This window comes from Xiphophorus maculatus, chromosome 2 (assembly GCF_002775205.1).
Source record: "Xiphophorus maculatus strain JP 163 A chromosome 2, X_maculatus-5.0-male, whole genome shotgun sequence".
Classification (NCBI taxonomy): domain Eukaryota; kingdom Metazoa; phylum Chordata; class Actinopteri; order Cyprinodontiformes; family Poeciliidae; genus Xiphophorus; species Xiphophorus maculatus.
In genome coordinates this window covers 22,733,254-23,021,611 of record NC_036444.1, presented here as the reverse complement: position 1 = coordinate 23,021,611, position 288,358 = coordinate 22,733,254, and the positions used below count along the sequence as shown (strand labels likewise).

At 40.5% G+C, this 288,358-nt stretch overlaps 10 protein-coding genes across 17 annotated transcripts in view; 6 read left to right on the top strand and 4 right to left on the bottom strand.

Annotated features, from left to right (window-relative positions):
• The window catches only part of cspg4 (chondroitin sulfate proteoglycan 4), a 93,538-nt gene extending 4,803 nt beyond the window's left edge, over window positions 1–88,735 (top strand). Inside the window, exons 2-11 of the mRNA XM_023350891.1 lie at window positions 55,456–55,619; window positions 57,625–61,164; window positions 63,608–63,796; window positions 63,907–64,182; window positions 69,016–69,192; window positions 79,053–79,251; window positions 79,561–79,692; window positions 81,018–81,178; window positions 83,299–83,482; window positions 84,140–88,735. Coding sequence (XP_023206659.1) covers window positions 55,456–55,619; window positions 57,625–61,164; window positions 63,608–63,796; window positions 63,907–64,182; window positions 69,016–69,192; window positions 79,053–79,251; window positions 79,561–79,692; window positions 81,018–81,178; window positions 83,299–83,482; window positions 84,140–85,926 — 6,809 coding nt within the window. The 3' untranslated portion in view covers window positions 85,927–88,735. The remainder of the gene's footprint in view (window positions 1–55,455; window positions 55,620–57,624; window positions 61,165–63,607; window positions 63,797–63,906; window positions 64,183–69,015; window positions 69,193–79,052; window positions 79,252–79,560; window positions 79,693–81,017; window positions 81,179–83,298; window positions 83,483–84,139) is intronic.
• A 29,633-nt stretch (window positions 88,736–118,368) lies between these two features.
• Window positions 118,369–141,784, bottom strand: snx33 (sorting nexin 33). Its single transcript, XM_005813798.2, has 2 exons — window positions 139,718–141,784; window positions 118,369–120,182 (listed from the first exon to the last, which is right to left on the bottom strand). Exons 1-2 carry the CDS (start codon window positions 141,150–141,152, stop codon window positions 119,929–119,931), a joined length of 1,689 nt encoding a protein of 562 aa, XP_005813855.1. The 5' UTR covers window positions 141,153–141,784; the 3' UTR covers window positions 118,369–119,928.
• Window positions 141,785–143,546: 1,762 nt separating this feature from the next.
• snupn (snurportin 1) lies at window positions 143,547–153,576 on the top strand. 2 transcript variants are annotated; one of them, XM_005816466.2, is made up of 9 exons: window positions 143,547–143,635; window positions 144,560–144,724; window positions 145,074–145,251; window positions 145,427–145,531; window positions 148,896–148,992; window positions 150,129–150,226; window positions 150,346–150,423; window positions 151,632–151,712; window positions 151,802–153,576. In XM_005816466.2, the coding sequence occupies exons 2-9, from the start codon at window positions 144,567–144,569 to the stop codon at window positions 152,120–152,122; spliced, it is 1,116 nt and encodes a 371-aa protein (XP_005816523.1). In that variant the 5' UTR covers window positions 143,547–143,635; window positions 144,560–144,566; the 3' UTR covers window positions 152,123–153,576. The 2 variants fall into 2 exon arrangements, with proteins under 2 accessions (XP_005816523.1, XP_023181600.1); XM_023325832.1 differs by lacking the exon at window positions 143,547–143,635 and adding an exon at window positions 144,335–144,435.
• A 6,433-nt stretch (window positions 153,577–160,009) lies between these two features.
• On the top strand, window positions 160,010–189,135 carry ptpn9 (protein tyrosine phosphatase, non-receptor type 9). 3 transcript variants are annotated; one of them, XM_023349504.1, is made up of 14 exons: window positions 160,010–160,150; window positions 160,351–160,612; window positions 170,953–171,096; window positions 177,322–177,411; window positions 180,607–180,731; window positions 180,968–181,073; window positions 182,088–182,198; window positions 182,295–182,611; window positions 184,328–184,415; window positions 185,108–185,177; window positions 185,288–185,366; window positions 185,450–185,600; window positions 186,793–187,000; window positions 188,096–189,135. In XM_023349504.1, exons 2-14 carry the CDS (start codon window positions 160,580–160,582, stop codon window positions 188,284–188,286), a joined length of 1,713 nt encoding a protein of 570 aa, XP_023205272.1. In that variant the 5' UTR covers window positions 160,010–160,150; window positions 160,351–160,579; the 3' UTR covers window positions 188,287–189,135. The 3 variants fall into 3 exon arrangements, with proteins under 3 accessions (XP_023205272.1, XP_023205266.1, XP_023205261.1); XM_023349498.1 differs by having other exon boundaries at window positions 160,321–160,612; XM_023349493.1 differs by having other exon boundaries at window positions 160,010–160,612.
• Window positions 189,136–192,695: 3,560 nt separating this feature from the next.
• On the top strand, window positions 192,696–212,487 carry sin3a (SIN3 transcription regulator family member A). 3 transcript variants are annotated; one of them, XM_023350230.1, is made up of 21 exons: window positions 192,696–192,765; window positions 198,027–198,252; window positions 199,061–199,243; window positions 199,353–199,459; window positions 199,557–199,863; window positions 199,938–200,180; window positions 200,274–200,426; window positions 202,181–202,336; window positions 202,455–202,544; window positions 202,993–203,111; window positions 203,213–203,423; window positions 204,384–204,500; window positions 204,627–204,865; window positions 205,021–205,204; window positions 206,753–207,341; window positions 208,700–208,869; window positions 208,970–209,143; window positions 209,974–210,066; window positions 210,955–211,049; window positions 211,925–212,117; window positions 212,248–212,487. In XM_023350230.1, the coding sequence occupies exons 2-21, from the start codon at window positions 198,058–198,060 to the stop codon at window positions 212,476–212,478; spliced, it is 3,849 nt and encodes a 1,282-aa protein (XP_023205998.1). In that variant the 5' UTR covers window positions 192,696–192,765; window positions 198,027–198,057; the 3' UTR covers window positions 212,479–212,487. The 3 variants fall into 3 exon arrangements, with proteins under 3 accessions (XP_023205998.1, XP_023205993.1, XP_023206005.1); XM_023350225.1 differs by lacking the exon at window positions 192,696–192,765 and adding an exon at window positions 193,141–195,744; XM_023350237.1 differs by lacking the exon at window positions 192,696–192,765 and adding an exon at window positions 197,835–197,938.
• An 11,983-nt stretch (window positions 212,488–224,470) lies between these two features.
• On the bottom strand, window positions 224,471–242,605 carry crabp1 (cellular retinoic acid binding protein 1). Its single transcript, XM_005814425.2, has 4 exons — window positions 242,276–242,605; window positions 237,278–237,456; window positions 230,686–230,799; window positions 224,471–224,820 (listed from the first exon to the last, which is right to left on the bottom strand). Exons 1-4 carry the CDS (start codon window positions 242,343–242,345, stop codon window positions 224,770–224,772), a joined length of 414 nt encoding a protein of 137 aa, XP_005814482.1. The 5' UTR covers window positions 242,346–242,605; the 3' UTR covers window positions 224,471–224,769.
• A 4,530-nt stretch (window positions 242,606–247,135) lies between these two features.
• On the top strand, window positions 247,136–252,014 carry wdr61 (WD repeat domain 61). The gene is made up of 11 exons (XM_005814424.3): window positions 247,136–247,245; window positions 247,572–247,610; window positions 247,694–247,721; window positions 247,984–248,089; window positions 248,559–248,731; window positions 248,903–249,051; window positions 249,860–249,953; window positions 250,900–250,993; window positions 251,104–251,196; window positions 251,347–251,425; window positions 251,796–252,014. The coding sequence occupies exons 2-11, from the start codon at window positions 247,599–247,601 to the stop codon at window positions 251,883–251,885; spliced, it is 918 nt and encodes a 305-aa protein (XP_005814481.1). The 5' UTR covers window positions 247,136–247,245; window positions 247,572–247,598; the 3' UTR covers window positions 251,886–252,014.
• Window positions 252,015–252,706: 692 nt separating this feature from the next.
• On the bottom strand, window positions 252,707–258,214 carry LOC102220304 (solute carrier family 25 member 44-like). 3 transcript variants are annotated; one of them, XM_023351314.1, is made up of 5 exons: window positions 258,178–258,214; window positions 257,910–258,035; window positions 256,505–257,200; window positions 256,288–256,415; window positions 252,707–254,874 (listed from the first exon to the last, which is right to left on the bottom strand). In XM_023351314.1, the coding sequence occupies exons 3-5, from the start codon at window positions 257,136–257,138 to the stop codon at window positions 254,683–254,685; spliced, it is 954 nt and encodes a 317-aa protein (XP_023207082.1). In that variant the 5' UTR covers window positions 257,139–257,200; window positions 257,910–258,035; window positions 258,178–258,214; the 3' UTR covers window positions 252,707–254,682. The 3 variants fall into 3 exon arrangements, with proteins under 3 accessions (XP_023207082.1, XP_023207092.1, XP_005814480.1); XM_023351324.1 differs by having other exon boundaries at window positions 257,931–258,035; XM_005814423.2 differs by lacking the exon at window positions 258,178–258,214 and having other exon boundaries at window positions 257,910–258,171.
• Window positions 258,215–259,109: 895 nt separating this feature from the next.
• ireb2 (iron responsive element binding protein 2) lies at window positions 259,110–278,216 on the top strand. The gene is made up of 22 exons (XM_005814422.2): window positions 259,110–259,191; window positions 264,509–264,592; window positions 264,673–264,838; window positions 264,933–265,070; window positions 265,159–265,398; window positions 265,957–266,026; window positions 266,129–266,312; window positions 266,393–266,532; window positions 266,631–266,802; window positions 267,897–267,997; window positions 268,945–269,061; window positions 269,142–269,301; window positions 269,464–269,599; window positions 270,074–270,158; window positions 270,238–270,394; window positions 272,797–272,921; window positions 272,997–273,101; window positions 273,195–273,337; window positions 273,973–274,120; window positions 274,304–274,426; window positions 275,548–275,733; window positions 275,812–278,216. Exons 1-22 carry the CDS (start codon window positions 259,167–259,169, stop codon window positions 275,968–275,970), a joined length of 2,964 nt encoding a protein of 987 aa, XP_005814479.1. The 5' UTR covers window positions 259,110–259,166; the 3' UTR covers window positions 275,971–278,216.
• Window positions 278,217–279,900: 1,684 nt separating this feature from the next.
• Window positions 279,901–288,358, bottom strand: part of LOC102238355 (sorting nexin-1-like) — a 13,024-nt gene continuing 4,566 nt past the window's right edge. Inside the window, exons 2-15 of the mRNA XM_005814164.3 lie at window positions 287,092–287,878; window positions 286,854–286,987; window positions 286,627–286,702; window positions 286,497–286,540; window positions 285,503–285,644; window positions 285,101–285,179; window positions 284,923–284,998; window positions 284,640–284,753; window positions 283,609–283,702; window positions 283,322–283,527; window positions 283,100–283,243; window positions 282,786–282,866; window positions 282,641–282,712; window positions 279,901–281,640 (exon numbers count right to left, since the gene is read on the bottom strand). Coding sequence (XP_005814221.1) covers window positions 281,590–281,640; window positions 282,641–282,712; window positions 282,786–282,866; window positions 283,100–283,243; window positions 283,322–283,527; window positions 283,609–283,702; window positions 284,640–284,753; window positions 284,923–284,998; window positions 285,101–285,179; window positions 285,503–285,644; window positions 286,497–286,540; window positions 286,627–286,702; window positions 286,854–286,987; window positions 287,092–287,878 — 2,100 coding nt within the window. The 3' untranslated portion in view covers window positions 279,901–281,589. The remainder of the gene's footprint in view (window positions 281,641–282,640; window positions 282,713–282,785; window positions 282,867–283,099; window positions 283,244–283,321; window positions 283,528–283,608; window positions 283,703–284,639; window positions 284,754–284,922; window positions 284,999–285,100; window positions 285,180–285,502; window positions 285,645–286,496; window positions 286,541–286,626; window positions 286,703–286,853; window positions 286,988–287,091; window positions 287,879–288,358) is intronic.

Below are 288,358 nucleotides of genomic sequence, written 5' to 3'. Positions count from 1 at the left end.
AATCGACTAATGATCACATCTGCAAACAGAAATGCTCGATGGAAATGGATATAATTTAAACGACCCAAAATGACTTTTTACAATGCAGTCTCACTGAGAAGCGCCTGGCTGATTCCACTATTATACCTACAAGAAATGACATTGCTGCTTTAATGGACACCAACTATCCTGCAAACTTTTGAGATGCTGATATGACTCTGCTGTGAAATGTAAAAGTGACATTTTTATTGCTCAGAAGGAGACAGGCTGTGCCGCGTTGCATTGAGCAGCCATGTGAGAGCACTTTTCCACATCAGGGGATGCTCACTTTATCATAGCCCAATCTAAAATTGGACATGACATGTTCCTGTTTCAACTTTTTCCTTCAAAACATCTCAACAGCCTCTCCGTCTCCTCGGCAACCATTTAGGTTCGTCCTTTCGGCGGAGAAATGGAGAGAGAGAGAGAGAGAGAGAGAAAAAAAAAAGTACTAATAATTGGCCGGCCAGATATTTCCGATCCAAACACGCCTGTTTGGTTGGTATGGTGACAGTTTCTCTTTTTGTCGCTGCGTTGGTAAAAACAGGAAGTCTGATGGTGTTAGAGGGACATTTTGGAGCTGGATTCCTTGCTGCTGCTCTTTTCTTCACACAGTGAACACATCTTGACTTTTCTCTCGCCCCATTAACAAACCCTCCATTGCGTCTTAAATTTGCTTTATGGAAATCCACTTCGTGCGTTTGGGTTTCTCTTCAGAAACAAACAAACAGATGAACAAAACATGAGTATGAGTGAACCCGAATGGGTGTGAAGATTTTATGTAATCAATGTGTATGGCATGAAAGACAGAGCCTATTGGTCTGCTTTTTCACAAATAAATTTTAATAAGTTTCAATAAGTTTTAAAAAGTGAGTTTTACTACTGGGTGCCTTTGTTCGTTCTGAGTTGGAAAGCTTAAAGAAGACATTTACATTGCATATGATTTCCCCTGGGTACTGAAGTTAGCCTTTGCTTTGTGAGACATAAATACTGGGTAAATGGGGGACATAGAAGATCAATGTTTTGCATCGTTTTTGTTTTTTCCAATTGAAACAAACATATTTCCTGAACCGTCACCCTCGTTTATCGTGACACAATCTGATGTCCACAGAGAAAACGCAGAGTGAACGTTTCCCGAAGAGCATTTTTAGCTCCGAGCGGAGACGGATTGCACGGGAACACAAAAATGCAACCCTTTTCCTGTTAGCACCCGAGAGCTAACAGGTGAAGCTAACAACACCCCTGATTGGTGAAGATGTTATTTCAGAAGAGTTGAAGTTAGTTTTGCTGTCAATCTCCATGTTTCCATCCAACTGTGATTTTGAGCGAATTTATAAAATACAGCAATAAATGAAATGAATCAATCAGATGTTGACGTTACGCATGGCTGTAAAAAGAACAAGATGTAGTGAAAGGCGGATTTTTTTCTGTTTGGTGCCTCTACTAAGGCACAAAAGCACCAGTAGATGAGAGCGTCCCATCGCGTTTTCCCTGTCTGCCATTTTGAAAAAGTTGCCGTGATCCATTTTTACCCGTCATTATAAAATGAAAATAATTCAGTTCAACTGCAATTTCATTTTCATTTGGTTTAATTAACATTCAACAGGTGCAACAAAGAATCCATATGGTGCATTCACGTACGAAGCGTGTACATGTACCTCGCACTAAAATTATAAACACGAACATGAATTACCCATTTGTAATATCAATCAAACATCTCAATGTTTTGGTATTGACCTGAAAACACTCTGCAGCCGCACTGGAGATCAGAATTACAAGCGACAGCTGAAGTTTTGAAATCAGGGAACAGCTCTCATATTCAGAGAATCCGGCATCCGAAGCCTCCATTCAGTTTATAGAAGATGCTGGGATTTAAAAAATATATATTATTGGAAAGTTTGCTGCATCAGAACTTATTTGGAAAACGTGTTTCCTTCTCCCTTTTTGCACATTCTCTCTTTTTCGCAAAATCCAAAAACCACCTCCGGAGAGAATGTGTGAAATTTAGGACAATTTTTCTGAATTTTGCTGTTTTATCAACTTTTTTTTTTAATGTGATATGTCAAAAAGCATTTTAAAAATAGCTAGAGTATTTATGAACAAAGTTTGAAGGAGGTCAGGGCGCTACAACAGAGAGCCAGACTGGAAGGTGTGCTGGTCATTTTGCCCTTTGCTGTCTCGCCAACTTTTGATCCAAAGTAATGGACAAAGCTGACCAAATTATGACATGCGGCAGCTTAAGAGGGGAGAAGTTGTGCATGTGTATTTATAGTCGATGTGAGGACGTTTCAGAGGGAATATATTTTATTCTTTCCTAAAAATCTTTGCGTAAAGGTGAAGGTCTGCTTTCTCCGTTACATACACCTGGACATCGATGGGAATTTTAACAGTACTTTGCCAAAAGCAACTTAAAATCTCCAAACCAAGTCCAAGAAAAATTTATTTGTTTATGTGAAAGGTCTCTAACAGGTTTAGCTAAGACAGGTGTAGCTCCAGAGGTCAGCACTGAAAAGGTTTGGGACTATCGTAATGAATCCAAAGAGAGGAGCTGGACTTTTTCTTTTTCTTTCTACGCAGCATCTGTTCATGAGTGAACGAAGGACATGTTCCCTCTTCAGCTCTGTAAGACTTATAGGAAAGAATGCATCAAACATGAACAAGCGATGATTCAAACTGAGCCAGGTTTTTCTTTTCAAAACGTTTGGTTTCTATATGAACTCCGGAGGTTCCTGTGCTTTAGCGTTTCCTTAAAGCGCGAGTCATTTTGTCCCGAAGACATGCTGTTCGCTGACAAGCTTGTCCTTTCGGCTTCATGAAAGGCAAGACCCCCAACTAACATCGCTCAAGCGATCAATATTGATATTATTTCTTGGAATGCAACTTCCTCACTGCTAGCCTGACATTTCTGGCTGCCACTTTCAGACACAAAGTTTCAGGGAGTCATGGTTTATTAAATATTTTTGGGCATTCTGGCCCAAGGCAAACATCCTTGAAGCTGTGAAGCTAACGTTGTTTGTGTGAGCAGCCAGCCTCACTCTGCTCTTTCCTTCTTTCTAACTTCATCTCTTCCCTACAGGATGATTTCCCTCCCCAACCCCCCCAGCCTGCAGCCACAGAGTAAGCAGCCCTGTAATTGCAATGCCGGGCCCAGAGTAGATTTACTAAAAAGGCTCGATTCCTGTAGCGGCAACGCTCTCGCTTCTGTGAAGGTGTCCCTGACATGCAACACATGCTAACTCCGCCGGTCATCCAAGTGTGCTGCTTCGGTCAGATATCCGTTTTGGGAAATGCGAAAGAGTGCTTGAACGAGAGGGCACATCATGTATTCTATCTTTCATTTCTTTTAATTACAACCACAGCTGCTCCATCCCGTTATATTTGTGAAAACCGAGCTAACCTTGAAACAATTAAACACAAGCCGATACGTTTAGGCAGCTTGTTTAAGCATCTCATTAATAGAAGTTGGACCGAACATAACAAATAAAACGCGAGTGTACCACGTGTGGCTGGTTAGAATCTGTAAATTGAGTTCTGGGTCATTTGGAAAAACTTTTTCAGTTTATCCTCCCTGAGTAAATTTGGCTAGCCTTCTAGCGAGGCCAGATTAGTGAATGAGCAGCTGCCGCAGGCAGAACACTCACAAATCCCCCAGAAAAAAAAAAGCAAAACTCAAGGCCACAGGTCATTTGGGAATGCAAATGATTCTAAACCTTGAACATTTCTGTTTATACTGGCCGTGTTAAGATTTTGTTTACTGTCTTGCATGTACTTCGATCTTTAAGTAGAACAATTAAGGGTGCGTTCACACCAGACCTGCTTAGTCCGCTTTAATTTGGCTCTCGTTAGTTTGTCCGGAGAGTCTGGTTTGTTTGGGGACGTATGAACGCTCAATTGGACTCTGATGTGGATCAAAAAAGCAAATTCTGGTCTGCCAACAAATCGAACCACAGTTCAACCGATTTCTCTGGAGGTCACTTCAACCAGAGTTTCAGTTGAAGTGACCTTTAAGGTTTGACCTTTCAGATTTTCTGAATGTCCAACTCTCAGAAAAGCATTAAAAGTGCTTTATGTCAACGCTGTTAAAGGCAGAATTTTACAGTTCCCAAACTGTGTTCCAAGGAATCTCTGATCATTGTAGAATAATTGACTCCAAATTTGATAACTAAGTATTATAGATTTTAAATTAGACAGTCATCCAGCCTCATTAAGAAACTGTAAAATAGCCCAGACGTCAACTTTAGCATTGTTAGCAGCTAACGGGCAGCTAGCAGTAGCACTCACTGTGCTTTGATATTATTTATATTTTCAGTTTTTGATTTTTTTTTCTAATTACTCAAAATGGCTGCTGCACAATTTCAACATCGTTCAGCCTGACAACAAGTCTTCATTATCCCACTTTGACAACATGAAAGGGAAACTCGAGGCCTATTTCTCTTCCTTATGCCAGTAAATGAAATGTTCAGAGAAGAAGCAGAGCTGTTTCTGTGTACCATGCAGTGCATAATTTTAGTTCCAAACCAAGCATTTGCCAGGCATTTGGCTTGTGAACGTTCGTTTCATTGCGACTGTTTAGTGGGATGACCGCGACCGTCTCTGTCCCTGCCGCTCCGATGTCTTCTGCAGTATTTCGTGTTTCATCAGTCACATGGGAAGAGCCTGAGCGATAATATCTGCGGCGAAAGACGGCCACATCTGCAAACATGAAGTGTGACTCGTGTAGCGCTGGACAGAATCACTCTTTGGTGTCAGAGGGGGGGAACAGAAGCTGAAGCCATCTGGTCGTCCTTCACAGATGTGCCAGATGATCCCTCCTTCCAAACAAAGAGATACATTCTGCTTTCCTATTCCCGCTAAAAGTTCTCGCAGAGTTGAAAAATCGGAAGAGCTCGACTGATTCTCATTGTGATTCAGCAGCCTTAATAAAAAAAAAAGAAGAAAGAAAAGACACATCCTTTGCCTTGAGGACTCGTTTTCCCTTGGCAGATGATCTTTCCCCGCGCTGCTCCCTTTGAGGTGGCTGGCTGTCAAAGGCAAGCTGCTAGGATTATATTTTGGGGCTCTGATCTGCTGAGAACGCAGCCCACACACAGACCTCATTTAGCCCGCTCGTGTACACAAAAGATTCTCTTACATAAACACGGGCCCGGATTCTGATGCTAGGTGGAAGGTCAAAGGGCATCTCGCGGCGGCGCTCCTTCGTTGTTGGAACCTCTTTTATGTCGACAGCAAAACAAGTGCTTGAGCAGCAGTTCGGTGACAGATGGGCTACACCCAGATTCAAGGTCCATAAGTGGCAATTTGGGATTTCAGATTGTTGTGATTACCTTGTAGCGTGTTATTTTATGCATTCTAGGGGCACGGTGTTACCTACAGCAGCAGCAACAGGAGGTCCAAACCGCACGGAGAAGAAAATACTCAAGTTTTCTCGAGAAGAAGGAAATCAACAGGGCGGGAGAAAGACAGTAGCTGTGTTTCCGTTACGAATGAGCGCAGGTCTGCGTCAATATTCTGCTAATGTGAAAACGGAAAACACAATTTTGCAATTGCGGTGTTTTTGTTGAATCAGAAATGAAATTAAAATCAAATGTGAATAAGTTTGTTCACATTTGTTACATCTGTTAAAAATCAGATGTAAACAATTACATGAGAATTATTCATATTGCAGCCCTGGAGCTAGAACTCATCGCTATCATCCATCAGAGGAGACGTCGGCGCCGTTTTTAGGCGTTGGAGTAACAAGTCCCACTTACATATGCGGCGTTTTGGCGATTTTACAGAAGAGCTGTGGATTAGATGCGTTCGAATAATACAAAACTTTTTATGAAGTTAATTTTAATGTCAGAAAAAAACCCCAAAACAAACCATCCTTCTACCACTACATTTCAATCTGGAGAGACTCAGACGGAGATAAGAAGACAATTAGAAGAGTTTATTGACAAACAGGATTTAAAGTCTTTGGCGCTCGGGCCCCGGCTGGGGATAACGGTTATTGCAGCGTTAGCGATAGGCTTCAGATGAGCATCCCCGATGCTGTTAGGAACGTCATCCCCCAGGGCCCGGCACTGGTGGTGGAGGTTGAAGAAGGGTGCGGGCCTCAGGACCGGGCGAATGGAGGAGAAGGGGTGGTGGTGGGTTGAGCTCGGCTGGAGAGCGAAGGACGCCATGAATGAAGGTCCTTATCAGCTGGGACTTGGTCGATGATTGGACGTGACGTGGCTTAGTCCAGCGTTGATAGGTCGACGATTGTGGGCAGGTCGCTTCAATTAACGGGTCCCGGTGGGGATAAAAGAGTCTTCCAGTTTGAATTTGCGCCTAGGCTTCATGTCATCTTCTTTGTCGTTTCTGCCAGTGGTAACATTTGGCTGTTGATCATATGACTAGCGTGATGCGAAAAAAACGTTTCTACTACAGTTTTGTGAAATTTATCTATTTCGATACGGCCAAAAAAAACATCTAACTGGACACAAAAGCTTTCTGGTTTTTTCAAAATTACCGTGTTTCCATTAAGCAAATTAATTTTCGTCATTTCCATTTGCTCAATTATATGGCCGATGGAAACACAGGTATCTGTGAATTTGATGAGAAAAAATTAATTGATGTACCAATTTGCCAAATAATACATATGTTACAAGAAAAGGTCTTGAAAATGAAACCATAGCATTGGTGATTATAGTTTATGGGTTTATAACTGATTTTCTATTAAACCTGTTGACTGGATCCATATTTAAGTCATTTTAATTGGCAGATTACCAGAGTTCACGCAGGAAAGTAAACACTGGTGACACTAAAGGTGAGTTTTTGGAAGATAATTTGTAAAAAAAAAAAAAAAGAAGAAGGAAGGAAGGAAGGAAGGAAGGAAGGAAGGAAGGAAGGAAGGAAGGAAGGAAGGAAGGAAGGAAGGAAGGAAGGAAGGAAGGAAGGAAGGAAGGAAGGAAGGAAATTGTAAAAACATGAATGTGTCCAACTAGTTTTGCTCAATACTTCCAGTCTAAATAAGTAGATCCCAACATTTGCTCCAAGGCCCTTGGGACTCCACTCTTCAAAGTAAGCAAAAATAATGAAAACAAAAACAGTGAAGCAAATTAAACCTGCCTTTCTCATACAAATGCACAACAAGTCTATTCATCTGGCGCATGCAGTGAAAAGGAAACAGGATTTATTTTCCACCTCTACGTGTTTCTGTCACTTCAGTGGTGAACTTAAACCTTCAAACCCGAGCCACACCGGCCCCACCGCCGCATCTGGCCGCCACAGTCCGGTTTGGACTCTCTGCACCTCTGAACGCGGTCCAGAGCTTTGTGACCGCACAGTCACAACAGATCGACAGCGACGATAAAACTTCTAATCAAGGGATGACGCTAAACACAGAGCAGAGCCTGGAAAACACACGGTACGATTATGAGCAGAAGAAAAACAACAGCCGTCGCTTCTCCCAAGAAATATGGCGTCTGTGGAGTTTCTGTCAAATTAGAGCAAACCCAGAGGCTCCGGTGCGTTAAATGTCTGGAAGAGTGTGGAATTGGATTTTCTTATTATTTTTCAAGTGGGGGAACAAATAAGAAAACTGGGTATAGATAAAGTTTCACTTTGTGTATGTTTCTTTTATATTACACTCCATTAAGTTTCTGAAAAAATAAAGATCAATTCAAAGTTAGATGAATTGATCCAATTCATCTAACTTTAAGTTTTTGTTTACTCTCTGATTCATTATCTTTCACTTAGTTTTGTCCTGACATTATTTTACTTTTGAAATTTGAAACGGACCCGATTGGGGTTTTAGTTGCCAAAACAAGCATTGAAATTCCTCCTGTTTTATGTTATTTTTTTTATATCTTGGGTTCGGTTGAGCTCTGTGCTTTAGCATTTGTGAAAACCTATTAAAACCCAACAGTTATCTACTCAAATGTCTATAAATTTATCGAAAAATTTATCATAAAATGAATTCTGGAAGAGTACTGAATGTTAAATTGGAAACTTTGTTGAAAGCCTGTAGAAACGCACAATTTAGATCATTTTAACTGGCCGACATAAAGTTATATGTTCTGTTTTCAAAGTAGTGCCAAAGATAGCTAATGTGGCTTTACAGCTGGCTTAAATTTGCCTTTAACCGAATATTAGCTCTTGCTATAAGCTAATATTCAAGATCTACAGCCTCAAAGTAGAAATTTCATGGGACTTATTTGAGTCAGAGTTTGACTTGTCCATCCAGTTAATCTTGCAGTTATTTAGATATTTCTTTTGCAAAATAAGCACGCGCAGCAACACACAGGGCGGATTAAACCAACACTGCTGTTCTTAGACTTTATGAATTATATTTTAAGCTACAGGTAGAGGATCAGGCAGCGTACCTGCTGTGCTGAGGCGCCCTGACCAAGGGCAGAACTTTTTTTTTTTAATCCAACTGTGCTGTGACCCCGAGCAAACAACAAAAAAGAGAAAACATTCGCCCCTGTTTTCACTGCAGCAGCAGCAGCAGCAGCAGAATTGCATATTTATTCTTGATAAGAGCTTTTGGGGAGTTTAGTGCCCAAAATGAAAACTCCAGAGAAAATTCTCATCATCGCAGGACTGCCAAGCTTTCAATAAGCAGGAATTATGCATGACCAGATGCCTCGATACGAGCGGCCTCCACGGGCTTTTCTTTTCACATTTTCTCTCTTCCCTTTCAGAGAGGACTGTCTGTTTTTATCGTTTTCACTGAAGATGAATGCGTTCTTTTTTTTTTTTTGTGCCTGGCATTGTGTCTTTTTATTCGCTGGATAAAAAGAAAAAAGAAAAAGAAGAACAGAAGAGCTTTTGTGAAATTAATCATTCGGTTTTTCCCAGAGGGATTAACCATTAGGATCTTTCCTACTTGTTTACCGTGAGTGTCATCATTTCAAAGGAGCCATTATTGTTATGGGGCCTTAACCACTTTAATGTGTTACATATCATCGTCATGTTTGATTCATTAGCAGCGCTTGGCCTCCTCAGCTTACAGTGCAACGCAGTGATTTACTTATTTTATTATTTTTTGTCAAATTTTACAAGCACTAGATGTGTACAAAATATCGATATCAAGCAGGTATTGGATCGATATTAATGGGGTAAAATCTACACTTTTTCAAATTCGTCCTTGAAATTTTGGTTTGTTTTGATATTTTACTTCTCAATTTCAAAAATAATTTTCTTTTGGTTTGTTCTCAATTTATGTTTTTTCCTTTGAACAAAATCATGTCAGTATGCTAATACATAGTTTTGTGGACAACTTTAAACTTTGTTAAAATTGTGTCCTAGGTCAGAATAAGAATTCAAAGGAAAAAACAAAAAAACAAAAAGAAAAACACATAGAGGTCAGAAGTTTTATATCTCAAGCGTGAATAAAAATGATCGGTATCAGTATCGGCGACACTGGGCCTGTATTTACATGGTATTGGAACAATATCAAAAATATTCAGTATCGCACACATTTAACAAGAACAAGCATCTTGTATTTTACTGGGATTTTAAGTGACAGGACAACAATAAGTGTTGCATAATTGTGAAGCAGGGGAGCTCAGACATTCACCGTTATTTTTTAAAAAAAGGTGTTACTATAAAAACAAGCATAAAAATTCCCCTTTTTATGGTTCTGAAGGTTTTTTTCTAAAACAGGTTGTTTCTAAAAAAAAAAAAACGGAATCGTTTTCAGAAATGTTTTCATTCACACGGAAAACGATGTTTCCACTCCTCCAGACCTGTGAGTGGCGCTACACAAGTAGCATGCGCGTAAAGTCTCCACACGAGGCTAGCAGGAAACACGACAAGAAAACAAGAATGACGAAAAACAAAGTGCGAATGGAGTCTTTTCTAGAACGTTATGTAGCAACTGAAGCAACACATGTAACATGTAAGACGCCATTGTTGTTGTTATGCATGACGCATTTGGGGTTATAGGTCAGAATTAAAACATTTTTCCCCAAAGAAGGTGATTTTACCGTCCTTAACATTACGCGGGGGCAAAATTTTCACTCCAGAACAAGCATTACGTAAAAATAAAATAACTTTTGGGTCCCCTAAAAGTGCCGCTTCCATGTGGGCGCATGGAAAAAAGGGCTAAAAACGTTCCTATTTCTGAAATAGGTGTTCCTGTGTGAACGTTTTCCACAAGCCGTTTGGATGTCACAGTGAAAGAAACTAAAAATGAAAGGCTTGGCCTCCACTATGTGAGCTATAAAAAATAAAAAATAAAAGACCATACCAAGTTGGCTTAGTTGGTAATTGCTTAGCGCTGTTGATAGTTATTGGGAAGATTTAAGGAGCTTAAATACAATGGCTACAAAAGCAAGACAGCACTAAATATACAGAATGAATGGGGTGGTTTAAATCAAACAGGTTTGTTTGTGTAAGATTGGGAAAGACTTTTCTTACTGAAAATGTTTGACTAATCCAGATCTTCAAAAAGAAGAATAGCAAAACATTCAGTCTCTATATCTGAAACTCAAAGCCGTTACCCAGAACAGCTTGCAGCTGCTTTGCTGATCATCCATCTTCTTCACCAGAGTTTGAAAACCAAGAGACAGTTTCCTTTTTTAATGTTGGTCTATCACGTAAAATCCCAGAAAAACACGTCAGTTTGACTCTGTAATGTAAAAAAAAATGTGAAAAAGTTGAGAGGGCATTGTGTCTGAAAAGCTTTACAAGGCACTGTATATGTCCTAATTAGTCATCTTACATTAGTTTTGGTGTGGAAAAGGCATGTGGAGCCTCTGGAAAAGCAGCATGAATTATATCATGGGAACTGCTTCCTGATTGGTCAAAGCGGTGTTGGGAACAGCTTGAGGTTTCCCCGTCCAACATCTGGAGCTGGCGTGGTCAGCTTGGAGCCAGCCAAATTTAAAAAGGGCTTTAATCACATGGTCTCCCCCCATCCTGCTCTTTCTTCCCTAATATAGACGTAAAATAAAATTTAAAAAAGGTGTCGAAAGGACATCAATGTGCTGCAGTCAGCAAAGTTTAAAGAAACCCAGAGAGTTGTTGGAAACGGACTGGGCGGCTATCAGACCTGATTATGTTCTGTCAGCAAATTTCCAGCCTCTGGGTAGGTGGCTCTGTCAGATAAATCAAATTCAACAGGGCAAAGCTGGATGTGTGTGCACATATATATGTGTGTGTGTGTATCCAGAGAGAGCCATGTGTTGGATTTCATTTGGGGCGAGGCTAGATTCTGTTTCAGGTCCGTCTGGTTCACACTGGCCCTTGGAGACTTGAGTCTGCTATTTTTACAGCGGTGGTAGCTGCACATGACTCATTATTTTAAATAAAGAGAACTCCGTTGTCAGTCCGGGGAGTCCCACCACCCCCTCCGCCCGCCACCACCCCCGAGCTCCAAGGGGAGATGACTCATGAGCACAAGGCCACAGAGGCTAATCATGAGATATCGCACTCAGGACTAATTGTTTGTTTTTCTTGTGATTACACTTCGACTCTGTGATACTGTTTGGTTTTGCCTTCGAGATTAAAATACTTGAGCTTCAGCCCAAAGGTAATATGTGTCTATGTTTAGTCTGCTGCAAAGGTATGCAAAATTTCTTCAAATTTTGTCACGTTAACTACATACATTTATATTCATTCCTCATTACTTGGGTATGCCTCTACCACCTTAAAAATAAAAATTAAAAAAAACACAGGGACTGAAATGTTTGCGCTTCAATTTTTATGTTTTGACACCATTTTTCAAATGGATTCGGGTCTGAATTTTAACTGCGGTGGACTAATACAGAAATATTTTGGTGTAAACTCTTTCATCACAGCTCTGCGTCTCTGTTTAGGGCCATTGTTCTGCTGGAATGACAAAATCTTCCCCCTTTCTAAAGGCTTTTGAGACCTAAAGATTTTATTTCATAACTGCCCCATGGACTAAGTATGGGGACTGTATGTAGCTCCATAGACTTCTACCACAGCTAGCATACAGGATAAAACATCCAATGTTGGTCTAATCTTACTAAAACAGTGGTGGACACACGTCTGCTAATGCGCTAACAGCAGAGCTAATTTTTTTGTTTAGCTCTTTAGCACTTTAGCTAACTTTAAAGAGATTTAGCACACTTAGCTTTAGCATCCGCAGAGCTTATGTTTATGATTAGTGCTTTAGCATAACTGAATTTTTAGCAAGCAGTCCTCACCACTAGTCAACAGGCAGCTTCTTTCATGTTTGCTCTGTTTCCTACATGACTTGTCACAAAGTTTAAGCTAGGTCGCAAAAAGGAATGGGCAAAATGTTCAGTCACTTGTTGTACAAAGGTGGTCGATGCAGAAAATTGAAACAAAAAGTATTGGAGTTTTGTTTAGGAGCATATGATTATATGGAACTTAATACAGAAATGTGCCACATTTTTCACATTAGTATTTGAAAAAAACAAAAAATAACATTGCTGGCTTGTCACCATAGACAGAGTTACAAGGTTATGAGTCCCTGGGCTCAGTCAATTTTGGTGCCCCATTCACTAAAGAAAATGTGTTTTTCTAATTCAAAATTAAATTCATTAATAGGTAGTCCTATTCATCAGTGAGCTTAAACTGATGTATTGTAGGTTTAATACGGCCAATAGTTCAGAAGAAACGTACTGCAACTTAAACATTTTTAAATACTTGGGTATTGTAAATAGTTATAAAAATTCCAAAATACTAATGCAACTCGGATATGGGCATTTAAGTCTCACATGAAGTACAATGTTTGCAAAATATACATTGATTAAAATGAAAAAGTCTTTGGGGCTTCCCAAAAAACCATGGGCCCTGGGCTACTGCCTTACTCACAAAATCGCAATAAAAATCTTTGAAGTTTGTGTTTGCAATGAGACAAAATGTGTAAGGTATTCCACACCTGTATGCTTCATGAAAGATTTTCATCTAAAGTGGTCAGAGTTCATTCTGACACAGTGTTCAGTTTCCCTGCTAGCACTTGATGGATTTCTGCAAAGGAAGTGCCTAATTTGTTTTTTCCACATGTACAATTTTCGGTGATGTAAATAACTATGATGTGCCCCTTTCACGGCAGCAGCGGCCAGTCTCCTGCTCTGTAATTCCCAAAGTGTGGCGGTGGGAGACGGCGCTCAGGAGGGCCGCTCGCTTTGTGCAGCATGGCGACGTAGAGGCAGATCAGTGCCAGCTCCTGTCTTGAAGATCTTCATCATCAGTGCTGCTATGGGATGAAGAAACGCTCCGAATAATTTGAGGCCAGACGGCATCATTACGCAGTAACTTCAGACAAAATCAACAATGCAATGGGGTTGAGGGGAGAGGTGGGAGGCGGAGGGTGGCACCAGACCCAGCATCTGGCAGATGACAGACTGAAGTAGCATGCGGATGATAAATATAGCTGTAGCACCAACAAAAGATCATGTTGGCTTCACATGAGGCTGACAAAAAAAGGGAAAGGAGGGAAGGCGATCCAGGGAGGGTGCAGTGTGTGTGTGTGTGTGTGTGTGTGTGTGTGTGTGTGTGTGTGTGTGTGTGTGTGTGTGTGTGTGTGTGTGTGTGTGTGAACTCATGGTTATGTTTACTGTAGGCTCGCGTGTGAGGGCGTGTATTCTTTATGCTCTGTGGTTCACACAGAATCCAGTGTTCGGCAGCCGGAGCGAATGTCGTCATCCGGCTCGCTGAGAAGGCTTAAAATAACCAGAGGAAATAATGCGTCCTATGAAGTTTGGATTGACTCACGGTTCGGCCGTCTACAGTGGCATAAAGCGCTGCGCAGCAGGCCTTAAACACACAGCTCCGGTCCGCTGAGTCCCACAGCCAAGCTCCTTGTGGAGCAGGGAGGGGGGAAGGGATTCTTGCACATCACATGCTGAAACAGTCAACGTTTTAGTGAAGAAAGCAAAGAATCAACAGTAAATATCTTCACGTTGAAATCGCAAAATCAGTTTTTGACAAAAATGGCACTGAATCATGATACTGGGGATACAGCGGACCTCTGGTTTTTGCAAGACTACAACAATTGGCTAAGAGCTAAAATCTGTAAATACTGTAAATACAAACTCGTTGCAACGTGATGTGATGCGTGCAAGACTTTCTGAAAGTTGGTCGACAACAATGACTGCCGTTGGTTTTAGCTCTCAAGTTGTCAACATAACGTACTAAATCTTAAAGGTACGCCTGATGTATAAATGAAAAAGTGCTTTCATCAACACCAGGACAACAAGATAAGGTCCAAGGGTATTACTTTTCACTGATCAGAAAAAAAGTATTAATTGAAAAAATAGCAAGGAAGAAGGAAGTATGTCAATCATGCTGGCTTGACTTTGACAACCTTAACATGTAGATGTGCTACAGAATTCGTTTATTTTCAGAAGAAACAGAAGTGGCTTTGAGTTGCTCTTTTTTCTATTGCCGTGATGCACTACACTAAATTAATAATACCTATACCTCCAAATATCATTTTGTTAACAGAATTGTTTTACTGTGGCAGCGTGGCTATGGTTGACGTGTAAAAGAATCGTCTTTTTGCCCTCCAGGGTTGTGTGCATATGTACAAAATTTCACTAAATTTTGAAATGCGTCTATAACCGTTTGTTTCAATGGTTCAAACACCAAATATTCCTTAACATATAACTTATAACATATTTCTACTGCCTACGTTAATCCAGACAGTAGAAATCATCTTAGCGTTAAGAAGCTACTGTATGTTTGCAGTCTTTCTTATTGCCTCTCTTGGGGAAGATGCCAATCAACGCTAACAAAAATAATTGCGTCTCCAGGACTGATTAGGTGACGTAGTTGCAAAGAGTCAACAGGCTACTGTACATTTGAATCACTTTGGAAAGAATTGGGTGTCTGCTTGGTTGACATGTACATTTTTATATAGTTCCTCAATAGCAGATCAAGTAGCATTGAGTCTAGGTAGTTTAGCTTCCCAAGCTGATTTTTCTTTCAGATATGTTATAAACTCTAAACATGAACAATTTTGAGTCAAAGTCCACAGAAAAATATGCAAATAGGTGAATCTGCTATTACTGAACCAGGAATTGACACTTCTTGTGTGACATCACACTCTTCAGAAAGCACCGCACCCCTCCATAATGGATGTCAAAACAACCTGTGAGTGTACGTAAGATGAGTAAGACAATCAAATATTGTATTGTTAAGAAGGCACGTATAATCATGAGAAACTATGGAGAAATTGCCCCACCATCATGTAGCCTAGTACGAAAAAAAAAAAACCTGGTTGGTGTCTAGACTTCTTTATACGCTTTGAATCTTTGTCAATGTAAGGGGACATGACCTCTTATGACACATAAATAATGTGGTGAATGCAGGTGAATTCTACAATTTGATCAAGTCAACAAACAGGACGAAGGAGGTATGGGTCAGTTTGTAAGCCAGCTATTTCCAACTTTTTAAACCCCACTATGAGCGCCACCGAGGTTTGTTTCTTCCACAGACAAATCATCTTGACTTCAGCAAGTAGAAGCCATGGACATATTGGCAAAAACAACCAGGGAAAACAATTGCAGTCGCTCCGTCCAATACACCAGGAGTCACTTCTGAAGTCCATCATGGTGCCTCAACGTGATTAGGTGACATAGTTGCAAAGCGTCAACAGGCCACTGTGCATTTGAATCACTTTGGAAATAATTGGGTGTCTGCTTGGTTGACATATCCAGTATATTTTTATATAGTTCCTCAATAACATGAAACAAAGATGATGTAAGAGTAGAGAGCGTTATTTAAGGAACCGAAAAATGTGAAATGATCTTGCTGTTGTAGTTACACAATAGTAAAAAATAAAAATGTTGTTGCTATAAGACAGAGGTAGGGAGAAACTGTTAAAAAGGGATTTCAGAAAGAGAGTTAGTCTAAATACATGTTAACAGTATAAATGACCCGTCAGCTTGATTTTTTTAAATCCCTACAGCCATTCAGACATCCTGAAAGGAAAATGTAAGGTTTCCCCAGAGTTTTCTGGTGCAGTGGCCCAACACCTGTCCAATAGCTGGGAGGCTCTCAGTCTTCAGAGAATTATCGCAACATAAAATTCCTAAGGGAGATTAAAAAGGTCTGCAAAGTACACCTAAAGAAAGTCTGCAAGGTATTTTTGATCCATAGAGAAAGGAAGGGCACCATTTTTTGCTCTGCAGACACAAATGATCAATTATGTTGCTGTGATTTTTAAAATGAACAAGCACAATATTAATGATATAAACAGTCAAATAAAACTGTGCAAGAGCAACTATTTGCATGTGTAATGCTTTTAGCTCATCACTTCCAACTTCAGCATTTTTTGATGGTTTTGAACAGAAATATTTTTTGGGTGCAAGACAATGGGAGTTGTTTGACACCTTGACAGACATTTTAAACCTACTTTGACAATAAATATTGCTACAGATAGACTGCTGTAAGGAAATTGAATTTGTACAATCTCATCGGAATATTGTGCACTTATTTTCGGTTTGATGTCTGCCCAAATTTCTCTCGCATTTCATGAAAGCGTTGGCTCCTGACAGAGTCAAGATAACAAAAAGTTTTTTTGTTCTTTTTTTAAGCTGAAACATCCCTGGAGCTTGCCACATACTATCCCCCTCGTCATACATCCCAATTATTGAATCTACTCAAAGGTTAAGGAAAACCAGTAGGCTACATTAAAAATCCAGGATAATACCTAATAAATGTCTGGAACGTCTCAGAGGAAAGAAACTGGCGAGTTTCTGTATGTCCATCGTAACCTCCTGAGAAAAACAAGTCGGCGAGCTATGGAAATCTGACGGAAGGTTCCAACACATTTTTGGAAAATAACTTTTAAATTTGTTACCTCCACTGTTACATAAAAATACTACCTAATAAACTGACGTGCAACGTTAAAGAACATGGGTACCAGCTGGTTAACTTAAGGGTGTTAAAATGAAGAAGGTAAACATGGCATTACAGGAATGCTGATGACGTAACATTTTTTAATATGAATTTTATTCACCATTTCAGCAGCTGAAACTTCTTCATGATGTATCTAGCCAGTTATGTTACACCATAACAGCCTTTTCTGTCCACGTTCAGTCGTCAGATCTCATTTTTCTTTGCCAATAAAAGGCAAATCATGGTTTGCCACCAAGCACATGTTTGCAGCTCCAGACATTCTCCACATTTCAGAAGAAATTCAGAAGAGCGAGCTCGAAAACAATTATATGCTTGATTTCTCTGCTTTGAAGCAAAGAAATAAAGTAAATAGCAAAATCCTTTGCCCCCCCCCCACTTGTGGATGGAAAGAATGAGAGTTGAGAGAGAAGAATGTGAGTCTTTCAGCCGCTGAGCCCTTATGAAATCAACAAGTGATCAGCCAAAACCGACAAAACAAATAAAAAATGTGCTAGATGATAGGAGGGATCGCTCTGAACAACCTGTGTTCTGCAGCCAACTATGCAACCTGATGCACCACATTGTCAGTCGGGGCCTCTGAGGGAATTGCGATGAGCCAGAGATGGTTAAGCTGACCACGTGTGACCCCGGAGCGTCCCGTCGCTTTACGGCCAAAAACGCATTCCCGAGGTTCTCCTCAGGATCACTTCCCATTGTCCCGAGCAACCGCAGGAGGATGTTTCAAACTTTGTTTGCTCCCGTTCGGATTTGGTGAAACGTAATTGTCACTCTCTCCATCCTTTCTGTGAGGTGGAAGTGTTACTCCGTCCCGAGAAGAAATTCAGACTTTTCTTGACAAATATTGACACACGTAATCTGCAAAAAAAAGTCTCTGAAGGCTATGAAATCGCAATTTGCTCCACATGAATGTGCCAACAACGACTGGACGGCAGTTTCCTTCAGGAAAATCTGAGATAGAAAACTGCTCTTATCCGGGTCCATTTATGAGGTTAATGATGGTCTGCGGGTGTTTGTTTACCTTTCTTAGAAAACCACTGAGCGCTAGCTTAAAAAATGGAAACGTAGAAAAAGTTTCTAGGGTGTAGCCAGATGCACATTTCTAAAGCAGAGTGGGAAAGAGAGCCGGCATCAAGCTTTTAAAACCAGATCAAGTCCCTGAAGCTCTGAACTTAAAGACCGGAGGCCATTCTGGGTGGCCATTTATTCCTAACATGATGACCAGCTGCTCTGCCCTCATCAGTAGGTGGAAGCTATCATTAGCCAGGCTGACTTATTAGCTCCAAGTCAGTCTCAAATGGGAGCCGCAGGTGAAGAAAGAAAAGACACTTTTAATCAGGTTTAAGCTACAGCAGCAGTCGACTCACACACCACAGTTGGAGATCTGAGGCTGTGCAGTGACGATTAGGGACGCACTCATTCACTTCTTTCACCTTGTGATACTGATGTCGATACAGATATGAGGTTTCTGATACAGAAAAACAATGGTGAGTTGATGTAAATGTTTATTTTTTAAAACTCAGGCAAGTTTATTTGATAGCTCTGCACCAGTACAGCACAATTAAATACACCAGCAGCGTCAGAAGCTTGGCCAGACATGTGAAAAAAACTTTCATTTGTTCAGTCAGCGCAATTAGGAGTAGAACAGCCAATGCAAAATAAATAATAAAGGAAACGAATTGACAAAAACAATAGGTGGACTACCTTGGTAAAATATAAAAAATAAACTGCAACAAGCCTTCCTTCAAATGGTTCAGAAAATGCAATTAGTAATTCTAAATGTAATGTAAAATAAACACAAAAGAATGACGTCACTCATAATACAAAGCATAGACTTAGTGACACAATTTGGATTTTTTTAACGTAAAGCGACCTGTATCTGATCTTTTCATGACAGTCTGAACAGAACAGGTCGGATTCTTCTAGAATGCGACCCAGGCCACTTGGGTATCCGACACGTATTCGATTCAGTGCGACCTAAAGTCGAGGTCGCATTCATCCAACCTGAACGTCACTGACACCCGACAAATTCTATTCTGCGCCCTGATACAAGCAAGCGGGAAGAAAAACCACAACCATGGCTAAGCTGAGGATTAAGTTGTTAATATGCTGCTCCGGTCAAACAACAACTTCAAATGTGTAAGCTATGCTCCAACGTTAGTGTCAGGTTTGACACCTATTAAAGACAAGTTGAACAAACACAGAAAAGACAAGAGAGTTAGATTCTTTTGATCTCGCGAGGAGAACGGACAGAGATGTGTTTACAGTTACAAATCTCCAACCGCTCTGAAACACATTTGTCCGCTCCTCTCTTTTTATTACTTTCAGAGTCCCTATCACAGAGAGCACTGCAACTCTAAAGGGGTGGGGACAGAACATTTAGTTGCAGTGCTAATGACAATCACTAACTAAACACATGTTATCTTGCATTAAAACACAGAGTAAAAAGAACAGGTCGTATATCTTCAAGGCGACGATTCTTCAGCTATCTTAACAGTTCAAAGGAAGAAGAAGTCCTGCTGAGCAATGAACCCCGTGAGCACGGTTATCACTCTTCTCTTCAGGGAGGCCCTCTTGTGAAGACGGAGATAAAGTAGATCAAAAACATACAGAAACAGTCTTTATGTTGAAGGAAAAGAAGACAATCAAGGAACATCATATAAGTAACACTATTGTTATAAAGGAAACAACAAATATATGATAATATACATATTTCACCTAACAGTTAGCGTCCATGTTTACTTCCGCAAACACCGAGCACTACTTCTTCTTTTTATGGCGATTGGCAGAACACCGAGAACGATGACGCTATTGCACCCTCTACTGCTCATGCGGGAGACTTTCAGGTCGTTTGCCCGTTCACACTGCAGCTACAGGTCGCATATATTTGGAAGAGTGAACGGCCACGGCAAAAAAAATACGATTTGACCCAAAAAAAATAAAAATAAAAATTGTGTCACTTCGGGCTGCAGTGTGAACGCAGCCTTAGACTGAATAGATCTGCCCTTATGGATCAGTCACAGTGTCACCAATACCCGATCTAGAATTTTTTTCAGTATCGTGACCAATACAGATATTAATATCGACTTGGTGCATTTCTAGTAAGAATAATATACCACTAATACTAATAATAGTTTTATTTAGGATGCACTTTACATGCAAGCCTCAAAGTGCTATCAGATGATAAGTAAAAACAGGAACTGCATGGCTTATCTCTCCACGAGACGTCTGTTTCAGAGCTGGTTGCTAGGTTTTCAATGTTGACGATGCATATTCCCTTCTCGCTGAACCTGACAGCGCATCAATTTGTCAGGAGCTGATGAGTGCCTGGTGGCAACGGAACAGAAAGGGGGTTCACCGTGACGGGTGTCACTACAAAAAATCTCCAACAGCACAACAACATTGCCCTGTCACTGCCTTCTGTAGTGGGAAGCATTCACCCTAAGTAGCTCTGCAGCTGTTGCTTCTGTATGGCGTGATCTAACATGAAGCTACATATTTTGAGAAATATTTTCCTGGCAAACTGTTGATGGAGGGTTTTAGGCTAAAGGCTTTGCCAAAAAAATCTTGAGAAATTTGATAATCCTGTTAAAAGTCTGCCAGTTTCTCTACATAGTGTTTTTGTTTCCCATCTGCATTTAGGTGGCAACAAGCCCAGACTTTGCTGTAACTGATATGACACTTGGACGTGGAACTACTTGATAAGCTTTAGTTGAGCTCAGCCAAATAACTGCCGGGAACATCCCTTATAAGAGGCCGCAGGCTGAAACCCATTCTTATTAGAATTCCACAACCAAAACTAGCCAAGAGCTAGCTATGCTGCTACAATCCTGTCCTTTCCAGGTTTCTGAGAGATGAAAGTTTAAGATTAAAGCAGGTAACTGTCTCAGTGTTTTATTGGGAACTACTTGCCTTAATATACAGTGCCTGGGAAAAAAAAAAAAGATCCATAACCCTCTGACCTTTCAGCATTTTGTCCCATGCAACCACAAACTTTGATGTATTTGATAGCTTTGTAGTGATAGACAAACACAAAGTACTGGATAATTGTACACTGTATGAACAGTTTGTATGCAAGTGTGGCATGCATTTGTACTCATCTCCATCCCCCCCTTAACGCATAAATTGAGTACACCCTGTTCAGAATTCATTTTATTTCTGAATAGAGTTCATCTGAGTGTTACTTCATCTCAGTATCAATCCATATGTTCTGTGAAGACCTAAAAGGTTCATTAGGGTGTTTTCACACCTGATAGTCCGGTAGACTCCCTTAGATTGGGGAACAAAGTTGCAACATTTGTTACATTTTCAGCTGGCAAGGTTCACTTTCACACTGCACTGAGTCAAATGATCCAATGCAATTGAAAACCTGTTCCACCCCCCACCTGTGATGTCACTGCACCAATAACCACTGAAGGAAATGACACGAAAACTTGTGGAGATAATTTCCTTCTTAATAAAATGTATGCAAAAATGGATTTTAGCAGTTCTAGGATGTCTCTTTTGTTGTCGGCAAAAGACTAAGAGCCATTTCTACTACTAGCGCTAGACTCACACATTTGTTTTGGTTGTGTTTACCCAGAGTGCCCTGCGCAATAGTCCACTTCCTGCTTTCCCCAATCAAACCGGACATTCTAGACAAATGAACTAGAGTTCGATTAAACACACATTTAGAGAACATTAATGGAGAAAACAGCACCACGAAGACCGAGGAACACTCCAGACTACTTCATGGATAAAGTTATGGAGAGGTTTCAAGCAAGGAACACAACAACCAAAGATGTGAAGATGTTATAGAGCACAATTCACTCCATCATCCCAAAATGAGAAAACTATGGCACAAGTACAAACCCATCAAGATGTGGCTGTTTGTGTAAACTGACAGTGCTAAAGGAAGTCCTCTTTATACAGGAGAAAAACTTTGTTGGGATGAAAGCCATAAAAAGTCATGTTTGCTGTTAACCAAAAGTCATAAAGCAAACAGATTTATTTTCCTACATAAAACATTTTCATTTTATTGATATCCTACTAAATAAAAGTCCAAACACATACTTCACTTTCAAGTAAAAGCATAGTGCTCTTCTGGCGTCTTCAAAGGACATGAGACTTAGAAGATTACCTTTCAGGAGGGCAGCATCCTTAAACATGCCATCATATTGGTAGAGTTTAGATCAAACCAATTGATGTGTTAGCATGGTCTAGTTAGAGTTCTCATCTAAATCCAGTTGAGATTCTCTGTCTGAAGAGAAGACAAACAAGATAAAGACTGTTGAGTTTTTTTTGAGGTTGAGATGCGACAAAATGCATAAAGGTTTAAGACGCATGCATATTTTTGCACCGTTCTGGAAATCTGCAATTCCAATTTGTTGCCAGGGAATGCTCAGCTATTACCTGACATCTGCCTCTCTGCGTTCAGGTCAGCATTCCTGAGCCTCTCAGTGAGGGTGGAGACAGCTTAGACATTTACGCAGAGAACCAGGTTGGAGAAATGCAGAACAGCTGCACTGTTTTCATCCATCAGACTTTATTGCCTTTAATCCGCGTCCGTCAGAAAGACTTACAAAACACAGAAATGCTTAGTGCTTGTTAGTTTCTTTGCCTTTATTTTATGCTTCCTAACTGAAATAAACCACCAGCTAAGATAAACATCAACTTTAAGAGTTCAGTCAATAAGATACATTGAAAACAAGGAAAGTCAAAGTTCATGCACCATAACCCAGTGACGTTCCTAGGTTAAGGGTTAGGTTTGGGTTAGAGCTATGACACCCTTGTTTTAGAAATATCACATGCGACTGCGTATGGATTTAGTAAAAGATTTGCTCAACAAAATATGAAAACCCTGACTTAGGCATCCCAGGCTGTTGTAAATTGATAAAAAACCTTGGCTGGAGTCTTGGTTAAAAGCTGTGTTTCCATTACAAATATGCACAAAACTCTGTGAATAATTCTGCTAAAGTTGGAAAAACACAGCTTGCAATTGCATTGTTTCCTTTAAATAAATACAATTGAAATCGAGTGTGACTAAGTTTTTTGTGACTGACTTTATTCTCATAATACAACACATTTATTTCTTGTATTATTTTGGCTTTGTTCTCATATGGCTATATTCTGATAATACTATGACCCTATTCTCATAACTACATTTTTTGTTTTTATTTTCTTATTGTGGCCCTAATACTCCTTCATAATATAAAAACTGGCATGGTGCTTGTGATGCAAAAAAGTGCTACCATTGCAGTTTTCTGAAGCACACAAATTTCCAAAATGAAAAACACATCTCATACTTCCAAAATTAGCAATTTTCCATTAAGGGAATTTCATTTTTGTAATTCCAATCACGTGGTCAATGGAAATCTAGCTATAGTTTAGGACTGCTTGAACATATTTACTAGTAGCAATTGAAGTGTTGGTTCTTCTTTTTGTTATGGTTATTGCAAAGTCAATTTGAAGTTATAAATTCCTTCATAAATTCATATTTAGCTTTAGTTCAAATTTTACCGATGGTGGGATGTTTTTTAATGACCTTCCTCTTAAGTGTTTGGACTTTGTATTGATCTTGTACACTACGGATCCCTCATTATCTGTTGGGTTTCGTTCCAAATGTGATTTTCTTGATGTCTGCAGCACCATGTTTAGTGCTACTGTCAAAACATCTTGCTAATTCACAGACGAAATGGTTTTACCTTGACCTGAGCAGACCTCTTTTTTGCCATTTGCCTCTGTCTAATTCATTCATAAACCATTGATGGTGGTCTACATCTGAACTCGCTGCCGGCTGCTGAATCGCATCACTCCAAAGTGAGGTCACTTGGAAACAATCTAAGCGGGCCTGAAACGGTCCGTCTGTGCAGAGAAAGAGTGTGTGGGCGTTAGCGTGTGTGTGTGTGTGATGGGTAATATGAACTCCAACAAGCTGTAGTTCTGGATTTATGAATAAGGCTTGAGCAGGTGTCATGTATTACAGGACAAGACATACTCCCCTTCTGTGACTTCTTCTGGCCAACACAAAAAAAATATTGCTTAGAAAGAGAAGAGCTGCTGTGCATTGTTGAGTGAAATGCAGTAAAAATGATAGTCTACCACTAAAACCGTCACGAGATCCTGAGTCATAAGGGCACATGGAACCATTCTGGTGTTTAGCTGTGAAAGACTCGTTGTATGATGTGGAAACTTAGTCAAACATATTCCTTCTCTGTGGGATTTTTCCATCTCACCCCTTTAAAGATGGAGACAGAATGCATACATACAGAGCGGGGGGGGGACAACTGGCACTTCCTTTGAGATGAGCCGGGAGAAGGCAGACTCTGCTTCACTCCGGTCCATCTCACTTCAGTTTGTGGTTTGCGACCTCATTTACTTACATTGTGCTCAAGTCAGGTTTTTCTAGACGTGTGCAGAACTTCAGTAGCAGCTGAAACGTCTGTCAACACTGGAGTCAACTCAGCTGAACATCACTACATTTTCTGTGATTACTGCATGTTTCCCATAAGCAGCCCTATAGTGGGTTTAAAATCTCACACACAAAATGTCCAATGTTAGAAGTGAACCTAATCTAACATCTGAGTAGGTTACTCAGACCCACTTCATGCGTCGGATTTTGCTCATTTATGAGTAAAGTCATAAATGAGTCTAATATAGAATCTAGCTAGATATACAGATACATAGGTATTTAGCTAGGTGTTTACCTAGACAGCTAGTTAGCTGATATTTAGCTAGCTAGATGCTTACTGGATCGATACAAAGCTATCTAGTTAGGTATCAAGCTACCTAGCTTGTTAGAGAGGTCCTAGCTAGGCATCTTTATACCTAGTTATGTACACAGGTAGATAGCTAGCTAGCTGCTATTTAGCTAGCTTACTAGATAGCTATGTGTCTAGTTACCTAGTTAAATATATAGCTAGATAGAAAGTAAGCACAGTTACTGACAAACGGTGTGTTTGTCAGTAACTGTGTGTTACTGACAAAAACATTATTTATCCAGATTGTACGACACATTTAAATGTATTCTCTTCCCATTGAACATCTGTAGAACACCTGAATGCCAACTGGATTACTTTGGCAAGATAACCAAGAATCGTTGCCATTCTTTAGCAGTGAGGAAGATATAAAGCATCCAATTGGTCCGAGGAATTGATTCCTGACCCTCTTTAAAATTCTAATAAACAAGTGTGAATACATTCATAAAGCCAGACACGTCATTGATGTCAATTTCTTCAACTTCTGCATCATATACCAGTTTTTAATGGTATTAAAAATATTAATTGTCAGTTCAAGCAGTGAGGTTCTGTGAAAAGGCAGGTGACTTTGTTGACTTCGTCTTTGAGTGCAAGTCCACGATAATCAGTGCCACTGTGTGAAATTGACATGTTAAAATAACTTCTAGCTAATATGGATTCAATTTTCGTTTGAAGTAGGAGTTGGGAATAATGTTCTTCAGATTGAATGCAACCTTGTTGCAGAACAAGACGATAGCTACCTATACATTCATCTATCTACCCGTTCATATCCACTTGTCTTTGCAAGGTAGTGAGGCCAGGCAAGACAGAGACACAAAGGACAACAACAGAAACACACATTCACTTCCCAAAGGACAAATTAGAAAGAGCAATTAGCCAACAGCCATGTCTTTGAACTAAGGTGTCATCCTACTCCTACAAGGAAACTGGAGTATCTGGAGATAACCGACGCATGAACTCAGAAAACATCCAAACCGCATCCAGGAGGACCCCAGGCTAGGATTTATACCATAACCCTCTGGTTTCAAGACCACAATGCTAAGACCAGGACCACCAAGCAGTCTGAGAATTTATTTTTTTCCCTTTTAAGCAGTCAATTTCACAGCAACACGTGTACAACCGAAGTTGTACACTACTTTGTATGATAGAAATTGTCACAAGAGTAATTGAACACGTACAACTCTTTGGAGATTTCATAATTTCTGGTTGGAATACCAACTACAGGAAGTGCATTTGTTGTATTTCTAACTAGAAATTTCTAAAATCCAACCACACCGTTATCTACTCCAGGTAGGATATTATCCTTGCAACTTTTAAATAGTACCTCACTTTCAAAATCCCAAGCTACCATTTAATGATGCCAATAGTCGTGGTGCGTAGAAGTCATGACGCCCAACAGCTTCAATTTTTGGTTTGATTTCTCAGAAACGTAAAGAAAGATTTTCAGACCTCAGGGTGAACTCTCTTTGAAAATAACGCATGATGCAATGAGCCAACGTCTGTTCAGCACAGTCAGTACCAGCAGCAATCCTTTACTCTTCATTTCCAGCAGAAAAAAGATTCTTTATTGCACGTTCCTGACAGCCTTGAATCTATGGAGTGCTGCTAAGTGCTCAGCACACCAACAGCTGGAGGCTGCACATATGTAATTTTGTCATAAACGGCTAGAAAGACTGAAATGGGTTTTCTTTCACGATGCTGCAGCCACAGGCCCGAGTGCCGACGATTGGAGGTTGCTAGACTCGGCACTAGAAGGCAAGCTCTAGTGCCGTTGGGTTTCTTCCTCTTGAACAAACACTTCAGCCAATGTACCCACAAAGCTGATTGTCAATAAAAAGAAAAAGAGAAACAATTTGTATGCAGCATCTCTGCACAAAATAACTGATATAGCTGTTGAGGTCTTCTGAATCTTCCTTCATGCAAAGAGAGATTCTGTTGAAAGACGTCTTTGACGATACGCCAAGGCCTTCTGGTGAAACCGCGTATCAGAAGCTTCCAGAAGGAGATCTCTGCCTTAAAATACATATTTTGCCGTTAGAAAATCCCCTCCTCCCACCAAGTACACTTCGTACTCCCTCTCTTTTGACTATTTCTTTCCACTTGCCCTTTCCTTTGCTGCGATTAGTTGGTTGGAGCAGATTTTTGAGGGTACAAAGGCCCCTTTTACAGATGCCATCTGAAAAATACGTTTCTGTGCCATCTATTTGGTTTGCTTTTTTTGGTGGGGGAAGCAGTTTCCTGGATTTTGGACCGCCTCTCCCTCTTTGGTACAGAGTCACCCTGCAGCTTATAAATGTTTCAAAATAAAAAAAAAAACAAAAGAGAGAGAGAGAGAGACCTCTTTTTGCTCATTCCCAAAACCACGTCAAAGCCTGGCAGAGTTAAAGACCGAATGCAGTAAAATACATTCCATGTCATCAAGAACGCTAAACAGTTTCAGTTGTGTTACTCAGTTTAAGAAAAAAAAAACCTACATCTGTCTTTGTGTATGTTCAGTTTAGTTTCAGCAGTGGGTTTTTTTTGAAGTTAGTGTTTACTCACCGTGGCCTGAATGAAGCTGTGCAGATGCTTTCAGCTCTTGTTGAGAACGGTGAAAACCTGTGTGAACGCGAGGTCTCCGTGTCCGTAGCCAACAGTGAATGTTAGAATATTCTCCGCACAGCTGGTGTGTGGAGGGGAAATCACTGCAAAGAGAAGACATCTTTCAACACTCAGCCTCAGATTCACGCCAATACATCCATGTCTTGCTAAAACGGATTTCACTAAACCCTTACTAAGACGAAGAAATGTCGGTAGACAACCATAAAGCTCAGACAAGGGTTCAAATTTGCATCCTGGAAGGCTAAAAAGACGACATCATCAAACTTCAGGTCACCACTTGATTTGGTGTTTGATCTGGCCAGAAGGGTTTGGGTTTGTGTCATTTTTGAATTGGGGTTTTCTTACCATCAGTGATTGTGTTCCACATGAGAAACTTTAATACATAGCCAGTAGCAACTAATTTATTGTCAGTTCAGACACATCAAAAATGTAACATTAAAAGAAATAGAATTTTTTAGAAGATATTGATTAAGTAGTATCTTTCTTCAGATGTAGATCAAGCAGAACAGGTTGGGTGAGGGGGGTCCGAGCTCTGGCGGATGGGTGGAAACAAGTCTTCACTACTTTCGCTACTGGTGTGGATATTAAAACACACCAGTAGCTCCACTGGTATCAGAATGACAATTTTTCAGCAGATCCACCTCTTTCAGAGACAATCCTACTTAAATGGTAACAAACAAACACACAGAAGTCTCTTACTTTCAGACATACATTCGTAAATCAACGATGCAAATGAAAGTCTATAAGGAGTTGAACTAAGCCAAGTTAAACTGGAACTAAATATCAGTAAATATATGGTATAAGTGCCTTGTGGTTATATTTTAGTCTCAGTTTTATTTGCTGTTGATTTTGTGTGAATGTCCGTGATCACGATATCACGAAAAACGGGAGGTACTACAAAGTCATCCGCGTCTTTGTCGCCACATGTTTGGGTTAGTTCATGTGTTGGTTTGTCATCTACAGGTTTTCCAAAATCCTGTTTGTCTTCTTTCCAGAGCTAAATGAAATCACCATGTTTCCCTTGTTTTGGCATCCAGTCTACTTCAGAATGCGTTGTTGGTGTTTGTAAGAGTCTTTATAGGCTGGAAACACAGAATCATACTAGCCTTTTAATCGCACAAACACACCTACCAGAGCTTTGAGATCATCAAACCACTTACTTTAACAAGCTTCCTGATCCAGGCTAAAAATAAAAACAAGCTGATCTTCCCAGGACTATGAACAATTCAATACACCTCTCAAAACAAACAAGTTAGGTAAGTTTTTTTTTTGTTGCAGTGGTAGACTTTCAGGCTACTACTTAAATTAAAGTAATAGGCTTTACTTATTTATTGGATTTTTTTTTGTTTGTTTTAAATTAATAAATTGAAGAAAACATGACAAACGAGTTACTCTCTGTCCATACTGAACAAAGGCGATTCAAAAACAGAATATACATTTAGAAAAATATGATCAGTAGACAAAAAAACGTTCTAAAAAGAAAAAAAAAGTTGTTAACTTCAAGTTGCTATGCTAAATATGGACTCTATGGATGTGTCTATGAAAAAAAAAATGACCACACCCTTTAACTGACTTGATGAGAGGAAACAAAATGTCATGTTGCTTTTACAAAAACTGTATTTAACATATCCAAAGAGCAGAGTCACATTGTCTGAGACCGCTGCATGCATTGCCAACTGTGTGAATCAATGCCTTGTTAGCCATTAATTAGGCTGCCATTGCAAAGTACTTGCACATTATTCAATTAACTCAATTGTAAAGGACCTCTGCAGGTGGGCTGCCAAACATTTATAGGCATCTGGCTCTTGATTTCAACTGTTTCAGTTGAAAGAGAAGCACAAAGCTTCAGTGTATGTCCTGCAGCAGCCTCACTGAAATGGAGGGGCTGCGTCGTCGTTATCAGTGTTGCTGTCACCATTATTGTAATCTCTCGGTGGAGCGTATTTTTGAAGTGTCAGGGTTGTGAGCTAGCGTAGTGAATAAGCTGCTGTCACACCGTCATGCCAGCATATAAAAAAATATAAAAAAATAAAAAAGGAAAAACAGGAGAGAAAAAAACCTGCATGTGACTTTCTGCTTCACTATCTCTGCCATCTTCTGCTCTGGGCCACACTAACTTCAAAGACAAAAAACTTATTTTAAAATTAAAAGGATATCGGAGAAATAATCCTGGTGGTGCAACAAAAACAAATAATTATTGTCATCTTACAATCCGTCTCTTGAACTGCCAAAATACAAACTATTTAAATTCAAAATTTAACCACTAAAGTCAACATACAATTGGATTTTTAAACTATATTCTTTCCAAACACTTTCCAAACACTCCAAGCAAGTCCAAAGAATAGTCCTCTTCCTACCTCGTCTCTTTACCCATTTCCTGGGCGCTGCAAATAAAGACAAATAATAAATAAATAAAACTTTAAAAATACCTCCTCGGGAAGGGAACTGGATATTGTTTGTCCTAATGTTTTTGCAAAAAATAAATAGTGGAAAAATACTATCGGAGCAACTTGTTTTTTTTAACTCTTATTTTTAAGAGTAAAAAATTGGTTATCAGAATTGGTTATGTTACTATTCTATGAATTCTATGAAATCTTTGTCTATTGTTTAGTTTTTTTTCTGTATTTAAGAATAAACAGTACTAACATTGAGTAAAATTCCAATACTCTAAGAGTCTACCGTAAGTGCACACAAGTGGTAAATTTATATGTATGTAAATTAATCAGAAAGTAGGTTATGTCTTCTCTTCCAACTGATCGTTTACCATCCTGTTTCTATATTGTTTCTTATGACATTGACGATTCACTGCTGTTTAAAGAGGCACCATCATGCATTTTCCACACATTAAATTAATTTTATAGTACAACTAAGTAATTATGTCACCTTCAGTTATAAAAATCCTGCATGTATCAAGTATGACTTCAAAGAAATTTCACTTTGCAATTTAACGGCATAAAATTGGGCCTCTGTCTCTTTAAGAAGTTCCTGCTCTTTCCGAAACTCCGCCTACAATAAAACATCAACATTCATCTATCGGGTGTTTACAAACTTCTGTCAGAGCACTGGATGAAGAAGTAGCTCATGTAATGAGCTCAGCAGATGCCCGGTTCCACCAGATGTTTGCTAATTGATGCTGCTAGTCTGAAGGAGCTGAGTGGGGGAGTGGCCGGGGAGGGCTGCTCTGTAACATGGAAGCTCGACTTGGAAACTGCAGCTCCGAGGAGGATCTATGTCGTCGAAGGCGACGCTAGGCCAACCCAGGCGTTTTGAACAGCTGAATGGTTGCCATGGGAGATTAAAGGATTTCTCCAAAATGCATGAAAGAATCAAAGCAACAATCCAGGGAAGGTTTTGTTGAGAGAATAAGATTCTAATATGATGTAAAGCTCAAAAAGCAACAACATTACCCCTTTAAATGCTGTGGCAGTTAGATGAGTTAAATATATTTGTGACCTGAAGCAGCAGCTCTCCCTGCACCTTCCAAACACAAGTACATAATACTGTGAAAGAAGGATTTCGGATAGTTTTTGCTATTCGTCCAAAACTGTTGCCTTTGGATGCATCGCATAAACCAAACACGATCTCCTTCTGCCTCAAAGTCACTTGAAACTTCACTGAAAACATGCAACATCAAACCCGCCAAGCCTTTTCCTCTTGAGCCTGAGTTGAGATTGGGTGTAAACACTCGGCGGCTTACAAATGAGTTCAAAGGGAGGACCCGGTCCCCGAAATCTAAGCAGAGCGCGCTGCGAACAACAGATGAGATGAAAATGATATCACCCACACGCATGATTGGGGGGGAAAGTGCTAATGAGTCTTTATGAATGTCTGACCCTAATAAGAGCATAATCGCATTGGGAGCTGTGAAATTATGTGTACTCCCATTAGCGGCGCAAAAACTCACTTCTACAGTCGCCCAGATTAGTCCAAGAAGCTCCCAAAAGGACGGTTTGCACGCACGCCTGCCGTATTTAAATCCTGAAGAATTTTAATTACTCTCAGAGAGCTTTTAACCGGGCTGACTCGTGAGGCTTCAATGGTAAATTACAGTTTTGTAGGAGCTGCGCTCCTTTAATCTGCAAAACTCAAACACGGGGAAGAGCGAGAAGACAACAACATCACAGGCGTTGAGAGCGAACTAAGCACTGTAATCCTGCCTCCAATACACAAGGACAGACGAGGGGGCTGCTTTTTCAAAGAATTTTGTTTCGCCTCAGACCTCGGCTTCAAGTCAACGGAAGGTCTTTCACCGTTAGTCTGTTTCAAACCGTTTCTTACGGTTGTTTACTCTGTTCTGTGTTAAAAAAAGAGAGAGCGAGTTCTTGGAAATAACAGGGGAAACATTAGTTTGTGAGACGTTTCAAACAGAACTCGGAGAGCTGTGACATGAAGCGACGCCGCCAGCTTGACGGCTCATCCAGATCCGCGGCAAACTCCAAACGGTAATCCTCGGATTTCGATCAGATCTGCTGGCAGGGAGTTTTGAATTACCCGGCGAGATGCAACATGCGTGTTCTGACCACGTCCCACGCGGCCTTTCAGACGTACCTGATCATTCGAGATTTTGCTCCGTCAGCAAAGCGAGGCGCAGAAACAACATCTGCAGACGGTTTGGAAGAAGAGTCGGAGGCCTCCCGTCTTCCCCTGTCCATGGTTCAGAGGGTTAAACTGTCATGTTTTTATTGCGTTCAGATTCGAGACGGAAAGGTTTGCATTCTCCCAGAAGTACGACATAAATAAGGAGGCCCGTGATTTTGTCTTTCCGTAAAAGTTGAGATGTTTTTCCAATAACAAGCACCGTGAACATCTCAAACACAGGTGAGCAGCAGGACAAGCGAGGAAGAACAAGGTTAAGCCTGAAAGCCGCTATAAGCTCAAAGAAGTCTGGCCTTATAAAAGACGGGCTGACATTTCAGCCACACCAAAGTTTGGCTCCATGATTCGCTTTCAGATTTGGATCTTTTATTTTGCACCTGGAAATTAAATCCAACCCTAGTGATTGAAAAAAGACCCAAGAAAGTTCTGGGGGATGGTTTGACTTCCAAGTTTCTGCCTCACAGAGCAGCCCTCCTCCACAAACTCCTTCAGACTAGCCAGCAGCAATCAGCAAACACCTGGTGAAACTGCGCGTCTTCTGAGCTCATTATAGGAGCTACTTCTCAGTGCAACATTGGTAAAAACTTTTAAGGGTTAATGGGGGAGACGTGTTGTGATTTTAAAGAGATAGTGGCCCAATTTCAAGACATTACATTTCTTAAATGATATGTGGCAATTTTACTTTTAAGAACAGACGGCAACATAGTTGCTAAATTGTGCTATGAAATGGTACTCTGACTGGAAATCACATAATGGTGCCCCTCTAAACTTGGTTATGATTGAAAGTTGGTTGGATGTTTTTCAGTCTAAATTTGCACCCGATAAAGAATCTGTTGAGGTAGTCAATGATTAGGGTGATGGCAAAGTGGCCTTTCAACCTCGAAGACCTTATAAGCTTATCAGAGTCCTTAAGAGATGAGGGACACAACAAGCTTTTTACTCTGTGTGAAGTACGGCGAGGTAGCAACGACCCCGCGTGCGCTTTCACAAGGATTTTTTTTGTGTGTGGGGTTTGGGAACTGATGGTCTGACGGGACACAAGTCAGTAACTGACAGTTATAACGATAAATCAAAATTCTCATGATAGGAATTTTTGCGATAAATGATCCACCCCTACTGTAAAGTCAGCCATATTTTTAGGAAAGAGAAGGTCTTTTCTTCAGGACTAAACATGAAGTATGCAGGCATGCTGTACAAGAATGATGTGCTGGAACATGTAAGACCACATATCTGCAGGTTGTCAGCATGCGCCTTACAAACAATCAGAGAGCATTAGATTAGAGACAGAGGAAGGAGAATGACTGAGAATAAAGCCAACGATATGCCGTCATCTGCAGCAGCACCATCAAATCAAAAGTGCCTCATCTACGTTGCCATGCGTTTCATTTTTTAAATACACATCCACACAACAATTAAAAATTCATTCAGCTGCCCAAAACCGTGTTTTTCCTTTTGATACATCTCAACCTGTAATTAAAACTGAATAATAGATGTGTACAAATGTATGAAATTTGGCTGCAGAACAAGCAGAGAAAGCATTAATAACTGTCTCAGGAGCAACATTGGATAGACTGGAATTACAGAGTCAAGATAAACAAGATAAACCTTTCATCCAATCAATATTTAGAATCCCCAGCTCTCTGGATAGATTTTTAAAGCCCCTGGGGGTTTCTGTTTATTTATCTCTTCACAGCATCAAAGTTTACAATGGGAATGTAGCCACGATCCAGTTCTATTCTGTTCCCAGAAACAGGGTTTTATGAAGTTGAGTATTGATTTTAGTTATAGGCTTTGTTTGAGTCTTCAGTCAAAACAGTAAGCGTCTCGACGGACTGTCTTTTGCCTCAAGCAGAGAATTTTTAAAAAACCACATTGCTTGCTTTTTTCCTTCTGCCTCTGTTGGTGCTCACAAGGTCCTGTTGATGATCTCTCTTGCTCTCAGCGACTCTCCGTCTCAAACACTCAGACTCGGGTTTTCTTCCGGGCCCCTTTGGATTTATAAAAGTCTTACAGCTGTGTCGATATCCACCACCCAAACAGCAAAAAGCAAATCCTCGGGATGAGGTGAACAAATGTCTCTATGAATCCAAATACAGCCAGAGAGTTGACAGCTTTGTTTGTAAAACTTTGTGTCGACTATGGACAAAATCTGTTCAAGCCATCTGTGCTTATGTCCTGTACCATGGAATTACCCAGCGGAGAGTGGCACTGTACTCAGCCTCTGATTTAGCTCTGGCATAACCAACATCGTTTGCATTTTTATTGAAGGAAGAAACACTACAAAGGCATTTGTGTAAATAGGGAGAATCAGATAGAGCCATGCTTTCAGCTCAATAGATTGAGGCAAAACAATATAATAAATTTTGTTCAGGAGAAGATTGATCTCAGCAATAGTTTCATTTGTAAAAGTTTCACAAATTACAAGATGTACTTTAAAGGGGCAGTATTATCCATTTACCAGGCACATAGTGCCATTTTATAATTGCAATTATGTTACTACGTCACCTTCAGTTGTTATAAAAATTCTGTATGTATCAAATATGACTTAAAAAGAAATTTCACACCGTAATTTAACGTCTTGAAATTGGGCCTTTGTCTCTTTAGAAACTCCTGCTCTTTCTGAAACTCCGCCTTCAGGATGTCACCACAACATCACTCCTCTGTTGACCCTTTAATTATTTTACCGGTGTTTCACTGAAATGTAGCTCAGTAGTGTTTGTCTATTGCTGCTGGCTAGTCTGAAGGAACTGAGAGGAGTCTTAGAAACTTGGAAAGTGCAGCTCAGAGGAGGAGCTGCAGCTTGAAGGCGGGGCTAGGTCCATCTAGGCATTTTGCAATGCTGAGTGGTCGCCATGGAGATTAAAAGATTCCTCAAACATACATGAAAGAGTCAAGGCAATACTCCTTGATACTTACCATATTAAGTCCAGGTATGTTTTGGCTGAAGGAAGTCGATTTTACATAATACTGCTCCTTTAAAGAATCTCTACAGGGCACATAGTAATAAGTTTATGTTTACAACACCAAAGTTGCACTCTGAGAGCAATAGTGATGTTTGAGACTACACTTTGATAAGAAATGCCAAGGCCAGGACGCAGAGCGCAAAGAGAGAAAGTAATTTCATATTTTCAACCAGCAGTCAGAAACTTCTTGGCTTTTCAACCTCCACCAGAGGTTGCTTTAGTTTGATTCAGCAAAATACTGGAAAAAGAAATTTTGGCCATTTTCTTAAATTGCAGTACATGGACGTTCACTGCCATTTGGGAGGGAGTTGGGGGAAATATCAGTACTATAACGGCCGGTTGACTTGTAATGTCTTTACATTTTCCTTAAAATATCCAATCATATTCACACTCAAAAATGTATGACTTCACTGAGTCTACGGTTTCATTTCCCTCTTCCCAGTAACATCAAGTCTCTTTTACTGCCTCTTGTTACTAAGACTTAGGAGTAAATAGTTATTTGTGGTTTCTATTCTAGGCAGTTGCATTACGTTTTGGTTGGAACATGGACTTTTTCTCTTTTTCTTATGACTTTGATTCACACCACAAGTATTTTACGGGCTGAGCTGTACCACATTTACATAGCTTTATTAAAAATGACTTTGTATGCATTTCTTAAGAATGTAAAATCTTGGTTTTAATCTCAAAATTCCTGCCCGTTTCCACAGTCACCTGGATAAAGGTCAAATTAGAATACAATGAAATCTTTGACAGTGCTTTTCTTTATTTAAAAATCCATGAGACTAGTCTGCTCTATGTACATAGCTAAAGTAGTCTGTCTACCACGTTGCCATTGATATTACAGTGATACACGTACACTTAAGAGTCTACCCTAGACCTGATGACCGACTTCCTCTATTATTATGATGAAATGATAATAATAACCTATTTTAAAGTCATAATTTTGAGAGATACTGTAACATGGTCAAAGGGTCTCAGTAGGTTGCAAGTAACCAAGAAGGAATACAGTTTTAAAAAAGGCTTTTGTTGATCCTTCTACAAAAGTCCTTATTTTACAAGAAATTTGAGCTGAGCATCAAAGTATTGCAAGGACAACTTCACTGCCTTGTCCTAAGACATGGTAAAGAAACACCAGAGGTATTAGATTTGTTTTCATCTTATTGACAACTGCGCAATGACTTGCCAGCAAGTCTTGACATTTCACTAAAAGATCGGGAGTTCCTTCAATCTTTGAAGATATTTTGATAGTTCAGAGGGGACATAAAGAGAGAAAGTCATTGTTTGAAGTTCAAAACTTCACATTGAGAGACATACCACACAACATCTCTTTAGGAAAACTGCTGAAAAATGTAGTCTATCAACCACACCTGTACCGAGACGCAGGGAGACAATTGGTAGTGTTTATATTGTATTCAGATGAGAGTAGAAGAAACTTTCCAACACCTGTAGACAGAGCACAGTCACAGCAATACGGCAATGCTTCTCAGTTCACCTGATTTGAATAAACGGGTGATTAACAGGCTTGTGCAGCACTTGATGGCATGCAGAGGAGGTCATGCAATCATTTGAATCAGGTGTTCTAGAACAGAGACATGTTTAAAAGGTTCCTGGGGACTGGAATTGAGAAACACTGCCCTACACCAACTTAAAGACATTTACAGCTGGTACTAACATCTGCTGTACACTGGCATAAATGGAGTCATTATAGATCGGGGACACTCTACAGAGACCACCTCCAGAGGGGGTCCAGTATGCTTTCATCTTCATTACTTAACGATTCTGGATATCATGGGCGACCTGCTGTGACCCTCTAGCCTCTAGAACTTGTAAGCATGGAGTCTTTCTTTGGACGTTTTCCAGGCAACCCCCTCCCACCGGGCGGAGGCCCCGGGGACAGAGGCAGAACATGCTGAAGGGACCGCATTTCCCTTCTGGCTTGGCAACACCTTGGGATCACCCAGAATAATCCAGTGAATGTTGCTAGGGGAGAGAGAGAGGTGGCCGGGTTTCCCACCTGGATCTGTTACCCAGTTGTTTTTCTCCTGGAGCCTAATTTTACATATTGAGACGTCCGTGCCTGAGTGACTGGATAGTGTGAATGTGTTCTGCTTGATTGATCACAACTTCAAAATATCTTTTAGAATTTGACACCATTTGGCTGAGTCACTTCATATAGGACAATAATCCCAAGATGTTTGCCCTACTTCTCGTAACCATCTCTTTGGGTCTTTCTTCTCTCTTTAAAAGTAACATCAGGTTGTGGTTTCATGATTTATCAAAGCACTATGTATTGTTGTAAGCATAATCTATTTATGTCTACCGTAAAAATCTTTGCTCTCTCTCTTAAAGAGGCAGTATCATGTAAAATCTACTTCTTTGAGCTGTACATCATGTTGTAATGTTATTCCCTCAGCAAAAACATAGCTGGAGTTTTACCTTGATTCGTTCATGCAAGTTTGAGAAATTCATGTTGGGATGACTTCCTGAAGGCGGAGTTTCAGAAAGAAAGGGAGTTTTTAAAGAAACAGAGGCTCAATTTCAAACTGTTAAACTGCAACATTGTGGATTCTATGTTGCATTGTGTTTCTGTGTTTGATATGATGTAAAGCACTTTGAAATGCCTTGCTGTCAAAATGTGCTATACAAATAAAATTTGATTTGATTTGAAAGACAAATTCCTTTTAAGCCATATTTGATGCATATGTAGCATTTTTAGAACAACTGAAGGTAACAGAAACTTAATTCTGCTATAAAATGGCACCGCATCCCTTGAAAATACACAATTCCGCCCCTTTAAGTTTTACCTTTTTTGATTTTAATATCTTATTGGTTGACATTTTCAAGAACTGCTGAGAAACAAAAAGATGAAACATTTTCACAACTTCCCTTTGAAGATGTGAACGTGTTTCTTCCTCGCAACGTTATGAATGAATGCCTCATAGCTTCTGAACCTACTGCGGTCTTCATTCAGGTGTTTAAGACTAAGTCTTTGTTTGTCAACCCAAACAATTTCTCCCCTAGAAATGTTGCCATACTTGGCCGGCATAAAGGGGACGGCATAAAGACTGCAGTACATGAGACCGTTTCGAACAAACTGACAAGCATTTAGCTCATTCATCCATGCCCTTCGGGGATAACAGAAAGCGAGATTACGAGCTGCTTCTCTCGAATTAAATGAAGAAATAACAACGTGATCAATCAGAGGCAATGAGGTGCATTACTCGTAATAGCATTTGTCGGATCCACAGAGAAGTTGTTGGAACATCGGCCCTTTCAAACTCCCCGCTGGTCTTATCGTCTAAATGCAAATTGCAAGAAGTTGGAACCTCCGTCGATCAGCTGAAGTTTCCTGCAAACTTGCAAAATGACACGCAGAAGGGAGCAGGCTCTCTGACGTACAGCTGTAAATGTTTCACAACTAGTTTTGTGTTTTGTTGTCTGTGTTTCTATCTAAACCATTTACTCATCAAATGATTCTAAACTTCTTTGTCTTTTCTGTCTTTAAGGCATCTCTGAGGCTTAACGTGCTCGTGGTACCGCGCATCAGTTCTGACTCATCTTTGTCACAAGCTGGGACTTTCACACAGTAAACCATGCCTTACAAGCAAAAACACAGAACTGCTTGTTGTTTTTCCAGTTGCTGGGAATAACATGTGATATTACTTTTGCCCACAGCAACACATCTTACAGCTTTGAAAGAATGTCCCTTCGTAGATAAGCAGTGCTTTGCAGAAGCAGTAATTATTTCTGAACCACATCACATTTGTACAAGCAAAAATGTTTATGTATTTTTTTGATTTGGTGTGCACATTAGGAAGAGAGAAGTATTTTACTAATAAAAAGGGTGTTGTGTATTTGTTTTCAGACCTGCGTTTCCCGCAATGGAAGCTGCAAGTCTTCTGGGATATGTCTCTACTGAATTTACTAATCTAAAAATAAAAAAAATACAATCATCTTTCAGAAATAGCTCAAACCCATTCAGACTGAATGGACCATTAAGTCTGGACTTTAACTGGGCATTTTCAAAGCGCTGCACCGACAATGGGTGATCGGCTGATACTTACATGTGAAGCGGATCTTATCTACCTCAGCAAAGGTCTAAAAATCACCCACTGTTCTCTATTTCTTCTCTGTTAGAAAGGTTTGCCTGACGGACCCACCCACTAGGTCATGTCTGCACATTTGGAGTTAGCAATAGCCACCCCACTTTGGCAAACTCAGTGACTTTCCTGCTATATTTAGCGACATTTCAGACAAAAAAAATAAATAAATCAGTGTCGGCCAAAATTGGAATTGGCAGGTCTGGCTTTTTAAAGGGGCAGTATTATGTGTTTTCTAGCCACATAGCGCCACTTTATAGCATAACCAAGTAAGTATGTTACCTTCAGTTATGGAAATACTGTATATAAAGAATATGACTTAAAAGAAATTTTACATGTTTTAAAACCTGGAAATTGGGCCTCTATGTCGTTAAAAAGCTCTGTTTCTGAGAGTCCTCCTTCAGAAAGTCAAACATCGCTCCTCTGTTAAGAGTAGTAGCTTGCATAATGAGTTCAGTGGGAGAGTCTCTGAGGAGGAGCTTAGCTCTCGAAGGTGGTGCTGGGTCCACCCAGGCGTTTTGCACAGCTTAACAGCTACTATGGAGATTAAAGGATTTCTCAAATATGCATGAAAGAACAAAGGCAACACTACAGGTCTGTTTTTGATGAGGGAATAACATCATAACATGACGTAAATCTTAAAAAAGTTGATTTTACATAATACTGTCACATTAAGGATCGGTAATCAGTGATTGGCCCGAAAACTGCAATCGGTGCATCCCTACATTACACTGTAGCTCCAGGCTGTAGGGCTATTGTCCAATGGGACAACAACAGAAAGACAATGGTCTTTCACCTTGGATTGGGCGTGTTTTCCCTGTGAATACTCTCAAGTGTTTTTCTGCATGTTGGGGCTTCCTGTGATCAATTGGCACCCCAGCTAGGGTAAGCCCCACCTCACGCCTCATGAGTGTTGAAGACAGGCACTGGGCTTCCCATCACACAATTAGGATAAGCAGGTGTAAGCAACTGATGGATTTTATTTGGTGGTCTCAGAGTAAATGATTTATTTGAAACAGACTTGAGGCTATATTTGCTTTTCCTTTCAGTCAGGCCCTACCTTTTATTGGGCTTTCACATGAAAGCCCAATAAACTACAAGTCTGTGGTCTCCTCCCCCAACCCTTTCCCACCACCACCAACCTCCCATATAATAATACCAAAACCTTGACTGTAGTTCCTTGTGCACACAACAAAGCTGCCACAGGGCATAAGTTACGTCCAATAAACAGCGTCCAGTGTTAGAAGTCGCATGTTGCCACAACGGGACCACTGCTGTGTGAAGAGCGTTTGCCTTCACTGAACGATTCGGCCCCACTGACGCTCATTATGCCCACCACATGTTTAGACCGTTACCACAGATGCGGTCTCCGTGTTTAAACCCGACCAAATCAACGTCTATCTTTGATATGTGTTCATTGTGTCATTGTGGAAGCATTGCGTAGGAAGGCTGGCATTGAGTGCACAGATGCTACAGATCATGTCTGAGCTGACAAAAGTTTGTAGATTGATCTGCAACACAGGCTGACAAAAATCAGGAGGGAAAAGTTTGTTTTGTTTGCTTGCAAAAGAAGCCCCCAACTTCCAGAGTCCGGAGCAATCTTCCATGCCAACTTTGAAAGGTTTCTGCTATCCATTGTGACATTCAGTGACATTTAACTAGCCAGTATTGTGGAAAAGCAATATAAAATTTGGCGCATTAACACTGGAGTCCTGTTCGTCATGTTACTTAGTGTTCCCGGGCTTTTCTTGGTACGCGTTGTTTATTTTGGGGGGCAAAAGTGACATTGAGGGATGGGAGAAAGGAAAGGGCGAGGGAAGAGAGGGATGGCTAACTTTTCCAAACGAATGCTAAATGTGCTGGGTGGAGCAGGGCGCGCCTCCTCAACAGTAGTCTGGTGGAAAACCTTCGGATTGGCGGGAAGACGGTGGGCTGAGTCAGCCACTGGGCACACAACGGCTGATTGAGAGACGGTTAAGTCATGGCAGTGTTGAGGGGAGAGAAAATGTGTGCGCGTGTGTGTGGGCGTGCTTGTGCAGGGGTGTGCAGGCGTGTGTGTGGGGGGGGGGGGGGGGAGGAGGGGGGCATACCGTCACTAATAGGGGCACAGTTGGGCGTGGGTGTCTCTTTTTGCACCCGGTGCTTCTGTATTTGGGGCATGGAATGTTTAGATTAAAGCTGGATGATGGAAGACGTTGGGAGAAAGCATCTGGGGAAAGCATTTACCTGATGAGAGGTGGTGAAGTGGTGGAGTTGATGGGGTTGTTTTTTGAGGAAGGGTGGAGGGGGGGTTCAGTCTGAGCAGGAAAAAGGTCAGTCTGACTGTGCGTGCCCACAGCTGGTTCTCATTATGGAGGCTAATGTGAGGCTCTGATCTCAAACACACACTGACTTTGCAGACCCTAGTTTGAAGCCGGATATGGGTTTTAAGAGGCCCCTTTGCTGCTGCTTCTGTGTCATGGTTTCCCTCCTCAGAGCCCCGCGAGACCGAGCGCCTTGTTTTATGGAAAGCCCTCGCTATCTGACTTGGTCATGGAAGAGTGTGCAGCTATGAAAGGAGAAGTTTGCTACTGATGTTCTATCTGGATGAAGAGAAAAAAAAAAAGAAAGTCATGTAGCTTGAGAGACATGATGATATATTAACATCTCCTTAAAGAAGTTGTTTTATCTCTTGGAACCCTATGCAACAGACCAACCCAACAGAAGGTTGATACATAAAGTGGAAGCAAATGAGCACTAGACGTTTCAAAGACAAAAAGTGTGGCGTGTCGTAAAAGTGTGGTGTAATTTAATAACACAAATACAGTTCTTCTGGAAAGGCCTCAAATGTTTGTTCGAGAACCTTGGTGAACAAACCAAGTTCAAACCAAGGAACACCACAGAAAGGCCTGGGAGAACATTGGGAAAAGGAAAGTTAGAGTCTGTAAAACGATATCAAGCTTTGAACAAACGGAAAAAGTAACACAGCTGCAAAACTACAGACATGGCAAGGAAGAGAATCAGAGAAGAAAGCTATAGTCTCTGGAGAAACTTCAGAAATCCACAACTCAAGTGGGAGAATCTATCATTGGGACAACTGTTACCTATACACTCCACAAATCTAGGGTTTGTGGGGTGTGGTGTCTGATAGCACAGAGGCCTCTGGTTGAACTTGGAGCATATGTGTAAGACCAAGTCCTACACTGGGACTGATCAAATAAGAAAAGGCATGGATTCCAGAACCCTTCAGAGAAGGGTGAGCCCATAAGCTAAGGAAGACCATGTATGAAATTGTTGTGGACAAAAAAGATCTACAGCAGATGCTGTTATAGATCTGCTGATCTTTAAGATCAACTTCTGGAGTTCTTCCCTGATTCGACCAAGATTCCTCGTGATTCCTTAGCTGTGATACTGGCTGCGGTTTGAAATAAAGTCTTTTGCAGTTTTAAGGCATAATGCATATCAATGGAATGAGGAAAGCTGTTTCTGATAGAAAGCCATTAGCCATTTGTCACAAGCCATGTAGGGGACACAAAAGAAAGATACAGGAAGGCGATCTTGTTCAATGAGACCAAAATTAGCCTCTTTGGCTACCTGCTGTGTGTAATGAAAAACCAACCTCTAACTACCCTTATCATATTATCTCCCTCTGTGAAAAATGGTGGCCACCGCCTCATGATGTGTTGCTGTTTTTCTACTGCAGGCACCGGGCAGCTTCCAGCTGTTAAAGGCTCTTCTACTATAAAAAAAATTAAAACTGTATAATTTCTTCCATCTCATCTTATTGGGTCCATTCATCAGAAAATTCCAGTAAAGTGGAATGAGACTAAATTAAATTAAGTTTGATTCAAAATAAAAGTACTTTATTTATCCCAAAAGGAAACTAAATTTATGGGGCTACAGATGGAAAGTGTTTACAACAATATTGCATGTTCATACACTGTCCCATTTAAATAAAATCAATTCAATTCAAATGTCACCAACTCATCCATCATGAAAATCCCTCCTGACTGAAGTCTGGTGCTGGATGACAGTGTCATGGCTTGTTAAAAGCTCAATTTTCAGGCAACAGAGAAGATATTCCTCAATAACATATCCTGGACGACGCCATAAATTTTGTCAAAGCATTTTGCCATTTCTGGAGTGAATGGAGACAAAGTCCCTTAATCAACATCTGTATAAAAAAACATAAGCTTATATCTCAAATGTATCAGTGATATAAAAGACCTAAATGATAGAAAAAGACAAATGGGGGGGGGAAGGTTAGAAGTTAATTTCAGCGATCTGGTAACTATTTGGAAGCCTTACAGCAGCCAAACTAAACCGTAGCTCCGTCTTTAAATCTTGTTCTCTGTTGCAGACATTTAAGTGGCTCAATTTATGACAGTGAATCGCTGCTCAGCAGAGAGTGTTCCCAGCCCGCTAAAAAGCCCAGTGTCATGCTGAAAATTAGCAGCGAAGTGACTAATGCACAAGCTTACTGCGGTCACAAGGGCACTTTTAATGAAGTATGAATGGAGCTATTGATATCATGTCAGAAATGACTGTTAATGACGAATGAGGCAGACAGAATCAGTATGGGCGCAAACATGCTGACATGCAATTTCACTTAGCATAAAAGCCGGGCCCCGTGAAAACTATGAGGCCGAACAATGGTGCTGTCGAGTCTCTTGCTCGTTCAGAGTTTAATTAGCACGGCTCCAGTAGTTTCTCAGATGCTCTACCCAAAGTGCCTTCAAACACTTTCTTTTTTTGTCAAAGTGTGAAGCCATCGCGATTGTGCAACACAACAAAACAGACGGGTCATGTAACAGGACGCCCTGGGACTTTCTAAGAGTCTAGATGCATTGGAAATAATTACGGCCATCAATGCTATTACACTTAAGGCAGGAAGAGTCAAGAAGCAATCTATAAAGCATTAAGTTTCCTGAGTGCTCGAGTAGAAAATCTCTCACTGAGATGATAAAGCTCATGTGTTTGCCGGGGTGTTAAAGTCTTAACTTGTTGCATATGATTGTAGAACATATTCATTTGAATGCAGCTTATGTTTTATGTGATCACTGTCTTTTCTTCTCTAACATATTAGCATTTTCGGAGGCATTTCAAACCTAAGTTGCTTTAACACTCCAGCAACTTACACATTAAAACAGGGGTCTCAAACTCCAGTCCTCGAGGGCCGCAGTCCTGCAACTTTTAGATGTGCCTCTGCTGCACCACCTGAATAGAATAATTAGGTCATTAGCAAGGCTGGGAGAACTGATCTACACAAGGAGGAGGTATTTAAGCCATTTCATTCCAGTGTTTTGTACCTGTGGCACATCTAAAAACTGTAGGTGTGCAGCCCTCGAGGACTGGAGTTTGAGACCCCTGCATTAAAAGGTCTGCATTGCAAGATGCTATAGTAAAAGACTTACTTCTATTACTCAGAATAATAAACGCAATGTTTTTCTTCATCTGGATGCACTGTTGCCATCGTTTCCCTCTTTTCTGCATAATATAGAAATAATATATGTGTGTTGATTTAAAACAAATGATATTAATGCTTTAGTCTGTGTTGTTAAAGATTACCTAAACATCAGGGCTAGTTCAGAGTTCAGTTCTTCCAAATGTGAATATTCTCAGTTTATTTCACACTCGACAGTTTCTCAATTTGTAAGTTTTTATGGTACAAGGGCATCAAAAGGACATTCTAAAATTCATCCTTAGGACTCTTCTCTTTAAGATCTGACATTTTTAAATAATTGAAGCACGATACGCTAGCTATCTGACTAGCTACCGCACCATGCTTCAATTTTTAATACATCTAGAAAGGCTGATATCACATCATAATTCAATTATTAGAAGTTCAAGTTAGCAACAAAAACTAATAATTGAAGCATAATGGGATAGCTAGCTGGATAGCTAAAGACGTATTAGATTTATTAGCAAATCTAATAATTGAAGCATGATGCAACCGCTATCCAACTAGCCAGCGCATCATGCTTCAATTATTTTTTTATATATCTAGCTAGGCAGATATCACATCATGATTCGATTATTAAATTTTCTAGAGAGACTGATATGGTAATGGAATCACTTATTCACTATCTAGTGAGAGCAGACAAAATGTGATGCAGATACTAATATCAAGCTTTTCAAACTTGTCGGAGTTTGAAAAGCCTGAGGATCACAACATAAACTCAGCCCCGACATAAACACATGGCTCAGTTGACTGCTTCCAGAGGAAAACCCAAACCCTTTGGGTTCCACAGTCACACAACGTGCCGTGTTGGCAAACAGGACCGTCGTCCGACAGATTGACTTGTGTGATGTGAAACGACAAAGCGACCTGTGATGCGGTGGGTTCTTGCTTGCGTGTTTATTGTGATCTGAACTGTGACCTGAAAGGGGCTTGTGAAGCAGGTGTTTCCATGGTGATGTGCCATCAGTTTTAGTCTCGCCCGACCAGAGTGTCATCTTCCAGATGGTTGCTACATCCCCTGTGTGACCTGTGCGGTGGCAAACGAGTTTAGGTAGTTAGCCATCTCTCGGCAGGTTCGCAAATTAGTCATGCTCTTAATTTTTGGATAAAGAATTAAACATCCCTCTGTGAGATGTTTCAGGGATTTCGGAATATGAAATTACACCTTAACTTCACGTATGCTTACTCTTAGGTGGACTACTTCAAAGACAAGCAGTTGCATTTTATTCAGGGACATAAGAGTAAATGGGGATAAATGAAAGTGCATGGTACATTTTTTTTATATTTGCATTTGATAAAAAAAAAAGAAGAATGTCGTACAACATCTCCAGAACCGGATGCAGTCAGTTCAAGTTCCTCAGCTACACAAACACTTCATTAAGTTCAAAGGTTGCAGAAAATAGTATCATCACATGATGTTCTAAAATAAATACATCAGAGCACAACACTGTTTGTGAGACTTTAAATCTAATCCTGAAGCAGTCCACATTAAAGAGGTGGTCGTGGTTGAGCGTGGTGTCAAGTTCATTTATCTGCAATTTAACACAGGTATGATGATGAGCCCTAAAATAACCAGCATTACGCCAAATTAGTTTAATTATCCATTCTAAACTGGATGCAGCAGCAGAACAAAGAACCGTTCTGAACTCTCGTTTGTGTTGACATTGTAAATGTAACAAGCCTAAGTGGCTGTAGTTAACTGCGGGCTAATTTCCTGCTGCTGTTGCTCTCTGGGTCATTAATGCCGCACAGCACCGCCGAAGCCGACTGAGCCTTTCACGCTGTGCTATCCAAGTTCACTGTGAGCCTTAAAGCTTTCTGTTTTTCCTCCCTTCCTTCTCCCCCACATCATTGTTTCTCGTAGTTTCACTTTGAAAGGACAATTCAGGTGTGAAGACAAGTAAACTTTAAATTTATCGGACTAAGAAGCACGATGCAGAGGTTGAAAAAGATTTCTCTGTTGCTTTTTGGATAATTTTTTTTCTCCTCCTTTCCTGTCTGCTCCCTTGACACCGTATCCCATCCCCAGTTCACCGGGAGATTTTAAGCAGAAATTCATTACGAGTGTGTTAAAAAGGCTTTACACCTCAAGTCCATGAGCAGCCTTGCTCAGGTTGCGTGAAAGCAGAAAAAGTCACAGCTCCAGGTACCGACGATCGCTTCTCTGAAAACCAAGATTTTTTAGTGTGGACGGGTGTAGAAAAAGGTCGTTCGGTGCGAGGAAGAGTACGGGTTGGAACAATATCGCGGGGGTGTTGACTCCTCTGATGTCACGGGAAGATTATGTTAACAGGCCCAACCATCTGGGACCTTGGCGGTTTGACGGCTTCCGTAGCTTGGCTGGGCTGACACAGACATGCTTTGTATTAGTCAGTCGTAAACCGCAGCAGAGCCCTGAGTGGCTACAGTACTTCTGTTCACGACTATGTTTGGGTTGCAGTGTTCCAGTGAGATCACGACTCCAAACTGGTCATTAGCAACAGGAGAGTTTGATGAGCCTCCACACAATGACACCATTAAATTCTTTATTTAGAATGGATAAATATATTGTTCTGTGCAAGAGTATTCCCTTTTTTTCTCTAGCAAGCTTTATGTTGCTTGTAGGTTATTGGGGTTTCAGCACAACGGAGTGCATAATTGTGACATAAAGGGAAAAGAAGGCGTGGTTTTGATTTTTCTTGCGACAAAAACATCCGAAGAAGACATAAACTTAGCTTCTTCCTTCACGAAATGTAAACAATAATGGAGTGGCATCCGATTTTACTGGTTTTAGGATTTCTGTTTTTTGTCTTTGGTGAAAGACAACGAGCCATTTCTTCCACTAGTGCTAGACTTGCACGTTTGTCTTGGTAGTATTTACCCTGAGTGCCCTGCGCTCAGTCCGGTTCCTGCTTTTGGAGCGGTCTCCGGTCCGCTTGACATCCATACATCCATTCATTCACCTCCACCAAACTGAGAGGTAGGTTTGAAGGCGGACCAGAGACTTTTCTTGTTCCATGTTCACACCTCCCCAAACGAACCGGGATTTCTAGCCAAACGAACTGGAGTTTGTTTGAAACTGACTAATGAACGCATTAAAGGTTTTAGTAATCAACATCCTGAAGTTCATAGAAGACAACAGAAAGTCAATTACTAATCATGCAACTAACAAATCTGGTGGAATAGCAAGAAGAAAGTTGTACCTGAAAGAGAGTCATAACCATTTGTAGTTTGTTAGAAGCCATAAAGGGCCTTGGAAAACATGCTGATGAAGGCACTCTGGTCAGATGAGACCAAAATTACAGTTTCTAACCAACATGAAAAGCTCTATGTGTGGCAGAAACCTAGCACAGCGGCAGCAGCATCAAAGTGCAGTTGCCTTTTTTGAGAAGGGACATGGAAGCTGGTCAGAGTTGATTAGTAGATAGATGGTTGAACGCAGCCCTGAGAAAAGCCTCAGAGGCTGTAAAATGTTTGAAAATGTGGCTCATATGTCAGCAAAACACTCAACCAGAGACACAACTGAAGAGTCAGAATGGCCCATTTAAAGTCTAGACATAAATTCAATTGAAACTGAACGCATACTCCAAAACACTTGCAGCTGTAATTGCACCTATTGGTGCTTTTGTAAAGTAGTGAATAAAGGAGAGTAGAATTTAGATTCACACTGTTCAGATTAATATTTATAAACAAACATGTATTGATCTGTCAGGTTACACCCCCAATAAAATACCTCAAACTTTGTTGCTGTAAACGCCGGAAGAGATATGAATATCTTTCACAAGGTACAAAACCAAAGATGTTTTATTCACGACCAGTTCCTGGTGGTGAATCTGATCATGTTCTATTACAAAAGCTCGTTGTGAGCTTTCAAACTCGCACTGTTCCTTTGTTCGCTCTTCCCTCAAACTTGAGGCATCGCAAACAAGCGTGAAACTGAAAGGAAATCCGACGTTTGACAGTAATTTCTTCGCCGGCTGCTGTTCCAGGCAACGTGGGACGGTTCGAAACCAGTTCCTAGATGTTAGGCGAGACGATTTTGTCCGATTTCCTTCCTTGATTGGGAGTTAAGCTTCACCTTCTAACCTCTGATCCCTACGGATTTCCTCTTCTCGATGCAGTCGCAGCCAGGTGACGAACGAAGGAGGGAAACGGCTTCAGATACAAAGATCCAAACATCTCTCCTGTTGTTTGTGTGGCCTCAACACAGTAAGATTCTTACAGCCAAAGATAGATTTTTTTTTTTTTATGTCCATTTAGTTGTCAAGAAGCCAAGCCTTTCTGACGCCACTCTTGCAAAAAACGGCACCGAACTCAAACAACAGTGAGTCTTTTAGATCCTATTTCCACGCTTTTTTCCCCCGTTTTTTTTTCTCCCCCTACTGGTCTATTTTCCGGAGGTAAAAATTACACTCCATTCCATTGCCGTTCTCCTTTTCAAAGAGAAAGGTCATATTTTTTCTTTTCTGTACCCCTCCCTTTATGTGTTGTGTAAATGTGAGTTTCACAGAGAGAGCTTGAAAAGTTATTGGAGGAAACCTCCCGCTGTGGCTCCATAAGCCTTTTTTTTGTACCTCTTCTTTCTGGCTTGCAACTGGAGTGTTTTTAAAGAGATGCAGAAGCAGATGGGGACTTAAAAAAGGGGGGGGGGCTAAAAATAAAAAATGTGCAGCTTGCTTTCACGCTGAGATATGCAAGTCTGAGAAACGGCTCCATAAAGCCCGTAAAAAGTGCGTCCCCTGTGACTTCTGAAAGGTCTGTGGGGGGCAGAGGGGGACTGTAAGGGGAGGCCCCTCATAAAGCAGCACTACTGTCAAGGTATGTAGAGTTGTGCTCCAGCCCTCTGCTGTTTAACAGCGCTGGAGCTGGCCGCATATTCTTTTACAGACCGGCTGCTGTGCTCAGAGTCAGGCATGTAAACATGTTGCCTACATGATTAAAAGCAGCTCGGAGGCTGTGGTTTGTAGAAAAGCTGTGTTTATGGTTGTTATATTGTCATAGCACAGCAAAAAAAAAAAAAACAGAAAAAAAACTTTGGTAGTCAGTAATTATTATGAGTTTATAGAGTCTTTCCTGAATGTTTTACAGTGTGTTGTTTCAACCTCATCAAAACCTCAATGGCGTGCCAAATTTTGATTTCGACACGAAAGTTTCGATATATGAGAACCGAAGGAAAAGGAGAGTGAAACAAAAGATTCATTCATTCAGTTGTTGTGAAAAAGGGGGAAAGACTCAGTTTCTGTTGCAAATTATAACAGAAGTTATTTTCCACCCAAGTCTCAACTGCTTGTCGAGCTTTTATATTATTTGATTCCACCTGTAGTGTTCAAACAAAGGGGGCTGTCAAACTCATTCTGGGCCACATCAAGATCATGAATTTCCTTAAAGTTGCAGTATGTAACTTTTAATAAGTATCTAAAAAGACATTTTTTGTAAAACTGTCACCATGTTGTTACAGTATAATATGAGAAAGAAAAGCCCCCAAAAAAAAAAGATCAACCTCCGTCCCGAGCTACTATTTCTGCCTGAAGAAATTCAACACGCCCAATCAAAAGATTAAGATCGTAGCGCTGTCAATCATGCAGTGTAAATGCTGCTAAATGTGCAAATGACAACCAGTCAACTCATGGTTCCAGGAAAACGGTTTATCTGCCGTCAACGGGGGCTAAGCTAACTAGCCTGAGAATCATTGGCAGGCTAGCTGTAGCGTAGCAAACAGCAAAGGGAAGGACGGTGGCGGCAGGATGATTGACAGCGCTTGGACCCTCCTCCTGGCTCTGATTGGTCGATTCTAACAGAGCTGTGTATTTGTTCACAGCAGGACCAAAGAAAGAAAACAGAGGAGTTCAAATGTTTTTCAGAGATTATCTGTCACAATATAATACTTTTAACAAATATGTAAAAAATATTTTTTTAACAAAAGTCATACTGCAGCTTTAGAGGGTCTGTTGTGCAAGAATGTCTGGGTAAAACCCATTAAATTGTTAAAATATTAATAAATAGCTGTCTCTATAGTACTTCTTGAATTAAACAATATTAAACATCATTTGATATTGATCTAATTCTGCTTTGATTTCATTGATAAAATATTTAAGCACACAGCTGTTTCTTAAGGTTATTTTTATAACTTTAAATTCTACAATTTAAAGGGTCACATAAGAAAAGCTATGGCGGGCCAGATTTGGCCCCCGGGCCTCGAGTTTAACACATGGAGGCTAAAGCATTACAGAACCTCACATTTACAAAGCCTTGCAAAAGTACTTACTGATGTTTTCCACAAACCAACTAATGGCCACAAAATTAAACATTTTAGCCTGCACACGAAGTGTTGCATATGAAAAAGCAGCACTTTTCTTCTCCCATAGCCTTATTGTAAAATATAGTAGTGGCAGCATTATGCTGTGGTGGACAAGGGATTTAGAGTAGAGTGGAGATTCACCTTCAATTAAGGCTGCAGTACAAAATTTACAGTCAAAGCTACAATGCAGTGGTTTTTGTCAAAGCGTATAAGAATGGCCTAGTCAAAGTCCAGGCCTAAATTCCTGTGTCAGGACCTAAAGATTGCTTTTCACCAACATTCTCCCACCACGCTCAGAGTTTAAGCTGTTTCCAAACTAGAATGGGAAACAATTTCAGTTTTTAGATGTACGAAGCTTGAAGAGACACATTTCAATAAGCATGTTGCTAAAATTCCAGTGAAATATTGATCAACTAAATATTGATTTAGAAGGTTGAATAGAGATGAACTGAATGTGAAATGGATTCGTTTAGAGGTTTGCAAAAGTTCCACTGAGAGTGAAAACGTCCACATTGCCCTGTAAGAAACGGAACTCCACAGGAACAAAGTTGAGGTGATCGGTGCTTCTCCAGTCGCCATCGTTCCATTTCTTCATCTTCAGTCGACTGATTACCTGGGAGGCCTGTAATGTTCAGGTATTCCATCCTTTTACGGCCTGCATTCACCGTTTCCAGAGCCAACGGGAAATCTGATGTTCTTTACCGGCACAAGTGCTGCTGACCCCCGGCAAGAGACGTAATTGCTCAACGCGTTAATCACCACGTTGCCTTACGGTTAATGCCGTAACAACGCGAGCTGCTCTCCAATTCAATCCGTGGCTAACAACACCCTGTCGTTAAATAATTACATGCTCAGCGTTTTGTACCAGGCTGAAGTAGGCACAGCCCAGAGAAAAGGAAAGAAATCCACCAAACGACCTCTATTTATAGTGACGTTAGCGGCAGTTTAACTGAGCTAGACAAGGAGATGTATGGAGGGGAAAAAAAACATCCAAGAATCCATCTTTTTCTGCAAAATAGTCTTGAGTTAGAAAATATATGTATAAAAACACTTAAATCTACATATGGTTGTAATATCTATGACTTGACTAACATGTTCATTGTTTACCTAAAATAGTAGCCATCAGCAAAACAAATTACCCAAGAAATCTAGTTCATGTTTCAAATCAGAAAGTAAGTCAGTCTCCTCTGTACTAAACTTCTCTGTACTTCTCTGTTATATGAAAACAGAATGAAAAGGAGAATGAAACAACAGATTCATTCATTCAGTTGTGCTAAAAAGGGGGGAAGACGCAAATTTCCGTTACAAATTATAGCAGAAGTTAGTAATGAAATACTAGCCGTCTGCATTGGCCGAAAAACAAGACTCTGCTGTGCAAACAATAAAGGATTGTGAATCAATAAGTTGAACAACTTCTTCAGGGACTTCTCTTTATGGTGGGTAAAAGTCAACACGCACAATCTCTGGCCATGGCGTGTAAAGTTTTCCGCTCCTTAAGACTCAGGGTGTTCATTTTCTGATAATGGAGCACTGTCCAAAAACATCCAAACATCGTCTCCTACTTTTAAAGGATGGAAAATGTGGCTTTGTGTTTTCCTGCAAAAAAAAAAATCATACCAGGCGGGTTTCCGACGCAAACTTAAGTCTCCTCATAGGAATGCAAAAGATGAAGAGACAGCGAGAGGCAAGCAAAGGTGTACGCTTATGTTACACCAATCCCTATTGTCTTGTTACAATATACAGATTCTCCGTTTATGCTAATTAAAATTTCCTCGCATTCATTTTCTGATTCATTCAACTGATGATTACTTAACTACATGAATAAAGGTTTGGGCTTCCAGTCCAAGATGGTTAGTTTGTCTACAAGTATGGAAAACAAAAGGTGAGACATAAATGCCAAAGTGACTTAAGTTCTCCTGGCACACTCTTCTTCCCAATAGCATGAACTATTCAAAACACTTAAAAGACGTTTTCACAAAATGTGCTACATTTGTTAATGTTTATGCCAACTTAAGACCCATTTTTCGATGTGGCAGAAGGTAACAGAAACAATGCAACACCATTTCAACCTTCAACAGATGAACAAGGAGGATGTTTAAAAGGAAGATACAGAAACTGAAAATAATTTGATCCAAGCGGTTGTCATGCAGGTAATGCATCACAAATTAGTGACAGATTTTCAAACACTTGGAGAAAGTTATCCATTTTCCCCCGAAGGCAAGAGAAACAAAACGAGCCAGGAAAGAAAAATGCCTGAGATCACGCTTGCTCCTTTATTTCCAAATCTTGGGGTACGATCCAACCAAAGCTCGGCTGGGCTTTTGAAAATTGTGAATTTATTTGTTAATGCACTTGCATATAAAAGAACTCCGCTCCCTCATTTTCCAGTTTCAGCCTGCAGGCTATTGTGTAATTAGCGCTCGGCTTTCATTTCGAATAGCTTTGCCTAAGTAGCAACCCTCTGACCTGTTCAAAACACAGCCCACGGCACAGCCAGTACCAGCTAACGAGACGACAGCCACCCAGATTTGACATTTTGAAAATGAACGATGCGGAACTGGGGTAATTTGTCGAGGATGTAAAGTGGGATGTGTTGAATTTTCAGTTCGACCGGATGTAGCGGAGCTTCTCTAAAGAGTAACATCGCTGAATGTGAGGCGGATGCTCCGTTGGTGTGCTTCTTTGCCGACTTTGTTGATGACAGAGAGGCTTTGGAATGCAAATGCCTCTTAGTGAAATAAAGGAATGTGCAGGATGATAGCAGCGTGGCTTTCCTTGTTACAGACATCAAAAGGCTTTTCTTTGCTTATATTTAAGGACCGGGAGTTTTATTTAAAGAGTGAGAAACAAAGGACAAACTTCCCCTTAATAGTGCAGTAGATAATTGAAAATGTCATTAAAATCTTTCACACAAGAAAAAAAAATCCTAACTTGGCACAGATGTTCCCAAGGGCTTACTAGTTTTAGAATAAAACAAAAGTTAGCCACTGAAAAAGACAAGATGGCCGCCACGGTCTTCAAGGATAATTCAGTTTTGTTCTATATTTGCCAATATTTATCACAGATGAATGCTTTGGTTTCAGATCATACACAATGCAGCCCACAGAAATCATATTTACTTTTAACTTTTTAATTTTTTTTTTTAGATGGCCACTGGGGTTGTCATGTAAAATACATTGTTGCCCTAAACGTTCCAATTAGATGGAGTCTGGTGTGAAATCATAACCTATGAGTTTTGAGCCATATAAATCATATATAATATCTTTATTTTGTGCTTTCCTTTAATGGTTGACATTTTTCAAATGGCCGCTATGGTTCTGAGGAAGAATGGATGTTTACACTAAAATTGGCAGTCGTTATTGCTAGGGCGAAGAAAACAAAAAGTTAGGTTCACTAAACACTAATGTGCTAAAGAATCTAGGCTCTGCTATCGCTAAACAGCTAAAGACATTGAAAATTAGCAAACGCTAATGCTAATCTCCTTCCCGTTAACGGCTGGTTTGAGACTAAGAGCAAAGTCCTCAGTTTCTGATTTTGATACATATTAAAATTGGAGTTGCATAAATAAGATGACCAAAGTCAATGATGTGACATAAGGTTCATCCAAGTAATAAAAATGACTTTTTAGGCAATAGAAAGGCTCAAAAGTGCCAGCCATCTTTAATAATGGTCAATCATACTGAATTTGAAGTAAATAATGAGAAATGCGAAAGGAATACAACCTGAGGGATGAGAATAGATGTTTGTATGCAGATTTGAAAGATTTTTACAGAAATATGCAGCACTATTAAATGGCAGAAGGTAAAAATGGCAGAACGGCACTAATGTACAGCACAGACAGAAACACTTTGGCTTGAGTCTTGGGAAAATGTCATTTTTCCATGAATTGATATGAATGTGGAAGTTATATGATCTTATGTCATCCTGTGATGGATGTTTTTCCAGAGATGGTTGGGTCGGAGGGGCTTCTGTTTTATGGCGTCGAGCCCAGACTTTTGCCAGGCTTATGGATGCATCTGTTGAGTCTGAGGGAACATTTTGACCCTCAGTATCTCACAGGAATGTTCTAACTTTCATAAATCACTGTCTTGATCTGCTTCACTGTTCCAAAATATTCTAAAGCGCTGGAGTTAAGGATTCAGAAAAGTGTTTCTTATGCATCACAGTGACTTTCTGTGTCTTGAGCCATCACCTTTGTGAGGGCAAAGCAGGTGGCTCATTTAAAGCCTCCCTTTTACATCTCCTGCTAAGAGAGTGGAAAGTCTTAGCTGAGGAAACTGGGTCTTGGAAGCTGTCCATTTTCATTTTCAGAGCATGTGCGCTGGTAATTAATTGACTTCCTCCCCGGTTTACATTTTGTCAAGTGCTCCAAAGAGCAGAAACCGAGGCAGGTGGCTGAATTAGCATATCCCTTGAAAATGAGGCAAGTCAAGGCTGGGAAATCCTGCGTCACAGCATTCTATATCCCCGGAAAACCTCCACAGGCGTAAAGACTGATGTCTCAGTCAGAGAATGCCTTTGAGGCCAGGGTCGCTCCTGTTCAGCCGCGAGTTGCTGGAGGCTGTGTGATTAAATAGAAATCAGGTCGTGTCAAATGTGAGATCCCCAAAAATGTTGGTCTAATTGCTTTCTCTAATTTTCTGATTTTGTTTTATAGTCAGAGAGCTGCCAGTCAGCAGTTGTCAGGTGACTTCATACAGCATCATATGCAGGGGTCCTTTTCTTTTATGCAGCTGTAGCATGCACCTGAATTTGCCAACAACAAAGCAACTGGTAGTCTTAAGCTGAGTAGTCCGTTCAACTTCAGCGAACGAAACATTAAAAAAGTGGTTCAAAGAAAATCAACTGTTGTTGAATACTTGGTTAAAGTACTGTTTTTTCTTTTCCTGTTTTACAGAATCCTACTTTGGGGATAGCCACTGTAGCATAGTAGCCGTCCAAGATGTCTCAACCTTCCAGCTGTCTCTGAAGTTCAAAACGAGTCGCCGAAGTGGTCTTCTGCTTCTGGCTGCTGGAATGGAGGACTACCTGATCCTGGAGTTGCTAAATGGGAAACTACAGGTGAGGTTCAACTGAAGCAGAAGGAATATATGTTTTTGGGAAGGGTGTCATGTGGAAAAATAGCACAACCGATTAAAAATGGAGTTTTTTCAAAAGGTTAACAGAATATCTACTGTTTCATCTGCCATGCTATACTGACACATAGGACAAATGATACATCCACATACTTGTGGGAAACGGGTTGGCGTTTTCTAAAAACACTTGTCCGCACAGAAACATTTCCAAAAATGATTTTTATCAGCACAGAAATGCAGAGAACGGCCCAAAATGCAGTTTTTTTCTCACCCGGACCTGTAGGCGGAAGTATGGGACAAGGCCTCTGCATAAGGTGGCATAAGGTGACCAATAAGGTCAAAAAACAAAAATGGTGGGCGTGCCGTGGTGGCGGAGGGGTTAGCGCGACCCACATTCAGAGGCAACGTAGCCTCGACGCGGCTGTCGCGGGTTGGACTCCCGGACCCGACGACGTTTACCGCATGTCTTCCCCCCTCCATTTCCCCCTTTCCTGTCAGCCTACTTTGAAAAAGGGACACTAGAGCCCACAACAAGACCCCTTGTGGGGCGATACAAAAAAATAAATAAATAAAAAAAAAATGGTGAGCACCAAGCCGCAAGTGAAATCTTTTGTGTGGAGTGATAAAGTCAAGTTTCTTCTTGTGTAACATTGGTTTATGAAACTAGTAAACTGCAAGAAGACCATATAATCTGCTATTTTTATTGTTGAGTATGATGTGTTTGGGATTATAGGGTTATAGGTAAGGTGATAGGTTGGGCCTATATGTCCATGCTTTCTTTTTTTCAGTCCACATAAAGACACAAATGAGGGATTTTCACTTTGACATCTGTTTTTAAGAAAAAAAAACTTTTAGGGTACTCCTACTCTGTTTTATTGTGGATGTGGGGCAAAAACAGTTAAAAATTGCCCCATTTTCAAAAGACAAGTTCCCATGTGGAGGACCCGGATTCTGACCCAGGAAGTCCTATTTATTTATCTCATTCCCCAATCAAATTTCAGTATTTTTTTTAGATAGGACAGTGACAAAAGCTTTTAGGTTACATGTCGTTTTGCTGGAGAATGAGAAATAATTTCAGAACTTACCCACTTTAAATGTCATGCTTAGCCTATTTAAATTCATTGTAAAACAAAAATAAGCATGAAATTAAAGTAATGTGGAGGCATTAAGGTGCACAGTTTCTTATAACTGTGGCTGGAAATTAACATTCAAGCTCATCGTATAAAGGACTTTGTGCCTCTTTCCATCATTTAAATTGCCTGTGATTGAGCCTAAATAAAGTCCAGCTGTCCTTGTGAGCTATTTCCTCATGCAGAGACCTTCCACAGCACTAGTGGGATCTCGCTGTCAAAAGTGATCAGTCAGGAAAAGGTTGCAAAAAAACCCCAATTCAACGGCATTAGGTACATGGAACACAGGGAAGACAGAAATAATAAAGTGGAGAAAATATTTCATGAGCGTGACATTATCAAGACTTATACGTCGGTCTGGAAGTGATTAAAAATCAGGGGGATGAAGAGGACATGTCAGAGAGGATGCCAAGAGGTTCACAGAGCAACACTGAAGGAGCATCAGGAATTTATGAGCTGTAATATAGTTAACTATCACCCATATTCTTTATATGTGTGGACTGTGAAGAAGGTTGACAAGACGGAAATCTTTTCTTAAGAATAAAAACCATCTAATTTCAGCTAAGTATTGCAAATGGATATCTGAAGTCACATGAGGAGGTTTGATGAAAACAAAGTTGAACTTTTTAACCTAAAGATGTGTAAATTCAACACTACACATCACAAAAAAAGAAAAGTGCCAAGTATTTTACACAAAGTCCATATACTTTTTATGCATACTGCACATGCAGACCTCAATTTATGAATTAATAGTTTTTATATTGCAGTTTTATATAACTACTGTAACTACTGTAGTTTGTTATTCAGAAAAAATATAGATCTGAAGTTACGTAGTGACCTTCTTTTGTCCTCTTCCCATAGGCACGAATGAAAGTGGGAGCTGGAGAAGTCATGCTGTCCTCTTCTCAAGACGTGCCGTTGAACAACCTGAGGGACCACCAGGTGTTTCTGACATTGCAAGATGGCAAGCTCACCATGATGATAGTTCATCTGTTTTCAACATACGTCCCTGTGGATCTTGGTGGGGAAAGGCTAAATATCGACCGTGGCATTTGGCTTGGAGGAACCGGTGACCTGGACACTCCCTATCTCAGGAACGCCATCCCACCTTTCCGTGGCTGCATTACCGACGTTAAATTTGAATCCCATCAGTTTAACATTCTCAACTCGGCATTTAAGCAGTGCCAAGACACCAAGCAATCTTGCAGCAGTGAGTTTGAGCATAGAGACGGGGAGACAATCAGTTTCAGCACTCCAGATTCCTTTGTGTCCTTCTCTACATGGAGTGAATCTGCTAATGCTCCAATGTCACTGGAGTTTCTAATGAAAACCACCATAGAGGATGCTTTACTTGTCTTCCACCATGGCCAAAAGTCAGACTTTATTGCTATCGGTGTTGTAAAAGGCTATCTCAACGGGGTTTTGGATCTAGGAGACGGTTTAAAGTCACTTGAAAATACACAGGTGCAGCTGGATGATGACCAGTGGCACAGGGTCCAGATTCAGGTTAGCCTGGATTCTTTTGTTCTTAAAGTAGACAGCCAATCATCCTCCATTCCTCTCGACTCATCACAAAAACTGGATTTGGTAGGAAACCTGTACTTTGGAGGCATCCAGAAGAAGATGAAGGAAGTATTTAGTGAAAGTGGGTCCTTGAATCGTTTTGAGGAATACATCACATCTGAGTCTTTCATTGGATGCTTTGGGGAAATTAAAGTAAATCAACGGGACAAAGGTCTGCAGGATGCTTTGGTGACCAAAGATGTCCATATAAAATGTGAAGGAGATGACTATGACTACTCAACTTATGAAGAATTTGATGGACCCACCACTTCCTCACCCATTGTTGATTTCGTAACTCAATTTGCTGAACCTCAATTAAACGAGCAAGAATGTTATCCAAACAATTTTGAACCTGAGGTGTTCAGAAATGTAACAAAACTTCTCAACATCACCACTTTGCGAGTACCTGATGGTGAAGAAGCCTATCTTGATATCAACAATCTGAGACCAACATTTGACCTCAGCGCTGCTGGGTTGAGCCAATCGCAAATTATCTTTACACTCACCAGTGATCCCTGGTATGGCCTGGTTGACGTTAATGTCAATAGAAACACTGAAAAATTCTCTCTGCTTGATGTGGTCGACAAGAAAATCAAGTATATGCATGATGGAAATGGAGGAACCAGTGATAAGATCTCCTTATATGTACGTGTTCTAAGTAACAGCTACCTTCCAGGGTGCCTAAAAGGTACCCACAGTTATTCGATTCCGGTGGAAATTATTCCAGGCAGGGCCTCACCAGGATCCACTGTAGAACTTCCTATCACAGAAAAGGGAAGATCTCATTTGAGCCCCAACCTTCTTAAAATAAGTCAATCCGCCTCCAATTGTGACCAGTTAGTAATAACTGTGACCTCGGCTCCCTCTTTTGATTTTGGTTACCTGGTAAATAGTCAGCAACCAGGAAGAAAAATCTCAGAGTTTACATGCAGAGACCTGAAAGATGGAAATATCTATTTTGTACACAACGCAGGCAGTACCAGTGAAATGACCTTGAAAATGTCGGAGGGTGGGTCAGTAACTCAGTCAAGCACTTTTATGTTGTTGGCGATACAACCAAATGCAGTCATTGTCGGCACCACTGGCCTTAGCGTAGTCCAAGGGAGCAATGCGTCAATAGGGATTCAGAATCTGGCTGTCAGCCATCATCCTCGTAATGGGGATATTTTATATAACGTCACACAACCTCCTGTGTTAGGAGAATTAAGAGTTAGAGGAAGAGATGGCATGTACACGCAAGTTACAAGTTTTCATCAGTTTCATCTGGATCGAGAGCTAATTAGGTATTTTAGCACAGATACAGATAGCCATGAAGACATTGCAGTGGATAACATTCTGTTTGACATCCATTTGGGAGAGTTTGTTCTCACAAACAACCTCTTCCGAGTTGAGATCCAACCTCCCAAAGTAAAAGTTTCATATCTGGAACCTCTGGAAGCCAAACCTGGAGAGAAGCAGATAATCACAAAGCTTCGGGCTGAAGTGCAAGGCAAAACCCCAAATCCGCAAACAATTAAATACATTCTTGTGAAGTCTCCTGCACATGGTAGTCTCCAGATATCAGACAAAGAGTTGAACGAGGGTGACATGTTCACACAGAAGGACATTTTGGACAATGCTTTGAGTTACATAGTGCGGATGCAAGGCTTTGTGGATACTAATGACCAGTTTCAGTTTAGAGTCTCTGTTGAGGACCAGTACTCTCCATTATACAGCTTCCCAATAAGCATACTTGCTGGAACGGATGACTATGTTTTGACAAATAAGCATCTTGTTGTTTTACAAGGAGGTGAGCTAGCTTTGAACAAAAACCATCTCTGGCTGCAGTTTTCAGTTTCTCAGGACATTTTGTATAGAGTCACACAAGAACCAAAGCATGGACGCCTTATAAGGGATACCCCAGGACTGCCTAGATTTGATGGGGCAGTTAAATATTTTAGTAATGAAGATCTTGTACATGGTCAGCTGATTTACAAGCATGATGGCTCCAGGACTACAAGCGACGAGTTCCACTTCTCAGCCACTCAGCAAGATACAGACAGTCCAAAAGTGGTGACGGGTATCTTCAAAATACAGATTCAATTCAAGAATGAGCACGTCCCAGTGAGGATAGTGGATAAAGTCTTCAACGTAGTCCGCCGGGGTCAGCGCTTGCTCACAACCAACGTCATTCAGTTTAAAGACGACGACTCAAATTTCAATGACACTCAAATTGTTTATGCCAGAGAAGGAATTCTTTCGGGCAATATCATGTCAGCGTCCAATCCGTCGCAGCCAGTTTTCCGTTTTACACAAGCTGACCTGAGGGACAAGAACATCTTATTCGTTCATCATGGAGCAGATCAAGAACGGTTTCCTCTGCAGGTTTCAGACGGCTTTCATAAAACCACCGCGATGCTTCAGATCCAAGCTGGTGAGCCCTACCTTCAATTGGTGAACAACACAATGATCGTCATTGACCATGGAAGTACCAAGACCCTAAATACCAGTCTATTGAGCGCAGACTCCAACATGGACATCAGAGATGAAAGCGAGATTAAGTTCGAGGTTACTTCCCCACCCAGCGATGGCAGGATTATCGTGAGTGGGATTGAGGCTTCACAATTCACCCAGGAGGACTTGAAAAAGGGAGTCGTCTCATATGAGCACAATTATGAAAGCCTCAAGGCCAAGGATTCCTTTGGTTTCACAGTGCGAGCAAAGGAACTTTCTGAAAAAGGCATATTTAAGATAAAGATTTTTAAACAAGGTTACCTTTCAGAGCCAGAGGTGATAACCAATGAGGTCATCATTTCATATGAGGGGGAGCACACCATAATCAGCCAGGATCATCTCAAGGTAATCTTTACAAACTGGAGAATTACAATTCGTTGAAAAAATACCAACCTTTTACTAATAGTTCTAATATCTAGAACTTTTACTGTACTAGATATTAGAACTGAAGTTTTAGTTTTATTTGCAAAAATCATGTTTTTCAATAAATTTTAAATTTTAATTAGGGCTGTCAACATTAACGTGTTAATCTAAAACGTTTAACATGTTAACATTGCATAATGCAAATTAATCACATTACCTATTTTGACCTAAAAGCTCCTCTCCTGTTGACGTTTACCTAGTTCAGAGTAGCGCATTACTTGGCGTTGTACTGTGTTAAATAATGCAGAGTCACAATTGCGAGCGAAAAGATGAGCAAGGAGAAAAATTCACTTTAAAATATTGTGATTAGTGGGCGTGCCACATAGAGAGGCTATAGACCTTGACACGGTTCTCCTAAGTTAGACTCCCAACCTTGGTTCGTTTGCTGCATGTCTCTCCCCTGTCCTCTCTGCCTCCTTCCTATCAGATTACTATAAAACTAAAGGCCATTAGTACCAAAAATTATTTTTAAAAACTCATGGACATTTGGATCAAACCAAGGAAGTATGTAGCCTACGTACTGCAGTAATGAATTGTCCTTCTACTGAAGCACTAACAGGTTATAGTTAACATTTCTAAATTAGATTAGAAACAAAATTATTTCTTTTAAACCTCTCTGAATATGAAAACCTGGAAGACTGATGTTTGGTTTGATGCAATAAAACTCAAACATATTTTGAAAACAGGGTGTGATCAATCTGAATTTTTTTTTTATTGATTGACAGCACTAATTTTAATACAATGTAGCAACAATTACAAGAGACATGTAACTTTCCTTTGGTTTGTTGAAGCTTTCTTGAACGTTGAATGTGTCAGAGTTCGCGAGACTCCTGAAGAAAACTTTACCATTTCGTAACCCTGCTTCTAATCTACCACATGAAAGCTAGGGCTGATGTGACTGTACCGCTGCTGCTTTTAATTTGGTGTATGCACTAAATTGCAGTCTATTACGTGTGGAAAACAGAGCACTGAGTATCCCCACAGGAGCTTTCTGAAGCTTGGTGTTATTTCTAAGATGAGCCTGCATGCACTTCATCCTAAAAGCAATTAATGAAGTTTAAATTGCTGGTCCAGTCATAACACACTCTGAGTGCATCTTTGTATGTTTTGACTTTCGAAATAATGAGAAACCTTTTTCTGAAAGTAAAAACGTGAATTTCCACAACTGTGTTCTCAATTTAGTTCTGCAATATCGACCTGTGGATCCCCAAACCACTGAACAATTCATAGAGGAAAGCCTTGACAGATTGGCCCCGTCCAAGATCTGGGATGTGAATTTGACCTGTGGGAGCTTTCGCGTCCTTACTATGACATGAATAGTAGCCTCATCTTCTGGAATAAAAAAATAAAAATAAAGCATTAGCATGCCTGCTAGACAGGCCAAGGCCTCAGACTCCAGAGAACAGATTAAAATATTTCAGAGAGGGATGGGCTTTAAATCTGCATGTGTAGAAAAACAGCAGCTTAATTGTTTCCAAATGACACAAAAATATTTTTAGGAGTTGCTATCAAATTTGTGTCAAAGCATGTTTCAGCTCCTTAATGTACAATATGCCACAGTCATTAAGTGCAAATGAAAACCTGAACTCGACATTGCATGATTAGAATGAACAAGCGCTTGTTCAAAGGAGAAATAGCAGCAATGTGAAGATGTCCCCACAAATTCTGCAACAACAGTTTGAAATTAAACCGGTTTCACTTGTTTTCCAAACTGGTTGAGACGATTTTACAGTTTACAGCCTCCTCTCCAAGATATAATGTAGCTTTGCATTATTAATAAGATACTGAATTCTAAATCACATGTGGAAAGCTCACTGGTGTTTCATGCTTGAGGAAGTATTTCACCTGTGTATACTGAGATAAAACATATAATGATGGGTTTTGTATGAGTATATCAAAATGTCAGCCTTACACAAAGCGTGGTCTTTGGATTTAGAAAGCAGCCATTTTTTAAAGGGGCGGTATTATGTAAAATGTTTTTTTTTTTTAGCTTTACGTCATGTTATAATGTTAATCCCTCATCAAAAACATACCTAAAGTTTTGCTTTGATTCTTTTATGTACATTTGAGAAATCCTATAATCTCCCGTGGCAACCAGTCAGCTGTCAGTTTCTTAAAGCGACAGAGGCCCAAATTTAATTCCTTCTATTACAAAGTCAAATTTCACTTAAGTTATATTAGATAAATACAGCATTTTTATAACTGGACGTAACAGTTACTTGGATGTGCTGTAAAACTATTCTATGTGGCTGGAAAACACATAATCCTAACCCTTTAAGCTTTTATTACAGGTTTTATTGACATTTTATGCACTTGGTTTTCTCTAATATAAAAAATACTGATAATGTCAACCTTTGCCTTTCAGGTGGAGCAGACCGATATCCTTCCTACAGACATGATTTTCACACTGAAAAAATTACCTAATCTGGGTCATGTGGTCATGCTGAAAAACAGTTCAGAGGTCGCAGGCTCCCCGATCCTCGACTACATCCACTCTTTCTCTCAGGAAGACATCAATCTGAGCCGCGTCTTCTACGTGTCTGCATCTTTGCAGGTTAGTGGGTACTTCCTTTCATTCTGAACAGAAATAAATCTGAACAAACCCCGTCTCCGATGGCCCGTCGCCGATTATCGGAAAATCGTGTCAATGTCTGTCTCTTTCAGGGAAGCGACAGTTTCACGTTGGATGTGAGCAATGGTTTCAGCACGGTGGAGGACCTGACCGTCAAGGTGGACATCATGCCCCGATTTATACCCATTCAGGCGTCCAACTTCTCCATCAAGGAAGGCCTCAGTCGAGTGATTAACGAGGAGATTCTGAACATCTCGAATCATTTCTACAGCTTAGTAAACATCGACTTTTCTGTGGAGGAGCTTCCGCAGCATGGTGAAATCCGCAACCTGGAAGGAGACGAGCTCTCTTACTTTACATGGGATGATGTAAGCATACCTACATATCTGTTTTATGCACTCCTATTGGAAATAATACAAACTGAAACAGCAAGATTTGTCTACTGAAATATATTCTTAATGGGACATGAAATCCACACCAATTGTTACCAGCGTTTAGTGTGAATTTCAAGTTAACAGTCTGATTAGAAATATGCTGACTTAGAAAAAAATTGAAGGTGTTCAATACTTATTTTCCTCTTCTTATGCCTGCCATAAATAATGCACGGTCACAAAAACGTGACAAGCTGAAACATGTCTTTGCCAATTATTTTCTCTCACTTTCCCTTTGACATTACCTTATAACATAAGTATTGGAAAACAACAAGATACAAGTACCCAGTGTACCACACATGTAAATTCATGCATTTTACAATTCCGTGCTTATAAAAGATGTCTTTCCATTAAATTTGCAACAACACAGATGAACTTAAATAAAAAGAAATGCACATAATGTTCGCATTTCAGGGCCGAAAACATCCCACGGTTGTCTCGTTTTGAAAAGCAGAAGAATGAATCTTTTTATCCGATCCTAGTGACTCTGGGGAGCACAACGTCTTACTCCCAAAAACTGCATCGCGGTTGCTACGCCACACCAAGGCATCACAGTGAAGTTTTCCCTAGCTATTAGCAGTTAGCTCTGCTTTGAGGTTTGTTGTGCTGTAGCAGGCGGAGAAGTGGGGGGAAGAATGCCAGAGCCGCTGCAGCGCATCTATCTGGTCTCCCTCCGTGCGGTTGAGCCGCCCCGGCTTCGGGATACCATGAAAAATGGATGAGTTCTTTCGAGTGGAAAACATCATGCATTGTGAATGGAGAACATAGTTTAGCGGAGGTAGTCAGTCACAAATCTGAACGTTCCTGCAGCTAGCCTTGGTTCTCTCCCCCTCTCTCTCCTTTTCCTTCACTGAGCCACGGTGGAAAAACTGACGGTGCCTTCGGACCGCTCGGAGCCAAAATAAACCAGCCTGGTGTATTCCTATAATAATGAGTAGGTGCATCCAAACGTTCTCCCATTTGCTCCTGCCAGACTCACTCATATTTTTCCCCAAAGATTCGAACTTGAAAATGAATTCATCTGGTGAATAGTGGGAATTATCCTGTTAGAGACAAAAACGAGGGTAAAAGAAAAAAAGTTAAATTATAGTGGGAAAATGTATTTATCTTCCTCTGTGGTAGCAAACCCAACAGAAAAACTGCAGTACATGCATTTTCAAATCAGTATGAAATACCTCTCCTCTGGCAGGGAAGAAGGTTTTGATATGACAAAGTCATAAATCAGGACGTCCTGCTGAAGTTATTACAGCTTACAGTAACATAAGTACCAGATGGAAACATGCAGGGAGAGTTACTCAAATAGGTCTTCATGAACTTCAGCCAGAAGAATGTCAAGACACATCTGGGTTAAATGTGTCATCTTAGACCAAATGTGTCATACATCAGTAGATTCAACGTCAAGCAGTAAAGTCATTCACATGTGCAGAGACATACAACTTATTTTGTCAAACCAATACAAGCTCTCTATTGGGTCTTCTAGGTGTTTAAGGGAATTGTTGGGGTTTTTTATTGTAGTGTGGATCTGTCAACGCGATAAAAACATATGATAGCATAAATTCAGGAGATGACCTATGACGCAACCTTGTAAAATCAATTTTAAAACAATTTTAAAGTTTTCTGGCTAAAAGTTGCTGTGGAGAAATTAAGACCAAAGTGGACTGTAGTGTCAAAACAATACCAATTTCAAAAATGTCAGTGGTTTATAGGAATCCTGTTTTATGAGCGTTATGTTTCCATTGGGATGTTGTTACCACATAGGCTAACTATTATTTACGTTATAAATGTAGCTGGAAGGCAGTGTGCCACCAAATTATCATCCTGGGAGAAACATACCTGTAAACCTCTTCCAACAGGCGTAACTGCCTGATAATAAAATGGTGTAAATGACAAAAATAATTCAGCAGTTTATGTAAAAGCTATGTAACTGACATTTGCATCACCCAGTGACCCTGACCAAAAATGAGATTTGTTCGAGCGTTTCACACAGGAGGAATATTAAAGTATCGCACTATTTCCAATCTCAATTTCCTGTGTGGATGGTCACTGGCTTCTGTCTAAATAACCAAGCAATGTAAATGTTAACAATGGTTTAGAGATGAAAAAACCCACATTCTGGGATGCTTGGTATGCAATATAAAAAACAGAAACTTTTCAGTGTTTGCTGAAGAACATATGCTGTGTTAAATCCAAATCTTAAGATTCTTGAGGGCAAGTCTTGTTGAAAAGCTTTTAATGGTTAGCACTTGATCTACAAAGTCTTTTTGCATTGTGGTTTAGTAGAAATTAGAGCTAAACGATATGGTTGAAAAACGTATCACGATATAAAAGTCTGATATCGGTCGATAAGTAATTATCAATTCATCTCTTGCTTTAAACATCTAGAGCGCTACCAAACTAGTGGCGTGTTCTTTCCCGTTTTATCTAGTTTTCACTCAGCAGTTCTGCGCAAGTTAGTCAACAGGTTGTTGCTAGGTAACCAAAGAGCGAGTGACTTAGCTGATGCTACCAACCTTGCTTAGCTAGCCGTGAGAGGTTGAGCGGCTAATTTCAGAAAAAGCAGTGTGGTTCTGCATTGGAGTTCTGTTCAATTATTTAACATTCTATCGGACATATTATCTATTGATATTGATCACGTGTATGGACCTTGTTAACCGTTATTAATTTATTAAACAGCCTTAGTAGAAATCTAGACCAGTGTTTCCCAACCCTGGTCCTCAAGGTACACTGTCTTACATGTTTTAGAGGTTTCCCTGCTTTAATGTGCCTGATTCAACTGATTGCAGTTCAACAAACGTCTGTTAATCAGTCATCAATTGAAATCAGCTGGACTGAAGCAAGGAAATACCTAAAACATGCAGGGCAGTGAGCCTGGAGGACCAGGGTTGGGAAACACTGATCTAGATTACAACTGACCCACACTAATATGCAGTTCAGTATTTACAAGTTACCTCTTCTCAGATCTTTTTGTGGAACAGAGGAGCAAATTAATCATGAAAAATTTGCCTGTTTGTGGCTCTAAAATATTCAGAAAAACAATTTAGCTTAAAGAGCTAAAGTTAAATATCTAAATCTGGCAGGTGTTTAACATCCCCCAAGGTATTTATTTTCCCTGCAAACAGACTCATTGTTCAACTGATTTTTTTTTTCCACAGTCAGAAATAGCGGTGGAGGTTGTTAGTCCAGATTCCAGTCATATGGGATCCATTTGGCACTTCCTGCCCTGTAAGGATGCAGCCCATTGGTACTTGTTCACACAAAGTCCCAACTGTTCCCAGAGCTATCAGGAAAAAAAAATTTTTTAAATCACCAGAGGATACTGATATGCACGCAGTAATTTGATGCAGACCAGACTGTAAAAAAAAAAGACTAAAATAGCAGAATTGTGTGAAGAGTCACCAGAGTTTGCCTGTTTTCCATATAGGTACAGTTTGACAAAACATAAGCTATAACTTTGTGAGTCTGCTTTTCTTTTACCCCACTAAAACAAATTAATCTCATGTTGAAACTGTTTTAGAAACTGGTGAGAATAAATAATTCTGTTTTCCTCTATCTCTTTTAGCTATTTGCATGATCGTATATACATACACGCACACACATAACCTTAGCTTTGCGCGCGTGTAAACTAAAGGAAATGATACACTAAGGAACGCCCTCTTTAGGGCGTAACTTAGATAGAGGCCAACAAAGAGAACTACAAACTGTTGTTAGATGCCATTTTGCTCCGTTAGCCCTTAAGAATAGCATGAACAAATGGACCAGCGTTGTATTTTAGTCTTAAAAAATGGAAGTCATGAATTCAACTCACTTTTCTTCAACCTCATACATCAAGAACCTAAATGGAGAAAGGATAATTTTCCACAGAATCCGTTGTTTAACTGCGACTGAAACTGTATTTATACTTGAACTCTACCTGTGCGCTTTGGTCAAATTAGATTAATTTTTACAATAACAAACACTCCAGCCGGGTTTGAAATAAAGAATGAACATATTGAAGGGACCTCAAGCTCACTGTTAAGCATAGTAGAGGATGTGTGATGCTGTGTGCGTTTATCTTTCAGAGTGGAAACAACAAATTTGACGCAGTCTCATTGGTAAAATAAGGTCATATGAAGTACTTACAGTATCAACAATTTAAAAAACTTTGAAAAGAACTATCAAGTTTTATAAATATATCTATAGTTTATTTTTGGTAAAAATTTAGGAAAACACATTAACATGGGTCTTAAGGAAGCCCATAGTGCCCTGCAATTTGACTGCACTGCTTGCACCAATGACTCATTTTCTTTATACCCATCTGAATATTGGTATAAGATTTGATTACGGTTGTTATTCATTATTTTGTAATTTGTCAATCTGCAAAATAAATGTAACCTTTTTTTATTAAACTAGTTTTTCAGAGATGTTTTATGGAGATATGCCTGTGAACCGACCCTGTAGACACACACGCTGATGGCAGTGTCATTCTGTTCCTCTTTGATAACGCGTCAGGCTAAAGTCTGAAATTGGAGTGCATCTACAGATATTCTAAACTTCCAAATAAAAGCATCAAGTCTTAAAAGTTGAGTGCAGCCAGAGCTACTTAATCAAATATTACACAAAAAGTACTTATATTTATACTTGTGTAAATAAAATAATACTGTTGCATTAGCTCTTTAAAATTGATACACATCAGCCTCAACGCTGTAATGACTCTAGATTTTCGAAGAGTTTCAAACACTCGCTTCAGATTCAGAATTAAGTGACAGCCGGATACATTTTTGTGTCCTACAGGTAAAATTTGGACAGGTCTTCTACATGCACGACAGCAGCGAGACCATGGAGGACAGTTTTACACTCTCTGCCTCGTCGTACGAGATTGAGCGCCGCAGCCTCCCTGTCACCATCTCAGTCACCGTCATACCTGTGAACGATGAGCCACCAATGGTGACACGCAACACCGGCCTGGAGGTAAGGCTTCTCTCTTTGACAGTGCGTTGGCAACACTTTACGGTAAATGAGGTGCAGACACGCTGGATGAGTAACTGGTGATAACATAGAGAACACAAAGCCTGTTTTCTCTCGACTTATTATATGTTTTACCATGGATGTAGAGGTTTCCCCAATGTATTATATTATGATACACACTTGATATCACCTTGTGCATGCTGGACTGTAAGACTGTTGATAAATCTGTCTGGTTTAATGCGTTGCCCAAACCATAAGAAACACAAAAAGGAGCAGAAAATGAATGGCCTCATAAGAATTTATGAGGTTCTGAGCTGCAGAAAGGAAGTCGGTTTATAACTACGTGTTAGTGCTTTAAGCTTTAATGTTGATTTAGGGCGTCAAAAGCTTGGGCTTTCCACAACAAGATAATTGGAGCCATTGTGAAAGTGTTAAACTGGAATGAATCTACAAGCTAAGGTCTACTTTTGAACATTGATTATCTAAGAATAACTTAATTAAATCTGTTCACATCCATCCCATCATAAATCTCAATTTACACCAAGGTCTTAAGAAAACTTGCTTTCTGTATAATATTACCACTTTTTGTGCTCTTTATAGAGTAATGCTAAGAAGCCAATGGTAGCAAGGTTGCTAGCTCAGCTAGCTAAGCTGCTATTTGTAGCTCTTCAGCTTATTTTCACATAATTACCTCCTTCGGATCTTTGCCAATATGACAGGTAATGTCTGTCTGAATGCAAGTTGGCATACTAGCAATCAAACCTCCAGAGCTACAGATACCAGGGTAGCTAGCCGAGCTAACAACTCTAATAATATTGACTTTTTTGCATAACTCTGTAAACAGCACAAAAAGTGGTAATGAACAGTAATCAATTCACACAGAGGTTTTAAGAAAACCTGGTAGTATTACAACTTTTTGTACTCTTTATGCTAAAACGCCAACATTAGCTGGGTTATTAGCTCAGCTAGCTAGCTAGCCTGCTATTTGTAACTGGAGTTAAATCCCTTTTATCATGCCAACCGTACATTCAAACAGATTAAATATTATATAATGGTGAATAGCCTAAAAGCAGAAAGATTAAGATAAACTTAGTTATTTCAAAAAGAAATTCAAGAACTTGCAAGAAAGAAAGTTCTGTGAATCCAAAATAATACAGTATGACAGGAATACATAGAAACGTGTTGGTGGAGACTCCAGGATGATCTGAAATTGATTATTGAATGCTAGACAGGTGAGTTAATGAGCAGATGGGAGACAGCTTGGAGAGCAGGCAGCTGAGACTCTGAGGGAAGCTGCTGGGACGGGGAACACAGAGCGAATCAAAAGTAAACAATAGAGATAAAAACATAGGAGTACACAGAGATGTATGTACTGAAGATTGTGAACAAAGAGGTAACGAAAAAACAGAAAGTCTTTACTGAGGAACAACTCCAACTCAGAGAGGAATAGAAATACATTGTATAGAAATACAAGTACTAAAGTAAGCTACAAGAAATCCTAAACCAAAGGACTTAAGTGAATATTAAAAACAGGCTGACAAATCCCAAAATAAACCAAAAGTCCTAAAGCTCATGGCAGAATCTCCTCCTTAAAGTTGAAGTATTATTTTTACAAAAATATGTTGTGACAGTAAGTTATGAGACATATAATCTGTGAAAAGATGGATTTCTTCCCCCACCTCCATGAGGCACTACTGCTGGCTGAATAAATGCACCACTACCAACCAAAACCAACCAACCAGAGTCAGGAGGAGACGTCTTGGCGGTGTCAATCAATGCTGCTCAATGTGCTAATGGCGGTGAAACATCTTACTGCTGGAAACATTGGCTCAAAGTTAATGTTATTGCAACTTTTAGCCAAAGACTTTTAGAATTTGGTGTAATGTTGATCAAAAGTAACACTGAAGTTTACGGTAATCGTTGACCATTCTCAGATTGGTTCCTCGTATCTAATTATTCATCCCGTCCTACATATATAACATATGTAAGCTGTTTTTCTTCTTGCAAAACAGGTTCAAAGGGGGAAAAGTCTGAAAAAGGAACACAGTCCAATCCAAGTAAATCTTATATATATCAAACCACAACTTAACCAAAGTTTAACTTTCTTACTTCTTTGGGGAAAAAGGGCGATGAATCTAGTAGATGTTTATTTTGAAGTTCTTATTGCATTCTGGAAGTTCATTAGACTTAATTGCATTTTCAAGTATTCTGTACGTTTTGTCATCCATTGTATTTGTTGTTATTGTGGCCAAAAGCTCGGGAAGCCCAATTAATCTTTAATTTGCGTCAGTCGAGTCGTAGAAGTTTCTGAGGTTCAGTCAGGTCAACTCTACCGTTAAAGGACTCGGGCTGTAGGAGGAGGGCGGGTGTGTGTGTATGTGTGTGTGTGGGGAGTGGGGAGGTGAAGGCGGCAGTAAGCAGCTCACAAAACTGGAAACTAACTGTGTCATTCAGCCCTCCCTGCTCTCCCTGCGGCTCCCCCGTCTCCCTGGCAACCCGTATTTTTGGAAAACCCAAGATGGTCGACGAGACCGCTGCTTTCTGGCAGAGCGGAGTGCGGCATCCAATCCCTGCGACTCCTCTGCTGCGGCGGCAGAATGTAACATAATAACATACGGAGACGTGTAACCCACACAGAGCCGGGGTCGGCCCCAGCTGCCGCTGCGCTGATTTAAAGCAGGAAGTGTATGCATCTGTATGTGTGTGTGTGTGTGTGTGTGTGAGCAACCTCTGCAGCAGATGATCAGATGTGATGACTTACATGGTCTCCTCAAGCTCAGTTGGTCTTAATACAATGTTTTTCCATTTATGAATTTAATATGAATTTTGAATATTTTTATTTTTCACGCTATTTTTAGAATACTCCTGATTTGAACCTGAAATCAAACTGAAAATATCACTGCTGTCTTCTTCATAGTCCTGGCAGACACTATCATTTTCTCACTCCTAGAACCCGAGCCCTGCTCCTGAACCAGTCGAGATTTCGGTTGTTACAGCTTCATATCCCCAGAGACTCTAACAGAAAGAAAAGGAAAAAAGCAATACTGTCCTGTTGAGTCACCTGCAAACTAAGTCATTTGTCTGTGGCTGCTACTTCATTAGTGCCTCAATATGAAATCTCAGCCATTGTGTTCAATCAAATTGAATTTGCAATCTATCCTCTTTAGTTGCTAAATGCATTGATTGTTATATAAACCATCAATTTGTGGGGCCATTTCTGGAATACCTGCCCTAGATTGTGTGGGCAGAGAGTGTGGCAATGTAGCCATCTAGTGGTATATGTAGGGAACTGCACTACAGAAACATATGAGGCAGTAAATAAAATAATCTTGAACTAGCACCAGCAGTGCTGGACATTACGACCACTTAGAGATGAGACTAATCATCTCTTGAACATGGCACCTGTCAGTGGGTGGGAAATATTGAAAAAATGGGCAAGCTTAAGGGTTTGACTGGGTCAGATCATCCCCAAAACAAAAACCCTTGTGGGGATTGTAGATAGTATCTATCGAATATGGCTAAAGTAAGGATGAGCAGTAAACTGGTGATAACGTCATGCTTTTTGATGCTGGTAGGGTATTGCAGCTTACCTTTGTGGTTTAACCCAAGAAATTACTTATTGCGGGTAACTCCCATAGCAACATACCAATCAAGAGTGCCCATTCTGATATCTAATCACCCCTAAAGATGATGGCAATGGAAACATGAGAATCGGAAATAGAGAGATGAAAGTTGGCTTGGCTTGATGAATCTTGTGAATCACATTAATTGCCAACAGCATGTGTGTTTCTTATTCAGAGTAGACTAGAATCAGAAGACCTGAGAGAAGCAATAGCAAATCTTTAATCTATTGTGGTGCCAAGCCAAGCAGTGATTTATAAAGTATATTCTCTGAGCTACCAGGAGTAAATGTAAGGACTTTAGAACTTGGGTGATGTGCTCCGTTCCTGGTTTAAGTCAGAATGCAATCAGCATCGTTCTGGATCAGAATTAATAGATTTTTTTTAGGAAGGCCTGTGAAGACTGTTGCAGTAATCAGTGCGTCTCTAGGTCTTGCTGAGACATCAGTCCTTTAATTCTGGAAATGTTCTTCGGGTGATAGAAGGCCAACTTTGTAACTGTCTTTATGTGACTCTGAAGGTTCAAGTCAGAGTTCATTACTGCACCCAGATTTTGCACCTGATCACTAGTTTCTAGCTGTAATAACCGACTCTCGATCAGAACCTGTTGGTATCTAATGTCCTTTATATTGGTTTTAACCTTCAAAAAATCATCTCGAACTCTTTTTGCTTCATTGCACTGAAGAATCTAAAGTTAGCCATAAAACTTTTTTTTCGCTATCATTCTTCCTGGTGATCTCATATTGGCTTGACTTGAGCTGCTCAACCTTGCTTCCTGCTGCATCAGTATAGAAAAGCTGTTTCTTCTACTAGATATGAATCTGCTAGACATTCTCTATAGATGGCCCACCTGGTCAAGGTTCTTGAAATGCATTAGCTTCTTCCTCTTTAAGGCTCATGACTTTCTAGGAAATTGATTATAACACATAATTCTCCACATTAGTATTACATATTCCACATTGCCTGGAGCTTTTTCCTAAAGCCATATGAGCAGCAGCAACTACGTAAGCAGACTTGGATGAATGATGTCTGGGTATGGTAACATAGGTATTTTTCTCCTGGTTGGTAAAGCTGAGAGACTTGCCAGGTGGGTGCTATTATCAGTTGAGTCATCTCTGCATACCGCACCATATCTGGAGTTACTTAAGAAGCTATCTCTCTCTCTTTTGAAGATTTCTTTGAGCAGACGGATAAAGTACAGGAGTGCATTGAGCAGCTGTCTCGTCAAGAGATGGTGGGTGTTCTGCTGGAAGGCAAACAGAACTATTTCCACTCTTTCTCACAAAGAGTGGAATTGGCTCAGATTGTTTGGGTTAGTCTCCATTTACCTGCCGTCTTTGTGGCCTAGGAAATAAGAAATAACTACCAGGCTGTGCATTTGTGGACTTAGGAAGAAAACAGGAGATAAAGACTCTCAATGGCGCGGTATTACTAGATTACTGGATCCATCAAGCACTTCAAAGCTTGATGGAAACATGCAAAAGCAATGACACCCGCTTAACTTTTTTCATATTCTGTCAAACATCTTCAGTGTATTTTATTGAGATGTTTTGTAAGAGACTAAGACAAACTAGTGTGTAAATAATTGTGAAGTGGAACATGATGCAAAAGTATTTTTCAAAATTTTTTCGTACAACAATCTGAAAGGGTATAGTGCACATTTATATTCAACCCCTGTAACTCCGATGTTAATTAGTAATTATGTTAATTAGTAAGTACTACAGATATAATATGGTCTTGAGAAGGTCACATAGGTAAACTATGTCAGAGAAAGAGAATGCTATTGAGAGAACAGCATTACGAAGATCAAGGAACACAGCAGAAAGAAACAAGGGAGAAAGTTTTAGAGAAGAGTTAGTATTGTTAGGCTACAAAACAGTTGCATTGTTCAATTAATGATCAAAACAATGTATAAGTCAACTGCATCCAAAAGTCCACACTCAATGGAAAAGTGGCAAGAGGAAGCTCAGTGTTTTAAAAAAGCAGTAAGACATCTGGTTTTCCACCCAGAAACATGCTAAACTGGTCACACGAGGGCAAATCTGGTTGCAATGTGACAAAAATGTAAAAAATAAATAAATAAAAAATAAATCTCTGGTGCATACAGCATAAATCCGTTCTCTGCCTTGGAAGTTATAGGCAAATCAGAATATTCAAAGCTATTAATTTCAACGGTCTGGCCTTTAACGGCACTTAGAAACGGTTTCAAATCAGTCTCACGTGTAGCCATGTGGGTCAGATCCCAGGATGACGTAAGTGTTTGAGACATTTCAACTCTTTAAACTCCGTCAGGGGTCCCTAGCAAGACAGGCTGACTCACCTCTACCTCGGAGGTTCAGAAATCCATCTCTGTTGGTCCTAATAAATAATATCCCCTCATGTGTTACGGCAGGCTGGGGAGCTAATAACTTTTATTGGCAGCTATATATCAAGAACATTAAGAAAAACTTACAGGTCAGTGCAAAAAGGATGGAAGAACTTTGGCTCAAGAACATCTCTGTGTGTCTATGGTCCAAATGCAAAGATAAAACTACTCCCTTATAAATCTAAATGTTGCTGTTGAACATAATTCTGATTATTGTGGTAATTCACTGCAACAATGCAGAAAAAGTTAACGAGTACAGCTGCAGCCTTTCTTGGACTGAACAACGGGGCAGTTGATTTCCCTTCCACTCAAAGCGCACTTGTCTTTAAACTCGTGGTCGGTTTTGAAAGTTGTCATTAGAGCGGAACAAAGACACAATCTCACAGTTAAAGAGAGAAAAAAAAGAAAGAAAAAAGCCCAGAGTGTGTGATGATGGATCACGGCTTTGAACTGTTGATGCAGTGTGTCGTCGTGATGGAGCTTTGATGGAGTGTGAAACTGAACAGGATGTTTTATGCAGTGGACTGTAAGGCAACTAAATTATACACTTCATAACACATTTGTTACATTTGAGTATGAAATACTGTATCAGAGATGGCATAAAGGGGGTTTGGAAAAGAAAACCTTTCTGTGGCTTGACAACTGGTCTGGGCTGCAAAGATTAAACTCACAAAGTGAAAGAATGGAGATGTAGCCCAGCAACGCTGTCATACAGAGTCAAGCAGTCCTCGATAAGGCTAAAATACATAAAATAATCCACCAGTGGACCATGTATTTGATCAAAATTAAGAAACTATTGACTTAAAACAAGTTCCTATACCTTGCTTAAAAGTTACAGAGGTACTTGCACTAAAATATTGACCAAAAGTACTTGGTAAGACTTGTATTTTTTGAAGCTCATAATTATAATATAATGAAACCGAGACGTTTCTTAACGTCTAAATTTATTTTGAAAGTTGATCAGATCATCTGAAATCTTTCAATTAAAACTCCATGACTTTGTTGCATGGGACACAAATAAAATATTCAAAATCAGAAATACAAGAGAATGTGCCATTAAAGAAAGATGGATATAACAAACACTTACTCATTGCCTAAACTAGGCTTTATATACAGTCAAAGCAAAACTTTGAGCTTAAAACCACTATTGCTGGGACAAAGCAGGCTGGATGAGGACTTAGTTAAATCTTACCAGAGTCCATAAAAATCATATTTTTCAGGCTTCTGTACACATCTTTAGTACAGGTGTATTAGTAGATGGAACTGCAAAAAACACATATTGTTGTAAAACGTTTGACATTACAGAAGCATTTTGTTACACAAGAAACTCCTTCAATCTCTTTGTTTTTTGTTTTACTTTGTTTCTTCTAGGCCACACTCAAACATCCCACGAGGTGCGGTTGTTTTACTGTTACGACTTTTCTCTTTTAAACGAGAACATATTTTGTTTTCAATGAGATCTAAATCGCAACAAACTATCTTGTTATAATGAGAAACGTTCTCGTTTTAATGAGATGCTGCTCCTGAATTTATCTCCTACCTTTGGCAGTTAAATGCTTCCATAGAAAGCAAGCATTCAATATCCCTGAAAGAATTAGTTAGCTTCTTCTCTTAGTATTCACTGTGATAAAAATGCCAAGTCGGGAAATTTATTAGCATTTGCTCATTCTCAGTGTCAAAATTAAGTAATGTTAGCCATACGAGCTGACAACAATGTAGCAATAAAAGTCAATAACAATTTAATGTATTTTCTTATCTATTCAAAACATTGTAACAAGACTTTCAGTAGAAAAAGTTACAAAGTTGTCTGTGGGATTGATTTAATGGGGAACAAAATAAACAGTTTTAGCAATATTGTATTTTGAAGTCATTTTGCCAAGACACTTTAAGCAAAACCTCTGAATTCACTGTTACGTTTTGTTATTTTTTTTGGACCCGAAAGTTCTAGAAATTCTAATAGCAAAGCAGATGGAACACATCGTAGACATTTAGCTAGCTAGTTAGCATGCTAATATTAGCCTTCAGCTCAAACAGCAGTAATATAGAGCATCTAGCTCTATATTAGCTCTATATAAACTGTGTGCCAACTCACAGTTTTTATGAATGAACTTAAAAGTGAAGTTTGCACTTGGCTGAAATAAACTACGGCTGAAGTGAATTTAAAAACAAGCTATCCCTTGAAGTACTCGGATCCAAAGAATGCTAATGTTAGCATTCTCGCTTCTTTTACTTCATTTACTTTAGTGAAAACCTGGGTACATTACAACTATATTACAAAACCTATCACTGTATATATATTTTTAAAAGTTGCATTTATATAGCAGGTTATTTAAAAGTCTATAATTTCAGTAACTCAGCTCACTGAGGGAGCAATACTATATAGATTACACACCGTTTTCAAGTCTTTATTTACATTATGATAATATTTCCTCTTCCAGCTCATAAAAAAAGATATCTGATTGATGGGAAGATTAGAAAACTATATTAAACTCCCCCCCAAAAAAACAAAACAAAAAAACGTGGGTTTAATTAAAAGTCTTTTTAATCCCTGCTTAAAGGTTTTTTTATCTTCAACTCTTAATCTGACAAACTGACATCATCAGAGCATGTATTGTAATTTTCTAAATATGACTTTGTATAAATACAGGGTTTGACTTCCTTTTGTTCGACCCAACCCTGTCTCTGTGTAATCTTGTTTCTAAGCGTTAAAAGGTTCAGTACAGCATATCCACTCATTAAAAAGAGATAAATGAACATATTGGACAACTCGTTACAATTGTTTATTGGTGTTGTACAGCTAAGTCTCGGTGACCAGCAGTGATAAAGCGTCTGAGGTATCTTTTCTGCTTTTTGCCAGAAGGTTCCTACTTTTTCCAGAGTCTGAAGGCAAAAGAGGAGACTTCATAGAACGATAGAAAACTCTTATTGCGGGGCAACCTCAGCTCGCTCTCCCAACTGATCCCGCCTATTTAAGAATGCCTTTCGCGGGATCTGGCCCATTTCTTTCAATTAATGCTCCTTTCAGCCAGCCAACCATTAGAAGTCCATTACAGACCCTCCACCCTGGGAGAATCGTTCAGCCTGCAACACTGCGCCGTCTTCTGATAACAGGAGCGTCTGGGCTCTGCAGTGGAAACATAATTAACCTTTTTAATTGTTTCTGTTGAGGCGGCTACGGACTGAGCTGCATTCTTGTTTGTGTATTTAAAATTATTGTTGCTTTTTTTCCCTCGTAAATATGCACCAATGAGAGATTCTGGGCTGATTTCTGATGTTTGGTTTTGTAAAACGTTGCCCCATCAAACATGATTGTAGTGACTGACGATTTATTCATGGAAAAGGCAAAATTGCTAGCCTTCCGACGAGTATTAATTATTTTTATCGGGATCAGAGATCACATTCCTATGGAGCATCGGGGAATTTCTTCTTTTGCGTTATCTAGCAAGAGTACAACGCAGTAATTAAGGCTACCCTAAGAAAAAAATAAAAAACATCTTAAAATCACGAAAATAAAGTTGTATGAGAATAAAGTTGAAACAATGTGAGAATAAAGTCACAACAATGAGAATAAAGTCATAATATTTTGAGAATAAAGTCAAGAGTAAAGTCGTAATATTACCAGAAGGCCGTCATAATAATATGAGAATATTTCGAGAATAAAGTCGTAATGTCGAGACTTTGCTAGGGGTCCCACCATGTAACATGGACCAGGTTTTTAAATCAGATTTTTACATCAATATTAGTATGACGATCTGATTTGCAGCCTCACGGTCTCCTGTCTGTCACCTTTCTGCCTAGGTACACGGATCTCCTGAGTAAATCATCTGTGATGTCTTATTCATCTCTGCATGACTCCGCTTCTCTTTGACATTTCCCAGGTTCTTCCCGGCGAGCAAGTCGCCATCACTGCCAGTGTGCTGAGCACAGAGGACGCCGATACCCCCGCGGAGGAGCTGGTTTACCACGTAGAAATGCCAACCAACGGGGTGATGACATTAAAACAGGAGCCGGGGCAAAGCATTCAGAATTTCTCCCAGGCTCAACTAAACAGAGGGGAGATCATCTTCACCCACGAGGGTTAGGGGCTAGTTTTCTTTATTAAATGAACTTCATGTGCTCCCAGTTCTCTCTTTAATTTGCTTGAATGCATGCGGACCTGCGCCATCACAAAGTCCCTGGGACAGATTGATGCACCTTTTAGCATACACTGTGAACCCTTGATCATCACTTTTCCACACTTTACTGTGACATATAAATGTTTTTGTTTTTTCTCGTCAAGGTTACAGAGCTCTAGCAAACCTTTAATTACATCCTGCTTTTACGACGTAACAAATGTAACGTTTAAAAGAGAGAGAAAAAAAGCCAAACTTCTCTCTCCTCCTGCAGGTGAAGAATCCGGCGAGTTCAGCTTCACGGTGACAGATGGAGAGCACACGTCTCCTCTCTATCGATTTGTCATCAAGGCCAGGCCTCACACCATCACCTTGGAAACGGGGGAGGAACTCATGGTGTTCCCAGGTATGGACAGCAGGAGGCTTCCAGATTTTCAGCGACGAGGTGACGAATGTTTGGTTTCGTGACTGAGCAGGCGGGCATGACGCAGAGCCAAGGATTCAGAACGTTTTGGGTGACGGCTGAATAAAAGGGAAGTAGTTGGAAGAGATGAGGATGAGTAGGAGCAATTTGCTGAATGAATGAATGCTACTTCGGTTAGTGAGCGTGATAATTTGGTGGGGTGGCCAGAGAGGTGCCAGTCAGTGAAGTTGTGGATTTTTGCGGTGCCCCTTTCATCGCAAGAAGCTCCTTTTAAGGTGCTTTGCAAAAATATCCGCATCCCCTGCATTTTTTTTACATTTTCTCACATAATATGTTATATATTTTACTGAGAATTGGTGTGTTAGAGTAGAGTGGGGGGGCAAACCTCATATTCTACTTCTCACGGTTTTCTTTAAAAAAAAAAAAAGAAAAGAAAAAAATGACCCCAGTCCAGAAGAATGTGTCCCAGAACTGTTTAATTTTTTAAAAAGTACAAAAAGTTAATGTCTCTTTAAGCATTAAAGGGAAGACTATTTACAATTAGCGACAATAAAAAGCTGTACAACTTTAAAGTTGCACAAACACCAGTATAGATGTAAACATGGAGTTTATTGGGAGCAGTGATTGTTTTCAGACTTTTATTTGCTATGTGCTACTCTATATTTTTGCTTTTACTAATGTTGTGCTTCTCGATATTTAATGTTGTGACTAAAATATGATATGATGTGAAAAAGTTCTGAAAAGAGCTATAAGTAAATATTTTTGGAAGCAATGTCCTGCCAGACACTGACATCAGACACCAAACGTGTTGGGAATAAGTCTCGTGAAACAGCACCACTTAATGGACACAAGTGGTAATTGCAGTGTGATGCACTTTAATTTGCTCAATATTTTACTAAATGCTCTTTAGGACAGATTCAGGTTTCAAGGAGCTGCTTTGGCTATTATCAGCATCATTTACTTAGTTAGATGCTACTTTTAAAGTAACTACTCTTAAATAGTTATGGATTTTTTTTAAACAAATTTTAAACTTTATTTTTCTTTTGGAAATTCAAAGTTCACACACATAAACTTATTTAATTACTTATATTAAAATGATTTTATTTGATTGTATTTATGTAATTAATTACTTGTTATTTTATGTACCACGCATCTTATCCGTTGTCACATTTGCTTTAGCTGAATTGAGTGATATAATCGAAATATTCAATTGAAGTATTTTTCAACCATGGATTATCAGGTGAAAGGAGGCTGTGGTGCACAAGAGACTACTTTCCACACAGACGTTTTCTTGTGTGTCTTTTCAGGAACACGACAGGTCATCAAGACTGCTAACCTTAAAGTTGGAACCAGCATGGACGGGAATGAAGCGAGCTTCCTGCTCGTCCGCGCGCCTCGTTTGGGAAGGCTTATCCTGGCCAATGAGCAGAACCAGTTTGTAGAAACTAGCTTGTTCTCACAGTCACAGGTAACTTTGAGTGATGTTGAGATTGTTTCTTAAAAGAGATTAAAGAAGAATTTCCTTTCACCGTCCCGCAGTCCGAAGAGATATACAATGACATACAGTATTAGGGCCATTGTAGATAGAAAAAGGAGAGTAAATTTATGCCAAGAAATTCTTAGACTGATCTCAGAAATCTTGAAAAAAAAACATGGAAATTTCTGAGCTTGAAAGGCTAACAATTTGTAAAAACTAAAAAATTTTCTTTAAATTTTTTTTTTAATTTTCTGAGTTTTAAAAGGTGAACATTTTTGATTCTCAAAAATGTCCAAGTTTTTTCCTGGAAATTTTCTGAGATAAATATCAAAATTCCTGAATTTTTCCCTCAGAGCTCAGAAATGTTGTTGTTTATTCTATAAAACCTCTGAAATTATTCCCCAAATTTCCACATTTTATGGCATTAATTTAGTCATTTTTTCTACCTTCAATGGCCCTAATATAAACACTCTTTTATAAGGTTTTGTGTGTGGTTTCGGGAACTGACGGGCTGACAGCACACCACTGTGTCCAACTGTGACATCTGCTGCAGTCCTCCTAAGACTGCGGGAGGAATCTTAGGACCAATCCAAACATTAATCTTGAACCTTAACATTTAAACAGTAGATAGAATATCTACATATATATACATACATATAATAGAAATAGAATATCATCCAAACAAACAGTAAGAACAGGAGTGTGTATTTTATTCAAATGAAAGGCTTTTTTATGCACTAAGCAGCTGTATCTGTAATAGGCACTCAGCCAAACAATTACAGGGCAGGATTAAACATCAGTAACACAGGTGATCACTATCTGGAGCATTTTTAAAACTACTTAAGGATATATTAGTAATTCAACTGATATATCTAAAAGTTTAACTTAGCATTGACTCAGCACATAGCAGGATTTTGTCAGACGTTTTTGTAGCATACTATCACTACCTACGACGAAGAAGAATTATTACTTCTTCACACATTTTTTAAGGGTTTAAAGAGAGATTTCATTCAAGATCTGGACTGAAATATTCCTAGCAGAGGAAGAGACAAGGTTGCCTTCACTTGACTACTTAATTTTAGCGAGCAGGAAAAGAACAATGTTTGTGTGACAAACTGTTTAAAAAAATAGCAGCTAATAAAAATGCAATTTTTATATTCTCAAGAGCACAGTCTGCAGAATTATATATTTCAGTTCAATGTAACCGTGAAAGGCCTTTTCCAAGGTCAGAATGGGTTTTTTTTGTCAGGTCAGTTTTGTGAGTTTCCCAGTCCTATAAAATATAATCCTACAGTGATGCATAAAATGCAGGTGCAGCAAACTGCTACTTCTAATTCAAATAATGTGTACATTTTTGTTAGCTGAGATGATCAAAAATATTCTCTCCCAAACAAAATTTCTATCCCCTCTTTAGTAAAATCCACATAATCCGTCTCCTTTGAAATTAAGCATTTGTAAATAGCTGGTAGCGACAAAACATTGTGTGTCTTTTATAAATTTAAAAGTACAAGTAATCCTGTTTCATCCTGCAGTTAATTGACGAATATTTTTGCTTTAATGAAGGTTCGTCTTTTGGATATGTATTAACTCACTGCACCGTGATGATTATGAAGTGCCAAAGCTGTCAGTATGTGGATAAAGTAGGTTCCTCATCTTGGCCAGCAGAGGACATGATTTAGCCTGACATTGTGATAATGGCATCAGATTCTCTCCCTTTGCAGATTTTATTTTACATGAGAACTGACTGCCTATTTTGGTTTTACCTCAGTTGATTGTAGTCGATTAGAAGCAGGTTTGACAACACAAAAGTTCAAATTTCACAACCAAATAGGTTGTGAAATTACACAGAAAGCACAGAAAGCTGTGCTGTAATGCTGCAGAAAATGCCATAAATACCTCAAAATTAGCAAAAAGAGAGCGGCCATCACAGGTTCGATTCCCGGCCCAGTGACCTTTGCTGCATGTCTTCGCCCTTCTCTTATTACCCACTTTCCTGTCAATTCACTATCAAATATAGGCAACTAGTGCCAACAAAACCTTTAACAAAAGACTATTGACTATTAATACATGTAACTCAACACTAGCTATTCTGTTTTTCTCTTGATGCCCAGTTGGAGTCCGGAGCAGTCTACTATGAGCACCAGCTGCCCACCGAGCCTTTCTGGGTAGTGAGAGACTCTATGGAGTTCACTGTATCACCCCAGACGTCTGCAGACGTCCGCCACGCGCTGCCCATCACAGTCTCCTACTATGCTGCTCATAGCAACATTTCTTCTCAGATGTGGAGGAACAAAGGTAAAATAAAAGGGTTTTTTTTTCAGTAGAAGTAACGTGGACATTTAACCTCTAAAAAAAAAAAAACTTGATCTGCGATGGACTGGTGACCTGTCCAGGGTGTACCCCATTTCTTGCCCGAAATGTCTCACTGGAGATAGGCACCAGCACATCTTCCAATCCCACTAGTGACAAGAGTGTAAGAAAATGAATGGATGGATGAAAAAACTTGATATATTGTGTAGTTTAAGCATGATTGAAATTAGAGTTGATCAATTATGTCTGAAACTAAGATTTATTCTCAAATGCCTTTTTTTTAAGTAAGAAAATCTTTTGAGCAATCCTTCTCAAAGACTGCCAAATCTAGCTATAATCTAACTAGTGTCCTTACCTACATGATCTATTATGCTGTTTGAAGGCTGTAGCTCATTCTTTATTTTAGAAAGATTTCCTTGTTTTAACTGTAACTGAACAGTCCAAAGTCATTATGAGGACTGACCAAACCTGTTTTTGCTACTGCCACTATAACAAGCTCCATCTGACTCTGCAAACATTCTGACACGAGACTGTAAAGTGCTGCACAGTTAGACATAGGAGACCGTCTGACCCCAATGTTGAGGATTTTTTACATATAATATTTGTATATTTTGAGATTTTTACTTGTGTTTTTCCCCTCAGGGCTTGAAATTGTGCAGGGTCAGAGAAAAGCAATTGACAATTCCATTTTTGATGCCTCCAACCTTCTGGCAAGTCTATCTGAAGAAAAGAAAACGGACGCGGACGTTCTTTTCGAAATAAAGCGCTTCCCTGATCATGGTCGTATCACCCTACGGGGTGAGGATCTACCCCGTGACGATCCGCACTTCACACAATCAGACGTGTCTCAGGGAAAGTTGGAGTATCTTCACGATGACTCGGGGGCTGCTTTTGACAGCCTTGCTTTCAAGGCCTATCTGAAGTTAAGAAGTGGTGGTAGGGCCTCCCCTGCTGAGTCCGTAATCCTGGATGAGATCTTTCATATTTCAGTCAAACGACGTGGTTCCAACCCCCCTGAATTAGTCACTACAGATATGCTTCTGGAAGTTCTCCAAGGCTCCAAGATCTCACTAACCCAGAAGCATCTCAACACCCAAGATGAAGACAATCCACCAGATGAGGTGCTCTTCAAGGTGACCAAAGCCCCTCGTAATGGCTATCTCCTTAACTCTGTTACGTCAGAACCTCTCTCTAAGTTCACTCAAGAAATGATCAATCGCGTAGAGGTGGCCTTCCAGAGTGACGGCACCCTTAAAGGCGGATTTGTGGAATTCACTATATCAGATGGCGAGCATGAAACAGAGCCGCACACACTCCACATAGGAGTCTTAGCTCACACCCTGCTTCTCAAACAAGTCCCAGAGATCAAGGTACGACAGGGAGACGATCAGACTCTTGTGACTGAGGAGATGCTGAGGGCCTCTACAGGTGGTCCTGTTGAGGAGGACATCCTTTATAAAATCACCAATACTCCAAAATATGCGGCTGTCATGGTAGACAGGCAGCCTACATCTGCCTTCACCCAGAAGCAGATCAAAGAAGGAAGAGTCAGTGTCCGTTTTGTCAAGTCCACTTCACCCCGAGACAGTGTTTCATTTACAGCCCGTAGCCGGGCTGCCAATGTCTCCTCTGTCCTCAACATCACTGTGCAGCCTCTGGCTAAAATTGCTCAAAATCCTTTATTACCTCAAGGCTCACTTGTCCAGCTAGACAGAAAGCTATTGGATGCATCTCCACTAGCCAACAAGACAAGAGCCTCACCCACATTCACAGTCATCCAGCAGCCAAGAGGAGCTCGTATTGTAGAGTTTAAGGATCCTGATGCTGGCCAGCCAATACAGACATTCACCCAGAAGGACCTGGATGAAGGTCGGGTAGCAATGGAAATATTAGATACTGCCTCAAGATCAAAAGCGAAGGGTAATCAGGATGAAGCTCGGTTCCTGCTAAAAGCCCATGGAGTCCCTCCAGCAGAATGTGTCCTTTCATTCCAGACAAGCCCTTATAACACCTCTGCAGTTTATCCTGCCACTCTGCTAAAGAATCCTGATAAAAAATTCAGGTCCCCAGGAGATAGTGTCACCCCATCATCCCCTGACTCTGGTACCCACGGGAAACCACACGTTTCCCGTCGTGGGAATTTTTGGTCCATCTTCATTCCCATTGTAGTTGTCCTCCTACTCTTACTACTGGCAGGCGTCTTGGCCTATTATCTAATCCGTAAAAACAAGACAGGAAAACACAACGTCCAGACAGCGACCTCAAAGCCCAAAAACGGAGAGGTGGCCACAACGGAAACCTTTCGCAAAACGGACCCAGCCAACAACATTCCTATGTCCAATGTGGACTCTAAAGGGGCGGATCCAGAGTTGCTTCAGCACTGTCGGACAACGAACCCGGCCTTGAAAAAGAACCAATACTGGGTTTGAAACACTTTGATTTTGGACATAGAAGGAGGTGAACTTCATTTATGTTGGTGTTTAAATTTTCCTACAGCAGTTTAAACAAAACACACTTTTGACGCATTTTTTCCACTGACTTCTCTCAGAACAGCTGTGGACAAATTCTCAGGCATGAAAACACTGAAGACGTATTGGCAAAGAAGGAAGTGATTTCTTACATTCAGAGGGCTAATGCCATGTCTATTTATTTCCATTGTATCATTCCTCACTGTCAAAGGGCACAGACATGACATGAACATGCAAAGTGTTTGCAAAAAAAGTACTTTTGATGTGCTCAACTATTGTATTAAATATCATATAGCCAAACATTAGTCATGCTGATAGGTACGTATTTCATTGTTGTTTTTTAAACTACGTTTTGGATAATCAGGATACTTGATCAACAAAAAAATATGACTACGTGAAACATAAGTGAAAAATAAGTGAATCACTTAATGGCCACTTTTTCCAGGTACATAAAAAGCAAATTAGCATAGCTGTCTCTGTAGTTTACAGACAATGGTCTAAAATCAAGAAACTATTAAGGGACAAGATGTGTTGGCAAAAAAATGACAGGTTACAGTTCATAGAAAAGCAACTGTAACTCAAATAACCCACAGCAGCCTGTTGTCAGCGAAGAATCGACTCAACAAAACTGAGCTACAAGAAATCAGAAAAACTTGCTATTTCACCTGAAACATCCACCGGGTCATATTGGGGTTTAACAACATTAAGGCACATTTTCATCTGCCTTATTTTAATGGTTCTGGCAGATGATGGTGAAGGATATTTTCTTGGCACACTTTGAAACTCTTAGTACCAGTTGGTCATCCTTTAAGTGCCCCAACTACCAAAATGTTGGTGCCAACCAATAAATTTCCATCCATTTATATTCACAGTGTACCCATTTTCTGAAGGCTGCTTCCAGAAGGACAGTGCACCATGTCATGAAGCTACAAACCTTTTCACACAGGTTTGAACATGACATTGAGATCAGTGCACTCTAACCGTATCCGCAGTCACAAGCTCTTGATCCAGTAGAACACCTTAGTGATGTGGTGTAACATTGGCGTCATGGATTATGGATGTGCAGCTGACAAATCAAAATCTCAGGAATGTTTTGAATACCTTACCTTAGTGAATATTTACCAAAAAGAATTAAAGCAGTTCTGAAAAATAAAGACACTTAAACCGTAATACTAGTAAGGTGTAGCACATAACGTAGCTTTGGAGTATAAGGTACATTATTTTTGCTTCATTTTTGAAAATCTAACCTCAATTATTCAATTCAAAATACTTTACTGATCCCAAATTAGATAAATTAAATAACAGAGCTACTCCAACATGCTGCCAGCGCAATCCTAGAACATTATGTTCCAAGTCCTATCTCATGTATTCAGCCTAAAGATAATATCACTTTCTGTCTAGAAACCAAAAGATGAATACCACTTTTACAGCTATGTCTACACACCATTGCATGACATTCAAACCTAAAGTTTAGGGTTTTCCCTTGTTATTTTTTATGCTAAGCTAAGCTAACAATAGCTAGTACCTGACATCTTATGCCAAGCTAATGCTTTTCCAATTGTAACCACACGACAGATGCTTTGAAGCAGACAGGAGTTAAAAAGAAGCACTTGAAGTCAAATTGCACAAATCTAATCCACTCCAGCTCTCGGTCATGTCGACATCTGTCAGATTGTATTGTTGCTATGTGTTTCCAAACAGCTTGTAAAACTTTATTGGACTGGAGCAGCAGAACAGAAACATTACTTTGGTCCTGTAATATTTACGCTGACACACCTATTTAATCCCAAACTGAAAGGTTTCCAGTTTCCACGTCTCCATTAAAGACTTCACAAAAACTGAAATTGACCATAAACATCCTGAGCTTGTTGGGTTTTGTTAACTTTTAATGACAAACCAAAAAGCAATTATTTTTATTAGAAACATTCCTTATTTTAGCCTCGTTGAATATACAAGCTCATTTTATAAATGTTTAAAAAATTCTTTAGTTCTTTTTGATTGCGTGTTAAAGATTTTTTTAAAAAAGGTTGCTACTGTAAATCACAATTTTCTCCTGCTAAAGTTTTGGTACTTTGACCTGTTGTGCCAAGTTAATCATTCTAATTTAGAACAGACTAGAGCAAAATGAGCTGCTATATATTTTTTCCTGACAGCCATTACCAGAATTGCCTTTTTCATAAGCCAAACAGTAATTTTGTCATGTTTTGTTTCTTTACAGTAGCCTTGATTTGTTGTTTTTAATAGTCTTCAGCAGTAATTATAGATGCAGCACAGAGCTTCAAAACATTAAGACAAGTTGTATTTGAGTGATAATGTTCAACATAAAACAAAGCTTCTTCCCTCAGGATATCCCATTTCCACCCTCTGGTTTTTGTGTAAATATTGTGTTTAAAAAAAATAAAGTCTTTGGTTTCCTAGTAAATGATAAGGTTTTCCATATCGGAGTATACATGTTATGAGAACAATTATATTAAAATTGCCTGTTCAACGTTGATATATGTATATGTTTGCGAGTCCATCCTTTTTATGCGTCACTCATATGTTGTTTTTTGTTTTTTTTTATTCACCGCAGCATTTCATCACCATGTCCTCGCATTTATTATTTATTAAGTTGGTCACTCCCCATTCATCAGCTCATATTTTCATGTGCTTTGTTATTTTTCATCTTCTGCAGGCGCCTTTAAGTAAAACGTTTCTGGACCAAATGCAACATCAGGACTGCAGTATGTCTCTGATTCTGTTACAGGCGCTAATGGAAATAAAAATGTTGACGGAACAAATTGTGTGCTCATTATTTTTCTTCGTGGCTTTAGTTCGTCATAAAACTCAAGAGCAACACCCTTTCTTTCTTTTAATGCCCTGCTGCTGCAGATCGCAGATAGGAAAATATATATGACAAGTTTGGCTTATTGCTTTTGTGGTCACACGTGTAAATGCATTCATGGTGAAGTGCATTTTAATATTTCCCACACTGAAAGAGTCCAATAAACCCCCTTGTACAAGTTTGTTTTAGAACCTCGAAACACAGACATTAATCTTTTGAACCAGCAGGGGGCAGTGCAGTGTAAAAAGCTCTTGGGTGGGGGGTAGTGAGGAGACTTGAGCAATGTTTCAATTTGTCATGATTTAAACTTCACTTCCAGCCATCATTCTTTCCACTGAATGGCCTTTGCTTTAAGCATGTCGCCCAACCTTTTTTTTTTTTTTTTCCTTTTTTTTCTCCCCGTCTGTCTCTGGCCTGGTCTTGCCTTCGGCCCCGCTTTAAGAACTAGTCCTGCAGGTTTCATAAGCTGCTTGGCACAGCTGTGCCTCCACATGTGTCTGCTTAGGTCACCGTCTCTGAGCAGCGCATTGCTTGTGCGCAACAAGTCTCCTTGTGTTTTAATACGCGCCACAACTGCTTTCTGTCAGCAAAACAGTTGCTGAACCCACAACCCGAAAGTAAAGCGAGCGAACAGAAACTGGAGCATTTTTGATGCATGAAGAAAGGCGCCCGCAGCTCCAGTTTTGCTCTCACCAGCAACAGAAATGTGGATTTTCTTGTCAAATAATTATGTAAACAGGTAAGGCTAAAGTCATACTTGGGAAGTAACTCACTATCTGAAAATGAAATATTAAGAAATGAAGCAAACGCAGCACATTTTTCTTCACGTTTAAAGGGCCAATATGGAGTTTTTAAAAGCGTGGTTCTGGGAAAATACGAGACAGTAGATTCCTCATTAAAAATATATATTGCCAGGAAAAGCTAGCTCCTTTTGAATCCACAACATATGGAAAACAAGAACGGATGTTTTCCGCATATACTTTTTTGAAATGTTTTTTGTTTTCCAGAAATTAAGTTATTATCCCAAGAAAACTATCATGAATTTAACTTCTCTTGAGAAAACCATCGGGAGAAAGTATATGCGGTAAACGTCTGATCTAGGCTTCTGAAGCAAAACAACTTAAACCAATTTGTAAGATTTTCTTCCGCTTATTTAATTTCTAGGATCTTAAAATGTAGTTTTTTATAAATATTAAAAGGTTAGGAGACAAATGTTAAGTTTTGTCAGGTTTGGTTTACTGTGCAATTCCCCACTTGAAAGGGAGATAGTCTCTACTATGAAACTTAACTGGATTTCACTCAAAGAGCCTTCAATTTAGCTGATCCATCTTTATTTTTGTATGATGGTCACCATAGTTTTAGCCTTCCAGCCACATAGGTGAAAAACCTCAAAAGAAACAGAAACACATCTATTACATTTTGAAATTAATAGATGTTATTAAATTATTAAATTAAAGATGAATACATTGTGAAATAATCAAACCGATTACCACCCCTTTAAACCAATTATAATAGCAAAAGTATAATAAATAGCAAATATTTTACAGTAAAATTCAACACCAATAAATAAATTAGCATATTTATCAACATTTTGTTAAATATATATTTAGTCAAAATTCTATTCAGCATTTATTCATTTTCACTTTCTACCATAAACAATAAACACCAAGTGTTTTTTTGTTATTTTTAAGTTACTCGCTTGATTTGATTTGAATATTAAAACTGTTCAGTACAACAATCAATCAGAGTCCATGTGCTGCTCCAGTTAGATTCAGGAAGTGAGCAAAAGCATTGTGAGGCTTCTCGGCTGTCCTTCACAGTTCGTAGAAAACTTTTGCACGGTTCTCAATTTGCACGTGCTACCAGCACGGTTTGCTTCTCATGCTGTGGCACTTCTTCAAACAGGAGTGACAGCTCAGTCACACCAAAAGTACCTGCACTCTCTGATTGCTAGGAGATTGAGTCCACCTGGTTCTCATCACTAACCAGCAGTGAAGACGCAGAAAGGTGCGGCAGAGGGGAGTGGCTACCTAGCAGTTCGCCAGAACAATTGTCAAACGTCTCCGTGTGAAATGATACCTAAGGAAACTGCAGGATTTGAATTCCTGACTAACAGCAGTGAAAAGTGTTTACTTTAATCTCTAGAGGCTTTGACTTGGAACAAAAGAGATAAGATTTGAATTGGTTATGGGATGAAAGACTATCAGCTTGCCCCAAGAAGACTAAAGACTTGACTTGGTTTTTGATCAAATTTGTGAACTTTTTACACAAACATGTAATTATATGTTTGTGTATAACACATGTATACACATGTATTATGTGTGTACATAATACATGTGTATTATTAATACATAATAATATGTATTATGAATACATAATATACATAATACATATTATTATGTATTAATAATAATATTTGCTCTCACCAGCAACAGCAATGTGGATTTTCTTGTCAAATAAAATTTTGCTTTTATGTGGTTTGTATTCCAGAACTTCCTGGTGTGTGAGCCCACCTCACACACCAGTATTCCAGATTACACCCACCAACCCACCACCAGGATTATCACATATCAACTTAACTAGACTATCAAATTTACCCCCAAGGGTTGTACTGTTCCTTATTTGGCATCCCAAGCTCAATAGAGATGATCATATATTCTGGCTACAACATCACCACCACTATTAAAGTCCATTTCTGTCACTTAAATGTTTGATGTTTGTCCAAATGTCATCAAGGCCATCTCTATGACCTTGATGACCAGGTGCAGAATTATGTGTTTCCCAGGCGCATAGAAAATATATAAAACATATTGCACAGTCCAGTAAGCAGCTACCTTCAGTTGTTATAAAATGCTGTATATATACAAACTTGACTTAAAGAAACTTGATTTTGTAATTTAACACCTTAAAACCATTTGGGTCTCTGTCTCTTTAAGAAGCTCCTGCTCTTTCTAAAACTCCGCCTTCAGGCTAGGTTCACCAGGCATTTTCCACAGCTGAACGGTTGCCACGGGGATCTAACTTGCATGAAAGAATCAAAGCAACACTACAGGTCTGTATTTGATGATTATAACATGATTTAAAAAGTCAATTTTACAAAATACTGCCCCTTTAATGTCGCACTTTAATTGTTTTTAGCTCTACAAAGTAAGTGGTACACTGCCAGCAGCGCAGCATGCCAACCTGAAACACAGCAAACAACTTGAACTTCCATTTCAATACAAGTCACGATTTGGCTTCTGAGGGATGGTTTTCTTGTATTTAAAGCTGGAAGCTCCAGAAGTTTGACTTCTGAGAATAAAGAGAATGTTCCATTGGACCAAAATACCAGAGAGGAATTAAGGTTTTTGTTTTTGTGAAGATCAAGTTATAGTCATATCATCCCGTTCCTCCAAGCTGGGGTTTTCAATTCTTCCCTATATCTAAGTATTTATCTTCTCATTGCATTGCATGCTGGGTTTCTCTTCCAGCACACAGACTGCAGATCTGGCACAGCAGTGACGCTCATTCCAGTCGTTGCCTGATCCCTTACAATAACCTCTGTCTGAACCGGCTTTTTTTCTGGGATATTCATCCAATATATCCTTCCCGACTTTTTTCAAGCGTGATACCTTTTTTGTTTTAACGTCCGTGCTCCTTCAACAAAAAATCTGAAAAAGGGAAACGCTGATTTGAGAAAGTAATCGCTTCCTTTGGTTCTGAAAGGAATCCTCCCGCGGACACAGACTGGTTTTAGGCCACGATTTTTCTCTGTAATCACAGAGATCTCTTGACTTTCAATGTGAACTGAGATACACCCTTTATTGCAGGCTTGTTTTCAGCTTAAACAGATAGCCGGGCCTGTGATTGGGAAGAAGCTGTCCTTCCTCCCAGTAGGCCAACAGGAATGAAAACAAGCAACAAAGGAAGCACAATCCATTCTTCGGATAGCATCGGGTCAACCCTGACTGTCAGAGACTTGGTGGGGGCGGAGGGAATGTCTGTGGAGTTGCTTATGAAGCGTCAAGTAGGTTCAAAAGCAACAACTCATGAAAAATTCAAAGTTTTTACTCTCTGTCTTCTATCCCACACAATTATTCATCCACCAGAAACACCAAACAGCACAACCAAAGATTTAAGCACCTACATTGCTCCAGGAAAAAGGGGTCATTGTTTGTTTATAACCCTCTATATGCAGAGTTGTGTTGACATTAGACTTTCCTCTCTGAGTCAGCTGCTGCAAAAGTGATACGTCTGTTTGCTTTGGACGTCATTAAGCTACATTATTTACATACTCAATGAGCCCACCTCACACACCACAGGGAACTCAACGAGATGCTTCTCAATCCTCGGTACGCTCCCCTCTCTACCGTAACCAGCACAGAAAGTCAGAGGCCTCACCTCGCCGCTGACAGTTGTGTCACTTTTATTAGATAAAATAGTGAACTGAGACTTTTTTCTCCCGTCAGGCTCATGTAATTGTTTGCAACTTCCTGCTTGTCTTTACTCGGTCGACATACAATTTGTGTTGAATCTGCTGAGCTTCCGTGCCTCACGGCTTGGGAATTTTGTCCTGTAAATATCGAACGCAACAATTTTGAGGTTGTCAAAATTACAAGGTTTTTTTGTCATGCTTCATGTATTTTTCCAACGCTGGAAATGAAAGAAAATCAGCTGAGTCCTAATAACAAAGGAGTAAAATATGAGCTTCCAGAACAAACACATTAGAGAAAACAGGGTGGGTGATGTAATTGTTGCTTGTGGAACAGCATTAAATTAGTAGGAAATAAAGTAGTCGGACATGCATTGGCTACTTTGAGCTTCCACACATTTTGAAAAATAAAAACAATCCTAAAAGCTTAATAATTTTGACGTGGGACTCTATTATTGAATTATGAGCTATCGACATCTTACCTTAAAAGTAGGCAATAGTCTTTGTCTTCACTTTGTCGTGTGAATTTTGAGCAAACAACCCGTAAGGGTTGAACATGAAAAAAGTCTGCATGAAGACTGTAACAACCGTCTACTCTAAAGTCCCTGTCCTGCAGTTTGTGTGCATTCTCTTTTACTGTTCAGTACACATTCCTCTCACAGTGGGACACGTATACCATGTAATTAGATGGAACTCTTTGTAGGATGTTCTAATGATTGGGAAGGGAATATGCTATGCAGCTATTACGCTAATACAGGGTGTCAAATGTACGGCCCGCGGGCTGGAACTGGCCCGCTGAACAATTTAGTGAAACGGTACAAAGATACGATTTCAAGTTTACTGAGTGAGTTTGAGAAACGATTTCAGGTATTTAGCGAACTTGAGACAGAATTCTCAGTTTTTCGTTCACCACTCACAGTCAGAGTTTCTGATTTGCCCGTTGATCAGCAACTTGAAATCATTGATTTGCAGTGTGATGTGGAATTGAAGGACAAGTTTGCATCAGTTGGCTTGGACACATTTTACAAGTATCTCCTACCAGGATATCCTAAATTGACAGCACTGGCTGTAAAAATGTTGTCCATGTTTGGGACTACCTACCTTTGTGAGCAAATTTTTTCACTAATGAATATAAATAAAACAAAGCTGCACTCAAAGCTCACATAAGCACTTAAATGAGACTCTGAAATTGGCTGCTGCTCAGGACATGATGCCTGATATTGATGTACTTGTCCAGGCTAAAAGATGCCAAGTTTCAGGGGCAAATACTGAGTAAAACTAAATCCTATGGAATGTTACTAACAACGTTGCACTATTAAAAATTACAGCTTTGAATATTTGCTGAATTAATTCTGTTAAAGTTAGTGCTAGTCGGTAACAGATTTACAACAAGAGTTTTGTTGAATAAAATATTTCTCATGTATGCAATATATGTTATGTATGTAGGTTTTTCTATATGTCAACAAGAAAGGTGACAAATATACTTAATCAAATGTCTGTTTAAAACAGCTGCCACTTAAGATTTTAAATGTGTGAAGTCAAATAATTTGTTCAAATTGCTTTCCAGATGTAGAAAATTGATTTTAAAACATTTCTTTATTTTTATCTGTTAATGTATTCTGTCATGCAGGACAATGTGTTAAGTTCCAAAAACTGTGAATAAGTGTTTTGCAACATTTTACAATCAGTTCTTATGTATAATGCTTTGATCCCTTCATACATTTTTGAGAAATACTTTAATCTCCCGTGGCAACCGTTCAGCTTTTCGCTAAATGTTTAGGGGTACCAAGCACCACCTCCGACAGCGAAGTTTGTCCTCGGAGCTGAAGTTTCAAGGTTTCTGGCCTTCTGTCTCACAGAGCCCTCTTCCCCCACGACTCTGCCACTTAGCTCCTTCAGACTAGCCAGCAGCAATTAGCAAACACTTGCTGGAACTGTTCACCTGCTGAGCTCATAATAGGAGCTACTTCTCAGCTCAACAATGTTAAAAACATTGTTAAAGGGTTACAAGAGTGATGCGAGGACTTCCTGAAGGCAGAGTTTCAGAAAGAGCAAAGACAAAATTCTTTAAAGTCATACTTGATATATATAGTATTTTTATAACAACTGAAGGTAACATTCTTTATTACAGTATAAAATGTTTTATTTTCAGTCTAACTCCCATGAGTTCTGCCTTGTTTTTATTCCCTTTCTAGGCCTGATGGGAACAGATGACTCCATCCATGTTTCCCTCTGTGTGAAATAAACTGTGGTCACCCTGCTTTGTTACTTTCTCAATGGTTGGAACACTATTGTCATGGAAATGTCTGTTTGCGAGAGTCTCCAACCCTACGGCAGGATTGGGAAAGTCCACAGAAATGACGCGGTGTTGGTTCTACATTGCATCCCACCCTCCTTTCATGTCCCCCACCCCTAGTCGAAATCACCATGCTTTAATCCTTTCCATTTTCAGGCTAAAAGAGTGGATCAGGCAGGAAATCAACAGGGTGGACCCCCATCATCCCTCCCAGACAGCAGAAGGTGGGGGTGGCGTCAAGTCTTCAGATCTGCATTGTGTAACTCCTCCGACCAGCTGATAGGGTGGGTCTCTCCCTCTGGGGTTATGGTGCTTTTAGGAATCAAACTGCGTCAGTTTTGCATGAAAACTGTCCAAAACATGTCAGCATAACAATTGTTCCACGCTGCGATTGTGTAAGAAGCCGGCAGGCCTTGTTTTATGAACTTGGCCTAACTGCTGCGCTTGCGACTCCTCTCGATTGCAATCAAGGTCAAATGTTGAGCAAGTTCCCTTTGTTGCTGTTGGATAATGAAGACGTAAAGGCCTGGCAGGAGGAGGAGGAAGTGCGGTTGGAGGTGAAAGCTGAGGGAGCGGGCGAGGCGAGGCGATGCCCCGATCCACACAGACTAGGAGGGAAGGGGGTGGGAGTGGATTGGGGCGGGTTGTGGCACACACAGAGATGTGGTATGCAGGACCTGACTGGGAAGTTATGAGGGGAGAGACCTTCTGGAAATCCACTCAGCGCCGCCGTCTGCCTCTGCTGCCTTTCATTAACAGTTTTGCTTCACAAACCACCTCATAACAGCGTTGAAACAAGCACTTTGCTTTACATTTCGCCCCTTTATAGTCTGGAAATAGATTTAATAAAAGATTGTCCCAGCATGGCTGAAGGAACTGTTCAATTGTTACTTTAATTGAAGGATTGTAACAGTCTTATTTTATTGACTACTATGGAAATTACAGCTCTATTTTAATAAAGGAAGCATCAGCCTAAAAATTGCAATTTTAATTGTGGTTGGTGGTCTTCAACAGTATTTTGCTCATTCAAATTCTATTTTTCTACTGTCTAAAAACAACAAAGAAGTACATTATCTTCTTGTTCTTGCCACTCAAGTAACAGAAAAATATCTGTTCTTGCAAAGTATATATGCAGGTCTTAAGCCAAAACTAAAACCTAATGCCAAGTTCAGGGTGCATTCTGGGTAGATACAACCAAAACAAACGCACAAGTCTAGCACTAGTAGGAGAAATGGCTTCACCGCCATAAGCTGATGCTATAGACCCTTTTCACAGTGACGTCAGACAATGGCCGCCATAACTCAAAACTGGGTATCTTTACTTCCGGTGTGATTTTGCCTTGGGAACCAAGCTGAAAACTTCCCGCATTCTCATAATCTTAAGGATATAATAAAAGGTAAGTTTAATAATAACAGCATTTAAGTGTTAGATAGCTGTTACTAATCATTGTAAATTCACCATTCTCTATCTGTGTATAAAATAAACAGCCTCCGATCGGAGAGTAAACCACCTAGCAGCAGCTTTAGCCACATTTAGGAAAAATATACTCTCTGTCAGCGCTGTAACGTTTAGAGGTTCACTTTCTGTGTTTTATAAAACAGTGTTTACGTGCTAGATAACCGTTATAAGTCATTGTCAATTTACCATTCTCCAACTGTATTCAAAGGAACCAGCCTCTGATCATGAGTAAACCAGCTAGCAGCAGCTTTAGCCACAGTTAGGAAACATATACACCGCCGCCTGTCAGTGATGTAACGTTAGAGGTTCACTCTCTGTATTTTATAAAACGGTGTTTACGTGTTAGATAACCGTTATCAGTCATTGTCAATTTACCATTCTCCAACTGTATTCAAAGGAACCAGCTTCCGATCATGAGTAAACCAGCTAGCAGCAGCTTTAGCCACAGTTAGGAAACATATACACTGTCACTGCTAACTGTCACAGAGTCTCTCCCAAAGACGCAAAGAAGGAATAAAAATAAATACACAAGAAAATATTAATGTGCAATGATTTGGATAAATAACTTTAATCTGATTACTGGATTTGAAATACGAACTCGTTAGATTATTCCTTACCGAAAAAGTGGTCCGATTAAAGGCATTACAAAGCAGCCGCGGCACCGGACATCTCTGCTTATAACAAACAAATCCCTATTTTATGGGATGAGTGGCAACTCCAGTCTATAATTTAATAATCTGATCAAGATTAGAGCCTAAAACGTTATAGTTCAAAAACAGTAAAAAGTTCTGGTTAAGGAACAGTTATGTCACGTAGTTAGCTAGCTAACAAAATTCACTAATGCTAAGCTAACGGTTACGCAAAACAAAAATACCTACCTTCATAGTCAAACAGGTATTGTTCGGTGAAGAATTTGTAGCCTTTGTCTAATTTAGATTTTTTTGTCAGAGAGAACTGGTTTGCAAATCGTGATATATCTTCAAATCTTATTTTAGGCAAATGTTTTAGAGACTGTAAACTCCATGCTCCGGTGATCTGTCTGATCAACATATGCTGTCAGATTTATACATCTCTCTCTCTCTCTCTCTCTCTCTCTCTCTATATATATATATATATATATATATATATATATATATATATATATATATATATATATATATATATATATATATATATATATATGTATATATATATATATATATATATATACATATATATATATATATGAAATAGACAACTTTATCTTTACTTACTATGTACACCGGAACTAAGGATACACAGCTTCGAGCCAAAACGGAAGTTGTGTGACGTCATGTGAAAAGGGTCTATTCTGCAGGGAAGTTGCGCTCAGTGTCTTCTTTGGAGGTTTTTGTGTCATTTCCTTCATCAGTTCTTGGTGCAGCACCCCCACAGGCGAGTGAGGGAACAGATTTTTCAAAGGCATTGGGGAGGAAGTTCACACTCCACCATAACGACCAAAAATGTATGAAGTGACATGAAATCAAAATTAAAAGGCTGGTTTTAAATCTTATTCAGATAAGAGAAGTGCTTAAATACACAAACGAATGTGCATTGAAATGTGTTACATTGCGGAGAAGACTCAAAACAATTAAGCTAACAATAGAGATCAACTGAGAATAATAAATTAGTCAAAAAAAAATCATCCGACAAGCTAAAGGCTATGATATTCATTTCTGAATAGGACTTAAATATTTTTCATGCACCAAACTTTCTGTTTCATTTTGACTTGTTCACTTTTTATGCATGAGAATTTGTTTGACTCTGACTCCTCCGGAGAGACCTCCTGACTCATGAAACACCAGGAATGTGGCTTGGAGGCTTGTTGACAAAGTGGGTGTACACTGCGTACCAGAATTATATGCAGATCGGTATTTTTGCTCTAACTGGAATAGTTTTCAATTAAAATTCGCGAAACTTGGCATGCTATATGGCAATACTGACACATGTGCAGATCTAAAATTTTAAGCTGTTCTGTGCAATGGTAAACAAACGGCAGAAATTGTGACGATATTTCGTCTGGTGCAACGTGCCAACTTTATATGCAAGATGGGACGTGGAGGTGCTTTGAGTCAAGCTGAGAAATCTAAAATTATTCAAAGGCTTCATAATAACATACCTACCTTGGAAATAAGCAAAGAATTGGGCCGTGATCATCGTACCATCAAAAGATTTGCGAATAACCCCTAACTTTTCAACGGACGTTCTGACAAAGGGAAGATTTGTAAGAAAGCACCTGTTTCACATCGAGAAATGAGTAGAATCAAGAGAGAAATCCGAAGAAACCCTCTTGGAACCAGCAAAGAGGTTTTTGAAAACGCAGACGTTCCAGATGTACCCAAATCAACTTGATGTTGTATCCTGAGGAAGGTTGCGGAATGTGGAAAACCAGAAGTTTGCCCACCATTAAAGGATGTTCACAAGAAGAAGAGGATGGAGTGGGCAAGAAATCACATGAAAGTCCATTTTCAAACAGTTTTGTTCACCGGCGACCCTTGATGGACCCGATGGATGGAAGAGAGGATGGTATTGCAAGGAGGGTCCACGTCCCCATCGAATCAGGCGTCAGCGAGGAGGAGGTGGTGTGATGTTTTGGGCGGCAATCATTGGAAACGAGGTGGTAGGACCATTCAGAGTTGCAGATGGGGTGAAAATGACTGCCAAACTTTACACTGACTTCCTCAAGGAACACCTGGAACCTTGGCACAAGAAGAAATTGTCATTCTGGAAAAAATATGGTATTCATGCATGGTAATGCCCCATCCCATGCTGCGAGGCTTACCAACGAATATTTGCAGAATGTTTTTGCGAAGCATGGGAAAATTATGGAATGGCCAGCCTGTTCACCAGATTTGAATCTCATCGAAAATCTGTGGAGCATCCTGAAAAGGAAGCTTTACTCCGGTGGGAGGCAGTACTCTTCCAAGGACTGCTGCCAACGACATCTCATCAGATGACATCGGAAGTTTGACATCTTTGATGGACCAAAGGCTTTTTTCTCTGATCCACAAAAATGGCAATTACATAAAAACTGATTGTACCAAGAAACCTTTTTGACTATGTTTGCTCGGTATTATTGTTGTTTTCACATTAAATGTTCCTAATCTAATAAATGTTTTGATTTTCCATCCTCACTTTGCCACATTTGGCACTTTAACACTGATTTGCATATAAACATGGCTCACTCACACAGACTAGATATTACCAAAAAGGTTGCCATTTGCTTACTACTGCTCCGATCAGCTTGAAATTTTAGATCTACACATGTCTTAGCATTGTCATGTAACGTGCCAAGTATCGCAAATTTTTATTGAAAACTATTCGACTTGGAGCAAAAAGACCGATTTGCGTATAATTCTGGCACGCTGTGTATATTTTCATTGCTTGTTTCACTGGTAATAGCTGTTCAGAGTTTTGTCTCAAACCATAAAAAGAGTGCCCGGCTCCAGAGTGAAAGCAGAGACATTGGAGAAACAAAGAAATCCCAAGCAACTACCTGGGAAGGAAATATTTTTGGCAGGAGTCCGCTGCCTCTCTACCGGAGCAGAACACTTCCTTATCCGTTTCCCTTTGCTCGTTATTTCAAGTCCAACGTTTGCAGAGGGCGGGACGCGGGCAGATAACCACCACCAGCTTTGCATTCGCCATTTGTGGGAATCTCTGATGGCGTTTGTCCAAAACCTGTATGACGTATTTTCCTGCTTTTACGTCACATCTAAAGTGCTGCAGGCCAACTTGTCAAACACAAGACAAACACTTTCTTGTGACTTCTAAACAGATTTTCTACTTCTTGTAAATTAAAGGGAATCTACTCAAGCAAAATGTACATTTTGTAAATTTTTGTAAGTTAAATATTCATTATTATCTATAAATTTATCCCTGTGAACGCCTTAGCACCTTGAAAAATGATCTGCAGAGTGCGGGAAGTAGGAGGAGCTTGTAACACACAGAGAGTTCAGGTGTGAATGGAGTGATTGGGGTAACTTTATCTTTTATCATCTCACAGTTGCAAATAATTTAAAAAAAGAGCTAAATATGTCATGTTTAAGCATCTTATTGATAAGAGAAGCTTTGTAATGATAGTTTATGGGTTTTATTTAAATGCATCTGCTCTACTTATTTGATGTGTTCCATTTTCTCCTAAGCTGATGTAAAAATGAGAAGAAATAAAATTGGTGTCAATTCCACATTAATCATCTTTAAATAAGCTGTAGTGGAAATAGGAAAATATCTGACGCAAATCTCATGAAAACGTCATTTTCGACCGGTCCGATCAGTTTACTGCACGCCAGGGCCCGACAGATTTTTATTTTTTCTCCCACGTGTGTTTAGGAATTACTTTTTTTTTTTCTTCTCAGAAAGGGATTTATTTCTGGTGAAGATATCTGAGCTGCAGGATTATCGCTACGGGTTGGGCGATAAAAGTAAACTTCTCTGGAAACATTAAGCAGCACAAACTGAGATATTGCTGTGAATCACTGACCGCAGATGTGTGTGCTGGTGGAAAAACAAAGCCTGAGTCATGCTTTGGCTGTTTAATCTCTGCGCTCTGATGCTCGTCTTTGGTCAAGTGGGAACTTTGAATGAGACAATGAGACCAAAGAATGCGTGCACAGCTGACATAGTTGGCCGTTGCTCAGTTTATTGGAACAATATGTTTTAATAATCTGTGGAATCACAAGATCATTCACAGCAACGTAACTTGTTTTTTATTTTTAGATTGTACATCACATTTATTCCAGAATTGCAGCTCCATAATGTTAGTTCTGATTTGTTTTTTTGTTGTTGTTGACATTTTTGCAGAGGTATTACTCTTTTGCACAATTATTGTCTCTAGTTTTGAGTACTGACCAGCTCAAAATGTTTTCACTCTTGCCTTTTTACTTTCGGACAGTTGTTATGATCCGTAACCGTGGCAACGAGGTATTGTTTCTTACAACTGGGAGTCGCTAACCATTATCTCAAAGGCTACCCCAACAATGGCTGCAAAGCCCATCTCTTGCATCCATAAAAATATGAAACGATCTTATTCCCTACTCCACCGTCTCTCTTGCTCAGCTAAATATACGGTGAGAGATTTAAAGAGGAGCAGCAAAAACTAATGAGGTGGATTAGCAGTGCTTGTTGAAAATGATGTCATCCAGGACATGTTACTATGAAATATCATCTCTACTGTCTGGACATTGAGCTTTTACATTCTGCACTTGAGGCAACAGACAGCTTTTTGGTTACGGCACAAACAGCCGCGCTTCGTGGTGGCGCTGTTCCTCCTTAGTGGTCACATCCATCCTAGCTTCTAATTTTCAGTGTCAAACATTTTCCCCCGGTTCAGATACACAAACAAAGCTACAGTATTTTCGGATTAAAGCGCACCGGGAGGACGTCACGTGATGACAATTCAATTGAATTTTTAAATTAATCGAATTGTACATTGAATTTTATTGAAATATTTTACTATTCAATAAACCCAAAATAGTAATAAAAAGAGTTGTGTGTTTTGAAGTGAAAGAAAAAGGACAAATGACTTCTGGTCCGAGTTGACCCGGTAGTCCTTAATGAAATCTGGTGCAGTCTGGTGCAACTTTGAATAAAGACAAGTGCTCTGAGAAGGCCTCAGCGGTTTGTTGGAGGCCATTATAGAAACAAAAACAACACTAGAACTTAGGAACACAGTGGACAGAGCAGGAATGAGAGTGTGGAGATGTTTTGTTTTTTTAAAGAGAGAGAGAGAGAAAGTTTGGTTAAAAAAAACCCAACACATCAAGGTTTGGAAATCTCCCAGAACAGTGTTCAATCCATCATCTGAAAAACAGAAACATTCTTAAAACAGCTGCAAAAATCAACCAAGCCGTGGCTTTCCACCAAAACCTAACAGGGATAACAAGGAGAGCAATAGTGGGACAACAAGTTAAGAGTCCCATGGTGACTCTGGATGAGCTGCAGAGGTCCACTGCTCAGGTGGGAGAATATGTTGACAGGACAATAAAAGAAGGGAGAATTGCTAATGGGGCAGTATTGTGTGTTTTTCAGCCATATAGTGGCTGAAAAACACTATGTGGCTGACATTTTATAGCACAATCTAGTATCTATGTTACATTATGTTGTTATAAAAAATACTATATATCAAATAAGATTTAAACGAAATTTCACTTTGATATTTAACTCCTTGAAATTGGGCTTCTGCCTCTTTAAGAAACTTCAGCTCTTTTTGAAACTCCGCCTTCAGGAAGTCATCACAACATGGCTCCTTTATTAACCCTATAACAATGTTTTTACCAGAGTTTCACTGAGAAGTAGCTCCTATTATGAGCTCAGCAGATGCACAGTTCCACCAGTTGTTTGCTAATTGCTGCTGGCTAGTCTGAAGGAGCTGAGTGGGGGAAGAGAGACGCTCAGAAACTGCAGCTCTGAGGAGGAGCTTCGTCCTCGGAGGCGGAGCTAGGTCCATCCAGGCTCGGTATATAGAACACCGTATTATTACCCTGAACACACTGTCGCCACAGCGGAGATCGAAAATAAGAGCCAGTTATTAATGTAGGAATAAAACCCAAGGACAAAAATGAAAAAAAAGAAGCAGTCAGCTCCAAATGTGTGACTTTAAAAAAAAAGAAGCATTTCTTTTGTTTCCCCAAAGCAGGAATGTTGTTTACATGGATCGGACAGCGTCTCAGGAATGCGCTCTGTGTTCTGAGGAAATGGATGTTGTCTCCAGAGGGAACTTCTGCTGCCTGGCTGTGGATCAGGAAACAAAATGAGTAGCACGCTTTTAAAGCCGCCTCAGAAAAAAAGATGTGATGAAATAACGACACATGCGTAATGTAATACAGTTGGAATACAGTTTTTTGTTTTCATTGCCTTTTTAGAGGATGTTGTAATTCCTCCTGAGGACAACTTTGTGGCTTAAAGTTTCGGTTCTGTTACAAAACTAGAACAATATGATCCCGCAATATGATCGTCCAGCGAGAGAACCAAAATGTGAGATTGAATGTTACCAATCATTGATGAAAAGTGTGTTTAGAAGAATAGGACTCAATTTTAATTAGAAGTTTAATTAGTTCTGCAGATCAAACTGAGATTTATCCATATGTCGTTTTTCACCAGTCTGAAACGTGAGCTGGCTGGGCTCATCTTCTGCTGGAGTGGAAACAAACTCTGTTCCCTGGACTGCAGCAGACCATAATATCATCCTGACTCAGGAGCAAATGGTTGGATATGGAGATGGAAGACTTGTTAAACCCAAGATGTCATTCTTTAAAAGAATGGGTTGTTAATTAGCCACACATGCTGCATTGGCATTACAAATGTGCGCAAAACTTTGTTGATATTTGGCTAATGTCAAAAAACACAATTTTCCAATTGCAATGTTCTCATTTAATACTCAAAGTCCCATGTTTTTGATTTTTTTTTTAAAAAACAAACTTGTTTTAATCAAAAAATATTTTCTTCGAAATTGGCGTGTTTCCATTGAAGCAAATCTATTCCCAAAATGTCAAACTGATAAGGTCAATGGAAATGCAAATGGAAGCCGAAAAAGCCAAACCATAAGGTTTTGTATCTTCTAATGATGTCACTGATATTGTGTTATTTTCTTCCAGATTTATGCTTGCGCATGCGTGTGTGTTTCTGTGTGGTGTTTTTTGCTCTCATTTCTTTATTGAGTATCCAAGTTGCCACTTCTTATTGTTTGGTATGTTTGTGCGATGTCATTTTCACTCTAGTTTCTGCAAAGTACTGAATGCTAAATGTCATGACAACCATATAGGCTTATTATTATTAATTAAGTTATTGATTATTTAGACTTATTACAGCAGATATACACGACTCTAGATGCTAATTCTAACCATTATAAACAATGTAAACAACACACTTCAAAGGAAATTGAGAAAAATCCCAAGAATGTAGAGCATTTATAGTTTATGCCAATAACTGTGTCCCAATGCTCTAGAATTAAGATTAATAGTTTCCATGTTTACCCATTAAAACTGTCCGAATGTAAAAACGAAAGAGCCATTTCCTTTCATCTGCACTTCATTGAAATTCAGTAGGGAATAATTATTCAGACATGCAATGCCTCAACCCAAAAAATTATAAACAAATGTCTACAAAAAGGACAAATCAGAGCCAAGCCGGAGCCACTCCAACATGTTGTGACTACTTGCAACGAGTCAGGCAAACCTAACAAGAGACTGCACAGCAAGAGCAAATTTACATCATTCATTCAAAGAAAAAAGCAGCTAATGTGAATAAAATGCAAAGTCTGCAAGAATCTGGATAAACTGTGCATATAACAGTAAATGATATAAATACTTCAATCAGTTTGAGTTTATTTGAAGCAGTGATGGTTAAAAAAAACTAATCTAACAGCTGCTAGGTGGAAAGATCTGTGATGACGCCGGTTTGTGCACCTAGGATGCAGCACATAACTTAGGAAGAAAATACACTTTTTTTTTTTTTCAAATAACCTGAAAAATCTGAATTTGTGTTCAAATCCGGTGAGTTAATACTTCAAAACCACGATCTGCTGCATTGCCCCAAGCAAGTCTTTTTGGGTATGTCTGCACCAGTTCTGCACATTTAAAACTGAAACTTTCCCCCCCATTCTTCATTGCAAATTAGTTCAAACTCATGTCAGACTGGATCCATCCCTCATATACAGTGCCTGAGAAAAACTACAAGAATAAGGTTTTACAATTTCTACCAAAGAAAACGTTTTGGGTTTTTTTGTTCTTTTTTTCCATTTTGTTCCCTATTAACTCCATGTAACTTCTAGTTTGTAGTAATGAATTTGGAGAACACCGATATCAATAATGCTGCTTCAGTACATGTATATACAAATATATACAGTATATAAAAAACTCGGGTTTGGTCTTTCCTTTCATTCAGTAGGGCTTGGTGTCTTGCGTCACTCCAGTCCCGGTTAATTCCTTGCACAAGTCTGAAAATGTGCCAAAGTCAGAATAAGATTTAAAGCAGCTCAGTGGTGCGAGTGCCGACAGATTTATAAAGATACAGAAGTGCTCAGATTACAACAACAGCCTCTGCAGTTTCCACGTGATGACACAGCGACCCTAAAGGATTTGTTTATAGGTCTTGTAGTTTGCCTCATTTAAACATAAGCTGCTCTCTTTATTTTCCCAAAGGCTTCAGCAATTTTAGTGTGAGTCACTTGCAAACTAAAAACTCTTAAGTTTTACAGTCTTTTAGGTCAGGAACAGGCTGGCGCTACGTAGCAAACTTGAAATATAAAGCGGTGGAACCTCACAGATAATCTATGCGACATCTGTAGGCGAACTTTATTGATTTTAAAGCGCAGCAACGTAACACCACAGAGATCTGGATTGTTTTCATAGTTAATGAAAGCAAGCAGACGAACTTTGCGTAAATCATTCTCGCCACAAACAATTAAAAAAAAAAACATAAACTGGTCAGGCAATGTGGAACACCCTCTTTTCTTGCAGCAACAGAGAAGAAACAAAGAAAAAAATCATGTTGGGATTTCACACTGTCGAAAACAGATATCAACATACTCTGCATACGCAATAACAAATCCCTTCATATTCGGGTGTGAAACCAAAGCAAAGGAACTTGTGAAGATGCTGACAGAAACCAGTAGAAGAGAATTTCATTATCCACACTGAAACAAAAACCTGTACTGCTATGACCTGAGAGGCCGTTTAGTGATGAAGAAGCTATTAGTCTAAAAGCAGCAGCAAAATAAGGTCACAGTTTGCAGCAACATTCAGAGACAAAGGCCTTAATTTTGGAAACTTTCTGTGGGTGTTTTGCTGCACGAGGGTGTGGTGCATTTCACCAAGTAGATGGTGTCCTGACAAAACATTATGTGGAAACATCTCAAGACATAAGCCAATTGGTCTTCCAAATAAGTTAGTTATAAAGTGACTTAAGGACAACAATCTGTATTTAAAGTGACCATCAGAAAGTTCTGATTTCTAGAAAATGTATAAGATGTTTCAGGATTCCCTCCAAAGTCAAACATAGTGATGAAAACAGAGAGCGCTGGAGGCAATATGGCTCGACAAAGGCAAACCACTATCACATTTTCTGGGATTGTCCCAATTTAAACAGTTGGTATCAGCAGCAAACCCAATCAAATGCGATTTTCAAAATTTAGACTTCAGCCAGGTAACAAGACTGGCAAAAAGGAGGAGATATTAAACTGCTTCGGGCTCTCTTAGTGGCTAGCAAGAGAGCGATTGGAAGGACGTGGTTGAGCCAAACCCATCCACAAATAGTTCCAAGTTATTCTGGATAGCTATAAAATGGAAAAGCTAAGAGACTCGTTAAGAATCCAGAGAGATTCTAGAAAATCTGGAATGAGTCATATAAATTACCCCACCCCTCTCAAATTGCTATCTATAGATCCATTAACCATAAAAATTGCGTAAATTGGAAGTATGAAAATAAATTTGCTTAATGGAAACACGCCAACTTCGAAAAACCTGATTATAAGCTTTTGCGCAAGGATGAGGTGATTTTTCAGCCGTATCGAGATAGATGCATTTTGCCAAACTGCAATGGAGAAACCTTTTGCATGACACAACTCACGTGATCAATACCCGGATGTCACTACAGCTGAATACCATGAAGACGACAAATAGTGATAGGAGGATGATAGTCCAGCCATGTTAAAAGTTAAATGTTTCCGGGGGGGAAAAAAACATTAACAGCACTTATCAACAAAGTACTCTACAGTATGTGCACACTACTTCTGTGTCCAACTTCAGCCGAGGTTCATTAAATCACTTCCATATAATTGTGTTCAGTCTTCCTCTTATTTACGTTCCTGTTTCATTCTGTGGATTTTGCTGTCCTTGGATGTCCTCTTTCTGAAAAACTTTTGTTTTGGGTCAGACTTCAGTTTTCTGTCCAGCTGCCTCCTATAAATTCTGCACACGGGTGCTCTCTCTCCCACACCACATAATGACTTATGACACATAATGTGGAAGCATGTCGGGTTCAGTCCACTGGAATCTGCTTCCTCAGCCAGGCAGAGCGAAATAAAATGTTAAGAAATTACATAGTTTGCTCTTATGAAAACTTATTTTCAGTTATCGCTTTAAGGATTTTATGGGATTGGCGCAAAGACTACCTTGTAGGAGTATCCGTACTCTTTATGCTTTTGTGTCTCATGTTTCAAACAAACTTTATTTCATCAGGATTTCGTGTGATTTCAGTCAAAATCCAAATCTCAATCCAACTCAGAATATGAAGACCTACTAAGACTGAATTAAAGCTTATTAAACTTGTATTGCACAAAGAGGAACGGGTCTAAATTTCAGTCCCTACTTGTGTAAACACAAGGCATACTTCACCATTATGTACTACTTTCTGTTGCTCTATCACATAAAAATCCAATAAAATACATTTAAGTTTGTGCTAATAACACAACAGAATGGGAAAAGTTTCAGCGCTTACTACATCACCTAACCAGATTTGTTTTCGTTTTCCTTTGGTACATACTAGGCTACGTGATGGTGAGTCATTTTCTCCAGGATTACAACTGATTAGGCACACACCTTTTCCATAAGGCAATAATTGATTGCATCGTTCTAGTCTTGCTTACTTATCAAGCGTATGAATGTTAATCTTTTTACCATGTAAATAGTGTTTGCTGCAAATCCCGAATTCACCGAATGTTGTCAGTCCTTACAATCGACGGCTGCTATTTATCGTCGTCGTCTTTCCTCATCTAAAGGGTCACGATAAAATGACGAGGTTGGTTTACATCCTTGTCTGTTTGTGTAGCCGACCGGGCAACACCCTATGGTCAACTTGTTGACTGAATATCAACTGTCTCGTTTGTGACAAGCTTTGCAGGAGCGCATCAGTTGTTTGGACGTCCGTCCGTTCTGAAGATTGTGATGTCACGTCAAAAGAAAGGGTCAACACATTTGCAAAGTCCTACTTTTGTAGGTAGTACTAGTTTGGATTGATTTAGCGGCTGCTCATGAGAGAGATACTTTTTTTTTTAACTAGAGTGAACCAACATTGACGCAAACATTAATTAGAAGGGGTGGTCACTAGTGGATATGTGACCTTTACCCTCAAAAGCATCTTAGACTGAACTAGCTGATGTATGTCTTGTGTAAAGTTTCCATTACACACAATCAATTAGATGGACCACGCAGACCTGTCTCTGCTTACATCACTTTGACCCGGAGTATTTTCAATCGTTCCATGCCGAACGAAAAACATATCTTGTATGTGTTACAGAACAGCTCTTTTAACCTGGAACCCCTAGCAGGCATAATAGAGCCCTCACTCTGTGAGAGACGATTTTTTAAGGAAACCAAAGTGACTAACTAGTTCCGCTGAATTCTGGGTCAGCTTTCCCTCGGTTTTATTGAATGACTGGGAGTAAAGAGGAATGCTGAGGGTGGACAAGGAAACAAGTGTGGAAAAAAAGGAAACCACAAAAACAATCTGGCTGCCACAAAGATGGTAAGCAGTATGAGGGCATTGTGGTAAAGTAAGAAATAATAAAAACGTATGAGGTAGTAGAAGGTTTTGGTTTTCCAAAATTGTGTAGTCTGCATTTGTATTCCAAACTACTGGAGTCAATAATTTGTAGTAAGCAACTTTTGCTACAGTTACAAATGAAAATCTTTTAGACAATGAATCTACCAGTTTTGTACAGCCAGAGATCAGAATGCTGGCCATACATCTCCGCAAATTAGCTAAAGCTCAGTCAAAGGATGAAAAGAGTCTGTGGACATTAGTTCTCAAGTCTTGGCGTAGATTCTCAGTTGGATTTCGGTTTGGACTTTGACTGAGCCATTGTATCACTTGAAAATGTTGTCATCTAAGCAACTGCTATGTTCCATTATGGTATGGTGTGTTTTTCAGTGATAGATTTCCTCCACAAATATCTCTATGCATGGGTTCTCAAGGTTTAACTTTGGGTTTATTGAAGTAGAACACCTACTGAAAGTCTTAATCGTGGTTTTATTACCCAACTCTGCTTCAGACTTTTACATAGTTTTATCCCCAACATGCCCCTCAGTCTTCATGATGCCAATTGTTCTTTAATACTCTCTGAAAAGTTTTTAAGGAGTTGGCAGAACAATTGTATTTATGCTGAGATTAGATTATGCGGAGGTGGATTCTGACATATCAACAGACACACCAATACTTTGGATTTCTTTCACATAAAATACCTACAATATACAACTCCTGTGGTTGTAGCGTGGCACAATGTGGAAAAGTTTAAAGTGATATGAATACTTTTGCATGACTTTGTTAGAACCTTGTAACCTCCCAACTACTGCCAACAGAGACACACACAACTTTGGCCTAAACCAAACCATACATTAGCCGGCTACAGTGAGACTTAACAGTGGAGAAAGAGCTTTAGTGACCTTAACAATCCTATTAGTGTGATTGTTCTGACTACAACTTAAAGTAAGCCTGTTACTCCCAGCCAAGTTCAGAAGTGAAGAAGGTGTGTGGCTGAGCAATGAAACGTCTTCAAGACACAAGAGAAGAAGTCCAACTGGCTTCTACCCCTATTTTTAGAACCATCATGTCCTGGTAGCATTGGTTTTTTTAAGTGTTACTTTAAATACTCTCTAAACCCCTATCAAAAATTGTGAAATTTGGTTAGCTCCTCCAGCAGTTAAATTAATTTCTAAAAGAAAAGAAAGAAGAAGCAGCAGCTCACAAACAAAGTTATCTTAGGAATTTCTGCAAACAGTCGAATGAGAACAAAACATCCTGTGAAATATTCTAAACGTGTAGTGCTGGACATCCCTTCCAGTCTAGATAAGATGGATCCACAGAAACATTTCAGCGTGAGCTTTTGGCCTTGTGACATTGGCGATAAGCGGGAGAGGAGATTACCACACTCAACCGTGGTGCGGATTCAACCATCTGCTGCCTTCGTTTCCTTCAGACACTAAAGATGGAAGCCCTCTGTCCCAAGGGTCAAGACAACATCAGCGGTGTCAGCCTGGAGGGTCAGATAGTCCGGTTGAACCAAAGTAGCAGCCGTATGAAACAGATCATATACTATATACACATCATATAGGGAGGATCACTTAGGAATGTGAGGCAAATCTGAGTTGAGTGATGCATGTTTGCAGTCAGACAGTGAACGCAGACAGTTGTGGCGCTCTTGGGGCCCGACAACATGTTTCTGGAGGAGCGCAGACTGATTTTTCATTAAGGCAGACTGAGGGAAAAGCAGAGGAGCGCTTCTTTGCATACAGACTGAATTCTAACACTATGTCCTTTTTTTTCTTTTATAGACATCTGCTGCCACTTTAAGGCATGATGCTTTTACCATGCGTCTCTTAAGGCTGCAAGACACACTACTCTGACATCTAGGCTTTTGCTTTAAGATTCAAAGTTGCTAGGGACACTTGGATGTTATGGAAATAAAGAAGGAAAGGACTCGAGAGATTTTTTGAACACTAGTGAATGTGAGGCAAGGAAATTAGCACTCCAAGTTTTTTCTGAGCACACCAATCCCGTAGTGAAACATGGTGGCAGCACCAAGCTGAGGGAACGTTTTCCTTTGGTGGAGGTGGTGAAGCCTCTCTTAGTTCAGAGCAGTGCGTTACACGGTCTTGTACTTCGGTCAGCAATGCAGTCACAAACGCGAGTGAAAACATTAGTGAGGAGAGTCAACGTAATGAACTCAGAGGCAAAATTAGCTCAACAAAAACACCGCAATGGACGTTTGGATAAAACACCTACGTATTGCCACAATGGATTATCGTTCCACTGAAGCATTCAGCAGTTTATGGTTAACGTTTCTAAATTACGTTTGAAACAAATGGCTTCTTTCAAACTTTCCTGAATATCAAAAAGTTGGAAAACAGATGTTTGGTGTGAGACAGTAAAAGAATTTCTGTAACCATTTTTTTTAAGACATACATTTTCATATTTCAAGTTTACAAAGATGAACATAGTGATTAAACGTGTGTGTGAATATATATATATATATATATGACTCTCGGGGGGGGAAATGGGGTGGACATTATTTTAGTATTTATAAAGAGGGAGCTATGGCCCCTTCTCCCCCCTCCAGGGGGCACCACTGTCTCTAGGTCACACTTTTCAGATTCTTACTTGGAGAATTTTCTGAAAACTGTGGGGGGGGGGGGTTTCGCTTCACATTTGTCCACTATGTTATGGTGGCTTGTCACATAAAAGCCTAATAAAAGTTGTGGTTAATTCATTAAAGTTTTTAGAAAGCATTTGTCAACTATGACTAGATTTGAAAGGAGCTGGATATTTCCCTATGAAGTTCGAATAAACTAAACTCTGCTTCCAGACTTCTTCGGCTTTCTTTTTTTTCTTCGGAATGCAGCGCAATGGATCCGTTTCAGCCACCTTGGGAAAGAAGTTGTCTACTGGTCCCGGGAATCAGCTGCGTCTGATGGAAAAAGCGTCTGAGAGGGCGAATGCGACCGGTTTCTACATACCTCACCCCCACCCACCCTTCTTCCTCTCATGAATCCGGGAGCTGCGGAGATGTGCACGGTTAGCTGGCATCACTTCAGGGGTTTCTGGAACTTTCTCCAAGCTGTAATTTCCCTACCATTAAACCCCTTTTTAGCTTTTCCCCAAACACTCTCGGAGCGTCGGAGGAGTGTGTAAAGAATAAACTTAATTGGTCTGAAAACGCTTTCTAACTCAGCTATCAACACTCTTAATTCCCGTGGTGTTTTATGCGTCAGATTTAGATTTTGTTCGTTCGTCCGCGAGCCCCGGAGTTTCAGGGGGAACTTGTTGACAGGTCCCTGTGTCCCGTAAAAGGTGACATCACCGTCAGTTGCATCCCATTACCAGAAACATTACCTTCCCTCCCAGGCCTCAAGTTCCGACAGAAACATCTGGACTTCCTTACCTTCTTCGTAACGTCGAGTCACCTTTGTTGTTGACTTCGTTGACTGACCGCAGATTTTTTTTTTTAAGCGGCTCAACGAGAAGCTGATAGCTTGGAAACAGAATAACGAGCTCGCCGTCATCGGCGCTGTCCACCTCGTTCTTTTAACCTTCTCTGTTTGCCCTCGGAGCATCTGGAAGACATTAAAGCCGAGGGGGGGGGGAATTAGTCTTCACCTGAACGTACTGTACTAGATCTGCAAGCTGCAGCTTGGCATTTCTGTATAGTGCCTCCAAGAATCGGCTCGGCAGGAGAGCTTGACTCATTCAAGGAAATTTTTAATAAAACGTTCCTGGACTGAAGGATTTCGGTCTATACCAGTGGTTGAAAAAATAAAATTAAAACAGTTAAAGTTTAAGCCACCTTTGGCTGTATAAATAAAACTTAGTTTAGGTTGTGTTCGTACCAGCTTTGTACATCTAGAGACTGCAACGTTTTCCATCCAGTTCCAGTTATAACAACCTTTCAGTTGAACTTAGGTCTGAACTTTCACCGGGCCAATTGTTTTTCTCCAAACTGCACACAGCTGGACTTTGTTTAGTAAATTAGGTGACTTCTGAAGGCAGTCGAACACATTATTTCACTGTCAAGCAGGAAAATGAAGCGGGATGGGATAAAAATGCACTTTTTGGTTTATCATGCAGACAACCTAACAGAATACATTGAATTTGTGGTATGGAAAGTGACAAAACGAGCACAACAAGTCACTGTTTTAGGAGGTAAACATAGAGCTCACGTGAATAAAGTTCTCTCTGGGATATTGATGGTTGTTGTGATCTAATATTCTATTGATTTGTCTACGCCTAGAGCCACAGTGTCTTGTAAATCAATGTGTGTCAAAACAAACAGAAAAAAAAAAAGAGATCGGCCTCTCCGGGCCAAACCTAACACACCTCTTCCCCACCAGCCCTCTAGTAGGACAGTCACATACTTCTTCAAGCTTTGTGTTTTGTTACCACACCTGCGTCTCAGCATGTTAACTCCCACAAACACAAAAGCTCTGGTCCGCAGAACAGCGTCCCGTTGTCACAAATCTGATTTACAGTGTAGAAACAAGAGCAAACGGCAACAAAAAGGCCCACTAGATTTAACATGTGGAGTTGCTTCTTCAATCCCTTTAGAAAGCGGTTCTGGTTGGTCAGTTTAAATCCCAATAAAATACGCTGAAGTTTGTGGCTGTGGTGTGACAAGCTGTAAAGAAATTTGTCAACTGGACAAGTCATGTAAGAACTAAATTAACACCAGAGGTGGCTAGAATAGCCAAAGATTGGACTCAAGTAAGAATAGCTATACTTCAATATATTTTTACTCAAGTAAAAATAGCTGTTTCAGAAATTACTAAAGCAAGGCTAAAGTATTCGGTAAAACGACTAAAGTATACAGAGTTACTTATCAATACATGAATCATTTAATATTTAAAAATTACACCATCAGATGGACCAAAATGTAAATTTGTGTGGATATTTTAGTATTTTAAGGATAATTACATTTTAATCTATGGGGGCATTAAAAGAAATTCAATGCCCCCATAGATTTCTTTTCCAGGCATAGTGGTAATAGTGGGTGGTATTTTATGGCAGAATCAAGTAACTATTGTTACTAAAAGTGGTCAAATATGGCTTAAACAAAATTTTACTTTGTAATTTAACACCTTGAAATTGGGCCTCTGTCTCTTTAAGAAGCTCCTACTCTTTCTGAAACGCCAGGAAATTGGCTCCTCTATTAAGCCTTCATCAACATTTCAACCAGCGTTTTTCTGAGACGTAGCTCGGATAATGAGCTCAGCTGATGTGCAGTTCTACCAGGTGTTTGCTAAAAGCTTCTGACTAGTCTGAAGGAGCTGAGTGGAGGAGTCGGAAGTGAGGCCTGCTTGGAAGGTACAGCTCTAAGGAGGAGCTGTGCCTCAGAAAGAGGAGGAGCTCTGCCTCGAAGGCGGGGCTAGGTCCATCCAGGCATTTTGCACAGCTGAATGGTTGCCATGGGAGATTAAAGGATTTCGCAAACATGCACAAAAGAATCAAGACACTACTCCAGGTATGTTTTTGACGATAATAACATTGTAACATAATGTAAAGCTCAAACGAGTCAGTTTATGTAAAACTGCCCTTCTAATTTAAATCTTATGAAACTTTTAATAAAAACTGCAGGTGTGTGTCTTGTGAACTTATGGTTAAAACAAGTTTGTTTGAAGTCACTCACAGTGAGTAGAGGAGACATACGTCTTACTCAAGTAATAGTAGGAGTACTTCATAATAAAATTACTTCAGTAAAAAGTAGCATGGTGAAAATACTCCTGAAAGTACTTTTTTCCTAAAGGAAGTTCAAGTAAATGTAACTGAGTAAATGTAACTAGTTACTACCCAACTCTGGCTGACATTTCTGATTATATTAAAACTTAAAAGTCAAATTGAAAACCACCATCCATTACTTCAAAACCGCCTAAGAGGCATGCAGCTCGTGCAGCAATAAGTCAGCCTTCAGATGGATTCTGGCTTTTTAATTTGCACATATTCATACATGGTGTTTGGTGTCCGTGATAGCTTCTTTGTGGAATGGTTTTTTTTTCCCCTGGCAATGCCCTCTTCACATTTTCCTCAGTGAGGAGCAGATACAATTACAAAACCAGAGAGCAAAATTGAACTGCACCACCGAAGCCAGTGGTCTGGTGGAAAATCTCTTTGCTCACATGGACGAACTACAGCGACATCAACCACTTTGTTCCTCGTCTCCTTTTTACAAGAAAAACAAATGTCTTTAAAATAAAATAAAAAAGACAGCATATAGTTACCATTTTTGAAGGCACTAGCACATGAATTTCCCTTTTTAAATGTTCTTGAGAAATTAATTTGTCATTTTTTGACACATGAGCACGCCATTGAGAGAGCAAACCCTGTTTTATCTTAATGAAGACTCATTAAGACTCATTAAGTCTTCATTAAACACCGCCGTGGGACGTTAAGTTAAGTACTTCAACTTAACTTAGCATTTTCAGAGGAATGTAACAAACATTTTTGGACTAAACAAGGCTTTATCCATCGCTAGTGAGTTTACCTGGGAAGTCCGGTTTCGCTTAAGGAAGTGGGAGGAGGTGGGAACGAGCAGCCGAACTCTGATGCTAAGCTAGCTTTTGATTTGGCTGAAACAGAACTCTGATCTGCCGCGGTTGGAACGTGCGTTCCAAAACCAGGAAGCGGACTACAGCGCAGGGCATTCTGGGTAAATGCACCCAAAACAAACACGCTACGTTGCATTAGCGGGAACAATAATACGGCGGCGTATTAGGGCCATTGTAGATAGAAAACAAAGAAATTTCCGTAAAAAAAACTCCCAACATAATTCTAGAGTAATCTAAAAAAGAGAAAAAAAAAAAAACATTTCTGAGTTTGGAAAGTCAAAAATTTGCGAGAAAAAACAGAATTTTTGAGAATCACATAAATGTTCTAGAAAAAAAAACCCATTGAAATCCCTAGACATTTTCTAGATTTTTTTACTAGAAAATGTCGGTTTTTATTTAGCAGAAATTGACAACTTTTTTCTAGGTTCTATGACCCTTGTACAAAGACAAAAGTGACCTCTAAAACCTGAAGCTAGCCATTCTTTTTTTCCCTTTTTTTTAAATTTTGTGAAGAAGGAAGTTGCTCTCAAAACATATTATGAGGGTTTGGGTCGTGCTGTGTGAAAGTGAAGCTGAAAATATAACCAATTTTACAATTTTGGTCCCCAATCACCTCAGTAGCTCAACCTCTTGTCTTATTTGACCAAAACTATATTCCATGTTTCTCCATATTTAAAGTTCAGTTAACCTTGAAGGTGTGAATGTTGGAGCCGATGGTCAATGCGCTCTGTAAGTCCATACTGATGCTAACTGGCTAACTGACCGTGGACAGCGATACTGGTCTTCTAGCCTGTTCCAGTTTAGAATTGGTTGAACCACTGGTGGTTTTCAAACATCCTAGCACATTTTCTTTCACCTAAAGTTTGACTCAGACAGCTGAAGGTTGAACATAACTAGGGAGTTCTAGCAACAAAACCTCTGGAATGGCCTCAGACCTCTTCAGATTCTCTTTTAAAATTTATAGACTATGCATAAATGTTTGGTCTGTACCAGGAAACCAAGCAATTAAAATGTACTTTGCCATCTGTGCCAAGAACAGAGGTCGAAATACCCAACCATAATTAAACTAGGAGGCAGCGTATTGCTATATTTAAGCGTTTGCTTCAACTGCACCACTAAAAACCAAAGGTTAATAATATCACTTGGTGATGATTTTATTACAGTTATGACAAACACATTCCATCTAAAGCAGACTAGTTATGCGGTTGGAAGTTGGAAATTGAACTCATTTGGAGCAGACACTGCATGTAAATATGCTATAACTCTTTAAAGTTGAAACCAACCATCCCTACAACAGTTTGGGTTGAAAGAACATGTCTCGTCTAAAATTCAATAAGAACACAGAAGACAGGAGATTCCTCTTGTCATATAATAATAATGTTCGGCAAAAGATAAGTTTAGCCATTTTAAGATCGGTTTAAGTGTGTTGTATTCTTACTGGGATCATCAAATTGGAACGTCTTTAATTTGAATCGGCCTATGTGGCTGTATTATACTGGTTTGATATGATTATATACGCTTCTAAAAGTATTGGGTCACCCATCAGATCACTTTCATGGCCACGGGTGTATAAAATCCAGTACAACTTGAGTCTAGACCAGTGTCCTCTACATTTACGATTCATGTGCTCTGGCAATCTAATAGGCGAGTTTGGGCCAGCAGCTCCCAGGTGAAAAGCACTTACCTGTTGGCATTGTGTCAACCGCAAAGATTGCTGCGGGGGGCGGTGCGACGTTGTCTTTCAGGAGTTAGTTCCACCCGTTAGTTCCAGTGAAAGGAACTCGCATTGCTTCAGCGAACCAAGACATTTTGGATCATTTCATATCCCCAACTTTGGCTCTGTTCCTGTTCCAGTTCATGAAGGCCAATCATGAATTGGAGACACAAGACTGGTGTGGAAGAATTTGACTGGCACGCTCAGAGAAATGACTAAATGATGTCCAACATCATTGTCTGACCTCAGAAATGCTCCCAAGTAAGACTGTTGAAACATTCATAAAAAACACATTCCTACATAAACGGTGTGGGACGTTTACCCAGAACTGAGCCGCTAAGCCCAATGAATCAAGAGAAAACAAAAATGATTACGTTTCCACTTTCGTATTAGTTTTTTTGGATTTCACACAATTAACTGCAAACATGAACTAGTTCATTTCAATGTGTTAAATAAGCCATGAAACACTTATGTCGTAGCGTGAACCGTGGAACCACGCTTGCATGGCACTAAATATTACAGCTGAATAAATATTTCAGTAAATGAGGCTCTTGAAGAAGTTCAAATAATTCTTTGTAATAGAGCAAAAGCTTTGCAGGTCTTTCAGATGTGCAAAATCATGATATCATGGAATCTTAAGATAAAAACACAAACTATAGTAATATCTCTTTATTGTACAGACATGAGAGCGCTACCATTCCTTTCATCCAGCACATAAGACAGTGTGTGTCCCTTTCGCTCGCTACACTGTTTCCATGACATCATTTCAAATTGCTGCTACATATACTGTAGTTATACATTTGTTTTTCTCCGCTATGTAGCAGGGAGTTAAGCACAGCTTTTGACTCATCTTAAGACTTCAGCCACACAACGTAAAACAAACCCACGACTATGACCATGAAAAAGACATGTGCAAACTTGTCCTGACACACTAAGCTCATACCAACAATTCCCCCCTGCGGTACACAAGAAGAAAATGGTAAACTTACAAAATATTTTTTAAAAAAAGCAAAGTTTCCCCAAAGGCACAAACTGAAAGATCACTACTTAAAATCGACTGTAGTAGTCTCAACGCACGGAGACGTTTGTGATTTTGCAACAGCTGACATGAAAAGTTAAAGCAGCCAAGACCTGAGCAGGATGTGCTCTCAGCAAAGTTAATGTAACATTCCTCATTACTGAGCAGAAAAAAAAAATCAAAAAATCTAGATCATTTAACTGCCGATGTAAAAAAAAAAACATGCTGTTCATCTTTTTGGTTTAAAATAATTTTAAGATACAACCTGAAGAAGTCACCATGATTGTTTTAAAGGGATCCACGACTAGCTTGGAGCATTTTAGCTAGAAAAATATGTTATGATTTTTTAATTAACCTAAAAGTTGTTGTTTGTAACACATAGAAACTCATAACTACTTCAAAAAATTGTACATCTTTATTATATTTTCTATATACGGAGGTCGCCATTTTTAACATGCGGTATACCTGGCAGAGGAGCAAAAGCCAACGCAAAATCAGACACTGTCAGCAAACACAATCATTTTCGACCAAATCTCGCCTCTTCCTCTGTTTGCTCCTCCTCATTTCCTCTTGTCATTTCTCCATTGTCTTCTATTTAATCGCGCTTCAGTTCAAGGTGAAACAGAACCCAACGTTATTTCTAGCACAAAAATTACTGTTCAGAGCTAGCGGTGTAATGTAATTTATTGCGGTGCAATATTTTATTTAAATTTGTAAGAACTAAGCAGATGTAAAAAACTATACTCTACAACTTTTTACTGTATTGTTTTTCCTTGTGAAATAAAAGTCTATTGATACAACTATTCATGGATCCCTTTAAGAGAAGAAGAAGAAAAAAGCACAGCACTCGCTTTATGGCTTTATTTATGTGTATCCCCACTTTGAATGTGTACGATGTCTAACCTGTACTTTTAATTTTCATTGTCATAAACAACTTAAATTCTATAAAATATACTGACTTTGCCTATTTGAAGTGTACTTTAGATATAAAAGATACAGTAGGTCTTTTTAAAGACGTTTCTTTGAATCCATCAGAGTGAATTAATGACTGGCTTTGTGCATCGCTTCAGTAACTACCGGGTCTTCTTTTCCGTCTATACCAAGCACCCTGACATATATAAAAAAAAAAAAAAAAAAGAGTCAAAATTCATTCTTTGCTTCTTGAAGTTTTGGCATGTGGAGTGAGTCTGGAGCGTTCAAAGGGTGTCGTACATGCGCAGGGTGCGCTCCAGTTGCTGGCCAACACGCTGGTAAAAGGCTATCTGCTCCCTGAGGTAGGCTTGCATCATGTCTTTGAAGTCCACCTCTCGCTGCTGATGGAAGTGGCTCATTTCTGCTTGGAGGGCGAAGCCCACAGTCCGGCAGCGTTTCCTTATCCCGTCCGCTTCGTCCTGGTCCATCTTCCCCTCGTCGCTCATCCGCTGGCTCTCCTTCACCTTGGCGAAGGCGCCTTCATCGAGACACGGGAAACACAACATTACATTTTCACGTTAGCAAGCGGAGCTTTTTCAAGTCAGTTCAGTAGAATTAAGATGATTTTACTTCACAACATTTTTCATGAGCATATTCTTCTAAGAATGTTTTTTAAATGTCCATTTAAACAATTGAGAACTGTGGCTTCAGCTACACAGGCTAACAAGACGCAGCAAAGCATTTGCATTTGATCATCCTGGTGTTGACATGTAAACAGGTTGAACAACTTAGGGTTGAGGAAGTCCCCTGACGATGTTCAACCCATCAAGTTGCCAAGCTCTTCAGCTTGTCTTGGAAACCTGTCTTGCTTCCAAGACAAGTTTGGAAGCAAGACAAGTCATCCCTAAAGTCGCCCCTAAAGTATACCAGTGTAGTATATCAGTTCTGGAGTCCAGACCCTCTGGACCACATGTGTCAAACTCAAGGCCCGGGGTCCAAATCTGGACTGCCTTAGCTTTTAATTTGGCCCTCTAGACTCCAAATTATGTCAATAAGTCCCTCCAGTTTTTCACAAATCTGCAAAAATTCATGCAAAATTCAAATTTTTTTCTGATTTTACTGCAAATCTTTCTCAAAATTGGCCATAAAAAAGAAGGCAGATTTTCTCAAAAATTGGTCAGTTGGCCAATTTTTTTGGACTGCCGCCTCAGCCTTACTTGATGTTAATAAAAAGTCACATTTGATATCACACATTAGCGCAAATAAAATTCCTCACAAACATTTCTAAATTAGCACCACAAAATCTGTGATTTTGATTGCAAAAACCCCCCCCCCACAAAAACAATTGCGAAATCCTTTCTGGGCTGATCGTTTTCATTGTGAGAAACACTCATTGAACCCTGAATCAAACAGCTTCTTATTGATATTTTATTCGGCCCACGATGAAAATGAGTTTGACGCCCCTGCTCTAGACGAAGCGAAGCGTAGAACAATGGGCTGGCTTTTACCAGGCTGACTTTGTGCTGCAGCTGAAAATTTATGAATCAATAAAAACCGCCTACGTGGGGCGACATGGCTCAGTGGTAGAGCAAGTGCTGTAGCTGTACGGATGTAGACAAACACTGTAACCCTCCACACTTCTGTAGGTAAAACAGGAAGCACACCGTCTCGTCAAGTTTTACTGCATTCCAAACATCTTGTTTCAGTGGAATGAGGACAAGTTCAAACCACATCCACCCGCACTGCCATGAAGTCACTTTCCTTGAGCAGAACACGGCAGCCCAGTGGCACGTCGCCATGACGCTTTACAGATTAGCGAGTCTGTCCTAGTTGCGCGTAATCTGATTTGGGAACACACTTTCGAATTTAAATCAATCGGCCTCTACGGAGGTAGAAGAGGCGGTCTGGTCTGGATAAACTCGGGAGCCGGGGGGAAGGAGGCGTCTCAAAACGATCCAGTCGCTCTCGCATCCGTAAGCCGAATCTGTGAAGTCATGCAACGCTACATTTTGTGTGGAATGCCTGGCACAAGTGTGGGAAAGCATGAACAGCACTCGCAGCCCGTTCCAGTAGAGGAGGAGGAGATGTGTGTGTTTGTGTGTGTGTGTGTGTGTGTGTGTGTGTGTGTGTGTGTGTGTGTGTGTGTGTGTGTGTGTGTGTGTGTGTGTGTGTGTGGACTGCAGTCTGTGGCGCTGACCTACATTTGTGTGTTCTGCCTTTCACATGAGACGAGAATGAGTTTTAGCAGAGAGCACGTCTGGGGAACATAAAGGAAAAGCACTCCTCACTGGAAAGAAAACAAAAAAGAGAGAATGATGCGAGAAAGATGACCTGATGTGGTCTCCCCCTGAAGCTAAATGTCGTCTGAGGAAGATAGTTTCTGCTTGATGGTAACACGTCGGCGTCCTTTCAGCAAAACTTGAGTTAAAATCTCACAATCTTTGACTTCAAATAGCAAAACAAACTTCTTTTTTTTCTAGAAAAGGTTATCAGCTTCTTATTGTCCAATTAACAACTACTCCCCAATCAAGGGGAGTAAAAAGTAGGTTGATTTGTTTATCTTGTCCAATCAGACAAGCTGCTGCACAGATCAACGTGTGAAAGATTTATGGATTTGCCAAGATATTAGCAATCCACCGGTGGAAGATGAGATGGAGAGCACAAGGGGATTTGGCAGGTTTTATCAGTACACACTGATAAAATTTGCATAGTTTTACAGCATTATTTAATACGACAAGGTAATCCAAAGTGCTTTGTGCAAGATAAAACAAACCGTGACCAATCTCAGTTCAATTTTTACCTCCAGGAATAGGAAAAACATTAAGAAATTACGAGTGGGATTCTTTGATCCAAGGCAATATTTTTAGTCCTGATTTAAAGGAGCCAAAAGGTTTTCAGGGAGTTTGCTCCAGAGCTGATGAGAATAGAAAGCAAATTCTGGCTAATCTGGTTTCGATCTGGACCTAGCAACCACAACCTGAAAGGGTCTAACATCTGGAGTCTTCAAATCCAGACCTTGTGGGCCGGAGTCCAGCAACCTTTCGACTTGTTTCTGGTCCAGCACTTCTGAATCAGATGACTGAATTACCTCCTAAGTATGCGGTGAAATTCTCCAGAGTCCTGCTATTTAGATCCTTATTTGACTCAAGTGTGTTGAAGCAGAGATACATCTAAAAGTTAACCACTAACCATGCTATGGAGAACATGTAGTAAGAAAATACACAAATCTATTCCGAATTAATTAGCTAAGAACTCTTGACAAACTAACTAGCTAAACAATGTTAGCTAGCAAATTAGCAAACAATTCTTAATTAATTAGCTAACAAATAAAATTAACTAACAAATCTGTTTCTAATTAATTAAGGATGAAAGTTGTTTAGGAACATCTTCTTCACTGTCCTGTTGACGACACATTTTAGGTGTAGTTCATTTAGCAGATTTGCTTTTGTTTTATGTCTATGGTCTGTTTGGCCGACAGTGATTGAAGAGAAATGTTTTTTGTTTTTTTTTCATTTTAAGAACTAGTGGGCTTTATTTGATAGTAATCGGACAGGAAAAAGGGAGAGAAAAGCGGCAAAGGAACCGAGGGCGAATGCGTTAAGGTTTGTAGCCTCTGCACAGCTCTAAACGCTGCGCCACCCGAAGCCCCAGACCAGAATAATTTGTAGGTGACATTTGGTGACTGCAGGACTGGATATGATTAATTGTAACCCACATGGATTGCAGACACAAGCATTTAAAGAAGAAAACTTGTGTGATCTATTATCCAAGTTACGGAAAACAAAGTCAATTGATCCGATTGTCGGCATGACTCGCGTCCTGGCTCTGGGCGAATTGGGCCGAGTAGCTGATTCTATAGTCTGTGTGTCCCTTTCCAGATCATCAACAAGCACTAACCCTTCACGTTCTGAGATCATTTCATAGCAAATCTGTGCAGTAGGGAAAAAAAAGTGTGTAATACTGCTGCTAATGATCAATGATTGAACGTTTTGAGATTTCATCAAGGGTCTTGCTATTGAAGCCAGCAGTAAAAACGTCTGTTGCGTACCTGACAATACTGATCAAGCCTCCATATTTTTTGGAGCTTTATCTTACAGCTAATGATGCGACCTGAGCAGAACCAAGCTGAAAAATCTTGGATAACTAAGAAAGACGTTCCAGTGTGTTAGAGGAGCTGAGGGGAGGAAAATAGTTGGGATTATGTAGGATCACAGTTCTATGGCTGACCGACTTCCGAGATTCCCACAGTCCTCTCTGGGCCAGAGGTCACAGCAGAGCAGCTACAGGAAGCGCTCCGTAAGTCCATGTGTCTTTTTATCCTTTTGTCCCAAAACCAAAATCTGGCAATGAAACGTCCCTTTAAATTCCTCTTATTTGTTTACAATCCAGACTGAGATTGCGGTCCACTTGTACGCAAGCGTTGGTGCCAACAACGTTCTTTTCCCCACCGATTCCCCCAGTGGCTGATTTCCAATTGAGTCTTTATTTTTCTCCTCAGACAGCAGATTCCTTACAAATCCACTTTCAGGTCAATTGTGTCTATTTTAGCTCTGTTTTATTTGATTTCCTGTCCCAGTTTATAAAAATCCCTCTTTCCTGATGTGTGTATTTTAAATCTTAACAGCCAAAAAACTAAACGAAAAAAAAAGAACAAACAGCTCCTCTCTAGCCAAGAGTGAGCTGCATATACAGCGCCTTGCGAAAGTATTTATATGCCTTAAACCTTTTCACGCTTTGTCACATGACGACGTTGGTGTGTTTTGTGAAGCTTTTATGTGGTGGACCAACACGAATCAGTGCATAAAGTAGTAGCCTTTAGGTTTTCTTTAAAAAAAAAAAAATCAAATGTGGTTTGTGGACTAAATAGAGAAATTAAAGTTGGCGAACGCAGGAAAACAAAGCTACAGCTCCGGTGGATCGCCATGCTGCTACCATTTTCAAATTACATTTTGAAATTGCGCAACACTTTTAGTTCCCAGAAGCCGAGGGGGGAGGGAAATACCCGAAGAATGACGACATGGTATGTTCTCTTGAGATTATATTTAGTGATGTATGAACCAGTTGACTGAAACAGACTTTTAATAAGGAATATTTTCTACAGCGTTAATATATAAGTTACAAAAAAGAAAAACAACAATAAAAGCGTAGACCATTTGAGGGGCGGGGGCGGGGGGTCGGGGGGGAAGCCATTTGGATTTTGCGCAGCCAGAGTGACTCATGAGCGTATATAAAATAAACCAATCTGGGAATAGGCCTCGTACACTTCAAACATCGAAAGGCCTAACGTGCCTCAGTAAGATTAGTGACTGTTATTCTCATTGGACACACAAGTAAACATTTGAAAGGGAGTATAAATGAGGCTTGCTGCCACAAAAAACACTCCCGACCAGTAAAAGTAAAGAGCTCTGAGTGCGTCCGTGTATGTGAGCGCGAAGGCTGACGTCCGTGTCGAGCACTGCTGGGAACTGATAACATGTTGTTCTTTGCTGTTTTGCAAGTAAGGCAAATAAAGCGAGACAAAACAGAAAGGCACATATTTATTTCAGAATGAAATGGTCTGCTTTTAGAGATCGTGGGGTTTTCTTCTGATCGCACGCTAATCTGCAGGCTTTGGATGCGTTTCCCCGCCCCCGATTCAAAACAATGGATTCCCTCAGCAGCTTGCAGAAGCCTGTTATTTACTCATCAAACTGAGCCAGGTGTTGTGGTCATTCTGGGAAACATCTAAAACGTGCGTGGTAGTCAGCGGTGGCTGATCTGTACGTCACCATTGACTGGGGAGTTAACGTCATGACACATAACTTAATAATAATAATAATCACAGACAATAGTTAATTCAGTATTATTAACATTATATGCTTCTGAAATATACACATAGGATTGTTCTTAATGGGATTTAGAAATCATAACTATTTCCTGATACTAAAGTTGATCATAAACTTTTAGGTCTTGGAGCGTTCGCCTGGCCATCACACAACTCATGTGTTTTACTGTTCAGAAGTCATTAACAATGTGTTGTGTGCTAAAAAAAAATAAAATCAAAATTTTGTTGCATTTTGAATATCATAACGAATTTCCCTTTCCCTTCCATTTCACTTTTTGTTCAAAGTAGCATGAAATTGTGAAAAAAAAAGTACACAGCTAATAATCCCCTGCTATTAGCTATGTATAAGGGGAAAATATTTGAAATGCATATTTGTTCTATAAAGAAAGAGGAAATGCTATCATACATGTCTAAATAACAGCTAATTATGAGCAAACATGACCAGAAACTTCCCTGTTGACAAGGTAACTATTGGAACAGGCTTCAAGCTAGCTTAAGCTAACTCTGGTATTTCGAATGATCTGGGCATCTAGGCATTGGATGTATTCCTTAAAGTATTTAAACACAGTTTTTAATAATGGTTTATGAGTGAAATAACTTGAAGACATAAAGATTTTTTTTTAACTGCAGTTGAGAAATGATATTCATAAAAATGTAGCAACTTCTTTGGACCTAAAGAGGTTAGCACACAGCTTCAGCTTTTACAGCTGGAAGCTAATGATTAGGCCCGAAATCAGAACTGAACCTTCAGGGTCACATAAAAACCATTACAAAATCAGCCTTCTATCACCTGAAAAACAATTCCAGGATTAAAAGACTAATGTCCCAGCAAGATCTTGAAAACCGTGCTGCAGATCGACAGATAAAAGTCCTGATTGTGTTCGCTTGTCCAAAGGAAGGATGAAACTAATGGAGGAGATGCAGATACCTCCCATACATGTGGGAGATTCCACAGGCAGCTAAGAAACATCCTGGTGAGCATCTTAATATCAGGCTGGGAAAGCAAGTCTTCCAGATTTTCTGAAATTCAGCTACATTCAAATTGAGGTCCTGGCGACCATGGGGTGATCTTAATCTGGAGTAAAAGGCGCCAAAGAAAAGCCTCAAGTATTAACTGAATATAGAGCAACACATCAGCAGATTCCCAGCCATAAGACATATCAAGCTGCAGTTTAATATTTTCTAAAAGGGTGTTTGTTTAAAAAGCTAGTTAGCTTTGTTTTGCATCCTCCAGCATGGTGCAGCTTTTCGCTCAGAAGAATGTGTTTTCCTCTTGACTGTTAGTCTGAGGTTTATGCCAGCCACACTCTCCAAACATTCCCAGCTTTCACACGAACTCCGATAAGTTGCTTCAAAGGCTTTCAAAGTTTGCAACAATATTACATGTCCGTCTAAGTCCCGTGGCACACAAAGAACTGTCAGGCCACAGCTTTGTGTAATGGTACCGTGTATATCTTTAATTAGCAGTTAGAGTTCCACTTGGTAACCCAGGAGGCTAAATTTAGCAGACCACTTTATTGGGTACACTGGTTCAATTGGCAGTAAAAAGAAAAATGGCAAGTCAGGTACAGCAACTCCACGCATTTATTGAAGACAACCTTCTGAAGCTCAAACCGAGCACCAGAATGGGACGGAGATTTGGTTTAGCTAACTTTGGACGTGGTAAGGTGGTTAGTGCCCAATGGACTGGTAAAGTCGTTTCAGCCACTGTGGAAACTATGAGATTTTTACAAGCAACAACATCAGTCTCAGAAAACACAACGCATCGTCAAACCTTGAAGTGGATAGGCCACAGCAGACGAAACCTGCTGTGGCCTATCCGCCACAGCAGGTTTGACCAGGGGCCAATCGGGAAACGTCGACTGCAGTTCACACAGGCTTAGCCATCTCTGGAGATTATACAACATCTTCAATCAGAGACTTCTTCAGATTCACTGTAATTCAGATTGCTACTACTGGAGATTCCTCTTGCCTACAGCAATCAGCATCTACTACAACTCTTAGAAGGAAATTGTATAAGCTATAGAAACATTTGTTTTCTATTGGGATTGAGTACTGGTGCTGACCAACAAATGTCCATCTTTCAAGACCAGATTGTACCCATCTTCTAGAGGCTACTTCCAGTAGGATAACGCACCATCTCACCAACAATCAAATCTGATTTCCTGAACATGACGATGAATATACTATGTTATAGCGGCTGCCTCAGCGGTTATATCGCTGCCTCAGTCATTAGATCACAATCCAATGATTTTAGCAATTATGGGATTTCTCTTTTGTCATTGGTAAAAGACCCCAAACCATTTCTTAAGCGCTAGACTCGCACGTTTGTTTCGGTTGCATTTACCTAAACTGCCTTGTGCTATGATCCGCTTCCTGCTTTTGGAGCGGTTTCCGGTCTAAAAGCAGACCGAGACCGAGGTATGTAGGTGGACCAGCATTTTCAAGAGTTTGATTACACAGTCACACCTCCACAAACAAACCAAATATTCTAGGCAAAGGAACTAGAGTTTGATTAAATTGGACCAAACAGAACTGGTCTGAATCCACCCAGAGTATGCCTGAATAAAGTTCACTGAACTTATTCAGTATGAAAAGCTGCCAGTACAAAACGTGCCTAAGCAAGCAAAGTTTATTCAGCAGCTTATGACTGATCTATCTGATTTACAGGTTGCTTTTTTTTTCTTTCATGAGAAATAAAACGACCTTAAGATGTAGACGGACTGTATCTTAACAGTACATCATAAATAAATGTAGGTTGTTACAATATATAGCCTTAGTCAGTAACTTGAACTTTGAAACATTTTGTGAGAGGTAAGGAGATCAGCAGATAATAGAGAAGAGAAAAAAAGCCAAGAAATGCATGGATCATCATATGCAAAAGAGATTAAGCGAAAGAGGAAAGCTTAAGAACGGAAAAGAAGAGGGAGAAAGAAACAAGAGGCTTCAAGAATGCGCTTTGGGGTCAAAAGGACTCGACAATCTCTGCCAGAGTATAAAGCAGGCCTTAAAAGCCTTTGGATGGGGGGCGAGGGAGGAAACACAAAACTCTGCTGACTAAGCTAAAAGTTGTATCGTTTAGCTGCTAAGGACATAAACATATAAAGCAGAGCTGCAGTTTCAGAGCTATTTCTGCTACAAACAGTGAGACAGTATGGACAAAAACAAACACCTTCCGGTTGTGACGGAAAGCAGGAGCTTTCACGTGACCAGAAGTATCGAGTCTGACTTGCCACATTCCTGCGGACTTTAAGCGACTTTACCTGCTCAATGTTGTTGACCGTGGCCAGAGCTTCAGAGATACATGACAAGCACCCAAAAAAGCTGCGGAGCTCATATCTAACTTTTTGATTAAAGTCATGAGCAGAGATGTTCAACAGATGTTAAAGGGTTTTTTTTTTCTTCGTATACTTTGAGTTTACACACACGCTATACAGGATTAATCCGTCCTCACGTGCCAGACATCAGCGCCATCGTGATATTTACCAGGAGGGATACGCTCAGATATGCTTCACAAATTCATTATAATTCATTATTGCTAACAACCCTTGTGTTTATCCCAACGTTTCCTCACTGCCAAAGGGATTCGTTTCGCAGGGAGATCAAACGTTGCTCAAGCACATTTTGGATTTCCAAGTTGCTCCTGGGGATTTTGTTTTGTTTGTTTGTTTTATTTTCGGTCTGCTTTTCAAACTTTTCAAATATATCCCCCCAAAAAATCAATTGTCTGATGTCATCACACATCAAACAAAAGAGCTCTCAACACTCAAACTCATTTCTACGCTGTTTCGTAGAGATCTGTGAGCTCAGATGTCCTCAAATTCCCTCCGAGGAAAACATTGTCTGCCATTACATCAACTCTTTTGTTATAGAGCAGATGTTCCTGTCTGTAAAGTTATGTAGCGTTGCAATGGCCGCCAGAGATAATTAAAGGAGTTGCAAATGTTCCTGTGATAAATTATCTTTGGTCAATCGGAGTAATATCTTTCCGTCTATCCATCTTAACAGAAAAAAAAATTACTCAATGTCCTGAGGGGACAGTCTCGATGGTGACCACAACCAATATGATGGCGTTTCTATGACGACGGCTTTAGCTAGCAAGTAATCCGGGGTTTTATTCTTGTTTGTTTCTGGGGTTTTGTTAAACCTGAAGTCTAAACTCCGTTGGAAGATTGCATAATTGTTGTAAAAGATGATTTAAATGACAGATTTGTTTTCCTCCTCAATGCCTTAAATGGATCAAAACTTAATACATCAACCTCAAGCTCTTTGGCGCACTTTGTTGTGTGTTTCGTAAAACCCTCAGCCGGTGACCAGTAATCCGCCGACTTTGCGTCTGATTGACGGTCATCTGATAGGAAGCTAAATATCTTTAAAACAACACTCTTCGCTGTGGAAGTTGGCACTGAATGATGACGACGCATTTAGTTATTGGCGTCAATGAGGAGATTAAAGGTGAAGAAGCACAAGAGAAGCTTCAGGAAGCTGATATATGTTACAGCAAAGTTGCCCAGTGTTAGCTTTGAAAATGTTGGCAGTCGGTTGGAAATCTCCCATTTAAAGTGATGATCTACTTGCTGCACGCAATTCTCACCGTCCTAACCCTGGTGATGATATTCATCACTTATAAAGGATGCTGAAGGCAGTTTTCGGTGACAGATCTGCATTCAGTTTGTCTCAAACCTCGTCCTGTGTGACTGCCTGCTCTTGTCTTTCACACCTGGGGTGACGTTCCCTCTTCCAAAAATGATTTTGATTGATCACAGAAATACTTCTTCAGCCTACCAGATGGCGACAATAAAATCTTCGAATAAGCTAGTGATCAAAAACTGAGCTCAAAATCCTGATCAGTGTCTATGAAGGATATGTGCTATGATCTATAAATCACGTAATTCCCTTATTTTCTAAAGCATTCAAAACTCCATCTTATCAAGAAACCTGCAGAACATGTTATGCTACCATTTAGTTTCCACAAATAATTTTGAGTGTGTTGTAGTAAAGAAGAAATGACTATTGGCCAGTAAAAGGCTGATTAGGTCATCTGCATAGGGCCGTTACTGTCTGGGGGTGAACCGATTGCAGTCGTCTGGCCGTTCGCCGATCTTTAAAAGGACCTGACACCAAAATCAGACAAATATTTAACTACTTTGGTCTGAAAAGTTGACAGAAGTTGTTTCCATTGACCATGGAATAGAGCAATTTGAGAGTTTGAAAATAAATTTGCTTAAAGGAAACACGCCAACTTCGAAAAAAGACAAGAAAAACTCAATTTTTGATTAAAAAACCCCCAAAACTTTTGGCACTAGGATGAGTTTTGTGAAAATTGGCGTATTTCACAAAACTGCAATGGAAACACTTTTTTCATATTTTACACAAGTCACATGCTCAACAAGCAGAAGTGGTCACATAGAAGAAGGCGACAGGAAGTGGTTAGAGGATGGGGCGTGACATGTTTTTAATGACATGTTGTGAGAACAAACGTGCGATTTTAATTGGGTTTCCTATTTAATGGAAACACCGCAATCGCAAAATTGTGCAGGGTTTTTTTCTCTACATTAGTGGAATATCGACAAAGTTTTGCGCACATTTGTAAAGGAAACGCAGCAAAGTCGTTAAGTGACAAGAGGTTGCCAGTGTAATTAGTTCTTTTTCATCAATGTTGGGGAATTATTGCCTTAAAACAAGCTCCTATATCTTGATAAAAAAAGTACATTTTACGTCACTTTCGTATTATTTCAAGTGCACTAAGAGTTTTGCACTAGTGACCAGACCGAAATACTTGGTAAGATTTAGTATTTTTGAAGTGTACAGCTGTGATTTCAAGATTTTTTGGCACGTTGGTTGAAATTGGATATTTTTAAAATATTCAAGGGGGAAAGAAGAAATACATATTTTAAGAACAAAACATATAAAGTTTTTCTTCTTAGCTGCCAAATCAATAAACCAAGAGGTAATGAGGTAGATTTGTTTCGAAGGTAATGAATGTATAAACAAATGTAGAGTTAAAACTTTTCAGGCAAATTTGCCTTATTAGAAGAAAGGCATCCAGATTAAAAAATCTTTGTGTTTGATGGAGAGAAAAAAAACAATAAGAAGAAGAAAAGTTAGGAAGAATAAGAGCATTCTCGAAAAAAGAATTTGGGTCAATCTTTTTCTTTTTAAGATGCTTTTTACTAATAAGCATTTTTCGTAGTTTCATAAACTAACCAAAAGCAGATTTGGGTTCACCAAAGTCCGCTTTCGAGTAAAAGTCACCGGGCACAGGTGGTCCTATTCTACGGAAGAGGATTAGGGCCACCGAAAAAAAAAAAAGAATTCTGAGATTATAGTCAAAATTCTGAGATTAAAGTCAGAATTCTGAGATTAAAGTCAGAATTCTGAGATTAAAATCAGAATTCTGAGATTAAAGTCAGAATTCTGACTTTAATCTCAGAATCTCAGAACTTTAAAGTCAGAATGATTTTTTAAATTTTTTTCGGTGGCCCTAATCCTCTTCCGTACTATTCACTATGAATTTAAAGAGGATGCAAAAAGCACGGTTATTGGACAGACAAACACTTTGTGTTACACCTAACATTTGCCAGTGGCCCCAAGGCCACGCTTTGAATACATCACACAAACGTACGATGTAGCCGCACTCTGATCAGAGCATGAACAACAAATGAAACTGTCAGCGCTCTGTTCTGTTGACAAACCTGTTTCACCATGTGCCAACGCATTTCAGTCAGGTTTTATTTTACATGTAGGGCGAAGGCCCGCTCCGTACAGGAACTGTTCAGGTCAGTCCACCCAGCAGTGGCGTCAGACTATTTAGCAAAATGTGATACAAGCAGAAAAGCACTGGGCCGACAGCATCATTAGACTGTCAATAAAGCTGCAGCATGTAACCTTTACTAAAAAATGTTGTTTTTTTTACATGTTTGTTAAAACTGTCACCATTTCTAACATGAGACATAATCTGTGAAAAAAAAAAATCAAGTTCCTCCAGCGATTCCTATTGTGGTCTTCAAAAATGCAGAAGACAACCAATGAGAGTCAGAAGGAGGCTCTCAGTGCTGTCAATCATGCTCCTGTATGTGCTACTAAACGTACTAATGGTGGACAAACAACTCACAGTTTCACTAAAACCATTATCAGTGGCTATGCTAACTAGCCTTAGCATCTACAAATACTGATGATGGAGAAGCAGTAGCGAAGCAGAGAGTACACAAACATGACTGACGACGCTAAGACCTGCCTCCTGGCTGAACTGAGGTTAATTTTTTTTTTTCACAGATCATCCGTCTCATACCACAGTGTCACAACATAGTGACGGTTTCAACAAATATGTAAAGAAATATTTTTTTTAAAAAGGCAACATACTTTAATCTCTTTGCTGGTATCACACAAACTGATAGAGATTTTTAAGACTGTAAAGCAGCAGATTCTGAATGTACAGTTACAGAAGTGACATGTACATTAACAGGTCGTCACGAGGCACATCGCCGTGGTAACAGCATCTGCAACCTGGCACTCAATACTGCTGTCTTTAAATATGCATCGGCTTAACGCCTCGCCAGACTTTCCCTGCAGCGCTACGAATAAAAACGGAACAAAACAAGGTTTTTTTATCGTTTTCTTTCAATCCTTTTGCATCCACAGCAGCCAAACTGCACCAACCGCGTTAAATATAACTGTTTCCCAACAGAGTTGCTAAATTTGTCCGTTTTTCTGCTCGTCGCAGCAGGAAGAGTTCAGATGTCTGATAAAGAGCTTCTGCTTTCACTGCCCAGGACAGTAGGTCACATGTCCAGTGTGCAAAAAGACAGCCAGTCTGACCCCAATGATTGCACTCGATAACTCGTAAGAGCCGCCGCTTCAAAGGCTGGACACGGGTCACTTGGAGGCAAACAATGGCTCCTTGCCTGCAGGAATCAAGGCAAGGGAGATAAGGTCTCTCCGTTTCTATCGTGGAAATTATAAGATGTTTTTTTATTATTATTATTTAAAGTTTTTTTTGGCTCTGATGGCCTTTATTTGAAAATGCTAAGACAGGACAGTAGTACGAGAGAGAGAGGGAAGACATGCAGCAAAGGTCAGCAGGCCGGGAATTGAACCTGCGACGTTGAGGACTAAGGCCTCCTCATGTGGGTTGTGCTCAACCCCGGCACCACCACAGCATTCCAGCTGCTTTTCCTTTTAAACCACAGGGTAATGTCTGTATTTTAGACAGCTACATGATCTGTTACATGGAATTAATTGGGAATTACGTTATTCAGGATTAGAACCTGAAATGTACCTACATTTCCTGTCTACATGTTTCAATTTCGTTCCTTCATTTATCCCCCGTTTTGTTTCAGGTTGATCAAATCTTTGTACATAAGATTATTTTTGTGTTGTGGTATCAAAGGTCCTTTATGTTTCCAGACACTTTTTCAGATTTCCCTTTCTAGATTTCTTTTTTCCAGCAATATTTTTAAACATGCATTACTTTTAAGCATAATCTCTTGATTGTGGAGTATCCTAGACTACATGTAGATTCTTCAAAGCAGTTTGTGAACTTCAGTCACTTTTATATAGTTTGTAAGATATATATATATATAGCAGTTTTGGTGCTTGTTTGGTCATTTAATGCCCCATTTAACAACCACTGATATACTTCACTGTAAGTGGTGGGCATTTATCGTACCGTTTATCGTTTGTTTATTGTTTATTGTGAAAATTTCTTATCGTGAGAAGAATTTTGATTTGTCGCCGTCTTGATAAATCGGCATTGATGTTCAAAAGCAAAACAGACATTGTTGAACATGCTATTTTTTTTTACAATTTTCTCCACTTTTTATTCGACAAATATCAGTAAATTTGAAAATATGCTCAGTGGTATAAATCACACTTCTTCAATGTGGCGTCCTGAAGAAGCCAATTTAAAAAGGGAACTTTTTGCTAGAACAATGTTTGCGTTTGTGGGAATGTGAATGCTAAAAACGTAATAAATCATCATCATTATTTTTATCATTATCGCCACAAAATATCAAGATAAAATTCTAAGTCTATATCGTCTAGATCTACTTTCACCTGAATTTCCCAGATTTTTATAAACCAATCCGGTTGGACGATCATCTGGAATGCATTAGATAATTTCTTGTTTAAGATCTAAAATACTAAGACTGATAAAAACCTGAGTTGGATTTCTACAAACTGATCACAGCCTCTTCGAGAGACAGCTTTCCTTTTGTGTGAAAACCAAACAGAAATGAAACTGGAATTTGTTGTTTTTTTCCAAAATAACGTTAAAATCACGTCCCGTCTTGCCCAGGGAACACCAAGTACTGTCTCGTTTTGTAAGCTGCTACACATCGAGCCGATAGTCAGGTTAGTCATCGGATTCTCACAGTAATGATAACCTTAAGTAAAAATACCACAAAAAACATTCAGCTTTAGATATATATATATATCATATCCATTATTATATTTATGATATTGCCATCAATTGTTATTTGGATTTTGATTCATATGGTTAAAATATCGAAAAAGCGCCCACTGTAGTTGTAGTTTTCAAGTTTATATTACCAAGAATGTTATGCCTTTTTGCTGTGTGATATTTACACAAGTATAGCAAAGTAATGTTAGCTTCATTAGCTAGGCAATTTTGAAGGCAAAACAACACCAGCTTAAAAAGAGTGACTGCTTCTTTAGTTTTCACACACACACACACACACACACGCTCAGTGTTTTTGGAGCTTTACGGGTAACCAACGTGTTGCAAATGTTTGGCTCACTTTTAGACAAATAAGTGCATTTCTGGGGGAGGGGGAGGTTTCCATCCTTGCAAAACAAACACTCTGTGATTTAACCTCCTTTCTCAATTCGTCACAGGCAACTGTGGTGAAAACAGCAGTAATCACCGTCAGAGGGAAACATTCCCCGGACCGGGCCGACTCTGACAGGAATGCAGAAACATCTGGCCAAGGCATTGTGCGTTCAGACGAGGACCAAGCATTGTCAGGATTTACGAGTGAGCAGTCAGAAACGAGGGAGCGCACTGTCATCTTTCACTCAACCTGACACGTGACGTGCTATAACGTGCTATAACAGAACCGCCTAAACGTTCCTGAAACCGTATCCTGGCTGCTCCGATTACATCTGGAGCGACCGCACAAAAGATAATGCCGTCCTGTCTTGGGCGTTCTCACACAGTCATAGATCGCAGCTCGTAGGAGCACGGTTTGTTTTGCTGATGTGATTCTTTAGAGCTGCGCATCCGACACACAGCTGGGAAGTAGCAGATCCCTTCCTTCAGAATAAGATTCAGCCTGGTCATTGTTTTTGTAACGTGTGGAAACCAGGCAGTTCTCTTGACCGTCTTACAAAAAGTCTGGCTAACTTGTTGAAACACATGCTACAAGAGTGTGTTCCTTCTCAAACTGGAAAAAAAAGAAGCTGCTTTCAGGGTTGCAGTTGTGCTTAACAGCCATCTGAGCAGCAACTGAACTACATGTAAGAGATATGATGTCTGCATTGACGAATAAAGACAATGGTGATAAAAGGTGAGCAGTAGAGTGCGGACGTAACAAAATCTCAAGACAAAAGATCCCAACAACAATAGCCATCATGCAACAGGCTGTTGAGTTGCTGCCAACATCAGACTTCACCTGTCGAAATGAGTTTAAGCCATTAATTTTATTGTATTAGGAGTGCTTATGGTTTGAAGTGGAAAAGGAAGAAGTGCTTCATTTGCCATCATGAGTTGAATCATAAAAACATTTGAAGAACTTCCTTTCAAGTTGATTTCGTTTCACTACCATGGAGGAAGTCTGCACCACTTTTATATTGTTTGTGGTATGGCAGCATTGTGTTTACTTAGTAGCACTGCAAGATCCTAACATTTTACCAGGTATTTCTGTCCCGTTTCTAGTGCAATTATCTTACATTTAAATATACACTCTAACTAACCTAGAAGTAACTTTCCAGCAAGATACAGGAGCTTGTTCTAAGTCAGTAATTCCTTTAATATTGATGAAAAAGTCCTGGTTCCACTGGCAGATTATTTTACTTATAACATGGGAAAAAATATCCTATAAGTTAAATAATTTGATAGTGAAACAAGTACTTTTTCATCAATATTTAGGAATTATTTACTTAAATCAAACTCCCGTATCTTTATGAAAAAGCTGCTTGTACATTAGTTTGTTTTGTTTCAGCGCCTGAACGTCTCCTCTGATGGCTCATATACGGTGGCCGACAGGTGCAAATGCGCAGCAAAAGAGAAAACATGCAAACAAAAAAGAAGACACCCCCGAATGAAATGCAGCAAACAAAAAGAGAGACGCAAACACCCCCGAATGAAATGCAGCAAATAAAAAGAGAGACGCAAACACCCCCGAATGAAATGCAGCAAATAAAAGAGAGACGCAAACACCCCCGAATGAAATGCAGCAAATAAAAAGAGAGACGCAAACACCCCCGAATGAAATGCAGCAAACAAAAAGTGTTGAAAACGGAAGTGCTCCAGACCACTAGGGGGAGTCAAAGAAAATAGTATTCATTTCTATGGGACCAGATGCAAGATTCAGAGAAAGAAATTTGAAAGAAAGTAAAGGTATCTCTCTGAATCTTGCATCTGGAAAGTGTGATTATTGTGAGAAGTCTGAAACAATAGAGCATGTTATTTTAGAGTGTTGTAAGTATGAAGAAGAGAGAAGATGCATGCTGAGAGAGTGTGTAGGTATTAAAGAAAGGTTTAATTTAATAGAATTTTTGAGGAGAGATTTCGGGAGTAGACATATTCAAATAATTATTCGGTATCTTAAAAAAACAAAGCTATTTCATAGGATATGAGTAGAGCAAGTTGGGTGTGAATGTGTAAAGAATATCAAAGAGGGGTATATAAAGCTATAAGCAAGTTGGATAATATAAGCAGGTGTGTATGTGTGGGGGTATGTTTAATCAGGAGTTAATGGAGGGAAAAGGTAGAAAGTGAAAGTTTATAGACCATCTCGAACCACACTCCATACTGGTAAGTGGCGGTAATGCTACTGTAAGTTTGTTGCCAACCGCCAATAAATACCAAGAAGAAGAAGAAGAAGAATCTTGCATCTGGTCCCATAGAAATGAATACTATTTTCTTTGACTCCCCCTAGTGGTCTGGAGCACTTCCGTTTTCAACACTTTTTGTTTGCTGCATTTCATTCGGGGGTGTTTGCGTCTCTCTTTTTATTTGCTGCATTTCATTCGGGGGTGTTTGCGTCTCTCTTTTTATTTGCTGCATTTCATTCGGGGGTGTTTGCGTCTCTCTTTTTATTTGCTGCATTTCATTCGGGGGTGTCTTCTTTTTTGTTTGCATGTTTTCTCTTTTGCTGCGCATTTGCACCTGTCGGCCACCGTACTCATAGATGATGAGCGCTAGCGCCGTGGCTGAATTATGAATGCATCTCATGTAGCTGTTTACTGCCATTGCTGCCATGGTTTTTAACCTCACCGCTTGAACAAGTTTATTCACGTGTGATTTTTAATTTCATTTCGTATTTGATGGAAACACCACAATTGCAAAACTGTGTTTTGTCAACATTAGCAGAATATAGACAAAGACTTGCGCACATTCATAAAAGAAACGCAGCTCGCGTTTCCCTGTGTTTGACGGACAATCCGCCCATGAAGTACCCCGCCTCTTGACCGATGACTGGTGGAGATTGGCACCAGACCCCCTTGGTAGGATGGTAGATCTGCTCCGGAGCTTTTGCTATTCTACAATTGTGTTGTTTTTGTTTAACTTAATTGTATTTGTATCGTCTTTAGCTGAAAATCCGACATATTAAGACTGATCAAACCTGAGCTATATCATTCTATACATGAGATGTACCACAGGCTGTGTGGCTGCAGCCTGCCATCCCCACATCTGCCTCTCACACAAAAACCCCTTAGAGGGACTTTATTCTATGACACGGCAATGTTCTTAACCCTTCAGATCAGGATCTTTGGTTGTGCTCAAAGGAGAGCTGCCTCTAACAATGGGATTAGGCCTGGCAGAGGTTCAAAGTACTGCAATTCACTGTTAGAGGAGTTCAAGGCTCTCTGTCTACTGGAAATTTACGTGCTTTTACTGAAACCAGAGCAAGTGCCCAGTCAGACAGTGCTGAGGTGAACGTCTGTGTGCAGGAGACAGCAGGAGAGAAGATGAAAAGAGTAAGCCAGATGTGAAGAGACCAAGCAGAGACTAGAGAGAGGTTGAGAAAACAGGACAAAGAGACAGACAGAGCACACTCTGATATTTTTTCTGGTACTGCCCTAAACCGTCTTCTGTTTGGACTCACATTTATTGCCACTGCCCAGCACAACATCCTAAAGCCACCCGTGTAGCTTTCATTCTCGAAAGGATAACAGCAAGAAAGCAGCTCCCGCGGACCTCGGTGAAGTCGGGCAAGGGAAGAAAGTAATAAGGAGCACACCGGAAACTGCCGAACTCCGTTTTGTGTGTTGTGAGTGTTGCAACAGCTGTGTCTGGTTCTGCAGAACATCAGTCACATCAAGGGGAGTTTTCTGGACTGGCATGGGGGTGGTGGGGAATCTCTCACCCATCCAGAACCGCTGCTGGATGGGCACTCTGGTTTTAGACAGTACTTCATGAGCCGTTTTTAAATGATGACTGTGGATTTGTTTGATTTTACCACTACAGTCGACCCCATGGCTATCAGAGGTTCAGTATTTGCTGATTCATCTTTTTGAAGATTTCTATTTTGGAACGTAACTCCAACAAATTATTCACGGAAAGCTCGCCTATCCTTAGATTATTATTTATATTAGAAGATGGACATGTTTATTTTCTGTTGATCACTAAAATTAACTAATTGAAGCACTATGGTTTCTACAGAACACATCAAACAGGTTGAAACAATGATTTTGACCCAGGACTTCCTAATGGCAGCTACTTTATATATTATGAAAACTATTTGTCATTTCTAATTAGGTTTTCGCAGACATCGCAATTGCTTTTGGGGGAATCCGGTATGAAATGAATGGTTTTCGAAAGCTCGAGTCATTAAGACCTACTATATCATAATAGCATTGTGGGTAGAAAGTTTGATATATTAGCATAACATCCGGAAGAACCAAGCCAACTACATGATTCCTAAAATAACGTTCAGAAAACCTTTGGGGACAGAAAACATTTGGGTTGCTGAAGAAAGAGTCAGTTAACTGTAATCACATTACTTGCTGTAATCACTTCTCCAGAACACTGGAGTACTCTCCAGAAAGTTGAAACTACTCTTTACCTTTCTGTAGATGAATAATGTCCGGGAAGTTGGCGAGCAGGCCTTGATAGAGCGAGAGTTTATCCAACATCTGGAAGAGGTCATACTTAGGTTGCTCTGCAAACATCTCTCCGATGTTTTCATAGGTGCGGCCAGTGTGGGAGATGGCGTTGTTGAGGGCATCTGACCTGTAGGGTGGGTCCAGTGTGAAAGCCTGGCTAATAGACTGGAAGGCATTCCCAAGTCGCTGGAACTCCTTCCTGAACCCGCCCAGGTGCTTACGCACGAGCTCTGAGGCAACGTGCGTGAGCTGCATCACACTGTCGTCCATTTTCTTGGCGAAGGTCTTGAAGTTGTCGACCCTCTCCTCGACGTCCTGAAGGTCCTGGTGCTCGTTGGGGATCTGAAGGGTCAGCATGAAATGGGCTCCCACCATCTCGTCCTTCTCTGCCCGCCTCTTACCCAGTTTCCACTGCTTATCATCAGCACACATCAGAAAGTGCTCAAAGCCTTCATACTGCGAGAGGACTGGGTGGCTGGTCATGTGGTTCATCCACAGTATCAGTCGCCTCTTACGCTTCTCGATGAAGTCTTCCTCAAACCGACCAGTGGCCTGCTTCTCAGGGAGGTGAGGCACAGAGATCACAGTGAACTTGTGCAACAAACGGTTGTACAACCAGTCAAAGTGTTTGTATCGTCTGTAAACCGGCCGGCCTATGTGGCTCGGCGTCACTCGGTACGATATGTAGGTCTTGATACCTTTGAACTTTGTCTGTTTGGTTGGGTCTTCAATAGAGCAGATGAATGGCCTTGGATTTGCCTTCCATTGAGGTCCCAGTGAACCCATCTCAATGGTATACGACTCTGCAATCTTTGCCATCATGGGGACATCACCAAGCACAAACGCTTCCACCCCTGAGCGGACAAAGCTGGAAAATCTGTTCAAGTTTCTGCCCACCATGCTACCCTTCCTGGCGCTGGCCATGCTGTCTTGTCCGGAGACTGATTTGCTCCGGTAATGCACGTTGGGATTATTTGACGGTGGGGCCTGAAAGATATGTCCATTAGCTCCAGTAGTGCTAGTGTTACTGTGATCAGCATCATCCACCACTGTGGATCTGTCGTCCCAGTCATCCCAGTCGTCGTAGTAGTCTTCGTCATAAATCTGTCCCGAATTAATTGATGTATTTGGTGTAGATGGTAGATGGGGGGAGTCATTTCCTAAAGAGCCTGCCGGGCTTATGGAGCAGTCAGTCACGTTGGAGTCGGAGCGAGGGCGAATGATGTTCACATAAGATTTAGGGAAGAGACCCCGCTCCCCTCGGCTGTTTTCCCCCAAGACCCAACCATCCACAGAGTTCTCGTCAAATATAACCACTTCCTCATTCTCCTGGATGTTGATCTCCTCCTTGTTTTCACTTAGAAAAGTGTAAATAGCAACACCTTTTACTGACATGTTGAAACACAAGTGGCTCCCAAACCTTTAACCTCTACATGCACATAATGCCTTGATTGGCACCGTCTACTTTATACTGCATGGAAACATATGACCACCGCCTACTGTAATACTGCAGAGTTTGACTAAAGTTAAAATAATCTTCTAAAGCCTAGTTTCAAACAACATCTATTTTGTTGTCAAGTCTATATCACATTAAACATCATCAGCCCATTTAGGACACTCCTCTTACCGAGTTGCAGCCTACCTTTAAACTATAACTCCACAATATGCAAGCAATATGTGTCTGCGTCAACATAAAAACAATATGATTGAAACCAAAACTGTTTTCATCCGAGTCCTCCTCCAACAGCTCTGTCGATCAGCAGAATCCTCTCTAAGTTGCGCTTTCTGAAAGTGATGTTCATTTATCACTCTTGAGCTTCACCCAGGATCCTAAAAGCCTTCAGAGACAAACATATTTCCAGGACAAAGTGGTCCGGCGCGGACAAAAACAGACGGATGAGTAATGGTATCCTTGTGCATTTTCAGCCCGTACCGGATTCCCTCAGACTCAAACTTCCTGCGTTTTCCTCGTAAACAGGTTCCTGCGCATCTTCAGTGAAGGCCCGCAAAGTTGTGAAGAAGGAAGAGAACACTCCGCTTTTAGAGATTATCAGCATTCATCGAGGTCCGCTTTTTTAAGGTTATCCTTTGAGTGTGTTCCTCAAAGCGCTTCAACTCTTTCCGTGACGTGAGGCTCGGACAATTGGAGGCAAGTTCGCCTGTTTTCAGCAGCTCCTTTATGGTCTGGGTAGGTAGGGAGGGGGAGCAGGATCGATACCGCCCCCCGCAGGAGAAACGGAGTACAACACAGGGCACAGATTTTCACATCGGGGAGAAACTTAGTGTAAATAATTCCTTATAAAATGATATTGAAAATTAAGGAAAAATTCTTATTATAAACGTTTGATGTATACATGGGTACAGAGTTCTGATTTCAAAATGATTACCTCTGTAAAACATGCTTGAGTAAATAATAATAATAATAATAATAATAATAATAATAATAATAATAATAATAATAATAATAATAATAATACACCCCCTATTTTTGAATTAGTCTTAACTTCTGCTTCCTTTTTTTCTTCTTTTTTCTCTCACATATATGGATATATATGTTGTGTACATATAACGTCTTACCAGTGGGGGCGCTCTCGTGCCACTGTGGGTCTGACAGGGAGAAGGGGTTTTCTGGTTCTGGGCATGCGCGGCTCAGAATGAACGAGCTCTTGCTGGTGTAACGTTAAAACAACTCACTAACTGTGATCCACAGGTATGATAAAAGGCAACTGTTATAAGTCCATCAAAAAAAAAACTGGTTTAAAATGGTCTGTAAATATATTAAGATTAGTTTTTGTAGTATTTTGTGTAACTTGTATTTGTAATTTGGATAATCTTATACTAAGCTTTGATCTGTGTCCAAAAAAGTTAGATTTTTGTTGTTGGAGCCTGTGTGATTTTGGATTTATTTAAATTACTTAACCCGTCACTGCTGTATTTGTATTTGGGCGGTATTGCCATATTGCTATTTGGGTAATGTTTGGTGTAGTATTTTTTCTCATAATTTATTTATTATTATTATTTTTTTTTTTTTTTGTGATGAGCCTTTATAACCGCTGAGACGGTTGTAACTGCCAGACGTTGGTATTTACTGCGTGTTTGTAGATTAAATGTTTTTCTCAGTTTGGTTATGTTAACTTAACATGACCAGATTTTCTTTTTTTCTTTTTTCTTTTTTAATTATGTTATTGTATTTGTGCATTTTATTTTATTGTATTTCTTTTCAAAGACTCCGGATGTTGTTGACTGAATTTGAATTATATTGTAACTGTATTTTATGTATTTATTTATTTGAAATTGTGCGTCAGAATAAACAAACTCTTGCCGGAGTAACATTATAACAACTCGCCTCCTCTGTGATTCACAGATATTGGTTACACGGGATTTTTCTGCCTGTGTGCCACTTGATAATAATCAGAACACCGGTAACATTTGAACAAAAACAAGTCTGATTGATAAATGTCTGGGGGAAGACTTTTGAATATGTAGGACCCAACAGTGTCAAACTTAATCTGGGTGGAGAGAGAAACATTCACTCACTCAGTCTAATTTCTCGTGTTTCTGTGTTTCGTGGTTTGGGTTTTCCATGCATTTTCAAAGTTGTAGCTCTGTAGCCTGCATATACTGTATAATTTTCGATGGCGAAAATTTGTGTAAAGTAGTAAAAATCCTTCTAGAGGAATTCTTAAAGTGGAGCCCTACAAAATAAATGACTCACATACGAGTTTCACAGTAAAATGATCAGTACTCAACCAAAGTTGTGCAACTCCGGAATAGTTGTGAGTGACATGTCGGCCATCTGAACTCTCACCCGGCAGTAAACATGACGGCAGCGTGACGTGTTAGCACCACCAGCAGTAGCAGCCTCGCTGAATCCCAAGGTATATGTTTATTTTAGCTGGAACTACGAGTACTATAACCGATTTGCTTGTTAATATTTAATTAGCATTATGTGCAGTTTATAGGAAATCAGCATAGCACCATAAACCTCAGAGAGACAGCTGCTAGCAAGCTTATCATGCTAGGGGGCTTAGCTCGAAGCTAGCCGCTAGCTACAAGTGACCGTCTGAAAATTAAGTATCCCGGCGTTTAACCTCTCATATTCTCGTTTAGACGAGGACGTGTTTGGAATGCAGTTGTGGGTTGAATGTACATCTATTAAAATATCCAGTCATACATTAATGTTAGTGTTTGTTCTAATTCAACATTATGCGAGGGAGAGGGCTGCACAGTGGCGCAGTTGGTAGCACTGTTGCCTGTGGTCGTGGGTTCGATTCCTGGCCCAAGGTCTTTCTGCATGGAGTTTGCATGTTCTCCCTGTGCATGCGTGGGTTCTCCCCGGGTACTCCAGCTTCCTCCCACAGTCCAAAAACATGACTTTCAGGTTGATTGGTCTCTCTAAATTCTCCCTAGGTGTGTGTGTGTGTGTGTGTGTGTGTGTGTGTGTGTGTGTGTGTGTGTGTGTGTGTGTGAATGAATGGTTGTTTGTCTTGTATGTCTCTGTGTTGCCCTGCGACAGACTGGCGACCTGTCCAGGGTCTTCTCGCCCGGAACGTAGCTGGAGATAGGTACCAGCACCTCCTGACCCCATTAGGGACAAAGGGTGAACAGAAAATGGATGGATGGATGGAGGAGAGGGAGAATAAAAACTTCAGATCTCATTATATCTTGTGTTGTTTTTGTAAGTTAAAAACAAGAATAATATAGGTTCAGTTGAAATATATATATATGAATATATGAGATTGACTCGCATGTTGCACCAATAATTCCATTGTTTTTGGATCTAACTTCTTGTGTATTTGCAGCGTTGCCATGGACGACCTGACCGCAGCCCTCTCATCCAGCTTCGCTGTGTCCAAGGAGCCAAACAGCACAGCCGCCCCTCACCCTCGGCTGGCTCAGTACAAGAGCAAGTACAGCGTTCTGGAGCAGAGCGAGCGGCGACGGCGTTTTCTTGACCTGCAGAAAACGTAAAACTGACCACATGTTGCCTATTTTGATGCTTGATGACACACTGAAGCCATATTCAGTTCCAGGCAGAAGTTTACGTGCATTCTTGGTTTATGCGCATAAACTATTTGAAAATTATGAAGTTATGGCCAATTTCTTCGGAAATAACATGGAGCTGTTATTTCCAAAGAAATAGCCAGCATCAGTTCAAACCCAGTGAAGTATTAATGTATCATTATTTGCATTAGTTAAATTGTTTTTATGCGGTGGTTAAGGCACCAAAAATGGTGCATTACTTGTAAATCTGGCTCTGTAAATCTTTGTTGTTGTTTTTTTTTCCTTCTTCTTCTTCTGTTTTTGAAATCTCAGGAAAAGGTTAAACTATGTCAACCACGCACGGCGCTTGGCTGATGGGGACTGGACGGGGCCAGACAGCGACGGGGAGGACGACATGGACAAACAGGAGGACAGGGAGCGGCAACAGGAAGAGGAAGAGGAGGGGATGGAGGTAGAGAGGAGGAAGCTGCCCAAGCATTATGCAAACCAGGTCAGTGGTGAAGCCGTTTGACAACCAAAACTTGCAACATCAATGTCCAGCAGAGGGCAGCGGAGTTCCACCCCTACTGCTCTTTCATCTCAGCGGTTTTATGTCAAGTCTATTTCTAAGAGTGAATTCCCATCGATGCCACGGGAAAATAACCAGGTTTCTGATTCCCGCTTAGCTCATGCTGTCAGAGTGGCTGGTGGACGTCCCACCAGATCTGGACAGCGACTGGCTGATGGTGGTCTGTCCTGTGGGGAAAAGATCTCTAATTGTTGCCTCCAAGGTAAGCCACCCTAATACTGCAGAATGTTTTGAAGCTGTTATCTTCGTGTTTGTTATTTACACTTGGGAATATGTTAGTCCTACCTTTCGTTTAGTTTTAGGGGTTTTTTTTACCTCTTGGTGGAATGTCTCAAATAAATCTATCAATTCAAATAAAGAAGCCAAGTTTGCTGACAGGATAAAGATGATGCCAGGAGACATTTCTTACTGGTTTTTGCATTTGCTGTAATTGAAACGTCCTGGTACTGGGAGGAATGCCTTTACAATCCATTTTGGACACGTTTAGAGCCACAAATATTACCTGACCTTTTGGGAAAAAAAGATCTTATAATTTTTGATCAATGTCTACAGCAGGAAATCTGTTATTTTTACAATTAATTATTTATTAGTATTTACAGTACATTTTTGAAGAATTTTGAATGAATGAGTTAGAAAAACAGCTAATTTCCCTATTGAGAAAGTGTCATTAAAATACTTTTGAGTTTGTATTATATAGCCATTTTTGTGATTTCTTTTTATTAAAGAAAAAGATACATTTTCAAAAAGATGATGGTTACTTTTTCTTATGAAATGTTGATATTTGTGCAGTTTCCAACCTAATAACAAGAAGAATAGATCTAAATAAAAATGACTGGTACTTTTAGTGTTATTCTGTTCTGTTCTAGACATTAATTACTCCCAATTATTCCCTGAGAGAACTGAAAAATAGCTAAAATCTTGTTAAACCTTTTTCTTCCAGATGCTTGGAAGCAAATGCAAAATCCACTTTTCTCTCTAAGCAGGGAGAAAGTTGCAAATGCCTCAGTCAGTAATTATTATTGCTCCACATAAAACGCTTGTAATCTAATAGGATTATTCCTAATGAATGCAAAAATGTAAATAAACATTCAGGTTCCTGAAAGAATCTCGACTTCACTCTAAAAACTAATGGTTTATGTGTAAAAGGCTTTTTATTTATTTGCCTACTTTCACACGGAAACGTTCTTGTTGCGTCTTGCCCTGTGATGTTATCACAGCAGGCTGGTTCCTCATTCGTTATCTCAAAGCCTGACCTCGGTGACGTCTAACCTGCAAAATGACTCCGCATCAAAAAGTCCCGATCGTTCGCCGTGTCGGGCAGAAACGATGGAGCCTCAGGAATCTGACTAACCCTAACCCATCGAGCAGTGAGGAGTCTCTGTGGTTTCGTAAGAGTTGTCGGTTCACAGCGAGATGTTTGCAGGCTTCCCTAATGCTTTTGGAGCAATCGCATCACTCTCGTCAAGAATGAGAAATGATTTACTGATCTTCTGTCAGTTTTGATCAAAAACAAAACAAAAAAAAAAGCACACTTCTTTTTTTTTTTCTCAGCTGACGGTAAGTTGGTAGACGAAGCAGAAAAGTTTGACCACATAGAGGATGTGGAAGGGTTTGATGCATCAGGAGTGTGCAGGGTATTTGTTGCCGTGTGAAAGTTTTAAAGCTTAGTAAGCAGGTCGGAGTTATTAAGTGGTGTTTTAATTACCACAACACATTTTGTCGTGATGCGTTTCTCAAAGAGCCCCTTGCTTTTCATCAATTCCTCTATTCAACTGGACAAGTGTCAGGCATTTTCACATTTTATGACGTTTTAAACACAAACAAGATTTTCTTACAAAATGTAGCATATAATGGTTACATTCATGTTTTTTATTTTAAGAAAATAAAGTCTGAACACTGTAGCGTGCATTTATATTTGGTTCCCTTTACTTGGATACCCCTTAAATAACTGGTTGCCTTCAGTTGGAGCCTAGTAAGTAAATGATGTCAGTGTGAGCTCAGCTGGTTTGTGAAGGTTTTAGAAGTTTGCTAAAGAATGTTTGTGAACAGCATGAGGAACAAAGAACACAGCAAGGAGGACATACACAAAGATAAACGATAAACATTCCTCAAAAGTATTCATGTTGCCTCTCGATTCAAAAACCGGATAGTGGAAGCGGATTAGTTAATGAGAAAGGTCAGCACTGCTGTCTGAACGCCTTTCTGAATAAAACACGGCAACAAACCAATCCCACAATGCTTCGCTGTAGTTCTATACAAAATAGTTTGACCCGGGCCTGGTGTCTCGCCTGTCTGCGGACAAAATGACCCAATTTTTGTCATGGGTCTACGTCAATGAGAGCCAATATTGGAGATGTTAGGTGTGCAAAAAATTCTTTAAAAACAGTAGCCCAGATTGCAGTTTGGCACAAGCCATGCAGGGGACACGGTAAACTTGAAATAGGTTGCTCTGGCTTACATGCAAAACTATCTGGGGTGAAAAACTGCAAATGCATGTCACCTTGCTTTTATTTAGATGTTTTTTTATAAATAAAAGATAAAAAAAAAAAAAACCCACCATCCCCATGGTGACACAGGCGGCCATTTTCCACTAGCAGCGCGGCTCAACTCTACTCCACTCCACACAGTTTCAGTAGTTGAACAGTTGAGTTACAACAACTCCAGGGGCTAATGTCTCCGGCGTGATCCGTACATGAAACAAATACATCCTACTTATCAAGCTATTCAATAAAGTTCAGTTTGTGGCTTAAGTTGATTTAAGACGTTTTCTATCAATCAGACTGCATCGAGTCATTGATATGAAGCATGCACTCCTCCTAGACGGTAGACAATCTCTTGCACCGTGTCATTGACTTGACAGCAATTTCTCATACTAAGCATGCATGTGGAGAGGAAAAGCTCCCCTTCAACAGGAAGAAACCTTCAGCAGAACCAGAACCTGGCTCAGTCTCCCAACAGTCTTCTGGTGTGACGTTTTCACCTCGACTCGGCATGCTTGGGGCACCCCACTCTGTGGCGTAGGTACAATGCTACAAGGGGGTTTCTCTTTAGCAGGAACAGGAAAACTGATCAGACTTGACTGGAAGATCGATGGATAGAAGCACAGGGTGACCTTGGATGAAAACCTGTATGAAGCGTAAACGGTCTTGAGGTTGTTGGTGGAGGTTCACCTTCCTAAACATTTAGCCAGAGCTAGAATGCTACGGGGTAGCTTCCCATTACCCATGCTTTGGTTTTCCTAAGTTTGAGGCAATATTGGCAACACTGATACCAATTTCCTCTTGACGCTTGTTCAAATGTCAATTTAATTTGTCTGTAAATATACACAGAGGGTTTTGTCAGCAGTAGATAGTTTCCTGCCTTCCTTTGTTTACACAGAGGTGGACATAAGTCAAAGAGCAATGTGTAAAAGTGAATATGTGCAATCCAAGGTACCAAGGTTCAATATCCTGCAACTCTGTAAACTCTTTTGACTCTTTTGCATTGGCAGAAGTGTTGAGGCCAGCATAGGAACGGTAACATTTCTCTCTTCTCGTCTGTGTGTGGTGTATGTGTGTGTCTTAAAGGGTTCCACTGCTGCGTACACTAAAAGCGGCTATTGTGTGAGCCGTTTCCCTTCCCTGCTCCCCGGTGGGAACAGACACAACTCTGCCATGGGAAAAGGTGAGCGGGTCTGTTGTTTACAGTGGAAGGAGGGGCTACTCTGATAGACCACTCAAATTTTTTATATATAAAAACTCTCTACCTCAAGTTTTATCATGACAGTCACAGAGGAAGACTTCACCTCTACATTCAGCCAAAGACGGAGTATTAACTTACACCAATTGTGTCCAAAGTCACTAAGTTTTGACTCTAAGGTCATAATTTTCCCCCAATTAAAAATAAAACATTTCTGTGGATTCTTTTCCTTTTATCTGCTCAGCAAAAAATTAAATATGTATTATTTTTATTTTAAAACAGTAAAAAAACAACAACTGATTTTTATAGGTTTGGAAATGAATGGTGTTTGGAAGATGTAAAGCTTCCCAACTTTTTTAGGGTGGGATATTTTTCTTGAACGTCCTTCAAAAACCTTTTCTAGAGTTAGTCAAGTTTAATGAATGAGTTGGCCAAACTCTGCAGGTTTGTGGCCTTACTTAATATGGAGCTAAAATGAAAAGCAAACAAATAGTTTTTATGCACTTTATCTGTAATGACATTGGAATCAGTCCATCAAAACAAGTTATTTTGCTTTTAACCTAGTGAAGCAATTACAGGAAGGCGTCTGCTGTTATTTATGTTACAAAATAAACACAAAAGCTTGGTTTTAAATAGTTAAGACTGCGTTTCAATATAGAGATTGGTGTAGGTTAGGTCATACCTCAGACAAAAGTGAAAAATAATGTTAGGAGTTAATTTAAGCAGAAAACGAACATCTCAGAAGGGAGTGGTGGTTTAGTTTCATTGTTTGCTTTTTTCTTTTTGTACCTGTTTTTTCCTAAACTGAGTAGAAAATCTAATTCTATATCCTTACAAAAAGTCCTTCAACTGCTGAAGCAGAAAATTGTAAGACATTTTTGCTAATGTCAGATTGTATTCAATGCTAAAGGGCAGAGCCTCCGATAGCTGCAGCCTCAGGCACCTGTGTACACATGTCTTTTATTGTTTGTTTTTTGTTCTTTTGGACGGGCTGCACCGAAATGTCAATTTCCTCCCTGGGGGGCCTAAGAAATGTATTTTTCTTCTTCTAAGAGTTTTAGGATTGGCAGTAAAGTACCGGTGGATATTTTTCATTGTTCGCTGGTCTCTTTTCTATGTAGACTACACCATCTTGGACTGCATTTACAGTGAGGTGGACAGAACGTACTACATCCTGGATGTCATGTGTTGGAGAGGACACCCGGTCTACGACTGCCCAGTAAGCAATCCAGGATGGCTCGTCCAGCTCTTCTGATGTGGCCACGTTGCTCGTTTTATTGGCTTGGAATGTGAAAGAAAACTTCTAAGTTTCTCTTGTTCTTGTTTTCTCATCAACAGACTGAGTTTCGCTTCTACTGGCTCCAGTCTAAGGTCCAGGAGACAGACGGCCTGTCGAAGATCGCCAAACGCAACCCTGTGGGTATCTGCACCAAGATGAATTCTCTCCTCATGTCAAATTGTTTATTTCAAGTTTAACAAGCTCCGGACTGAAGACGATTGTACTTGTTCTCTCATTAATACCTAGTTTTAAGTTCGGTTCACACTATTATACTGAATTATTTCATGTTCATAGCTCATTAAGCAAACAATCTGAACTTAGTACCAATAGAAGTTAGTTCTCCCAAATTTATCCGTTTAATTGCGAAATCTCTCGCAATATTTTGCTCTCATGTGAGTGTTAGTATGTTGGTTATGTCATTATGTAGCAATTGGAACCAGGAATATGCCGGCTTTTATTTGCATCTGCTGTTCACGCTCATACCCTGGAGTTCAACTCCCAAAATAGCTGCTGTCATGCACACGTTTCTGTTTTAGTTGTCAGAAAACTAAATTATCAGGAAAACCGCAGAAAAAAACGTTGCCCTGTAACTCTTTATTTTTTCATTTCTAAAAGCGTTCTAATCAGCTAAGATCATTATTTTTGTTTGAACAGGTCAGCTACCAAGATCTTCACTTGCATACTTGGGCTAAATTTAATAAAAATTTAAAGCATGACGCTACAGTTTCATTCATTTCGAGCCTGCAAACCCACAATATGTCATCGACATAATGTCTGTTATGTCCATGAGGCCATAGACAAAATTATTATCATCATCATCCGTCTCGACACGGAGTGTAATGAAGGCGTCTGAGTGTGACTCAAACATTTGCCTGACAGAAAAGACCAGCGAGGAAAAAAAATCTATAGATTAAATCGTCCTGTCGAGACAAAGTCTAAGACCTGAGGTTAACATATGAAAGGCTAACTTACTGTTTTAAATGGATTTAAGACACTTTAATGAAATAAAATGACTTCAGTTCATATTTTAAGGTCTTGGTTTCAAATGCATCAATTGAAGACGTTTTAAGGACACCCTGGTTGATGTTTCATCATTCTTCTTTGTTGAAGAGAGAAATGTCTTTCAGTAAGATAAATTTAATCACAAGTGACAGTAATTTACTGTGACAGCGTCAATTCTAGAGACCAGGGAAACTAATGTATGCCATTAAAATCAATTGAATAACAATTCAATTGTTGAGTGGTAAAGCCCAGTAGGAGCTAAGTAATCTTGGGGGTTTAACAAAAAAACCTCATTTGGAGCTAACATGACGATGCTCAGGTTTTCTTTTCTCTGCTTAAACAGTTCCGGTTCGTGAGTCTCCAAAGCACCGACTGCAGAGCCGAGTCCATTCAGAAAGCACTGGCAGCCGAGTACAGCTTCGGTGTAAGTCGTTCATCTCCAACATGTGGGGTGTAATGTGTAATAAAAAGTCAATTTTACTGGTATTGTTGTTTTTATTTTTGCCTCTGCAGGTGGACGGACTTCTCTTCTACCACCGGCAGACCCACTACACCCCCGGCAGCACCCCTCTGGTTGGCTGGCTTCGCCCCTACATGGTGACAGACATCCTGGGTATGGAGGTTCCCGTAGGACCCCTCACCGCCAAGCCGGAGTACGCCGGCCAGCAGCTGCAGCAGATCCTGGAACACAAACAAGCGTCCGTCGAGGTCCGCCCCGCCAACAGAAGCGGCGGCTACGAGCTAGAGTACCTGTCCACTCCGAGCACGGACAGCAAGGACGCCTTGAACTTCCTGAATCAGAAGCCAATAAAGGAGGCAAACATGGAAATGTGAGGGAGGCTTAAATCAAGTTTCCTGTGTTGGCAGCACACTGGAAGCTCTTTAAAAAACTCTGCTCAAGGACCAATCGCAACGCGTGGCTAATTTTAATCCAGCACGTCTCTGGACGCCCTCTGAGTGCAGATTAGTGGTTCTGTGCTGCATGCTGACCTTCAGACCGTTAAAACACAACTCAGAACAGATGACGGAGACACAAAAATGACAACCTTTTTTTGGCCAAGTAATTTCTCGCTGCTCTGCGCGTTCTCATTGTAGGTAAAGAGTGCATGAAACATCTCATCATTACGGTTTGTGGGTTTGCAGGTTTTCTGCAGCTGCTGTTTCATGCCTACTCAGCAGAATACAGCAGCTTCAGCAGGTCATTAGTTCAGCGCCAGTAGAGCATGCTGAGCTGTCAGTGGAGGGTGAAGCGCCACCGACGATATCCCGTCAGTCGCTGATTAGCATCTGTGATGAATTTTTATAGTAGAATGGTAAAGTTAAAATGTTTTAAAGTGCACATTTTTAAATAAATGCCTTTTTATTGACAGCTGTTTTCATGTTTCCACACATTGCTCTGAAGTTTTATTTAGCTTTTCAAGTTTCATTTTGTAAACGTGGCAGTATTGTTATTGATATTCAGACCATTCAGATATTTAAAGATTTAAGTACTGGAAGCTACGTCATCATTAATAAGTGTTTTATGATTGCTGTGGCTCATTCAGGTTTAACAACCTGAGGAGTTTTCTTTTCTACATTTTTTTTTATCTAATCATATTTTATAACACTGTGCAGGCAGATGGGGCGCAATACTTTATTGAATCACACTTCTCCACAGTGGAGATGGTAGGTTGTTTTTCATCTATACACATCTTTCATGTAGACCAAAAACATCCATTTTAGTGTTTTCTTTTGCACGCCATTTTGTAAAAACTGGACATTTTATGGCTTTTTCACCAACAACTTTCTTCACCACTTATCCACAAACGGCAGATTCATAAAGTCTTAGTTTAATAGTAAAAAAAAAAAATTGTCTTATCTACACTTCGCAAGTGTAGATCATATGAAACTCCATACTTAAATTAGCGGTCTTAACATGACAAAATGTGGAAAAAATTGAAAAGGTGTTAATATTTTTGTCAGGGGGGAAAAAAAATCATCTAAAGGCTGTTTCTTGTAAACTATAGATGAAGTGGCATTTAGAAGGTCGTGGTTTAAATTTGAAAGCTCATCCCGCCTCCCTCCCATCTGGTACCTGATCGGTAGAGCTGCGTGGTTTCAGATGTTCCTGTGGATGGTAAGCCATGACTCAGTGCTCACCTTTGCTCATCAGCAGAAATATATTGTGTTATTTTCAAAACCCTGCAAAAAAGAAAGAAAAAAAAAATCACAATGAATAGACCTGAAAGTGTAAAGTAAGGTTGTGATGCAATTATTTCATTTGTGCAACTATTAAAAATTTTGGTCAAAATAAACTCATTGGTGTATAGAAGATTTTTTTGATGCTAATGGGGGTGCTCCAATAAATTGGCCCCAAATGTATTAATTTTGGGAGATCGGTTGATGTGAAACTGGTATCCACAAGTTTTATCTACCTCCGCAAAGGTCTGAAAGTCACTTTTCAGGCAAAACAACAAAAAAAAATTGTATTGGCCAGATACAACCGCTGCACTTATACTAGCTAATAATAATAATAAATTGTTAATTTTAAATCCAACTGATTTTAAAAGGAAAATTGGGGGGTTATAATTTGTAACAGACGAATAGCCGGACGCAGGAGCAAACTTCTTCAGTCCACATCTGGTTTGTTGGGTAGCTGTTGGGCTAGCTTCCTAAAACTGTCCACTCCACATGTACCGTGTTTTCACTGCAGCAGCAGAACCTCTAGGACCGTTTTGAGTCTCTAAAGACTACATTTTAGAATCGGTTCTCAAATGTAGCCTTACTGAAAGAGTGATATGTATTTTCTGACACATTTCCATTCGTTGTTAAGAGACGTCCAGGCACACGACAGCATTTAGCTGTAGAAATCAGGTCACAGACATTAGCAACCTCAATAAACTAGCGTGATGTACAGCCAGAATATGACACATCTTGCGTTTCTCGTGTACCACTGTTCACTTTTTCTATAATGGAAAAAAAAAGTTGACTATTTTTCTCCTTGTTTTGCTGCTGTGACGGTATCAAAAGTGCTCTGGCCGCCCACGCGGAACATTAACCTGTGAAAATATATTCAACAGCCTTCTGTGGGGATAAAAGTCACTGTGGAAATGTAAGTGGAGGAAGTGGAGGGGGAAAAAAAAGGGCAAACATGTTCACACATGTTGCCTTCTGGTGGTGTGGGTTTTTTTTTTTTTTTTTTTGTTTAGTTTTTGTGTGTGTAATGCTAAGAAAACAAAGTGAGGTGTGAGTACTTTTAATTATTCTGTTAGCTCTATTGAAGAAATTAAGCTTCTACCAAAAGTTTTAAATACGTTGCAGTTCAGAGAAAACGATTCATAGAGTGCAAGTCGGATGTCGCCTCTTTAAACCGAAAGAGCTGTGGAAGAGAGGAAATTGAGTTGCGTGGTTTTTGCAGGAATTCAGATATGACTCAGCAGCAGCCATCACTTTCCAGGAACTGAGCACCTGTTGATTCACAGCTGCTTCACTCAACGCCTCTCTCTCTCTCTCACACACACACACACACACACACACACACACACGTACCCACACACTCACCCCTACTGGAGGTCTCTGTTCTCTGTGTGAAAACTGCTACGCGACACCTCGTAATTCTTCGACACCTGTTAAAAACAGGATATTGTTATGCAGAAAATTTCAATAGTCATGTTTTTGAGCTACTGTATTTAACAGGTACGAAAATGAAAACAGAACTACTGTGTTTTTAGATTTGTATCTATTTTTGTTCAGAGCCAACATGCGTTTTTACTTCATGACACAGTTTACTGGAAAGCATGGTAGTGGCGGTGGCATCATGCTGTGGGGGATGTTTCATCTTAAGCTCAAGTCAACTCAAACCCATAAATATTTGTTTTGGTGTAGCTAGAACCTTAATTAGGATTCTAGGACGACATTTCCCACCAATATATCTGAACACAAGTCCAAGATTTGGCCGAAACCAGTTACTAATCATCCGCCTTAATACTAATAAGTGACATCCTGCTCTTGCATCTTCTAGGAAGGCTTAGGCGTGTATTTTATTCCAGCGGCATTTGTAAGGTTAGATACTGATGTTGGCTCCTGACTCGCAGTTTCCACTCTGAATTCACACCGAAGGTGTTCTTTCAGATTGACGTCAGGTTTTCCGAACAAAGCTTGTCCATCCAGGTCTTAATAGTCCTTGCTCTGTTCTTTCATTTCTTTCTTTCATTCTTCCACAAATGTTTGTAGAAACAGTCTGAATGTCTAGGTGTTTGATTTAAAAAAAAAAAAAAAAAAAAGTCTGGCCATGGAAGGGATTGGAAGACAAGAATTCAAATATTTGAATCCGCAAAGAAGATACTTTCAGCAATATATTGTACATCAGACACTAAAGAAAGTGGAAACAGATATTGGTGGGGGCGGCGTTTAAACAAGAAGTTTATTTCTATTTGCTAAATGCCACAATAATGAGAGGAAGAACATGTCAAATATTTATTAATGTCCACAAAATCAGAGGGGCTGTTGCCTCAAAATTTTCACCACCATACTTCACAGTTGGGATGGTGTTTTACAAGCATCCCACTTTTTCCTCCAAACGTATCGATGTTCCTTATGGCCAAACGGTTCTACTTTAGCATCATCAGATGACAAGTTACGTCTCTAAAATTTAAGATCTATGTCTCTGTGTGCATCTGCAATCTGACATTTTTATATTTGATCTGGAGTGACGGCTTCTTCCTCGCCTTTCAGCCCACGTGACTTCTGATTTCAGCTGCATGTATTGCGGCCTGTATGCTTAATTTAAACGAATAAATTCAAACGTGTATACCCTGTTGTTTTTAAAAATCACCTATATTGGGGCGTGCCGTGGTGGCGTAGTGGTTAGCGCGACCCACATTTGGAGGCCTTGAGTCCTCGACGCGGCCGTCGCGGGTTCGACTCCTGGACCCGATGATATTTGCCGCATGTCTTCCCCCCTCTCCTTCCCAGTTTCCTGTCAGCCTACTGTCATATAAGGGACATCGGTGTCCACAAAAAAAAGACCCCCTGGAGGGGTAAAAAAAAAAAATTTTAATTAAAAATCACCTGTATCACCTATGAAAATTGATGACAACCCAGATATGTTAGCAATGTCTTTTATGAAAATCCTACATTTTTCCTGTTCTCTGACTAGCACTAAAATAAAAGTAGGCCTTTTTTCTCCCCTCTGAGTATTTCACTTTTTTCTCTTTTTTTGGACTGATCCTGTGAGGGCTGGACTAAGGGTTTACTAATCACGTCCCCCCCCCAGTCCCCTCTCCAAGGATGTGATGTGGACAGGAAGTCCATTGTTGTCCACTCCCTCTTCCCTTTTGTTTTCAAGCCAGACTTTCCCACGCCTCCTCTTATTTACGGTTTGTGTATTGTTGGATCTTGCATTTTGTGGAGAAGGAAAATAAACATATCGGGTGTACCTGACATTGTTCACCTTTCTATCAAGGAAGGGGACAAAAAAAAAAGAAAAGAAAAGAAAAAAGCACAAAAGCCAACAAGTTGCCGGAGCAGAGCACGGCAGGGAGAAGCCTCTTTTACGGCGCACTACTTTTACAGTCTCATTAAAACGCGTCTAAATACAATCTGGGGCCAATCAATAGCAGCCTTTCAGGAAATGTAATGTCCTGGCTTGCACTTGAACTAACCTCGCGATGAAATCCAGTAATCGTCCTACGGAGACTCGTCTTAGGCTCGGCGTTTCATCAACTTCCATCATACTGGGGTTTTTTGTTGTTTTTTTTCATCCCTACATCATACAATTCCTGTAAAATATAATAGCCTTTGGGATGCGTGAGTGGAGAATGTCCTTAATTAAACCGCTATTACTGTAATATCCTATTATGGAAAGGCACACTCATAAAACTGGCTGTTTCCTATCACCAGGTTTCATGCATTAGTAATGTTGCATTATAGTGCGGAGAGCGCTGTTGCATTGCAGACTTATAGCTGTACTACTATGTAGTAAAGCTGTAAGTATAAAGTGTATAAAGTTGTGTCCTAAATAATAGCAGTGTGTTTAAAAAAGTGAGTAAACCCTCTAAATATATATAGTGACGGTTTATTTTTTTATTTAAAAAAAATTCAGTTGCAAAAATGTACATGTTATTCTTCCCCTGAAAACCAAGATCAACATTGTTATTGATCTCTATAAAGCAATAAAAAGTAACATTAGATTAGATAGTACTTTCTGCATTTTTCGTTTTTACTTTATAACCCAGCCCAAGGCCATTTGTCTACATTGCACAATTTCTCTGCATTGGCTTGATTTTCCTTTGCCAGCAGTGCTTTTGTGAGTTCGCAACACGTCTTCTCTTGGATTAACAGTAATCCTATTCATCTGGAACCAAGATGTTGCTCGCTTCCTGGTGTGTTGGGGTCAACGTGACCCGTTCAAGAACTCAAACTGATTCATGTCTGGGAAACGTCCCCTTATCTTGACCCCTGAGTGGCCAGACTTCAAAATGCTTAAATTCACATCGAAGGTTAATAAAATATTGAACCCATTTCTAAACCTGGGTGTTCTTTCTACCCCAAAACGAGATTTCAATCTGGAGAGACTCACACAGAGAAGAAAATAGCAGTTAAAAAGATTTAATGGTACAATTTCTTTGGCGCTTGGACCCGGCAGAAGACCGTGAGCCGAGGATCGCCGTGAGCAGGCGGTCTGCTCGGCGAGCTCGGTATAGTCTTCCCCCCCGGGACCGAAACTGGTGGTGGAGCGGAGCTTGGAGAGGGAGAGCACAAGGGATCCTGGAGGACGTCCCTCATGGTGAAGGTGGAGATGGGGAGGAGGTGGGTCGAAGAACTGCTGACGAGCAGGAAGACCCCGGGATAGCTTGGACTTTTGAAGGTGTCTTTGGACGACGATTGGCTGGAGCGGCGTGAAGCTCCGGTCCGGATTGGCTGCGGTCGGGCGTAGTGATTAGATGACGTGGTGAAGCTGGTCGAGTCTCCCAGTTTGAATTTTCGCCAAGGCTCCATTTTTGTTTTGGTCGCTGGAATCTTCAAATTCTTTGGTAAGTGGCGGCCATCTTTCATCACCCGAGGTGGGTAGTTACTAGTAACATTTACTTAAGTAACTTTGGGAGGAAAAGTACTTCTGGGAGAAGTTTTACTGAACTGTAGCTTTATTTTGAGGTATCACAACTTTTACTTGGATACAATTTCTGGCTCCTTTGCTCAGCGGTCTACTGAATGAAGAACAATGAATGTTATGTTGAGACCATTGCTCTATTTTCTATTTATGTTTTCTGTTGTGCCATTTGGATTTGGTCACGTGAATGTACAGTAAACAGAAGTTATTATTACTGGAAGCACTTTGTGCTGTTCTAGCATACATTAACTATTGTACACATTGGTTTCAATAGCTTTGTTGTGAAAACATTTTTTAAAAGATTTCAAAGTGTGTAATTAAAAAAAATCTTTTTTTACAAATTAAGCACAGCCAGATTAAATTCGGTAGTTAAGTAACCCTTTCACCAAATAATTTATTACTCAGTCCTTTTTACTTCTACTCAAGCAACAATATATTGAAGTATTGCTAATCTTGCGTACAACTTTTGTCTAATACAAATAGATTTTATAACCATCACTGCCTCCAACAAACAATTTGTCAAAAGATCTCGTAAACTGTCCATTGCTGTTTTCTATGCACAAATATACACATCTTATACTATGTTCTCTTTCTCAAATTACCATACTGAATTTCACATTTCTGATGAGTACGCTACTTTTATTAAAGCGGCAGTATTATGTAAAATTGACTTTTTTGTTATTCCCTCATCAAAAACATACCTGGAGTGTTGCCTTGACTCTTTTGTGCATGTTTGAGAAATCCTGTAATCTCCATGGCAACCATTCAGCTGTGCAAAACGCCTGGGCAGACCTAGCCCCGCCTTCGACGACGAAGCTCCTCCTCTGAGCTACAGATTCCAAGATTCTGAGCTTTGGCCTCACAGAGCAGCTCTCCCCTGAAGGCGGAGTCTCAGAAAGAGCAGGAGGTATTTAAAGAGACAGAGGCCCAATTTCAAGGCGTTATACTAGGAAGTAAAATTTCTTTTGGGTCATATTTGATATATACAGCATTTTTATAACAACAGAAGTAAAAATAGTTACTTGATTATGGTATAAAATGGCACCATGTGACTGGAAAACGCATGCCACTGCCCCTTTAAATGCACAGTGTTTTTTTTTTTATTACTGTACAGTCTCTTATCCTTATTTTGAATATGGATGCTTCTACCTGTAACTCGCTGGTGGTACACCTAAATTTCCCCAATGTGGGACAATATGATGCGATTGGTCAACTCTGGGCTTTCTATTTCCACCCCAAGAGCCCAAATAAACATAACTGACATACATTTTTGTAATACTTCAAACAGGAAATCTTTGTGGTTGGAGTAAAGTCAACAGCTCTTTAAATTGTTAAATGAACTGAAGCTTGCCCGTTAGAAAAAACAAGTGGAGGCAACATGTATAAGATGTAATAATGCCATTGTTCACTGAGTCAATTATATTATTTTGCCCACCAGTTGGTTTTCCTTTACTATTTATGAATGAAGGCGGAGGTCAGTGATCTGTTGACATTTTCTGGTCTTAACCACCAGGGGGTACAGCAACGCACAGAAAGAAAGCCAACAGTCTCTTTCATTGTTCATAGTTGTGTGTGTGTGTGTGTGTGTGTGTGTGTGTGTGTGTGTGTGTGTGTGTGTGTGTGTGTGTGTGTGTGTGCGTGCGTGTGTGTGTGTGTGTGTGTGTGTGTGTAACTCTCTCGGGTAGCATAAAGACGACGTTCAGTGCGGAAAAACTTGCAATTCATGGCATGGAGGAGTCAGCGGGCAGCTGCAGTCCTCCACCCTTTGTCAGGTTAGGTGGATGAACCGCACGTCATGCCCTGAATCCGCTTTCTAACGTCGAGTTGAATCAAACCTTCGTAAAGCTACTCAGCTGATGTTTTTCTCCTTCTTCTTCTCTCTCTCTTTCGCTTTCCTGCCTTTATTTTTCCTCCTCCTCGGTGAAATCTGACTCAACAACAGCGGCTCTTTCCCCCCCACCTCTCTTTCTAGTTCGGATGGCAGATTCGTGCTAATTGGCCCGCGTGGATCGCAGCATCAAGAGAAAAATAAAAAACCTTCCGCTCGCGCACTGCGCCGTTTCAGATGCCTTCAACTTTGAGGGCGAGGGACAACCCCTGAGAGCCCCAGATTTCAACAGGAGGAGCAGGCAGCCAGACATCTCCGTCGGCTCTCACTTTATGAGAAGGACACGTCTCTGGAAGGGCTGAACGGGGGAACCATGGCAGCTACTTTATCGGCGGAGGAGGAACAGGTAGGCCCAGGGACGGCAGAGGGAGGGAAGCGGGGTGTTTAGGCTTCCACTTCTTACTTTTACAGCGACGAACGACGAATTTCGCCCTCGTTTCTACCTGGAAGGTTTCTTTCTTTTTGGCCGCTTGTTGTGTGCGTACGTGCGCGCGCGCGCGCGTCGCAGCGAAGCGGCGGCGGCGGTGCGCAATAGTGGCTTTGTTGCGAAATAGTCCCGAGCGCAAAGCGGAAACATTGTATCGATTTCTGGCGCATTATTGCCCTGATTGCATCACCGTCAGTTCCTGTCCAGAGGCGCGGATGATGTGTTGAAACCCGGGCCGCGCTGCCGATGCGAAGCGCTGTGCCCCGAGTTCTGATATTATTGCCGGGGAAAGGTTTAACCAGAGACCGGGTTAGGGTGAGGGAACAGGGGGGGAGAGGAAGCGCCTGGACACGGTCCCTGCTTCCTCGTTTGGGGTCAGTCACTGATGTTCACAGTAGAAACTTCTCTGAGCCTGTTGAGTCTTTTACAGTAGCCTAATGTTACTACGCTTGATTCTGAGTAAAACTGAAAGGGAGAGTTATATGTAATCGGATTTTATTTGGTTTCAATCAGGATATAGTTGGATATACAGCTGGGTTGAACTGGAGTGAACTAGATTGAATAAAATTGCATTGTGTTTATTGAATTTAAATTAGCTTATTGTGACAAATTTAGTTGTATAACAGTTGACACAAAAACGGAGTAAATGTAATTCAGTTGGACTAGATATGGCTCCATTAAGTAAAACAATTGGAATTGGAACTAGAATCCTCTGACTCTACAAAGCCTAATAACTGGATTAGATTGGAGTAAGGTTGGCTTCAAATGGACAGAACCAAAATAGGATGTACTTTTGGTTTAAAATTAACATTACTAAACTGTGTTTCAGTTTGTTAAAATAAACGGTATTATATTGAAATAGATTACAAAGATGAATTTGGCTGTATCGAACTGGACTACATGTTGATTTAATTGTTCAACTAAGTTTGACTCAAATTGGGTCAAAATACATTAAAATAAATGCATTGCTTTTGTTTTTTGTTGTTTTTTTTTAGTTTAGTAGGATTGAACTGGACTGCACTGTTTTCCATTATTGTTCATTTCAGTGTTACTATCCTCAATCACATTTCACACTTAAAATTAGACTGAATTATATTGACATGAACTGCATTCCAAACTGAACCAGACCACAAACTTTGAATTGAATTAGACGTTAATTACAATGAGATCAGCAGTAGTTCACTTTGTCCTATTCAATTTGAATTTTATTGAATTCAGTTGGATTCAACTGGACTGTGCTGTGCTAAATCCTATTGAGTTAGACTACTTTCCATTGAAATCAAATGGATTTATGTGTTATTCTAGCACTTAAAACATGAACTCTTCTGTTAAAAATAGATTTGATTTATTTTGGCTAAGTTTGTAGAGAAGCATGGGATCATAAATGAATTTAAATGAACTATTGAACAAGACTGTATTAGCTGACGCAGTTTGAACTGGAATGAAAGTCTAACTTTACTTATGAAGAAACCTCAGTTTTTTTGTGAAATTAATTACATTTTATCCATCCATCCATCATCTATACCTTCCTGTCACAATAAATCTTTCTATATTATAAATTGTTCTAGAAGTTATCATGATAAACAATAATATTGTTGTTTTGAGACCATTTTTTAAGTAAGTAATATAATGGTAAAAACAAAATAATAATATAAAAATACATTCTCAAAGATCAATAAACTTTAAATTCTAATGAACATTCAAACACTGGAACTGGAAGACATTTTAAATGTCCAAAATAAATAAAATAGATTTTGAAGTCTTTGTAAACAAATGAAGACTTTTATTATCCAGTTTTTGAAAACTGGGGGAAAAAAAGAAGAAATCAGACCAATGGAAATTATTGAGTTTATTTTAATTTATCATGCAATTAATTGATTTATTGATTATTGTGACTGGCCTTTCTATACCTGCCTGTCTTTGCCCATCTCAACAAGCAGGCGCCATGCAGAAGGACCCCAAAGTCAGAATTTGAACCCATGAAAATGGATAATGAAGCCTTAAAATCTGTAGCCGTGCTAGCAAGAAGTATCTTTATGAGATACACCTTGCTAGCACCTTTTGTCATCAGAACTGTTTCATATCTTTGTGGCAAAGACCTAGTAAGGCACCAGAAACACCCTTCAGCAGACTTTGGTCCATAGTGATGTGATTGCATCACGCCATTGCTGCAGGTTTGTCGGCTGCACAGCCGTAATGCAAATGTCCTGCTTGGCCACACCCAAAAGGCGATCTGTTGGATGAATATCTGGTGACTGCGGAGGCCAGTGGAGCACAGAGATCTCATTGTCATGTTCATAAAACCGGTTTGAGATGGCTAAACTGTGGTCATAAAGGGAAAGACAGGGCGAGTAACAGAACAGCAGGTAGGCCGTTGCTACGAAGGGAGCCAAAGTGTGGCTAAGAAAATCCCCCATACCACGATACCAACAGCATCACCCAATGCGGTCTGCTGCTGCTGTAGCCCACCTGCTTTTATGTTTAATGTGTTGTTGTGGCATTCTGCTTAAGTTTAGTTGCTTAGCGTCTTTTCTGACACCAATACAGCATTTTTATCCATTCAACTTCCACTCACTGGATTTTTTTCTGGGCCATTCTGTAGATACTCAAGGCATGGTTGTGTGTGAAAAAAACACCTTTGTTTCCCCTTTAGTATTGGGTTTAACTTCAGCATATCTAGACGCCTGGTTGTTGGCTTTTTGTGTCAACAAGCAATCAATCAAGTTTCTCCGTTTTGTGTCACAGAAATGTACGTTTTACAAAATCGTGCAACAAAATTAGACTGCTGGGCTATTGTTAATACTAGGGGGTGTAATGATACCTAAAACTCACAAGACGAGAAACGACGCTGATTTCACAAGACTGAGATCTTAATATTACTTTCAAGAAAACTTCAAAGATCAAATTTATGGTACAAAAAGACATTTATGCTGAATTTTCTTAGGTTTTGCCTCAAACTGAATTTTTATTTTCAGATTTGTTTTCATCTCTTCAGACCTATGCATGGCCTGTGACATGACAAAATGAGTTTGCCTCTACAAGACGTTTGGAGTCTTGTTCTCTTTCTCTCGCCTCGGTTTTCTGCCGACTCCCCATCATCGACCCAGCAGAATGCTCCTTATCTGTTTCGTCCATTTCCTGTGTGAGGCAGGGCCCCCGCTAGGGTGCCGGGCAGCCTCATTGCATCCAAAGCCTAAACGGGGTGTGTGTGTGTGTGTGTGTGTGTGTGAGTGAGCTGATTCTGTGTGCATTTTGTAGTGTGGTTCTCTTGGGACTGTACACTGCTGTAGTGGAACTTCATTCTACATGCAGCTGTTAAAAGTATTTCCACTAGACATTGGGGAAGGGAAGGGAGCGGGGGTGAGTTTATGAATAACTGAGTGGTGTGTGTGTCCATCAAGTGCTTCAGAGAAAGTGTGTGTTGAGTCTGCTGCTCCCAGGAAGCAGCGAAGTGAGAGAAAGTGGGGAAGAGGCAGATAGTGACGTTATTGACTTCCTGTTTTGGCATTGACTCGTGCCAAATTGGACTCAGCGAAGCGAAGCCGCTCAACAGAAGTCCTACGTTTCTAAATGGATTAGCGTGGCATCTGTAATCAAATAGATTCAGGAAAAACGATGCGAGGGGCGGCCATTAAACCTTTTTAGGAAACGGAATAAACGCATTAGCCTTGTCTCGAGGATCAAGGTGTAATGATAGCACAGCTTTGGCTCTACACCTCCTTCCGCTGATTTGTTCATTAGAAGTTCTCTCAACTTAAATGTTACTTTGTTAGCGAATCACCTTTTTGTTTTCTAAACTTAAAACCGTTCAAAGACAACTCGTTTGTTTTTATAGTTGATGGTTGTCCTACAGGGCAAAACAAAAGTATATTTCTTCTTCCTTAAATAGCCACAAAAAAAGAAAAATCCAACCAGGTCCTACATGTTGAATTGTGAATCAATTGTGATTAGCAATATTCATTTTGGTTCAATTTGATGAGCCACACCCAACCCTGATTGCTGCCAGAGCTATAGAGTCAAGAAATCTCTAAATAGCACCTGTCTGTCAACAAGAATTAGGCTGAAGTAACTAAAAACAAAAACATCATGATGCTCTGATCTAAGGAAATTCAAGAACGGATGAGAAACGGGGTCAGTGTCATCCATTAGTCTGTAAAGGTTCACAAAGCCATTTCCAAAGCTTTGGGAATCCACAATGGGAGATGTAATCCACAAATAGAGAAAACACAAAAAGTATTCCCAAGAGCGTATCAGTGACTCATCCAGGAGGTCACAAAAGAACCTGAAAAAAACAAACAGTCTAAAGCACTGCAGGCATCACTTGTCTCTGCTAGGTCACTGTTTACGGTTCAACAATAAGAAAGAAACAGACAAAAATGGCCTCTGTTGGAGAACTGCAAGGGAAAAGCTACTGCAACACAAATTTACATTTAAAGCAGCAAGGTAAATTGCTAATGCAAACGGCCATTGTACGACTGCAGTGGGTGCGTTTGTGGAAGATGATGCGCTGGAGCTCATCGTCGTGGCTGTAGGCGGTATAAAATGTGCACGGTGGTATTTTAAGAACATGGATGAAACTATCACACATGTTCTTGTCTGATAGTTGTGTTTGCAAGGGCTTGTATTTATTCTTGAAGCTTGGATAATGGCTCTGTATGAATGTTTTTGGTTTTTTTTGTATATTTGTGACAATGTTTTTATTTTGCATGGTTATGATTTTTAAAAAGAATGCAAAAGCAGCATAGGAAATAATAACAAAAGGGACCAGTTTTAAACTTTGTGCCCCATGTTCATATGGAAACCGCGTCTCCAAGCGTTTTTTTTGTTTGTTTTTTTTAAATAGAGTTCAGAGTTGAAATTTCACTCTTGCGTATTAATGTGGGCAGCTAAAATGCCTCTATTGTGAAAACTGTAACATATAGCCCAACTTTTATCCTGACCTACAACCCCAAATGCACCAAACCGTCATACATAACAACAACGGCTGTTTGCATACTCCTGATTGTGCATTTAAAATTCTGCGTTAACAAAATGTTTACAAAAGACGTCACCTGTACTTTGTTTCTTGTCATTCTTGTTTTCGTGTTCTGTTTACTGCTAACTTCGTTTGGAGGCTTTATGCTAATCATACTACATGATTAGAAAAACTTTCAGTTCTGGGGGGCGTAAAAATAGCTTTCTGTGCCATTCTCTGTGTTTAACTCTTGGTGTTTTTAGAAAAAGTCATTTCTGGAAACGATCTCGTGCGGACGTGGGTGTTTTTGAACTCTACAACCTGTTTTACCTGTGTGTTTGTGCCCTGAAGCTAGTCTTAATAAAATGCCGGAGCTGCTGAAGTTTTAAGCACTCTTTTGTAACCAGTACAGTAGCACTGTTCTTCCTCTAAACTGTTGTTTCGAGCCTTCAAGTCTCTCTGAAGAAGCAATAGCTAGATATGGCTAAACGTTAGCTCAGGTTGCCGTTTGGATTTTTTTTTCTGCTAGCAAAAAAGAGCCACACGTAAACTAGCCTTTTGGCAAACCCTGACACCTTTACTATTTATTGGTTAATGTACAGTGTCCCTTTGAAATAAACAAAATAATAACACCAGATGAGCAGGCAGAATTGTTTTGAAACTAAAGTTTCAAACAGGTTACAATAGTTAGCATGTCTGAAGGTGAATTAACCAGCCTACTGCGACCAGGGCAGCTAACACGAATTACTCATTTATAACTCTCTGGTGTTTTTAGTGACAGGTTTAAAAATGCATGATATTGATGTTTCTTTATAGTATATCATTTTCATTAAATAGCCGACAAGTTCTGAAAATGTACCCATGGTCTTTCTCCCTCATTATGTCTATAACTGCTACAAATTTACATCCAGATGGTGGCAATGTAATAGCAGTTTGTTCAGCTTCATGTTTTTGCAAGGAAAAACATACCATCAGGTTCTCAGTTCATACTGGACTGTGAATAATGTAAACCATAGTAGGTTAAAAAAGTGGCTTCAGGGGCGTGCCGTGGTGGCGTAGTGGTTAGCGCGACCCATATTTGGAGGCCTTGAGTCCTCGACGCGGCCGTCGCGGGTTCGACTCCTGGACCCGATGATATTTGCCGCATGTCTTCCCCCCTCTCCTTCCCACTTTCCTGTCACCCACTATCATATAAGGGACACTAGAGCCCACAAAAAGACCCCCTGGAAAGGTCAAAAAAAAAAAAAAGTGGCTTCAATGAACAACTCTCTCAACTAACTGGATTATGTAATGTCATCTCTGTGCTGGAAGGCTGCAAACTTCGATCTTAAAATGCCTCAATTGGCATTCATAATGGCTTGAGACCACACACAAAATCTCTCAGGCTGCAGCAGACACAGTTAGCTGGAACCTGGTGCTTTAAAGTGATTTCTGAAAAAGTTCAAGGAGAGGAGAGGGGAAGAAGCTTTTTCAGCCATTTGAGAACTAGAGCAAGTCAGGGAAATATTTATGGCATCCTCCAGGAGTTGGATAAGTCACTCCTCCGCAGTGAGTCCTCCACTGCAGTCCAGCAAAAACTACAGTAAAAACAAACTGGTTCATCCTCAAATGCCGCTCCAGAGGATATGGCCTGGTGTTTAAATACCAAACAAAAGTGGATTGTGCAAAAGGGGGGGGGAAACGGTGAATCTTGGAGCAGCTTGGAGCTGGAAGGCTGTTCTGTAAAAATGTAACACGGTAGTTTTGACACTTCAACAAAAAGAAAGCCACCTGCATCAAACGAATGGCTGACTTGTGAAAACCTTCTCTTGAATCAGACATGTTGCTCTGGTAACAAAGTGGACTTCTAGATATGTCCATATTAAAGGATGCACACATCAGAATTTTGTTTCTGACTTTCAATTTATTTTATATTTTTTAACCATTTTTAGCTGCCAGTTTTTGCTAAATCCATATTCTCAATAATAAGTACATCATAAGAAGACAGAACCAAAGCCTTCCAGCAGTGGTCAGCCTTACATTATCCATATAAAGAGAGGTGATATTAGCAAGGAGTCTCTGGAAAACCTGATTTTATTTGACTAAGACAAAGACCAAGTGCTTGGATATTGTTTTAGCTAGCATTACTAAAATGGCATTTTCCACATGGAGAATCTAGTCTTGCCTTTCTGGTGTCTGCTGAAAGTCTTGCTCTCTCTCACTGTCGTGCAGCCTGAATGTTTTAAAGTATACTTTCCTTTATCCTCTTATGTGCTTTTGCGAACCTCATTGTTAAACTACTTACTGCTACTCAAAATGGCTAGCTTTAAGTGTTCTTCCTTTAGTAGCATCCACGGTGAAAAAGTCAGAATTTGGGGTTTCAGGTCTTCAGGCGACCAGTAAATACCGATTGAGATGAAAATTAGCCAATCATCGTCAACAGCCAATCAAAAATGTTTATCTAAATCTGTAGGTTTAGACAACTAAGGATTTCTAACAATAAACATATATATATTCTCATAATTAGTTTTTAAACTTCAAATTTAGTCAGCATTTATATATTAATGTTGACTAACATTAATACAATTTGTTAACAGATTGGATTAATGTTAAGAAAGTAATCCAATCTGAAGGTAATTTTCTACATTGTGAGGATTTTATCTGAATACAAGTCTCATTCAGTAAAATCAAATGAAGCGTTACCAATAAACAGATGGGCCAAAGTGTCATTTCCTTTGCGACCGCAGTGCGCAAGCTTTTCCCATAAACATGTCATTCAGTGATCTATTCTCTACCCATTTTTCCTTCTAAAGTTTCTCATTTTTGTTACGGGGACATTAGTCGCTTTATTATCCTGTTATTGTGCAATTTCCTTCTCCTAAGTCCAAAGTTCAGAGCACATCCCTCTGTCCTCTCGCTCTCATTTTCTCGTGAGTGTCGGATATTAAGGGGTACCTCTGCCCTGTCAGGTGCAATCAGCCTTCATCCCTCGCATGCCAAGGCATCTGAACAGAGCAGGAAGCTGCCGGCCCCGCCGCCTCTGAAAGCACCGGCTTTCCGAGGAGAGACACTGGCATCTTGTCTTCGGCCTCAGCTCCCGTCAGTGATCGTTTTGTCTTCCTAAAGAGCCACCGATTCCCAGAACCTGACTTCCTCTCTTCAGTGCGAGCCTCACTGATGCTGCTGCGCCTAAGTGGAGAAGTGAAACCCTGTGTTCAAAGCCCGACGTTTCAAAGCCTCCCATTGCAGCCTGTTGAGGATTCACTGTGTGCTGACAGGCTTACTCTTTGGGATGTAATATAGTTAGGACCTGAATGTGCATTTAATTGAAAAGCCCCTAAATGTCTGCTGTCAGCCCTGTTAATACTCTGGTCCGCCGGAAAAGCTGGGCCTTGGTTTGGTTGAAATAAATGCATATGCGACTCCAAGAGCAGGAATTGTACTATAGTGCAGAGCATTCTGGGTGAATACGACCAAAACAAACACACAAGTCAAACACTAGTGGGACAAATGGCTCGGGGTCTTTTACCAGCGACAAAAGAGAAATTCTACAACCGCTAAAATCTGACGCTACTCAACATTTTTCTTCTTCAGACGTTTTTGTGTCATTTCCTTCAGTTGTTCTTAGTGCAGCGCCACCACAGGCGAGGAGGTGAACAGGTGTTTCAAAGGTGTTTGGCTTGTTTGAAGCAGTGCAGTGTGAAAGTGAACCGCATCGATCAAACCGAGTCTAGCGGACCATCTGGTGTGAAAACACGCTAAATGTAAAGCTTGCATGGGTGAAAGAACTTTACATTGTAAAGGAATATTCTGACCCACTTCCACAGTTTATAGAGTTTTTGGGGATTTATTTTTCACTGCTGAAGTAAAATAAAGGTCGGTTATGGATCTGATCCTTTCTCACGATTCAAAAAACTTTGTACAAATTAGCACGCACACAAATATCACGTCTTTTTGTCTTCACAAGGACTTTGCATTGACGTCCATTCATTTTTTATTACATTCTCTAGCCCAGTGGTTCTCAAACTTTTTTCAGTGATGTACCCCCTTAAAAATATATTTTTAGTCAAGTACCCCCTGACACGGGCAAAACATTTTTGGAATAAAAAAGAGGTACAGTGCTGTAAATACCCTGTAAATACTGAATATAAAATTCAGTGCATGAACACACATTTATATTTTATTGAACTTTTTACAAAATAATTTTTCCCAAGACTTATTATGAGGAGCCTACTGATTTTTTAAAGATATTTTGAAAAGCTTCACGTACCCCCTGCAGTACCTCCACGTACCCCCAGGGGTACGCGTACCCCCATTTGAGAACCACTGCTCTAGCCTATTCCCAACCCAGTACCTAACCTATACTCAATTTACACTAAACCTAGCCTGACACTTTAACATAGCACTGATTCCTATGGTGCAGTGGGTCCTGGCAATGTGGCATTTGATGGAAAAATGGGCATGAGAAATGCTAAAACACACACATCTTGTCTGCACACAAGCCTACTCTGCTTTACACACAAGGACATTCTTGCACCCATGCTAACAATCCAAAACGCAGAAGGTAATGCTGTCAGATTGGCTAGGTTTCTTTTGAAAACGTCGGGCTGGAAAAAACAGTTTTAGGTGGATCGATTAAAATTTGGACTGCTTTTAGAAAAGGTTTTAAGAAAGTCTTCATAGGAAAATTCTATCAAAATAGTTGTCACTGTGTGGCAGAAAAGCACAAAACTTGTACATATTAATGAAATGCGTTCTTCCACCCATTTTTAGTTAATTTATTTTGAAATGTCTAAAATCTGTCGAATGTGACGTCATCAGTGAGTAATAGTCATTGGTCAATCAAGTGTCTCCATGTCATAGTATTGTAAAAAATAAATTCCAGTGCAACTTGGTGAATTAAAAGGATATGGTGCCTCAAAAAACATGTCTTGTTGTGTTCCAAGAGTCAGAATGTGATAAAAGACGAGCAGAAACATCTAATGTTGTTCATGGAGACAAGCTGAATGCTTGTGTAGAAGTCTTTTTATGCACATATGTGGTTTTCGTATTGCCTTTTTATATTTGCTTATAAAGACAAGTTGCATCTACGGCTTTGTTTCAGTCGCAAACTTAAAGCCGTCTATCCGTTCCACGTTTTTCCTCAGACTGTGTGTGTCTCTGTGTGTGTGTGTGTGCGTGCGTGGGCGTGTGTGTGTGTGTGTGTGTGTGTCTCTGTGTGTGTGTGTGCGTGCGTGGGCGTGTGTACAGTTTCACTTCCTGCCCTGCTTGACCCTCCGACTGGGAGAGCTCAAACTCACTGACGTCCTCTCCGTGTCCTTTCCAGGCCACCAGGCAGTTTCTAGAGGAAATCAACAAGTGGACCAGTCAGCATGGAGTGTCTCCGTTGTCCAGGGAACTGGCCGTCAAGTTTCTCATGGCTCGCAAGTTTGACGTCCTCCGCGCCATTGAGCTCTTCCACAATTACAGGGTAAGGGATAGGGACGGTGCTAACCTGATGTGTCATCATGTGCTTAAAGCATCTGCTTCCAGTTGAACTTGCCAGCCCTGGATTTTGTCGATAAGGAGTAACGATTAGTTGGACGAGCATCAAAACTCTTTGCTGTGAATAACATTTACTTTAGTTCAGTTTCCTTTTGTGGTTTAAGGCCAGACAAAGATCCCTAGTCTGAAATGTTTCTGCAGTTGCTGCTCTAGTATGATTGCACATCAAAATTGTGGATGTGTTCCTGTAAAACCCACATGGATCTGTTAAAATAAAACAAAAAATGTCAGGTAGAGTCATCCTTAAATATTTTGTAATAAAAAATATTTACATAACTTCTTTTTCTCAGAGACGAAGGTTTAGTGGGTAGATGGAAGGCTTTGTAATTTGATCTAGTACAGTTGTGTCCAAACATTTTTGCCATGGGGTCAAAATTGTTAAGTTGAAATCACCCGCGGGTCACAAACATATCTAAATAAATGTTTGTTTTTCCAGTTTGATCTCAGTAATATACATACAATTTTTAATAAAATGAAACATAGTTGTCTAATTTTTGTTGAATACTAATCTGGAAATCGTTGATCCAAACACAAAGATTATTGCCTTTGTGTTCTTCCCTCCGTCGGGTCATTATTGTAAATAAGAAAATGTTCTTAATAACTTACCTCGTTAAATAAAGGTAAAAGTTATTTTCCCTGGCACATTATATTATAAAATGGCACTATCGAGTAACTATGTTAATTTTTTGTTATAAAAATGCTACATATATTATAGAAATTTGACTTGGGCCTGAAATTGGGACTCTGTCTCTTTAAGAAAGTCTTGCTCTTTCTGAAACTCCACCTTCAGGAAGTCATCACAACTTCCTCACAACATGGCTCCTAAATTAACCCTTTAACAATGTTTTTACCAGCGTTGCTCTGAGAAGCCTTAAACTGCTGCTGTGCAACAGGTTGTTGCTAGGTAACCAAATAGTGAGCTAGTTGATGCCACTAGCCTAGCTTAGCTGGACATGAGAGGTTGAGCAACTGAAGCTTTTCCTCTGCCTACATCCCCCAGAATGCTGCACGGTTCTGGATTGAAATTAGTGATGGGATTTTCGGCTCCTTTTCGAGATGCGGCTCTAATGGCTCTTCTTACTGTGGTGAGCCGGCTCTTTCGGCTCCCAAACGGCTTCCCATATATATTTTTGTCATTATTAATTAATTAATAGCTTAAACCTAATTTTATAATATTTTGTTTCATTATTGACATTGTTAAGCACTTATGATGAGTAAAAATGCCGCATAACAATGCTATAGCAATACCGATTGCTATAGCGTGTGATGTCCGCATGTGCCTGTGCAGGTTGTTTGTCGAGCCTGCACGATAGGAAATGCTGACTTTGCTCAGTCTGCACTCTGCCCTGGAGTTGATGTAGCATAAAATGAGTCCAAATCTTGCTCCGTTTTCTGTCACTCATTTATTTTCACCTATTCAGTTCTCACACTGACTCCCCTTCTTTCTGTGCTTCTTGACCGCTGACTGAGTGTCTGTACATAAACACCTGCCGACGAACGCTATACAACTTGGCCAATTGCCTGCCGTTTCCACAAAAAAAGTGGAGATAAACTTTTTTTTCAGTGTTTTCCCGCCACATTATTAATTGAAACTATGTGTGATTGGTCAGATGTGTGGAGCACACACTTGACATGAGGGCAGTGGACCGACCGAGGGAAAAAACTCTCCGCTCTAGCACTGGCAGAAGAGCAAAACGCGCAAGGAGAGGGAGAAGGAGGGGAGAGACAGCGAGGCACCGCAGGACAAAAAAAAACGATGTGGGGAAAAACTATCGGCTCTGGCACTTGCAGAGCACAAGCACAACGACAGGGAGGCGGAGAGACAGCGATATACTGTAGAAAAAAACCCGGCTCCCAAATAGGATCCTAAAACGGCTCCCATTGTGGAGCCGGTTCCAATCGTTGACGTGTTCACGTGTCGCGACCGACACATCACTAATTGAAATGAATGCATTATCTATTCATATTGATCAACTGTCTATAGTGATCTATAATGTTATTGATCTATTGTCCAGCCCTAGTCAGAGGCCATCCACAACGACTCTTTTCAGATACTTTGGTAGGAGTTATTACAACATGTGATTTCCCTTTGGGGTGAAGACAATATTTTTTTTATTTAAAATGAACTTAAGTTCAACATCTGAGGTATGGGCATCAACAAGCTTCTGGAATAATGTTGACATATTTATTCTCTGTTAATAAAGGTGATCGAGTTCATGCTACTTTTACTGTCATGCAGCTTTCAGTGCAGTAGAGCTGAAAGCATAAAACTGGCCTGCTTTATTGATTGAGGAAAGTTGGTGCGTAGTACCCGCATCGTTCGCAGCAAACGGCAACACAAAAGCCGTTTTTATTGAAAACGAAGACTAGCGCAACATTCCCAGGAACACGGTCTCACGCCGACTCATCATCAGAGGGATATTCCAAGAGGCGTTTTTAACTTTACGGAGAACCGAAGCACTCGTGAACAAATCCTACTTGTGTTATCAAAAGAAACAAGGGGGGTAGCACGGAGGAGCTGAGCATGCAGTCAAACGATATCGACGTAAAGGAACCGTTTCCAAATAAAAGAGACGGATGGAAACGGAATATGGGATTTTTTTGTTTGTTTTTTCTGGACTTTCTTCTTTTTTTTTTAGGCGTAACAGATGAACAACAGCTGTGCATCTGAACCGAGTATTGCTGATCTTCTCCTTTTTCAGCTTCCTGTTTGTTTGCTTGCCGTGTTCTCAGCCACCTCCATGGGAGAGAAGAGGAGCATTAAGAAACGTATGACTCCACACATCTTAGCACGTCTATCGGAGCCGGGCGTGTCCGTCTCTGCTGTAGGGACACTGTGAAGTAGTGCGACCGTGTATGCATACGTGGGTGTGTGTGTGTGCAGGAGGGCGAGATGAGTTGAGTTTGTGAAATCAAAAGTGACAAGCAGAACGGGTTAAGATATCCGGTGATCTTCCCACCATCAAAGTGGAACGTGGTGATCAAACTCCTAGTTCCTTATTTATTTGATGATCTCAGTGATTGAGTCATTTTCTTCAGTCAGCATTAACTCTCATTTGATGCATAATATTGGTGGAAGGTTAATAGGGTGCGAACGAAGAGTGTAAAAATATAAGTAGACCAATAAAAATATTAAAAGTCTGGCATTTGTGTTCAGTCCCCAAAAATAAGTCAAGTGAATAACAGACATGTCAGGGGGGAAAAAGTTGTGGAGAAGTTTTGAATGCCCAACAGAAGTTGAGGCAGTTTTATTTGTATAGCACATTTCATCAACAAGGCAGTTCAAAGGGCTTTAGACCGTAAAAACAGCATATCAGGGAGTCCTTGAAAAGTCTTAAATTCATATACCTAAAATTGCGGCCTTAAAATGTCTTAAATGTGTTGCAAAATATGTAGCCTAAGTTGGCCTTGAATACATTAACCACAGGTCTTAGATGCTGTCATGGCAGGAATATTTAATATTCTAATTTATTTTTTCTGTGGGACATTTCTGTTAGGCAAACGTTTGAGTCACATCCAGACATCTTCATTCGGTTTTTATAACTCAAAGGTGGCTGAGGCTACTGCTAATGAGCTGCTAATAAACCCTTGCTAGCTAGCTATTTTGTGTCTATCATTGCTAAGTTTAAATGTATCGCCAATTTGTCTTTGCCACTGGCTCACTTCTGTTTTCAACCCGTTCTGTGCAAAAAAGCTTGGTACTACTACTACATAAAATATGCAATTTTCTTTTGCATAGTCTGCATTGCTACAGGTCATAAATTTAATTCACAATGGTCTGGAAAAGGTCTAATAAGGTCTTGAATTTGACTTGATTACCATATTACATGTGGAGACCATGTAATATGGTAATGAATTATAAAACAAACATATTTTGTCAAATGCCTTCATCAAAGTCATCAAAGAAATATACATCAAATATAATAATCAATGTTCAAGTCATTATTTATCAAAGGCAACACTATATAGGCAGATATTTAGCCTTGATTTAAAGGAACTCAGCGTTTCCGCAGATTTGTACCTTTCTGGAAGTTTGTTCCACATTAGTGGAGCATAGAAAATAAATGGTGCTCCTCCATATTTGGTTCTGGTGGGAGCATGTTTCAACTCCATTACGGTACACAGGAAAGAAGAAGAGAAAAATTGTCCCAATGACAGTTTGTCACAAGCAATTTACATCAGATAGCAGACTTGTAGAAAAATGCCCTCTACTCATATGAAACCATTTTTTTGTTAATTTTTAAGATCAAAATGGTGCCCATATACAAAAAAGTAAACATTTAGCTTCAACCTTTTTCAAGCATTGAAATGACCCAGTCAAAGCCCATACTGGAGTCCAATCAGATGGACTTGGTCACAGTCTCCATCCAATCTAACTGAACTTGAGATATTTTGCAAAACAGAATGGCGGACAGAAAATATCAGCATTTACACCCAAAAAGCTGGTAAAGACACCCCCTACAGGCCTGTAGCTGTAACTGCGCCTTAAGGTAGTTCTAAATAGTATTCACTCAGTGAGGCTGAACACAAATTCACACTGTAATTTTAAAGATTCTTATTTGTTATTAGTTCTTTCCACCTCGCATTGAAGTGCTAATTTGCTTTTGATCTATCACATAAACCTCTAAGAAACCCCCCCGAAAGTTTGTGGTTATGATGTGACAAAATGCGGAGAGGCTCTGCAGCTCAGACAGTTTCCAGACCCGACAGGGTGGCGCAATGGTGAAAACTTTGACCTTTTAGAAAGGATTAATCTCTCACCTCGACACCGAAGTCCCTTTAACGCAGCACTTGTACCGAGTCATGGGCCGACAGATCGGTCTGAGCAAGCGAACATCAGTGTATCCAACCACTAGGAAAAAACTGGATTTCAGTGTTAACATCTCATCTAGAAGGTTTTATTTAAAACTGTGAAGTTTGTGGCCATGAAGCAACTTAATTGTAGTTTCTTGATGACTTTACTTTTTTCTTTTCTTTTTTTTTGCATTGCATTGCATTGATCACCAGTTGTTACCAAATATGTACGAGGAGTAGCCAGCCTGAAAGCATGCTACTTAAACATTCTGTTATATCAGTTCTGATTTGGTACTTTTTGTATACTTTTGTTCAGAAATATGTAGTTGAGTCATTCCCTCTGGGTTTGGATGTGGATCAGGTGCAAGGATTGTTGTTATGATGCATAACTATAGCAACAGAGGATTTTCTGCCCCCTACAACTTGGAGCAGCTGATTAGCATCTTCAAACATCAAATAATACCTGAACTACGACACCGGATAAATTTGAAAAAAAAAAAAAAAAAAGTCGTCCAGACAGAGATTTAATGAAGCGGCAAAAGCAAATGAGGTGGATTAGCAGAGCTTGCCGTCAGCTGATGATGAAATTGTGCATGACAACATCAAAATTTCCCTTTGAGATGAATTATTTCTGAATTTAAACATTAATATGATGATGTAATGTATGCTTGTTTTTAAATCTAGGATTTTATCTGTTTTATGAAAATGTCTCGGTGGTTCATCTTTGTGATTTCCGGACACTTAAAGGTTCAATAAAAATCACTTGGGAACCAGCTGAAGATCAGTTTGTGTGTATTTATAGAGAATGGATGAGAGTTAGGTTAATGTTGAGAGTGACATGTTTTTTTCTCCTTTAGGTAAGCAGAATAAAACCAAACTTTCTTATATTTCATGATTTTACGTTTAATATTTGATCATGCTTTGTGTCCCACTCTCTAAAAAAAACTAATTTAAGCTTTGATCATATTTATTTTGGTCCATGTTAATGTCTAAGTTTGTGTCTTGTCAGATTGCAATGATATATAAGATGAGGAGTGTATAGGGAGAATAAAAGTTGTTAATGTCATTGTCATCATCATGACATTTTAATCTGCAGAAACCAAGATGAGAGTCCCTAATCTTTGTTTTCATCTATTTAAATGTAAAACTCAAGGTAGATTTTAACGACCTAGTCCAAGCACCTTAAGATCAGGTTGAAGGAACCTCCACGTGATCACTCCAGGGTTTCCTAGATTCCAGCTAGAAATAACACGGGTCTTCCTGCGGCGGCTCTATTGTTCACGCAGAGGAATTCAGCTCCTCTGGCTTCCCAGCAGGCTGACTTCACCTTGCTCCCTTTTGATCTGTTCGTCTTCAGGAAACGCGTCTTAAAGAAGGGATCGTCAGACTGCAGCCTCAGGAAGAGCCACTGCGCTCCGAGCTGCTCAGTGGAAAATTCACAGTGTTGGTAAGAATGTTGTTTTTTTCCCTTTAAACGCCTGTATTAACTGATAAGAGTCAGATTTCTCTTTATAATATTGCTCAAAGTCAGTCAGACTGGGTGGCGAAACCTCGCAACTTTCAGAAACCAGAGATGTTTTTGTACTCGTTTAGAGCCATAAATGTTGCATAAAGTTTTGTGAAGAGGCAACCAGAAAAAATTGAATAAAAATGTCCATTATAAAATTTGTGGTTATTTTTAAAGAACCACCATTTTATGTCTGGTTTTAGGTTTTAAAAACAAAGAAAATTATAAAACATTTACAAAATGAGGGTTGCTAAAACAATTTTTTTTGTTTTAAAATGATGTGAACAGAAAAAGGACTTAGTTTCTTTCCAACATGATGATGAGACAACAATAATATATATGACTAGCTACGTTTCTGTTACAAATGTACGCCAAACTTTGTCCATATTTCGCTAATGTCGAAAAAGCACAATTTTGAAATTGCGTTGTTTTCATTAAAAAAGAAATGCAATTAAAATCGCACGTGAATACGTCTGTCCACACAATCAATCATTAAAAAATCATCCTCCAAACTACTTCCTATCTTCTTCTTTATGGTTTGCACAAGTGGCAACATCCAGTTGTTGATCATGTGACCCACGTGATGCGGAAAAAGTTTTTCCATTGCAATTTTGCTAAATGAGTTGATTTTGATGCAGCCAAAAAAAACACCCACCTCATCCTAGCGTCAAAACTTTTCAGTGAAAAAAATAAATTGCTGTGTTTCCACCAAGAAAATTAATTTTCAAAATCTCAAATTGCACAACTACAGTATGTGGTCAAGAGAAATGCAACCACAGATTTTTGTATGGAATATATTTATTCCATGCAAAAAAACAACAACAAACGATTAAGAAAACAGCTAAAATCTGCATTCGGTGTATCTATATATATATATATATATATATATATATTTTTTTTTTTTTTTTTTTTCAATTGTCAAGACTTTTTTTTAGCTAAATTATCAAGAGCCATCATATATATGGTTTTCATTCAGGCCAAAAAGGTACATCTTGGTCTCACTTGAGAAATATTTAGAGATATTTGGAAAGAATTTAGCAATATTTGTGCTTACTTATGACTGTAAACGTGACTTTTTGTTACGTGCCGTATCTGAGATCGACACGTTGCATAGCTGCAAGATTACATCAAGTGAGGCCGAGGTAGCAACATTGTACAAATAGAAAATACTGCCACCTGCAGGTGGGAGGTCTCTGTAACTTAAACTCAAATGTTTTGACTGTTTTTTGGGGGGGAAATTTGCAATGCAAAATAAACATTTTGCATAAATTTCCACAATCTCAGAATTGCAAAAAAACTGATGTTCCCTAACAAACATCGGATACCTGCTTACTATTAATTTCAAATTGTTTTTAGGCGGATCAGAAAACGTTCACATCAAATCCCGCCGCCACCTGTAAAAAATGCTGTGGAGTTCACAGTTGTGACCTGAAATCAAAAGGGTGTGAATACTTCACAGCGCACATCCCAGACAGCTCTAATCACCACCGACAGCTGCCAGGTGAAATCCAGCAGCATGTTTATTGCAGGGTTTCTGAATCCCTGTGTGATATGTGATATGGAGGATGGAACCTTATCACATAATGTTCTTTATGGAGCATCTGAATTTATGATGCACATAATGCTTCCACAGGTCTTAACCGACTTTAAACTGCCAGATAAGTTTATCCTGTCAGTCGTCATGTGCTCGCAGACACAAACCAAACAAAAAAAAAAGAAAGAAAAGCCTTCCCTCCCGCTACTTTTCCTGCCTTCCCTTTCTTCCTTCCCCTCTCTGACGTGCCACAGCGGCATTGATGCTACACATCCTCTGGTCTGACGTCTGAGTCCTCCAGCCTCAGCAGCAGGATTCATATCCTGTCTGATGTATTTTTAGCCCCCGTGCCAAAGAGAGAACACGATAATTCACGTACAGAAAGGAGTGCTCCGGTCGGCGGAGTGGCACCGCGGCGCTGTTAGGGGTGCAAAGTGGAAAAAAAGAAATCTACCAAGATGGAGGTGTGCTACCTAAAGGATCTTTATATTGATGGTGATTGTTGTTGACCGCCCTTTCTCCCCACCTCCCCCCCACACACACACTCTGTGAACCGCACTGCCCCCCGGTGGTCGCTTTGATCTGGGGTGTTGGTCAGGATGAAACCAAACAAAGCAACACTTGTCGACATGTTTCTTGTTGTCGACGAGAAAGCACGAGCTTTTGGCCGAAAATCCAAATCGTGGTTCTGCTGCTGTTGTACCTCGCAAAAGTTTTCACACCTGCATTTTCTGTGACAGCTACATCTCTGAGTAATGTTCAGTCTATCGTCTGAAAGACGGCTGAGCAAGGAGAGGAACTAACCAGAGAGGCACCATCACAGGATAAGAACAAAGTAGTACGACAATAAGTCGAAATAATATGAGAATAAAGTCGAAATAATGTGAGAAAAAAAGTTGTAATGTCACAAGAATAAAGTCATACTGCCAAAATAGTCATAGGGATACAAGAAATAATTTGTATGACATTAAAGATGAAATAGCAGTGATATAGTGAAGATAGACTCATCTTGCCAGAATAAAGTTGTAATATTAGTAAAATGAAGTAGTAATTTTACAATAACTCCCACACAAAAAATAAGAACTTAAAATGAGGAACGTGAAGCATCTTGTGAAATTATTTTTTGGTATCTGTTTTACAAATAAACATAATTAATCTGTTTAACACATCAGCGCCAAATTATTATCAGTAGCAGGACTTTGAAACAATCTTTGCAAACGGCTGCGTCTGTTTCGATGAACGAACCACAGATGAGATGAGTTGCTCACGTCAGATCTTGATTATATTATCAAAGCTTTGCAACTTTTTCTCTCAATTTCACAACTTCCTTCTGGTAATAGTGTCTTTTTATCCTGCTAATATCAATTTATTGTCATAATATTATAGCTTAATTCTTGTTTTTGCAAAGAAGAATGGGGATAAATGTCAGTCTCTAGATGAGCAAAGCAGGTAGAGACCAAAAAAAAAGCTGCAGGCTGTAATTGAAGTGAAAGTTGGTTCTACAAAGTATTGACACGGAGCGGCTGAATAAATACAAATCCAAAATCTGTGATCCAGATTAGATTAAATGTTTCTTATTTGTTGATATTCTCCGTTTTCAGAGCGTCCGGGACCCGACAGGAGCCTCCATCGCTTTGTACACAGCCAAGCTTCATCATCCCAACAAGACAGGCAACCATGTTGTGCTCCAGGCTCTCTTCTACCTTTTGGACCGGGCCGTAGAAAGGTGACCTCACCACCACCAGAAATTCTGATTTTTGATTGCAGAATCGTTTCTGCTCAAAGAGACAGATTTCTGATTTTTCCCTTCAATTAAACGCTTGCTCACTACGTTATTCCAATCACTTCTAAAATTGTGTTTTGACAAAAAAAAGGTGCACATTTACATTTTTCAAACATAGATGGCTTCACCTTTTCGGTGTACCATGTGAAAACATGCAGATTTCTCTTTACTCTCATCAGCTTTGAGACCCAGAGGAATGGCTTGGTGTTCATCTACGACATGGCGGGCTCCAACTACACCAACTTCGAGCTGGATCTGAGCAAGAAGATCCTCAATCTGCTCAAGGTTGGAATCGCTGATTCACTGGTTTAAATCAAATGGCCACAATGCAAAAAATTAGGTCAAATCTGCTTTGTTCGGGAGGCAACAGTCAGAATTTGGTAACCGATTTTTGATGTCCAGTTCTTGCGGATGATACAGATTCTGATTTCTCTTATAAAAAGATACAACAAAGGTGTTTTGCTGCCATCTAAATGGTCTTCAGATGTGTTTTCCTGCCTCCAAAAGGAAAATACAGGAGGCAGAATACTGAATGTCTTGCTCTCTCTCGCTCTCCTGCAGCCTGAACAATTTCTCAAAATGTTTAGCAGCTTCTTTCATATTTGTGTTTCCTCTGATATAGTTTTCTTTGTTTTTTTGTATTGTTTCCCTAGTTACAGCGCCTTATCTGAAAATTATTCCCGACCTGATGCGGTTGAATTTACTGATTGGAAAAATTATCCAATTTTTGATTTTGTGACTGGAAGGTCACTAGTCGGGCAAATTAACCTGAAGTCAGTGCATTTCTCACGGCACTCAATTAGGAAGTGTTACAAATGCCTCCCAATTAGACAAACTAAAGCTAAATCAAGTGCTACAAGTGTCGTCCAGGTCATAAAGGCTTTTCCAAATGGCAAATGAAAACAAACTACACAACAAACTAATTTAATCTATAAACCCAAGGATGTGAATGTTATTTATTTACCATATTTCAATAAATTTTATTGTTTGTCTCAGAAAACTTGCTAAGCCCAGTGGGGCACATTGTTACAAGTTGGCAGGACATTATAAATTATCTTTGGGTGATTATGTTATTGGAAGACATTATTGACAATACGGACGCCAACTATAGTCTTTCAAATGAAAAGTATAGCTTTTTTTTGCCCTTAAGTAACAATAATAATAACAATAAAGCAATAATCAATAATTCACTAGATTTTATTGGGCTGTTTTGTTCACAAAAATTAGCTTCTGAAGATGAAAGTCTTTGTCTAGAAAATCTATAGTTTTAATATGAAGAGTTCTGTCTCTGTCCACCAGGGGGCGTTCCCTGCCAGGCTGAAGAAGGTGTTGATTGTGGGGGCCCCTGTGTGGTTTCGAGTCCCCTACAATCTGCTCAGCCTGCTGCTGAAGGAGAAACTGAGGGAGAGGGTAAACCATCTTTCAAACTAAAATCATGAAGGATTTTTAGCTTCTGGATCATTGAATCTCGGTCATCGAATCCCCAGTTTCCCCCTCTGACTCCAGGTTCAGATGGTGAAAATGGCCGAGCTGCGTCAGCACCTCCCCAGAGACTGCCTGCCCCAGCACCTGGGTGGCCTGCTCCCGCTGGACGCTTCGGGCTGGAACCAGGAGCTGCTGGCGGGTCAGAACGGCCGGGTGGACCCCGTGGACGAGCTGGTGGGAATCCCCCTGGAAGACTCGTCCATCCACGTGCCGGGGCCCGAGGCCATGCGGCCGCAGGAGCTGCTGGCACACCTGGGCCGGCTGCAGCGCTCGGGCGTCTACCAGGAGTATGAGGAGCTGCGCAGGGAGGCGCCTCCCGGAACCTTCCACTGCTCACAGTGAGTCGCCCTGAAGTAACGTCTGCTTTGGCTTCGCTTAATGGGAAGCTCCGATTGCAGTTTTCCAGCCGATCGACGGTCTTTATCTAGCCTGACCTCCTGATTCCATTTCTTTTTTTAACTTACTTTTTGTGTTGTTATTTTTGTCTGAAAAGTTGAAAAATATAGCAACAAAGTCGATACACGTGCGGACTAGGTACGCACCGATCCACCTTTTTTCACTTCCGATACCGATATCTGAGGTTTAGTATCGGCCAATACAGATTTGATCCAGAAAGTGCTTGAAACATTATTTTGTTTTGGGGGGTTTTAAACACCGACATAAATGTACTGAAGTTCGATTTTTTGTTAATATTTGAATATTTATAGATAAAAAAAACAAATAAAACAAACAGAACAAACATAAAATACTCATAAGAGCCTAGACTAGGCCGAGGAGCTTATACATATTACACATTCACAACAAAATTAACGTAATTATAAACGCCACAAAAACAAAAAAAAACTTATTCCAGACAACCCTATAGGATTCCTGTCAATCATGTAATTTGGCTGTCAACAATTGAAAAGATTCAATCTGTGGTGGTTTTTATCTATTGCCTATACACCCTATGACTTTTCCACTTACAAATAATAACCCTGGAAATGTTTGATTTTCCATTGTATTGCCGTTTTTCCATCGTTTTGCTGAAAAGGCAGTTGTAATGGACAGGCCCGTGTTGCATGAGTGACCGTACCTTCACGACTCTTTCAGCACAAACTGTTCTCCAATTCATCCATTTTAAAAAGACGACTAGGTGTAATTACAAATGTATTTTACAACTCTGCACCATCACAGCACACTTTAATACACCAACAGCTTCACAAGTTTGGTCAAACATGTAAAAAACTACTTTAAATAGTTCGGTCAGTGAAACTAGGATTATAACAGCCAATGCAAAATAAATAATAGAGAAACTGAAATTGACAAAAATGAAATGCAACAAACCTTCTCTCAAATGGTTCAAAAATTCTAAATATAATGTAAAATAAGTAATAAAGCATGAAGTCCCTCAGAGTACAAAGCATAGAATTAGACTGACTAGATCTGCCTTTACGGATCGGGCACATTGTCACAATACTCTATCTAGTTTGTTTTTTCCCCAATATCGGCACTAATACAGACATTAATATGGGATTGGTGCAGCCCAGACATTTACAGTCATCTTCAGAAATCTGCTATTTATTTAAAGATATTCTATCATTTAGATGAATGTGGACATTAAAAAGACCGTATGATACACTAATATAGTTCTCTGCTCCTCCTGTTTGGGACATATGAAGCATTTAGCTGCAAATAGATCACATTGCAATTCATTTAATTGGTGTAATAATATCTGGCTCAGTGTGAATAATTCATATGCAGCTATGAATGAGATGAATCCAGTGATGCAGAAGTTAGATGACATCAAGTGACACACTTCTTCTGCTTGAACCCCTTTTTCTGTTTTTTTTTTTATTGATTCCCCTATTTATATTTTTTCACTTCACAAAAGTAAATGTATTTAATCAGGGTTTTTTGTTTGTTTTTTTAGTCAAAGCACTTTTTCAGCGTTTTTGTTGAAGGAAATCGAAACCTGCTCACTGTAACTTCACAATTACACAGTTCAATTTAGCTATACCAGTGAGGAGCAGCAGGTGTCAGTAGTGATCTTTGGTGTTGCTTTGGTTCGACAGGTTGGCCTACAATCAGGAGAAGAATCGCTATGGCGATGTGCTGTGCCTTGACCAAACGAGAGTTCGTCTAAAGCCCCGCAGAAACGAGGTAAGGTCGGACTGAAAAACAAACAAACAGAAATGAAATACAATGCTCTCTTTCAGCTGACCGCATGTCTTCTGAACTCATGTGTGTTTTCAGCTCGGTAGGAATCAATTCAATCTAGGAATGCACCAATATGAAAATCTGGGCCGATATCAATAGCTAATATTATTACAAGGAAGATAACCGGGATTTACCAGTATATCGTACATATTAGGATCGAGATTTTAACATGTTAATTTTGATTAATTAATGACATTTTAAGTTTGCATTTGCACGTTTATGTTGCACCCGTAAATCTGATGCACTCGCTATCTCCACAAAAAATAACAATGTATGACAAAACCGCTTCACTAGGCCCACTTGGGGTTAATCTGATGGGACGCTGGACCAGACTGTTGTTCAAGTTGTCCTAAGTGGAGTTAGCCAAAGCTATCCAGGCCTAAAATAGCATCTCAATACTAAACATCTTGTGTCCCCAACGCTAATGTCATTACTTCTTTACTTCAGTTAAACATCACACAATCTTGTCACATGCCCAAATAAATACCACATACCACAAAAATAACAACATGCAAATAAACATCAGCCCAGTTTTTTAACATAGAGTGAAATGTTAAAATGAAAGACCTACATCGGCCGATACCGTCACATTGTGCAATCAATATCCCAAACTTTGAGCTTTGCTGTTCTTTCAGAGATCGGATTACATCAACGCAAGCTTCATGGACGGCTACAAACAGAAGAACGCGTACATTGGTACTCAAGGTAGGACTGCTAGACGCTTTGAATTAAAGTTCTTCTTCTTATTGAAGTCTACTTCATGCAACTAGACTTGTCTCCGCGAGACATGCTGTAAGCTCCCCTGTACGTCACAGGACCACTGGACAGGACCTACGGGGATTTCTGGAGAATGGTCTGGGATCAAAACGTGCTTCTGATCGTCATGACAACAAGGTAACCCCCAAAAGGGTCCCAGGTGTTTCTGTTTTCGTAATTTTGGACAGGTTTGGTTTTCTTGACGCGTCTCGGTGCCGCAGGACGGACGAGGGCAGTCGGAGGAAGTGTGGACAGTACTGGCCCCTGGAGGAAGGCGGGCAGGAGGTCTACGGCCACATAGCAGTGGTGAACCAGAGGGTGGACCACCACACCCACTACAACCACACCACTCTGGAGCTGCACAACACGGAGGTATACGCTTCTTCTCTGGGTGTAGGATTTCTCTTTAACTAAACACAGCACAAATAGATCCCTGGAAATTTCTAAGCACTTCTTATAACTTGAAAGGTGTTATGTGCTGAGATTTCAGGTGGGGAAAATGGCGTATGATGCATTGCTTGTTCTCGTTTTCACCGATAAAGAGAGCTTTTCTGATTTAGATTTAAAAATAGAAGATTTTAAAAACTTTTAATAGTGTGTGTTACATGAGCTTTTTAAAATAATTACTTTGCACCAGGATCTTGGCCTTTCTGGAGCCAGGTGTTTCTCCAATTATTGAAATCTGTGTTAGGAAAAAAACGGTCCTTGGACTTCCTGGATGTCTTTCAAGGTTTGGCTGCTGTTTACGCCAATTTACGCCCAGTACCATGAAATTTCCTGATGTAGTTTTATTTTAATTAGACAATTTAACTCTGACCTGTAGATCACTTTGCAAAGTTCCAGTTTTAAGTTGGATCTTTATGTACTTTGTTGCTGGCAACATGCTGCATTGTTATTGTGTATTTATTTAAATCCATTAAAAAAATACCAACAATAGCTAGGTCTCAATCCAATTGTCATGCAAATTTCGAGCAAGCTTTTAAAATGTCACAAAAAATAAAATAAAATGTAAAATGTAGTTTCCAATAGATGGTTTGCATAGCCTAGTTTCGACCAGTTTCGATGGTAGTAATAAACAGGAAGTAGAGGTTGCAAATTAAAATGGACCATCCGTCTCAGAAAAACAAACGTTTTCAGGACGCTATCAGGTCAACAAGTGTTAGCGACATTACATACTATCCGGAGATGTAGAGGAAGAAATGCAAATCCAATCCAAGCCCCTGGAGGAAACCACTGATAATCATGTGAAGTAAATGTGAAGTAAATGTGAGGCAAACGTTCGCTATGTCAGAATCCCAGTATGCGCTAAATCTCTGCTTTAGCGCATCATCTATTTTTCGGAAAAGCCAAAAACCACCTCGGACAAGTGTACAATTTTTTTTTTTGCAAAATTGTGACTGTTATTTAGAATTTTGCCATTTCAACCTTGTCTATTGCAATACTTCAAATTGAGCATAAAAACTGTTGATTCAAGCACATGTCACACAGTGCCTTGAATTCTACAAGCCCAGTGTGTAACCAAAGCATTTCAAGCATTCTAATGTGTTTTTGTTCACCTGTCCAGACATGCGAGCAGAGACATGTGAGTCACTTTCAGTACCTCAGCTGGCCGGACTACGGCGTGCCTACGTCAGCAGTGACTCTCATCGACTTCCTGGGAGCTGTGAAGAGGCAACAAAGGAAAATGGTGAAGGCTTTGGGCCCTCAGTGGACCGGCCACTCACTGGGACCGCCGATGGTGGTCCACTGCAGTGCAGGGATTGGGAGAACAGGTAAAACCAGGAGACTGTTGGGGGGTTTTCTCACAATGTCACATTATTGTGCTTTCTGATATGTTGATACGGTTGTGATCCAAAATTATTTTAGCTGCAGTCACCCTTTATTTTATCACGCCATGTGTAGTGACAGATCATAAAAACATCCTACATGGGCTTAAACGTGAGGAAGATTTAGTGCATTTTCCAACATTACGTCCTTTCACATTTTGCAGTGTTACAAAATCTTCCGATCAAAAGTACCTACAGGTGGCAATTTTTTTGTTTTTTCAACAAAAAAAACTTAGCATGGAATATAGTAAACTAATGATGTGATATAATAATAAAGAAGTCAGTTTTTTGTAAGTAAAGGATGTGTAAATGACGAGATCAAAAATCTGAATATAGTTTTGCATGTTTTCTTTATTAGAGAAGTTTCTACCGTGGAAATATTTTTGTGGTGTTTTTTTATCTTTCTTGCCTAAGTTTTGGTCTGTTCTTACCAACAAAAATGAAGTTTAGGTCAATTTCTTTAAAAAGAGTTTCTCACACAATTTATTGTGTCTGCACTTCCATTACAAATGTTTGCAAAACTTTGTCGATATTTTGCTAATGTCAAAAAAAAATAATACAATTTCACAATTGTGTTTGTTTACACGATAAGTCACTTAATCACATGCCGTGCCATCATCCTCCTACCACTCCCTGTTGTCTTTTACGTCTTCTCTGTCAGTGTTAACATCTAGCTGTTGATCATGTGACTTGTGGAAACGCAAAAAAAGGCATTTAAGTTGCAGTTTTGCAAAGGGCCGATATGGCCTAGCACAAAAAAACATACAGAAAAATTAGTTTTTTTCGAAAGGGTTGTGCTTCCATTCCAATTTGCGCAGTCTTATCGTCGGTCAAATTTTGTACAGCGTAGTGTTAATTGCACGGGAAGGCAATGCTGAAGTGGCATTTCCCCAAAGCGGCGTCTTTCCGCAGCAATGAAACACAACGCAAATCAAGTGGAATGGGACTTTCAAGTGGTTGGACCGATACAAATGTAAAAGCTTGAGCAATTTCAAGAGGTCTGATACAGGTGCGAGTCTGACTTGTCCCTGTTCTCGGCAGGTACCTTCTGCGCCCTGGACATCTGTCTGTCCCAGCTCCAGGACGTGGGCTCCCTCAACGTGTTTCAGACAGTGCGTCGCATGAGAACGCAGCGGGCCTTCAGCATTCAGACGCCGGAGCAGTACTACTTCTGCTACAATGCTATATTGGAACACGCCCAGAGACAGGGCCTGCTCCCGTCTAATCAGTAAGGCCCCGAACGACAACAAGGACTTTTCTGCTGTCAGCCTGCTGACCCTGCAGCCAGGCTGGGCGACCGGCCGACCGGAGGAAGTAAAGTCAACTCCCGACTGAAGACGAGCTTTCGCCATAAGCCGTTGGCAAACCAAGTAAACGCATTAAAGATTAAAAGCCTTGATCGCTGATGATTTGTGATGAAACTGTGGCTGTCGACAATGTGATGTTTTAAAAGGTTTGTTGAAAACATACAGAAAAATGCAGCAGAGTGAGCGGGCCGCTAAGTTTTGGAGGCAATACAACGCCTTGGAAAGGTTTCTGTACTCTTCAATCCTTTCTCGTTTTGTCACTTGTCCCATCTTCAGTGTGTTTGGCAATTCAGTTGATAGACCAACACAAAGTAGTGAAAGGAAACTGGTACACGATTTTCAACTTTGTTTATGAATCGACGTCTAAAAAAGAAGAAGTCCGTTGCATTTAGAGACGCAAGTCTGTAAGGCTACGCCCAGTGATTTCCAAAAAATGTCTGAGATCTTCACAAAACAGCATAATTGAGTACACAGATGGACTCAATTCATTACTGTGATCTCTGAAGACAATTTTATTTACAGGTATCAGAGCAAAGGGTGTCAATCGATGACTTTTATTAGAGCCAGTCAACCAGATTACAATAAATACAGAATTCTTACTGAACATACGCACCTATTGACACACTTAAAATAATACTCACAAAACAGTGCATCAAAAACCAATAAAATGCACTAGTTTGAGTTTTCGTTTTTCTTCAACAAAAGGAGAAAAAACATTTAATAAAACTAAGGGCAAAACCAAGTCAACACAAAAAAAACCTCCAGAAATATACACCCAGGTTTTTTTTTGGTTTTTTACTAAACATATTTATAAAGAAAAATGAAAATTTAGATTTAATTTCCATTTCACAATTGCTACTTTTTATTGGTCCATTTTACAAAATCCGAACAACATCCGTTGTCAGAAATAATAAAAACTTCCAAGGGTATTAATTACTTTTGCAATACACTGTGAGGCCTCACTTCATCTAATTACTAATTTAAAAAAAGTTCACTTTTCACTGTTAAGGACCTCGAAGGGTTAATTCACCTCAAAAGTGTCTGCTGCTCCTTTAAACTGTTAAGCATCATGTTATGACATTACAAACCTGCTCGAGTCCTTTTCTCTTAGCGCAGCTTTACTATCGATTGTGTAGTTCAACATCCCATTAAAATCCCTTTAGGCCACGGTAGTTTCGTATTGCTGAAATTTACTGCCATTTTGGGGGTGAAATATTCCTTTAAACCAGTCTGATTTTAACTGTTTTTTTGTCGCCCCTCAGTGTCTCATTAAGGCAAACATTGAGCACAGTGCGTCTTAAATCCACGGTGAATGCCACACGGGGTTGTGGATGTTTCCGTGGAGGTCAGGCCACAAATTCGCCGCCAACCGCCACGTTTACCATAAAGTGCACACTGTCTTTCAAAGTGAACAGAGCGAAAGCACATCCATCGTTTGAAAACCTGACAACTCCCCAAACGGCTGCTACATATTTTGACTGAGTGCTCCTGAAGTTTCAATCCACTCGGACCTCTTTTGAGTTTTCTTTTGTACAATATTAGAGTGGTTAAAAAAAAAACCCACAAGCTTCCACCTCGCCTAATAAATTAAGAGCTTTTGGCTGCCTTAATTGTGTTAGCGTCGTGCTGCACAGACATTTGTTTTAAGGCGGTGCCTGTCACAAAAGGGTAAATCGGTGTAAGACCTCACGAGTAGTGCAATACCTTTTTTATGCATAAATCGTGTCTTAGCACTTTTTACAAAATTTTAAAAAGTAAATAAATAAAAAATAAAAATCCCAATGTGTCCTGGCGTTCCAGCGTGGCATTGAGAGGACAACTTTAATGTTAGATGACTGTATGAGTCTGCGTGTGATGCTGCGATTCGTTGATTGTTGTATATTTAGTGATGCTGTAGCTGTAAAACACGGAGATATTTACTGTTATCATCTGCGTAGAACTTTATTGGGACTAATGAAACGGACCGGACAGCAACGACGACGACGTAAGTAAGCACAAACGCGTGCCGACCGCAGCCTACAAGTCCTCCTTGGACACTCGAGAATCAAGAATAGTCTAGTGCTTTCGTCGTGTCCCAGTGTATTGCCGTTGTTATTATTATTATTACAGTACATGTACAAAAGTTGTGTTTTTGTGTGTCGTTTGTCTTACGTTCTTTACTCCAGAGTTCATATTGAATTTGCTGGTAGTGAAGCTTTTTTTTTTTTAAAGCCTGGAATTTCCACCTACTCTGATCTTTAGAATTAGTTCTCCTTGCAATGACGGACACGAGATGTGCCGCTTTATTTTTCTATTATATTCAGCTACTGTTTTCATACAAATATGCAATTACCATTAATTTTATATTTGTTCTGTTATAACATTATGTTTTCACTTTGTATTGTATTTCATTGCTCATTGATTCATGCTATACTGTAATAAACACAAACTATGTCAGCATGGTTGTCAATGGTGCGCTATGTCTTCTGGTTGAACTGATTTGATGTTATTGCTTTTAAGGTATACTTAAGGTACATTTCCATTTATTTATTTATTTTGTTGTTGTAGGGATCCACCTATAAATCATCCCCGGTTTCCTTAATATTAGGAATTTGACGATTGGACATTACATGAGAAACTGATCTTATCCACCGATCTTGTCTACCTCCACAAAGGCCTGAAAAATGGCCGCTGTCTCCTTTTGTTCTGCCGGGAGAGAGGGCTGATTGACCAGGTTACGTCTGCATGAGTGCAACTAACAATAGTCTTCGCACTGTTGTCAACTTTCTTGTTGCATTTAGCAATGTTTCAGACCAAAAAATAAATAATCTGAATCGGCAGGTCAGGTCCGAAGACTGCAATCGGTGCCCCACTAATTTTGAGGGGGCCATGGAGGGATTTATGAATGAACATAAACCAGCTCAAGAAAAGCTCATTATCACAAAAAACAATGTCATTTGAGCCATATAATCCTCTGAATCTAATCACAGTTCTTTACTTGTCCCTTCAGTTGACGGCTCAATATCTAAAAGCCCTACTTTGCTCCTAAAAATACTCTCGGGTTTCCTGAAAAGTGCTACATGCACCCCTCAGCTGCTGAGTTTAGAAAGAAGGTGTGGCAAACCACAAACACGAAGAAGAACGCTACGGAAACGAACTGAAGGGTTCTCCTGGTAAAACACCGCGGCACTGAGGTGAGATGCATTCTTTCTACGCTGGAATTTTGTGGTAGAGGCTGTGCCCCTCTGGTACCTCTGCTGGTACTTTATGGAGTATGGTCAAGAGGAAGATGAGAGACACCAGAACCAAAAGTGCAGATGAGCTGACGGATGGTCTGGAGATAAAACTGAAGTGGCTGGCAAAAAAAAAAAAACCCCTTCACAGTTGTAGGAAATCTGAAAACACCAGGCCTACAGTAAAATATGAGGGTGACAGGATCACAGTTCAGGGTGTTTTTGCTGCATGATGAGAAAGGGACATTACATGGACATATTGATGCAAAATCTAAAGACGTCAACCAGAAAGAAACTCTGGGTGTAAAGAGGTTTTCTAAATGTGAAATGACCCTAAGCACAGAACCAAATTAGTTGGGAGGCATCTGAAAGACATCTAAGTCAAACATAAGACAACAAAGCGATCCTGAAACCTTTATCCAAGCACCAAAACGAAAATTGTGGCCAGAGCTAAAAATTTATGGGTGCGCAAGGGTGGTCTACCTACCTGCCACAAAGAGAGTCACAAAAATATACATAAAAAAACAGGAATTTCAGTTTTAGTTCTGCTAATCTTGTAATATAATACAGGGAATGTTCTGTCTGATTTAATATCAGTAAGGGAAAAAAAGGTCTTCTCTCTATACATTGTGCATAAAAATCTGGTTTCAACCACTCCTCATGCACCATTTGCTTCGCATATGGGTGCCATGCCTCAGGGGGCGCCAAAACGATGGCGGAAAAATTACTCCAACCCTGCATTTTCTGAATTTAACAGCTGTTTATGGATGGAGGAGTGAACCTATAATGTGTCTGCATTCACCTCAGAAAGTGCTTACTTAGTACTCAGTTGTACATTTTCAGAGACTGGTCTTGGAATGACATTTGGATAGAAATGTGGCTATTTAAACAAACTGCACTGCGGTCTATTGTTATCCATGTATAATACTAGACTAAATGTTCGTCCTTCGCATATTTTAAGCTGTAATTAATCTCTTAACAGACGGCCGGATGAAGGTGAGGTGAACACAAAGATCCGAGACCGTCCACTGTGTCTCAGACTCCAGTGGACGGTGGCGGTGCCTCGCTTTTAGCGGGCGATATTCAAAACAAAGTGACGCGTATCGCGCTACGCGCCAATGCCGGCAGAGGGGGGCGTCTCCAACTATTCTGTTACAAACACAATTCCGGAGTAAAGGAGCCTTTTTCCTGGGTATGTAACAGCTGTTTAAACTTAACGCCATTAAAAGTAGCAATGCTCGAACCGCTGAGCGACGACGAACGAGGCACCGAAAGCGGCTATTTGTCGCGAGGTGCCTCTTTTGTTGCTCGTAAATGAACTGTATCCGCGCGGCTTTTATCTGTTCTAGAAGGCTCGGAGATCATAACGTGGTAGAGAGCGGGGGTAAATCTGCAGCATTATGTCGGCTGGTAAACAATCTCCAGAGGTGGGGTTGGTTGTGGCGGGGTGTGCGGTGGCCGTCCGAGGCGTCCCCCTGTCTGCAGCGTTTGTGAGCGGACGGATCGCTTCCGAATGGATCGGTGTAGGTGGGGAGGGGTGGGGGAGACGGAGGAGGAGAAGGGAGGGAGTTGTTGTGGTGAGGCAGCTTAGACATTTTAACCCCGGCGAATCGCGGTAAACAAAGAATATAACGCGTCGGTCCTCCCCCTGCGGGACAGAGGAACGGGGTTTGCTGGCGTCGCGCGACGGGGGGAATGGCGGGTCGCCGCCGCGCGCCGCTGTGTCCGCGCGGCGACGGCGCAGCAGTTCCCGTTCCGTTTGACTTTGGCATTGTTCAGTAAGGGCAAATTGATCGGCTCATGTCGCCCAGAAAACATTCTGTGCTCGCCGCCCCCCTGTTCTCTGCGTCCACTTTGGGAAGGTGGACGTGGAAGGGGGGGGACGGCTTCTAGAGGCAGAACGGGCGGCTTTAGCGTCGCGGATCCTTTTGTTTGGAGTGCGCAGAAAAGTCGGCCGACGCACACGGCGCGGGGCTGCCGCTTGCTCCGTGTTGGTGGGGGGGTGTTTCCGCAGCCCGCAGTGCGTTTTTGCTACATGCCTCTCTGCACAAACTTGCAAAGACAAACAATGCAAAGCAGTCGACGTACACTTGTTTATTCTTTGCGCCTGAAGAGTTTGCCCCAGGTGTTTTGTGCTATTTTCGGTGTGGATGAGAGTCGGTGAGCGTCTGGTGCAGCCGACGGACGGCTGCTTCTGACTCCCCCAGCCTGGACGGGTAGAAGGAATCCCGGGCTAGTACTACTGGAGCTCCGCCTGTCGTGGGCGATGGTTTATTTTGGAAGTTCCACCTTTTGTAGGAGGGTACTTGTTGTGACGTTTACCCCGCAGCGATTGGCTCTAGAATATGAAATGGGCGGAGCCTGATCGTGCAGAAGGAATAGACCCCAGTTCTTTACAAAGTCACGTGTCATTTGAGTCCGGAAAGTAGTCCGTAATGTAGATGGACGGAAAGATCACCTGATGGATCCGAATGGGAAATTGTAGGGTTGCGACTGGATTGTCAAAATAAAGGCTGCTGAAACAAAAAAAGACCCAACCGGGTATCGAATGGGTTGTAAGACACATGAAAGTAAAATGTGTCTGAAGTTGTAATTTTTCATCTCTATATGCAAACATGCATTGTGTCTGCCTAAAAACAAGTAGACCTCTGCACAGACCTAAATTTGGGCCTCTGTGTTTAGCATTTAACATTATCCAACAGTCAGTCATGGACACCTTTCATCACTGACTGATCATGCTGCTGTGCAAAAAGCTTAGTGGAAGCATGCCGGGTGACTGCAGCCTTGAGAGGATTATGAAACGCACTCCATTCAGGAGTTTGGGAGTGAGCCACATGGTGTGGAATCAATGCTTTATGAGCCACCACTCACATATATATCCAGGACATGTGCTACAACTGTATCATTCCCCATGTGAATCCAATGGCTGACCCAGAGACATCAAGAGTGTCTTGCCTGGTGGTGGTTTAAATAAAAGTATATTTCTGGATTTGCGGTGGGAAATCAAGTTCCCTTGAGAGAGAGTTAAGCTAGCCAGAGATTCAGTATGAATTTGCCATATTAGTCATCATTTTGTAAGATGACCTAGCAACTGCCCGCACTACCAAAACGGCCAATACCTGCTTAGGTACCCTGCATGGGGAAGACACGGAGTTAGATTGGTCAACTTTACCGAAACACTGCGGTCTTGTCAAGACAAATTGGTGACCATACTTTTTTTTTCTTTAAAAAAGGTTTTATCACCTGAAGAAACCTTTACTTGAGAGCGGTCAGACAGGAAGGTGGGTTATAAGGGAGGGGGAAGAAATGCAGCAAAGGTCACTGGGCTGGGACTCAAAGTCATCAAGGACTGGGGCCTCCACAAATGGGTCATGCTTTACCCCTGCGCCACCACAGCACCCAACATCACCATATTTTTAAGAAGCATCTATTTCTGAAAAGCTGTATGGATGTGTATTTATTAATGTATTTAGGGTAAGCTACAATCATAAAAATGGACAGACAGATGCAATAAGTATATTTTTGTGGGTAATGAATCAATGTAAGATCAATTAAATTGCTGAGAAAGGTTAGCATACTCAGGTATTCATACAAAAATGCCAGATCCAAGATAGAAAACCTGTATCAACATCATGCCTTAGGATGCTGTAGCATAATTGCATTTTTTCATTATAAAGTTATGTATATGAAAAAAGTACATTTACATCACAAAATGTCTTTTGCAGTTGTGTCTGCGGAACATTTCAAAGATAAACACTGCGAACCTGCCTGATTTACTCAACTTAGCCTCTGCACGTCAAGTCCAGAGGGGTGTGTTTGATAACTGTGCCATAAATTTCTGATTGACAGCTCACATTCAAAACATTAACAGAGGTCCCGCCCCTCGTGTGGCGCCTCTGAATGAACCGACCAATCGCGTGTATTCTGGCGCGGGGTTTCGTCCGGCGGCCCCACCCACCTCCCTAGCTAACCGAACGGAGATTGTTTTCCTCTCTCGGGGAGATTTTCACGTTGCTGCTCACTGCCCGGATTGTTTATTTTAAGTCACACGCCGCCGAGAAGTTGCTTTTCACACTCTTCTGTTTTTAAACCAGAGGTACGGTGGTGGGTCCAGATAAAACGGATCGTCATATAATCGCCTGTGAACTTCTGCGAGCTGTTTGGGAGAGTGGTGAGTTCAACTGTATTCATTCAGTAAGCTAATGGAGCCAGCTAGTTAGCTGACGGTTTAAGTACACCAAACGGGATCATCCGCATCTCCATGCATGTCACTCTGTCACAGATGATCTAAAACGTGCCGTGTAGAAATCCGGTTGTTTAACTGCTGACGTATTTTAAACATTTACCGTGTAGATCAGACTGATCGCTAACGGTTATCCGCATGCGTTTCCCTCCGAGTCCAGGACGGTCTTCTGTTCGGGCTACCCATGTTGTTTACATTAGCTAGCAGCTAGCTGGCGGCTCGGTACCGCAGGCGAGAAGACACATTTCCTGGAAAGTCATAAAAATAAACGGTATAATATGCTTTAGCATGAGTATTCTGTGAGACTGTTGATGGGCACGGTCAGTTTTTTGCTTACCTGATAGAAATAGTGTGTAATTTCCCGAACTTCTTCGCCACGCTAAATGGCGGGCGTGCGGAAAGCATCGAGCTGGTAACTTGAGGTCGGTGCTTGTGTTTGCTAGGCCATGTAAACGTGACGCTGAATTGGTTTTGTCTAGCGCTGCGATGCGAGAGTCACAGCAGCATTCAAGGGCGACGAAAACGCTATTACGAGTGGAGTCGGCGAAGCTCCCGAATGCATTAGCTTAGCATTCCGCGGCTGCTTTCAGTGCGACCGTGAACGGCTCAGCGCAGTTCAACCGCTGCACAGAAAGCGGCTAGCTCCGAAGCTTCGCTTCAATGTTGACTTGGGTGTTTTGAAACGCTTTATTATAACTCGCGAAGCTTCGACATTATCAAAAGCCGTTCATTCAAGTGGCCAGAAGCTGCTGGTGTCTAGAGGAAGTTGTGAATGACAGACGGACTCCCACGTTTCCACAGCACCTGTTTGTTGCATCGCTGACGTAGGCTTCTCGTGTTTTCATTGGCTACGGAGAGCGCGAGCTGCACATTCAGTACATGCTATTTGAACGAAAGTAGACATACACACTGTTGCTTTTCTCTTGCATGTTTGAATTAGACTAATTAATAGGAAATTACAGCTTTAACATTAAACTCTCGAACAAATATAAGCTAAAAAAATAAATACATTTCTCTAAAATACAGCCAGATACACTTTTAACTAATCTGAATATATTTTTCCACATTAAACAATTTTTCTTGCTAAATTAGACACACAGTTAGTACTGTTATGTATTTATACACAAGCAACTACAGTGGATCGAAGGTGACCACTTCATACAAACCCTCAAAAACATCAGAAAGTTTAAATAAAATGGTGATCTTCTGTTAAAAGGTTAACAGTAGCGATGGCATTATTACCGGTACCAAAGTTTACCAACGTTGCCGTTTCAAATGTATCCCTAATATCTTTTTTTTTGCTACATGTTTCCCTCTAATTATAACCCTCATTTTAGCAGCAGCATGAAAAAATATTTACTTTGTTCTGAATAAAAGCAATGAGGTCCCATTATACACATTTGTTTTTAATTTTTGTTTGAATACTGTAAGAATCTCATCTGGATACACTCGTATAAATTACTGGCTCGTATAAATATCTACAGCTGTAGATAAATATATTGATGTCTTTATTTAGTAGAAATCCAGATTAGTTGGCTCCAGAGGCTATTTGTTAGCTTTAGCCTCCTAAACCAACTAATGTGGAGTTAACCCAACTGTGCAGCAGTGGGAAGTGTAGTTGTCTTGCAGTCCCAAGGTTGTGGGTTTGATTCCACATGTTCTGCCACATGTTGATGTATTCAGGGGCAAGACACTTAACGCTGACCTGCGTATCGGTGTTTGAATGTGACTCTGTTGTAAGGAGTCGCTATCACTACTAAGGTGCTACTTAGTGAGTCACTTTACTGAACATGACTGCTTATAATGTTTTACTTGAACCTCACATCAAAAAGTCTGAGCTGTCTCTTTAAAACTATTTCATAACGCAGGCCACATTCTTGGTCTGTGTAAGTTTGTGCAATAACAAAGTCATACATGCATGATCACTTGGTAGTAAATCAATACGGTACCCGGTATTGACTCCCAGCTTGATCTTGTTGCTAAAAGCTTTGGATGTCGGAATAGATTTCTTCGGTCTGAGGCAATTTTAGTCACTTTATGCTTCGGCACATCTGCCGAATTGTTGCCACTCTGTGCGTCTTCTTCGTAAATTCACAGTAGAGATAAAAACCAAAGGCATAAGGTAATTAGAAGAGACTGGATCAATTTAACGCAGGGATTTGACAGCTCGACTGAGAAAGCTGACCTTCCAGCTGTCCTTGCATTCCCAGGTCTCGCAGCTCTCACAAGCATGAGTTCATAATGAAGCGGCGTCTGGAGGATCAGGACACGATTTTTGCGTCGCAGCAGCGGCGGCTCGCTGGCAACCCGGAGCCTTTCCAGCATCGCATGCTGGCCCCCGCCCCCGCCCCCGCTGCTCCAGCTGTGTATGAAGCCTTGACCGACAACATGCAGCCCACAGCTGGCGCCCAGTACTCCGTCCCCCCGGGATACCAGGTAACATAAATTTAGTTCATAAGGCTCTAAAGAAATTGCCATCTATGGTACTTTGCAAAGTTATTCTCTCTTTAATTTTAATACATTTAGTCATATAGGAGCCAACAAACTTCAGTATTTTTCACTGGGACCTTATGTGATGGACTAAACACAAACATATGCATATCTATGGTTTGCAAAATTGTTACTAAAAAATCTGAAAAGTGTGGGGTGCACTTTTATGCAGCCTTTTTTATGCATACCACTCGGTTTCCATCACCTCGCTTTCTGATTGGCTAAACGTCACAGTCGAGAGAATATGTTCTCGTTTGTCACACCGTATGTGATATTAGGCTAAGACAGTTGAATAGCCCCAATTTTAGATCGCTTTTACACACGGCAGGAATGTCACATAAGATTACCTTAAGACCAATCTCGCTAATCAGGTTATCCTAAGTTTTTCCGATGGGGAAATTGGATCAAAAATCAATAAAGAAATCTTGTCGTGTGAACTTGGCAATACGTGAACAACTCTTCAGTCACGCTTTACTTTACCGAACATGACTGCTTATAACGTTTTACTTGAACCTCACATCAAGTTAAACGTTATAAGCTTTGTCCACCTTGTGTTGCTCTATCCCATAGTTATAATTATAGTAATGTTCATGGAAACTTGGGGCTGTGCCATAAATTAGAACATTAATCTTTGTAACATGAAAATATGAATAATTTTATGGGGTGTAAATAATAAGTAGTAAGTCAGTGAAATACTGTGTCCTCACTCCGTTCAGCAAAACCCTACTTACTAAAAGTACCTCTCCTTCCTCAGGGCTCTACCGTGGCCCAGAACAGCGGCGGTCATGGGCACGCCCCGGGTCCGGCGGTCCACACTGGGCCCCACCATCACAGCCCCGCCATTCAGTCCCACGGGCCCTCGTTGATGTCGGGGCATGGGCACGCAGCGGCCCCTCCATCCTCGGCACAAGGTCACCAGCAGTTCCAGAGGCTTAAGGTAAGTGAGTCCAAGCGCCTGCCTCTGATTCCCTTCGTTGTCAATCAAGAGTCTTGCATCTGTAGAACGTGAATATGATAATGTCTGCCTTGTCCTCCATGTCTATTAGGTGGAAGACGCTTTGTCGTATTTGGATCAAGTGAAGCTCCAGTTTGGGAACCAGCCTCAGGTCTACAATGACTTTTTAGATATAATGAAAGAGTTCAAGTCGCAAAGGTGAGACAACCAGATTTAGGATTCACAAGTCAGGTAACAGTAGCTTACTCCAGCTCCGAAACTCATCACCGCTGCGTTGTTTGTGTGTGTTCATCAGCATCGATACTCCTGGGGTCATCAGCAGGGTGTCGCAGCTCTTCAAAGGCCACCCCGACCTCATCATGGGGTTCAACACTTTCCTTCCCCCGGGCTACAAGATCGAAGTCCAAACCAACGACCTGGTCAACGTAACAACGCCAGGTCAGATCCACCACATAACCCCGCACGGCATCTCGGTCCAGAACATCCCCATAACGGGAGCAGCCACCCAGCATCCGCCCCAGCTCCCAGCTGCTGCGACAACCACTGCCGCCGCAGCCGCTCCGCTTCTTCTGACGCAACCAACCCCCGCCAAGATGAGCAAGGTGAGGTGGAGGGAACTCTACAGCGTTGTTGTGCGCATGCGTCACATTTTAACGTAGCACTTTTTCTGTTTTAGCCTCCTCAGCCGCTGACACCAAGCAGCCAGACCAATCCGTCCATCCCTGTGTACACCTCCCCTCGCTCTCCACCCGTGCAGCTCCACCCGGCCCTCGGTGGGACCCCCCCTGGCCCGCCTATGCAGAACAACCAGCCTGTGGAGTTCAACCACGCCATCAACTATGTCAACAAGATCAAGAACCGCTTCCAGGGCCAGCCGGACATCTATAAAGCCTTTCTGGAGATTCTCCACACGTACCAGGTCTGTCTGGATGAAAGCAGAAAGCTTGGTGTATCCTCTAATTAATCCAAATTGTTTCAAAAATGTAACTTTTTGTTTGTTTCTGCACCATAGAAGGAGCAGCGTAATGCTAAAGAGGCTGGAGGTAACTATACGCCGGCTCTGACAGAGCAGGAGGTCTATGCTCAGGTGGCCAGGCTCTTCAAGAACCAGGAGGATCTGCTATCGGAGTTTGGACAGTTTCTCCCTGATGCCAATAGTTCAGCAGTAAGACTTTTTCACATTGTTTCTGCTTTATAACCTCAAACTTCGGTGTGTTTTATTTGAAAGTATGGTGTGTGTTTAAGGTTAGCCCCCTTCTTTGTTTGTGTTTTGGTGAAGAAAAGTCAACAAAGTTCATGGTAATGTGAATTGGTCAGCTGGTCAGTCCCATCTGACAAGACCACCTTCTTCCACATGTTTGCCGTGTGCCCTATTTGACTTGAGGCAAGCTTTGAAATTGAATTCCAATGTCCTTCTTCAATCTGTGGGTCTGTCGTTTAGTCTTCCAGTGAATGCACAGTGGACCTGTTGTTGTTGAGTTGTTGCCTTGGAGCAAGTTGGTTGAAGCTGGACTCATAGCCCACATCCTGCTCATAGCTCAGTTTGGGACGTTGTTGTATGGAGTCTGCATGTTCTCCATACAGTGAGTTCTTTCTAAATATCCATCCAAGAACATGACTATTAGATGTTTATTAGGTTAAATGGTCTCTCAAAATTACCCCTAGGAATCAGAATACCTCACCAGGGAGGATTCTTAGCCAGGTACCTGAGCCACTTCAACTGGCTCCTCTCGATGTGGAGTCCCTCTGACCAAGTTTCTCACCATCTCTCTAACTCTGAGCCTAGACACCCTGCAGAGGAAACTCATTGGGAGCGCTTGTATCCACAATCTCATTCTTTCAGTCATTACCCAGAACATGTGACCATAGATCTATGAGGGAGGAACGTAGATCGACTGGTAAATGAAAAGCATTGCGATTTGGCTTAGCTCTCTCTTCACAACAACACACCCCTACAGTGCTTGCATCACTGCAGACGTAGTGTCATTCTACCTATCAAGTTGTCCTTGATTGGTGGGGTTACTTCGACTCCTCGACTTGGGCAGGACTTTGTCTGCAGCCCGTAAAGGGTATTCTAGCTGTTCCAACTCAAGACTTTGGTCTTGGTCAAGAACGTCTCCAGTAGAAGCTGGAGATCACTTTCCTGAAGCTGACAGGTCCGCATTGTCTGCAAAAAGCAGAGACCCGATTCTTAGACGAACAAAACGGATCCCTTCAATACCTTGGCTGTGCCTAGAAGGAGCAGAATCTGTGACAAAGGGCAACTTTGATAGAGTCCATCTCTCATCAGAAACAAGCCTGACTTACCCCCAGCAATATGGACCAAGCTATTAAATTGGTCATTCTGGGACCTGACAGCCCATATCAAGGGTCTGGTGCTCCATATACCCGAAGTACCCCCAACGGGACTCCTAGAGTGACACAATTGAATGCCTTGTCCAAGTCTACAGAAGACATGTAGACTGGTTGGGCGAACTCCTGTCCACTCTCCAGGAAACTGCTGAGGGTGTAGGGCTGGTCCACTGTTCTACAACCAGGAGGCAAATCACGCTGGTCCTCCTCAGTCTAATTCTCAACTATTGTGCAGCCACTGTTCTCTGGTACCGCTGAATAGACCTTACCAGGGACGCCTAGAAATGTGAACCACCTCATCACTCACCAACAGCTTCTCCCCTAATTTAGCAAGAGCTGTGGCACTTTGTGGCTCCTCCAAAAGTTACTCTGAGATTCTTCTGGTTAAGGTTCTTCTTGTCTAGCCTGTCAGTGAACATCTTGATAGGCCTGGAGTTTAGCTATCGTCTTTCCATTTTTAGATGATAGATTGAACAGAGCAACCTAATCCTACTTTTAACTTCTCCACCACTTTCTCTAAAAATGGCGTGAGACATATCTCAGTCACTGTTGTGTCTTTCCCACCAGATGCTAAGTAAGACCAACGCAGAAAAGGCAGAGTCCGTAAAGAACGACCACGGCCTCACCACCAAAAAGGTGGTTCTCAACAACAAACAGAGGCCCAACCAAAACGGATGTCAGATCCGACGCCACCCGACTCCGGGGCCCACGCCGCCCGTCAAGGTTTGCACACACATTCCGCTGAAGCTTTATCCCTTCTCTGTTTTTGTTTTCGCCTTCATCTATGGTTGATTGTTAATGGGCCGTTCTATATGTCTGTGTGTATTTGTTCTCTCTGCAGAAAAAGCCCAAGTTACTGAATCTGAAGGACTCTCCGGTGGCCGATCCCAGCAAGCACGGAGTCGGCACAGAGTCTCTGTTCTTCGAAAAGGTGAGTTTGGCTTATTGTTGTTTGAAAATGAAACGAAGGGATGCCCCGATAAATTGTCCCTAAATTTCTTAATTTTGGAAGATCGGCAGTCTATACTTACTATCCACCAATATTATCTACCTCCGTTTAGGTCTAAAAATAAAATACTGTCCCGTTTTGCTCAGACAGAAGACATAGATGACTGCAAGGTTAACAATAACCTTGCAGATGTTAACGACTGCAACCGTTAACATCTTAGCGACTTTGTTGCTTTATTTAGTGACTTTTCAGGCAAAAAAATTCAGTATCAGCCAAAATCAGAATTGGTGCATCTCTAATTTTTCTACTCTCCAATGAAGTTAAAGGTATCATTAAGGGTAAACTGGTTGAAAACACTGGAAGTTTTCTCTTATTGGACAGTCATACGTGCTTGTTTGCACATTACAACCCCTGATATCTTCCTTCGTAGGTCCGCAAAGCCTTGCGGAGTGCCGAGGCTTACGACAACTTCTTGCGCTGCCTGATCATCTTTAACCAAGAGGTGATCTCCAGGGCTGAACTGGTGCAGCTGGTGCTGCCCTTTTTGGGGTATGTAACCCCGTCATCTCTTTGCCTGTGATCGAAAAACTATTTAAACAGCCCTTGTCTCTTAGTGTTCGTGTGCTTTTTTGCCTAATTCTGATTCACAGGAAATTTCCCGAGCTGTTCAACTGGTTCAAGAACTTCCTGGGCTATCGCGAAATGTCCCACATTGAGACGTACCCCAAGGAACGCGCCACCGAGGGCATCGCTATGGAGATTGATTACGCTTCCTGTAAGAGGCTGGGTTCCAGCTATAGAGCTTTACCCAAAAGCTACCAGCAACCCAAGTGCACCGGAAGAACTCCGCTTTGTAAGGAGGTGAGGCACGTTAAGAGTCGTACGTTTCATTTCTGTTGTGGTTGAGTTTTAAAATCAATGATATTGGGTTCCTAAGAATGTTTAGAGTCACCAAACAGAACCAGAAGTTAGTTACTGATTTTTTTTATTTTTTTTTTATAATTGTGTTTATTAGGTATTTTTGAACATTTATACAAAAACAGAAAAGGAAAGAACAATAATGGTAGAGGAGACATTTTAAACTCTTTTCTTTCATTTTTTTTTTAGCATTTTGTACTATCAATTAATAATATATGCTAATAAGGAGGACTTGTGCTACTTATTACTTAGCAGCAATCTTCTTAGTCGAGAGCCAGAATTGCTTTTGCGGCAACAAAATAAGTTTTTTCTAGACCTACAAAAACTTTTTAACCTTTGCAAATTTGATCCAGATTTGCTAATATAAAATATAAAACATCAAATATTTCTTTACTTGACTGAGAAGTAAAGAAAAAGTTTTAACTTTTATATGAAAAACAGGTATTTTTCTTGTGATAAAACTTTGTATTCTACCTTTCTATATGTAAAAAATCTTGAAAAGTAGAGAGTTGAGTGGTATCATATATATAAATATTTAGTTTTTTTACACAATTATTGTCCCTGGTTATTAAGGATCCACTTTTTGAAGTGCTACCCATTGTTGCAAATATTTTAGTGATTGAGTAATCAAATAAATACAAAAATTGTTAAAATTTGTCATAGCTACTTAAGCTAGTAAAAGAATACAGTATATGGAAGAGAAAATGCTAGTAAAAACAATTCAGTTCCTACTTTTAATTAAAAAAAAAAAAAAAAAACATTTTATTGTTTAGAATACAATACGGTTCAAACATCATTTTTGGTCTCAAATTTGAAATATGCTGTTGGAGCGAAATGCTTTGTCTCCGTCTCGTCTGTGGACATTGTTTGAGTCTTTCCCGATCGCATCCGTCCCGTGTTCAGGTCCTGAACGACACCTGGGTCTCCTTTCCCTCGTGGTCCGAGGACTCCACGTTCGTCAGCTCCAAGAAAACTCAGTACGAGGAGCACATCTACAGGTGTGAGGACGAACGCTTTGAGGTGAGCAGGAACATTCTCAGCTGTTTCTTCTACATGGTTTTTATTCCCGCAGCGAGCATTTTTGGCGGGGTTTCTAACCGTCCGTCATGAGCGGACAAGTTTTTAACAGTTCTCGTCTCGACACAGCTGGACGTGGTCCTCGAGACCAACCTGGCCACCGTCAGAGTGCTGGAGGCGGTGCAGCGGAAGCTTTCCCGCATGTCCGCCGAGGAGCAGGCCAAGTTTCGGCTGGACAACACGCTGGGCGGCTCCTCGGAGGTCATCCACCGCAAGGCCATCCAGAGGATATACGGAGACAAAGCTCCCGACATCCTCGACGGCCTGAAGAAGAACCCGGCCGTTTCTGTTCCGATCGTGCTGAAAAGGTATCCGCTGAACTAAAGACTTCCTGTCTTGTCCCGTTTGTCAGATTTGATACCAAAGCGTGTAAAAGTCCAGGCTTTCAACCTTAAAAGATGCCTCTTAGAGTTGCGGAGGTTTCGCTTGACTTTGCTCGACTTTGTCTTCTGTTTGCGGCCAGGTTAAAGACAAAGGAAGAGGAGTGGCGGGAAGCCCAGCGAGGCTTCAACAAGATCTGGAGGGAGCAGAATGAGAAGTATTACCTCAAATCTCTGGACCACCAAGGCATCAATTTCAAACAGAACGACACCAAAGTGCTTCGATCCAAGTCTTTGCTAAATGAAATCGAAAGCATCTATGATGAGGTAACAAATTTCCGCGTTTCGTCTTTCTTGTTGATCTCCAGTGTTTATGATTGTGCAGGATATTACTGTGAAAAGCTTTCAAGTGTGGATGCAAGCATGAAAAATTGCATGTTCACCCCTTGTGCTGTATGTTTTTCATATTTTCCATTGGCCACTTTAATTTCAAGGTGAGAGCCATTTTTCAATATGGCTGCCGTTTCTGAGCCGTTTAAGCCAGATATTGTCCTAAGACATGACACATTTTCATGACTTGGATGAACTTTGTGTCGCATCATATGTTTTCCACAGCTACGATCATCCTATTCATACATCTTGAAATAATATCCAGCAAAATCAGAAACCGAGGATGTTACTGTTTGCGAGTCTCACACCAGTCGTCAACTGGTGACACAGATTGAGCGTTTTAATGGTTAGCGTTAACATCCACTCATTTTTTTATGCGTTTAACAGCTAAGCATTAATGGCACTAGGCTTCTTTTTGATCAAATTAGTGGTTAGTGAACTGAACTTTTAGGGTAGCTCTGCCCACCACCAGCAATAAATACTGTCCACTTAATGTAAGACATCCTTTACAACCTTGGTGGCCATTTAAAAAAAATATCCACCAGAAAAAGAAAGCACAAGATTAAGAAAATATATGGTTCAAAACATATAGGCTATGATATTACACCAAACGCATTCATCTAATCGGGCAATTTAATGCAAATATTTTCTGACAACCACTGTGACCATCTTGAAAAATAATTTGAAAAAACTATCAGTAAATATAATTTCCGTGGATCCAGATATGTAGGAATTGAAAGCAATAATATTAAGCTGTGATGGATATTGCCAAATTTAGTGCAAAGAATTTTTTCCTTGATGACTATGGTGGCCATTTTGAAAAATGGCCTCTGGTTCTACTTTTTTAGTGGCTAGCAGTTTAAATGTTTTTTTTTTTAGAAAAACAACCCCTAGAAATATCTGTTTTAGATTCTTGTTAGTCTTGCTAGCCCCTTTTGCTATGCCCTGCTTTGTTCAGAAGGACTGGGTTTTCTGGAGGTGTGGACACTGTTGAAGTTTAAATTGTCACCCAATCGCTAACATTTGCCTATGACATATATGTAACGCGAGTTAAACACTATGAAGCTTACCGAAAATTGCCTGCATTTTAATGATAAGATAATAATGATAAGATGATAAGATATGTTAGCAACCATTCTCTACTGCAAAAAAAGGGCTCAAGGAGAGCGCTATTAATGTTAAGTCAATATTTGGAAATGTGGCTAATGCAGACAAAGTGAACGGCTTTGTTCACTTCCTCCACTGCCATTTCTAAAACTGCAGGTAGACTAGAATTCTAAATCAGCGCAGAAAATCAACGTCACAACTTCTCCTTCTGATTGGCCCAGTTGAAATTTTACTGGAGTAATCTTAGTGAATGGGAGAAAGCACAGGAAGTCAGTGGCCAGGCTAGGTTCTCCGCACGTGAAAGATTTTGCTGAAATACTCAACTATTTGTTGCACTGTAAGGAGAATATGTCCGTAAAGCTTCGTCTTGACTTCCAGCGGCAGGAGCAGGTGTCGGAGGAGAACGCCGCGGCCCCCGTGTGCCCCCACCTGACACTGGCGTACGAGGACAGCCAGATCCTGGAGGACGCGGCAGCGCTCATCATCCACCACGTGAAGCGGCAGACCAGCATTCAGAAGGAGGACAAGTACAAGATCAAGCAGATCATCTACCACTTCATCCCCGACATGCTGTTCGCGCAGCGCGGCGAGCTGTCGGACCTGGAGGAGGAGGAGGAGGAGGAGGAAGAGGACGGTGAGCCGGACGAGGCGGGCGCGTCCAAGAAGCACAACGGCGTCCCGGGCAGCGGGAGCCCCTCCAAGTCCAAGCTGCTGTTCGGCAACACGGCGGCGCAGAGGCTGCGCCCGTGCGAGGATGACGCCTACAACCTCTTCTTCGTCAACAACAACTGGTACATCTTCCTGCGGCTGCACCAGACGCTGTGCTCGCGGCTGCTGAGGCTGTACGAGCAGGCGGAGCGGCAGATCGACGACGACGTCCGCGAGCGGGACTGGGAGAGGGAGGTGCTGGGGCTGAAGAAGGAGAAGAATGACAACCCCGCCGTCCAGCTGCGACTCAAAGAGCCCAGTGAGTAAACTTCACAGATAAACATCCAGAGAGTTTACTTTAAATATGTCAAGAAATATGCTGTTCTTTAGCAAAAAAAATGTTGGAAACAAAAGTAAATATCTCACATTAAAAAATAAAATTTTTGTCATTAAGCAATAAATAGAAGTAAAATGTGTTTTCTAACTGGGAAAAAGTTAACACACCGCCTGTTAGCTTACTGTAGGGTGGGGCGATATGCCAAGAAAGAATCATAATACAAGTGTTTCATATCAGTCAATATAGACCATTGTTGATTTGTTTTTCGTTTTAAATATTTGATATAGTTCCATGTTTTATCCACATTTCCCTCTTGAGTTTTTCCTGCTTATTTTTCGTTCATTCCAGTGGTCTCTGAGACGCAGAGCGGAAAAACGGTTTGCAACATTTACACCCCGAAGAGCCAAATTTGCTCTTGGTCCAGCTAAACAAGACCTGTTCAGAGCTCTAAATGTTACATGATATTGAAAAAAAAAACTTATGATTTGGGAAATATGTTATAATTTTTAAAGAAACCAATCTGTTTTTCTAGTTTTAAGGTAAAGAAAAACAACATTTTTATAGAAAAGTGGATGGATCCTTTTGTGGGATGTTGAAATTTATAAAAATGGGGGAAAAGCACAAAGTTTCCAACTTGATAACAAAAGAGAAAAATTACTGCCAAATGTCAGTTCTTACAGCCCTTTGGGACATTTGGCTGACCGTATGCTTAGGCCTGTCATGACAACAAGTTTTGCTGGATGATAAGTTTTTGCGGTAAACAATAACATTGAGGTTTTGAGACCATTTTCAAGAAATATGATGGTAATGGCGAAATAATGAAAGAACACCTTCTCAAAGATCAGCAAACTTTAAATTCTAATGGACTTTTAACGCTGGAACAGGGCGACATTTTAAATATCCAAAATAAATAAACAAAACAACAAATAAAATGGACACCGAAGTATTTGTAAACCAAAAAAAGAGCTAGTCGATACCAGAGCACCAGGCTGTAAACTTTTATCATCCAGTTTTTGGTAGAAAGAGAGAGAAAAAAAGAGAAAAACTCTAAATCATGGGTCTCATTTTAATTTATTGTTTCCAGTATTTTTAGATTTCTGTTACTAAACATGCTTAGTTTTAGAAATGTGAAAATAACCTCAAATTTCTGATAAAACTATTAAAGATATGGGCCTAAATTTCCACAGGAATACATGTCAGCTAAGCTATTTGCTCAAATACAAATCTAAAATTAGCTTAAAATGTTAACTCTTTTATCATTCTGTTTTAATTAATAGAAGGCAGTTTTCTACTGTAAAAATTGTAAAAAGCATAACGTTCACAATGTCTCTGCTCTCCAGTGGACATCGAAGTGGAGGATTACTACTCGGCCTTCCTGGAGATGGTCCGGAATCTGCTTGACGGGAACATGGAGGCCTCTCAGTACGAGGACTCTCTGAGGGAAATGTTCACCATCCACGCTTACGTCGCCTTCACCATGGACAAGCTCATCCAGAGCATCGTCCGGCAGGTAACGGGGCGCCGCTCACTCAAAGCCACCTTCTCTGTGAGCTGCTGGCGCCGCAGGTCTGACCTCTCCCCCCTCGCTTCCTCCTCACCTCCCTCTGTAGCTGCAGCACATAGTGAGCGACGAGATCTGCGTCCAGGTGACTGACCTGTACCTGGCTGAGAGTGGGAATGGCGCCACCGGGGGCGCGGCGTCCGCGCAGCCGTCGAGGAGCCTGGCCGAGACGGCCTACCAACGTAAGGCCGAGCAGCTTATGTCTGACGAGAACTGCTTCAAGGTGAGCATTCAGTTTGACCAAATTAAAGGGCATTAGTCGTCTTGTTTTTTTTTTTTTGTTTTTTTAATTCCCTGTTGTCTCTAATTATTATTTTCATTTTCCTGTCCTGAGTTGAGAAATACTGGAAATACTACTTTTGTTTTTGCTTCTTTTTTCTTTTTTTTTTTTTGTCAAACTTAAATTTTTAGATCATCAAACAATTTTTACCGTATGTGAAAAGGCACTTTGCGCCTCTTGCAAAATAAAATAATCTCTTAATTTCACAAGTTTCACCCAGTTGTGTTCACTGTCTGACCTGCAGAGTCACTAAATGACTTAGTTACTTCCCTTCGCTTTTGCTTTTTAAATTGAGAGTCTCATCTATTCTTGACATAATCAATCTTCGTTTTAGTCATGAGAGCCTAACACTGTTTTAAATTGGTAAATCCATCAACTGTGGGTTTTCTCACAATAACAAGTCACTGACCCTAAGAAAACAAACAATCCCTTCAAGCTCTTGCTGCGTGTAGCAGATGGAAGAGAATCTACTTCTTCTGCTGCGTACAAACTACTATCCATTTGGCTCAGACACTGAGAAAGAAAAAGTCACTGTTGTAGCTGGTTGCAAGGTTTCTCGGGCTGGTGTTTGATTTATTTACTAAAGAGATCCAAAATGTCTTTATAAAGTGATTTTTGTTTTTCTCCATTAAAAATAGTGCTGGTGTTTAGATGGGCATTAGTGCTGAGAGGAACATCCATTCTTCACCAACTCTTTTTTTTTCTTTTTTGTGATAACTCCAATTTTTGTGGTTATTTTCAGTGGTTTGACTTCTTCTCCCTCGCTCTCTCAGGTGATGTTTTTGAAAAGCAGAGGGCAAGTGCAGCTGACGGTGGAGCTGCTCGACACGGAGGAGGAGAACTCTGACGAGCCCATGGAGACTGAGGTCAGAGGTCGCTCACCTGACGCATGTTGGCTCTGAACATTCAGCAGCCTGCTTCAGATCCTTGAAAATGTTTGCATTTCAGCTAGGTGGTTTCGAGGCTTGGCGAGTTCTCGATTTTTGGGTAAAGTTTCTTGAAAGTGCTTGATTTTCAAACTGCAGTTTTGTAAGAAAGTGTAATCTAACATTTTATTAAAAGACTAAATTTGGAAAATGTTATTTACCGCTGAAAAAGATACTTTCATACGGCTAATAAAAACACGTACACATTATTTCTGAAGTTAAATCAGACTAATTTGTCCTTGTTTTAGGTCAGTTTCCAATTTCCAAAATTATTTCCATTTGCTAATCTACAGAAAGTTTATTAAGAATATTTTTTGTAACTTTTTGCATATTATTGTCTTTAATTTGAGCAGGAAGGCAATTTACCTTCACAAGATTTTTTCAGATTGTTTCAATGTAATGGATATCTATTATTCCTAATAGCTCAATAACTTATTGATCTGTGGAACTGGAAAAAAATTGCGGCTTATATTTTATACGTTAAACCACGTTATTGAATTTGTGGGATTTTTTGTTAAATTTGTGTTTTGTTCTCAGACCAGTCAGGTGCACAGGCTGTTTGTGATAGAGACATTTCAAAACATTAAATTTTAGTTTACCTCGTCCCTGCTGTTGTACATAGAATGCTATCACAAGACATCTTTAACAACAATAATAAATGATCTCATGTTTAATTCAAGTTTTTTTTTTTTTAAGTTTATTTGTATTGCTTTAATCTCCAAAGTGTGGTGTTGGAAAAGTTTGGAAAACCTACCTTGGAAATGCTTGAAAAGTTCTTGAATTTCACTGTGGGAAAAGTGAACGAATCCTGTTGTTTTGTGTTTGCAGCGTTGGTCCGACTACGTTGGACGTTACCTAAACCCGGACTCCACCACTCCTGAGCTGAGGGAGCACCTCGCCCAGAAGCCCGTGTTTCTTCCCAGGTACTCTCTTTTGTTCTTCCTCCTCATGTGTCAAATTTCTGACAGTTGGTGACAGTCGAACGCGAGTCCTTGTTTGATTCATTTAAGTAACGATTGACCTCAGGGCATAAGTCAAAATTAGAAGTTAAAAAGCTAACGTTAGCTCAAATGCTATCATTGTCATATCGACTTCCACGATTGACTTCAGGATAGTTTTAGCTTTTGAGTCAAAGCTAGCTAAGAAGCTAAAGTTAGCTCAAATTCTATCATTATTGTATTTACTTACACTAACATGTTGGATATTTTTAATTTAATCCGTTCTGTAAGTCAACTATAACTTTTGAGTCAAAATTAGGTAAACATGATAACATTAGCTTAAATACTATCACTATCATGTTGGCTCGCGCTAACATACTTAGTGACTCTTAACTTAATCGATTCGGTAAGCAAATTTTCATCTAAGTCAGAATTTGTTACATAGGTATGTTTGCTTCAATGCTGTAATGTTGGGTTTTGCTAGCACATTGGGTAACATTAACTTAATCCATTATGTAAATTAGGTCAAAATTGTAGGTCAAAATTAGCTAAAAAGCAAATGTCAGCTTAATGATTTATGACTTACACTAGCTATACTTAGTAATTTTAGCCAAAGTAAGCTAACATAAGCCAAATTAACTTAATTAAACTTAGGTAAGCTAATTTTGGTTCAAGTCAAAATTAGCTAAAAAGCTAATGCTTGCTTAAATGATTTCAATATCATGTTGGATTTTGCTAGCACGTTGTGTTTGTGATAGATGTGATACTCAGACATGAGTTCTTGTTTGATTCATTTAAGGTTGACGAATTTGTCCCGACACGATTAACCTCAGGACATTTTGTCCCGCTCTCCCTACCAGGAACCTGAGACGGATCCGGAAGTACCAGAAGGACAGGGAGCAGATGGACAAGGAGGCATGCGAAGGAGGGAAGAAATCCATGGAGAAGGAGAAGATGGAGTGCATGTTCAAACTAAACTCCTACAAAATGGTCTACGTCTTTAAGTCTGAGGACTACATGTATCGACGCACCGCCCTGATGAGGGCTCACCAGGTACTCACCAAAACTTTTTCCACCAAGTTAAAGTCCCGCCTCTGACTTCGCTACTCCATGTTGTTTAAGCCAGTAAAGATTTTCAAAAGATATACAAATATTACATCCCTTCCTGTTTGTCCCCACTCAGTCACACGAGAGGGTGAGCACGCGACTACACAAGCGCTTCCAGGCCTGGGTGGACGCCTGGGCCAAAGAGCACGTCACCCGCGACATGAGCGCCGACACCACCAAGTGGCTGATGGGCGAAGGGCGTGACGGCCTGCTGCCCTGCTCCACCACGCGCCACCCGGAGGTCCTCCACTTCATGAACATCAACAAGTACCGCGTGAAATACGGCACGCCGAGCAAGGCGCCGTAGCCGGCGGCAGCGGGGGTGGGTGGGAGGGGAGGAGACATGGTGGACTCCTGGGGGGAGGTGTGGTCTGAGGCCACAATCTAGAGGTAGGGATTAATATTGTGATTTTTTTTTTTTTTAAAGGCCACCATGGGAGCAATGCTGATTTTCGCTCCCTCATGTGTTGCGTCCAGGGCGGCAGGATGACAGGTTTTCTGTTCGTTTTGTTGTTTTACCAGCGTTTTTAGCTGGGCCCAGCCTTTTTTTTTTTTTCCACAGGGCTTTTGGTGCCAAAACTTAGGAGTGCTCACGTTCCTGAGCTCCAACCAGCACTCAGAGCCACGGCACAAACGTTTTCTTCCTTGAGCCGGTTTTCGTCAGGCGGCTGCGAAACGGCGAGTGGTGCTTTCTGGACTTTCCTCCGAACCGAGCTTCGGTTTGGCTCGCCGCTAGCCGCCCCTCCGGTCAGAAGCCATCGGAGCTCCCATCTTCCTACCTGAGGCGTTATTTATGGGAAAAACAATGAGATGAAGCAAAGTGCACTTATCCAGAAGGAGGTAGGGGTTTGGACGGTTTGGTTCTGACATGACATTCCCACGTTCACGACAGAATCCAGATTGGTCGTTGTCGCCGGGTGGAAAGCTGGAGGTTCGGGTGGTTAGGGGGGCCGGGGTTGACGTTTCTTTTTCCGAAACACACGGCAGCATTATTACAGACTGTGCCTGAGCCCTACTCGGTGCTGTCGGGTTACCGCAAGAAAGCACTGTTTCGTTTCATGTAATAAAAACGACAAAAAGTAAAAAAAAAAAAATCACAACACTGTTTGGTCCTCAGACTGTAAAACTGTATAGCTTGTGAATGTCAGATCCTGACATGTATTCCAGTGTATGTGTTGTGTGTATATATATTATATATAGTTCTATTAACACACAAGATCCTCGCCGCCCTGGAAGTCGACCTTTTAAAGACGCCCTCTGCCAATACACCAGCTCACTCATCGAACACACATACACACACACACACACACTCGACTCATTCTGGGAGGACTGTCCTCATCCCGCTCGTGTTGTAAATACTCTGTAAATAGTCTCAGACTTTTTATGACGGATCCGTGTTGTTGTGCTAGTCTTTCCAATCTTACTGTGGACTTTAGTGATTAACGGCTAAAGTTAGGATGTACATTAAACGGACAAATGCGAGCCCATTTATTACCATTTTTACCAAAGGGAGTTGTTAATGAAACACTTTTGATTTTTTTCTTCCCCCCGCCTTTGTGTGTTTTCCTTTACGTCTTTGCCTTTTAATTTCTGTCGTAAGAACATTTGGAGGGGAGAGGGAAGTTGAAATGAATCCAGGTCTTTCGGTTTTTGTTTTTTGTTTGTTTCGTTCTCTTGACTGTGACAGCTGTTTGGTCAAAAATCACTGCCTCCGTTTGACAATGCCGTCCAAGGTTAATGGTGAGCCGTATCTCAAAGAGCGAACCCCTCGGCACGCTTCCTTCTCCCCGGGTAGTTTTCTGCAACCCACACCGTATTTTTGATAATGTAAGAAGTCACATGAGCATGTCTTTAGTCCCTTTATTTAGACCTTATTTAAAGTAATAATAAAAAATGACATTTGTAGCCTATAAAAAACCCTTGTGGATATTTTTTTTATTGTTCTTGTGTCAATCCCTACTTCATTACAATCAATGGTTTTTGTTTTCTTGGCCAAATTTGAGTTACTGATATTTTTAAATATCTATCTTGCAATTCTTGTTGTTGGTGATTCACAATTGGAAATTAACGCACATTTTTTGTGTTATCAGGTTGAATCCAAATAAAATATAACGGGATGTTTCTTAAGGCAAACACTGTAAGAACACACAATTTTACCCAGGAGTTTTGGTCCACTTTCTAGTGCAAATGTTTTGGTACGTTTGGGGAAAAAAATACAAAACTAACAGATAGCTTTTTAGTAAACTATAGGAGCTTGTTTTAATTTTTTTAAATCCTTAATATTGATTATGAGAATATTTTTGTAAAAATGTCTGCCAGTGTCAGCTTGACTTAAAAGAAGCTCCTACTTCTTGCTGAAAAGTTACTTGAGAATTAGTTTAGTTTAGTTTAGTTTTATTTCAAGTGTAGTAAAATATTTTCACTAGACCAAAAGCTCATGGTAAAATTTTGAATATGTGAAGTAAAAGATGAAGAAAAAACTTTCTATGATATGTTGAAACACGCCCGGCTCTTTAAGACTATGAGAGAGGGAGATTTTCAGCGGATAACAGGAAGGTTGAACATAGTACCCCAATGCAGCTGTGTTTATTTCCTTTATGGAATCTACTAGATCTGATTGTGACAGGATTGTGGATGTCTCCCAATTAAGGTAAGAATCTACAGTCTGGCTGTTATTACTAAAACAGAAATGTCTGTGCATATAACCCCGGTTAACTGCTGTAGTCAAACCTCAATAACCAAAGAGCAACCCTTCAAGAAGAGTGGAACGCCATGGCTCCGCAGATAGACAATAGGTCGACCCATCAACAGCATAAAAAGTGGAATCTATGCTTAAGGATTCAAAGTTATTCGGATGTTGACCGGATACACAATGCAGACTCAACGAGTCTTGGGTCAACCTCAATATATTCAACACACCGAGGCATACAGGAAAACCTGAAATTGTAACTAATCAACTAATCAATCAATTTTTACTTGAATTTAAGCTGAGATGCCCCCAAATTCATCAATCCCTACCTTTAGATTTCGGATCATAAAGTTGGGTGGTCTTCCAAATGCTCTGCGACAGACTGGCGACCTGTCCAGGGTGAACCCCTCTCGCCCAAAACATTCGCTGGAGATAGACACCAGCACCTCCCGACCTCATTAGGGACAAGGGTATAAAGAAAATGGATGGATGGATGGATGGATGGATGGATGGGCAGCAATTTAAACTGAAGTTTCTCACTGACTTTCTTTTTGACTAAGGCGGGAAATATTACTGTAAAAAGTTCGATAAATGTCTGCAAAGCCTCAGATAAAAAAACAGATCACTTCTAAAGTGATTGTACAAGCTGCAATTGCTGCTTTTTTAGTAGGTGCCTTTATAGTCTAATGAAGCGATACAGGTGAGATGTCTTAAAAATCATTTTAGACAAGGTGCTAAAATTCAGTGGTTTCCACTGGTGAGTGCAGCACGAAAAGACGAGCCGTCTTTCACCTTTACCAAGACTGTCATTCTATTTAAATCCTGCAGGGGGCGCTCTAACACTACACGCAGACCCCAGGCTCATTATTTCTTGGACTTGCTCGCCTTATTTCTGGAACTGTTTCTGCCAGTCGATGTTGGACAACATGTTGGCATTCCCAAACTGTTTCCTTTTAGTCACCAATGAGAAAGATTGTTGTCAACACTGAGGATGATTGCGATTGTCCCAGGAACAGAAACCCCAGCAACAACAAAAAGAACCTTTGCCAGACCATGCACTCTAAACCTTACAGGAGTTAAACTACACTGCGGTTTGAAGAGATTGCTTATTGACCATTTACTATCTAACGCTGATGACAAAAAGCTTGTTTGAATAAATTCACACAAACATGCCATGTTGACCCAGTGTGGTGCCTGAACCCTAATGAGGAGCGAGGCAGACACTTGACCGCAGAGCCTCCCAGGCCTCCCACTGCCAGCTCTAACCGTGACTTCCTCAAAGGCAGCAAGCAGGGGCCGAGGTTTGACCCTTCTCTCCCCCTCAAAAAAGCTCTTCCGCGTGATTACTTGGAGTGCGCACTTCTGGACTTTTAACAACTTTCAGCTGCCCAACGTCGGGACTTCCGCAGCTTCTGAGTCAGAGAGCGAATCTATTGTCAAAACTACACAGCTTGCTTTTTGTCCGTCCGGCTCAAAGGTTTTGGCACTCGCAATGCCAGGCAATTAACCCAAAGAGTAACCCTGCAGATTTTCTGTTAATCTTGTTTGCTGCGTTTTTCAGAACTCGGTCACTGAAGAGAGCCACGGAGCATTTAAAAGACAAAAGGTGGTGCGTCCTCGTGCTTTACCAGACCAATCAGAGGTAACATGTTTGTCATGGTGTGGGATTTTCAGTGTGTGTGTGTGCAGCAAATAATTTTTTGGAAAAGGATTTTGGGTTTAAACCAGGACATATTGAAAGTTGCTTTTAATAACACAGAGACTCAATGTTTCCCAGTGTCTCTTGAATCGTCGAAGCGTTTTCTACCTGCCACATCTTTTCCTATTTCCTGGAGGATTTTTATTAACATGTTTCTGAGACAGAGGTAGCAGCACTGCTCCATGCTGCTTTATAAGGTGGTCTGTCTTCATGATGAGAATGCGCTGCTGGATACCCCCCCATAACACGATTAGCAAAGTCTGGCACTCTTACATAACCTCTGCAAGCTGGTGAGCTCAGCAGCTTGTGGGTTGGGTTGACAATTTCACACGAGGAACCCTGAAAAAAATGTAATACATCCATCCATCCATTCTTTTGTTCATCCATCCTTCAAACTAGATCATCTATCTGTTCATCTACCCATACACCCATCTGTCTGTCAATCAATCATCATCCAAGTGTTCATCTATTGAGCATTTGATCCATCTGTCCATCCATCGGTCTGATCATCCTTCCATCCATCCGTTTGTTCATCCATCCTTCGATTTAATTCATCCATCTGCTCATCAATACTTCCATCCACCAATCAATCGATCATCCATCCTTCAACCTAATTCATCATGCATCGATCATCCATCCATTTTATCTGTTAAATGGTCATCCATCCATCCTTCAGTGTTACTCATCCATCTGCCCATCTTCTCATCATCCATCCAGGAGGGAAATTTAAAAGTTCAGGCAAAAAGTTTTATGAATGTTTCTTGGTCATTAAGAACATACCATCCCCCGTGGGGACATACTGTTCTTTGGATGAATGTGTCTTTTTAGTTGCCAGAAACGTCACGGTTTATTCGCAATCTCTTTCGACATCCAGTTAAATTTCTTCCTTGCTCTGAGCAAATATTTACTCAGTTTGTAACCCGACAGAGCAGTCTGAAAAATGTGTCTCTCCTGCTGAGGAGGCCATTTATTGAGACTTAAGCGTGACTAAATATATCACAGGACGAAACTCTCGGGAGATGTCACAGGCACAAAGCACTCTTGGTAATTTAATGTGACAACACTCACCCAACCAACCACACACACACACACACACACACACACACATACATGCTTGGCAGAACTTGACCTTTTCCAATCTCCCATGGTGCTCCAGTGCAAAACATGAAGGTTAACATGGAGCAGGGTCAGCATCTGAGCGGAAGGTCAGCCGATGTCAGCTGCCTGCGTTAAATACAGGAGCTCTGATCGGCAGGTTCTTGTCATCTTGAAGTTGAAATACAACTAATAAACTCATGACCAGACCACTGTCACACTTTCATAGTCTCATACATCATGTCTGAAGCTGCAGTGTTTGATGGTCAAGTCAGCTGCTTATTTCAACCTTGGTAAGTCAAGTCATTGTGTCGCATTTTTCAGCAACATGGCAGTTCAAAGTGCTTTACATAATAAAAGCATGCTGAAGTTAAACAAAAGAATCATTACATTACAGTGGCAGTAATGAAGGGAAATAATAAATTGATCTATTTTTCAGTTATTCTGAATCAAAGACGACTCTAAACAAATGGGTTTTTAGGCTTGATTTAAAGGAACCCAGTGTTTCAGCGTTTCTTCAGTTTTCTGGAAGTTTGTTCCAATAGACCATACCATCTGATTGCTGCTTTTCCCTGTTTGGTTCTGGTTCTGGGGATGCAGAGCATAGCAGAACCAAAAGACCCGAGAGATCTGGAAGGTCGTTGCAACAGCAGTAGATTTTTAATGTGTTGTGTTGCTAAGACATTCAGTGATTTTTCAATCTAATGACAGTATTTTAAAGTCTGTTCTCTGAGCAACAGGGAGCCGGTGTAGGGACTTTAGAACTGAGATGATGTGCTCTGTCTTACTGGTTTTAGTCAGAACACCAGCAGCAGCATTTTAGATCAGCTGCAGCTGGAGAGTTGATTTTTTTTAATACCGACCCGTGAAGACACGGTTGTATTTATTGATGAGACTAAAGATAAAGGCATGTACGAGTTCCTCTAGATCTCGCTGAGACATCAGTCCTCTAATCCTGGAGATGTTCTTCAGGTGATTGAAGGCCGACTTTGCAACTGATTTTATGTGGCTCTGAAGGTCCAGATCAGAGTCCATCACTACACCAAATTTCGGGCTTATAAGTAGATTCTATCTGCATACCAAAGTACCAATGACGGTAAAATATCATGGGCTCTAGTACAAACCCTTGTGGCACACCTTTTTTGATGCTGGGATCATGCTAATGACCAGAAGCATGGAAGACCATAATATGAAGATCAGCTCAGCCTACATCTCTAAGTCAATGTCATAAGAACTAATGATCTACAGTGTTACGTAACTTTGACAAGTTCATGGCTCATATAACCATCGCACCAGGAACCCGATCTGCAGCAAATGTAACTGGATATTTGCTCATAGAAGAGTTTTGTGGCCTCATAAGACTTACTGTAATCATTGCTGTTTACCAGTTTCACTGTGGTCTTGTGTTATTGACCGGAACTGTGCCAGTCGGCCATTGGCTGCTGGAAAATGGGACCTGCCTTCAAGTGTGCACTAATTAGTCTGATGTCTTTTTGTTTAGAACGTTTGACAAATCATTTTCACCCAGCTTGGAGCTACTCGAGTCCTGAGAGGAGCTAAATTATTGTTTATTTAATTAGAAATCTAAGCAGTATTCCACTGTACTCACAGAGGCTTTACTGTTTGGCGGCCCAGAGTGGAGCACCAGGGTGGGTAATGGGGCCCTCTTCTCTGCTTAGACGCAGCAAAAAAAAAGACAACAACCCCTTTATTCAGCCGTTCGGATCTGCCATCTGAACAGCAGCTCGTCATTAAATTAACATCACAGCAGGCGCGCGCCCTGGCCATTGCTTCTCTGAGCATTGTAGTGCACTCAGGAGGAAACTCATTCTTTCATGGGATACCAGGTCAAAAAGCAGAGCTGGCACGGCCTCGTTCCGAGGTCTTGGCGTTGAGGAATGGAAACGCTCACCATGCTGCTGCGGTAGTCCTCGTGAAGCCGGGTGTTGAAAGGAAAACCTTTTAATCCCTGGCAGCCATGGTGGACAGAGACAGATTTGCTTTTTGTTTTCTGATGTCGTGTCACTTTCTCGCCATTTTCATCCCAACGGCAGAACCGTAGACCGTGCCAATGCCTCCCTGCGTAGGCGAGGCTTGGAGAAAGGCTGTAGCAAATGGGTGTGAGGTCGCAATAGCTCCAAAGATATTTACGGGCATTTCAACACCGGATAGTCCAGGAGACTCGGTTCAGTCGGGGACCAAAGTTGCAACATTGATTTCGTTTTCAGCTGCTGCGTTTCACTTTCACTCTGCAATGAGTCAAACAAACCAAACCCTTTGAGAACCTGTTCACACCCTCGCCTTTACTGTGGTGGAGCTGCACCAAGAACCACTGGAGAAAACACAAAACCACTGAAGAAGATGCTGAGCGCAACTCCCTTCTTCACAAAATGTTAACAAAAATGGAGTTTTGTCAGATTTTATCAGTTATAGGATTTCTCTTTTGTCTTCGGTAAGAGACCACAAACCATTGTCTCCCACCAGCAATAGACACATGTTTGTTTGGGTTGGATTTACCCAGAAAGCCCTGCACTACAGTCCGCTTGATGTCCACATATACATTCAAACTGTGCCAGAGTTCACTTCAACCGAACAGAGAAGGAGGTTAATAGGTGGACCAGAGTTCGCGTTCACACCTCCCCAAACAAACCGGACTTTCTAGATTAATGAACTAGAGTTTGGTTAAAGCGAGCTAAGCCGGACTCATGTGAATGCACCCAAAGTGTATGTTACGTAAGATGAAAATGTGTCTTTTTAGTGCTTTTCAATACATTTGTGGAGCTCACCACAACACTAAGTCTGCACAGGTAAAGGTTCTGAATTATATACATCTTAACAACAAAGGGTCCTAAACCCTTTTCAGTAATTTTAGTTCTGCGTTTGACGCTGTTGAAAAATGGACAGGGTTTTCTGGTAAACTGGTCTAGATCTTTTTTGGCAGACTGAGACTTTGCGTCATTTGGCCGTTATAAATCCAGGTGGACCAAAACGAGTTGTGCAGTACCTCAAGCTTCCATTCTCGGCTACTTTTATCTAACATCTATTTTACTCCACTGACTCAGATTATAGAGCACTATAGTTCTATAACCTACAATATAGCTTTAATTCTCCATGTCAAAAGGGGACCCTAGACCCTCTTAGTCAGTGTTTCCATAATATCAATGACCAGATGGGTCAGATTTTCCTCCAACTTATTGCAGATAAGACCAAAACAAGCATTTTCAATCCCACAAAAATGTGAAGATTGCTCTCAGCACTCAACTGGACTCTATGAGGTTTAAGAACCACAAAGCATGCGAGGAAGCTCTGTTTGGTTTTGGACTCTGCTCTAAATTTTGACATCCGCAAATCAGCTTACTTCATCCTAAAAACATGGCCAGACTAAAGTATTTCCATGTCAAGACAGAACATAGAAAAACTGTTGCATGCTTTTGCCTTCAGTAGGTGCAACTGCAACAGTCTTTACAAGTTTCTGTACAAAGTTTCAATCAGGTAGTTACCAGGGCTCTAACCACAACCAGCAAAATGTTTGGTTTCTTTAAATCAGCTCTGATGACATTTTTGCTTTATTGCAGCTTTTGATCAAACAATCAGACTTATGAACCGTTTGAAACATTTGTTTCCTTTAGGTACTTAGTATTTGTATTATACCATCTTTTTCTTTTATGTGATGTTTTTATGCTTATGCTGTGTTATTTGATTGACATCTTTCCTTTAATGTCCTCTGAATTACTTGGTCTTGTGTGTGAATGTAGCTATATAGATCAATTTGGATTGCCTTGCCTGGGGCTCAACTTGGAGATTATAAATCAATCAAGTCAAATTATTTCCAGTGTTGAATTGCTTCAGTTTCACCAGAGACGATTCTCTTTGCCTCAAGCTACAAAAATGCAAAAATTTGTTGTTGTTTTTTTTTTGTAAATAAAACTTGTATTTTACTAAAGACCTAAAACATAAAAAAGAGCTTCAGACTGTTGCTGTGTATTAAAAGAAAAACTGACACTTTCCACATTTTTCGAGTCATCAGTTGTTTTCTATTTAGTTAGCCGAGTTTTTAGGATTCTTGACTTGTGGTCAGAGGCCGAACAAAATAATTTGAATGGCCCTCGGCCTGCACTTTGGAGACCCCTGTCCTAGATCAGGTCAAGGTTCACATCTTCAGATCAGGTCTTTGGCTAAACATGTAAAACTAGGTCAATTATTTTGGTCTTAGGTGTAACTTAATCACTTTTTTCCGCATATAAATAATAATAAGAAAATAAATTAGACATCAATTTGTGAACATTCCTCAACAAAGAACTACGGTAAATATCAAATGGAATGTCCTAATTTTTTCACATGGCTGTATTTGTTGTCTCCGTCTACAAAGCTTGTGACCTCAATCAGGTGACCTCATTTTTGTATCTGTTGTTTTTAATACATAAATTGGCTTAAAGAAAGTTCAATGGCAAGTGTAACATAACACTCGGAAAACAAGTTGCTTTACATTCACTTTTAAACGTTAGCTGCATAAGCTAACATTTGGAATAAGCCGTGAAACTCGTTATTTTCAAATTATATTTCCTTGCCTCATGTTTTTGGGCATTCAGATAAAAGATGCTCCTCTCTGACTTCTTCCGGTCGCCTTGTTGTTGAAACAAAAAGCGGCACAGATAGAGAAAGCCTGGTGAAGCAAAAGAGGTCAGACAGATCAAGAAGCCGCGTCTGTTATTCCTAATATCTCCGCCTTCACATGATAAGGCCAGAGGGCGAGTCACTTTTCCCTCTCCATGTCCCAAAACGCATTTTCAAAACATAGCTCAAATCTGCTGTATAAAAAAAACAACTTTACTGATTGTGTTAACGTCTAATCTTATGTGTAAGTCCAATGTGAGTGAATAGGACGCAACTGGGCTGGGCTGACTGGTTTTGATGGTCTGATCGCGTCTTGCACGCTATTGCCTCACCCTGAGGCGCAGCGGATGCTCTTCCGTTCAGTTCTGGCGGAGTTGGAGCTGATGGAGTGAAAAAGGGCTTCACTGTGATGTTCCTGAAGGAAACACGCAGACTTTTATCTTTCGGTGCTGGTGCGACATCATGTCATCATTTTTCAGACGCAGCATTTTAGGTCTGGTTTGTTTGTTGTTGTTGTTTTTTAACAGTGAGAGCAGAGAGGTAAAGTCAAGAATACAGAGAAAAGTTAAGAGTTTAACCTTTCGGAAAGATTTTCTTTTCAAGGTTTATGTTTCTAAAGTTTTGTTGGGAGGTGGAGTTAGTTAGCACCGCTGCTTTGCAGCAAGAAGGTTCTGGGTTTAAACTGCGGTCGAAAACCCGTCTGTGGGAGTTTGTGTTAGGGCCGACGATTAACCGTGATGAATCATTTATTGAAATAATCAACTAATTTAGTAATCCATTAATCGCTAACTTGAGAGTAAAGAGTCAAAGAAAAGTAATTTGCTAAAACAAATACGATATTCAAAATGATAATTCAAAGTTGTCCTATATATACAATCTCTCTCTCTCTCTCTCTCTCTCTCTCTCTCTCTCTATATATATATATATATATATATATATATATATATATATATATATATATATATATATATATATATAAATTTAAAACCTTTGCCTGTCAAACTCCTCAGATGGATTTGTTTTTCATATTCACCTGGTTCAAATTCACTAAAGGTATGTTATTGAATTTTAAGCAGTAAAATGTTTACTTCCTTTAAAAAGAAATTGAATAATTTATTTGAATAAAAAGCTTATAGTATTGTATTTAAAAAGAAAAAAACTGCTCATTTAACCAAAAATAAAGATCGGTTAAATTAAAAATCTGTAATGTGGCAATTTTCTAAATCCAATTAATCGTCAGAATAATCTGTTGAATAATAGATTACTAAATCAAACATAAATGCAGCCCTACTGTACTTTCAACGTCTGTGTTGTGCTGTGATAAACGGGTCGACCTGTCCGGGCTGAACCTCACCTCTCGCCCAATGACTCCTTGATTGGACAACATTTGTTTTGCTTCATTTAATACCTTCATTTTATACTCAAGGATCATCGCTGGGTCTTTTAACAGGATTATGATTCAGATTTCAGGGAAAATGAAATGAAATGACCAGACACAAGGTCAGCCATCTTGCAAAGCCACCAAAGTGGCGAGATCTAAATCCTGTCTGAGAACATTAAGAACATAAAGGTGAGCCTATGACTAAAGATGACCAAACAGATTGTAAGAAGAAGAATGGTCACTGGTTCTCCTTTTGGGTATGTGCAAACCTTTTTTATTACATTTTCCACCATAAACTCTCACCAGACATGTTACTAGGTACATCTGTTCAACCAATTTTAAATCAACCAATCATTTGGCCGCATCTTGATGCATTTTAATAGCTATTTACACATGGAGATTATTTGGATTTACTGAAAGCTAAAACTAAAACAGAATGGGGGGGAAGGGGGAGGAATTTCAGTGATTTGGTTGTTGGTTTGGAGATTTAAGAAAATGGTAATCTACTGAGATTACACTCCACGCCTTCTTCATGTGAACAAGGAATGGTCAAAAGAAGAAACACGTATATATTGAGAGGCAGCTGTGGACAAAAATACCTTGTTGATGTCAAAGGAGACCATTGGCCGCCAATCCCAACCAAGGTACACAGGATTTACTTCAATGACATCAGACAATAGATTAGACTAAAACTTTAGATATATAAACCATAAACTGTTGACTACTTTTTAGATTATCCATTTGATAAAAACAATATACAAATCGTAGTAAATAGTACGTTTTTCTTCCACTAACCCATGACGATTAATGAGATTCTCAGCTGTCATTTGTTCCATGTATGTTTTATTGCTTCCTTTCATCAAACATGAACACTTGATTGACACAGCCGATGACTAAATCCTACATTATCATCACCTGGGTTGTAGGCGTGGACACAGAGAGAGAGCTAGCTACTGCACTGCAGACACAATGTTAACTACAAACAAACAATACACTTTGCTATTGCGTGTGTGGAGACTGTTATGCGTGATGCCAAGAGGCAGGAAACTTGGCGAAAGTTGTTACTGAGTCAAGCGGGACAGGTTGACATGAGCTTTGTCCAGGTGAAGGTCGCGCGGCCTCACTCCCGTACGTAGATCCTCGTGCACACCACGTCGTCTGCACCAAACGTCTGCAGGAAAACAGAAAAAGTGGGCTTGGGGTTGCATTTCCAGAGGGCCCTTTCTGTTTTCCATTATGACTACCTTTATACCTCAGTGTTCGTCTGCCACGGTCTCAAAAAACAGATTAGCACAAACGTAGCTACGTTTCCATTATTAGCCATAAAACTGCACAAATTGAAGTTAAATTTTCTAAATGGAAACATGTGAATTTCAAAAAATCTTTTTCTTTTATTTCTAAAATATTTTAGATGAAACAAAACCCTTCGATCAGGTTCAGTGGCAACATGTTGAAACATCACTTTCAGACGTGAGGTTCTGTTCTTCTGTTTTCGCACGGTGAAGTAAGGGTAAGCTAACGTTGTTAGCGTGTTAGCTTTGAAGCTCTACCCCCTGTTCTATTCATGTTTTATACTCCTATTTTGAAGTTGTTCTTGAGTTGTGATGAAAAGAGTAAAAAGGTCAGAACAACGTGAGAATACAGAAGCTAGCAAAGCTTTAGTCAATAATGATGCTAACTTTGACATTTTCTATCGGCGCTGAATTAAAGAGCTATTTCAGCTTTTAATGAATCCTAACTTCACTTTGTGTGTTGCTCATTTTACAACAGACAGATAGATAAAAATGTATAAAATCTTATATAATGTCGCATAATTTGTAGGAACCAGCTCTCCCAAAACGCTTTGAGGACAATTGGGTATTGACGATAGATTTATCGCTCTATCCTCCATACAGGGAGGAAGAACTTTGGCCAAATATGCCTAACTCTAAAAGAAAACTTTGTATATCACTTTGATTCAGAATGGATGAGATTTTTAGGTATCTGCTGGAGTGAAACTTTCAAGTATTGTCTAACTTGTAGTCTGCTCCTCGCCTGCGTGAAAATCAGTTTCATTTTAGGCTGATGTTGCTCAGTAGAAATCCGCCTCTCTTTCTTCTTACACTGCTTCCAGACTAAACCAATTACACACATTATGCAGATCCTATGGAAATGTGCCCCACTTACAGCATGAACTGCCACACACAATGAGACCGTCGCCTTGTTATCGCTGTTCCGAATGCAGGTCTCAGGCTGAACCATCCGGCTTTCTCTGCATCTGCGACTGATTTTTTTGTTTCTTTGTTTGTTTTCCAGAGAAATTTAAACAGTTTCCAAGATTTTAATGATCATAAATCCACATTGAACCACTAATATGTTCTGGGTCAATCTCCGGTTAGTGGATGGATATTGTTCTTGTCTTCCTTTTCAGAAAAACAAGTAATGCTGACATTGTTTAGAGCGCCCATCGTTCAGATTGGAGACAAACTAACTGTGGGAATATGGTGCGATCCGACCATTTTTCTTCTTGTGGTTTGAAAAACATGCAGACTCTCAGACGGTCGGACATTCCCAGACGTTTGAAGGACATTCAGGAGCTGATTCCCAGCAGGCTGTCACATGCTGTTAAGTGAAGAATAATTGAACTGACTGGTTCCTCGCCCGAAAAGACCCGTTCACTCCCACTTGTTGAGCTTGTCTTCGGAAACCGTTAAACAACGTTCGTTAATGGTTCTAAACGTCTTGAATACATGTGAATGTGCAACACTTTCTCACGTCTTTTTTCTGAACTTTATGATTTGATTTGGTTTTGATTTGGACTTACAACATCCTGAGGCAACCCTTATTTTTCTCACACTGCAGTTTATGCTACAATGTTACAAGGCATTCACTGATGTGTGTCACTCTTTAGGCTTCATTCTAAAAAAAATTATAGTAATTTTCCTTTTACTCTTAATTGTGGTTTACTTTGCATTTGTCTGTGCATGTAGTGCCGTTTGAATAAACTAAATATTTAACTAGCAGCCTAAATATATAGTTTGTATATACATACTTAGCCTGAACCTACATTATAATATCCAAACTAAATATTTTATTAGTAAGCTGAATATGTGATTTACAAACTACACATCTAGTTTGCAAACTAAATATTTAGTTTACAATTTAGTTTACGAGTTAAATATTTAGTTAAACTAGTTAGCTTGAAAAAAAATTTTGTTATCAAGCAAAAATATTTAGTTTGAAGCTAAATATGTAGTTTGTAAATCCAATATTTAGCTTCAAACTAAATATTTAGTTGGCAAATAATATTTAGTTAATTTGCTAACTAAATATCTAGTTAGCAATATTTAGCAATAGCAAGCTATTAGTTAACTAATAACAAATTATTAGTTAGCTTGTTAGTTAGAAAGCTAATATGAGTTAGCTAGCTAACTAAATATTTAGTTAGCAAATACTTATTTTCCAGCTAAATGTTACTAACTAAATATTTAATTAAAAAATATTTAGTTTGCAAGCTAAACAGCTTACAAAGTTTTGCTCCAATCTAAATATTTAGCTTGCTAATTTAATATTTAACTTGACATTTATTAATGAATGAATAACATGGTGAAAATATGGCTTTGAAAAATTAGCCCCCATTGTTTTTCACAGCCACAAACTGCGTTCCATGTTGGTGACATTAAATCCCACTTAAAAAACAACAGAAGTTTATGTCAAAACAATGATATGATACGAATAGTTTTGCAAAGTCATGTGACTGATAGGGAAGAGAAGTGAAAAGAAATATTGGGTGAAGAGGTATCTGCTTAAACAAAAATAATAATAATAATTTCCCTTCTTTGAAAGGTTATTTCTGTTGTCCTTCATGCTCACATGGACAATGTCAAGCTGCTGTAGCGTCAACGCTAGAACAACAGTCCCAAGTGAATAATGACATGGTTTACCTGTTAGTGTTGCCATGGCAGCTAAACTAAAGCGCCATTACAAAGAAACCAATCTCATACCAATCTTTAAACTCCTCAGTAATGAGGATAAATACGAGGTTTATGGAGGTTTTGGTGCGACTGCTACTGAAAACTTTGAGCCGTTGGGTCCAAGAAGAGACGGGCCGAGAAACAAAGAGCCTCTGCTAATGTCACGGCTCGGCCACATCAACCTCCATCAGTGCGTGAAAGCTTCGGCTCCTGCAGGGCGGCCGGCCAGTGTCACCGGCGGGGCAGAGGGGCTTTAACCGCATTCTGCTTTTATCACCCACTCATCACAGAGGAGTTCATACGCTCTGCCCTCACAGCTTGTCAGCGTGAACAATGAGGAACTTCGAACTCCCAGCGTTAATTAAGGTTCCCCCCCTTCTCTTATCCTTACTAGTCTCTAGGCTGTAACAGAAAGCTGATCAAACATCCGGTTATAAGAGTTTCCAGCATCTGAACCTTACACGTTGTTGGTTTAGGCTTCTTCCCTCTCTTAGAAAAATCCTACAACAACAGAGCAGACTGTGGGAGCACTAAACGTAGAGCCGGTTGTAGCCGTTGAAACCCTGGGAACTGTATCTGTGAAATCCCCCCACGGACGGTTCGAGGGGCTTTAGACCTGCTGACTTCTGCACATGTAAATCTGGCTGGATACAGGCAGGGGGTTGCTGCTTTATCAGCATAGCAGCTCCTCTTGTTCTCCTTTCGCGTCTCTCTACGGGGAAGATGAAGGCTCACATTCTTGGGAAACGGGCCCCATTTCCTCCGCGGTTGAATCTCCAGGGTGACTTCAGACACCGCCTGCCTGACTTCATTAATCGTTTGTCAGACAGGAGCGGACTAGGCCTGATGAAAATCTCATCTCGAGGCCTCTGATGGCTTAGTGGTCGTCAAGGAGCAAAAGCCAGAGTCGCACCAGAGCACACTTTTCTTGCAGATTTGCTAATATTGGAGAAAGATTTGTTGTTCGGCTTTGTAAAACCAAAACCACTGTTATTCTATGTGGCTATCTGTAATGAGTAGGTTACCCATATCAAGGTACAAGTAAATAAAAAAAACCCAAAAGTTTTAAAGGTGCTTGAGTCTCTAGTCATACCCTTCCTAGAATTCAAAGTCCTTTTGTTGAGATACCAGAAAAGACCCAGAGAGAAAGCCAGACGCATCATATCAATGATGTCTGTCTAGAAGGTCTAGAAAGACATTATTGTCTTTCTACCTGTTGGGTAGCGATCCATGTGAAGAAGACTTTCCAGTACCTTAGGTAACTGAGGTACTGGCCAAATGCTCCAAAAGGCAGGGTTTGGTCACCAGGAGGAAAGGTTTGTGCTCTGGCTTTTGGTGATTGAACTTCACCTCTTGGGGGAAGACTTGATCAGCAGTTGGTCTACAAGCTCACTCCCTGCTAGGGGAAGTTGGAGGAGCAAGCTCTCATCAACCTTCTTCAGGTGAGGTTGATCTTAGTCTTAGGGTGTTTTCACACATGATAGTCCTGTAGACTCGGTTCGATTTTGGAACAAAATCTAACCACATTTTCATCTGGTGCGGTTTGCGTTCACACTGCACTGTGTCAAATGGACCAAATCATTTGAGCAACCTGTTTGCTTGCTTTCCTGTGGTGGCGCCGCACCAAGATAGAAACAACACAAAAACCTCAGAAGAAGACATGAGGGTAACTGCCTTCTTCATGAAATGTAAACAAAAATGGAGCAACGTCAAATTTTTGTGTTTGTAGAATTTCTCTTTTGTCATTAGCAAAAGACCAAAAGCCATTTCTCCCAATGGCGCTGGATTTGCATGTTTGTTTTGGTTGTATTTACCCAGAATGCTCTGTGCTATAGTCTACTTCCTGCTTTTGGAGCGGTCTCCAGTTGTTCACCTAGGCGTTCAAACCTAGGGTTCACTTCAAGCGAACCGAGACCAAAGTTACATGGAGCAGAGTTCGCCTTTTTGGTCCACATCAGAGTTTTATTGCGCATTCACGCCTCACCAAACAAACCGGAGTTCAATTAAAGTGAACTCAACAGGGCTGGTGGGAATGCAGCTGTGGTAATGTGGCCTTGGTTTTCCTTTTTGGTTTAAATTTATGTTTCTTATATTGCTGTTTTGGATTGCTTGTTATATTTTGAACTTATTTACTTTTCTTAGATTTAGTTGAGTTATATTTTTGGGGTGTTGTGTTGCATGTTTTTGATTGGTTGTTTTGAGGTCACGTGCCATGTACACCAGGAGACGCCCCACTGCACAGGTGTTCTGCATCTAATTAAGCAGCGTGCAGACCAAGAAGGATGATAAGCCATCGACGGTGAGACAGCTAGGAGGACGGCACAGGCGGACCGGAGGACTAGAGATGGGTGGACTGGTCACCAAGGAGTACCACCCGTCTGATCGCTGTTGAGGGCAGCGAGTCGCCTGTCTGGTCGCCGTCAAGGAGCGGGCAGCCGGGCTGTAGGAGCAGGAGTGGCTGGATCACGGCTGAGGTTCGCCAGGGACCGGGAGCAGTAGAGGACCTCGCCCCCCCTTGGGCCAGCTAAGAGTCTGTTACGGACTTGTTTATTGACTTTGCCTTCAAGGACTGCCTGTGCCTCCTTTTTAATTATTCACCTTTTAAATAAATTATTGTAAATTTTATTGGTCTGTTTTGAAACTCTGCTCACAATCCTTGCATTTATTTATTTGGTACACCACTCGGGTGCCACACACCCTCATAGCTTTATATAGGGGAAAGCTCGGAGCAAAGTCACTCATACTGGCTATCGAAAGGAGTCAGTTAAGGTGGTCGATGCGTCTGATCTAGAGGTGGAAACCTCCTGGAAGTGAGAGGGCATATAAATCCCTTATGGCATATTAAGTGCTTCAGGATCTCCAGATCGAGAGGGAGGATGTTGCTTGTTTTAGGAATGTCTGGCTTCATCTTTTTAGATGAATGAATGCAGATGGAGTTTTAAAAAAAAAGAAACAAAAATACTTCAGGGTATTTTGCCTTAAGTATCTCAGTTATCATTGAGATGTCGATTAGGCTTATACCATTATAAGCCTAATCATCACAACTCTCTCCCTACAGCCACAACCCACTGATGTGTACTCACCAGTGTGAGTTCGTCCCCGTTCAGCTCTCGGGTCCAGTAGGTCTTTGGCCCGTCTCCATCCAGAAGAGTCTGCTGACAGTAAATCTTGTTCTCTGACTCCCAGGTGGCCAGGCTCTGCACAGAAAAGAGATTGATGTCTTTAATATATTCTCCCCTTATCACAGAATAACTCTATGATGCTGGACATAAATATATAATTATGAGCTTAAAACTGCAGATAAATGCCAGCAATATGTTATTCACCATAAATCCCAGTCACTTATTGTACCGTTCTCTGGAATCAAACCAGCACATCAGACCCCACTTCCAAATTGTGTTCATAGCGACTATTTTAGGAGGTAAAAATTAACATTGAGAGTGAGAAGTAACTTTTAAATTTTGCTACGAGTTATAAATTTCCATAAGCAGATAGTCGATAGTGAAAGATAGTTGAATTTGACATGAACATTGACCTGGCTAATTTCGTTTTGTAAATAAACTGATAACAGGTAGGTGTGTTAGCGTTGGACCTTTACCCAGTCGAGCAATTTTCTTCTTGCTTTGAGGATGAATCGTGGCAGAAATCTTCAGAAAATGTCCAATTATTTTTGCCACACTAGTAACTTTTCCTCTGTTCCTATGTTGTCTGATTCAAAAAGTTTTTTTCCCCCTTTACAACCAAAATATATTTTTAACAAATTTTAAGCTAATGACGCACTCGGGTGTAGATCTTTGGAGTGTCATTAGCTAGCTAACTAAAAGCTAACTAGCATGGCTGGGAGTCTACCATATCCAAAATATGCTATCAACACTTCTGGTATTGTAGGATGTTTGTAGAGGTAGTGACACCATAACACTTGTTTAATAGTTGCTCTTGATTTGTGAAAGAACTGGAGTTCAGTTGTGAATTAAGCAGCTTCCTCTGTCTTTCATGGGCAAATGTTAATCACCATATCAAAGGTTTTGGGCCCTGCAGGCTGCCATACAGAATCCTTGCCAAGCTCTGGAAACCTCAGAGCTTTTCTAAAGCTTTACTTTGATTCCCCCTCCCCCTCAGGTTGAAGACAGTCAATTAGCTACAGCAACATTTTGTGCTCCAGTATTGATCTTGGTCTCTGACTTAGAAAACAATTTCTCAGTGAAAATGTTCTCACGCATTGGCTTTATTTTCTAAAGAGCTTCAACGCATTCCCATCAATAATACAAATTCACCATGTAGGTTTGTTTTACCACTTAATGTTTTTTTGTTTTGTTTTTTTTAACAGTGTTGCTTTCATGATTTTGCACCACTCACTAGAAACAATGTGGCATAAAGTGTGTAATGATCTGTTTCCAACCAAAACAACAGTTTACATTTCTCAGACTTAAAAATGTGAATGTTAAGTCTTCAAAGTCTGACTTTTGTCACAGTTGTTCAGCTCAAAATGAGTAATTAAAGGGGCAGCATCATGAAAATGGGACTTTCTTTAGCTTTACATCACATTATAATATTATACCCTCATCAAAAACATGCCTGGAGTGTTGACTTGATTCTTTTATGCATATTTGAGTAATCCTTTAATCTCCTGTGGCAACCATTCAGCTTTGTAAAATGGCTGGTTGGACCTAGCCCCGCCTTCGAGGACGATGCTCCTCCCCACAGCTGCAGCTTCGAAGCTACTGAGCCTTACAGTAGCTCAGTAGCTGCCACTCCCCCACTCAGCTCCTTCAAACTAGTGGCAGCAATTAACAAACATCTGCTGAGCTCATTATACAAGCTACTTGTAAGTGAAACGCTGGTTAAAGAGGTACAGAGAGTTGGAAACCTCAGAGCTTCCGTGAAAGAGGTGTACGGAGCCCCGTGCAGGAAGAAAAACGGCGAGTGACTGAGGGTCATTGTGCGTAACACAAACCCTGTAAATTCTAGATACTAACAGGTACCATAGAACTGCACAAAAATCCATGAGGGACGGCGGAGTCCCTGCTCGAAATTCTGTGAAAGAGGTGAACGAAGCCCATTAAAATGCTGTCTACATCGTTTTAAACTGTGTGATTGTGAGCGTGAGTGGGAATAAAAACAGCAACAGGTATTTAGTTCCATATAACACAGTAGGAGTGTAACAGGTAAAACCTTCTATGGATGCAAACTTGACTAAAAACCCACCTGGTTAGGATTGTATTTGAAACGTAATCAATTACAAATTTATTGATGGAACTTGACTTAATGTCGTGTTTTGATTGTTGATTCTATGTTGCATTGTGTTTCTGTGTTTGATATGATGTAAAGCACTTTGAAATGCCTTGCTGCTGAAATGTGCTATACAAATAAAATTGTATTGATTGATTGATTGATTAAACATTATTAAAGGGTTCATAAAGCAGTGATGTTGTAAGGAAGGCGGAGTTTCAGAAAGAGCAGGAGTTTTGAAAGAGACAGAGACCCAAATTGAAGGCATTAAATTATGAAGTCAAATTTAATTTAAGTCATGTTTGATATACTGTATATATACATCATTTTTTAAACATCTGAAGGTAACATAGTTACACGATTTTGCTATGAAATGGCAGTAAGTGCTTGAAATACATATTATACTTCCCCTCTATAACTTTGTCTCAAATGGAAAAGATTTGCCTAAAGGACATCCTCGCTGAATTACATTCTCCAGAGCAACCCAAAGGTTCTGACCCACATCTGGAAATGATAGGAAAACCATCTATCACTTTCTCCCTTCCTGAAGTTACTAGATCCTGGCTAATCCCACCAAAGTCAGTCGGATTAACCGGAGCTTTTTAACCTTGTGGCTCTAGTTAATCAACTTCACTGCCAGAGATACATCAGAGCGTAATCTTGCCAACCACAGGTGACTAAACCCACTACGGTTTCCTCTGCCAGATCGCTGCACCTGAGAGTCTGCCTGCACTCCACAGAAACGCCTCCCACTCAGCAAGAGCATGTGCAGGGCTCAGTGGGCCCTGATTCCCGCAGGTTCCTCCAGACTGTGTTTTTCAGCGCCTAAGACTATTTTTGTGTTTTCCTTCTGAAATGAAATATTTACAGTTTGTGCACAGAATGGTAAAGAAAATAGCACTCATGTTTACAAAAATTGTATTGACTGTGACGTAAACGTTGAGGCTTTATACCGCTATTAGAGTTTATGTACGTTAGTTGAAACCTAAAATTGACATAATTGCATAAACAGAGCTCCTTAATGAGGTGCATATTGGCTTTCCTGTGTCTCTCTGCGACCACAGGAGAACAGCGCTGCCCAACCCTAAACCACTCCTCTTTTTCTAATGCAGTTTATTACATCAAACCCATATACCAACTTGTAATGGGACATTGGATAGAATTGATCCGTGTTTGACCCAGGGTCTGGGTTTATACCCAGATTTTTTTTAGTGACGCAGCACAGTAAAAAGAAAAAGAAAAAGAAAGGTAATTCTCTCACTTCATAAGATAACTCTCCTTGTCAGCAAACATAATTTGAAGACTCCATCAAAATTGAAATTTCCCTTCTAAATTGAAATTTAAGAATTTCCCTTCCCTTCAATTTTTAAATATTGATGTGTTCTCCCAAGTGTAGATTCTATCTGAATATATGACTGTGAAGGTATGGACTGATGGAGGCAGAGGCATGCAAAGACATTTTGCTCAAGTGGGAGAAAAAAAAAATAGCATTTTATTCGGCAGAATATGACTTCAGGGATCCTATCCATTATCACGTCTAATGAGAGCTGGAGAAAGCGGGCCCACGCCTGTCCAACATGGACTATGTATAACTATATAGCATTGTGCCCCAGTAGACGCGTCAACAATAAACGCAGCTTCAGCAGCCCGGTCATTAGCCCCGCCCCCCGCCGACGCTGACCTGTTCCGCTAGTGTTGTGCCGTACATGGCTGACGGGAATTATTTTTAAAAAATTCAGATTAAATAGTGCGAGCCCTGCGAACTGATAACAAAACTATGTTGGGTAGAGCATTGGTAATATAGGCTTTTAAATCCAGAGATGCTACCATGGGTCACATACTATACACTGTTGGGAAAAAAAAAGATTTCCTAAGGGCACTTTTTCTATCCAGAGGAAATAAAGCAGGCTCTCTAGCACCTCCCAGTACCTACCTGTGTACATCGCTGGATGCGGGGCAATTAATAAAAACTGTTTTAAATACTCAAATGTGAATTATTAGTGTCTAATAAATAATTAAATGTGTTAAAAATATGTGACATTGGTCTGTGATCTGCATACAGCAGAAGACAACAACAGATAGAAGGCTCCTGCTGCAAACTCCAAACTCTAGTTTCCTGATATGCTGAAAGAAACTGGAAAGTTCAGCCATCATCCACTAATGTTTTCTGTGTTATGTAACCCTAGTCAGCATGCAGCACATAGTGTGGGGGAATATATTATATACATCTGTGGAGGGAAGCTTGACATGTTACTGTGACAGACAGAGCTCCAGCCGCCTGCAAGATCTCCCAATGCAATATTGCATCAACAAAATGGAGCTTTATTTTTATTTTTTTATTAAAAGTGTAAAAGGATTAATAGAGGAGCAATGAATGTTGTGACGATGAAATGAAACATGCAGTTTTTGACGATAAAGTCGTGATAATTTGGTTTCTTTTGGATACGATAAGGACCAACAATCAGCCCTACTCATGTGTCCTATGTGTTTCCATAAAACAGATGTCTTGTATATCTCAGAGCTAAGATGCTATCAGGAGGCGTTGCTACGAAACCAGTTCACTCCTATTGCATCATGTCACTGTTGTCCCTGGGTACTAATACGATAAGAAAGCTGGTAGGACTCCAGATGTTTTCGTTTGGTAAAGTTTTTGCAATGTTTTTTTACTATTATTATTATTATTATTCCTAATTCCAACACCTTTCTTTAACAAAAGGCAAGGAAAGCTAGTCGACTTGTCTGTCTTGTCTGTGTGAAGATGAGTGAATCCCCCCTTCTCCTCCGGGTGTGAAGGGCTTCAAAGAGAAACTGTCATCCAGCTCGATCCAGCCTTTTCTACCAAGACGTGAACATTATACCAAATGCAGAGACTGGAGGAAGGACTTTAGTTTTCATCACCCACCTTCACAGGACAACACATCCTCGCACTCCTGGTTACATATTGTTGTTGGCAAGAAATGAAGTCAATTTAACTGCACTCTGAAAACGAAAAAAGTTTTATTCATTAAAAAGAGAGATTAGCAAAAAGTGAAGAGAAAGTTTGAACACCGTACCTCCAAATAGCCAATCTGAGCCCCTTTGGGTGAATTAACGGTGAAATGCTCTTGTGTCTACCTCACCTGCCAGTTTCTGACAGCGATCAGAGAAAAGTTTGCCCCACTTCTTTCAGTCATTAGTCGTATTTACTAGATATTTGCTTGTTGTCATGTTGCCGGTTCCAATTCTACTTGGAACCGGCAAGTAGAATTGTAGGTTTTACAGGTGAGACCATCTGTAAAAAGCTTCAAGGTTTTTACAGATGGTCTCACATTTCCATCAAGTACCCTCTAATATGGTGGATGTTATGACGGTGAACTAGACAAGTTCTGGTCCAACAAATTCCTAAACCGTTACTGACGGTGTGAGGTTATTTTCCTGGACTGTGCCAAATATTTTATCTGTTCTGGCATTCAAACAATTCAGTTTTAGACTCCAAAGTCTTGGTGTTTTTCTACGTTCTCTCTGGAAGACCTTTACCTTGCACACCTCCCGCAAATGTTAATCTCACGCATTCCACCGGGCAAAGGCCCAGGGGACAAACGGGTCAGACAGGCCCCACTGGCCCTGCGCCTTTGTTTGAGGACACCAATTACATTTATTGCTGGCGATGGCCACAAACAGACATACCACTGCGAAAACAATCATAATAAATTAGCACATGACAAGTAAGTGAACTCACCACAGAGAACTGAAAGTTGTGGAGTAAGAAGAGTAATAAAGAAACAAGCAAGATTTTCCGATTTTTTTCTTTAACACTCTACAACTAAAGACTCAGTTTATACGGTATTATGTGTTGTCCAGGCATGTGGGGCCATTTTATCAATCAATGAAGTTTATTTTGTAGCACATTTCAGCAAAATGGAAACTCAAAGTGCTTTACATTGTGAAAACGTAAAAAAAAGGACATCATAAACACATCATGTAGTCAAATTTGTCAAGTGCCATCATTAGAATCATCAGCACACACGGAATATGTTGGTTAATATTCGATGTGTAGCGTTACTTTATTCGTACCACAATCAAGTAACTATGTTATCCTCAGTTGTAATGAAAATGTTGTATATATCAACAACAACTTAAACTTTTGACTTTTGATGAGGGAAGGACATTATACTGTGACGCAAAACTCAAAAAAGTTAATTTTGCACAGCTTTCCCCTTCAAAGGTTTTCACAAGTACGAGGTGACCATCTGCAGTTTCCACTAAGATTTTCTTTTATTCTTGTGCTTGACCAGATCACAGAAAGTAATGGAAGAATTAATAAAAACAAAAACAAAGTCGTAACTTGAAGAGCCAAAACTACCAAATGAATAACCAGGATTTAGATTCTGGCTTTATGTCGCAGTTTTTTTTACATGCCACATTTCAAATTCTTAGTCCTAAAGAGAACAGGTTGCGTTGTCCTACCTTGACCTTGCGGCCATCCACAGTCTCCTCTTTGAACTCTTCGCCGATACGGAAGTTGATCTCGGTGGTGCGCACGCTGGTGGACGTCTTGATGTAGAACTGCTCGCCGTCCTGGCGGATCTCCACTTGAGGGGTCGAGGCCGCCGCCACAGCTACCTTCCTCAACATGGCATTCACACCTGAACAGACACGACCCAGACTAGGTTTACGCAGACGGGGAGCGTTGCATTTAGCCAACACAGCGTGAGACACTGCATGCAGCATCGTTTCAGAAGCATTAGGGTCACTGGGTTTACAGTGTTGCTTGTTGATCTCAGGCAAGTCAGTCAGAGCCAGATTGCTTAACATAAATAAAATTCTAATTTCTAAGAAAAGGATGTAATTTCTGGAACCAACAGAACAAAAACCACTGACAGTGAAGCAGAGAGAGAGGAAACCCAAAAAGAACAAGTATGCATGATGTCTCTTATTTGTGCTCCCATTTTCGGCAGATAATCTTCCCGTCGGCCCCCCTCCCAGATTCAGAACGCTCAAGTCTCTCATGCCAGCCCATATCAGCTCAGAAACTCAGACATAGTGAGACTTGCTGGCTGAATGTCTTCCTTTATCAGTGTGTGTGTGTGTGTGTGTGTGTGTGTGCGTGTGTGTGTGGGTGTGTGTGTGTCTGTCTGTCTGTCTGCCTCGAACAAGCCACGCATATTTTTTACAGAGAGAGACAGAAATGTGCTTGTTTTGGAGTAAAATCACAATGAACTCTGTGTGGCTCTGACAGAAACCTCAGCTATTTATTGAAATTGGAAGAAATTTGAGGAATTAGGGCGCTGAGGTCCAAACGGAAGGGATAGAAACTCTCATGTTTGTAAAAGCAGGTTATCGCTAGGTGTCTCCTTTAGCCTGGTGGTTGTATGGCCTGTGACAAGTGTTTGGCATGCTTGGTTTGACTCTGTAATGGCCATCTGGCTTTATGTCCTGCCAAATCCTGACTCTTTGATTTCTTTCTACCAACAGAGCAGACCGGATTTTTTTTCTATAGAAAGCCAAAGACTTTACAGACAGGATGAAATTATCAATTCTTTTTGAAAGTTTTTGTTAAATAATTTTTGGCAAATCACGCTCTTATGATACCACAGCGCTACCATTTGGTGGACACCCAATATTGTGAGTTAATTCGAACAACAGCTTAATCAACCCCAACCATAATCCAAGAGACCTAAACATGTGTTTTCTAACATAAAATATGCATGAGGACCAGTTAGCCAAGCAGCCCGTTCTGTCCCTTTCCAGGAGCAAAGTCAGCAAAATGCTGAACTCCTAAGTATCTAGACCACTATGTCCAAATTTGAACAGAAACCTTTCACAACGGTGGATGTCCAATCCAATCACTTTGATTTTTTTGCTGATGACATTGTGCTTTCTGCAGTCTGTGTGTACGATGGCTCGCAGAAATCCTCGCTCGAACCGCATTTAGCTCCATCTATCTTCCCTTCATCTCTGACCAGATACCTACTCCCTGCTGAAATCAAATATTTCTACAGCATGATTCTGCCTCCATTATCAATGAAAACTCTTGCTGTATCTTTAGGGTTTTTGAACTGCCCTAGAAAAGCATCCCCTTAGCGCATTGTAGCACGACTGTTTTACCATGGAGATGGTCTGTTCAGGGTGATGTCTGGTGTGAGCTTTTATGTAAATGCCCCTTTTTAGTCATACTGACCAATCAAAGCATTAGATATATGCAGATTGGTAGGTTATTCAGTGCCTTGCCTCGTGGCAGGAGGAAGCTGGAATTAAACCTAAGACCATCTGATTGCAACACAATTACACAACTTTTTGGCCTACCTTAGTGTTAGGGTAAAAAGTTTTAATTTGTCCTCATCTAACACGTGCACTTCCTTCAGTTCCTTAACGGGTCTCCTAGATGGCTACATACAGGACTTCTTCCTTCATAATTACCACAAGCCTCTTGGTTGGTTCTCAGATTAACATTTGCCCTGCCCAGTCATTCCAGGTAGTTGCCCATTGCTTGACAAGTTTGCAGTTGTGCCATACTATTTTCATGTTGGACAGATGGATAGAGGAACGCTGTGTGACATGTTTGAATTTTAGGATATGGTTTTGGAACATAACTTTGTCTTATGCTTCCCCACAATTTCATCTCAGAGTTGCCTGGTGTTTTCTTTTACCTTCACAATGCTGTTTGCCCTTTAATGCTCTCTATCAAACCTCTGAGACCTTCATAGAAGAAGTAAATTTCTAGTCTCTAGTCTAGACCCAACCTCATTGTTGAGGTTCAGAGGTGCAAGCAGATGCTGCTTGCACCTCCTTTTTCCGCTCTCTGGTGACAGCCATTCGTTCCCTCATTAATCTTTCCGTCAAGTCTCTGATGTTGTCCTTCCAGTGCCCTCTTTGTCTTCCCCTCGACCACTTCTCGTCAATTCTACCCTCAAGGATATGGGTGCAGAGTTTCTGGGTCCTAACAACATAGTCAACGTGGTGCAGCTTCCATTTTTTGACAGATACCACAAACTGCCGCTCTGTGCCCATCAGCTGATCAGTGCTCTCCTGTAGCAGTCCATCCTGAAGTCCATCAATCTCTTCATACCTGCAGCCCTCAGGGTCTACATCCTGCAGCCATACAATACCACAGACCATACCAGCATCCCCAAGAATTTCATCTTGATGTTCTTCTGGGGAGTGTGGTCTTTCCATAGGGTGGTTAGTGACTGGAGGGTGATTCTTCCTACTCCAACCCAGGCCCTGATCTTGTGGCAGCAAACTTCTGTCTCCACAATGGTTTATATCAGTGGTATTAAACTCTAGTCGTTGAGGGCTGTTGTCATGCAACTTTAACGTATCGCTTTTCCTGCACACTTGAATTAAATGGCGAAACTGCCTCACTTACATGCAGTCAAGCTTTTCAGAGCTCTGCTGATGAGCTGACATTGGAACCAGGTGTTCTGTTGCAAGACCTTGGCTTTTGAGGACTGGAGTTTGACACCGCTGACTTATGCTGAGTGCTAAGCAAGATTTACATTTGAATTAAATTACACTCAGATGAACTCTGCTAATTAGGTGACCTCTGAACCACCTGACAGCAATAGATTTAATACAGGAACATTAGAATAAAGATGGTCGAACAAAAACACATTCCACACGTTTCGGATTTCTAATTGCTGAAAATGTTGAAAACCTTGTCTCATTCTCCTTCCGATCTCTACCAATGTATCTCATGAAATCCCCAGTCACAGTAAATTTTGTCTTTACAAGGCACTGTAGCTATCTTTTTCTTCTGCAGGGAAAACCTTTGACTCAACAGGTAATTAGAAAGATGTTGATGGAAAGTGGCGGCCCCTCAGCGCTGGAATCCGCATTAGATATAACCGTCAGGGATGTCTTTCTGTCTCTCTCTCTCTGACCGAACTGTTCTCATAGAGCTAACGGCTGATCTGCCCTAGCAGATGTGCTTAATGTGCTGGATGAGGTGCTAAGGCTTTTCCCTTAAAACCAAAGATCACATCAGTGGAGCTGCTGCTTTGGCAACCTCAACGAAATATAAAAAATAAACTCAGGAAAGGGTGTAGGAGAACTACAAATTAGGAAGGAAAACATAATGTTTTTCATTTCACCATTGCTGCTTAGAATTGATATTTCAAGTACAGCTGTTGAGGAAAAAGGTGACCAAAGCAAAATGCCTGCAAGAGTCAATTATTCAGGCAAAAAAAATTTATGCACATATTGTATTGCAGATAATATACAGTATATACTGTATATATATTATTCATCATAGGAATTTTCTGCCAAAATTCAAACTGCTGGGCCTTGCAAATTTTTTCTCATTTGTTCACTTGTAACATTTTGTCATATTACTGCCACAAACGTCAAAATATTTAATTGAGACTTTATGTAATGAGTGCATAATTGTGAAGTGGAAGCAAAATCATATAAAGTTTTCAATTTAAAAAAAGCCCATGAACTATGAAAGGTGTGTTCTGCCTTTGTATTCATTTTTCAGGTGCACCAGATTTTAGCCTTTGAACACTGGCATTTACTTTCTTGATTCATCTTTGCACAATAGTTGATTGTCTCTGAATATTGATTTTTTAAGTCTGGACTTTGACTGGGCTATTCTAACATGTAACCTAAACTATGCCATCGTAATGCCATTGTTCATGGTTGGTATCCTGCAAGAAGATGGACCTCTGGCCCAGTCTCAGGTCTTTTGCGGTATCTAACGGGTCTTCTTTTAGGATTTATCTGTATTTTGCAGGTACTTTGTGTCCATCTTTCCACATAAAATCCCCCTTCCCCCCCAAAAAAACACATTAAGAGTTCAACTTGTGGAAATGCGAGGGACTTTAAAAGTAACCTGCCATCCTCCCGTTGAGCTCCTGAGCAGCTCATCAGTGGGACCATCTCCCTGAAGGTTTCTACATTATTCTAAAAGACGTCAAGCCCTTTGCCACGTCCCCGTCCGTCTCAGTGGCCCCGGCGGCGTGACGAAACGCTGCAACACAATCGAGTGACCCAGTTAAACTGGTCTAAATCTAAACCACCACAATCATCTGGAACGACTGAGCAGGTTGACAAAGGATGAAAAAGGACATGAGACAGAAGAACAACACAGTGATCCACGGACCTCCCCTGGCAGTAATGCATGCCCTACTTAAATGCTTAACATTTATTCTCTCTCCCCCTCTCTCTTCCCTTCCCTCCTTTTCTCACTTCACGTAACAATACAACGTCTGTTTAGGCTGGAATTCAGCATCCAGTGGGTCTTGTCTCCTAGAACGGCTGAGGGATTTCCCCCTCAGAAGCATCTCTGCCTGCTTTTCCCAAGGAGCTTCTCAGAACAGTATCACGTTGTGGGGTGGGGGGAGTCGTGGCAATCCCCAAGCACGAGGAGAGAAAAAAGGGGGTTGCTTTCTGCTTCTTTTTGGATGTGATGCGGGAGCGAAACCTACACACGGCGACGACAGGAGGAGACAGGAGAAGACTCACCCAGGGCTTTGAGAAGTTCATCAAAATTCTCACTGCTCTTCATCTTCCAGTTGCCGGCAAAGTTAGGCATGGCTGCTGAGGCTGCGTACGAGGGCTGCAGAAGGAACCTGTTCCACGCTCTGCTGTCTCTCTTTCTCTCTGACTCTCTTTCACCCTCCTTCTCTTCCTCCTGCTTCTTCCCTGGGCTCCTCTGCTCTGAGCTCAACCTCCCACTCGCACGTTACACCCAGAGGAGCCTCTTATTTATTTATTTTATGTTATTTAATTAATTTTTTTTTTTGGATTCCCAGAGATGAGCGCTCTCTCTGCAGCTCCTTCAGAGCGCTGGAGTAATCTTCTCCTTCTTCCCTTTTATAGCCGCTGCTTTTAATGGGAGGCGGTGGAGGTCCCTCCCCTGGAAGCTTTGTCCCGTTTATTAGTGTAAAGCAGGACCACGGTGCCTGCTTAGACATGAAAAAGACTGAATTCTTCTGGGATGTAAATGTATTAAGGAACAAATTTTAGTTTTTTTTTTTATTAACTTTCTCTTGACCTTCCTTTAAAAACTTTATATTCATCGACTGAATGCGCCAATGTTTCAAAAGTTTCCTGGTATTTGAAAAGATTAATGGTGCCATTTATTGGAACAGGAGAAACAAGCCCACAGCATCATACATCCTCCACCCTGCTAACCAGGTATGAGGTAGTTCTTTCACCTGTTCGTTCAGGAGAGTTTTTGGTGAGCCTCTCACAAAGCCGCAGCTTTTCCGTGACTCTTCCAGTCTCTCTGGATCTCAGCTGCAAACTGCTGATGACACTCTGAGGTCACTTCCACCTGAGAACATCCTGTTCGAAGCCTTGCGATGGCAAAGGTACCGTTGAGCAGTTGTCAAAATGTGAACAGCATGACGAGGAGGGCTGTTTGAGTTACCAGTACTGACTGAAGCGGGAAACTGTATCGATTGATTCATGGATCAAACACATGTTTCCCAGAAAGGACTGAAACATTAAGCAGTCCGAAAGGTGCAATCAAACGTCTATAGAAAGTCACATTGAGTTTACCTGGGAAGATTATTGTGCATTTTAGGTTCATCTTGTAGTTTCACCCGACAGCCACGTATCCCTTAAGGTCGCTATGTGTGTACGCTGGTATGGATTTGGCTTGCCAGTTCTCCCAATGTTTTTAATGGCAAAGATTTTATGTATCTAAAGAACGACAAAAAGCAAAACGTATCTATAGGATTAAAGTCAAAAATTATACTAAATAAGTGGCCTACATAATATCAGGCAAACAATGAAAGATAAACCATGATTACTAATTGACTTTTCAACTTTGCTTTATGTTCCTGTATGGATTCTCTTTTCTTGTTTTCTGCATGCAGTTGCTAATCAATACATTTCTAACGTTAGAAGAAAAAATAGCCTGAAACCAGGGCTGACCCTTCACTGCCCCTGGAAGTAACCAATATCATGGTCCTGTTGGATTTCATGGTTTATGTAACACTTAAAGCTTTTGTAGACCTAAGAATCTTCTGACTTTCCACAACTTTGACTCCTTTGTCCACCACAATGTCCAATTGGACAGCCTGTCTATTAGTCTTGATGTGTATGTCCCACAGGATCCACCGCTTTTGGAAGTGTCTCCCTCTTCTGATCTTCATATACAGCATTCCAACGTGGTTATGTGTATATTTTGGGTGCTAGCCTATTGTACCCTGTAGCTGCCCCTGGTCTCAGAGTCAATGTAGGATCATAAATTCTGTCTGTTGTGGTAGACCCTGACTGCTGGTGATATCATGCTGACTGCCTGTTCTCTGCTGCCATGATCAGTGTATTTGTGCTGTCCTTTAGTCCAGCATTGTTAAAACTTCTCAATATATGACACATCCTCAGTCAGGTACTGCATATCGCTCAGGACTCACCGTTGTACAATGCTTCTGTTGCTCAAGACCATCACCAAGCAATTTATGAGCATGTTTCTGATGTTCGCCAAGAGAACGTAAGATATTCTGGATGGTAGCTCTGACAAGTCCCCCATTAATTTGCATTATGTGCGGCCTCAGAGACTCAACAACCAAGGGACCGACCAAAGACAGTGGCAGGCGAAAGGTGAAACTCATCTGATGGGACGGGATGCGATTGCAACGGCTGTGACAACAACAAAAGTTTAACGTTTTGAACTTTCTTGTGTTGCATTGAAAGCCCACATGCACCTGTCTACATGTACAAGCTCAAAATTTTACATGCACTAATGTTGCTGGTCACTTGGCTGGACTAGGAAGGGCAAACTATTGTCACTTCACTGAGCAAGTTAAAGAGGAAAAGAATGGAGAAGGAGCGACACTGCTTTCTGTGTCAAGCTCTTCAGTTTGCTGGACTTGGTTCCAAACCCCTTTTGCCCTGTGAGGTGATTTCAGTGGCTTCAATCTCCAGCAGGGTATTGATGGCTTGGACTTTGTTTGTACCATTCAGCTGGCTTTTCACTTACTCCCTACAAGTACCCGTTTCTGGTCAACTTGCTTCATGGTTGCTTGTAGTCATTAGGATGCCAATCTAAAGTTGTTGTCCTGAACATCTCCTCTGTTGCCTTGAAGTAGGATGCCTTGCCTCTCTAGGATACCATTCAGCTGAATTTATCCAGTGTTTACATTGATCACTGAGTCAAGCAGCATGATGTTTTCCGGGCAGAAAATGTGGCTGCTCCATTTCAGAGTCGATAACTTTGTCAATATCTGACTGAAGGGCGAGCCTGTGCCAAAGCGTTTCACCATCACCTGACACAGTTGGTTTTGATTCAATTAATCGTGATCTTTTCCATGTTCCTATTGAGTTCCTCCTGAACCTTTTCTTATCTTTTTTATTTCCCCTGGTCTGGTGTTTCCTGTGTTTAGCCGTGTTTGACTGGGCTATTGCTGCCAGTAGCTACATGTTCTCTATTTTCTTCCTTCCACAGAAGACATAGTTGGTCCAGGGTTTCTGTTCTTTACTTTGTCTCTGTCCTGTGCCAAGTTTATCATTATCTCAAAAGCTTGTTCTCCAAACTTAAAGCATATATTTGATCTTATGAGGGAAAAACGTACTTATGATGCTCTTAGCTTCTTATGTTGACTCAAATCTTGACTGAAGCCCAGTGTGAGGACAAAGCTTGTGAAAACAACTTTCCTGAATGTGTTGACTACAGAGACGTTGTCTGCTGTACATGAACGTAGCTTCCTCAGTTCTATGTTGTCTGGATACAACATTGCAGTGCTTTGCATTTCATTACAAACGCTGTGAACTTTATGTCTTGCTTTCATGGGCTTGACTGAAACAAAGAGACAGCAACATTGGCTTCTGTTCATTTATAAAGCTGCCTTGGGGACACTACCCCTGTATTTGCTTAGTCTTGTGTCTCCAGTGAGGGGTGGACACAGTTTCTGCTCAACACATCAGCTTCTCTTTGGTGTCTGCAAAATCTGCTCCAAACTGGGAAGAAAAAAATAATCTCTTATGCTGCTCCATGGTCCTGGAGTAATTTGCAAAAGTCATTAAAAGTCCAAAATTTAATTCCATAAAAACTCTTCTTAAAGGGAGTAACTGCTACAGCTAAACCCCTTTTAAATTATTTTATAAAGTCTTAATCTTATACTCTAATATTATTTTTTAACATTTTGTTTTCACTAAAGTGAATTTTGGGGTTTTGATTAACTGTGCTTTTTAATATTGTCTTACATGTGGTGTTTCCACCTTTTCAGGTCACCCTCAAAAAAAGAGACTTGATCTCAAGGCACTTCCTGCTAAAGTAATGGTTAAATCAAGGTTTTAAAAAAAACTTAATCAGTGGGATCTAAATAGTTAGCTAATTACTGCTGCAGTACCGTCACAGCTAAAACTAATGTGCTTTTAGGGTCTACATAAAAAAGAAATCTAAATTCTTTGCTATTTGCGTGGTACAAAAAGAACTTCTGTTTTTTTGTCTGATTAGCTCCAGGATGATAAGAGAATCACTTTGATGTTTGGTTAATGGCTAATGATCCACAGTTTTCTTTGGTTGAGGTTATTACATAATTCTCCTTGAAATAATACTTCTCTTGTACTAAGCTAATAGAGACATGTAGTGGACACAGCAAACATGTAGAAGAAAATACTATTGTCAGATAAGAGCAAAACAAACTTCTTAACCAATCTGCAAAACTCTGCAGGACATTGGCCAGCCAGAGCTACAAAGGAACGGTTCAGATAATTCAGTTCAATTCAATTTAAAAATACTTTATCAATTCCAAAGGGAAATTAAATATTACAAACCATTTAAAATGATCAGTTTCTCTGATTTTACTCTTTATAGGTATATGTTTGAGTATAATAAACATTGTTCTTTTATTCTATGAACTACTGACAACATGTCTCCAAATTTCCAAGCAAATTTTTTTTATTTATTTATTTGCAAAAAATGAGAAATGGTCAAAATAACGAAAAAGTTGCCATGCTTTCGGACCCCAAACAATGCAAAGAAAACAAGTTCATATTCATTTAGAAACAACAATACTAATGTTTTAACTCTGGGAGAGTTCAGGAATCGATATTTGGTGGAACAACCATGAGGTTCAATGTAGTGGTCTCTTAATTTTTTCCAGAGTTGGATTTAATCTTATGTCCATGTTTTAAGATGAAAAAGAGTTGACCAAACTCATTCCTTTATTTTGTTTTTAAGCACTTGCCATGCAATCTCTCTTTCTCTATTATCTTTTCACTTTGTGTTGTAATTGCGTTCACTTTCAAATGTTGTCATTTGCAGTTGCCTTTCTGATAACAAAGACCAACACCTCTTTTGTAATACCCCTCTTCGCCGCATCTGTGGGGGCGATAGCGAGGCTATTTGACTTTTCTCAAACCCTATTAACAAAAGCCAAGGAAGTCCGAGGGCGGAAGTTACATCAAATGTTGTCATGATGCAGTTTCACATGTAAATCAGTGAGGACCAAATTTCTAATATAAAGTTTGGGGTTTTGAAGGTAAGTGAGCGCTTTTCGTCGTCATTATCTTTTGTCTTTACCTACAATGTCGCTTGCAATCCGGCGCGTGCTGCTAGCGTCACCGGTGTGACGCAGCCGCAATTTTGTTTGCAACACCAGCGAGCTAGAGACAACTAGCCTGGGCTAGCTACTACCTTTGCTTCCTTTGTATATATTCACGGCAAAAAAAAAACAAAGTTGCTATTTAGAAATTTTCTTTTCAAAATCAACGCTAAGCCAGCAAACAGCTCTATGCATTTAAAAACAACAGTGTTAACTTAAAAATGGCAGTTAAAAAAAAAACACCTGCATTATTTTGAATACAGGGTGAAATACTTCCAGGACCAAAAGCAATGAGTACTCAGGTAATGAGTAAATTATATACGTTCTTGTTCGTTGTGGTGATATTTAGACAGAGGTTGACTTTGGTTTTGTGCTTTAATTTCAGTACAGCATTCTGTTCAAGCAAGAACATGGTGAGTAGCATGGTTCACGAACACCACCGCTGTTTTAAGAGTTCCACATTATTTAATGGTTTAAATGAGAGTCCTAATCTATCTCTGTGGAATAATTTAACTTGGGTGGCAGTTGAATGACAAAGCGCATGGTGGTGATATTTGGTACTGTTCATGTGGACAGAGAAGTGGAATTAGGAGCGTCAGGATCTGAGTTTGTTTGAGCTGAGGGAGCTTGGTATGAGCTGGGATTTCTCTTCTTGTCTCCCTTGTTTCCCTTCAGCTCATGACGATGCCATCTGGACAGCAGCATGGGGCAAAAGCGAAGCAGACGGCTCGGAAACTATCATCACCGGTTCACTAGATGATTTGGTCAAAGTCTGGAAATGGTGTGAATTTCTTCATCTTTTTCAGCGCTGTTTTTTTTTTTTTTTGCATTTTTTTATCTGTTGTTTTTTTACATCCTTCCTGCTTCACTTTCTTCCATTCTTCTTTTCAGCCTCTCTACAATCCTTTCTCCATTCTATGCTTTGCCATCTTCCCTCCTACTTACAGTGATGTTATCTTAAAAGATCTGATTTGTCTGTTATTTTTCTGCTGGACACCAGTACAGCTGCTGTTCCAGTTTCACTTGAAAAAGACCTTGTCTAATGGTTTAGGACTCCAGAATTAATGGAACCGGTTCAGTGATATTAGCTTTGTCAAAGTTTTGCTTATTCCACATCCTCAAACGAAGCTGAAATTTTGCATCCTATCAAATCCGGTAAAATAATAGTCAAATCCATGTGAAAGCCAGCTGATAAATCTTAGGCTTTGACTAGGCCTGGAAGTAGCGCGCGTATCTCTCTGTTCCTGCAGGTCAGACGAGAAGCTGGAGCTGCAGTGGACCCTGGAGGGCCACCAGCTGGGCGTGGTCTCTGTGGACATCAGTCACCACGGAGCCATCGCGGCCTCCAGCTCCCTGGACGCACATATCCGCCTGTGGGACCTGGAGTCGGGGAAACAGATCAAGTCCATGGATGCCGGACCAGGTGGGAGGAGCTTATTCTCGCCTTGCTTTTGTATCTCACCTGGACTGAGATTGCCCAGTGACTTAAGAACATGATGTAGCTCTTTTTTTTTTTACAATGCACAAACACAGATTTTGTTTTCCAGAGGTAAACACTTCGTATCCTCTTATCCATTTTCTGTCGCTCTTATAGTCGATGCGTGGACAGTCGCCTTCTCTCCAGACTCTAAGTACATCGCCACAGGCAGCCATCTTGGAAAAGTGAACATCTTTGGTGTGGAAAGCGGCAAGAAGGAATATTCCCTGGACACCAGAGGAAAATTCATCCTCAGTATAGCTTACGTGAGAATCAGTTGCTTGTTTTCTTTTCAGATCTAGTCTGAGTTTTTATTTACCGTTGTGACTCCTTTCCGTGTAAGTCGCCATTTTGTTTTAACGCTTTGAAAGTGTTTGTACCTTGTTTTTGCTTTTTTTTTCCCACTCTTTTTTTCAATCATCAAGCAAATTTTTGCAACAAAGAATTGAGTCAGTTCAGATGTTTCAGACATCTGATCAGCCGCTTCTCTTTGGAGTTTTGTGGGGCGTCCCACAGGGAGGAGACCTCAGGACCGAGAACTTTCCTGAAGGACCATATGTTGTCTGATTTTACGTTTTTTTTCTTGTTTTCTTTTTGAAAAAAAAAAAAGTTACAAAAATATTTTAAAAATGTGGATTTTATTTCAACCATTCCTTCTCTGAGTTCTACAGTGGAGAATAAATAATTGAGAATGCCATAATATTAGCGGAAAATATTATTTGTCATTAGAAAAATAATGTCCTAAAATTACGAGAGAAAAAGTCACTTTAATGAGAGAAAAACTTCTCTAGTTGGAAAAAAATCCAGATATTTAAAAAAACAGTGTACCTTCAAAAAGCTAAATTTCAGTAAATCACTAAAATTTATTTCAAGCTTACGTTCACATGCTTGAGATAGCATGTGAACATGTGGGGTTTTCATTTTTACTCTGCTTAAAATGAGTTTGATTCTCTGAAATATTTACATGTGACATAAAAAGCAAAAACAGGAGAAATCTGAAAGTGTCCCGGAACTTCCTCACAGCGCTGTGGCGGCCATTTTGGCTCCATTTCACATTTCCTTCTTGCTCCTCAGAGCCCCGATGGAAAGTATTTAGCCAGCGGCGCGATCGATGGGATCATCAACATCTTCGACATCGCCACCGGGAAGCTACTCCACACACTTGAAGGTCGGCTAATTTACAGATTTCTATGAAGAAAAAAGACAAATTCTTTTCAGGAATAACCCTTCGATTAAAAGCCAGACAAATCGAGCATTTTAGATGGTTTTTAATGATGAGTTAGACCTTTATCAGTGTGTTTGGTTTTTAATTTTCCAGCATTAGTATTAAGCAGGTCATCTATTAGAGGCAGGAAAAAGCCCAAGTTATTTCTTTTAAGGTTTTAATTTCGATTTTATTTAAATATAATTCTGAAAATAAAACATTTAGCAGTTTGATTTAGATTATAATGCAACAGATTCTCAGATTTTGCCATAATGTTTCACTTTTCTATTAATGCTTAGTGATGTGTCCACCTTAAGATGGCCTGAAAACGACTGGGAAATCTGGAAATTTGAGTTTAGAAAACTCTGGACTTTTGACAAGAAAAAAATTTAAAATCTGTGTAGCATCTCTCCATACATATATTTATTCTGCACATACATTGTCTGACCACTGTAGAAATATATCAATAGTGAGCTTCTTGTATTTATACTTTAAAAGTTGACTAAAAACAACAGAGATCCATGCAAACAGTCTGGAACTTTATTTAACCAGTTTCCTGTTTTGGACAAGTGTGGAAATATGCTCAAATTTTTTCTAGACGTTTTTTTTTTCTTGTCTTCCATCTTTTAAATATTACTCTAATCCCCATTTGACAATTACAAAATTTACAGATAATGAAGCTAATATAAGCTGAAACATTGTGCTGTGCCTCTTAAGAGTTAATGCTGACTTTTTGTGTCAAATATCCAAAACACAATAAAAAAAACCCTCCTGGACTCTTAAAATTTGTCTGGAAAAGAGTAAAATTGTGAACTAATAAGTGTTCAGGAATCCTGCCTTGAATAGCACATTTAGACTTAGTACTGTCCAGATGCGGAGTTTGATATTCTGTGTGTTTTCTTGTCCGCAGGTCACGCCATGCCCATCAGATCCCTCACCTTCTCCCCGGACTCCCAGCTGCTGGTCACAGCCTCCGACGACGGATATATCAAAATATACGACGTGTAAGTGGCACTTACTGTGCTTTATCGCTTTGATCAATCGTAATTTAGTGATTTATGGACAAATTGTGGAAAAAGTAGCAGATTAAAGCAGTGCTTTATCTGTTCCTCAGACAACATGCCAACCTTGCCGGCACGCTGAGCGGCCATGGGTCCTGGGTTCTTAATGTGGCGTTCTCTCCGGATCACACCCACTTTGTCTCCAGGTGGAACACTAAAAGCAGCTCTTCCACACTTCAATATGTTGTTGTTACAATATGATGTGACGTGTTTTCTCTAGTTTCTTATGCTTCGTGTCAGTGTGAATCCATTCCGATGTCAAAACTTAAAAACCTTCTTTCTTCTGCTCCCCTCAGCTCGTCTGACAAGAGCGTGAAAGTTTGGGACGCCAGCACCAGAGCTTGTATCAACACTTTCTTTGACCATCAAGACCAGGTGAGGAACCTGACTCTTCTAGTTTTTTGATATTTATCTTATCTGGCAGCATCATGCCGCTGGATTTTCTAAAAATCTTTGGCACTTCTGTTGTGAGACTAGTGCGGCGCTTCATCTTCCCATCTACAGCCAGATCAGCAATGGTTTAGATTGAAGCATGTGAATCAATTAAAACGGCTCAGTCAAAGCCCAAACTTCAATCTACTTGCGAATCTACTTTTTGGTTGATTTGTCTCACAAAATTCCTGCCAGCTTTCATTAGAACTGAGGCTGCAGAGACGTTTGGAGAGTTTGATCTGCTCTTCTGTTCACTGAGCTTTTTTTTTTTTTTTTTTTGCTACCGTACTTGCAACATCTCTGTCGTCCCAAGGTGTGGTGCGTGAAGTACAACAGCAAAGGCTCAAAGATCGTCTCGGCCGGCGACGACCGCGCCATCCACATCTACGACTGCCCGTTGTGATAAAGAGCAGTAGCAGGAGGAGGAAAAAGTTTCCATTGATACTTAGAGGGCGGATTTGGGGTAATAAATGTGTTAATGTTTATGCACTGGCTAAATTAGGCCAAATAATAAAAGACTCGTTTTTGGTAATTTGTTTCTGTTGTATTGCTGTTAGTTGAACCTATTAGAGATTTATTTACAGACATTGACCTACATGGCCTGAAATGTGAAATACAAACTAGACTTTGAAATGTTACCTTTCACAAATCAACAGTTTCAGTACTGCAGATGGATCGGTTTTATACTGTATCAAAAAGACTGTTGAACTTTTTGCTTTTATTATTTCCTGGGTCTGAATAGGTTTGGGCCTAAAATACCAAACACAGTTGTAAAAATTGCTATTTTTACTTAGATAAGGGTCCACAACTTGACAAAATCTTAAAAGGCTATTGTGTCACAATCGTCTCAAGACTGTGTGCATCCCTACTGTGCACATTTTGTTTTCAGTTTTTCTTCCACTCAACTTTTCATTAATATCCTTTGTCAGCACTATCTGCTGGACAACTGTAAAGTAAGTAGTCGTCAACATTGGCGGTTTTAAACTTTTCAAATTTTCTGAGAAACATAATTTTGATCATAATCAGAATTAAATGAAATCAGTTCATGTTTAATCCATCAATAAGTTTAACCTTTTTGAATCAAACCACTAAAATAAGTAAAATGTATGATATTCTAATTTAAGATGCGGGATTACAGCAGCTTGATCTCAAGCATAAAGTGCTCCCTCTGGTGGACCATCACATGTACTGCAGCCCCTGATTTATGACGTTTAAAAAAAAATACAAAATGTATACAATTTTTATTCAACTCTGGACATGTTGATGTAACACAAGTTTTTACACATTCATTTAATGTGTCACAGAAATACTAAGAGACTCTTATTCACAGAAACACTGTACTTGACCTGGCAGAAGTGTCCACAAACATTACTTTAAAAAAAACAAAAGAACAAAACACAAAATGTCCGCTGTGGGATGGCAGTAAATCTGAATACACTGTAATGTCAATTTTGAAGGCAGGTTAGTAAATCAGGGTGTGTGTGCTGGTGTGTTGCTGCCATCTTTGTTTTATGGAACCGTGGCAGCACGGTTTGAGTTGCAGTCTTTTTAAAATCAAATTTCTCACCAGGAGATATTTTACATACAAAAAAAATTAAATAGTGTTCACTTCCACACTTTTTTAAGAGTTCAAATATAAATGTTTGGAATCAATTTGAGGACCCTGGTTACCACTGAAGTGATACAATCGAGCTCAAATTAATGTGGTTTACTCTTCGTTGAAGTGAACACATTAAAGGCAGTGACACACAATATAATCAAGGTGCCTAAAGGGTATTAATCTTCAGAATTACACATATTAATCATGTAATAGATTAATTTTTTTTATAAAAAGAGTAGTACCAAGTATTCTGCAGACAAGGCCCCTTGATAGACAGATACTGACCGTAGATCTGAGATGAGGACTCCACCGTTCTCTCAGGTGGTTACCATGGCTTTTGACTTACAGGAGTTGAGGATGCCCCCAGAACCACACCATCTCCAAAAGCAAAGATGAGACCACAGGTTCTCAAGCCGGATACCTTTCTGTCCATGGACTGGACAGCCCTCAGAAAATACCTTAAAGTCCACAAAACACTTGCAGACCAGAGAACCAAACCCCCCTTTACAACTCAGTTAGGGAAAGATCTGCAGACATTAAAATGTTATTTGTACAGTAGAGTACAACAGGATAAAGGCAAGATTGGTTTTTACACCACCAAAACTATTACAGTTTCAGTTGACCTAACGCAACCTCTCTAGATCAGGACTTTTCAAAGTGTTGGCTGCGTATATCCCCTAGGGAGCGCTAGAGTTCTTCAAGGGGTGGCAAAATGAGGGTAAAAACAAACAGAAATTCAAAATATTTAACTTCACCAAACCTATGCCAGAGACAAAATGGATCGATTTTTTTTCTTAAGTACATAAAGATATGGTGAGGGACGAGATAGTCTGGGCCAAGGAAAATAAAATGAGGAAGGAAGTGTGACCATGATTATTTAAAATCTAGATTTGTCTGAATGGACTTGAGGATGCTCCACTGCCATAGTATTGTCTGTCCAGAGTTGCTAGCTAACCTTGCTATTAGACCTTGTCGACTTTGACATCATGTAAGGCCCAACGCCAAAGTTAGATGACCAAGGCTGAATGAACTACGGTTATAATAAAAAAGGTAGCTCATACTTATAGGACTGTAAATGACAAGGTAACCAAAGCATCATAGCTAATGTGGGTAAACCCCACAAGACCAGAGAAACTTATATGAATGGAACATCAAGTAAAACTTTTACAAAAATAAAATCTACAATAAAGTAGATGGAAGAGCACAGATGTCCATGTGCTCTTTGATAAGCTAGCTACCAGACTCTGAAAACCCATATTCTAGATTAAAACTTGAATTTTTCCAATCTGTTCTTTTTGTCCATCACCTAGCTTCATTTTATCTACAGCAACACGAACGAGGAACAAGTACCTGTTACGCATTTCAATGTGCATCATTCACAAATAATACAGCAAATCACAGGACAGCGAGAACAATATGGTTGATTCATCAACCTTCCAGTTGCTAACGGCTGCGTCTAATGTTGAATTCCCCTTATTCCTGCGTTTAAAGCCGCACCGATATAAAGCGCATCAGACAGATCTGGGTCACTGCCTCTGTGCAGCTGGAGAAGGATGACAGACAGTCCTGGTCCCCCATCCTGCCTACGCCTTGTTGTCTTTCACCAGTGTCTGGTCTCAATCAGCTCTGCGCGCAGACTCAGCCTCTTCAGGGTCTCGTATCCAACCACGATGAGCACCGACGTGGGCATGGAGGAAATGACGCGAGCCGACAGCCCTTTGGTCATCACCCAGATGCCCTCCTCCGCCAGCAGCTGCTTGAACGTCTCTATAACGGATGTTCGGCCCTCCACCTTAGAGAAGGATGATGATGGTGATGCATGGTTAGCTTTTTTTAAACCTTATGTTACCAGGGGAAATAAACAACAACTTTGTATAAATAAACTCAACAGTTTGTTACATTTGGAGTGCAGAAGATTAAATGATTTGTATATTGTTATAATCAGCTAAAACTATATATAGATCATCTGCATATTGTAAGGCACAATGCTCCCAAACCTTAGGCTCATTGTCCACGAGTGTGATTAGATACTTTAAACTGCCGTTTTATGTTACTTTTGGACTCATGGTTTCCTCCTTGCTGAACGGCCTTTTAGCACATAGTGTATGAATTGTTTCTCTGTGGATTACAACTTTCACAGACTTCAGTTTGAAACTTCACAATGTCTTTTACTTTGGTTCTGAGGTTAATATGAAGATTTAACATTAACTCTTGTGAAGCAGTTCATCCTTGTGACACAGAACCCGTCTCTGTCCTGAATGTTACGTTTCCCATGGCAGGGCTCTCTGTACAGCAACAGAGATCAAAAGTCCTTGAAGATTTGTGACTAGTGACCAGATACTAGAAACTTCTTACCAATGAAGGTTGCTTTATGACGTTCTAAGTCCTGTTTAGATTGTTGTTTTGGGTTCATGCACCTTCATCGATTCATTGTCTATATCCATTTATTCTTTAAAAATTGCGGAGATAGTTCCTCTCCTCTACTGGTTATGGGGCAAACAGTGGCACAGTTGGTAGCATTGTTACCTTGCAGTGAGAAGGACCTTTTTTCTTTGGGTGCTTCCTCCCACAGTCCAAAAACAGGCCTTTTAGGTCATGTTGTGGTCTCTCCGAAGTATCCTTAGGTGTGTGTGTGCGTGATTGTCAGTCTCTGTGTTGCTTTGTGACAGACTGGTGACCAGTCCAGAGTATACCCTGCCGCTTGCCTAATTTCCTGTGGGTTCAACTACAGATTTTATTCAATGACGTGCAAATGATTTTGGCTTTTGATTTTCACTCTCCATTATGAAGGTAATTAAGCAGAACCCCCCGCCCCCAGAGATGGTTAATTTATTTGTAAATGAGCTAGCCAGTCTCAAATGTCTTGAAGCACCTTCTGACATGTGGCAGAATTCATGGTAGATCCTATGGTAGAGGGTTTTTTTGGCAACCTCTCTAAGGATCTTCCGGTCTGCTCCAAGGGTGAACTTTGACCGGGCAGTCACTGGCATCTTACCAGTTGTTTTGAACATCCTACAGTGGGATACCTGATAACAAACTCGTCTGTGACCCTACCAGGCACATAAACTGCTACAATCTTCTTTCTGAAGGCCTCAGACAGCTCATGTTTGTGTGCAGCCTCACTTCAACAGCTAGGAGATCATCAAATTAAAGTTTGAAGAGTAAACAATGACAACCTCCTTCAAAAGGCTCCAGCTTTTCTTACCTGAACTCTTGCACGAACAACATCCATAGGGTTTGTGATGGTGGAGGCAGTTGCCGCTGCCATTGGTCCTGCCACAGCCTGCAGAATCAGGTGGGGACATCCACTTGGTGCCATTAAAGATAATTTTTCTAAAAATGCAAATGACATTATACATCGTAAGGCCAAGTTGTACAAAAAGACATGCTGACAAAACAAAGGAAAGGTGGCATTGATTTACCTGCATAAAAGTGGTAAAAAGGCCACCAGAGGGCACTGTTGGGGATGTACGTGAGCAGGGATGCCACATAACCCCTATAAAATCCCCTGAAACCATCGGCTGCAAATATCTGCACCGTTATTTCCCGCGATTGTCCAAAAGTAGGATTGCGTTTAGATGTGGCGAGCATCATTTTTGGCTTCACCTTGAAGCGGGAGTGATGTTCCCCCTGTCCTTGCATCATCAGGTGCTGGGACACCACGTCAATGGGCACGGTGATGGTCTGAGCCACCAGCGACGCTGCCCCTCCCGCCACCACGGACTTGACCGTGTTGCTGGGAGAGTAGTTGGACACGTACTTGCGCACCAGTTCGTAGGTGGTGATGTACGCCTGTCCTGACACCAGAGTGAAGGTGTTGATCATGAAGCCTCGGTAGAGGCCCCTCACGCCCTCCGTTCGCAGGATCTTGCAGAAGGCGTCAAAGGTGCCCGAGTACACGGCCTTCCCTTTCTGCACCTGCAGCCGGGTCCGGATTAGGCTGGCTGGGTAGACCGTGGCCCGGGTGGTCAACGTCATAAACACACCCAAGGAGTAGAATTTCCTCTTGTCCAGGTCCTCCCATTCGATAATCTGGATGGCACCTTTCTGCTGCATGGTGCCGGTCAGGCACTAAAGCCAAAGCGCTGCAGTCCTAAACACTGTTGCTTCCATTATACCTGCATCAGACGGAAGCATTCAGTCAATGACAGAGGACAACCGTGGAACACCAGATCAATATGAAGACCAGACAAACCAGTACTAATTATTTATTCATTTCATTTTCTGCTCATTGTTTTGCCCTCTATGGTGAAAACATTTGTCAGCTTGTGTTGGCCTATGCCTGAAAATTGATAATAGACACGTTTAAATGTGTGGTTTTAACATGACCAATGTTAAGTTATGAGTGCGAGTACTTTTGCAAGGTACTACAAAAACACACATTCCTCTACGGATTAGTAACAGTGAGACAAAGTTATTAATGGCGTTCATTAAATATCTAAAACACTTCACACAATGGGCAAGAGAAGTAAAGCTGTATTACCACAGGGTTTATAAACCCGGAACTGACATGGCTTGTGAAACATAGTTGTTAGAGTCAGTTGGGTCTGTAAGGGGAACAGAGACCACAGGAGGGGAAGTTTAAGCACATATTCGGCTGCTGACAAACTGGGACTAAAATAATATTCAACACTGAATGAGCAACTAGCTTTTAAACGTTTGATCAGTTATAGTCAATAACTTAGTGATGTTTTGTTGGAAGAGGAAGCACGTGCAAGTCACAGCGCGTAGTATACTCGAGCTGCTTTAGCAACAACAAACTGCCATGGGGCTTTCCAATCGAAGAAACTCTAATTAATGTTACCTAAACACACCGGCCGAACGTACCCGAATAGTCATTAAGCTCACCGTCCTCGACCACTGTCGTTTGGGTATCGAAGTTGTTTATTTACACTCGAACGGCCTGCGCTGCTGCAACATAATGGAGGGTCATGTCTTCCGTCCATTACTGCTCTGAACAAACACAGTCAAAGGTAAAAGGTCAAGGGTCTAAGCTTTATCAAGACATCTATAAATCGTTATCTACTTTAAAGTTAATTAAAAAAAACAGGTTTGAAAAGCATTCTGCCCCGATTTATAGGACTGAAATATTTACTTTGCCAGTCGTTTGTACAATTGAAGGAAGATGGTGCATTCATGATCGGGTAAAAATTCTAATAAAGTACATTACAAGGGTGACACGAAATAACATTACAGATTTTGACCAATGAAAACTGACACGTAACAAGGTATAAATAAGCAAAAACATAGATAAAAATTTATACATACATGTAAAATTTGTTGAATAATAATAATAAATACTAGTATTTCTTTCGTCAGTTACACAAACATTCCTCGAACCAACAATCCGAAGTACATTGAAAGCAACACAGTTGACGTCACATGACAACACTTTTTTAAAGTCACAGTGCTATTAATGATCGCTTCAAGTCATTTCTGACACTGATGCGATTTGAATCTCATATTTGTGGCTTGGCTTTATTATGACTTAGTTGTCCGTAATTATTTAGCAATATTGTTATAGTTTTCGCTTATGAACTTTGTAGTTATAATTGATCCTAATTTTCTACTTAATAGTTATGATATAGCTGAATCATAATTATAAAAATACAAAATAATAACAACACCCTGTCTCATTATTATCAGATACTATGCAAATACTACGAGCCACCCTTTCAAAATTTTGACTCTTGCTTTTATAGTTATGCATCTCATGATAATGTTAAAGTTAATTAGTGATAGAGACTATATCTCATTATTATGACTGAGGAGGATGTAATCTTATTGTGAGATAGCATTTTGTCATTATTACCTATTAATAATAATGATAATAAGATAGTATCTCAACTTTCAACCGGTAACAAATCCTGTTGTATTTCTTAAAAACATGGCTTTTTTAAAATCCAGATAGTTTCTAAAAATTGTGGGGTTTTTATGTTTATTCTACTACAAATTTCTGGTTGGGCGTGACCGAGCAGCTCTGTACTCTGATTGGTTAAATTACTGTTTGCTGTTTTGTAATTGGTCAGCCTTGGGTTGGTTCTGCAGTGGGAGAAGGGGCCCGTGTTGATTTCAGGAGTCATCATGGCGCTCAATGCGACAATTAAAGGTAAAACGAGTCTTTTACGAACCTTCTAAGGACAACTACGAGTGGCCACAGCGTGTAAACTAACCGAAAAAAAACTGTTCTGAAACGGACTCTTCGCTCGTAGGAGAACTTCGGCCTGTTTCACGTGAACGTTATATAAAGGGCCCCGACAGAAAAGCTAGCACGTAGCTAACGCAATAATACAGATATGACAGCTAGTATGGTAAAAAAGACAATGCTAAAGGCTAAACCCGTTGGTGTCTTTTCTTGATGCCATTGCCACGACTTTTGCCTAAATGTCTCCTGCTTGTGTTTTGTTTTATAACTAAACTGGTTGTTGTTATCTCTAGAGGAGGTTAAGCCGGTAGCTCGATAAGTGCTCTGCACAAGTGTGCTGTACGATAAGAGGGTATGTTAGCAGCTCGCACCTAGGCTAGCTCTGCACCTCTCTTCCTCACCTTGTCATTATGAACACATGCTAAGATGTTTTAATGAAAACCTGGAACACACAACACTTTTACATTGACCGTTTACAGTCATTACATAATTTATGAAGAGTCTGGGTTTAGTGTTATAATATTTGCTGGGAAAAAAAAAAATCGGCCTTTCAATCCAGAGCCAGTCAGTGAAAATCTCCAAATTGTAATATATTTAACAACAAGCAAAAGGTTTCTTTAAAAAGTCCCTGCTTTATCAGTGTTTGTATCTTATATACATTATTACTTAATTCTTAACTTTACTGCTTTGCAGTATTACCTATTATAACACTATTAATGCGTAAACTAATACATAATTACACACCTGTACACATTCTGCTGCTGCTACCTAGATACGGTTATACAGTTTTTTGTTTTTACTCTATTACCACAGCATCTGTATTTATATCTATGTTGGTAATAACACATAAGATTCAACAGTGCATGGTTATATGTAGAATATATATATTGTTTCTATGTGGTGAATATGGAGAGTCTATACCTGGCTTCACTGTGTGGCATTCAGGATTCCTACATAGGAAACAAATAGGAAATTTGAATTATATATTTTGGATAAAATGGGAAAAGATCTGAAGTTTAAAACTTTACCTTATATACAACTGTCTAAATATTATCCAATCATCTCCTCATACTAGTGACTGGAATATGAATGATTTGTTTTAAATTATTTTCCACTGTAGAAATATCTGCCATACAAATAGTTAAGTCTTGTTAAAATGCCTCAATATTAGATGAAATTTAGTCTGAAAATTATGGGATTTTGTAATTGAAACTGAGTAGGAAGCCATTTTACTTTGTTTTTCTTTTCACTCTTGCATCTATTGAAGTGTGAGACTAATCGGGTTCTATTGTGTTTATTCTTTTTCTTGTTGCTACTCTGCAGCCAGTGGCCATGAATTGGTTTTGTCTGTGACAACCTCTTTGTGCACAGAGTCGTTTTATTGCCGGTGAACATACCTGCAAGGCAGTATTTTGTAAAAATACACAATATTGTATGTGTGACAGGAAATTTGAACGTTAAATCAAGCTGTCGCCTAGAGAGCAACTAAACATAAAAAGCTGAAGATTGTTGGTGAACTATTGTTGAGAATAATTTCCCACGTGATGGTAGGGCCTCTTTTAATTAACAGAATAGAAGAAGTATTCTCTTCTATTCTCTAATGGTAACTATGTTTCATTTAATGGGGGAAATTAAGCTTTTTTGATCTTACAGTTCTTTTCTAATCTTATGTCTGAGATTTTTAAAGTTAGATACAGTAACTTTGAGTAAACTGTTTATAGTTTAAAACATGATCTAACAAGAGCAACAAATATTACTATGTCAGCTCAACTTGTACTATATTGATTATTGCACATCTAATAATGTAATCCATACCATGTGTGTGGATATTGGTTAGTGGTGGTATCTGCTCCGGTAGCCAGCAGTCAGCTGCTTGACTGACATTGCTCTCCAACTGTGGTTTTTATGACAGATCAATAAGGCCAGACTAAGATTTTTCTTTTTGAAAATATAAGAATAAAGTCATAATATTATGAGAATAAAGTCACAATGTTAACACGTTTTAAATTTCTGCTACTGACAATAATTTGATGTTGACGTCTGAAGATATGACATATAGCTCCACAGAAATTTAAACATTCTACATTTTAACTCTTTATAATTGCTTGCATGGGAGTCAGTGACGTGCGGTCAGATGAGGCAGAGCCTCACCTGTCATCATGGATAAATAATATATAATGATAAAATAATTTATATTGCTATTTTCACCCTGTGGTTTGACCTATAATGTATTTATTTTTCATTTAGCTTAACCAATTCTGATTATGTTTCTCTTCAAAATCGCTGAATTTTCACATTTTCCCATTCAAATGCTGGGAAGTGAAGCCGGTGAGGCAGCAGCGAGCTGAGCCTCACCTGGGATTGATCAACCTCTCTCTAACTGCACTGGCTGCCACTCGATGAGAGCAAGTTCCTCCTGTCTGTAGGTCGCCAATAAAATGGCTAAAAAAACATTTAATATACGAACCGATTTTCCATAATTTAGCTTATGTATATAATGTACAGTGTTTTTTGTCACCAACTGTGTGTGTGTAACGTGTTTCCTGTGCTGAGGAGTGATCAGAAATGGCAGGCACCTCGAACAGGCAGTTCTCTTGCCTCATGGCAGGGGGCGCTCATGATCCCAGACATTGTGACTCCACAACTGCAGAGTAAGAGACAGGAACAGCGAGCTAGCCATGGAGCTAGCCATACAGCACAGGTGTCAAACTCCAGTCCTCAAGGGCCAGTGTCCTGCAACTTTTAGATGTGACTCTGCTGCACCACCTGAACAGAATAATTAGGTCATTAAGACTCTGGAGAACTGATCTACACAATGAGGAGGTAATTAAGCCATTTCATTCCAGTGTTTTGTGCCTGTGGCACATCTAAAAACTGCAGGACAGCAGCCTTTGAGGACTGGAGTTTGACACCCCTGCCATACAGTAAAGTCAAGTGCAGCGATATATTTATAGTTTTCTCTTCGTACCACAGCAATCACGTATTAATAATTGCAAAATAAACATACTGCAACAGACTGAATGTTCTGCTCTTTGTGTGGGAAATATCTTGAGTTTTTTTTTTTTGTGGCGTTGTTCTCAATTGCTATGGCAACGAGTCTGCGCGTAGCTGCGCTGATACAGAGAGCGAGAAAGATGTGGTTTTGAGTTGTACTTTAATGATTTTTCTCATTGCTGTGGAGCACAGCACGAAATTAATAATATCTACATGTTAAGTCTGATTGAGGTAACAGAATTATTCTACGGCGGCAGCGCGGTTATGGATGAAATGAAGAAGAATAGTCTTTTTGCCCTCCAGCGTTGTCCGCATGCACGAAATTTCCTTATGTAAACAATAACATGCAGGGGGTCTATATTTGTAAATCTGATTATGATTAAGTCAGTGCCTCACCAGCTATGAACCTCACTGCACGTCACTGATGGGAGTTGTCATAACATTATTACTTGAATCCACTGATATTATGACTTTATTCTGATAATATTATAAGTTTTTTCTTATAACAACTTTTTCCTCGTATTATTATTTTTCTCGTCTCGTACAACTTTTCTTTTTTTTTTTACAGTAATGCGACTCCGTCGTAGGTTTTAAAACAGTGTTGCACTAGTCAGACTGGTGAATATGAAGTCCAATTTAATTTCTAGCCTGTAACTTCTTAAAGCCTCTGCCTAACTTGATACAGTAAACCAACCTTTACCTGTTTCAATACGTCAGGCTGCGACGCCACCATATTGTTGAGTCTGTTTTCAGGAAATGCTGCAGAGATAAGGAATGCCCCCAGTGTGTCCGTCCCTCCTGCTTATTATCTCCTTTGCAGGAATGTGGCTTCTGTCTGTTTACATTATTGAACAATAAAATGAAAACCTCCGTACGTGCTTCTGTGTTTTTTCAGTAAGCTTTTAAAATCTTAAACAGCACAAAGCAGGCAGTGTTGTTGCTTCTTGATGACACGTCTCATCCGTGTATTGTGTGATTTGACAATAGATGTGGTAAAGTTGAGGAAGATGAGAGCTGAACTTACAGTTTGATGCTCTGAATGCTTTAGATGGTTGGTCTTAAAGGGGCAGTATTAACTTTACATCATGTTATAATGTTGCATGATGTTACCATCAGAGCGTTGCTTTGATTCCTTCATTCATGTTTGAGAAATCCTTTAATCTCCATGGGAACCACTCAGTTGTGCAAACTGCCTGGAGGGATTTCGCTCCGCCTTCGAGACGCACTTTTAAAGATACAGGGGTCCAATTTCAAGGCGTTCCATAAATTAATAAAAGGGTTTCCCCCAGAAAACCTGCTAAGTCCGGTGATAGAGGCCTTGGGACAGTCCACCAGTGGCACAGCATGTTTTGTGTTAAAAAACGAAGTTACAAACATCTGAGGTGCATGAGCATGTGACGGTAGTCCAACAAGTAAACTATAAACCATCTCATCCTGTCTCTACTGTCGATATTATTGGTGTACAAAAAAAACGTATTTAAAATAAGTAAATGACTTAGCCGAGCCTACACTAGGGAAAAAATTTCCCTGGTGTATTATAAAATTTCTTTTAAGTTTTAGTTGGTATATGTAGCATTTTTATAACAATTGAAGGTAACATTGTTTCTTGACTATGCCATAAAATGGCACTATGTGTCTGGAAAACATATTACTGACCCTTTAAATTCATCAAAGATGGCCTCAAATAAATTAATCACAGATCTCAATTTTTGTCGTGGCAGGACTACTTATTCTTATATATTCTATGTAGTATTTTTTTCCCCCCAGACTTTTCTGTTGGGCAGAAGTTTGAATCGCATGTAGACATCTTCATACACTGCGACCTGTGCGGTAACAAGCTGCTAATAGCTAGCTTGTGTCTTTTATTTGTAAGTGTAAACTTAACACCAGTTGCCGGGGGCGACGTTCGTCTTTGCAACTGCCATCACAACCGTCTGCAAAAACTTTGAACAATCTGAATTGATGAGTTACAAGGACAATGCATTCCCCTTTGGAATCAATTTGAATTTGAACCTGTACGATTCTAGACGCATTCTGTGTAAAAAAACTTTAGTGCCCTGAAAAACAATCACCTTTTTTTATACATTTCTGTACAGGCCTTAGATTTTATTCATAATGGTCTTAAAATGTCCTAAATTTGAGTTGGTAAAACCTGCAGGAACACTGTTATTACTGTCAAGTGACTCTGTTTAAAAGAAAAGAATTTAAAAGAGTATCAGTGATATCTTTAATTACTAGAAGACATTAAATGTTCTTTTTGGTCTAAGCATTAACTTCTCCTCCTCAGAGCACCCGTACGCCCATCTAATCGACACGTTACCAGATGGCATCAAGTTCTACAACCCATGTAAATTAGGCGACCCGAGATACGGTGAGTTCACCGCCGTGCCGTGTCTGTCGTAACGTCAGCCGTACCCCCTGGAGAATCAACTCTTTATTTACGACACGCAGACAAACTGCCGCTGTCCGTCCGGATCTTGCTGGAGGCGGCGATTCGCAACTGCGACGGCTTCTACACGAAAGAGGAGGATGTGCAGAACATCTTGGACTGGCAGGAGCAGCAGGAAAAAGCAGAGGTGCCGTTCTCCCCGGCACGAGTCCTTCTGCAGGACTTCACGTGAGTTTAATCACTTTTTAATTCCTCAGCTGTGAAGAAAGCGATAGTTGGGAACAAAAAATAAACACTTTTTTTTGTTGCGGTTGCGTATCAGTGGTATTCCTGCTATGGTGGACCTGGCAGCTATGAGAGACGTTGTGGCCAAACAGGGCATGGACCCCGACCTAGTGAACCCTAAATGCCCCACAGACCTCATCGTAGACCACTCGCTACAAATTGATTACAGCAAATGGTTTGTTAATTAACTGGAAAGAAATCCCACCTTTGTTTGCTTACGTCGGCCTTTATTTCCTTTTAACCTTTGAACCTTGTCATACCAGTGCCATACAGAACGCTCCCAACCCAGGCGGCGGTGACAGCTCCAACCAGAGCCAGCCTCCTCCTCGTTCCACAGCGACCCGGCCTCCGTCCAGAGGCGGCTCCCACTGCGGGGGCCAGCGGGGCTCCTGCAGCAAGGCCGCCTGCAGCGACCTCCCCGCCTCGTCGGGCCGTCCTACCTCTGTCCAGCAGATCGAAAACACTCCCCTGCTCTGCCCCTTCCACCTGCAGCCCGTTTCTGAGTACGTCTTCACTAGTTAGAGGATTTGACTGATTCAGTCTGTGTAACACTGGCACTAGATTCAAAGAGTTTCAGTCCTTTGCAGAAGTATTCATGACCTTTGAACAAGGGCTGAAATGATTAATTCGATTAATTGATCATTGAAATTGTCATCAACAAATTTGGTAAACAATTGTTAAATGGAGTATACAGACTCAAAAAAATGCCAATTGCTGAAAGAACATCCAAAGGCTACATCCAAAGCACGGCGTGTGTGTGCGTCTGTGGATGTGTGTGTGTGTGTGTGTGTGTGTGTGGCAGAAAACAAACACTTGTTCATTACCCTAAACACACCTCACACTGTAAAATACTTGCAGAATTGCAGCAACAGTAAAAATATGAGAGCGAGATTATCCTAAATTAGGCGTTAGAGAGGATTCCTGTTATTCATTTTGATGTGGTGAAGTTCAAAGGTCGTGCACAAGTTAAACATACTTGCAAGGTAATGTAGATAGTATTTTTTTGCTCAGTGTTTTCTTTGTTGGAGCTCACTGTGGATTTTACTTAATCTTTTTTGCAGAGTGGAAACGGCTTTGAAGAACCAGGAAATGGAACTGCAGCGAAACAAAGAGAGGCTTCATTTTTTTAAGGTACCAAAACATCACTTGTGTTTGGATTTCCCGTAGAGAAAATAAAATGAATGTTCATTTGGATGAGACTCTTCGTTGAGCACCGACCTTTCTGCCCAACAGTGGTGTTCGAAGGCTTTTAAAAATGTGAACGTGGTTCCTCCTGACGTCGGCGCCGTCCACCAGGTGAACCTGGAGTACCTGTCCAGGGTGGTGCAGGTCAGCGACGGCCTGATCTACCCCGACAGCGTGGTGGGCACCGACTCCCACACCACCATGATCAACGGCCTGGGAATCCTGGGATGGGGTACGGCCTCGTCTAACCGACGTTTCTCAGCTTTTCGTTTAAACTGCATCATCAGTAACTGGCTTCACAATCTTTTCCAGGCGTTGGAGGAATCGAGTCTGAAGCGGTGATGCTGGGCCAACCGGTGTCGCTGACCCTACCTCAGGTGGTGGGCTGTAAACTGGTGGGCTCCATCAACCCGCTGGCCACCTCCATCGACATCGTCCTCGGCATCACAAAGGTTCCTTTATAGGGTCGTTCAACCAGAGTAGCTTTAAATGTTCCAGATAACAGTGCTCTGAGCTTCGGGTTTGTCTCTCTGATCTTTTGTTTTCTCAGCACTTGCGGCAGGCGGGAATCTCTGGGAAGTTTGTTGAGTTTTTTGGACCAGGTGTCTCCCAGCTGTCGGCGCCTGACCGGACCACCATCGCCAATATGTGTCCAGAATACAACGCCACTGTCAGCTTTTTCCCCATCGACCACGTAACACTCAAGCACTTTAAAAAGACAAGTGAGTAAAATGAGCAATTAAAGTGGACATGTCATGCTTTTAATTTTGTCCTGTTTATATTTAAATCATTCAGTTTTGGTTTATTTAAAGAGAAACTGCAGTGCTTTGGTCTGAATTCCTCGTTATTGTAGCTCCATCTTTTACCCCTGTTCTGAGGTGCGTTTGAGAGCAACTTGTTTTGGTACGGTCTCTTTAAATGCAATTGAGGCACTTCACGCCCCGCCCCCCTTTATCTCGTTCAGCCATTTTTGTAGTTTAACAGCAGAAATCCATTTATCTAACTTTTTATTCTAAAATTAATTAAAAGACGTCAGCAATATTTTAACACAAACTATGAGTCGATACCTTTTAAAAATTCAAATGCTACCACAATATGACTGAACACGTCTTGTAAACAAAACCTCAACATAGTTAGCGAGTTAGCTATTGCTAGCGCCAACTATGGATCATGTGGTGCCCAAAACAAAAACGGCAAAAACAATTTTTTATTGTTTTTGTTTATACCACAATACTATTTAAAACACGCAGTCCGATTATGTCCAAGGAGCTAAAACCTAGCATAACGCGCTAATAGAATCAGAAAGCACAATGCTAAACAACGGACAGGACGTCGTACAAACAGGACGTTGTACAAACACAATAAATTTCTGTCTAAAATGAAGCTTCTTGTCATTTCAGCATTATTTACAGCTCACTGCTCTGCTGTGTTTCTGATGCTCAGGGACGGTGCAATGAATGACTTATCCACACGTAGTTTTGGCATCCTTGGAAATTGGATTACAAAATTACTGCGAGAAATAAAAATGGTGGATTCACACAATTGGTTAGCCGGATGTTGATGTCCATGTTTAGCAGATCCATAGCAAAAACTGTGATGCAGTTGTTCAAAAGACACAATTGGAAAAAGAGAAAACTGAACAGGATGAAAACTATGACTCTGATAGAATATAAAGATATTTATGAAGACCAAGTTCAACTTTTCCAAAGAGACTTCCACCTACACATGAAATGTATTTGAGCTAAAAAAAAAAAGAGCGGATTTTGTATGACATGTCCCGTTTTTTTCTGTAATGTATTTTAATTCATCCTTCCAGATTTCACTGACGAAAAGCTCAAATTATTGGAGTCCTACATGAAGGCTGTAAATCTTTTCCGGAGCTATGAAGAATCCTCAGAAGATCCTCAGTTCTCAGAGGTAATTTCACATCAGATTAAAAAAAAGTTGTTTTTGTTTGTTTGTTTGTTTGTTTTTTAGTAATTCAATTCGAAAAGTGAAAGAAAGTCAGATGTTATTCTACTTCCTTAAACACAAGATGATATATTTGGGGGAAAAGGGGCAGGCAGCCTGTGTGACACTGTTTTTCTTCCCCTCAACTGTTGAACACAGCTTTCTGTGAACAGCTAAATACTTCAGCAAAGACCTGTTGAGCGTGTGTGTTTGACCATAAAATAGTGAAAATTGGAATTAAAAACATATTTGATTAAATTAAAGATGCCAATTTTGAAAAAACTCCAGTTTTTTGATAGAAAGTTTTTGCACTAGGACGAGGTGGTTTATCAGTGGTATCAAAATTAGTGCATTTCACCAAACCGCAATGAAAACGCTTCTTTCACATCACACGATCAGCAGCTGTATGTTACTACTGACGGAAAAGACGAAGAAAACAACAGGAAGTAGTTGGAGGAGGAGGGCGCGGCATGTTTAACTATGAACAAACGTATTCATGTGACATTTTAATTGTTTCTTGATGAAAACACTGCAATTGGAAAAAAAAAAATTTCAACGTTAGTGAAATATGGACAAAGTTTTGCAAACCTTTGTTATAGTGACTGCCTGCTTCAGTTTAATGCTTTTTATTAAAATGCTTAATTAGACTTAGTGAGAAACATTATGTTGAATTTTCATTACCCTTAAACCATTTTTCTTAAATTTAATAGAAATTAACTCTTAATACATGACACTGGTTTAAATTTTTGAATTGATTTCCTGAAATAATTAACTTTTAAAACTGTATCTAATTTAGATGCAGCTGTATTCTTTTGCCCTTGACTCTCTGTCAACTTAAATGCGTCGTCTGAAAAGTTTTAGAAGCCACGGTGTATTCAATGAGCTCCGCTGAAAAGCTAGCGATGTTTGTGCAGGTGATCGAGATCAACCTGAGCTCCATGGTTCCCCAAGTAAGCGGACCCAAAAGACCGCAAGACAGAGTGGCCGTCAGCAGCATGAAGGACGACTTCCAGAGCTGCCTCAACGAGAAGGTAACCTGGACGGGTGTATGTACCGATTCCTCTTGTTGCTAGGCAGCGGAGCTTTCCAGTAACTTCTCCTTTTGTCCCAGGTGGGATTTAAAGGCTTCCACATCTCCAAGGAGAAGCAGGACGTCCGCGTCCCCTTCCTGCACTGCGGTCAGGAGTATCAGCTGGCGCACGGCTCCGTGGTCATCGCCGCCGTCATCAGCTGCACCAACAACTGCAACCCATCTGTCATGCTCACCGCAGGTATGCCAAAGTTTAAATTCAGACGTGAACTGTTTAGTCTTCCCAGCAAAATTTAGTTCAGCTTCAAGGCGGTGGAAGCTGGACACAACACAGATAGCGCGAGAACATTTTTCGTCAAGGTCGCAGCTCGGCTTTGCTCACTCTGTTCCTCGCCGTCGACAGGCCTGATGGCCAAGAAGGCCGTAGAAGCCGGGCTCGTCGTCAAGCCCTACATCCGGACCAGCCTGGCTCCTGGAAGTGGCATGGTCACCCACTACCTCAACACCAGTGGAGTCCTGCCTTACTTCAACCAGCTGGGGTGAGCAGGTTTCATGCACTGACAGCAAAGGAAATGACATCAGCAGCTTTGTTGAACAGGTTTCAGTTACATATTTACACTTTACATGTCAGAGAGAAGGTTTTAGCCTCGATCTGGTTAAATAAAACTCATTTAGAGCCGCTAATGTTCAATCACCTTAACATATTTTATAATAATATACTGCAGGGAATTTGTTGTAACTTTTATAAGCCTTTTATTTCTTTGTTTTAGAATAAGAAAACAGAGATAAAAACCTTTTTTTTAAGGATGGATCCATTTTCTTCTAAAGAAAATGTCAAGTTTATTTATTTGTGTAGCACACTTCAGTAACAGGGAAGTTTAAAGTGCTTTAAACCATAAAAACATCATCCAGTCAAATACCATCATCAAACAAAAACACATCGAACATATTGATCAACATTAAAGTTATTATGAATATAAGTTGCATAAATAATGGCTGTGATCATGTGACAGGTTCGAGGTCATAGGTTACGGCTGCGCCACCTGCGTGGGGAACACGGCGCCGCTACCAGAAGCCGTAGTCGACGCCATCAAAAAGGTAACTCCCCCCGCCGCCGCCACCACGCCGCTCTCCGTCTGCCCTCACTCAGACTCTACACCGCTGTTCGTCGTTTCAGGGGGACCTGGTGGCCTGCGGTGTGTTGTCTGGCAACAGGCACTTCGAAGGCCGCCTGTGTGACTGCGTGCGCGCCAACTACCTGGCCTCCCCTCCCCTGGTCGTGGCGTACGCCATCGCAGGCACAGTGGGAATCGACTTTGAGAAAGAGCCTCTAGGTGAGACGAGCGCCGCCCGCCGCTCCATTAAGCTGTTTGTCTAGAAGCTGGAGATCAGCCGGGGATTTGAGGAATTTGGTCGGATTACAGTCAGTGAGCAGAAAGGGATTCAGAGTCTTGTTTAGTCACGTCTCAACCGCAGGCGAAGTAAAAAAGAATCATTTATCTTCTGCAATCTGGTAGTATTTTAATCTAAACATTTCATTTGCTCTGCATAGATGCTTTGGAAAAGGTCTGGAATTATTTTGTAATTTTTAGAAGTATTTCTTTGCTTCTGTTTTTTTTTTTTTTTTTTTTTTTTTACACAGATGAGACTAAAATTAAGCATTTTAGTCTAAAAGCAGGAAGTAGATTGTAGAGCACAGCATTCTGGGTAAACACAACCAAAACAAATGCACGTGTCTCGCGCTAGCAGGAGAAACGCCTTGTGGACTTTAGCCAAAGGCCAAAGAGAAATCCTACAACCGCTAAAATCTGACGCTACTCTATTTTTGTTTACATTTTGCAAAGAAGAAGTTTGCGCTCACGTCTTCTTCTGAGATTTATGTCATTTCCTTAAGCGTTTCTTGGTGCAGCGTCACCACAGGCAGCAGGTTTTTCAGTTTGGTTTGTTTGACAAAGTGCTGTGTGAAAGCAAACCGCAGCAGCTGAAAACGTAACAAATGTTGCAATTTTGAACCCCAATCAAACCAAGAAGGCGTCTGGTCGGCTCAGTATTTAAAGTGTTACAGGAAAGCTTCAATCACCAGGGGCCTCATGCTTAAAAGAGCGCACAGTTTTCACACTAAAACTTGGCATACGGAAAAATTTAGAAAAGTGCGGCGCACAAAAAAATTCGGATGTACACACGTGGCCGCGCACCTTTCCTTTATAAACCCCAATTTGCGGGAAATAGAGCAGCTGCTGGTCCGTCCTGTCGCCATCCATAAATACATCTTAATGTAAATTAGCATAAATACAAGAAAGTCTGCCAACACATGAAGGAGTAACCATGGCAACGTCCTTGCTTGTAGCAGTATAAATATTTTTAATAATAATAACTATATATTTTATTTTAAATGTGCTTTCAGGACACATAAGGTCACCTCACAAAAATAAAAATAATAAATTTTAAAGAAAAAAATCCAAATAAAAAAAAAAAAAATCGTTTTGTTTGAGCAGCATCTCTTTCAGCCGGGCGGACAGAGAGTCAGGGAGTCATTTGAGTGGGAATGTGGACGTTTATTCTAAATAGTGGAATCGTGCAGAAGTTGTGCATTTACAGAATAGAAATGATTTCTGTCCGTAAGGCTCATTCACAAAGCGGGCGGCTCCACTGAAGGATGGCTGCAGCTGGACCGGTACCGGTACCGCACGGCTCTTTAAGTTTTGCTCAGAGCTCCAGGATGATCCGTCTGGATTAATCTAAACTCTTATAAACCATCATCAACATTTCCCAGCAGATCAATATGATCAATTGCTCCCTCTGAATCTTTCCATTGGCGATGTTCTCCATCAGAGCCAAAGCGCTACACAATTACGCGGCTCACCTTCACGCAGCTACTTGAATCCGTGTGATTATCCCACCTTGATCACCTTAAAAATAATCAAACCTGTTTGGAGTTAATCTGCTGATCCAACCCTGTTTTCTTTTCCAGTCAGAATGAAATGACCCCATAGATGCGTTTCATGCGCTTCGGCGCACGGACCAATGCATTACATCTTTATGAGAAGGAAACTGAGAAAAAGTGCTATTTACATTCTGATGAGCTTTTCACATATTTTTATTTTTATTTTCTTTACTTTGTATGCGTGTTAGCTTATTGTCTGAGGATAAATGCGGTTCGGTTTCATCGTTTACATTTAAACAATAAAATATTAAAACCATGAAAAACATTGGGTTTGAAACGTCTTGGTCTAAATAACTAAAGGAAGTCGGATTTCAGTGTATTTAGGTGAGTTTTGACGCTTTGTAGTTTGATATTGTCCACAGGAAATTTTGCGTGGCTGCCGCATATTTTCATGACAGCGAAAAAGTGTGTGTATATTTACGCAAACTGGGACGCGAAGCTAATTTTTATACATGCCGACTTGCGCGTAAAATGTGGCACCTCTCATTTTTTGTGCGCACACTTTATGCATGAGGCCCCGGGTCCTCGTCCCTCTCTGGTGCATCTTGCTAGCAGGTGAAGTTAAATGTTCGCATCTCTTGTTACTCTCCATCCAATCTGATTTAATCTGAACAATTTAGCAAAGAAGAAATGACAAAAAAAAAGTGTCAAAATGTGAAAAAGTTCCAAGGATATGATTTTTTTTTCTTCTTCTTCAAACCTTGTGTTCCCTCTGCTTTTCCTCGGAAAGCTCTTGTAAAAAGCGAACATGTTCAAAAACGTGATTTTCAGCTTATGTTTCAAATTGAACAGGCCGGACTTCGGAGGGTAAGGAAGTGTATCTTCGTGACATTTGGCCGTCCAGAGAGGAGGTCCAACAGACCGAGGAGGACACGGTCATCTCCTCCATCTTTAAGGACCTCAGGAGGAGGATGGAGGTCAGAACCCGTTCGTTCTGTTGTTGAATAAATCCTTCTGCACATGCAAACCATGAGACATTTGCTCTCCTTCAGAAAGGGAACACGTTTTGGAACAAGATTGAATGTCCAGACTCTGTGGTTTTCCCCTGGGATCACAAGTCCACGTATATCCGCCCGCCGCCGTTCTTCACCAAACTCGTACGTCCCTCCATCAGAGCCGGCGCTTCTTCCTGCATCGCAGCAACCGTCGCCTTCTCACCTCTTACCCTTTTATCGTTTTTTTCATCCCAGAGTAAAGATATTCCTCCGCCCCAGTCGATAGAAAACGCTCACGCCTTACTGTTCCTCGGAGACAAAGTGACCACGGATCACATCTCACCAGCCGGCAGCATCGCCAGAGTCAGCGCCGCCGCCAAGTACCTGCAGAGCAAACGGTCGGTGCCAGGCCGCCAGCTGATGTGCTGATTTCTCTGGACGATAAATGGTCACAGAAGTTATTGTGATAAATTGACAATATTGTCATTTTGAGACCATTTTCAACTAGTATAGTAATAACAATGATGGCATATTAGTGCAAGTACACCCATCGAAAGATCAGTAAACTTTTATTTCAAAAGAATAATTGATGCTGGGACTAGACCTGTCACGATAAAAAATGTTGCTGGACGATAAGTTGTCCCAGAAGTTATTGCGATAAACGACACTATTGCTGTTTTGAGACCATTTTCACTGTAAGGTTAACGGCATAATAATGCAAGAAGATGAATAAACTTTAAATTTTTACAAGCATTTAACACTGGAACTGGAAGATACTTTATATATCCAAAACAAATCAACAAAACAATAGAAAACAACAAATAAAATGAATTAGAAATTGCATTTCAATAAACAACAATCTTTAAGCTTAGACAGGGAAAACAGACAAAAGTGTCAGGTAGTGCGTACTTCACACTTAGCATCAAATGTTAGCAGCGTTTCATTGATTTATTGCCAATTGTGACCTAGGCCTAGACGCAGCTTTTCATTCACCAAGTTGCTTCAAATGAACTTAACTCCCTCGTTGTGTCAGGCTGACGCCGCGGGAGTTTAACTCGTACGGCGCTCGCCGAGGGAACGACGCGGTGATGATGAGAGGAACCTTCGCCAGCATCAAGCTCCACAATCGGTTCATCGGCAAGCCGGGCCCAAAGACTCTGCATATTCCCTCTGGCCAGACTGTGAGAGGAAACCTAACCGGTCTAGTCCATGTAAATGTTGAGTGCTGGCTGATTCAGCCTGAGTCCAGTTTCAATGGTTCTCTCTCTCTCTGTTTCTCTGTGCGTGCGTGCGTGCGTGCGTGTGTGTGTGTGTGTGTGTGTGTGTGTGTGTGTGTGTGTGTGTGTGTGTGTGTGTGTGCGCAGCTGGATGTGTTTGAGGCAGCTGATCGCTATCAGAGAGACGGCACACCCCTCATCATCCTGGCAGGAAAAGACTACGGCTCTGGAAACTCCAGGGACTGGGTAGCTAAGGGACCGTACCTGCTGGTAAATCACATACACACACACACACACGCATGCTCACACACATGTTTGCATGGCTATCTTTATGGGGGCTTTCCATTGACTTCCATTCATTTCTACAGCCTAAACCTTACTCCTACCCTAACCATTACATACCTAACTCAACCAAAACTTTAGTCCTAAATTTGACCCCTGACCCAAAAACAGCGTTTCCCCTTGTGGGGACCCCACAAGGTATTAAAACAAACACACACACACACTTATAGTCATACTTTAACATTACACACCATGAATGTTGATTGTATATTGAAATTACATTAAAATAATTTGTGAACATTCATTTTCTAGTTTTTACACAGAGGCTTAATAGGATTTAGGTGGATTTAGTCCACCTTGTTCGACTCCGAGGTGGACTTTGACTGGGCCATTCCAACAAATGATTATGTTAGGGTTAAAGCACGAGTCGGCTGCTGGAAGGTGAACCTCCACCTCAGTTTCAAACCTTTTACAGCTTTGACCAGCTTTTCCTTGCAGATTAGGAGATTTCTGAAGTTCCTGGATTTTATTTTAGGGTTTTAAAAATACACTATAAAATCTGAAAACAATATTTATGTCCTTTGCCTTTCACTTTACAATCATGCACCACTTCAATTGTATCAATTAATCTAATTTTCTGTTTTTAAAGGTTTAATTTTTCAAAAATCTTTTTTTTTCCTCCACCAGTGGGCTGGGTCGAGTGACGTTAACACACCCCAGAGCCACCATCTTGTTTGACCAGCTTCTATTAATTTGAACTTTGAATTCACGTCAATCCACAAAAGGAATTACTGAAATAAAAAACAGTTTTTAAGATATTTTCTGTCATGTGAAGAAAAAAATGTAAGGAGGAAAAATTTGAGGTTAGATTTATGGCCTGAGCGCTAACCCAATCTAAGCTCTAAATAAAAATGGATTAAAATTGGAAATCAAATTGGGTATAAAAAAAAAATCATACATTTGATTTATAAGTCGTATCGACCAGCTTTGCTACTTTGTTTGTTTCTGTCTTGGAAAATCTCCAAGCACAATGAAGTTAGAGATCATAACGTAGCGAAAACGTACTTTTTAAACCTTCTTTATTCCTGTTTTTGTTTTTTTTTTTCCAGGGCGTCCGCGCCGTCATCGCCGAGAGCTTCGAGAAGCTCCACAAGAGCCAGCTGGTGGGGATGGGCATAATGCCGCTGCAGTTTGTGGCGGGGCAAAACGCCGACACGCTGGAGCTGAGCGGGAAGGAGCGCTTCAGCGTGGCGCTGCCGGAGAGCCTGCGGCCGCGGCAGCAGCTGACCGTCAGGGTAAGGCGTCCGAGCAGCGTCTGCGTCTCTGGGAATCTCCACACAGTCCACTGATTTCTTTTGGTTCTTTCCCTGCAGACCAGCAAAGGGACGTCGTTCAGCGTCACGGCGCTGTTCGACTCCGAGGTGGACGTCATCTTTTTCCAACACGGGGGGCTTCTGAGGTACGTCGCTCGGACTGTGGTGGAAAACGGACCGGACGCCGCCGCCGGCGAACAGCAGCCGACTTCGGTCTGAATCCTGTGCCAGTTCTCGGTCTCCTCCGCTTCTACGTCCTCAGACTTTTGGAACGTCCGTTTTTTTTGTTTGTTCGTTTTCTTTTTTAAAACCTGTAACGTAAGCGTCTTTTAAGTTAATACACAAACGTCACCATTTCTGGCTTATAAACCCAAGAAGAAGAAGAAACGACGGCGTTCACCATGTGTGGAGAATGTACTGCCTGTAAATGTGGTCGTCTTGTGTTTGCTGGAGAACTCTCAAGGTTTTTCATTTGACTGTTCTGTAGCCAACACCGCTTTGGGAAGCTAAGAAGGAGCGCTGCATCGCCAATTTTCCCCCTGATGTCAGAATTCTGCATGATTTTATTTTTTTTCCCGTCGGAGCAGAACCGTCTCATGTGCTGGTGATATTTCTTTAATTGGGTGTTTTCCAGAAAATAACAGTTTTGTGATGAAATCAATTGTGTGTCAATGATCTTCACCCGTACGATGCCAGTCAGAAGTTTGGCTTTTTATTTTATGGTCGGTCAACAATACAACATACAACCAGCAATTTCATTTTTCAAAACAATAATTCACTGTTTTCTCTACTCTCCAATCGGTCAAAGTGTCCAAATATATCTACATACACCCACTAATATTTTGCCAAATGTCCTTCAGTAAAGTTTTTTTTGTTCTGGTCTGGCAGTCAATCTGACTGCATCGTCTTTCCAGAAATGCTGATAAATTTTAAGCATAACCCACAAATTTTCAACAGGGTGGACGTCCGGTCTGCTCCAATCAGTAATGCTAACGCATTTTAACCAATCCGGAACCAGCTCTGATGTGAGCTTCTTGTTGTTTCAGAACTTTTATTTTCAACTTTCATCCATTGAACCCAAACTGTCATCAACTCTGCACGGATCGTTGAGCGCCGTTTAGAGAAACTCTTTATGGTTAGATTGGCCTCTTTGGTCTTCATGACAAAACGTGTGTATGGTAGTGGATGCATCATGCTGTGGAAATGGTGCCTTGTATACTTGGGGGGAAAAAAAATCCATCTTTAGTTTAAATATTTTTGCCCTGCAAAAACAGCACACTTGAGATTAGACTAAATTAACTTCAAAGTAATTTTTCAGCAAAATATGAGCTAAATAATTAAGTAAATAATTCTTTATTCATTTTAAATAGCACTAGTTTTACTGGCATATTTGTTTAACTTACAGTAAGAAATTATACCCATGTTCTAAGTGGAACTATTACTTGTTTTAAAGTCAATATTAAGGAATAATTTACTTAAAACAAGCTCCTATTTCTTGCTGAAACATTCCTTGTAAGTTAGTTTTCTTTTATTTCAGGCATACTAAGATATTTGCACTAGAAACTGCACCAAAAAATGTTTTGCATTTTAATGCAGGGATGTTCAAAGTGTGGCTCGGGGGCCATTTGTGGCCGTTGAAATGATTTTGATCGATCCCTGACGGCAAGTAAAAGCAACAATGGTAGAAATGAATTAATAAACGATCATCCTGACGTCCATAAGCTTGCGAGCTGCGCTGATCAGGAGCTAGCTGTTGGTGCTAACCAGATCTGATCCGCTCACTCCGCCGCCGCAGCTACCAGTCTCACCAAAAACTCCCGATCATCATCAAATCTCCCAAATCCCACACTATTCATTAAAAGTCTCGCTTTAAGAACATTTTCCTCGCCATAATGACTGATTTGGCTCCGGGTGTAATTACAGCTTTTTATCTCGTTCCTGCGTCCTTCGTGACGTGGAATGACCTCATTCGGTAAACTTCACTTCAACCTCTTTGTCAGAGGTGTTTTTCTGGAAAAAACAACAGATTTCCAGCACTGATTTAAGGATTTAAGGTGTTTAACATAAAAACCCACCAAACGTTGCGTGACGCTCCGGACCGACATGTCACAGTTGATGCCGTTTGTGTTGCTGATTATTTCCACACTGGTGTGTCATCATGTGATTCAATGAGCGGTCTGAAACTTGTTCAATGCTTTCTTTTCATCAGCAGCTGCCAGAATGATTCATGTTTCCTTTGTTGTTGTTTTGGTGCCTCGTGAAGACATTGTAAGCGCATTCATCTCCTCATTTAACGGGAAGTGTAGCTCATCGTCTGTCTCCGGTTTGCCGCCTGGTTCCGAGCGGATTGCTTAAATCGCAGGATGAAATGTTCTGGGGGAGAGGGCAGTGAACCGCCTCACAGCACGTCTTGATGTAAATAATTTTTAATAAATGGCAGAGATGACACGCTTATTTGTCTCTGAGCAGTGCTGTTGTGGAGTCTCTTTGTATATAACCTTTTAATTGAACATTTATTTGGCTTGCAACCATTTTCCTCTTTTTACATCAGTTAGAATGTGCAAGTAGAAATACTCAAAGTATTTCTATTTGATAAATGTCAAAATAATGAGAGAATATTTTGGTTTCAGATTTTTTAAATTAAAATATTTACACACGTTTCTGCCCCCAAAGTGCATTTGTAAACAAATCCGTCATTTTTTACGAGGCTTTCTTAAAAATGACTTCTTGTCTGAAAGTCTTTTCAGCCTGTGCTCAGGACTCGTCTCTCGCTCTCGTACGACTTTTTGTTTCAGGGTTGATGCACAAAATTTGTGGCAAAGCATTCATCTCTTTCACACAGAACTTGGACGCCATTTCACTCCAATATTGACATCATCTGAGTTTAGCCAAATTGCTTAAAGGAACAAGTAGTATTGGTATGTAACTGTCCCAATTTTTATTTACTCAAACGTCTTTAAAAACATATTAAAGGTGTGAAATAGACAACCTATTCTGGAAGGTCTTTTATTCACACCTGTTCTGGATGGTTTGACTTTCACACCTTCCAGAATAGATGTGAAGGCCAAACCATCCAGAATAGGTGTGAAGGCCAAACCATCCAGAATAGGTGTGAAGCGTGTGCTCCACGGTACCACTCGACTCCTTGCTGGACCGCTGGGTTCACGCGACCTCTCCTGGGACAGGGCTGAAATGAAACCTAAAATAAAAGAAACTCAGATGTGGGCTGTTGTTCCTAAGACAGGAAATGACATAAAATCACGATACAAAATAGCAAATACAGAATCTATAGTCAGCAGTGAATAGATACCTGGAGGCTAACAACGCTGGAAGAGGATCTGAAATGACCAAATAAGGAGAACGAACATGAGGTGAGCTGCAACAAACTTTTAATGAGATTATAAAACTGTAACTAACTTTAACCCAAAGATGTCAGTAAAATTGAAGGCTCATGACTTGCTTAGAAAGTTCCGCCATCTTGGCGCCAATTTTTTCCAACTCATTGAAGGGTTTATTAGCGTCGTTTAAAAGTAATTTTCTTGACTTGTTCATGAAAATATTAACACAAGTAAAAGCATTTTACTTTTCAGCTGATTCTGTCATAAAATAAAATGTCCTAGCAGTGTTTCTGTAGCGTTAGCACTAAAGTTATGCAAGATTGAAGTGCTATGCTAACCATTTTTCTTCTTTCAAATTACTCCAATTTAGAGGCTTTAACTATAAATGTTCTGCTTCTCTAACACAATAAGTACCAGCTCTATGCATTAAGATTATTTGAGCCTGAAACATCTATAGACACCTGGGGTTCCTCAGGGATGTGTGCTTAGCATCCTAACTGAAGACCAAACCGCCCAGAATGGGTGTGAAAACCAAACCAAGTCTTTAGTGCTCTGCATCAGAAAAAAACGTTCAGAAAACCTTCCATTCATAGCAGTCGTTTCATTTTTAAGATGTACAGCACCTATAACAAGTTTTCACTCCTTGTGTTTTTATTGCTTTGACAATCATTAACAAAATGTAGCTTTTGGTAGAAAGTACCAAAAATATCCTTTAACATTAAAGTAAAAACCGTTTCATACAAAATAACGACAATGGAAAGAAGGGGGGGGGGGGGGGGGGGGGGGGAAGAAAGAGTCAAAACGGCGAGCGTCTTTATGAAATCTTCAAAAGTAAACAGTGCAACTTTTATTGATTTGTTTTTTTAAGGAATCTATGACACAGTGTATGTCCCGACATTACAATAGTGACAGAGGCCATACAGACAATTTTAGTAATGTGGTGTAGAAATACATTTTTTTAAACGTTATGGGCCTAAAGAAGAAAAAAAAAATAAATCAAAAAAAATCTCAGGACATTACAAGATCTTCCATGTGAAAACGGTGATGAAGTTTAATTTTTGCTGCGAGGAACCGAGACGTTAAAGCAGGAACCAGGTGGAAGATTTGCCTCCGTAAGGCAGTGACGAGTTCCAGGTAATGCTTCAGATGTACAGCTTAAGACATTCTTGATTCGTCACTCCTTCGTCCTTGTTGAATAATTTACCCAAAACGACGGCCCGTTCTGTTTCACGGTGATGCTCAATAACTCGTGATTCATTCAGAAAAATATTCAACGTTCTGCTTTTGATTCAAGCCCTGCTTCTCTATGAGTCTGCCACAAAAAAAAAAACAAAAAAAAACAGAAAAACAAATAAACTTTACATCAACGTTCTGATGATGCAAACAGACACGACTCAAACTTCTGGAAAAGTTACTTCTGCAAATATGACTGAGTGTTAATTTAACCTGAAGCAGCAAATGACTGAATTTAAAGTAAAACAATTTGGGGGGAAAAAAAATATATATATTTTATTTATTTTTTAAATTTAGATGCATCTTGATCATGTTTCCATCAGAGAAACTTCAGTTTGATGACGGTGACAGGTGGGACCCATTTGGTGTGAAAGACAAAGCAAGAAGCAGAACCAGCAGAGAGAGAAAAACAAAAAAACATCAGATAAAAAAAACAAACAAACATCCTGGCAGCTTTTAGTTGACACATCCGATTGGCTGTTTGGTAAAAGAGTCGATCATGAACTTTGACGTGAGAAACTGGCCCAGACATGCTCACATGTTCCACATGTACTCAGCAAGTTTCCATTCAGGAAAACACCTCAGCACTGTCTGTCTCTCTTTTTTTTATTTTATTTTTTAACTAAGTGCAACAAAGCCTCTGCTCGGCTCACATCTGTGTACAAAATTCTCTCAAACTAGCATCATTTCCAAGTAAAAAGGCACAGACACATGGTTTTGCATGACTTAAATCCCACCGGAAAACATCGAACCCACAAACATGACGTGTAACCCGTTTCATTCCCCTCCCCACTACTTCAACCTGTGAAGAAAAATAAACCGGCTAGAACTCGAGGAAGTTTATCCAGCGGCTAGAAGTGCTCAGAAAAGTTATTTAATCCCCCACCCCCTTTTTTTTTGAGTCATTATTACAAGCGAGAAGCAGAGTGAGACTCTTTGCCACCTTCAGCTTCAGACTGGAAGGAGCTCCTCATCACCTGCAGAGGGCGCTACTGACAAATCACTGGGCTAAACATTTCCTCTTTCCATCTCTTTAAACTCTTTGCTCTAGTAAGAAAATAGTGGAGGGGTAAATGAAAATATACAGTTATTAATACAATAGAATACAGAGCTATATGTTAAGGATGATTGTATTTTAAAAAAACCAAAAAAAACATGTTGATTGTATCTCCCTTTTCAACGAACACGTTTGTTTTCTTGCTTTAAAGGCAAAAGGAGGTAAAGTGTATAAAGAAGGCAGCCTGTTTGTTGGTCAGAGGGTCGGCCGTTAGGCGATGGCTTTTGCTTCAGGCAGGAACGCCTCCCAGTACTTGATCAGCTGGAAGAAAAAAACAAACAAACGCATCAGTAGCTGCGTTTAAATGGTGCAAACCATTAGAGTCGGTCATACGCCCATTCATAACCTATTTTTGAGATTTTAATACATTTCCCCCCCCCCCCATGTTGGTATGATGATTGTGTCAGGTTTAAGCAAGTCAAATATAAGACTTTTTAAGGCCACCTTGAATGAAATTTAAGACCAAATAACTATAAATATTTGAAACAGCTGGGGGATCCGGCTGTATGACAATCAAGCAAAGCAGAAACTTCTGTCGTCTGCTTGTGGCTTTAGGAAAAGGCTCCTTACAACCTTAACGCTGATAGTGCCAAGCTTAAAATGTAGTTTTGTTTTCCACAATATACACCTAGAATCATGAGAGTTAGCAACAGAAGTGAGCTGGTGGTGAAAATGAATGTTGTCCAGCTAAATTGGACCCATGATAGACACCAAAAAAGCAAGCTGGCTAATAGTTAGCTAATAGCAGCTAGTCAGCGGTAGAGTAAAGATATCTGCACACAACTCAAACTTTTGACTGACCAAAAAAATAAATAAAAATCAATAAATAGTCCAGCCACAATTAGATTTAAGAAATGTCTGGGTAATTTAAGGCAAACAAATTTAAGGTCCGTCATTTTTAAATGGACCTCCATTTAATGAATGAGCAAGTGTTTACAATAAGAATATGATGATAATTTTTTAAAGACATTTTAAGGCCTTAATTTGAGATACATGACTAAGTCTTTAAACGTATAAACTGGTGAGAATTTATTAGCGTTTTCTCTTCTCACTATGATCTAAATTAAATAGGCACAGTAAGTGTGTTCAAAGGACTTAAATATTAGCAGCAGTTTACAAATGTATTGTAAACTGTGGGTGTAATTTTGCCCCCTTTATTCATTAGAAGAACTAAAAAAAAAAAAAATTATGCATTTAAACTATTCTTAACTAAATTAAAACTGAATCCAGACGCCATGGCGGTGATGAGCGACAGACTCACCTGCTGCTGAGACTGAAGCAGAGACTCCAGGTACACGATTATCTGTCTCTTGAAATTCTTGGTCTTTTCTTTCTGTTAGTGATAAAAGTAAATAAAATTATTCATGTTTAACGTCGGAGAGTTTGGAAAGACAGACGAGTCAGACCTCGAAGCGGACGACTTCCTTGCGCACAGTTGCAGAAACTCTCTCAAAGTCTCTCTCGTACTGAGTCACTTTGGCCTCCCACTGAGGAAAAACGACGACAAATGGAGTCTGATGCACAATAACACTCAACAAATTCAAAATAACAACAATAACAGCCAGGATGTAGGGCTGGGCGATAAATCCATTTTAATTAGATTTAATTTATAGAATTTGTTTTTTGTTTTTCCTTTTTAGAAAAAAAGGAAAAGATTAAAAAGGGAAATCGGATCTGTTTTTATTTTCTTGCCGTATGGCCCGGCTCCAGCCGGCGTTACCTCGGCGATCTCCTCCTTGGCCAGCTGCAGCTTGTCCGGCTTGTTGGCCCACAGCAGCTTGGCCTCCGTCTCCCTCTTCTTCTGCAGCATGGCCTGCGCGTCCTGCCAGCGCTGCCACGCCTTCATCCGCTGGTCGAACGTGCCCTGCGAGGAGGCAGACGCCGTCAGAGTCACAGTCGCCCCTAAGCAGCGTTTCGTACCGTGACGGGTTTCCTGGCGTACCCTGACCGCTCCCAGCAGGCGGATGAAGTCTGCGATCATCTCGGCGAAGCTGAAGGTGTCATTGGCGGCCTGGTCCTGGTGGAGCTGCTCCATCTTGTCCTCCACCTCGGCCAGCTGCGACAGGGCGCGGGACAGCGCCGTGTTGTCCTCGGCGCTACCCAGCATGGCCGCGCTCTTGGCGAAGCTCGCCGTGTTCAGGGACAGCTCTGGAGGCGGGAAACCACACGATCGAGTTACGGTGACACTCTGGAATCAGAGACTTGGGGAAACAACAACAACATCTTTACCTTTTCTGTGAACGACGAGCAACTCAACCAGAGCGTGGAGCTTCCTGAACTGCTGATCTGCAGACTCAACCTCCTGCAGCTTCTCCTCAAACCACTGCAGGGAAAACAAACAACAACAAAACAACACCACAGAGTTTTAACACTTTTCCCAATTCAAAAATATACTTTATTGATCCCAAAGGGATTTTAAATGTTACTGTGAGTCACATTACTTCAGGATTCTTCCGAGGGATTTAGATAGGGATGGTTGTAAGCAGGAAGGATCTCCTGTAGCAGTCTGTATTACCGCGAATCTGAAGAAGCCTCTGACTAAAGACAGTCTCATAAAGAGGATGTTCCCGGTTGTCCGTATTATTCTTGATTATGAACTTTTACACGTGATCTCAACTCACTGAATGCACCTGTAAAGCGTATATTAGCAGGATGGAGCCGTTTTTACAATTCTTGTTCTAGAAAAATGTCACAGTAGAACAATAAGACGGTGGCCCTTTACGTCTCATTCCTCAATGTTGCATAAAGACATAATGGCTGTGGATGCGCAGTATATCAGCATAAACATCGGTATCACTTTTTAAAAAAATATCTGTATCGGTGCAGTAAGTGAAACCGGGCCGATACTAACATCTGATGTTCATTTCCATCTGTTTCCCTTCCTGAAACATAAATGTCAACATGTGGCCATGTGGTGTTTTATATATACATACACTCACACCTCTAAAAACAGCTTATTGGCCATCGCTGAAGATTAATAATCGCCTAGTAAGAAGCAGTTTTCAGGCTGGCAAAGAAAATTAATCCCTTCTTTAAACTGCATCATGTTCAAATATTGAGAAGAGAAAAAAAAGTTTCATCTTTACCTGCTAAAGCATTTGACTTTAAAGCATAAATATCAAAATATTGAACAACTGTTGGCTCTTCATTTTGGTCATGACTCCTCAGTTTGTACCTTAAAGCAAACCTGATGGGATTTACTCACTCTAAAGCATTAATGGAGGAGAGGAAAACAAAGCGGGTTTGCAACCTGAACTCACCACATCCGACTCGTTCATCTTGATGGTCATTTTACTGACGGCGTCCGTTGCCTTGTTGAGCATCTTAAGGAAGCCGGCCCCGCTCAGCGCCTGGGTGCTGACGGCTCTGGGCAGCTGAGAAAACAAGTCACAACTTCATCAAAGCCTGAGACGGATAAAGAGAACGTTCTGAGATAAAAGGGAGAAAAACAAATCTCTGTCCTGATCTTTCAATACTAACCAAAAAGTAAAAACAGGAACCAGACTGAAAAGAAATTTAAAATACTGTAAAGATGCTGCTTACTTCCTCTTTCTCCAGAAACTCTCTGACATCAGGATCCTGCAGGAGCATTGGGTGAGTCACTACTCTCTGGAGATACCTGCGGAAACCAGAAAACTCAACTTTCTGCTTTGCAAATTCAAAAGAAAAAAAAAAAAAAAAAGTCTTGATAAAATATTAACATCCGTCCATGCAGTCAGACCTTTCCAAAGCTCCTCTTCTCCTCTCCAGAAAGTCTGCCGATGACGAATCTTCCTTTCCCACCTTCATTTTTGTCATTCCTGCGCCAGAAAACAAGTATTCACGCCTCAAACCGTCCCACTGTTACAGCCACAGCGTGTTAATGTGACCAAACCCAACAGAAAACCAGAGAAATCACAGAGAATCTTTACTCCATTCTACACATTTGCAGCTGGACGCAAAAAACGCATCCCATTTTTATTGTAATTGGTGTTCTTGTAAAAATTGTGATCGTATCGATCTGTGCTCACTTCACAAGTACGCACTACGCCGTTGGTCAGTCGCATCAAATGCCAATAAAATCATCTCTGAGCCATAGATCTGAACACAGGTCAATATCGATAGAGTGGAGCGTTAACGTTACCTAGGAGGTTTTTTTCTGGCGGCGGAGGAACGATCAATCCGTTCGGTCCGTGTTTTTCGGAAAGCTTCTCGTAGAGGCCCAGGAAGTCGCTGAAGCGTCGCCTCACCGTAAACGTTTTGTTGCGGAACATCGGCAGAGAGGTCTGGAGAGAGAAAGACAAAAAAAAAAAAACACAAGATTTTATTACTGGTAACTACATCAATGTAGAAATCTGTGTTTCTATGCCAACAGTTTATCAAGCGTTTTTCTCTTATATTAGCATAATCTCCTTGGATAGAAAGAGAAAATTTCACCTCCAATCCAAAGGCTTTTGGCTCATATTTTCACTGACGACCAGTCACTTACGCCAATCGGCAGAGCTCATTTTAGCTAACTTTGAAAACATTTAGCACACTTACCTTACCCCAAATAAATTTTTCCACATAATTTTTAAAGCACTAATTTACTTGGCTGTTTTGTAAAGTTTCAGCTGAAAAAAGTTCAACATCAGTTATTGACTCTTAAGAATTGTTCAAGTGGTTATATGTTTATATTCACGCTCTTATTTTGAATTGGGTGAGCACTGTCTGTGCAGAAGCTGTTTCTTCTCACAAAGTGTTTAATCTCTACCCAGAATGCAACAGTTAAACAGTTTAAAATCTACTGACGTCCTGCGTGCTTTCTGCCCAAAAGCCTGCTGTGGTGAATTAGGCTAAATTAACAACAAGAGTTAGCAAAGCTCCACAACTATACAACTGAAAGCATAAGCAAAAAGTCTGTTTTAAAAATATATATGCATCACTTTCTAACTGTTGAGATGGGTGTGCAATAACAAGTTTTAACCAGAAGAGGGCGATATAACATGTTGTGTCATTGACAACATGGTTTAGCTTCCACTAAATACCATATTGCTATAGCGCTTTAGCTTTAGCGGAACTAATATTTATGATTATCTCTTTAGGGTTAGCGCAGCTAGCTTGTTAGCTAGCGGTATCCACCACAGCTCATTTCATACCTGTGTTGATACTTTATAAGCCATGTAGGCGTTCATGCCGTCCCCTAGAAGAAAACAAGAAGAAAAATCAAACTGTCTGCTAAATCAGAGGATTTGTCGAGTTTTGTTGAAAGAAACAAATGCTCCTCACCTATTTTCTCAGGGTCTTTAACAGAGACATAGATGTCAAACTTATCTTCAAGCTCCTCTTCCTCCTCCTCTTCCAGCTGAAACAAATTTTAGACAAGAAGAGTGAAACCTTGTCCCAGCTGCTTCTTCCTCCAAGAGGAAGTAGGGCCAAGAAGAGATTCCAAACGGATTTGTCGTCCGTTTGGAAGATTTGTAGGACTTTAAGTAAGTAAACAAAGGTTTGTGTACCTCTTCCACGGCGACCGACTGTGGCTTGGCGAGGCTGGTTGAGACGGAGGTGGAGGCGGAAGCAGGCGGTTTGGTCGTCGCCTCTTTCCTTCTCTCGCTCCTCGGACTGTCCAGGGAAAGCTCCACTGTGGCTTCTGTTGGACGAAGAGAGAAAGCAGACTGAATTTGATCTTTACACATTTCGCTGGGTAAAAAAAAAAAAAAAAAAAAAAAAATTAAAAATCAACAGCCTGCCCACCTGAAAATATATCAGAGTCCTCTTCGGGAGGGATTCCGTTGGTTTTGGAGTCGACCGCTCTGGCGTTTGGCACAATGCCGACCGCCTCCTCGGTGAAGATGTGTGCAGGTTCTCCAGCTGAAGCCAGGACGGATTTCTCCTTCTGCTCCTTAGCGGCGGCTTTCTTCGAGACGGCGCCCAGCGGCTCGCCGAACAGGTCCTCATCCGCTTCGCCGAAGAGGCTCTTCTGAGGCTGCTTGGCGGGTTTGCTAGACGGGGCTCCGGTGAAAATGTCGCTTCCCTCGTCGTCGAAGAGGTCGACCACCGCGCCACCGGGTTGGTGAGTGTTGGACGTGGCGGTGGCCGGCGGATAGCTCAGGAGGTCCTCCAGCGGGTCGGTGACCTTTGCACTGGCAGGTGGCTGCTGCGAGCCGCCAAGGTCCATGACTGGAGCGGCAGAAGTCGCTTTCTGTTCAGTGGCACTTCTCGTTTCTCCATCGGCGAGTAAATCTGTTGCGCCACGGCTCGTTTCACCCTTATCTGCCGCCGCTGCTGCTTCCACCGTAACATCCACTTCCTCTCTTTGTGCTGCAGCTTCACTTCCCAGAATGTCAACAAACTCATCCGAGGCCACGTCCGACGCCTTGCCCGCTGTGACGGCTGTGTCGTTTGTCAGGTCTTCGAAAAGCTCAGAGGAGGGTTCGTTTGTCGTGCTGCTGAGGGGCTCAATCAAAGGGTCACTCAGGAGGTCAACGAGCTGACCGGCAGGTGCTGATGGGCTCTCCTTTTTGGCCATGGGCGTATTGGCCTGAGACAAAGGAGAGGCATTATCTGTTAATCAAGTTTATAAAGACATCAGTTTTGGAAAGTCTGGATTTTTTCCCCTCCAGTTGTCGTGTTTCCATACGTCAGAGCGACGCCGGTGTTCTGTCAGGTCAGCATATGCTGATAGTATATGCTGTCATTATTATGTGATTTTATTTAATCGGCAACATAGAATCATTTTGACGCAGATCGTCATACATTTTGTCATTAACAGCTGTATGACATCCTGACTTGGTGGTCAACTAGTCAGACCATCATCAAGCAGCAGGGAGGCGAGGCGAGTTTTACACGACCGTGATTTGTATTTGACTGCAGCTTTAGCTAGACCCCACTTTAAATAGACTTTGAAACCACAACAATGCATGTATATCTTTCTAGTTATCACTGAAAACAATTTAATGACTTATTTTTGTCATAACTTGTGGGTAGGCTGAACTGACAGCTCCTCTGAAGGTCTGACAGC

Excerpts from the sequence above, each read along its gene's own strand:
- snx33 (XM_005813798.2), bottom strand. The coding sequence starts at position 141,152 with ATGTCAGTAAAAGGTGTTGCTATTTACACTTTTCTAAGTGAAAACAAG. Across the intron at positions 120,183-139,717 it reads CATTATTCATCTACAGAAAG|GCGCCTTCGCCAAGGTGAAG; the intron begins GTAAAGAGTAGT and ends GTCTCGATGAAG.
- snupn (XM_005816466.2), top strand. The coding sequence starts at position 144,567 with ATGGACGACCTGACCGCAGCCCTCTCATCCAGCTTCGCTGTGTCCAAG. Across the intron at positions 145,252-145,426 it reads CCAAGCATTATGCAAACCAG|CTCATGCTGTCAGAGTGGCT; the intron begins GTCAGTGGTGAA and ends ATTCCCGCTTAG. Across the intron at positions 148,993-150,128 it reads CAACTCTGCCATGGGAAAAG|ACTACACCATCTTGGACTGC; the intron begins GTGAGCGGGTCT and ends TTTTCTATGTAG.
- ptpn9 (XM_023349504.1), top strand. The coding sequence starts at position 160,580 with ATGGCAGCTACTTTATCGGCGGAGGAGGAACAG. Across the intron at positions 181,074-182,087 it reads AGATCCTCAATCTGCTCAAG|GGGGCGTTCCCTGCCAGGCT; the intron begins GTTGGAATCGCT and ends TCTGTCCACCAG. Across the intron at positions 182,199-182,294 it reads AGGAGAAACTGAGGGAGAGG|GTTCAGATGGTGAAAATGGC; the intron begins GTAAACCATCTT and ends CTCTGACTCCAG.
- sin3a (XM_023350230.1), top strand. The coding sequence starts at position 198,058 with ATGAAGCGGCGTCTGGAGGATCAGGACACGATTTTTGCGTCGCAGCAG. Across the intron at positions 200,181-200,273 it reads AGATTCTCCACACGTACCAG|AAGGAGCAGCGTAATGCTAA; the intron begins GTCTGTCTGGAT and ends TCTGCACCATAG. Across the intron at positions 202,337-202,454 it reads GGCCCACGCCGCCCGTCAAG|AAAAAGCCCAAGTTACTGAA; the intron begins GTTTGCACACAC and ends TTCTCTCTGCAG.
- crabp1 (XM_005814425.2), bottom strand. The coding sequence starts at position 242,345 with ATGCCTAACTTTGCCGGCAACTGGAAGATGAAGAGCAGTGAGAATTTT. Across the intron at positions 237,457-242,275 it reads TGAACTTCTCAAAGCCCTGG|GTGTGAATGCCATGTTGAGG; the intron begins GTGAGTCTTCTC and ends GTGTCTGTTCAG. Across the intron at positions 224,821-230,685 it reads ACGGGGACGAACTCACACTG|ACGTTTGGTGCAGACGACGT; the intron begins GTGAGTACACAT and ends GTTTTCCTGCAG.
- wdr61 (XM_005814424.3), top strand. Across the intron at positions 247,722-247,983 it reads TCTGTTCAAGCAAGAACATG|CTCATGACGATGCCATCTGG; the intron begins GTGAGTAGCATG and ends GTTTCCCTTCAG. Across the intron at positions 248,090-248,558 it reads TTGGTCAAAGTCTGGAAATG|GTCAGACGAGAAGCTGGAGC; the intron begins GTGTGAATTTCT and ends CTGTTCCTGCAG.
- LOC102220304 (XM_023351314.1), bottom strand. The coding sequence starts at position 257,138 with ATGCAGCAGAAAGGTGCCATCCAGATTATCGAATGGGAGGACCTGGAC. Across the intron at positions 256,416-256,504 it reads TTTTTACCACTTTTATGCAG|AAAAATTATCTTTAATGGCA; the intron begins GTAAATCAATGC and ends TTGCATTTTTAG. Across the intron at positions 254,875-256,287 it reads TTGTTCGTGCAAGAGTTCAG|GTGGAGGGCCGAACATCCGT; the intron begins GTAAGAAAAGCT and ends TCCTTCTCTAAG.
- ireb2 (XM_005814422.2), top strand. The coding sequence starts at position 259,167 with ATGGCGCTCAATGCGACAATTAAAG. Across the intron at positions 267,998-268,944 it reads AAGATCCTCAGTTCTCAGAG|GTGATCGAGATCAACCTGAG; the intron begins GTAATTTCACAT and ends ATGTTTGTGCAG. Across the intron at positions 269,600-270,073 it reads CCTTACTTCAACCAGCTGGG|GTTCGAGGTCATAGGTTACG; the intron begins GTGAGCAGGTTT and ends ATCATGTGACAG.